The sequence below is a fragment of the Convolutriloba macropyga genome, chromosome 12 (assembly GCF_964194025.1).
Source record: "Convolutriloba macropyga chromosome 12, txConMacr16.3, whole genome shotgun sequence".
Taxonomy (NCBI): domain Eukaryota; kingdom Metazoa; phylum Xenacoelomorpha; order Acoela; family Convolutidae; genus Convolutriloba; species Convolutriloba macropyga.
Window position 1 is genome coordinate 35567217 of NC_134479.1, and position 276567 is coordinate 35843783.

General features: G+C 35.0%; 6 protein-coding genes and 1 non-coding gene across 8 annotated transcripts in view; 4 read left to right on the plus strand and 3 right to left on the minus strand.

Moving 5' to 3' along the window:
- The window catches only part of LOC142350324 (uncharacterized), a 13245-nt gene extending 11293 nt beyond the window's left edge, over window positions 1-1952 (plus strand). Inside the window, exon 6 of the mRNA XM_075402154.1 lies at window positions 1107-1952. Within this exon, the coding sequence (XP_075258269.1) occupies window positions 1107-1426 (320 nt within the window). The 3' untranslated portion in view covers window positions 1427-1952. The remainder of the gene's footprint in view (window positions 1-1106) is intronic.
- A 26052-nt stretch (window positions 1953-28004) lies between these two features.
- On the plus strand, window positions 28005-65318 carry LOC142351151 (ephrin type-B receptor 1-B-like). The gene is made up of 16 exons (XM_075403267.1): window positions 28005-29431; window positions 38226-38311; window positions 39679-39833; window positions 41541-41892; window positions 42755-42926; window positions 43254-43425; window positions 43882-44153; window positions 49721-49900; window positions 55094-55396; window positions 57869-58009; window positions 58431-58625; window positions 59010-59170; window positions 59496-59621; window positions 60315-60464; window positions 62373-62569; window positions 64839-65318. The coding sequence occupies exons 1-16, from the start codon at window positions 29314-29316 to the stop codon at window positions 65188-65190; spliced, it is 3132 nt and encodes a 1043-aa protein (XP_075259382.1). The 5' UTR covers window positions 28005-29313; the 3' UTR covers window positions 65191-65318.
- A 40252-nt stretch (window positions 65319-105570) lies between these two features.
- On the plus strand, window positions 105571-134190 carry LOC142350880 (uncharacterized). 2 transcript variants are annotated; one of them, XR_012760922.1, is made up of 6 exons: window positions 105571-105910; window positions 108520-108690; window positions 117200-117278; window positions 122857-122989; window positions 123422-123554; window positions 133971-134190. XR_012760922.1 is itself a non-coding variant. In XM_075402863.1 (4 exons), exons 2-4 carry the CDS (start codon window positions 122971-122973, stop codon window positions 134107-134109), a joined length of 291 nt encoding a protein of 96 aa, XP_075258978.1. In that variant the 5' UTR covers window positions 117200-117278; window positions 122857-122970; the 3' UTR covers window positions 134110-134190. The 2 variants fall into 2 exon arrangements, 1 of the variants encoding a protein (XP_075258978.1); XM_075402863.1 differs by lacking the exons at window positions 105571-105910; window positions 108520-108690.
- LOC142350878 (hsc70-interacting protein-like) lies at window positions 127742-207294 on the plus strand. Its single transcript, XM_075402862.1, has 9 exons — window positions 127742-127751; window positions 177347-177467; window positions 177533-177587; window positions 199037-199124; window positions 201613-201750; window positions 202186-202270; window positions 204563-204776; window positions 205102-205359; window positions 206756-207294. Exons 2-9 carry the CDS (start codon window positions 177358-177360, stop codon window positions 206900-206902), a joined length of 1095 nt encoding a protein of 364 aa, XP_075258977.1. The 5' UTR covers window positions 127742-127751; window positions 177347-177357; the 3' UTR covers window positions 206903-207294.
- Trnat-ugu (transfer RNA threonine (anticodon UGU)) lies at window positions 198313-198385 on the minus strand. The gene has a single exon. It is a non-coding gene; the product is annotated as a tRNA-Thr (tRNA).
- Window positions 207295-220408: 13114 nt separating the features above from the next.
- On the minus strand, window positions 220409-240828 carry LOC142350634 (uncharacterized). The gene is made up of 5 exons (XM_075402540.1): window positions 240677-240828; window positions 234366-234531; window positions 224974-225149; window positions 223932-224062; window positions 220409-220898 (listed from the first exon to the last, which is right to left on the minus strand). The coding sequence occupies exons 1-5, from the start codon at window positions 240723-240725 to the stop codon at window positions 220458-220460; spliced, it is 963 nt and encodes a 320-aa protein (XP_075258655.1). The 5' UTR covers window positions 240726-240828; the 3' UTR covers window positions 220409-220457.
- A 10998-nt stretch (window positions 240829-251826) lies between these two features.
- Window positions 251827-276089, minus strand: LOC142350756 (uncharacterized). The gene is made up of 6 exons (XM_075402711.1): window positions 276001-276089; window positions 273368-273524; window positions 272351-272502; window positions 266021-266151; window positions 265133-265247; window positions 251827-252224 (listed from the first exon to the last, which is right to left on the minus strand). Exons 1-6 carry the CDS (start codon window positions 276071-276073, stop codon window positions 251935-251937), a joined length of 918 nt encoding a protein of 305 aa, XP_075258826.1. The 5' UTR covers window positions 276074-276089; the 3' UTR covers window positions 251827-251934.
- Between the last annotated feature and the right edge of the window lie 478 nt (window positions 276090-276567).

Sequence of the window (276567 nt, forward strand, 5' to 3'; positions counted from 1 at the left end):
GCTATTTGAACGTCGTTCCTATAAGTCTTAGTTACCACTACGAAATGCCATCAAAATAAGTCGGACTTAAAAAATGTTTTTGTACAAAATCTTTTCGATATCTTCTATTCTTCCAATCCCAATCATGCTTATTGGAATCAACGGCGGCTATTTTCCGGCAATCTGCCGGGTGTGTTTTTGTTTTAAGGTGACTTTTCCTTCACCTCTTTCTGTTTCGACACTTTTGATGTCTTTCTATTATTCTCTCCTTCATTGGGCTAGGCAATCAGTAGCAAAATTATTAAGTAGCAAAAGCCAATAGGGCAAAGTTATTAAAAGCGGGATAAGCGATTGAGATCGTTCTTTAATAGAATTATGAAGTCAAGCAAACTAATATAGGTATTAAATGTGCATATGATTTAATTTTTAAGAAGTTTCGCAACTCTATTGAGACCTCGTCTATTAAACTTAAGATAGAACAATAGTCGTAATTTTTGAGTTAACTCATTAGTATAATCAAAATCAACAGCTTAATTGAGATGAAATGTCACGCTAGTGAATCCTAATTGATATCACTGTGATAACAATGAAAAGCTGCCTTTGAGTTTTTCAGGCCTGTCTGTAAACCATTTACAGGTTACTATCCCTTGATCTACTGGCTATGTTCGGATTTTGTTTAATACATGTATGATTTTTTGCTGATCGTATACGCATATTACCATGTTTTTAATTGCTCTCAAATTTGTAGCAATTATATTTGTCATGTTTTTTGTATGCAAGTTTTCAAAAATGGAATAAACAGTTAAAGCCTGGAGGGCATTAATTAAGTGGCTGAGCTGGTCTTAGAGCCTTGCGCCTTATTAGTCTAAGTACGTGATTCGTCGAAACTGTTTTTTGAGCAGATAATTTTATGGTGTGCAGTGTGACTCTTGATCTTCCCCTCCTCGTTGCTCCCCCTCCTCGGTAACCCTCCCCCAACCGCTCGCCGGTTGTTTGAAGTCAAATCGACCGACGTTATTCGGTTTTGTTTTAACAGTCGTTACCGTTATGTTGACGATAATGTTGATAAATTTTGAAATATGTTTTGAGCTGAAGTTAGCAGATAAAATAAAGTTAAAATGTTTCAGGCTCTCAAAAGTCATCCCTTTCTCGCAAGAATTCCACATCTCGACCTGGTAGTCTAGAAATGAGCCAACCAGCCTTCATATCACCCTCTGACTCTGTCGGATCTCAACAGAAAACCGACTCAAGCAGTTCTTCAGCGGATACGGAAGCAGATGTGAGCCAGTTTTTCAGAATGGTCCAGCAGGCATCCTGTTTGAAGTCAAACGACCCCCATGAAGGTCATGTTATCAGTCACAATATGCAATTGGGCGACTATGTGACGTCATTTAATGACATCGAAGACGAACTTAAAAAACTGGTCACTGTGTTTAATAATGAGTAGCAATGATTGTGTTGTCGAAAAATAGTCGTGTCAATAAAAACAAAATGGAATATAGTTGCGCTTTTTATGTAGAATGAAAAATAATCAGAAAAGAGCATTTATTAAGATCTAGTTATAGTCGTTCGTATATTCAACACTGCTAAAATATCTGAACCTGGAATTTGTTTCTGAAAGTTTCAATAAAAAGCGCAATTGTAATTTAATCGGTTGTCAGAATAAAAAAATTCAGCATCGTATGTTACTTTGAAATGGAATTTGATGAGCTTAAAGATTCTACTTTTTCTCTAATTACTCTGTGAAGTTTAAAGTCTATTTTGTCTATATATAAAATTTATCTACATGTTCATACGTTTGATGTTATTGTGAAGGTGTTGGAAATTCAAAATAAACAATGATCGCGCTTTTCAAGGAAGCATCATTTTTATTTTGCGCATTATTTCTGTTGGTTCAATGTCACTTTAGTCTCGCAAACAATCATCGTTTTCCTCAAATAGAAACTATATTTATTAATTCATTATTTTCTCAATTTCTTTTATGCAAAATGAGGAGCTGAACACTTGTTCAGCACGTGAAAAAAATTTCAGACATGAAAAGGTTGCTGAGCACATTCATAAGCTTTTAGAAATGGTTCTTTTTATAAAAGGGGCTTGTATAAGTTCTATTGAATTTTCAGGTTTATTGATTCGAAAAGGGGGAGTGTTTTCACGCCTATTCTGACACGTCACTATAGTCTAAGAATTTAAACTAGGACCGTCACGGTTTATCTAAACAAACTCCTATCAATAGACAGTTTGAGCTAATTTACGAGAATGTTCCGGAAATACTTTGGAATTTGCTGGGAAGAAGTTTATATTACCCTAAAATTGGGATGAAAATGTTCTGAGTGGAAATAACTATTCATTAGTTTTCAATATTTGCTAAGCTTGATAGAGAGAAGCAAAAAAATGCATAATTTTTTATAATGTGAATCGAAAAAGATGTTTGATTTTTCAAAAAAAAAAACTTGGTAAACTATTTTTGGACGAATTTGATTAAAGATCAACAACCAAACCTTCACAAATTTCACTTTGACTCTCCCAAACAGATCGATCTCCGAAGACAAGTTAATATTTTGTTGTTACTTTTTTGGGAAACGAAACAACGGACAACGAGACCTTGCTTATTACGGAATTGCTTTAAACTGGCAGTTTTGAAAAAATCTTACAACGCCAAGTACTTGAATGCGAAGTACAAAACAGAAAAAAAGGGAATAATTCATTCACTTATTGAAGACTCAGCTATTGCATTTGACGACATTCTGATAAGAGAAAGCGCTGACAACGTTTAACTTATATTTTAAAAAAAATTTTGGCAAATACGTCAATTTGTTTAAATAAACACTAATTATTAAATTCTCAAATTAAAATTAATTTGAACAAGGAGGCTCGTTAATGTGCGTTTGCACATGATGTTCCGACCCGAGCTCATCTACATTTTTGACTTAATTGTCAACCAAATGAAGAGATAACAGAAATAGATGCTAGAGTTTAAAACAATCGTTTCACAACTAAACTACTAATTGAATTACATACTGCCATTTCTCATTACAGCGCTCATGAGATCTACCAATAAAAAGACTACAAGAAAAAACAGCAGACAACAAAATATGCAAAAACAAAATTTTCACGGCAGAAACCCAATATATAATTTTAAAAGCACCTAGTAAACAACGTCAAAATGCAATCAGATAAAACCTTAACAACACAAATTTACTTTTTCCTAACTAAACAGCAGATGAAAACTTAATGGAACTAGGTAACAAGTCGACAAAGAGAACGGACAATGCGGCGAAATTCAGAAATTAATGAACGTTTTTTAAACAAAGAAATTTCAAACGTCTTAAAAATCATTAGCTTTTTACTGAATAATCCATGATGAATTCTTAAAAGTCATTACAAAACCAAAAGGACCTGTCTTTGGTTAAACCAGGCCATAGAAACGAACAAAAGAAAAACTCAAAAAGTTACAAACGTCTTGCGAAAACACAAACTATTGCTACCATTAAAATCTTTAGTTATTACCTCAATATTATGTATTTTTAATTAAATTGTTGTTTCTACTAATTTAGTAGAAGGATTTATACTGAAAGATTAAATAAATATACTTGGTCCACATTTCAAAACCCTTGGGATCTGTTATTACGCGATTGTTCTGAAAGAAGTGAAAAAGAAACACAAAAACTGACCACTCATTAATTTTCTTACTGTCCAAACAAAACATCAGTGACAAATAATATCAGTAGATCTGTTATTTTTTGAAATACAAGAAATTGGATGGCACCTCTCCTTGATGAAAATGATTTAGAATTTAAAGAAAATAACAACAAAATCTGGAAAGTTTGTAAAATATTTGAAAATGTGTATCAAAATTTTTCGCTATAAAGTGACTGCTTCAAGTAATATCATTCATTCAAAGCTCTATTACAAGCTTTTGAGGACTGTCAGCAGTTTACGTCTACTTAAAGAACAAAAACGCAAAAACTGCAGATTCGGGAAAAATTGATCGAGAAAAGTGTCGAACCAGTAAAAAATGAAAACTCCACTGGAATTTTTTCTATTTTCAATTAGTTTTTAAGCGCAATGGCATTCCTCTTGTTATCAATATATTTTCAAAAAATCAACAGATATGAACAAATACATTAGAACCACGAAATTTTTAAGAAAACTTGTATTATCAACCAGAAATTCAGTAGAAAAGTGCCAGAAGAAAGTGTCGAAGCAATGTAAATCATAAGCTCTTCTCTGAAAACTTCATTCTGTGATCCATTGAACGTCTTTTTTTAACCAATGGGAACTATCAGTGAACGGATAATGTGACAAGATTTCAAAAGGATCCAAAAAAGAAAAGGTACTCGAAAACTTGAAAGAAATTACGAAATCTAGTGGCATTGAACTTTTAAAACTAACAGGTAGAAGACAAAACAATAAAACAGATTAATTTTGGCTGCAGTAGATGAATTTTTTTTTCTGTCAGTACTCAGAATGGCATACAGTTCACAAAAAATGTTTACGATTGGTTAATATTAAAAAAAAATTTCGAAAAATTAACAGAAATTAAACTGAAAAGCTTTCAATGTAGGTCAATGTCTACGCTCAAACATAACCCGATGGGTTAAAAAGATGTTTGAAATGCCTAGATAATCAGTAAGACATCACAATAAGTCTTATGACTATGAAAACAACAAAAAAAAACAGGCAACATGCAGTAGAAAAATGCGAGAAGAAACAAGTCGAAGTCAATTAAATCAATAGCTTTTCTCTGAAAACTTTTTCTGCGATCCACTGAACGTCTTCTCCAAGGAAATGGGATTAAATTTGTATTTGGATAATGTGTATAATATTTGGATAGTGTGATAAGAGTTCAAAAGTAACCAATAAAACAGAAATATCCAAAAAACTTTGAAACCTTGTGTCATTGAAGTCATATAACCAATAGTTAGAAGATAAAACCGCTAACCAGATTAATATTAATTGCAGTAGTAAACAAGTTGAAAGCAAAATTGAGACTGGCTAACTGTTCAGAGAAAAGTTAATGGTTGGTTAATATTCGAAAAAATTTTTCGAAAAATTATCTTTAAAGTCTTAACAGCCATTAAATTCAATAGCTTTCAAGGGAAAACAATAAATACGCTCAAGTATGAGACAATAGAAATGCAGGGGTGCTTATCATACATAGGTAATCAAAAAGACATCACAATAAGTCTTATGGCTATGAAAACAACAAAAACAGGCAAAATCCGAAAATTCAGAAGAAAAGTGCAAGAAGAAAGTGTCGAAGCCATTTAAACAATAAGTTTTATTATGAAAACTTTATTTGTGGTCCACTGAACGTCTTCGTTAATCCAATGGGAGCTATCAGTATTTGGATAATGTGATAAGATTTCAAAAGTAACCAGCAATACAAAAATTTCCAAAATTTTAAAGTTTTTTTTTTAGAAATCTTGAAGTCATTGAAGTCATATAAGCATGTGTCACTGAAGTCATATAACCAACAAATAGAAGATAAACCTGCTTAGCAGATTAGTGTTAGTTGCAGTAGAAAGGGAGTTGGTGTGTCAATACTGAGGCTGACTAACAGTTCACGAAAGAAGTTTATTATTGGTTTATGTTCTAAAAAAATATATCGAAAATTTTTTTAAAAGTCTTAATAGCCATTAGTTGTCCACTCAAAGCACTGGATATGTTCTCTCCATGTTTAATACGGATCATATTGCAAAGTTAGTCTATGAGTCTATGCTATAGAACTCCAAAATTTTAGTAAAACCTTTTTAAATTTCATTTAAAATTACGAAAACTCAGAGTCGAAGCCAATAAACATTAACAATTCTTTGAAAACAATTTTTTTGTTCATCGGTCTTCATTTGACTGTAAAGGAGGCTTGTCATTGAAGGAAATTTGGTACGAAAAGTGACTTGTCTCCAGGTGACCTAAAAAGCAGAAAAGAAGAAAAGTTTTATAAGAAAAGAGCTGTCAAATAGAGTTAGATTTTTTTTTATAGTGAACCTCCCTATGAGACCGGAACTAGTCTTTTCTATCGCCTTTAGTTTATTGGGAACACAAAATTGATTCATTTTCGGCGTGAAATTTAATTTTGAAATACTATTATTATAAAAGATATTTTAATTTGAAGAAAAATTACACTAAAAGTGAACAAATAGCCTGTGTTCACACAAAACTTCAATCCTAGATAATTCTTCGACAAAAACGAATTTAAAAAAATCTTTTTTATTTTGAATTCTACGCTGGACCAGCTTTTAATGATACCACATTTCTCTTAAGATGAATATATCGATCGGCCAAAATTGCCTGAACAAAAAACCCATTTGAGTATATAGTTCCTCCCCCCCCCCACAAGTGGGGTCGAAACAATAACGTAGTGCCAAATATCAAAAGTTTTGTAATGCACAACAAAGTTGTATTCAATTAACATTTTGAGAGTCACAGTAAATTTTTTTCCAAATGGCGTAAATCAACCACAGCAGAATAAGGTCAAAATTTTAGAAAATGATTTTTTATTAGTTATTAATGAATGTTATCAAACCTTTTATTGACATATTTTGTGCACAGATGCATGTTTATAAACGTTCCTTCAAAAATCAAAAGCAAAACCAATGAAAGCTGCTATCAACTGATCCCATCTTTGAGCAACTTGAGACAATTTTGCTTTCGCAATTCTTAATTGGGCTCTCAACAACAATTAATTAGCATTTCCATTCAAGTACCTTATGCACAGCCCTAATTATAAACATGCCGGAACATCATTATTGCAAAAAATAAGCCATCAGAGCTAGTAAAACAACTAACAGCTTAAACTATTGTAAAAACCACCTAACTGACAAAACAAAATTTAAAAGAGACCAGTCCTATTAACGCACAGCTCCATTATGCTTTAGGACCGATTAAACACAAACGCACGCACAAACGCACACACACACGCGCGTACGCACACATACACACACACACAATCACACACACACACACACACACACACACACACACACACACACGCACATACATGCATATTTACAAACATCCACAAGCACATAAACAAATTCGATTCTATTAAATTATATCTATTCATTATTGAGTCAATTAAGGCAGTACAATGATTTGAGTGAGGGCTTTTGTTTGGATATGAAATAAGAATTTCACCACAAAATTTTCCGGCATTCAATTAAGTTTTTGATAAGCTTTCATTTGATACAAATTTTAGTTCTAAAAACTGAGCAAATTTGAACGCCAGATCTTGCGCTTTTGTCAGATCGGAAACGCTTTATGAAAATGAAAAAGGACAGTTCTGAAATACCCTTGACGATTACAGTCAGTGCTGCTCATTGATGTAAAACTTTGTCCGCTCTATTTAGCTCAACAAATATTTTGTCTCTAAAATTACTATAAATTTTCACTTAGTGAATCCGTTAGCGGGATTTGTAAAAAAAAAATACTTTATATGGCTAAAAAATAGTTATTTTCAGCATGACTAACAAAACTTACCAAATTTTGAAAATGAGAAAGCAAAGCGTTAACTCAGAGCCATTTTCACATATCATTATCAAGCTTTGAAGGGAAATTTACACTATTTGTATAAGCTGATTTACTGCTTGTATTTACCAGCTACAAACTACACAACACTGATCAACACTACAAATCAAACAACGCTGAATTCAAAAGTCAACTCCTGCACATTTCTGCCTGGCGAATGCAAAGGAAGCCGAAGTAAAAGTAAGCCGACAGAAAAACAAGCTGAAAGTTATGTAATCTATGAGAAATAATACATTGTTAGCCGCTACAATCAATACTGCGAGTAGTATTATAGTGCATAATGAATTCCAATGCAACAAAGAAACAAAATATGTCAATTTTTAGACGTTTCGTGGGTACAGGCCTCAGCGGACCGCTGTCCATGGCCATGCCTCTCATCCGGTGTGAGATGCAATCCAAAAAGCGCGGGCCGGTTATCGCCGCGAAGCCGCGACGCCCGCGAAGAGCCCACCGGCCCGCCAGAGGCAATTTAGAATACGGGTATCCCAATTTTTTTTGGCTCACTCGACCTCATTTTCAAAATTCGGCTTGCTTGCCTATCGGCTTGCTTGACCACCACCTTTCTGCCTACCCTTCTAACCCTTTTAATAAACATAATTTAAAAAAAAACGGATGAATTGACTTAGCCGAAAGAAATGCAAAAATTAAAATTCATAATTAGTATTTGCTGAAAAAGTTTCGGCTAAATTTTTATTTTAACTTTCGGTGATTACATGGACTACTGATCCTTCATCAGAACTCAACAAGAACTCTAATTTTCAGGATCATTTGGACCATAGATTCACACATGTTGAAACTTTTTCATTGGCCCTTTTTAGATCCATTCAGATTTGTCACTACCAGACACTAGTCTACTCGAGCCATCTTCCTGTTCATCTTATCATTTGGACTTAATTTGTAGGTTTTATTGAAACAAATCACTATTGTTTTTTGCTTCAAACAATTTAAAAAAACTTAAAAAGCTAACATTTCGATTGGATCGATATGTTTAAGGCATTCTTTTGATAAAATTGCTCAATATTTCATCAACAGAAGAGGAGCAATAAACCCATGGCAAAAATGCATTCTTGTCAGACTGGTCGATTACATTCTATTTGAGCTAATGAAAATAACACCTTATGTGTATTGACTTAGAAGACTCTTTAAAGCATTTTTTTGACTTTGCAGTTTTTGTAAAAATGAATTTGTCGCATGTCTGCGCTTTAATGCTGACATAACTTTTTTGAAGAGCAATAGATGATGCCGCAGTTTTTGTGATTGAGTCTTTTGTCTGATGTGATGTTGATTATAGCGTTTGGATTCTTTCAAGTTTTATTAACGTGTATTGAAAATGAAATGTGAATAAATGTCGATTGTCACAGTACTCTTGATGTATGAACACATTGTTTTTTACATCAGGGTGCTGCTTTGTTAGGTAACGCGATGGTAATAAAAACAATTGTAATTACTTGTTTACTTGTTTCACGTTCTAAAAAATTTCAGGCATTAACACCATGACAACAATTAATTAGCATTTCCTGTCGAGTACCTTATGCGCAGCCTCAATCATAAACATGCCAGAACAACATTACTGCAAAAACTAAGCCATCAGACCTAGTAAAACAACTATTAGTTTAAACTAATGTAAAAACCACCTGCCAAAACAAAATTTAAAAGAAACAAGTCCTACTAACGCACAGCTCCATTATGCTTTCGGATCCATTAAAAACTATTGAGACAAGGGCACAAAAACACACAAAGAAACGCACGTACACACACACGCACCCACATGCATATTTACAAACATCCACAAGCACATAAACAAATTCGATTCCTTTGATTTATATATATTCATTTTTGAGTCAATTAAAGCAGTACAGTGATTTGAGTGAGGGCTTTTGTTTGGATCTGAAATAAGAGTTTCACCACAAAATTTTCCGGCATTCAATTAAGTGTTTTAAAAGTTTTCATTTGATACAAATTTTAGTTCTAAAAACTGAGCAATTTTGAACGCCAGATCTTGCGCTTTTGTCAGATCTGATACGCTTTATGAAAATAAAAAAAGACAGTTCTGACGAATAGAGTCAGTGCTGCTCCTTGATGTAAAACTTTGTCAGGTCTATTTAGCTCAACAAATATTTTGCCTCTAAAATTACTAAAATTTTAATTTAGTGAATCCGTTAGCGGGTTTTTTAATTTTTTTTTTACTTTATATGGCTAAAAAATAATTATTTTCAGCATGACTAACAAAACTTACCAAACTTTGAACGTGAGAAAGCAAAGCGTTAACTCAGAGCTTTTTTCAGAAATCATTATCAAGCTTTGAAGGGAAATTTACACTATTTATATAAGCTGGTTTGGTGCATGCATTTAACAGCTAAAATAAAATCAAACAACACTGAATTCAAAAGTCAACTCCTGCACATTTCTGCCTGGCGAACGCAAAGGAAGTCAAATCAAAAGTAAGCCGACAGAAAAGCAAGCCAAAAGTTATGTAATAGTTTGTAATCTATCAGAAAAAAATACATTTTTAACCGTTAAAATCAATACTGCGAGTATTGAAAAAAGAAAAAGAAACGGGTGACTTGACTCAACCGAAATAAATGCAAAAATTAATATTTTTAATTAGTATTTGCTGAAAAAGTTTTGGCTAAATTTTTATTTTAACTTTCGGTGATTACATGGACTACTGATCCCTCATCAGAACTCAACAAGAACTCCAAATTTCGGGATCATTTGGACCATAGATTCACACATGTTGAAACTTTTTCATAGGCCCTTTTTAGATCCATTCAGCTTTGTCACTACCAGACTCTACTCTACTCGAGCCATCTTCCTGTTCAATTTCTCATTTGGACTTAATTTTTAGGTTTTATTGAAACTAATCACTATTGTTTTTTTGTTTCAAACAAATAAAAAAGTTTAAAAAAGCATTTAGATTGGATCGATATGTTTAAGGCATTTGTTTGATAAAATTTGCTCAGCATTTCATCAACAGAAGGGCAATAAACCCATGGCAAAGGTATACTCTTGTCAGACTTGTCGATTAAATTCTTGGTGAGCTAATAAAAATAACACCTTGTGTGTATAAAATTAGAAGACTGTTTAAAGAATCATTTTGAATTTGCATCTCTTGTAAAAATAAATTTGTCGCATGTCTGCGCTTTTATGCTGGCATAGCTTATTTGAAGAGCAATAGATGATGCCGCGTTTTCTGTGATTGAGTCTTTTGTCTGATGTGATGTTGATGATAGCGTTCGGATTCTTTCAAGTTTTAATTAACGTGCGTATTGAAAATGAAATGTGAATAAACGTCGATTGTCACGGTACTCTTGATGTATGAACAAACTATTGTTTTATTTTACAAAAGGGTGCTGGTTTGTTAGGCAGCTCCATAATAAAAAAACAATAATAATTATCTTTTTTACTGGTTTGTCTTTTACTTAAAAATTTCGGGCGTAAATATCACGTACCGACCTATGGCTTAAGTCTTCCACGTCCTTATTGTGAAGAGGATTACTGTTGTCGACATTTTATACTCAAATTTAGTCATCAATTTTTAAATCAATTCTGATAGGTGTGCTGAAAGGTAAACAAAAAATAAACTAGGAGAAATGTGTTTGAAATGGTTTTTGAAATGAACGTAGAAATCCAGGATACAAAACTATCTACAAAAAAAGTTTTGCATGACGCATATTTATGGCAAATTGCATTTTGGCGAGCTTTAGAAGGACTGCTTCTACTTGTATAATTTTTTGCCATGTTTCAAAGACATGTGAGAATAACTTATGCAAATCCTGCTCTTTTCATCAAATTTTCAATTTCTGCCGTTGATCAAAACTATAAGTCCAAAATCAATTTTAGCTGCTAGGATTTAGAGTTTAGCGTTTTAAGAAACTCATAAAACCTTATTTTTTGCCCTTTTGCAAATGAATAATGGAACATGGAATGAAAATCTGAACGATTTTCAATTTTTCTTGTAAATGTACTTTAACCAGCCCTCTCTTTTCTTCATTCTCAAGTACTCCTACGTTTTTTCTAAACTTTTGTTCATTTTCAGGTTCGATATTACAAAAAAAAATTTTAATCAAAACTACTACAAAATTTTCGAAAGATGTGAAGATAGAGAACAAAACAAGAAAACACCGACAAAAACAAATTGACAAAAATTGCAGGTCAAAATTTTCTGACTTTGAAGAAATTTTTGATTGAAAGATTCTCCAGCTGATACAAAAATTTCATAATTATCAAGAATCTTTGAACGATAGTTCGAGCAAGTGAAAAATTTTTTCCTGATCACTTTTATGTTAGGATTTCGATTCCTAATTTAACTATACAATTATTTTCATTATTTAGATAATATTTATAATTACAAGAAATGGACAGTATTACATGAACTTTTGATGTCAAATAACTAAGTGTCGAATTCTTTAATATGTTTTTTGAACGCATCAAACCCTTATGAGCTAATTTTTTCAAGATTATTTCATCACATTTTTCTTAATAACTGAGTGAAATTTGAGTGATGTAAGAAAAATGAAACAATAATTTCAAATATTCCCGGTTTCCCAAATTTTCGTACGCATTTTTTACTGTCTCATGTGTTACTCTTATGCATTTTTTATTATTGAACTTAGTTTAAAATGTTGCAAACTGATTATATAATCAATTTAATGGAAAAGATTTGAAATGATAAAAATCATGATAGCTGAAATGGGCGAAAAAAAAAGTCGAGGAATATTTTGCAAAAAATAGGGAAAATAAACATTTTCTTGCATCTGGTTTCTTTTTTCGAATTCACGAGTGAAATTACAATAATATCGGATGTTTTTTAATTTTTTTCACTTCAATTTGACAGATGAGATTTCTATACTAATAGAAACTGAAAAATTGGTTTACTTTAGTATAAATAATTAAGGTCTTCACAATCTGAATCGTTTTAAAAAATCTTTGAGTATATCTTCTGTTCTTTGTATATATTAGCTAAAAATTGTATAATATAAAAAAATGTAAGGAAAATATTATTATGTGAAATGTTTTCAGCTATTACTTTTGTGACTGTTCTTGAGAAAATGTTTAAAAGTTGTTTTTTTTTCATAAAAAAATCGATTTGATTGATATACGAACACATCGAAAAAAGTGTCTTGATACCAAAAACAAGATGTTTTTAATGGAAATGTTCGCTTCATTTAATCTCAATTGTGTTCAAAATTTTTTTGATTGGTGCAAAATTTTTTTGCACCAATCAAAATTTTTTTGATTGGTGCATTGTGAAAACTCTTGACAAACATCTTTTTTTTGATGTTTTCTCAGTTTGCTCATTCTTACGTGTGTTTTGACAACTTTTCAAGCGATTTTTTAATGTGCTAGGCAGGACAAAAATTTAGGCAATACAGTACTTTAGGAAAAAAATTTATGAAGACTAAAAATCTTCGATAATTTTTTTGAATAGGAAATTTACAGGTAATTTAAGTTGGTTTTCTCTTTATCCTCGCGAAAACAAACCAGTAAATCAGCTGAAACCATATAATATCTTTTGCTGCCAATAATCAACTGCTATCCATTAATTATTTACTGGCAAAGATAGTTAAGCAGCAACTGGATGGTCAATTGGTTGCCTTTGATATAATACAATAGGAAAAAAGAAATTTAAGAAGACTAAAATTTTTCGACAATTTTTCAATAGAACAATTACACGTAATTTAAGTTGTTCTTTTCTTTATCTTCGCGGAATGAAACCAGTTAACAAGCTGAAACCATATCATATTTTTTGCTGCTAATTTTAAACTGCTATCTTTTAATTTTGATCTGGGAAATATAGTTCAGCAGCAACAGGATGATCAGATGGTTGCCTTTGGTCAGCCAGTATTGGCCTATCAGCAAATTTGGCGCAGAAAACTTTAATTGGTATTGTCATTAAGCTTGTTTATCATTGATTTTCCACTATTTTTCGATTCTTTTTCTCTTAGATTGCATCCAAATTTTTCTCTATTTAGCCAAAAATTGCTAAAAGGCTGTTTAAAAACGTCAATAATTTTACTATTATTGATAAAAAATAGTTGCTGACACTCGTTCTCCGAATTTTTTCTCTTTAATAATGGCAATATTTTTTCACTCAGTTTTCCCTCAAAAAAACAACGCCAGATCACTTAAATTTTTAAAATTTATTGCTCCACCAATTTTAACCATTTTAAAAAGGACTAACCAGAAGACAAAAGGATGACATGTCATTCTTGATATGAAAAAACTGATATTTGTAGTTGTTATTTCTATCAGGAGCATCAGGAATTAGATTTCATCCAATTTTTCATCTTAAATTTTATCAAATTTTTTTCTCTATCTAGCCAAAATTTGTTAAAGTGCTTTTCAAAAACGGCAATAATTTTACTTTTATTGATAAAAAATAGTTGCTGATTCTCGTTCTCCGATCTTTTTCTCTTTAATAATGGCCATATTTTTCTATTCATTTTTCTGCAAAAAATCAACGCCAGATAACTTAAATTTTTTAAACTTATTGCTCCACCAATTTTAAACATTTTAAAAAACGACAAATCTGAAGACAAAAGGATGACATGTCATTTTTGATATGAAAACAATAATACTTGTAGTTGCTATTTTCAGGAGCATCATAAATTTGTATTTTGCAGAATTTATGCCGATTAAAATATTTTTCAGCTGGTATGAAAAAATCTAGCAGTCATTTTGTCACACATTGCAAACATTTTTGTTTGTTCACATAAGTTTTTGATAGTTGCGGTCGGTTGTTTTATGTGAGAACTCTCATTTTTTCAGCTAAAAATTGCAAATGTTTTTTATGATGATAATTTCTAACTTTATTTGCCCCTACAGACCAACAAGGCGGCTCGGTAAGGTGCGATCGCACACAAAGTTCCGACCCCGCTCATCAACAATTTTGGCATAATTGTCTACCAAATGGGGAACAGATAGAAAAACAAAAAACTCAATTTTTTTTCAAAAAAGAAACAGTTGTATGAACGAAAAGATAGCCTCCAAAGCAAATAACTCAGTGGAGTAGAAAATTATGCATTAAATTGATGAGATATGCCAATATTAAGAAAGCGAGCGAAGACGAACGGCAAAATCAAACAACAGCAACAACAAACAATAATTACATCAAAAAATGTGTGTCCGTTTTAAAAAAAAAAACTTAATAACAAAGTCAAAATAGCGTCAGATAAAATTGGAAATAAACAAAATACTTTGTAATTTACCAGAAAAAATCTTTATTCACCAGTTCATAATAGAGCTTGGTAACAATTAGACAAAAAAGAACAGAAACTTTAAAGTTAGAAAATTCGCTGAGGTTTTTTTTTAAAAAACAATTAATTTAAAAAACAAGTAATGAAAACCATTAGGAATCAACTAAATTATCCCATAGGTTTACAATTAGCATTGTTTCTATAGAAATGATTTAAGAACTCTTGGTATTCAATTTTTTATGCAGTTACAAGAAGAAGAACAAATAGACAACAAACTAAAAGTCAATTAAAACTTGCCAGAAAATGATTTGGAACCCGGGAAGCCATTCTTTGGCCCCCAAAATATGATAGAATGCACCTTTGTTGAACACTAATAAGGTATTATGTTGCCGCTTATTAAAGAAAATAAGCAACATTTAGACAAAAAGGAAAAAAAATGCAAAATTATGTATTACTTCTTTTTTTTCGAAAAAAATTTATTTCCAAAGACATAAAAGTCATTAATTACAAAATGAAAAAACTGAATAAGTACGTCCATTCTTCCAAAGGAAGCCCTTGAGACCTTCAACCATCCAGAACAAGTCTTACGTCTACAAAAAGAACGTAAATTAAGACAAAATTAAATCTTAATTTACTTTTTTTCGTTATGAACCCGTGTGGAAGCCAGTAAAGTCATAACGAATTCTCTTAAAACATTAGATTTTAGGACACCAATCTTTTTGACACCTTCCCTTGAAATGTATTATGTGACCTTTCATTAAAAAAACTAGGTAATAATTAGACCAAAAAGAAAAAATCAAGATTATGTAACACTTGTTTTATCGAAATTTTATTTCCAAAGACATGAAAGCCATTAATTACAAAACAAAAAAATTGTATATGTTCGTTTAATCTTCCGAAGGAACGCCTTGAGACCTGCATTTATCCAGAACAAGTCTTACGTCTACAAAAAGAGCGTAAATTAAGACAAAAATCAAATATTAAATTACTTATTTTTGTGAAAAACCCGTGTCGAAGCCAGTAAAGTCATAACGAATTCTTTTAAAAACATGAGATTTTGTGACACCAATCCCTTTTGACACGTTCCCTCGACAAACCCAATGTCATTTTTACACTTTAATTAACGAGACCAGGTAACAAAGAGACAATAAAAGGAACAAAATTGCGAAGTTGAAATGTTTTTTTTTCCATTTTGGAAAACAATTGTTTTCAAAGTCAAGAAAACCTTTATCTATTTTATGATATCAGAACATTGATTCATCTACTCTTCCGGGAAAAACCAATCAAACCGGGTCATTTTACAGGAAATTAAATATGACTAAAAAGACAAAGTTAAGACGACAATTAGAAACAAAATTAAAAAATTCAATTAAATTCTTCGAGAAAGTACTGTCGAAGCGGTAAAGAACCACAATCTATATCTTTAAAGATTTAAAAAGTATCAATTGCGCGTTATTTTGAACGCAAAAAAATGTGATATATGAACTGACATTAACCTGATAATTTGACAAAACTAGAAAACATGAAAAGTGGGCAAATAGCTAAAAATTAAAAGAAAAATTGTGAAATCTAGTAGGATCAAAAACAGAACACCATAACTTAAGGCGTAAAATCGCAAAAAGACTAAATTTGAATTCAGCAGAAAGAAGGAGCATTTTTTGAATGCTGACACTAAGCTACAAGTTGACCAAAATGGAGGCAAAGTTCAAAAAGCCATTTTTTATTTAAAAATGAAATATTTTAAAAGTCAAAACGACATAAGCTTGCAAGCAATCAACTCGATAAATTAATTTCAAGCTAACTAGGAAGCCAATAGAACCTATCACTAGTGAGTTTTGATTTGAAATGTCCTGTTATTTAATTAATGAAAAAATGATCGAATTTTTTTTTATAAAAAACCGACTAAAACTATTTTTGGATTGTAACGGTTCCAGATTGGTACAGAACTGGTCCTGCTAATGCTTTTTGTCCATTAGGAGTATCTAATTTCTGGAACATCATTGATATAGATATTTTGTTGGTTAAAAATCGAAAATAAATGCTGCGTTTTTGATAATCAACGAAAATAGTTAGCAAAAAACGGCAAAGTTATATTTACAGAGTACTCTCAATGGAAGTTGAAGTGGAATTAACCCCCTTTTTAGTCTACAAAAGTTGTGTTATTAGTGGTTTTTGGGTGTGCACTCCCTGCAAAGTTAATCAGATTGGACTAAAGAAACCTATTTCGTGCTGTTTTTGATGAAAAAGTCTGAATTTTGTGAAATTTTTGCCGGAATTTATGACAAAAAAAATCTATGAAAATCGCCGATAATATATTTTGTCTTTAAACGTAAAATCAACAACATTTTCCTGAAAAATTTCATAAAATTTTATCAAAATTGGCGAAATTTTATTCAAAAATTCCGAAAAAATGTGAATGAAATCAACGGAATTCACTCTATTTTCTCAAAAGTTTAAACCTCGATATCTCCCTGTCAAAAACGGAAATCAAAAAAATCTTGTTAATTCCAAATACTACGCTGGGCAATCTTTCTAATGATACCAGTCTCAACTCTCTACGATGAATATATCGATCAGCCAAAATTGACTGAACAAAAAAACCCATTTGAGTATATAGTTCCTCTCCCCTCAAGAAGGGTCGGAACAAAAAAGCAATTCAAAAAATTTCTGCTACTTGGTTGAAAAAAAATTTAATTGTTGACGTAGTACTTTTTATTTTCGGAAATTTCTCAAAATTCGAGCGTGCCTTCATTTTTTTGACATGAGTCCACGTTATTTTAATTAGCACTTTGTCGAGAAACCTTCTTTTATTATAAGAATTTTTGCTTTTTTTCTATTTCATTAACCTGATGAATAGTTTTTCTTTGTAACGTATAAAATTTGCCGCCTTTGCGTTTTTTGCACATCATCGACTCCTTCTACGGAACTTCTCTAACTCTCTTTAACAACATTGGTAATTAGACAAACTTTTGTAGTTTTCGTAATCAAATAGAATTAAAACAGATACGATATTTAGTTTTTTCCGCTTTTTTGACCCACAATGATCAACCATTTACCTAATTATCTAACATTTTGAGCAAATTTTGCTGCTATTCGTACACCAAAATGATCTTATGACGCTCTCTATCCCATGTGGTCTTCATTGAAGGAGAATTTCCATTAATTCTACAGAAACACTCAGAATATTTTGAAAAATTAACAAAATATTTGTAACTTTGGCTCAATAACACAATTATTTCATGTAAAGTTCTGATGTTTTATGCTTCTTTTTTGTTTAATTTAATTACAATCAAATAGTATTTAATGGGAAAAAATCATAAATTATTTCTCTTTGCTTTTTCAAAATTTTTTTGATGTTTTTGTTGAATAATGTCTTTCTTGATAATATCTTTGTTCCCGTAGATTGTTCCTACTTTGGCATTTAATAAGCTCTATAACAAATAGAGGGGGACAGAACAACCGAGGACAAAAAAGTCAGTCATCTGTTGTCCTGATTTCGCTATATCTCAATTTTTGAATGAAAATTTTGTTCCTTTAATGTTAATAGAAAATTGAAATTAAAAAAATATATTGTTTGGTTCTTATGTGTCATCCAATGGGTAAACGCTATAAAAATTCTCGCTAAGTTTTTGAAGTTAAAAAAGTTGAAATCTAAGATTTTTGCCGATTGAGGTTTTTATTCAAAACTTAGGTTGATTTCATATTCTTTTCAAGGTACTCATGTGGGTTGAAAATTTTTCTGCTTTCTAAAGAAGATTAAGGCGTATTTCTTTTAATATTTTCGAATCATTGTCCTATAGATATACAGAGAATAGCCTTAAGGTTTATGATATACATTTTCAAATATTTTTCAAACTTTTCAGTTTTTGTTGTTCTTTTCGTCAAATTGTAACTTATTTTCATCAATGAGAAGTCACATCCAATTTCTTGTATTTCAAAAAAATCATATCTAGCGATATTTTTTGTCAGCGACGCTTTGTTTGTTGAGCAATATGAGTTTTTATAAACGTATTTTGAGTGGTCATTTTTTGCGTTTCTTTTTCTCTTATTTCAGAAAAATCGCGTAGTAACAGATCCCAATGGTTTTCAAAAGTGGCCCAAATAAAATTATTTAATCTCTCAGAATAATTCCTGCAGCCGAATTAGTAGAAAAAAGAATTGATTTAAATATACATAATATTCAGTTAATAGCTAACGAGTTTAATAGTATCATTAGTTTGTGTTCTCATAAATCGTTTGTATTTTGTAAGTTTTTGTTTTGTTCGTTTCTAAGGCTTAGTCTACCCAAAGACATGTTTTTTTGCTTTTGTAATACCTTTTTAATAGTTTAACAAGGTTTAGTTTTAGTTAAAAGCTAATGATTATTAGGAGAAATTAAATTTGAGCAGTTAAAGTTTTATCTGACTGCATTTTGACGTTGTTATTATGTGCTTTTAAAATTAGATATTCAGTATTTGCCGAGAAAGTTTTGTTTTTGCTAATTTTGCTATTTGTTTTTTTTTGTCTCGTAGTCTCTTTAATGCCAGATCTCATTGGTTCTGTAATGAGGCATGGCATTATCTAATTCAATTAGTAAACAGGTTGTTTTAAGCTCAAATATCTATTTTTGTTATCTCTTCGTTTGGTTGACAATTAAGTCAAAAATGCAGATGAGCTCGGGTCGGAACATCAAGTGCGAACGCACATTAGCGAGCCGCCTTGTTTTATAGAATCTTATTTGTCCTAAAGTAAATATAAATGTGGAAATATTGGAGAAGGAAATTGAATTTAGTTAAAACAGATTATAAATCACAGAGCAATGACCCACTGAAAAGTAACAAACACAAGGAAGTGAAAACTTCACAAAATGTTTTTAGAAAACCACTTGCTTCCATCCTGTGTAAATAGCAACAAAAAACAAAGATTATCTTTCCGCATAGATAAGATTTCATATAAATTTTGAATGGATCCACAATTTTTTTTAATGTTTAAGACTTTATCGGCCGTTTATCAAAAATGATTTCCTCAATCTTTTTGTGTAGCGAAAACAATAATGGATATATATCTTTCAACTGACATTTTATTTTTATGTTCTAATCAATTGCTTTTGCACGTTAAAACAAAGTATTGTACAAATCTTTGTATTTGAATTATTTTCAATATTGGGAATTGAACATTTGGCACTTTTCTGCTCTTTTTGCAAAGTATCGACCTTGGCTACTAATCAAGAGAGATACACATATATTGAGATTCATTTTCCGGAGAAAGTTCAAAACTTATGGTCTTCTAAGTAAACCCAAAGATTTGTTCCAAAATATTAATTGTTTATCCGTTTTTACGTCTTCAGTTGAGTGATGAACAATTCAAAGAATCAGTTGCCATTTTTTCACTCCTGTGATTTTTGTTGAAGGTTTATTCTTTTTACACCATTTTGAGCAGGCGCAAAAAAACTCTGATGCAAAATAAAGTAAAAATAACATATTTATGATTTTAAAAAATCTAATATTTTCATTGATTCATTTGATAATTTTTTGAAAAAACCTTGCCAAAATTTTTTTGAAATTTTTTAACTGCTTCTGAAGCTAATAACTCAAAATGTATTAATGTTTTTACTATTCTGTTATATCGAAAAAGTTTTTATTTATAAAATTTAGACAGCGAACAAATTCAAATTTGCGTACATTTCTGATGGAGAAAAAGAATTTTATTGGTCAAATTTTTTTAAAGTTTGGTCTTTTGCGTCTTATTTTTGACTAACTACATTAAAACAAAAAATCGGATGTTTTCCCAAAACAGAAATTTTGGGATTGTTTTTTGCGGCAGAAAAATTATGCAAAAATATTGAACGTTAAAAAAATACATCTCAATTTATCTAGAGGTTCATCCGCCTTATTCAGTCTTCTAATTGAACAACTGTTTTAACAGTTAAAAATATTTCTCAGGAAACTTACTTTGGGCATTAAGTGTTTTTTGGTGTCAAATTTTACAAAAACAAGAGTTTCATCGGAAGGATCATAATCTGACGTTGTCCGGAGTTGAACTTTATTGTTTGGAGAAAATTTCGAAATATCTGATTGATCAACTCAAATTTTTCCAAAATTTTTCCGTTTTTCGCAAACGCTTCGAACACTTTTGACACATTTGCACTGATTTCCCCGGAAGACAAGCAAAGCACTTGTTGGTCTCGAGAAAATGTTTTCGGTTGCCAGGAAACTATAGAAGTTGGTGAGAAGTCTTCTTCAAAAACGGGATTTTGTTTATCGAAAGAAATTAATTTGGTTTTTGCAAGTACATTTTTTTCATACAGAAATAATGAACAAAAAAGTTTGCGAAAATTGCTTAAAATTGTTTTCTGAAAACTCATAATTTTCTCTGAACCAAGCAGAAAAGCTTCTCGCAAAGTTATAAGGCAATTTTTACGCGTAATTTTAGAGTGACGGGCGCCACCCAAACACTGAGTTGAACAAATTTTTTTTAATTACTGTTTCATTTTCGCACGATTAGTGTGCCCCAATGTAATTTCAATTGTTTTTTTGTTAAAATTGAATACTTGATTAATTTAACTGTGATTAATTAGGCATTTCCTTGGAATTTCATTAAAAATCTGATTAGGATTTTCCTTTTCTCCAAATACTATTTAATTGTTGGCCTAAATTTTGAATCTCTTCAAAATAAATCGACCAGAAAAAACTGCTCGACATATAAAAAACTGATTTTGAAACAATTGAAATTCATCAATTTTTACTAAAATTCAATACTGTAAATCCCCACCTCTATTGCACTTAATATAGATTGTGATTAGGAACCATTTCTAGATTTTTCATTGAAACCACCACTAGTTGAAATGTGGGTCCAGACATTCGCTCAGTCTAACTAAACATTTTTGTTCTATTTTGTTAGGTTTCCAATTAAAAATGAAACAGAACGTTTTAGTGAGTTGTCACCCTAAACTTGGTTCATTTTGTACCAATACACAGTGATTTTTAAGTTGCAAATATATATATATATATATATATATATATATATATATATCTGGATGTGTCCATATAATTATTGGTATTTATGTACGCATTTACGCATTTAATGGCACTATGCGATCACACAAAATATTCTATCCCAGCTCATCCTTATTTTTGACTTATTTGCCTACCAATTGAGGAAAAAAGAGAAAATTTTCAAAAATTCACCTATTGTTCGAAAACAATTGCTGTATCAGAAAATTTGCATTGAACACAAACCGATAGACCAATTAATTAACGTTGGATCAATCCACGCCCAATAAATTTACTCGTTTGTCATCAGAAAACTTGTCGAGCTTGTTTTATATGCGACTACGCAGCAAGTAAGCAAACACACAAAAAAGCAAAGTTTTAAAATCTTATAATTTTTGAAAACATGTAAAATCAAAAACATAAAAACCATTAGCTATCTTTTTGAAATCAGCCCATATTTTCCTTTCTACCTATAGAAAATGAGAGGCTGTTGAGACCTCTCATTTTCTAGAAAATGTCAATAGACTAGAAAACAAATGACTAATGCGATCTCCTTTTGCTGAGACTAGGCTAACCAGAAATACGATAAAAACGTGGCAGAGCTCAATTTCCAATAGTTTTTGAAATTAATTAAAAATATAAGTAAAAACTCCGCAATGTTTCAACTAACAATCTCTCCGTAGGTTAATTTTCCACTCCTTAGGAAGCTCATGGGACTTGTCATTAAAGAGACGAAGTCATCGGATTTTCCATATAATAACGAAAAAAGCAGCGCTGAAGTTTTACCAATAATCTTACGCAAATACGGAGTTGATGCCATTAAAATCACCAGTTAATCAGTTGAATCGTATTATATGTTGATCGGGCGTTATTTGCACTTAAATATATCTCCATTTTCGTAGCTGGATTTGAAAACATCATGATCAGAAAGCAACATAAAGAAGAAAAAAATTGAAAACTTTTTTTAAAAGAGAGACAACGCACAAGTACAAAAGGAGAGTTTGGATTGTAAAAATCTAAAAATTAAAATAAACTGGCTTTGATGTTGCAGCGCATCCAAAAAATGCAATTGTTGCAAATGTTAGTGAAGGAGAAAACTTGAAAAAAAAACAGGTATATATATCAACAATTCATGATTACAACACTAGCAACTTTTAATTCAAGCACACTCTCATAGGCAATTGGAGTAAACAAGCCCCATAGGCGTTTGTGAAGATTGTGTTAGTTTTTATATTTGTACTCCGGTGAACTCAAAGAAAGTGTGCTAAAGGAACATATCCAATGAGCCCAATTTCTTGAGGTGCTAAGAAAGATAACCAGTGATCCCAAATTGCCGATGTCAAAGTATTTAAATGACTTTTTGTTTCGCTGATTCTTTAAAAAAATTGTAAATTGGTATTACATGCATTTTTTATTATACTAAATCCGATCTTGTAGCTAATTGTATGTTTCATTTCTCTTATTAATTCCCAAATGTTACCGAATGATAAAATATTTTTTCAGGCATCATTGCGATGAAAATGTTTTTGATTATTTTATCAATGGTATAAGATGTTGGTTTTTTGTTCCAATTCACTTTTTTGGGGGGGGAACTATATACTCAAATGATTTTTTTTTGTTCAGTCAATTTTTCGCCGATCAATAGATTCATCGCATTGAGCTGTGATTGTTTTCATAAGAAATCCCTTCCAGCGTAGAATTTGGAGTCGAAAAGATTTTTGACTTAATCTTTTTTTCAGTGAGTTAACGAGACTTAGTGGAAGTTTAGAGAATAATAGACAGATTTCCGTTGTTTTTACTCATTTTTTCTGGAATTATTGCCAATGTTTTTGTCATTTTTGCCAAAATGTGTTCTATATTTTTTTAAAAAATGTGTTATTGTTTGCTTTCTAAAGAAAAAAGAGTGTCGTTGAAATTGGACAACTAATTCTAGCCTTTTTTTCATCAAAAATGGCAATAAATAGGCTCCTATAGTCAGCTTTGCTTAAATTTGCCGGTAAAAACAATTGCTGAGTGAATTTGTCTCAACTCAAGAAAGATGCAATCTATCACTCCGCTCTGTTTGCTAGTTTCCTGGGTTGGAAATTTCGTCGATTTTTTTTGTTGTGGTCGTGGAACTCTAAATTCCAGAAAAAATCAGGGTTGTAATCAGTGGCTGTCTTTTTTCTGAAAAAAATATGGACCTTTCTATGTTCAATACAGAACCGAAAAATTCATATCAAAGCTCACTGTTGACAGGTCCGATAGACTTCATGAAATATTAACAGTTAGTATTATTAAACTTTGGAGTCGGAATGTTTCGTCGTTTTGATTTTTGAACCCATTGGTTTGCAAAAATAAACGAAGGATTACAGAGCTTTGCCGCTATTCTTCTTTTTTTGGTCAGCTGGCGGCTTAATTTCGGCAGAGACAGAATGCATTTTCAGCCTAATTCATTTCTCTTTTCTTTGAAGGCTATACGCTCAAGTAAAAGTTTTCTGGCTTCAAGACAATGAACATTGGATAGTGGTTCAGTTTTCAGGTTATTTTTTTGGTTTTTGTCACATTATCCATTCATTAATAGGACACTTATCACTTCTTTGGAGTTCAAATATTAAGCACTATTGAAAATAAATTTTTCAAAGGATTAGACAAAAATTTTACCGGCTTCAACATCGTTTTCTAGAAGAACTTACAGGAATTTGTTTTACATTTTTCTTTAATTGCTCTTCTTCTTATAGTCGTATAAGAATTTCAGAACAACAAGAGGTCCCTCCCAAGGTTCTGGATTCTTGCTATGGTGGAAAATTTGAGCTCTTTTAGTGATTTTAGTTGTTAGTTCATGGTTTTCATGAGTTTTTTGATAGCATTTTCAAGAAAAGTAGATTTTTTTTACTTTTTTATTTTTCTTTTCGTTTTGCTATCTGCTACCTAGTTTCTTTAATCACAGGTCACAAATCACATTCTGGCGTTGAAAGAAGAAGCAATGAGAGACATTTCATTTTCAGTGAAATGATTATGCTTTTAAAAGCTTCGACATCGGCTTTTTTCAAAAAGAAAATTTAAGTGTTTTAATTTTTGTCTGTATTCGAAGTTCTTTTTAACGCATGACAAATTATGCTTTGAGGCAGGTTTCAGTTGTTTCACTGCGAAAAAAAACAAATATGTTCAGACATTTCAATTTATAGCTGATAGATGTTCATGACTTTGAAAAAAATTACTTAAAAAATTAGCCTTGAATCTTTTGTTTTTTTTCTGTTTTTTTGTTACCCAGTTTTATTAAATACAATTGAAAATACTTTTTTTGACATCAAAAAAAGTGGGTTTGAATAGTCTATCTTAAATGTTGACTATGGTTTTAAATGCTTTGATGCCGATTTTTGTCCAAAAAAGTTTAGTTTTGAAAAAAAGTATTTGTTTGAGTTTATTCTCAAAAACGTATAACATGTTTTGAATGAACACAATTTTTGATGGCTTCCGATGGACTTTAATTGATAGCTGAAGGCTTTCATGACTTGGAAAAATGTTGCTTCAAAAAACATTCTTTTTCTTAACTTTTTGTCTTCTGTTCTTTTTTCGCTTGAACAGGTCACATATCAAAAAATTAGCGTCGGAGAATAGCGCAGTTGAACCTATCTAGAATTGTCAGCGAATTGATTATGGTTGTAACAGATTTGATCCCAGTTGACCAAATTTTTTCTGTTTTTGTTTATTTCAGCAATATTTTTAATAACGTATAACGTTTTCTGATTTAAGACAATAGGAATCAACGGCTTGATTTGGAGCAATAATGGAACCTGTTTAATATATTTAATTTTTTTTACTGATTGTTTCAGTGACATTAAAAATATTTGTTCTGAAAAATGGATTTTTAACTTTGCACCTTTTCTGTTTTTTGGGACTGTTTCTTACCAATTCTCAATAAATACAGACATATCACGTTGCTGTCGTAAAAGAAGAAATTAATTCGAAATGATTATTGATTATAGTGAATTCAATACGGTTTCAGTGAGTTCGAAAATGGTTCTTCTGATCAAATATATTATTTTAAATTTTTGTCTGTATGTGACGTTTTTTTGTAAAAGTTGGAAATACTCTGGTCGAAAATGGTCTTAGTAGTTTCTTTTAGGGGATAAAATAACCCTAATTTTTAATTCAGTGTACAGCTAATCATTTTGATGACCTTTATATTATTTTGATTTAGAAAAAACAATGGTTTTAGTTTTGCTCGTTTCTTGTTTACTTGTTACCTAATCTCACTAATGAGAGGTCACTTATCACTTGATTGGCATCCAAAAACGCGCAGCCAAACTTTTCTCATTCTTAGGGAATAGATTATGGTCTGCAATATCGTTTTTTCGCAAAAAAAAAATGAATTTTTGTTTTTTTGTACTTGTTGTTTTTTGCAGTCCATCAAAAAAATCTTATTAATCACAGGTCCCATTTTCTTGTCTTGCAGAATTATAACTGATTGTATTACAATCCTATATAATGATTTTTATTCATATCTAAGTGTTTTCATTACTATAGAACCAATTGCTTTCAAAAAATATAAGAGTAATCTTTATGTTCGCCGCTTTTGCTGTTTTTTGTCTTCTTGTTACCATTTCTCATTGAAAACTGACTCCAATTCTTTTCTAGTGATTAGCAAGTAGCGAGTTATATTTATTAGTTTACGTTTTATCTGCCGCTATTCAGACTTTGTTAATAAACTTTTTCTATAGATAGACATCGAGTTTTCGTTGTTTTTAAGGTTTGTTGCTGTTATTTGATGTTGTTGTTTGTCTTATCTTGTACTCCTAATAATGGCAAATATCCTCGGCATCTTTAGCGGCATCTTTTTTATATTCACTGAGTGATTTGAGGTGAACTCAGTTTTTATTCATACACTAGTTTTTTTTTGAAAAATACTTGAATTTTTGAAAGTTTTTTATCCCATCCTCATCTGGTAGACAATTGAGCCGAAATGTGGATGAGCGGGTCGGAACATTATGTGCGAACGCACATTACTGAGCCTCTTTGCATTTTTTCTTTTTCTGGTATATTGCCCTTGGTCATTTCGTCCTGACAATTGTATTTTCCGGTATACCACAAGATGTTTGATAACTCTATGAATGAAATACTTTATATCAAAATGAAATAATAAATGAGTGAAGATAATTATAAAAAGTAAATTTTTTTCATGACATCCGATATTTCAACTTCTGAGACCTTTGGAAAGAACAACTCTCTCTTTTTACGCCTTGAATCGTCAATTAGATAAAACTAACACGAAGTTCAGAAATGTTAACACATTTACCTTTTTTACGCGTCTTCACTTATAATTTTAAGTATTAATATGAAAGTAAGACTTTGCTGCTCAAATTTGTTTGACATTTATTACAAAATTTTTAAAACACCTTTTTTTTCCCTTAGTAAAGAGCATTGTTTTGCACAACATTGTTATGAATTCAATTAGCGCGTATATCTTTGGTGGCGCCATGAAGACTAAAATTAAAGCCGTTTTTCAATTTGGTTTCTTGTTTTTCGTCATAATCAATAATTTTGTAAAATTTAATTGATCCCTATTGAAAAATGTGCGATACCTAAACCATATATATTTAGAAAAACGACGTTGAAAAATTTAGCGCTCAAATTTTGGGTGTTTTTGAGCTCAATAAAAGGTAAAGTGAGGTTTTATCAGCGTGAGTGTTTGAATAAAACGTGTAGCAAAACATGGCAACAGTGAATCAGATTTTTTTACCTTAACAATTTTGTCTTTTTGTGCGTGTATTTTGCTTCTCTAGTTCGTCTAAAAATTCTTTATTCACTGATAATTGAGATAAAAAAAAACCCGCGATCTAAAAGTACCCTTGTTATTGTCGGTCACTTATAGTACACACTTCCAGGCAAAGAAGCTTTAATTGATGTTTTTGACTTTGAATTTAGTCAAATTCATTCATACTCATTCACGCGTTTTGAAATTGACAAAGAACTGAGCGTACCTTTTTCCTAAAATCCTTCAATTTTATTCATATTTCAACGCTAATTAAGTCATTTAGAACCTACTCGGCGTCTTTTTGGACTTTAAGCCAATTAATAAAATACATCGTCAAAATTCCCCCTTTCAACGAGTTAATTGCCTCGACAAGCCTCATTTCAATTTTTCGTACAATATAAAAGGTTATCAAAAATTAAAAGCACATTATTATTTTATTCTGTTTTGACATTGTAAATATGGATTTTTAGGTATAAAAATTTATATTTTATCCAATTTTTAATCTGCGTGTTAAAATCCTCATCACAATTTTGCGTGAAAATTCTCAGCCAATCAGAATTGAGATAGCTGTTTCCATTCATTAGCCTGAAAAGCGCAGCGTGATTTTTTCTATACTCTTTGTGAAAACAAAAAATTTACAAGCTGAAAAATTATTCTGTTCAAAGTTTACAGGCAATTTTATATCGAGAAACTAATTTTCACCATTGTGAAAACTTTGTTTGTTTTGTTTAGCGGGACTGCTACTCGAGAGTAAAAAGTTTACTTGTTTGTCAAACTACACTGAAGAAGATCGATTCCATTATTTATTGTTTACTTTTTTGTTTACCTTTGGTTTGGTGATCAACAAAGTTGAATTCTGATTGATTGGTTTCAATTTCCGTAATTTTCATGGTTTCAATTCCAAAATAAATTGAACCTTTAAGTCTTTCGTGTACATTTTATTATTCCTTAATTTATTTTTGATAAAGCTCTTCCGAATTTTAAATTTGCCACAAAAATTGAATTATTAATAAGTTATTTTGGTTGAGTTTTCTGCTTCAGTCTGGCTTAAAATTTATTCAACATCACATAAACATTGTGTTTATATTTTTCTGTTTTGTTCAGACAAGTTTTAAGCGTGTTTTACCTTCACGTCCAATCAAGACTTTATTTACTCGTTAATAAATTCTCCAAAAAACTTTTGTTATAATCAACGGAGTTATTATCTAATAAGTTGAGACTATTCGTCTACTTACTATCAGAATTAATAATTAAATATACCTGTCATAAACTCTTTAAAACTGAACAAATTCTACAAAAATTACCATTGTTACTATCGTCTTCATTAAAGCTTTCTTTGTTAAACCATTTATTGTCAACTTTGCGGAAAATCCCTTCATTTAAGCCCCCTATCGAGTTTCAATTTATAACTAAAATTAATCATATAATTTATAATATTTGACAAACTGCTTTGACAAAAGATATCAAGCGATCTTGAAATTTCACGAGTTTTAAAATACAACAAACTTTTCTATTGTGCATGAACAATTGCATATAAAAGCCTATTGTGTAAAGCTTTTCAAGTTGCAACTTTGAAAAACTCAAAATCTTTTGAATTCGCGATAATTCTCAATTATTGTTATTAACTTTGTTTTTGATCCTATTAACCCGATTACTCGACCTTCCTTTGGTTTCATTATAATCTAGCTGATTATAATAAATTATTACTTGTTTATGAGGTCAAAATTTATCCAACTTCATTTTTAGATCAACCTTTTAAATACAATTATATTTTACATTTTTGCAACTAGATCAAACTTTTGAGGAAAGTTCACCGCGCATATTGTTAACCTCGTTATGCAAAAAAATTATAACTAGTTATAAATTTGTGGCTATTAAATATCAGTATACTTCGTGCAAAATGATGTCATCTTTTTTCACATCGTTTAACACAGGGGCATTTAATGTCGCATTTCGTGGGCATTTTTATTTGTTTTGGGTTATTTTATGCATCAACTTGGGTGCTCGCGCCGAACAAGGTAAATATTTGTGTCCTAATTTTGAAATAAAAGTTAAATGAAGTTAGTACAGTTTATCATTTATATCTTTTCCGGTCGGGGGATTTTAACACACTTTAAGCAACAGATCACGTCTGCCATAATTAACTTCAGGTCATTGCACTTTTTTGATAGTTTTTCTACCTAAATTTAGCAAACGTGAAAAAAAGACTTGAAACTGAATCTTGTTAATATTTTTGTATCAGATGGTATAAGGTAAATATATAGCTAAAAATCTGCGTAATTCAAACGATCAGATAATAAGGATACAGATTGACAAAAAAAAGAAAAATAAATTTAAATATCTAAAAACAATTGTTAATCTGGATAGAATAGCTTAAAATTCAGTTAGAACTTTTTCAATAAAACAGAACACGATAAAAAAGAACTCGTAAAATTCTGTGGGTGACAGAGAAAGCTCTGACAACGGTAGTTTATGTTGGACACAGGTAGAAAAAGCTCGCTGTTGTCAGATAGAAAACTGAGGTTTCGATTTTGTTAAGAAAATTTGTCGTTGAAACATTATGAATTTCCTAGATGACAGGAAGGCTCGGCCGTAATTTTTCTACCAAGATTCTGAAAAATTCATTATCAGGTCTGCAAATCGATTTATTTAGAGATTTTATTTTGTATTCTCTTAGAGAAGGTGAGTTTCCTCCACAAAAACATTCAGTGAAATTCTTAAATTCCTTAAAACATAAAAATTCCTAGAAAACATAAAATATAGTGAATTATTTAGGTACTCATTTTGCGAGCGGCACTTTGACTACAATGTTTTACAGTTCGAACAAATTTTAACCGAAAAAAGAAACTTTTGAAAAATGTGACTGCACTGTTCTTTCGACAATTTCAACAATTTTTTGCATAGTGAAAATCAGCAATGAAATTATTTTTATGAACTGTGGGACTGTTTGATGCCATGATAGTTTCTGTTGAGCAGTTGATTTAAAATTTTTCTTATTTTTGGAAAAAATTATCGCAAAAGTCTCAGCAGATCAGCAAATTTGTGATGATAATTTAGGTTACATGGGCATTGTGGGGCATATTACCATGGTTACCAATAGTTGAAATTTTGATAGTTGGAAGAATTTTTCGATTTGGTTGAATCAGAAGTCAATGCTGAATTAGTTCATTATTCTTAAAAGGTAATAAATTTACTAACAAGTGTTCTGCTCATCTGATAAGTATACTGCTCTGACGTAATTTTTGTTTTGAGCGACTCATTTAAGAATATTTTCTGTGCTAGGAGCAGAAATAAGATACCAAAATGAGGTCAATTTACACTTCTTTTTGTTTTGATTGATGACTTGAATTTCTTTTCTTTTTGGGTTCAGATTTTGCCCTTCTTTGAATTTTTAGAGAGAATGCATTCCTCATGACGTTTTTGGCCTTGTTTTTGTATCCGTTTATTTGTTGTTTGCATTGTTTAAAAAGGTGGAACTTAATCACTCCTTTTGTTTTTCTTTTGTTGCTTTGATTTCCTTAAAAGTGTTGAAAATTTTAAATAGGAAAGTGGGATTTTTAGTTTTTCTTTCCTTATTGAAGTCTTTGTGTCCGTTTTGGCGACACTAATGGACGGCGAGTTGTGATTTAATCCTCGTAAACAGGAAAATAAGGAAAAGTAGGAAATCTTATTCTAGGTGTGGGGACGGGGGGTATTTGTAAAGATGCAATATTAGCTTTCTCGTGGCATGCACACGCTCATTTAGCATAATTTTCTGGGCAAATTTCAACTTGGGCATCTTTAGTAAATACAACACAAAATACAATTTTGACACAAATTTGTGTTTCAGAATACTTTAAACTTAAAACTGTAAAACATGTTTTGTTTAATTGTTATTTATTGAGATTATTTTTTGTTAAACTTTTACAGTTAACAGTAAGAATCAAAAATACAAACAAGAACTAACAACTTGAATCTTTTGATTATAAAAAATTGTTTCACATACCTTTAGGTATCGGCATATTGTGTTAAACAGCTGATGTCAACGTTTATAAATGCATCGATAGCTCAGTCGGTTTAGTGAATAATTTTGAAAATTTTCAGGGAAGCGGCTGAAAATCCTTGAGGTTTCCTTCGCTTTTCTCTAACAATTATTAAGGAAAAGGTGTGAACAACCTCTGAAACCCGTTCAAATTCGCCCATTTGATCGAAAATTTGCGCACAGTAGGACTGCCCTAAAAGCGGGCTAATATATCGGGAGTATTTATCTAAGGGTGTATCTATGTGTGCGTACCTGTGAGCGTGGATGCTTAAGGGGGTCTAATCTTGGGAAGGGGAGTTATAAGGCAACTAGATTTATTGAAAAAATGTAACACCCTTTGCTATTATTTCAAAACTAATAAATACCAGCTCGAATACAAAAAATTTTATCACTCAGGCTTTTTAGAAACTGTTATGTAAACGAAATAAAAAACTATAGATACTTTCAATGCGCTTTAACTTTTTTCAGGGCGGGGGGGGGAGTGGGGGGTGGGGGACTTCCGAGAAGGTTAAAGTAATGAACGCCTCAACAAAGCTGTGTTTTGTTGTTGATAAGTTTACCTGCACTATTTATCATACATAGTTATTACATTTGGTTCCGTTTGACCATTTCTGAAGATATGCATTAATGTAGACAACTTTTAAAATGATTAACACTAAATTTTTATTGATCGTTTTTAAGAATGAAAAATGCATTTATTCAGTGCTAACGTATAGCCGCAGAGTTTTTAAAATAGACCTAAGCGAGTGGTTACTGAGTGAGTACCCCTTTTTGTTCATTAGTTTTACCTGGGCTATCTTATATAGTGGCATTATATAGTGGAAATTATGTTCCTTTCAAATAGCAGAAAACTCGGTAAACCTACATGCACACAAGTCCATCACCTCCCATATTAGTTTGGGGCGATCGTGCATTTTGGTTTTAGCACGGTAAATTGAGAAAAAACTCAACAGTTTGTTGATTTTGTAATTTTTAGAGTTACAGCAATCATAGCTGACCGCTCGGCTATATTTAAAAGTTGTAAAAAAGTTTATTTTTTACAAAAAAAACTTTTTTTGGTTCATAACAAACAAGTTAACGTGCCGACCTGTGACGACCTGTAAGCAATGGTGATATGGGCTCACAGTGCCAGGGGGAGGGGAGACACAAAATTTCAAAAATTAGAAAAATTGAAATTTTTGAAATTATTTGTCTCCCCTCCCCTGACACTGTGAGCCCATATCACCATTACTCCTGTGGATTGTTCGCTATTCTAGGAAAATACATCAGTTGTCAAAATTTGCCAAAACATGTTGGATTTTTCTTGCAATCGGCAATTTATCAAGTCGGCTAATTGACCAACCCCAACCAGGTGAAATGTAATAGCATTCATATACGTCTTAGGCCTTATCTGAAGCGTATATGGGTTTTAATGCACACTTAAAGATAAAAGTGGCGAAATATGTCTAAAACAGGTATTTAAGCTACCCCTCACGTGAACTGATTGCTTAAATTAATTCACCCTATATTCCGTCACGTCTTTTGTGAAATGCGTAAAATGTACTTTTAATCTATAACACCTCTTAGGAACTATCAATCCGCGAGTTAAAAGCTTGAAATGGCGAAAAATTTTAGCTATTTTCCTAACTTTTTCCTTTATCTGCTGTGCACAATTGTTTATATTGTCAATTTTCCTATTATCAGGCAATACATCATTTGAAAACCTCGAGCTGAGAGTTCTCAAGCACAAAAGATTATTTTTGGTATTTTTAATTGGTATATTAGTTTTTTTGTGTTTTGGCAAATTCACTTTTTCAATTATCTGATGTAACATCAAAAACGTTTCACTCATTTTCAACTAAAGAGCAATTTTTCAGCTCGTTTTTGAGTAATGCTTAAAAACAAATTGTGTTTGATCACATGTACTTAGCTATGCTCTTAGCGCATTCGTGCTACAAAAATTGTCGCGCCTTGAAAATCATTTTAAATCAATTGAATTATTGTTTTGCTCTTGAACGAAAATATTTTTGCAACGCATTTGTCCTTAATAAAAAATATTGAATTGAAATTTTGAAACGAACTAAAAGAAAATGAAAATATCCGAACTACTTTTTGAAAAAAATATCTACTTCAAACTAAGTAATATAAGTACTTGTTTCATTGTCTTAAAGATTCGATGTTGCAAATTTAGCAGGAAAATATTGACCAAAATAGAACAAACAAACACTCGAGATTTTTGCAATTGAGGGGGAAATTTCTCAGATCACCCAAACGCGTGTTGCAATTTTTTGCTCACAAATGAACTAAACTAAACCTCTCAAAAACAAAATAAAGAAAACGGCAAAAAAATCAACGACCATATTGAAGTTTAACGCGTTCAAAAGAATATTTTTCCAGTCTAGCAAATTTTCGATTTCACTTTTTTGATAATAACCAACCACCCATTTCAACTCAAAATTACAGCAGGCAATTTTGAGCAAATGTGTTTTTGTTTTTAATAAAGTATAATTGTTTTAACTTTTCTCGCGTAATTGATGACTTGCTGTGTCTTAATTTTACTAAAATGTCTTGAAGGTATTTTCAGCCAAAAACAAGTCATCAAATCTCAGACACAAAAAGTATTGTAAAGAAATCTCTGAAGCCTCATTAAATACAAAGACGGGTTACAACTTATAACATTTAAGTATTTATTTTTTGACATCTAGAAACGTGAATGGCTACTTTTGACAGAAGATGATGAGACATTTGAAAGCTGTCGTGTTTTCTCTTCAAATACTCCGTCTGCAAACAACATTAATTACATGTCTCAAAAACTAAAGCATGCTGCGCATGTACCCAATTAACAAAGAAATGATAAAAATCCTCAATGAAACTTGAGAATCATCTGAATTTGTTTGATTTTGTGAAAAATGAAAGAATTGCAAGATCATTCAGACGTCTCAAGTAAGATTAATTGATGAAGGAGTTGAACAAAAACTGACAAGAATGTGAATAATAAATAGCAAATCATGCGGTATTTCCGAAGATCAAGTTCTGCCCAGAAATTTTTCGAATACTTAGTATTTGAAAAAGAATTTCATGATTATCTATTGAACTTTTCATATCACAGAATGTTACATGTTACACAGAAAAAAGTTTTAAGTTTTTGGAGTTTGGAATTGATATAAAATTACCATAAGAAAATCAGAGAAGAACAAAAGTTAGTGTTGATGATAAACTATATTATTGTGTGTTTGAAAGTACAAAGCATTAGTTTTAAAAAGCCTAATCAAGTTTTTCTGAGAGCCAGAAAATTTTTGCAAGTTTGTCTAATTAATATTTTACCAAAAAATTGTCCAAAAAATAAAAAATCAAACAATTAACAAACAAGTTTTACAAACAATTAACTAGCTATTTTTAATTGAACATGAACTCGCGATTAGCTGTAATTTTATCATCGAAATAAAAATTTAAACATTACAAATCGGATATCTGAAAAAAAGATACGACGACTGGGCATTCAACCGCTCATTTTGTCTTTAGCAATAGCCGATGTATTGATAAATGCGTCAACGTGCCAGGAAGATTTACCCTTTAAAATTCATTCTGTTTTTTACTTAATAACCTCGGATGGGTAGTTTATTCCATAAATATCAATTACTTACGATAGCAAGCGTTCTGCAGAAGAGATATTTGAAAAGATACAGTGCACACAACCCAAAACTGATTTTTCTAAAATCATCAAACATGTTTTCGTTAAACTGTTTTTTTATAAATCCGGGAGGAAGATTTGTTATATCATAATTGAGAAGCAAAAATTCATTTGTATCAATTTGATATACAGACAGATCGTTTCATATAATTTTGAGATACTTTGAAATTGAAATCTGTTTCTCTTTTTTTGGTTGCATTATTAATTTTTTTGAATACTTTTATTCTCTTAGAAGCTCTGTGAACATATTATTATTTTTGTTTTGATTGTATTAGAAATTTTTGAAACCTGATGTAATTTATATTGGGTACAGCCGCTTGAAAATGAATAATTAGATGAGCTATAAAAGATGTTCTAAGTGCTAAATGTAAACATGGCTAGAGAAGAGTATTGGATTTAGCCTTTTTGCAAGCGGAAAAGGGTGTTTTCAATAAATTTTGAAAAAGCAACTCATGAAATAGGGAAAAAAAACAATTTACTACAGTAGAATCTAGAGATTTACAAGAGAGATCTGATTGATAGATCAAGATGGTAAATTGGGTTTTTGAGAATAAGAAGGCACATACAATGCCCATATATATATATATATATATATATATATATATATACCCATTATCAATGAAAACAAGATAGCAATCTAATGGTAGCACCATGATTTATAGAGGGAGTCCACAGTTTGACCAAATATACTCAGTTCATTAAGAATTCCCGGAATTTGTTCTATTTTGTGGAGAGTCTCGACCATATAAGCACTTAAAAATGGGAATGGTAAAGTTCAATATCAGATAACTTGCACATATTAATACTTATCCGATTCAGACAGAATGGTCTGATTTTGATACTATGGGCTGAAACTTATCTTGGTCACATTAATATCATTGTGACTTTTAATCAAATGCGCTTGACATTATCTTGTGGAATTAAACTTTGCAATTTTAACTTTTTAAAAGTAAATTTCTGACTCGATTTCTAACAGGGAGGGAGTCTTGCGGAACAAGAAAGAGTGACACTTTGGGTAATTAGAAATATGAAAAACTTAGATGTGTATTGGTAAGCACAATAGGCCGAGAGAGTAGCGATACTGGTTTCAATTCCGTATTGCAGTATAATTTCTCAATACTTACGCTTCGCATTCTAAAAGTTATCATGCTTCTCCGGAACTTTTTTTACATTCTGCCAGCCTTCTTTTTTAAAACAGTTAATGTTACTTCAAAATCATATAGCTCTATTGCTCCGTTAAATTTGGAAAATGGTGCACCATCTACTGACAAAAAAGCCTGCTGGAAGATTCTATGCTGTTTCAATTATACTGAATTATTAGATGAGAAATATTTTTTAAAGCGAAAATTGCCCTGAGCGCAAAGCTTCGTCAAGCATTATCTTTCCAAAAAAAAAATTGTTTAAGGATATAGTATTAATGTTATATTCATTATCATGTCCAAATCAATAAATTAATGGAGACAAGTACGTGAACACAAATACGTGGACACAAGTACGATTTCGATAACTCCCAGTGAAATATTTTTTTGCGTTCAAAGTTAGAGTCAGAAAATAACTTGAACAAGTATTTCAGTTTCTTTTGTTAATCGTCTTTTATCCCGACCGCATTCTTTGCAACATTATTAGCTTGTTTTCATTCTTTTTCAACCAACCTGTTCACAAAGCAAAATGTGTGCAACAATTTTTTTCTCGCTTTCAAGCTATTATGGAGTTAGATATCATTTGGCGAATCCTGCTGAGTTAAATTATCAGTTAACGGAAATTATTGCTGTGAAATCTTTACGGGGGATCTTTAAGACTTGAATCTTGATCGCACAGCATTTGCATAAACCGCATTCAACGGCTTGTATCATGAATACGGTATATGAATATAATATGAAGCTTTTGTTTTGTTGAACAAAAACGTGTTTATACTGTGATGTTGTAATGTAGTTTGTTAATAATTAGCTAAACAATTCACAACTGGCAGAAATGTCAAACTGCGAAAATTTATGTGAAAAAGAAAAAAAATTAAATTTTTTTATGGCATTTAATTACTGTGTATGGAGTTTTATACTTTTACGCGTGCTTGTTCGTTATAATTAATCTTGTTTTGTACATTGTTAAAAATTCAATACTTTTGAACAAAATTGGTGATTTATTTATGATTGTTATTTTGAATTTTGGAGTATATATAAAAGGCCTCAAGCGCTCCTTGTAAACAAACGTAGAAATGCTTAAACGCCTTTTAAGATGTGTTGAATTGTTGCTAATTGATTTTGAACCATAAAATGGAACCATCTTAAATTGAAAAGGCTGTTTGATGCCATGTAGGGCTTACTTTTTGTGAAATATTTGTTCACCTTTGTCAAAGGATTATTGAGACTAAGAGGGAATTTAAATTTTTGTCTGATTTCGGTACGTAAAATGACCGCTGTCCATTTTTTTGTGAAAATAAATTGACAATGTGTACTAAAAAATGAAATCCAAAGATATCAGTTTAAATTTTTTTACTTTCAGGCCTTAAGTCAGAAATCTGAAGTGAGATTTGAAATATCTATTTTCAGTAAGGGTTATTCTGAAATTGATTTTCCGAATGGCAATTAGAGAAAAAAATACATTTTTCAAAAATCAAATTTAGTTTTTGATTTAAAGATTGAATAGGAGGAAGAAAACTTAAACTGCTATTTTTCATGTCTTTTTCGGTGGATAAAGGTCTAACCAACGCATGACGTCATCCTAATCTAACAATCTGCTGGTTTCTCAACCAGTTTAATTAATTTTTATCAATTTGTATGACTTGTAGCAACATTTGGTGAGATGAGAATGATAACAAAGTTTTCATTATTTGCTAGAACATGATAAATTGCCGCAAATTTTAATCATTTTACAAATAATGATACAAAAAATGCTATAAAACGCTTTAAATTGTATCCTTTGATGATTAAAATAATGGGATGAACCGTAAAATTATTCAAGCATAAAACTGAATTACGTAACATGAATAGAGTTTACTTTTAAATCTTGAACAATTACTAATTTTATTAATTTTCAGTTTTAACCGTGATGTTTGTCTCAAAATTAGGGATTTTTAATAAATTTATTAGAAAGTAGGTGTTTCAGTTTTGTTTTGTGTGTTTAGATTACAGCTACTATGCCAACTTTACGTCACAAGAGCAGCTTGGTCAGCTTTCGTCTAAAAGCACGGTCGGAAAGTCGAAGCACGGAGTAAGTATACCTTATCTGTACGCGCATTAAAGTGTGCAGTTAGCCCACTGTTCAAATACGCGAAAATCGAGACGGTTTTGCTGTTCAAGAAATCTAAATTAGCGTGGCAATTGCCTGGAGGAATAAAAGGGTACCTGAACAACTTTCAGAGAATGACTGATGGCTAATTAACAGATCTTATTAACAGAAGAAAGTCACGCAGGTGCAAAAAACTATAATCAAAGCTGTCAAAATTTAGTCTTCAGGCAGTAATGAAAAAATGTCATTTCTCAATCATTTTTAAATTCAAATATTTATTGATCTATGCTAATTAAACCGTGGTGAGCAAATTATCAAAATAATTTGTTCCTCAAGTAGATATTTTCAAAGTTCGAAAATTGGAAATCATGTTTAAAATTCCCCCCAGTCTAACTAAATTTGTTGAAAAAGTATTGTAGAAGCATTTATATTTCAGCAGCAATTAATTTTTTAACAACATTTCGAAGTGAAACTTCAGGAAATCTTATCCAATGAAATTATATTTTGGATGCTTTGAATGAAAGATTTTTTGGTAAAAAAATAATGAATTAATTATCTGAATTGGTTTTGACAATATAGACTTTGAAGTTAATTAGCGCGGCGTGATGTTAATTAAAGTAGCTGAGATTTTGCTTTCCAAAAGTTTGTTGATAAAGTTTTATGATTTGTTCACCCACAGTGAACCATTATCTGAGCCACATGATGACAAGACTGACATCAATGTCTGAAACAAACAAACAAAACAAACATTTACAAATTGTTTCATCAATGCTTTTGTTGCACATTTGAGCATGATAATTGACGTTTGTCAATTCTTTGAAAGGGGTGTAATGAAAGCAGGAGGCTCGACAGTATGCGCTTGCATGTCATGCTACAATCCCGGTCAATCTAGCTTGCATGTTAAAAATATTGTGACTACATAATCTGTACCGTCCATTTTTAGCAGTTTTGATGAACGCTTATTCAAAAAAAGTATCAAAATCAGTTTAGTTAACAGTAAATTAAGATCATTATGCAAATCCATTGTTTCATAGTTTGCTTCTAATTCATAGTGGCTACTAAAAATGAAAGTTTCCATAAATTTTAAGAATTGTGTCGAATACCTTTAATCAACAAACTAGGAGCAAAAAATCAATTTTTAGTACTCTAGATATGAAAAACGGGTCTTCCTTTTGATCACGGTTCGTTTTTCAAATATCGGTTGCTTCAAGAGGATATCAAATTTTTTAAAAATAAAAAAAACCAGCCAAGATAGTAATTATAATTTAAAAGGTTATTATTTTTTTTAACTAATTCGAACTTAAGGATTAATTCTTGCAAATAGGCGTATATTTTTCCTTCACTTTTAGTGGGAGTTGGTTCTTCCTTCGCTCTCCGTGCCTGGTGAAGCGCACTGGAGGTCATGTGATGCAAGGGTCAGAGGTCACCATAGTGAACTGACGACAGGATGGATTCCAACACTTTCACTGCCTGGCGAAAGCATCAAACCGAAGTTGAGACTCAAGTCAGTGATTAACTAAATATGCATATTTTTGTCAAATTTGAGATACAAAAACATTTTTTATGTCCTTTTGCTTTTCTGCAAAATAAGTTGTATAGTTGTTTTGTCGCCGCTTTTTTATTCCGGAGGATTTAAGATTGTCCAAGAGTGTCCCCAATGTATAATGAGACAGCGCGTGAAAAACAGAGTGCCTCGATAGGACGTTTTTGTTCTCTGACATTTTAGACTGAACATGGTCATAAGAAGATTTTTTAAATCGGTGTTAGGACAATTTACCCAATTCCATTTTACCCAATGCTATCATTATACTCAATGCCGTCATACCCAACCTGCCATTTTACTGAATGTCTTGAACCCAACCTGCCATTTTAAAATAATTATTCAATGCTGATTATTTGTGTTACGCTGATCTGGGAGTCAAGTAAATGCACATATATGAGTCAAGGATCAGGCCCGAAGTGCTGTTCAAGCGCAAATCAGTACTGAAACATAGCTTTTCAATTCCTTAGAATTGACCACATTCAGATCAGCTTGGAAAAATTGGGTGACAAAATTGAGAATAAATTCTTCTTTTAATACTTTGCATTCAAATTTTAAATCTGGTAGCCAAGCTTGTGGTGCAAATGTGCAGCATTTTGTGCAAAAGTTTAATTTTAGGTTGCATTCAAATATTGCAGAGAAGATGGATTAACATTGAATTACTTTTTGTTCTGATGCTCATAAAACTATATTTATCATTTCCTAATGACACAGAACCTGACCCTGAACCAAATTACAAAAATAGTACCATAATAATCTCAAATACAAAATGATTTTTCGCGTTTCATATTAATGAACTTTCTGTTGATGGTTTTTTTAATAGCAATCTTATGCGTATGTACCAAGATCTGAGTCTGATTTTTATGATTTAATTTATTTCGTTTTCTGTACTGCATTTTTAATTTACGATTTTCGGAAGGAAGCAGATAAATGTCAAATTAGAGGAAAATTTCATCTTTGTTTCTGATCCCGCAATTAGATTTCTCCTTTTGTACCTGAAAATGAAAGAAAAGCAATTATTTTTTATCTTTTCAGTGAAAAAAGACAAAATTTAATCCGTTTGGATTCGTTTCGATTGATGTGAACTTTGTATTTGTTCATGCATGACCGCATCTGAAGTCAAAATTGTCTCTTTTTGATGGATTACATTTTTAATCTGTCAGTATGTTTTCTTTTTGTCCAAAACCAACAAAAACAGCTCAAATAAGTCACCTTTTATTAGTTTAGTAACTGAATAAACAAATTGATTACTAAAAGAGCAATAACCAATTTTTGAAACATTAATAATGAAAAATTGACAGGTTTACAATGAATTTAAAGTACAACAATTGAGATATTATGTTCAGATATGAAATCAATTAAAACAATTTAGATCATATTTGTGTTTTGTCATATTCGACGATAAAAAACTATTACCGTAAACTTATAGCAATTTAATAACTATATATAATGAATAAACAACTTACAGCCATTTGATGAGCGGGAAAAAATGTGAAAACATTTTCAGCGCACAAAAAAGCCTCATTTAGCCGAGTGAACGCAGTGAAATGAAATCAGATAGAAATACCTTTTTTGCTATGAAGTTCGATTCAGCATCTGTTTTCAGTGTTTGTTCAATGCTTTTCTATTTTGAAAAACTATGTCAAGATTTATGAAGATCTGTCATTTTAGGTTCACAACCTGGTGTGAAAATCGGGACGACGCAGATTCAAACTGCAACGGTCGAGTTCTCAAAGTTCGCGTCGAAACAAAACAATCTGCAAATTCGGACCCAGAGACAACTGACCATCAAATCCGGATTTCATCGCGAAACCAAATGCAAACAGAAGACGATTATTTTCGACCTCAAACAAGCGATTTACCTTCAATTGAAGGAAGTTTTTTCCAAATCGCGATTTATGATGATGACCTGTGTATAAAGATACAATCGATTGAAATTTTTGCATATGTTTGCAAGGAAGAAACGGTCGATTTAGCACTGTTCAGAAAAACGATTGCGCCTTTCGACAGAACAAGCGTTGAAGTACGTTTTCAGTTTACTTCTGAATTTGCAATCAAAGCGTGTTTGCTCTTGAACTGACCACTTTAGAGAAATGCATTAATTGGTTTGAAATTAGTTGCAACTGAAAGTAACAATTGAACTGAAAAAAGGGGCGAACTGTTAAAATGGGCGAATTAAAGGGCAAAATGTGAACTTGTACAAAATCCTGAAAAACTGGAATTAAGTACAAATCTAAATTCAAGTGATATAGCAAAAGAATTGGACAAAAAATCATAAATTGTTATGAAGTTTCACACTCGAAAGACTTGTGCATAAATTGAAAATGGTACCTAAAAATTTATATTGCATGAACAAAAAAAAACAAAAAAACTTAACAGGAAAGAATCAACTAAAGCGCCCGATGGTTGCGAGAAGTTGGGTTCAATTTTACCAAGTAATTAATGGCAGTCGTAATTTGTTAGAGACCCTTTCTTTTTGATTCACACGATGAACGGGGGAAATCAAACTCATGAAAACAAAAGGATAAAGAGAGTAACGGCAATTGCTCTTAGGTCGAATTAGCATCCGAGAAGACGAAAAGATGTAGAGATATGAATAAAAAAAGATAAACGGAGCATGTTTTAACTGTTTGTTATCTTGAACTTTAACTTTGACGAAACCACCTTGTTAAGCAGGACCAAGATCAATTAAGAATTCTTACTGTAAATTCAAAAGCATGCATTCGGAAAGCATTTTTATATTTTTCCTCGTTTTTTCTACCAATATTATTGATATTTGACAAATTTTGTCATATATTAATATAGTTTAAAAGGTTTTACGTGCAATTGCTGGAGTTAACGACGAATTCTAGGCTGTAAATTGAAGTAGTTTTCAATTTTATCAGGTGCTAGGAGAATGCGTGCAAAATGCGGAAGACGAGCAGATCCGGTCCGGTGCCTCGACTGTCGCGGGATCCTCCAGAACCTGCACGTCATTTGGTTCCTGGCAAGATACATTTTCACTCTGCAAATGTCTGCCTGGATTCGAACCTAACAATGATTTCACCGAATGCGTTGGTTAGAATTGAATTAGATTAAATTTTGATTACCCTTTTTCTCATTCGGCGGCAATGTTTTAAACCAAAAATTACTTGTTCTGTCATAAAAATTAACCGTAATTCTCTGCGCATATAATGCTATATTTTATCTCAGCGCATCCTGACAATGATCAGTCATCAGTCATGATCAGACGAAAACTGGTTCATGATCAATCTCTGCAGGCTTTACTAAGGTCCTTGTTCATCTGTTTTTCAGCGCATCATATAGGCGCTCCCTCCGTGCGCTCATCATTGTCGGATCAGCGTGAGAAGTTACCTCTAAATTGAGCTAATACTGTTTTTTTAGCATGTGGACAGGACCACTACAAAGAGACGTTTGACAACTCCAAGTGTCTCCAATGTCCGATCCACAGTGTATCTGAGACTGGTCAGAGCAAGTGTAAATGTCGTGGCAATTTCCACAAGGAGGACTCTGAACCCGCTTCGATGGGGTGTGCAACTACACCCTCAGAGCCACGGTTGGTATAGGTTGTTTGCCCTCCCTTTTTTTGAATTCTTAAAAATTCGGGCTATATTTTAATTTGACACCCCCCCCCCCCCCACACACACACACACACACACACACACACACACACACTCACACACACACACACACACACACACCCAGACACACGCCCCAGCAAATAGAGTACACCATTTTTTAAGAAGACTCTAAGAAACGTTGAAAAGGAAGGATAGATATTGGGCACACTATATTTTCCGTTTAAGATTCAAAAACAGTCATTTTAGTTTCTTCTTTTCTTTTTATTTCTACAGCAGTTGAACACTTATACACCCAATTTATTACTATATTTGTTAAATTCTGTCCGTTACATGCATGAAAATGTGAGCCCAAAATTTATCTTACTTGTTTTTTACTGGAATAATTTGATCATTAATGTTTTATGCATTATCATATTGATTGCTCATTTCAGCGATTTGAAAGCCCAATCAATCGGAGCCAGCTACGCCCGGTTGTCATGGCAACGACCTTGGGACGACGGGGGTCGTGCTCAGATCAAATACACACTCTACTGCCAAGAATGTCACCCTCCACGAGAGTACACGACATTCGGTACCAACTTCACCATCACTCGATTGCTGCCCAAGACGCAATATACATTCAGGGTTTACGCATTGAATTCTGTGTCGCCCTATTTTCACGACATCAGTTTCAAAGAGCTGATGATTGAAACGACAGAAGAAGGTACGCCCATTTTTTCCGTCTTTGTTAATTTTAGAAAAAACGATAATTTAAATCTACCAATATATTCTATGCCACCAATTCATTGAAAAATGATTTATATTCACATCATATGCACTACTTTCTCTCCTACTCAACAATTTTTATTTTGGTAATTTTTTTCCCACTTAAAACTAAACAAGGCGGCTCGTTAATGTGCGTTCGCACATGATGTTCCGACCCGAGCTCATCTACATTTTTGACTTAATTGTCAACCAAATGAAGAGATAACAAAAATAGATGTTTGACTATAAAAAACACGTTACAAAACGTAAATACTAATTGAATTACATAATGCCATTTCTCATTACAGCGCTCATGAGATCTACCAATAAAAAGACTACAAGAAAAAACAGCAAACAACAAAAAATGCAAAAACAAATCTTTCACGGCAGAAACCCAATATATAATTTTAAAAGCACCTAGTAACAACGTCAAAATGCAATCAGATAAAACCTTAACTCCACAAATTTACTTTTTGATAACTATACAGCAGATGTATGTTTTTCATAATGAGATTAGGTAAAAAGTTGACAAAGAGAAAAAAATGGAGGTTAATGTCAAAGATCAAGCAACATTTCTTAAACCAAATAATTTCAAAAGTCTAAAAAAATCTTTATATTTTTAACAAAATAATTCTTGATAAATTTACTAAAAAGTCAATATGAAACTAATGGGACCTGTCTTTGCTGAGACTAAACCATAGGAATAAACTAAATACGCAGAAAAACTCAAAAAAACGAACAATTTACACAAAGACGCAGAAAATCTCAAAAAATTAAGAACAATAACATAAGTTATTGAAGCCGTTAAAATCATCAGCTATTATCTGAATTTTATTTATTTTTATTTCAGTTTACATTTATACTCATTCAGCTAAAATTATACTAAAAGAGAAGAGAAGTTCATTCATTTGGGCCGCATTTGAAAATCATTGGGATCTGTTATTACCTGAATAAGCTAAAAGAAGAGAAAAAAGAAACACAAATATTTCACACCACTCACAATATTTTTTATGAAAACGCATAATGTCCACCAAACAAAACATCAGTTACGACATAATATTAGTAGAGAAGTTGTTTTTTGAAATTCAAGGAGTTGAAGCGGACTTCTCAATGACGAGAATAAGTTGACGAAAAGAACAAAAAAACTGAAAAGTTTGAAAAATCTTTGAAGATGTATAATATCATAATTTTTAAGACTATTGGCTTTAAACTGACTGCTTCGGGTAACATCACTCATTACAGGTTTTTGGGCAACATGGCAGGCAACATTAAAGGTTTATGAGACCGATCAGAATTTTACGGCTACCTAAAAATTTAAGAAAAGCAAAAACAGCAAACTCACAAAAATTAAGCGAGAAAAGTATCAAAGCCATTAGAGAATGAACTTTTCTGTATAAACTCTTCTATTTTCAATTAGTTTTTTAACAGCAAGGTGATTGTTTCTACTGTTACAAAATGACTTCAAAACAACAAAAATAAACAAAGATATTAAAACCACGAAGTTTTTGAGAAAAGCCCTAGTATCAAAGACATTAAATTCAATTATTTTCAACGCAGTTAATTAAACACACTAAATTCTGCCGCGATGAAATAGCAATCTAGGTTTCATTCATGTGACATCAATAACTCATCACAATAAGTCGTATGGCAAAGAAAAATACATCAAAACCACGAAATTTTTGAGAAAACCCATAGTATCAAAGTCATAAAATTCTACAGCTTTCAACGGGAGGCATTTAATACGGTAAACTATGCCTAGATGATGTGACGACAAGGGTGTTTGTAATTCAAAATTTATCAATAAGACATTACAACAAGTCATTGACTATGAAAACAACAACAAAAACAGGCAAAATCCAAAAGTTCGGTAGAAAATTGAGAGAAGAAAGTGTCGAAGCTACTTAAACCATAAGCTTTTTTCTCTGAAAACTTTTTCAACGATCCATTGAACGTCTTCACTAAGCCAATGGGAGCTATCAATATTAGGATAATATAATACGATTTCAAAAGGAACCAAAATTACTAAAAAATCCAAAAATTATAATAATTATGAAAACTCGTGCACCGAAGTAAAAAAAACCAAAAGTTAGAAGACGAAACCGCTAACTAGATAAATTGTTGTTGATGCAGAAAAAAAGCCGTTCTGTCATTACCGAGACTGACTTACAATCCACGAAAATAAGCTTAAGATTGATTTATGTTCAAAAAAAATTCAAAAAGAAATATTTGTAAAGTCTTAACAGCCAATAATCTCAAAAGCTTTCATAGGAATTCAATGAATACGCTCAGCTATGCCACGATGTGAATATAAAGATGTTTTTCATGACTATGTTATCAATAAGACATCACAATATGTCTTATGACTATGAAAAAAAAACAACAAATACAGGCAAAAACCAAAATTTCTTTAGAGAAATGGGAGAAGAAAGTGTTCAAGCCATTTAAACCATATTTTTTTCTCAGAAAGTTTTATCTATGATCCTTTGGACATCTTCACTTAAAGAAGATGTAGCCATCAATATTAGGATGACGTGATAAGATTTCAAAATGAACCAATAAAACGAAATGTCCAAAAAATTTTTTAAAAAATTTGAAATCTTGTGGCATTGAAGACGTATAACCAATAGTTATTTGATAAAGTGGCCAATGAGATTAACGTATGTTACACTGGTATGAAGGAGTTCAATCCTGTTTTACTGAGACGAACTTACCGTTGACAAAAATAAGTTTATGATTTACTAATTTAAAAAAAAAATTCGAAAACTTATTTTCAAAGTCTTAACAGCCATTAGCTGTCCACTCACAGCACTAGATAGGTTAACTTATTGCTCATTAGCAAATATATTACACTTTTAGTCAAAAAGTTTGTGCCATAGGATTTTAAAACTTTAGTTAAACCTCAAAAAATAAATCAAAATTGCATTTGAAATTACGAAATTTGAGATACGAATCCAAAAAAAAAACATGAGCGATCCCTTCGAAACAAATTTTTTGTTCATTGGGCTTCATTTGATCGTAAAAGAGGTTTGTCATTAACGGAACTTCGATATTAAAAGTGTCTAGTAGTCTCTAGGTGACTTGAAAAAAACAAAAAAATTGCAAAATTTTCTAAAATTGCAAAAAAATTGCAAAATTTTACAAAATGACTTCAAAACAACAAAAATAAACAAAGATATTAAAACCACGAAGTTTTTGAGAAAAGCCCTAGTATCAAAGACATTAAATTCAATTATTTTCAACGCAGTTAATTAAACACACTAAATTCTGCCGCGATGAAATAGCAATCTAGGTTTCATTCATGTGACATCAATAACTCATCACAATAAGTCGTATGGCAAAGAAAAATACATCAAAACCACGAAATTTTTGAGAAAACCCATAGTATCAAAGTCATAAAATTCTACAGCTTTCAACGGAAGGCATTTAATACGGTAAATTATGCCTAGATGATGTGACGACAAGGGTGTTTGTAATTCAAAATTTATCAATAAGACATTACAACAAGTCATTGACTATGAAAACAACAACAAAAACAGGCAAAATCCAAAAGTTCGGTAGAAAATTGAGAAAAGAAAGTGTCGAAGCTATTTAAACCATAAGCTTTTTTCTCTGAAAACTTTTTCAACGATCCATTGAACGTCTTCACTAAGCCAATGGGAGCTATCAATATTAGGATAATATAATACGATTTCAAAAGGAACCGAAATTACTAAAAAAATCCAAAAATTATAAAAATTATGAAAACTCGTGCACCGAAGTAAAAAAAACCAAAAGTTAGAAGACGAAACCGCTAACTAGATAAATTGTTGTTGATGCAGAAAAAAATCCGTTCTGTCATTACCGAGACTGACTTACAATCCACGAAAATAAGCTTAAGATTGATTTATGTTCAAAAAAAATTCAAAAAAAAATATTTTTAAAGTCTTAACAGCCAATAATCTCAAAAGCTTTCATAGGAATTCAATGAATACGCTCAGCTATGCCACGTTGTGAATATAAAGACGTTTTTCATGACTATGTTATCAATAAGACATCACAATATGTCTTATGACTATGAAAAAAAAACAACAAATACAGGCAAAAACCAAAATTTCTTTAGAGAAATGGGAGAAGAAAGTGTTGAAGCCATTTAAACCATATTTTTTTCTCAGAAAGTTTTATCTATGATCCTTTGGACATCTTCACTTAAAGAAGATGTAGCCATCAATATTAGGATGACGTGATAAGATTTCAAAATGAACCAATAAAACGAAATGTCCAAAAAATTTTTAAAAAAATTTGAAATCTTGTGGCATTGAAGACGTATAACCAATAGTTATTTGATAAAGTGGCCAATGAGATTAACGTATGTTACACTGGTATGAAGGAGTTCAATCCTGTTTTACTGAGACGAACTTACCGTTGACAAAAATAAGTTTATGATTTACTAATTTTAAAAAAAAATTCGAAAACTTATTTTCAAAGTCTTAACAGCCATTAGCTGTCCACTCACAGCACTAGATAGGTTAACTTATTGCTCATTAGCAAATATATTACACTTTTAGTCAAAAAGTTTATGCCATAGGATTTTAAAACTTTAGTTAAACCTCAAAAAATAAATCAAAATTGCATTTGAAATTACGAAATTTGAGATACGAATCCAAAAAAAAAAACATGAGCGATCCCTTCGAAACAAATTTTTTGTTCATTGGGCTTCATTTGATCGTAAAAGAGGTTTGTCATTAACGGAACTTCGATATTAAAAGTGTCTAGTAGTCTCTAGGTGACTTGAAAAAAACAAAAAAATTGCAAAATTTTCTAAAAAAAAAAGAGCTCCCAAACCTAATTCGAATTTTTTTTTATATATTAGTCTTCCCTCTAAGACTAGAACTAGTCTTTATTATCTCCTTTCGTCTATTAAAAACCTAAAATTGATTTACTTTTTGGCTTGAAATCTAGTTTTGAATTAAATTTTTCGTAGAAAAAACGTTAATTCGAACGAAAATTACGGTAAAAGTGAACAAAAGTGATCCAAATATCCAGTGTTCACATGAAACTTTAAACCTCGATAACTCCTCGAAAAACTCTTCGAATTCTACGCTGGACGAGCTTTTTAATGATACCACGCACATTTCTCTACGATGAATATATCGGTCGGCCAAAATTCACGGAACAAAAAAAAACCCATTTGAGTATATAGTTCCTCCCCCCCCCCCCCCACAAGTGGGGTCGGAACAAGTTCAAATCTTCAGTGACATCAAAAGCCATTTCATTAAACACTTTCTTAAAATGTACTCTAGAGAAGAGACAACCGGATTGACTATCATATTAAAATTTCCTCATAATCAGGAAACGTTATATATGTTTCCTAGCAGTCATATAAACTCATATATGATTTCTTGGCAATCATACAGGTATCATATTTGATTTCTAAGGTTCTTTGAATCCATGCAAGGATCGCCCCAGGAGAGTTGTTCTGATTCTCATAATATCATATATGACCCTTGGATGGCTAATAACAATTGTGAACCCGGATATTAATTTCAGTGTTCCCGACCAACCTTCGTTTCCTGGCAACCACAACTGACCCCAACTCGATTGCCCTAACATGGGACCCTCCGAGGGACTTCAGTGGTAACTCCTACTGTGTCGAGATGAAGAGTCTAGTCCAGCCAAGACACTCAATCATGACTTTTTGTACCAACGGGACCAAATTCTACAGATCAGGTTTGAAATTTTTTCTTTAATTTTCAGAATTTTTTTCTTGTTTCCTCTCTGATCCGATCTAAGCAACATTTATATAAAACGGCATGATGTACAGGTGTGTACAAGATCATTCTGGCAGTAATACTTTCCAAAATTGTGTATTTTTCGAAAGATTTTGCAAAATAATCTTTCATATTCCAAGATCTTGCAAAATAATCAGCCGGTCTCGCCTGGGTTGGGGGGGGGGGGGGGGGGGGGGCGGTCACTTTGGGCTATTGAACTTGTCCAATGCAATTTAATTATTTTAATCATTTAAAGGCTTAAAATGTCACGGATTTTTTGTTCAAAAATGCACAATTTTGTAACATGCACAAGTTCAGCTATTTGATCCTAGTTATTAAATTATTATTTCGTTATGGAATTCGGTAGTTTCCTAATATTATGAACTGTCTTCACTTATATGAATTCTCATCTTATCTTTATTTATAATATTTGCAATAATTTAAATATTGTGACTTTTATTGAAAACTTTTCACTTTTATGTAATGTCTGTTTAAAAGTATTTTAATCAACACAAGAGAACTTCGAGTGTTGTTTTGTAGTGGTCTTTTCCAAGACCTAACACATGTGCCGTCTTTTCCCAATTAAAAGCAGCCCCTTTTCCATCTGTTGGATTCCCTAGTCTGCTGTAAACGAACTGAAGTGCATCAATTAGCCGATAACAAATTTAGTCAAAATGTTTTTGCAGAATTATCTATCGCAATTATGACAATTGATGCAACATTTTTCTGGATCAATTTTCTATCAAACGCGCTTTTTGTGGTCCCAAATTGATTTTTTAGCATGCTTTTACGGGCAACGCGGAGTCTAGTCTTGCATTTCAAAATTTTTAGCCCTAATTTCCTTTTTCGTCATGCTGTCCATTCGGCCTTCTGATTCTGTCTCACAGAATGACTGTTTTTGTTCATTTCACGGATTGTTCAGTCTTTAATTGTCGCACAACTTTCAGAAGTCTATCTGGCGCTGAGTGAACAAAAACATCTTTAGAAAATGATACACGTGTTAACTTTTGAAATTGTTCAGTAACTTTTTGCTTTTCAATATCAGATCAATACTTTTTATAATATTTTTTAAATGAACTGCGTCTATTTTTATCTTAATAAAAACATGAAAACTATACTCAAAATTATTTTAATTTTATACCAAACTGGGGTGTGATACAAAATTAAATGGGCGAAAAGCTAAGGAGTATAGATAATTTTGTCATCAAAATCGTGTCATTTTGAAAAGCATTCCGAAATTTTCCTTTAATTTGCTTTTGAAAAACGTTTTCTCTGTTAAGTATAATTCAATTATCTTTACCGGCCGTCGAAAATAAACCCAAGGGATAGTGTTCACAGATGATGGTACAAAATAACTACTTTTCTAAGAAGAATAAGATCAAAAGTTTTTATTTAAGAGTGAACCACATTCACCTCAAATTTCAAAATTTACCATTTCTTGCATTCAATCAATTCATTGAACGCGGGCAATTTTATTTCACCGACTGCAGCAGTTACAGCACAACTTGCATGGTAATTTTAGGAAAAAAGCTTGCGAAAGAAAAACAAGCATTATACAGCATCATATTTTCTACCCAAGCCCTATAATATCTCAAATTGCAACATATTCTCAAAATCTCAATGAGCAAAATAGGAAAATGCAATTCAGATCGTTTCTGAATTAATTAAGGATGACTGCAATAATTCCTCACTTAAACAACATTAATTGTTAAAAACAACGTTAATCGTTAGCAATTACTCTAAAATAACATTCTTGTAGCAAACTGATTGTGCACAAAATTCTAAGTTGCTGAATTGACCTAAATGATCTACCAGTCAATTGTTGCTGGTTCATTTTAATTGCTCGCAAACATAGATTGTAGCACTTTTGCTATTCTTGTAGTCTGTTTTATGCAATTTTTCGCTTGACTGATTTTGCGTCTGACCATTTTAACTTTTCTTCCTCAAAAATGGGATCGAAAATTAGGGCCCGGAATGCATTAAGTGGCTGAGCAGCTCTCTTGGAGCTTTACGTTGTAATAGTTTCTAAGTATGCGATTCACTACAACTGTTTTGAGGAGACAATTGTTTGGTGTCAAGAGCGTGTCCAAACCTTAAAACTTTGACCCCTCTGTCAACCCGCCCCACTCACTCATTCCCCGAGCACCCCTCATCCACCCTCCTTTACCTGGCAATTTAGCAATTTAGACTCCCACTCTCGTCTAGCTCTTCCCACCCTACCCCCTCCCCCCCTAATGCTAGTTTCCCTAAGCCCCGGCTAGCTGCTACCAAAGCCAACCGTTCGCCGGCCGTTTGTGAACAATTCGGTTAGGTTGTTATGTTTCAAGCATCATTTTTCTCGGCTGAGTTTCACCAACTCATTTAGGAAATAATTTGCAAAAAATCTTTTCTAAATCGGAATGTAAGTGAGCAAAATTTAAATAAAGTCAGTTAAGCAGAAATCATTCTGGTCTCATTAAGCAACAGTTAATAGTAACGTAAATCAAGAATTTCCTCGCAATAAATCTTTGAAATGTTTTTAATGGCGATCACACTATAACAAGTTTTTTTTTAATTTTCGCTAAGAAAAATAATTACATTGTTGTTGCACCAATTATCTAAACTGGCTCTTGACGTTTTTGTTAGATTACATTAGAAAAACAAAAACAAAATTACTCTTGTTTGTCAAAAAGACACTATAACTGGGAGCTGAAGACTTCAGCTATATTAATTGAGAATGATTTTCTTATCTCAATAGTGATGAAAACCTTGTTCTGTTAGTATTTCGATCGACATGTAAATATGATTTGAATCTCCGGGTGGACATTATGTTTGACGGGGAATAGCAGAACAATTTAAACAAAGTCTGAATTGGAGTGCCATATCATCTGGGCAACAATTTGAAGAAAAGGGCCTTTTGAGGACGCTATTCTTGTTGCTAACTGATCGGGCAGAAAACATAGTTATTACCATTCGCAATGAGGTCATGTTGCAAGCTGTTGAAAAAATGCAATGAAATGGTATTAGACCAGAAATGTTAAATGGCTTCCATTTGGAACGCGAGATTTTTACGAAATAATATTAATACGAAAAATTAAGTAATTATTCAAGATATTTGGTTTTTTTCATATCTCGTATAAAATCATATTTTGCACAGTTCTTGCCAAAATTTTTCAAGATAAGCATCTCTTTGTAAATTTTTTACACTGAAAATAAATATATTTTATTTATTTTTTTTCAGTCTGTGCAAAATATATGTTTGCTTTTTAATGTTTTTTGCAGAAACTGATAAGATAAGATGTTTCAGTTTTCCCTTTCATTGTTTTGGTAACTCTCAAGTTTTGGAAATTGTTTTGCTTAAATTATTTCATTTTTTTTCGGAGTGCCATTGAACTTTAAAACTCGCACGCATTTTTACTGTGCATATTTGGGTATCAAAAAGCGGCAGAAAAATGGCCAATTTTTCAGCTAGATTTTTTCCACATTTCCAACTATTTATGCAGTAAGGTAGAAGACCTGTAATTCCGGTTAAGATTCTTCAATTTTTCCCACTTCAAGATTGATACAAATCTCATCTTATGGCTATCTCAAAAACGTGCTTCGCTTTGATGCGTGCTAAGTTCTCACACGCGCACCCAGCGCTAAATTCTTACAAGGAATCGATTTTTAAATTGAATAGTTGTTAATTTCCACAGGCATGGATTATTTTTATAGCCTGGGAGACCCAGAAAATGTAAAACGGGAATGGAGGCTAGAGTGCGAGATGGTTGGGGGGGGGGGGGGGGGGAGTTGTAATCAATTTGGGCTTAAATCCTCTTAATCTTAACTGTAAAATTGAGGTCGCTTTCATTATTGCGCTTCTAAAGCGATGTGGAATATTTCAGGCTGCCATGATAAATTCATGCTTTTTTCTTTTTTCCGTCCTTTCTTAGAGCAAGTGTAAACATATACGTAAATTAAATTTCATATTTTTCATAGCATCCTGGTACAAACTTCTTATTGAAAATCCCATGAATAAAAAGCATTACATTTCGTCAACAAATAAGTGAAAAATAAAAACTTTTGATCGAATTTTTTATCGCGTATTTTTCGAAAAAAAATGCTATCTTTATCTGTGATGCATACCAACATATATTGTACAGATGCGGCATAAAATTTTAGTCAGTTGTTTGAGATGAAAATACGAAACGAGAAGCTAATTGAACGCCTTCATAACAAACTGTAAACCGAGCCATATAATTAGTGAAAGTGCCTTTTCGTTAAAAATTGACTGGTACCTGTTAGTCTAAAAGCAAACAAATCACAACAAAAACAAACAAAAAATCTCCATCACGTCTGAAAAAAAATGCAGAAATCCTCACTTGAGGAGAGTGATTAAATTTAATGACCTCTTGAGAGTTATTTATTGTATTCATTAACCAGGTATATATAACTGTTGAATTTACAATTGTGTTTTAAATTGAGCGCTTTTTAACAAAAAATGATAGTCCCCAAAGACTCTTATGTTTTATTGTTTTTGACTGACTGTTTCGTCAATACGTCATTGTTATAATGAATAAACTTGTAATGATAAAAAACAAAAAGAGGGGAAGTTATGCTGTTAACGAGGCAATAATTACCCGGGTTGCTAAAATGAATGATGATCTGCTAGTTTTCCTCATACGAAATCCATAAATTGTAAAGAATTCGCCTAATCATGGACGCCTGTTGTCTTCGCGTAATACTTCCTGTACTAATCTGTCAAACAATCGTAAACAATTTGTTTACTTGCCCCTCGAAGATGATATGTGGCGTGGCGTGAAAAGATAATCTTGTCATTTGGAGAAATGCTCTAATAATGGTTTTGAGTTTCTCTGAAACAGAAATCCTGCCCATACTTCCTGTCTGTTAAGGGAACTTAATACATGCTGATTGGTATAATTGTTACTGATGAACTTATTAAGAGATTGATAAATCTGAAAACTAGAACCCTATTTTCCTGTATCTGGCCAATATCTGACAAAATATGCAAATAAGTTGAGGAAGGGGAGGGGTAAAAAAGTCCGTCCTAAAATCCAGTTTGTTATACTTCGTAATTTATTAGTGCGTAAGATTTCATTGAAAATCCCGAAAACCACCTATCTTTGCACAGAACGAGACTGATATTTTATATTGGATAATTTTTGCGTTTCAGGAATTGACCAGGGTCATTACTCATTCAGAGTGGCGGCTCAGTATTCGGACGGAACAAAGGGATCTTTTAGTCCCTCAATTTCGGGAGAAATCACAGGATCCCTAGAACATGCACGATTCGACGTTAAACAACTGGTGGCAGTTATGGCCATAGTCGGAACCATAAGCGTTCTGATCCTGATTTTGTGTCTTGGCATGGCTTGTCTGTACAAAAAGCACCACGTCGGAACAGCATTAATGGAACAGCAGAACAATTTTGTTCACTGCAGTACTTTAAGTCCGGGATTGCAGGGCTCTTATCCATGTAAGAATAGTTTACTGCATCTATTTGGTTTGATAGGTTTAATAGCCTTTTGGTGTGTACAGTTAGTCCTATAAAGTTGCAATCCTATGGACTTTTCGAAGGTCAAAGTTCATATTTAAAACATTCGAAGATCAGCACTTCGTTGTTCATTTTCATGTCGGGAGTTTTTCAAACGTTAGCTTTCGTTGTAATTTTAGGGGATTAACTATAGTAAGGCGGGTAAATAGCATGCCAATAGGTGATACTTCAGTTCCCTGAGAAGTCTATGTAATGTTGAGCTGTTACTCAACTTTAGCTTCAGGTTGACCATAGCCTGACCAATCTTGAATGCAATGATGGTATACCCTGTAAAAGTTTCAAGAAATAGCCATAATGTTTGTGCAGAACTTCCCGATATGTTGTGAATTGTATGAAAGAACAGCTGAGGACATCCTTTTCTATCATTATTCCCCCCCCCCCCCTCAGCCCGTGAGAATGTAGAACCATGTTGTAATCTTCACTGTTGCCAGAGGCGTTAATAAGGATATTTAAGATCAACCCAAACCTTTCAGCCCATTTAACTTAACGTATTCAGTCATAAAAGTGTAAGAATATTTTAAGACAAAGTGAGTCGCACTCTGTCGTTGAGCACGTTTCTCTATTAACGCAAGCAACACATTGAGGATGCATGGGATCATTTTTTTTATTCACTTTCTTCGCGCCGTTATTTAATGAAATTTCTAGAATTTTTTGCTACTTTCTAAATTACTAACAATTACTCATAAGCTCTTTAAGTGTAGTTAATTTTAAAAATCTTGTGGGTGAGATAATCAAATAACTCTTGCTTCCATTGCTTCAAAAAATAAATGCTGAATTATTTTCGGGTAAATGTTGTTATTTTCTTGTCTGTTATGATTATTTCAGACGAATGGCTTTCTTAGGATCGCATTACGTCCTAACCCATTGCACAGTTTATTTTTTCAGATTACGTGTTTACTTTCCCAAAAAATGCGCTAGGAAGAAGTCCAGACCGTTGGATAAAATTTTTTTTTGGGGAGGGGAAATGGGAATATAGCGGGGGGTTATTTGATTGGAAGCTCATCTCATAGAATCAATCCACAACAACACAATTTGTGGGAGAGCGATTCCTAATCAAATTTGGGATTAGAAACGGACACTAATTAAATTTGTGGAATAAAGCGCCTTAGTGAATCGATTTTGATAATTAGTTTAGATTTGAAAGGAATCTTATTTCCGCAGCATTGTAACAATATGCTTTCTACTACGTCTAAGCTTCAATCTAATTCTGCACGTGGGGTATATAGTATCACTGTATGCCCCCACGACCTTAATTTGTGAGCCAAGCCTGAAAAAGGGTACATAGCCCCGGGCTGTAACCCGTCATTGATTGGGTTTTACTTCTTGATTTAGAGACAACCTCATAGCCCATGTGAAATTTCTCCCATTTTCGGATTTTAATTTCTCGTTTTCAGATCTGCCATAATTTTATTTTCAGAAGCAAGGAAAAATTGTTATCACAACTTTTGCTACTTCTCGTATTTCCTGAAGATTAAAATTGGCATATGAAATTAGTACGTTCTGACATAACAAAAATGAATCATCCTGCAAAAGCAAAAGAAGGGCATTTTGAACCTCGAATTTTTCCAATCGCTAATAAAATTTAGAAAAATTTGGGTCCTCAGATTTTCCTTTTAATTTTTCATGCTATAATTTTCCGCATTGTAAATGTGTCGCAGGCAAAAATCAGATCAACTGATCAATTTCGAAAAAAAATATTAAGCAATTGCACTTGTGTAATTGAAAACCCCGCAAAACTGAGAGCTTGAAAATAGTGAAAACATGTGAACGACTTTAATCAAATTGACCAAAAAATATATGATCAAAGACTGCTCATTTCAAGTTGCACTCTTTACACGTATTTTAAGATCGCAAATTAAACTTACTTTAGGTGTGAACGAAGCGTGAACAATGTTCATTGTTAGTTGGATATAATTTTGTTCATTTATTCAGTCCCTAGTGATCGTAGATTGTAGCTGATTGAATTTTGAAATAAATTGAAGCTGAAATTAACCAGGCTCCCCCGCCCTTTTCAGCTTTATTTTGAACCCGCCCTTTCTCTCCTCTTGTGATTGGGATTAATCCGTGAAAATATCCCCTGTAATGCATCTGGGGGTAAATGTCTAATGGATTTTTCCCTATTCAACAGAAGCGCGAAAATTGCGTATTAAAAGTGCCCTGAAAAATTTTAAATTTTGGCTGAGATGGCTTCTGAAATCAGAACGACCCTGAAAATTTGTCGCTTTGCTGTTAAAAATTGATCGCAGAAATTGTTTCTTTGATGTTTAGAAAAGGCTTTTAAATAACGAAAATAGTGTAGGCAATAAAACAGAAATCTTCAAGAGCTTCAAAACATCTAAACATCGACGCTCATTTTGTCATTTCCTAAAAATTAAAAGCATTTCTTTGTTTTAGATGGAACATTATCAACAAAAGTACCAATTGGCCAAGCGTTCGTTGAGCCGAACTTCTACGGAGAACCGGAGCTGATGTTCGCAGAGTTTGTAAAAGAAATCCCAGAAACCTGGATCCAGGTCGAATCTCAAATAGCAGCCCGTAAGTGTTCTTTGGTTACTTTTGCGTTAAAATTTTGTTCTTGCATGTCAAATTCACCCAAGGAACTAAGTGAAGTCCACTTGCCTAATGTGGACTGTATGCTGACTAAATTTTGCAAGTAGAGTTCACATTCTTGTAACAGCATTTGCGGGCGAAATATCTAAAAATCAGTCAAAATTTAAGGTTCTATAATGTTAAAGCTATTTCGCAACAAATTTATTAAAAACTTTTTTGTGAATTGTTGCCATTATTGTCAGAATATGAATTTCTTCCAAATTACTGCAATGCAACTACTGATAAATAGAGTAACTCACACTGAAAATAAAATCAAAGATTGAAAATAAAAATGTTTATTGGGCGAATAAGCCGAGAGAATTCTAAATTTTGCGTTGAAAAATTTATCGGAAAAGGTTGTTTTTAGTGGCGGATGAATCATTATGGTGTGGTAAGCTGTGTGTTCCAAATCAACAACCAGTAGAGGTGTCCATCAAAACCATCACTCATGAATTCTCATCAACAGGGAGCTTTTCACAACACAAAATGGCGGTTGAAGCTTCAACTATGGCACAGTTTAACCACCCACACGTTTTACTGCTTCACGGCATGATATTTTCACGTAAGTTTCTGTTCGTGTTTCCATGAAAAGGGAAACTCAAGTTCTCATTTTTAGAGTTTTGTCAAAGTAAAAGATCCAAAATAACATATTGCAAACGAGATTACCATTTTCCTCGAAGTCTTTGTTAAGACTGTGGAAGACATTATTATTGTTTCGCGCGTGTGAGGTCATTTTTCGCGCATACATTTTTTATTTTCACGCACGTAAAGTCATAAGCCTCGTTGACCGTTAATAAGTGTTGGTACTCTAAATATGGCGAAAAACGCGAAAAAGTTAATATCAATTATGAACTCGGTTCATAATAGATTTGGATTTTTAACAAATCAACAGGTTAAAGGTTTTCGCAGAAAATTTGGTCGTTTTATTAGCTTAATGGTTTTTTAGCAACTGAGTGGACGATGGTGTCTGAATGTCCTCAACGGGTGACCTTAGAAAAGATTCTACAAACCCCGACTTCAAACTTTTCTCCTCTTCACATTGTGCATATTCTGAGGGGAATTTCTGCCGGGATGCGATACCTCTCAGATCTGGGATATGTCCACAAAGTGAGTCACTGGAGTATTCGCTAATATTTCCTGAAAAATAGTTCCTCTACTTCCGGGTTAATCAAACTGGGATTGAGTAGGGTACTATGCATATCATAGACTACCCCGGTCCAGATATCTCCGGGATAAACATAAGCTTTTTGGTGATTAGCGGTGAGATTAAATTATGACGATAAATCCGAATCAAAACTATTGTTAGGCGCTTCAGTTCAACACTGAAGATATTATAGTTTACAACTCTAAGACAAAATAATTTTATAATTTATACATGCAGTTGCTATGGAACTCTGTTATTTCCATATTTATTTTTCAAAATTTTTTTTAGGTTCTAACTAGCCGGACTGTCTACATGTGCGACCATTTAGTGTTCAAAATTGGAGGGTTTGATCTGCGAGCTCTTTTGGAGGAAGAAAACATGACCAACTGTAAAGCTCCATTAGCCTCATCCGAGGTTAGATTCTTGGAAATTGACTCGCTTTCCCTGGTAGATCCTGACGATCCATGAGTTAAAACGCTTACGCGCACATTTTAAAATGCCGAAAGTCTTCAGTGCCAGAAGTTAAAATGTCAGAAGTTCCTACTTAGCCGGAAGTTGGCCTCCGTTGACTTTCGTCATTTTAAAACGTGCGCGTTTCGTGTTTTAAGCATGGTTACGTAACCCTGCAGAAGTCACTTCGAAATTCTGACTTAATATTTCGAACTGCTTCGCGGTTCTCGATAAACGCCAGAAGTTCTCGGTGACTTCAATCAGAGTTACGTAACCATTACTATTATTTTTCACATGTACTCCATAAGTAAAATACATGCTAGAAGCAGTTTCAGTCAACTTTAAATCTTTGTAGTTTTGCGTTGCTTTGTAGTAGCTGAAATTTGTGTTCTGTTCATTCTGTATCGATCCTGACAAGAGAATTGAGTATTTTGTACATGAGCCAAGAAATAACTGCACAACTTGAAAGTTAAAAGTTAATGAAACGATAATTTTTAACAATAAAGGGACAACAGAATACCAAAAATAACTCGGATGAGACACATTTAAAAAACTGCGGAACTATTAGATACCAAATTTGCAGTGAGGTCAATTTAAGTAGTAAAAATCATGATGACCATAGATGGTTTTTGTTTTTACCCAGTGCTTATTTTTCAGATTCACAACTTTCTGGTTCCCTGGTACGCACCAGAAGTTATACAGGGACGCAAGTATTCAACTGGAAGCGACGTGTGGTCATTCGGAGTCCTTATATGGCAATGTCTCTCATTCGGAGATCTCCCTTTTGGATCGTGTCCTGCCGAAGAGGTAAAATGTGTTTAACTGAGTCTACTGCGAAATCGGTTGCGGAAAAAAAAACCCCACGGAAAAAAACCCCACTTCATTTTAGATAGGAAATAAACCCCCACGGAAATAAACCCCCACTTTACTATTAAAGAACATGCCTTGCGGGCCATGGCCATGCCTCAGCGGCCCGTGGGACTTGATATGAAACTATCACAACCGAACAAACTATCAGAACCAAAATTCAATTTTAAAATGGGGGTTTTTCCGTGGGGGTTTATTTCCGTGGGGGTTTATTTCCTAGACCCCTGCTAAATAGCCTTATGCACTCAGTTAAGAAATGTCTGCACACAAGTATTCAACACTACAAATTTTTTAACTGGTTGGAACCTTTTAACTGGCTGCAGAGTTTGGTAGGAACATTTTTCTTATTACTTTGTCAAATAATTATTTATTAGATCAGGCGTAAAAAATTTCAAAACTAAAGAGATTATGAGACTGTAAAAGAATGTGTCAACAAGAATGAGTGAGGGTGAGAGCCAACTTTATCACAATTGAAAAATGTACGATCCAAATCTACAAGTTATGATAACTTTGTAGCTGAAAATTTGTTGCTTTAACTAAAATGCGGAATCGCAAGCTGCTGTTTATCTTTATAATCTTCTTTATCTATGGAGGTTTTTGAATTGCGTGCAATAACGCACAAGAATTGCTAGCTTTCAGTAAGATCTATATGGCATTGTTGTGACTGGGATTTTCTTAATGTGAGAAGAAATTTAAGAGATTTTGTTAAAAAAGATTAATATGAAGAAGATAAAAAGCTGTTTTAAATTGACAACCTATTTCCAACCAAAATGAAACATAATTATTTTGGTTAAATCATAACCCAGCTTTTGCAAAAACACATTTCAGAGCCCAATATAAATTTGCGTGTGGGCTTAACAGTCTAATGCGCTAGTTGCATTACAGCCCCATAAATCACGGTTTAGGGCTATTGTAAAGACGGAATAGAGGGCTATAAATTAAAAACCCAACATCGCTTCAACAACAACTAATTCAGGAAAAGCCCCGCCGGGATAATTCCATAGCCATGCATTTAGATGTTGCTAGTCTGTATCTAACGCATTCTTGTGTTTGTTGGCAACTGAAATAATTGTTATGTTTTTAATGTGTTTTATTTAGTGGATCTGAAAATAGCCATTAATTTGGTTGGACGGCAATTTAAGACGTTAAAAAAATCTTCAAAGAAAAACTGTGCGGGTTGAATTAGTGAGCTGAATTGAAAGAAAGGGGCTGGGTCAAAAATAGGTTTCTGAACTGAAAAATTATAGCACGTTTTTTGAGTTCATGTTATGCTAACTCTACACCCCCCCTCATCAAATTGTTGAAGTAATCTGAAAAATTTGTTCACAATCTGACTCACCAGACACAGTTTCATTAAAAACTCAGTGTCGTAAAATTGATATAAAATTTGGATAAGAAACATAAGCAAGAATGACTCTTTCAGAGTCTCTATCCGGCTTTCGTTCAAAATTACGAAAGCTTCCACCAAAAAAGAATGGAATGCGTGATCTTAATAAGTATTAATTTTGTCTTTCAGAGGTACCATTTTCCAATAAGTTGTTAAATCACGAGATTATTCATATACAGCAGAGCTGGAAAATATTCTACTTTAAGCGAATTTTTTGTTGATTTTGTTTACTTTTTTTATTGATTGGTACAATGTACAACCGTTTCAAAAAAATTGTTACCATAGATGGATATATATGAGAGCGCATGTATAAGGTAATCGTGTGGGATACGTAATTGTGTATAATATAAATTAAAACGTAAAAAATGATAGTTTTCCATAATTTATAATTGCCTTTCTGATTAATGTAAGAGCAGATCTTGAAAAAACTAATCAATGTTGAACTTAATTTGTAATTTTAGATTGCGGAACTCGTGAGCAAAGGTCAAAAACTGAGTCCACCTAAAGGATGTCCCCAAATTCTGGCATCTCTCATCATGGACTGCTGGAAGTACAACAGGGGAGCCAGACCCCCCTTCGCATCTATCCAGAATTCACTGGAAAACATCATCAGGCAGCCATACTCGATCGATTACCAACAGCATAACTCAAATTCAAGGTCAGTTTGAAAATTTAAGTATTTGAATAAATTTTAATCTTGAAATTTTTTGATAATTCCAGTCAATTTAGTCGAAAATTGTTATTCAGTAAGGTTTTTGGGTTACTGAAGACGTAACCACTTAAACTCTTTCAGGGCAAAATTCAGCTATATCATGACATGATAATGGCGAGAATTTGAAAACACGCAGTTGCTTCATAAAGTTTGATATATGAATTCAATTGTTTCCATACTTAAGGATCTGCGATTATTATTTATTGTCATAATTGAAACTTTTAGGCTAATTTTTCGCCAATGATTCGAAATTATAAAGTAGCGATAAAACTGCGATATATTTGCGGCCAGTTATGCCGAAAGCGAAGCAATTATTAAACGGTGTCCTGCTTTTTCACCCCTATTCATTTAACCCCCTATCATTTATCCCCGATTTAATCACCCCTGTATCATTTAACCCCTCTATCTTTTAACCCCTCTATCATTTCACCCCGATTTAAATCTTTCTATAAAACAAGGATTATTAAATTAGCAATATAACCATTTGGCCATGCCTCGCGGGCAATGGCCATGCCTCAGCGGCCCATGGGACTTGATATGAAACTGTCACAACCGAACGTTGGATTAATTTATCCACTTAATTATGACAAAACATGCCTTTAATGTCGACTGCTAATTGGCGGGATAAAATGATCGAGGGGTGAATTTGAAAAGGATCGAATTTGAAATTTCCGTAACAATGAGATTTCTGCTCTGGATTATGGTACCATAGTAATTCAGTACTGAATCATGGTATTTCAACCCTGTGATTTTACTATGATCATATTCTGATATGTCACTTTTTACCCTGACAAGAAAAAAAATCAGAAATAAAAAATTCCTTGCCTGCAACGACATAACAACATCACTTAACAGAATAGGGAGGTGTCCATCCGATTCAAAAATTTGAAGTTTTATCATATAAAACCTTAAGTTTTTGAATTGTTTTGACACCTCCTTAGTCTGTTATTTTTTGGTCAGTCTGTCAAGCCACTTTGAATTAACCTGTGGATTATAATTCATAACCACCTCTCTATCAATGCTGAAACCCGTAGCTCATTTCACTTCAACGCAATCGAGTTATAATTCTTCTATACCCTATTATTGAGACTCAAAATCACAAAAAGTATTTGAAGTTGGGAAGTTCTATTTTTCTTCCTTTTTTAAAGACTAAAATCTTAGACCGTCGAAAGCCAGCAAAAGTGGGCTCTATAATCACACGGTTACCTTTTCTTTGATGTTCAATCTTTTCACTGACTTGAAAATATAGCTCTATAAATCAGCTATAAACCATAAGTTTTATAATATCTCATCTTTCTAGCTACTAATTAAACACTGACCAAGAACGCAGATTGCTAAAGCTATTGTTTGCGTTTCTTCAGCTGATAATCGTTGAAGGCAATTGCTTCAACTTACAGCACATTAAGCGAGGCTAATTAGCAATAAAATTGTTCCGAAAGATTAATTAATAAAGACTTTATCACTACTTTGCTTTGTTCACGTTTACCGAAGCGTCACAATTTTTTTTGAACGTGAAGAAAATTTATTACCTGTAATGTTTTATTGATGTGCGAGAGACAAGAAACTGACGACTGATGGTTAAACTGTTTGTTTTTATTGCTGATTTTTTGGACAAAAGTGCATTCAATTTTTTAATTAAAACAATTTTCAAATACAAAGATCTAATTTAAAAAAACATGAATTTTTTATAAATGCACGAAAATGGAAATATGTATTCAAACAATTTGTGATATTTATCAAACATTCTACATACAGATTAAATTTATTACATATAAATGTTTTAATATGTGTTAAACATCACGGTAGCTCATTTTTAGTCGAAACACAAATGTACTGAACATCAAAAGTAAATTAGCACCCCCTATTTTTTACGAAGTAAAAATTCAAGTTTTTGAGGCAAAATTACTCCAACTTAAAATCACTTTTTAAATATAATTTTTGCACCATTGATCCCCTACACTAATCCTTTCGCCTAACTGTGAAATTCAGATAAAACTCAGATTTGAAGTTGGAGTAATTTTGCCTCAAAAACTGAATATTTACCTCGCAAAATTAGGGAGTGCTAACTTACTTTTGCCGTTCAGTATAGATTTCCATGTTTTCCTAAAATTTTCCGAAAAACAAAAAATTAAAGTTTTGTTGAATCGTAAAAGTTATTGTCCGATGCTTAACCGTTTTCTAGTACTTTTATTATGTGAGTTTTTTTTCATTTCAGCGCTAATTCGGCCAATGGGGACTCCCACTATTCTGAAAATGGGGATTCATCTCTGAAGCTGAAGACGTTCGACCACCCCACTGCCGGAACAATTTCCCGATCACCGATTCCCCCGATAGCGATCTGTGATTGGCTGAAAAAAGTGGGACTTTCTCAATACGGAGAATTGTTCAAACGAAACGGGTTTCTGTACGTCCACGAAATTCAGGACCTGAATGAGGAAAATTTAGCCCAAATTGGGCTTAGTAACCAAAAACATCTGAAAAAACTGATGACTTCACTGAATTCAAATATGAGCCCAAAACACGCAATTGACTCATCAAACTATGCACAAAGTTACACTGTTGCTTAACTAATTTATTACTCGCAGTAGTTTGTATGTCACGTTATTTTGATAAATTACAAATTCAATTTTAGAGGCCATTAATTGTATACTTAAAAAGTACCTGAGCGCTTACTGATAATCATCGCCAAATTACAAGTATTCCGGCCAAAGCTGAGAAACATCTCAAGCTATGAATCGGTTTTAAGTAGGTTCTATCACGCTTGGAGAATTTTCATAAGAAGCTAAGTTCTCTTCCGTAGTTCAGGAGCTATTAAACAAAAGCACACATGTTTCGATTCCCCAAGAGATGACGAGTTCTAACAATTTTGTGATACCTTGATCAAGTCTATAAGATTCCACTCAAATTGCGTTTTAAGGATGAGCACGTCAGAGCTGTAGCGCGTGCAACCGTGTGTGTGTGTGTGTGTGTGTGTGTATGTGTGTGTTCCTCAGTGAGCAGTTCATGTCGTGGTTGTGTGGAGCCAAAGATTTCTTGGTGGTCATTGGATGTGGCTGGGCAGTCCAGTTGTGCGGTGAGGACGGGTTTATTTTTGGATTTGATCTTTTTGGCTTCTGACTTGAACTTCAAGTCTCTGTATGTTCTCATGACACGATGGTGGGACGGCTCGAGGTCCCGGAATGTTCTGCGGATGCAACTCAAGGTTCCGAGTACCCGTCGGTCCTGGTTCTGTTTCTACTGTGTCTGCAGATTCTCGGGATTCTGATTCTGCTTTTTCGTTTCCGGTGACGTCTGAGCGCCCCGGAATTCATTGAATTGTTCTTTTCTGTGACTGTCTAAAAAGAAGCAAATGACGGAAGTACTACTACTCCTCTTTTCAGTGCGCTACACAGTGACCGGCTATTGGTGCATATGACAACATGGGTCTCCGGTCTTTGGTTCTACAGTGACCAACTGAAGGCGGCGAGGACTGCTGCTCCGTTGAATGAGAAGATGATGTTCCTTCATCTCTTGCTTAGCTTTGCCATCCTTTCTGGCGCGCTTTGGTTTCCTTTTGTTATAACAACTGCGTATCTTCCTTTCTGATTGATGTGTGACGAGTCGTTCGCGCTCAGGTAGACGTTTCCTTCCATATTCTTGAGACTTTCCAGGGCAGTTTCCTTGAAGAATTTTGTGCGGCTGCTAGCAATGTTCCCACGGTTGTTGCCCTGTTTCTGGCTGCTGGCATTTTTTGTGTCAGCTTAAGAACTCTTGCTTTTAGTTATGAAGATGGCAGTACCTTACTCCAGGCTGAGGACTTCCTCTAGCGGAGTAGACGACAGCTTTTTGATGATTTTACGGACGGCTGCATTCTGAGATCTGTTGAGCTTGTTCATGTTTGTTAAACTCAACCGCTGTCGCCAATCGGATTCGGCATGGTCCGTAACGCTTCGCTGGTAGACTGGTAATACCTTCGATGGCTCCTCATGTTTGATTGTTTTTGTCGATAAGGAGTTGGCATTTCCAGATAGCATCCACGGAACCCACAAAGTTGCATGCTGCTTCGAACTTCTGCGCGTTGAGCGTCAAATTGTTTTCTCCGCTCCTTTCGAGAACGTGATTCGCTGCAACCGGATTTTTGTCAATTGCATTACCTTTGTTATGGCTGGCCGTTCACACGAAGAAATCTTCCATGAAGGGCGCGGGTTCTTTTTTATTACTACTGAGGAGACCAGGTTGATGAACAGCAAGAAAAGCTGTAGCAAAAACACAGATCCTCGCGGACCTGATGGGAGTTCCTTGGTCCTGCTATGTAATGCTCCATATAATCATCCTGCCTTTTGGCACGGAATGCTCCAATGCAGTGGATATTTGTGGCTGGGAGAGCACTATTCATAAAGCTTGAAAGTAGTTTTTTTCCCCACGCGGCAACAAAAGCCTTTTTGTAGTCAAGAGTGCCATGACAACTTTCCCAGAATATTGCTGTTTGGAACAATTCGTCGAAGGCCTGCGTTAGTCGCATGATGAGCTCTTCGTAGCGTCACTTCTTTCGTACTCCGCGTTTACTGCTGCTCACGAGTCCTCGTTTTTGATTAGGTGCTCCAAACTGGAGGCTATTATGCGCTCCATAAAATTTGCGAGAGATTAAGTCAACCTAATTGGCTTATACGATGCTATTGAGGCAGAGTCCATTCCAGCTTGAAGCAGTGGATTATGATTGCCTTTCTTCAACCCTGTGAAACTTCTGCGCAATTCTATGGTTCGTTATAGAGTGGCAGTAAAAAGCTTTTTGCGTTTTGCACGTTATGAACGCTGGCGTTATTTCGTCGGGTCAGGCAAGTCTACGGCTTTGCATGCCAGCGAAGCTTTGTTCTACTTCAGGCAGGTCGTGAGCGCCGGTGTCATTGGCGGAGGGTCGCTTTCTCCGGCAGGAGGTTCTGTACGTGTATCCTTCTAGCTTCGAGAACCCGAGCAGGCATAACTTTGCCAAGTGCTGCTCTAAGGCGTCTGCTTTCCTGAGGCTACTGTTAAATACTTTCTTCCACAGTCGCAGGGCTACGCTAGTTTGAGTGCGTGTAGTCGATTGTCCAAAGGAGTGGAGTACAGTACAGAGTTTTCGTGGGTTTCATTCATGTTCTACTTCTATGATGAACTACTCCGCATATTGACTTTTTTGGGTAGTAGCTCTTTTCTCTCTGTCATCTAGAGAGGGTCGATCGATTCATGCTTTTTTGGCTGAGGGGGCGGCGCAAGCGGTTTCTCTTTCTGATCAGTAACCCAGTCTCTGGCGTGATGTAGCAGCGAGTATTTTTTCCAAGCATGGTTCTAGGCACGATGGCTGTGGTTGTTTCTATGATTATGTTGCTGAATTGTTTTGCCTTCTACAAGGTCGTCTCATGCAGGAATGTGGAAGCCAGTTTGCTCTCCAGTTTGGCAATGAACGCTCTTTTGCCATGGCATCGCTTCCACCACTGCCTCTGTGCGGCGATTCGAGTCCCCGTGTGTAGCCCTAAAAAGAAATTGGTATCTGTAAGTGGTCTGACTCACTAGTGTCCTATATTTTTGCCACATTATTTTGTCTGTCTACGTGGGTTGTGTGAGGAATTTATTCGGGCTGCTGGGATTTGCAAGTGAGCGATCCTGTGTTGTCGCAGCTTTTGCGTTCGGGCATGCTAGGTTCATTTTGGTCATCCTTTTTTCTATTATCGTTTTGCGGCTGTCTGTTGGCTGGGCAGGATCCCAGAGGTCGTAGTGATCGTTGAGGATGCCTGCTATGAAGCAGGTGTTGTCACTGAAGATTTGCTCTGTTATAACAATTTCCTCTTCGGCTGCTCTGATTAGGGGGACTAAGACGTCAATGAAGGCGAATCGTTTCCTTTTTGAGATTTGGATGCTGAAACTGTTGCAAACCATGATCTTTCATTGTTGGCTGTAATTGTTTTGACGCCTTCTCTGCCTCCTGGCTGTTCCTTGCGGTCAATTCTCAGGTTAGAGTTGGCAGGGTTTTCAGGCGTTATGTTCTTTGGTCTCAGTTTGGTTTCCTGTATGAGGCAGATGTCAATGCGGTCCCTGAATAAGGTGACCAGTAGGTCAAACGTCAGGGGACTGGTAGGAGTTTTCAGAGCTGTTGCTGTATTATGGCCCTTCCGCAAAAATAGAATAAAATGATAACTGAAGATTTATGGGCGATTTAATTTAATGCTAATTGAACCAATTCTCACTGTTGCCGGCAAAAACTACAAAAAAGTACATTAGTAAATTTGCAATATGTGTCAACAACTATGTCCCCAATGAAAAAAATAGAACGTTTTTTTCTGACAACAACTAAGGCAGATAAGTTGTATAGTTTCACTTTTTCAACATTTTGATGGTCATTAAATGTTTTTAGTGGTCAAAAAAGTTATAAGAAGTTTCTCTACTGTTTCGATTTATGCTGTTTTAACTACCATCACTAGGAATTTAAATAAGAAAACAATTTAGACATTCTTTTTATTTTGAAATCTTATTCAAGAATGAAAGAAAGCTAAATATAAGAAGCAATTCGAAAATACATATACTGCGTGAAGAGTAGAACAATAGAAGTCAACTCTGGAATGAAAACTTGCAAAATGTTTGAAGAAAAAAATAGTTTAAAAATGAGGTTTTTGTAGAATTTCTGCGAGACAAAATGAAATATTCGATCTTCTTAAAAAAACCGAACACCGAACACCTCCTAAGAGAAGAGCTTTGACAAAAATTCCCGAAGTATGTGAATTGATATCTCGTCTATTTTTTTCAATTTCATAATCTTGATAGAAAAAAGTATTCAAACCATAACTTGTTTGTTTTCAACTGAAAAGCAATTTTCTCGGGTTTTTGATTTGAAGACTCAATCAGTACATTTCTCCTAAGTTTTTCTCAGTTACAAAAGTCATTAAACTACTTATATTGAAATTCAATGGAATCAGTGGTAAAAAACAACTTAATCTAACTTGGTAAAAAGTTTGAAATCAGTCGCAAACTTTGTTATTCAACAATCTAACCACTATAGTAGGTATAAAAGGCTTCTGAAAATTTAAAAAAAAAACATTTCAGTCAACAGATTGTGAACCTATTATCAGAAAATTATATCACGCATTACAAATGAGCATTGGCAAGCAGAAAAAAACTATTTGTACAATCAAAATTCAGGAAGTGACGCTTGAAACGAAATAAAACTGCTTGCGAGGTTCTCTTATATTTTTATTTCATGATATGTGCTATATCAAAACTGAATGTTTGTATTTGTTGTTGACATTTATGTTGCGTCAAACATAACACCGGCACAGTTATGGTTTTTTGATGCCTAATACCATAATTTATGTTTCGCGACCGTATAATTGCGATTCTTTGCAAAACCTACTTATTCAAATTTTTGAAATCGATTTTTTTACCTTTGCAAATAACTTTAAATCCTTCTATTTATATCAACAAGCGGCTAGTTTGATCTTTTCAAATTTGTTTAAGTTCTCATAAGTGGAAGAAAGAGACACCTTTTGAAGTTTTGCTAAGTGGATATTTGCTGCTTCATTTAACGCCATACAGAGTTGTTGCAATTTTGTACCCGACAAATTAATTAGCATTACAGACCTAGTGGTAACTGCTGCGCAATGTAAAAAGAAGAACTGCGTAATTTAAAACAAAAGAGCAAAAGACAATATTATAGCATTCTTTGTCTTTTTGATGTGTATTATTTATTTAAATTAATTTACTAAACTGGCTGCCGCTATTATTATTGTAATTAAGTACAGGATGCTGAAGCAATCCACTTCACTCTTCAAAGTAAAAATATGAACAAATAAGATGACTAAAGACGAAAAATAGAATAATAGCGGGCTCCACAACTTACCCTGAAATTGATTCGGAGCTGGTCACAAACCTCGTGATTGGCATCTCTGTTGAGTCCGTCTACTAACACTTATGTACAAGACTAGAGACTGCTACCTGAAGGAAATCAGAAACTTTTTCTGCTTCTTTTTTTCAGCAAAAATGCCCTCTCCGATGGAAAACCGGACATCTTTCTAGGCAGCAGCCAAATTCTGCGTGTTCAATACAACAGCAAAACACAAGCATCAACTTCAACCAGCAGTAAGATGAAAATCATTAGCGATAAAATATAGAACTATACCATTTTTGTTTTGGGAACACAAAGGCAACTTATATAGTACTCGGCAAGGCTATAATGAGATCTATTCTGGCGTATATTTTACTTTTCTTAAGGTTGCTTATCAAAAGAGTCTTGACTCCTTTTGCGGTGATCATAGCAAACAGGTAGGATTTCTACCCAAAGAAGCTATTATTCGGTTGGACGTGGAGCAGAGAAAACTGATTTATTGCGGAACAGTCGGGAAAGATGGATCTTTCTGACTAATTTTCCAACTAAAGCACCAGCGGTTTTACATGTTCTATTGAAGGGCCACATACTTGGCGATCTCAACACCTGCGTGAGATGTTCTAACATTCTAAATCATAGACTATTTTTTGGGAAGCCTTCACATAGAACAGTCCACTGCTTTAGTATCGTCTTATTCGGACAGCCGTTCCTTTGCTTTTGATCTTTCTCATCCTGATTTGGTTTGTTGCTTTGGCACTTAAATCAAAATTCATATCCAATCGCGAACAAAATAACGAGAGACTCTTCGAAGATTTTAGCTTTAGATTTAATATTTCTGGCCGGTCTTATCCTACATGTTTTATCTGGCTTTATTCTGATTACAACTTCACGAACCACAAAACTCATTTTATTTGACTGAAATTTTGTTCTAGAGAACGTTAGTTTGTTTTAACCAACGTAATCTTTAACTATTTTTCATTTCTAACCGCAGAATGATTGTCAGACCCCTAGTTTTCTTTTACTTAACTGAGCGACGAAATGAGAGTAAAATTAACCCAGCAGGTTGTGCAACTATTGTACGGTGGAAAATGTCTTCAAACCATCGAGTCTGATCAGAAGAGCAGACCAAACAGAAATCTCATTGGACTTTCAAATATTCAGCGGAAAAATATTTTGAGACGTCGAGACATACCGGTTTCCGTCTGGCAACTCAAACTGGGCTCCCCTCAAATTATATAACGTTATATAAGTAGTATAGTAAACTGCGGATAGTCTACCAAATCTCAAATGAACATATCTCACTCGCCTCGCTCGCTCGATATCTCCATTCAAGATCAGGTAAACTATCCGGCAGCCTACTAACGCTCGCTCAATGCTTCGCATCTCACCGTTCGTCGCTTCGCAACTCACTCTCGCTTACTACTAGCTCATGCTTCGCATTCGCTCTAGCTACGCTTACTATTGTTATAGGATATGTGTATATATAGAATTCGCTTACTACTACACACTAAAAATTGAATCAATATGTTCACATAATGATAAAAATAGATTCATAATTGATTAAATATGTTCACATACTGTGGAAATTGATTAAATATGTTCACATAATGATAAAAAATAGTTCGAATGCCTGTATATCCGCACTTTGGCAAGCATATAATTTTGAGTTTTATAATTGATTATATATATTCACACTCTGTCGACATTTTGAATGCACACTAAAACTTAGTAGCTTTTTAATCAAATGTTCTCATGCCCAATTATTATTGTAGAATAACTCGTTCTCTCAAATTAAATTCTTTTTTGCTCTTGATTGAAATTTACTTTCCAACCGGGATTTGTGTGCAGCAATATTGCAACAGGATAATTCTCATCTATTTCTACCTGCTTTGAATATCCCTTATACACTGGGTTATATTCATACATTCCTTAATATTTATTAAGAAACAAATTATTCAAATAACTTTTTATATTCTCAAAAATTTTCGATAAAATTTATTAATGATAGCTTCTCTCACAAATTCTGAATCTAAATTTTCAAAATCTTCCCATTCGTATTCCACTATAACTTTTCGACTCTGAAAATCCTTTTCTTCAGTTTCTGTCTGCACCTTTAATAATGAATTTAAAATTTTATCATCATAACATTCAATTTTCAAACAATCAAACGCTTTTTTAATATATTTTTCTTCATATTTTAATTTTTCAGGTAGAAATTTTATTGCTCCAGGATAATTTGATATAGCTGTTATGAGTATTCCATCATCACCTTTCAATCTATCACTAGCATATTTTATTGCATGTCCATTTTGTGTTACACCAACTAGCACCATTTCTTTATCATCCGAATATCGTTTTCCAAACCATCCCAGACAGTGCCCATTTCTTTCTAATATTAATTTCACATGATGTCTTTTATCTGTATCAGGGGGAATATCAGAATATCCATTTTTTATCGCTTCTATCAAAATCTCTTCATTTTCTTTTAATATTGGAGAAGCAAAATCTATCGCATCTCCATTTTGTTTTACAGCCTCCATAACAACTTCTTTATCATTTTTTAAATTATCACTAGCATATTTTAAATTATTTCCATAAAATTTAACACACATCATTACAACTTCTTTATCATTTTTCAAATTATCATCTGCATATTTTAAAACACATTTTTTTGAAAGTAATGTAAAACCTTCAATTGATAAAAGATTTAAAAAGTCTTTTTTATTAGATATCATTTATTACCAAACAATTTATTCAAATAGATTTCTTATGTTATTTAATTCTTCAATCATATTTCTAATAGAGTCAGGATTTAATTTATTTTTTTAAAAAAAGTCACCTCTAAAATTTACATTATTATAATAACACGCAGTTTCATAAATTAAATTATTTACCAAAATTTTATAAGATAATATAATTCTAGGAGTAGTTTTCACAGCTGCTAGAACGACTGTCTCATCTTGTTGTAGTCTACTACTAGCATAGTCTATAAGCATACCACTATGTTCAACCGCTTTCAAAACAATTTCCTTATCATCTTTCAACTCTTCACTTGCAAATTCGAACCATGCACAATTTCTTTCAATTAGCTTTAATATTAAATCTTTATCAAAAATTATATCTACTTCATCATCGTTCTCAAGCATATTTAAATAATATTTAATTATTGTTTCTTCTTTTGAATATGTAAAATTAATTCTCTCATATGGATCTTCAATTTCATCACAATATTCATTCAAACACTTTTCAGATATTTCACACATATTAACAAAATCAATAAATTCTCGATTTATAGGTGAAGTACAATTCGAATTAATCCACTCAACTAAACATTTCTCTTCATACATATAACCATCACTACACATAACAGGATTTCTAATCCCAATACTATTGATAGGACACTTCGGTACCATTTATATATACACAATTATTTGAATTAAATACAGTTGGGAATAAAATTGTAGTAATTAAATTTGAAATCGATAACAATACTAATAATACAGATATTAAATACATAGCCAATCTAAAATTATTAAATTCATTATCATATAGATATCCATCAGAACAGTATTTATATTTTCTAAACATACAGGACAAATTGATTCTAACATTTATAATTAAAATAAATTATTCAAATATAAATGAAAACGAAATTATATCCAAAATCACCAGTGCGAGTAGTAATATCAGGACCATCTGGTTGTGGAAAAACCTGTTTATTAACAAAATTAATAACTGAAATAATTAATGATTATACTGAAATATATATTTATTCTCCATCAATCTATCAAGAAACATATTCAAAATTGATAGAATGTTTCAAAAAAAAATACCACCAAAATCAATTCCCAAAGTTTTGAATAATAATAAATCTATTGATGACTTTATTAGTGATGAAAAATTTGAACCTTCTGAAATCCATATATTTCCCTATCAAAACATCGATGAATTAAAATATCCAGAAGAATACGAAGCCGAATCAACTGCTATTATATTTGACGATCTCAATCAAAAAGAAATGGAAGATTCAAGAGTAGCAGCATAATTCAAAAGATCACGAAATAAAAATATTTCTGTTTTCATTATTAGTCAAGATTATTATGAACTACCAAAAAGAACAATAAGAGAAAACAGCAATGTTTTTCACTTATTCAGACCAAATAATAGTAGGAATGTTCAAAGTCTATATCAAGATAAAGCTAGTATGGATATGATTATTGATGAATTTAAATACTTATGCAATAGCTGTTGGCAAACTAAATTTCAACCATTGACAATCGATATGTCGAAAGATAAATATTGTGGAAGATATAGAGTAGGATTAGATACTATTTTTGTTCCTAATTCTGATCCGTTATTTTGAAATTGTAAATGACCTTTTATTCTCCTAAGAATGATGAAGATTTAGAAAAAATCAAAACAATTATCGAACAGAAAAAAAATATCAAAAAAATGAATCTCAATAAGAAAATACAGAAACAAACACTAAATTATGATTTAGCTGAGCAATACGCACCTATCACAGATCTCCAGAAAAAAACAACTGAAGATATTATGAAGGGTCAACAGGAACAAAAACTAGCTATTGAAGACCAAACAAAAGCAATTAGAGATCAAACAAATATAATGACTAATATGCTTCCAGAATTACCAGAAGAAATGCCAGCAATAGCAAATAACGAATTACAAATAAACGCTATTGATGGTGGAATTTCTGATAAACTTAATCGTATAACAGATAGAGGTAGCTATGCTAAATTTAATTTTATAAAAATTGATTTAAATAATTATTCTGTTAATGAAAAACCTTTTCAAATCATTGGTAAAAAATTAAAATTTGATAATAAAGAATATGAAATATCCCCAAACTTCTTCGAATTATTTAAACCTAACAATAAAATAACTGCTAATAATTTATCAATAATAGAAAGAGAAGCTCTCCTAGATTTTGTAGAATATGCGGGTGGGTTAGGTAGAGATGTGAAATCTAAATTACATCAAGCTATTAAACTATCAGAAGCATTAAATGAAGAATATCATGATTCAGATTTCGATGGGAATGCAGAAAATTTTGCTGATATAGAATTACAACGTGAGGAAAATGATTTCAATAGAGCACTTGAAGGTAGAGTGTTACTAACTATGTATTCTTATCATCAAACCCCGACACTCTCGTTGAAAGATTAGAAGTTCTAGTTGGTGAATATTTTGCAGGTAATAAAAATGCATACAGAGAAGCTTCAGCAATTTTACATGAACTCTTAAGAATGGGTGAACTTTCAGAAAATGAATATGAGAATGGAATGAATATTTTCATTGAATAATTGAATAAATGAATGAACTTCTACCAGTTTTAGATTCTATTGAAAAAATACTCGCCCTTTACCACAAATTCCTAATGAAGTTAGTTTCAATACTGATTTTTTTAAATTAACTTTTCAAGATAGTATTGACGTTTCAGATGGTGATTATATTATGGGAGTTACTTCTTTTAATACTTATAATTCTATATTCAACGTAAATTCTAAAAATAATAAAATTGTTTATCATGATGGAGTCGAATGGAGAGAGATAATTTTTCCCTATGATGCTTATGAGATTGAACAGATTAATGATGAAGTTAGTAGACAACTTTCTCTCAAAATTGAATTTGAAGAAAGCCCCATAATTATTGAAGCTAACACTGCCACACTTCATTCTATTATTCATCTTAGTGATAATTACAAAATTGATTTTACACAACCTAACACTCTTCGAAATCTTCTAGGATTTGAATCAAAAATCATATCAAATACATTTAATTATTCTAAGAATAAAGATAATATTATCGATATACATCGTATTCATTTGTGTTGTGATTGTATAGTGGGATCTCTACAAAATGGTCAACCCTCAAATATTTTATTCACAATTATTTTAAATGAAGTTCCTGGTGCAAAAATTGTTCGTGAACATAATCTTGTTCTTTATAAACATATATATAAAGATAAGATAGACAATATAGGATTTTGGTTTGAAGACAACAATGGAAATCGAGTTGAAATGCATGGGGAATTAGTAGAATTTACTCTTCACATGAAAAAGAATTCTTAACATATAAATGACTCTTAATCCAAATCCAAAATCAAAACCTATAATCCAACCAAAACCTAAACCAATAAAAAAGACTAAGCTCACTAAAGAAAATTATACTAAACTCAGGAAACTAACGGGAGGTGGTTTTGTTCGAACTTATAAACAATGATTTTGTCAATATAAATGGCTGAAAATTTTGTACAAATTACTACATCAGAAAACTACCAATTGGATAGACCTGAAATAATCGATAAAACGAAATATAAATCAGATTTTGTTGCATATCGCCCGACTTCAATGGTGGCTGTTAATGGAACTTCCCCTTTCAATATTGTTATTCCTAGAGAAGATGTCTATTCAGATCCAAGAGATTCGTATATAGAATTAGAAGTAGAGATTGTTAAAAATACACCACCCGTACCACCTGCAACTGATCGGTATGCAAATGGGGACAATATACAACCGAATAATTTGTTTGGTATTAGTTTATTCAGAGAGATGTCATTAAAGTCATTTGGTTCGAAAGTATTAGAAACTATTGATAATGTTTATATTGCTAGTCTGATGTACAAACTTTTATCTGATAATGAAGAAGATATGATGATTATCTATAGGAAAGATTCGGGTGATGGAACAGAAATTGATGAAACAAAACGTGATAGATTAATCAACGATACACCAGAAAAAGGTACAGTTTTTACTAGAATCTATTTGAAAGATGTTCTTGGTTATATAGCTCATCTCGATAAAGTAAATTATGGTCTGGGATATACTCTAACAATGAAACGAGCAGATATTGGCCAAAGTATATATAATACAATCGCTGGTGATGCTGCTGCTAGTGATGCTAAAATAGAAATTAAAGATATCGCTTGGTATGTTAGACATGATACCCCGTCATTTGATAATATCTCTCTTGTTAATGGACATATTCTAGCAAAAAAGAACACAGAATATTCATATGTAGCAAGAACGGTATCATCAAAACAAGTGAATTCAAATAATAAATGGAGAATGGAAATTGGATCTTTATCTGGTATTGATATTCCGATATATGTTATTGTAGGATTTCAATCACAAGCAAGAACAGGTCCCAATCAACGACAAAATAATGCAATATTTGATAGGGTAGATGTTATTGAAGCTTCTTGTAATATTGGTTCAGTTAGGTATCCTGAACATGAATATCAAGTAGATTTTGATCGCAATATGTATAACGAACCCTACAATGAAATTCGAAGATTTTACAAAGACTATATTAAAGGTGAAGGATCACCAAACATTTCATTTAAAGAGTTTAAGGAACTTTATAACCTTTGGGTATTTGATCTCAGAAACCAAAAAGATAATCCTTCATCACAACCAATTTCAGTTGATTTCAAATTTAGAGCAGGATATGATGCTGTGGGTGCAGATTATCAAGCAACAGCTTTAATACTATCACAAAAGATTATTTCAGTATCAAGCGATGGTCAACGACAATTTGATATTATCTAAATGAATAGTTTTATGAAACAACACAATCTACAAAATAAGTCAACATCAGCAAAAAAATAATTGAAGTTGCTAATAATTTAGGTTTAAAAGATTTTAAAATATATATTAGAACTGATAAACTAACAACAAAACAAGGTATTATAAATTTAACAGAAAACCCCAATAAAGGAACTCACTGGGTTGCTTTCTATAGTTCAAATTATTTCGATAGTTTTTGTGTTGAGATTCCAAAAAGTATAGCTAATCAACTAATTGAAAAAAATGGGAAATGGTGTGAGTCTTATGTTAGTTCCAACTCAATACAAAATATTAATGAATATAATTGTGCTAGTTATTGTTTATATTTCCTATATTTAATGAATAGTGGTCAAAGTTTCAAAAAGGCTATTATGACGATAATAAATGACTGATAAATTTGGAAGACGAGTTTATAAGGGAAATAGTAATGATGCAAATGGTGTTACTAAGAGTTATGTTCGAGCGAATTATATTGAATCTGAAATAGAAGAAGATATTGATATGAAACAGAAATTCAAAATTATAAATTTAACAGAACCTACTAACTTAACTGATGCTGCTAACAAAGGATACATCGATAATAAAATTAATGAAAGTACATTACTAAGAATTCCAACATATGAACCTTTAACAAATGATTATGTATCTCTAAAGAACACAACATCCAACAAAGTTATTGAATTAGCCACTACAAATTATGTTAAAGATGATATCTCAGTAAAAAATTACAATAAAACAAATAATATAATAGATTCTATAGATGTTGTTAATCATGATTTCACACCAACAGTTGTAACATTACCATCAAAACAATATATGGAAGCAAAAATTGATGAAAGAAGTTTAATAAGAATTCCATATTATGAAGATTTCCAAAACGAATATATTCATCTTACAAACAACATAATCGGACAAGATATAGCTTTTCCAACCAAAGCATATGTTGATTCTAAGTTAAACAGAACTAGGAGATCAATAAATGAACATCCTGACATACTGCGTAAAGATTTGGAACACACATTTGGAAGTAAATTTGTATATAATAATTTTTATGAAATTTATTCAACTGGTAGAACTAATGCTAGTAGTGAGATTTCTCCAGATCACAGTTTTCTTGGAATACCATATACTATTTTCACAGTTACAGGACCAAATGCAAAAGTATCACAAATTCATATTTCTAATCTTAATGTGAATATTGGCTCTCAATTCACACTACGATTTTTAATTAGATCACAATCACTGAAAAATATTAAATTTGGATTCTCAAATCAATTTTCAGAACATGTGTTGAGTTATGATTTCGAGCTTATTGAATTAACAGCAACACATACTAACCCTAATGACTTCGATGTGTTTATTGATTTGGCTTCTTTTTCAGTGGGTGAGACAATAGAAATAGCTGCATTATATATTGAAGCATTAAACACTTCAGATCAAATAAATGAAAATATAGATTTAAAATTTCAACATAAAGTTATAAATAGTGATGATCCAACAGGTGAATATGATCTAGTTACTAAGCGATATATAGACTCACATAGTAATATTATTTATAATAACAAAATAAACAACTTTAACAACAATAGACTAACAAATATTGCAACCCCAGTTAACACTAATGATGCTGTTACTAAAAGTTATATTGATAGTGATTCAACAATTGTTAGAAATAACAAAAATAACAATTTCAATAATAACAGAATTATGAATATTGGAAATCCAGTAAATGCAAATGATGCTGTTACTAAAAGTTATATTGATAGTGATTCAACAATTGTTAGAAATAACAAAAATAACAATTTCAATAATAACAGAATTATAAATATTGGATATCCAGATGATGATAAGGATGCTGTTACTAAAAGTTATATTGATGATAATGTAAAAGCAGCTATCTCAACACATCCATATGTTCTGAAATATCAATTAGAGAAAATCTTTGCATCACCACATATTTTTGACAACTATTATAGATTGAAATATAATGAACTCCCTTTCGATGGTGGTAATAATACAACAAGTTATACTGTTAATGATATTTCATTCTTAGGTGAAAAATACGAACGATATAAGTGCATAGGTGTTAATAGTTATACAATGCATATTCCAAAAAATAATCTACCAGAACTAATACAAAATAAAACTTATAAGATGACATTTATCATGCGTGGTGTTAATAGCAGTATTGGTAAAAGAGTTGGGCTTGGTATTTGGAAAGAAACTGGTCAATCACAAAAATTTTCTATTTTGAAAGAATCTTGGTCGTTTGCAGAAAGTGAAGAAGTTGTTAATAATTCTATTCATTTCAATTTTTTCTTGAGATTAAATGGAGAAAGTGCTAATCTCGCTGTAAATGATGAACTAGATGTTGCTGCTTTATATGTTAAAGAAATTGGTACAATCAACAATTTCAACGACATGAGAATAACCAATGTAAAAGATCCTGTTGACCCACAAGATGTTGCAACTAAACAATATGTAGATAATCGCAATCGAGTTATCGAAATTAAATCAAAAACTATTATGCTATCTAGTGGAAGAATAGTTCGTGCAGGTTTAAGTGGCTCAGTCAATACCACTATGACTCAAAATATTATAATTAACGGTAGTAGTGTAACAAGTTTTACTAAACCTTCGGGTGAAGATAGATCTATAACTATATTTCAAAATCCTATTGAATTAACAAATGGTGATGAAATAACTTTCCATTCTAGTAATAGTATTGATGTTTTTGCAATTTGGGTTGAAGTTGACTTGTAATTTGCTTAGTTAAATGGATAACTACCATGTAATTTTCAGAAATGGTAAAATGATCGATTATCAATTGAAGGGTAATCCAGTAAACGCAAATAAAGATGATACTGTTATTGAATTTAAATTCGATCCAAATCTAACAAAATTATCACTCGATGAAAATAACAATATTATTCAAACAAATATTATATCGAATGATAAGAGGATATTACAACTAGTAATGAAATATTTGCTCACCAATAATATATTCAAATATGCTAATAAAGTTAACACTGGAGAACTAGATTATGACAAATTTATAAAACATATAGAAAATAGTCTAGATTTTAAACTATTAAATGAATAATACCTATAAAGACTTAAACAAAGATATTGAAGCAGATCTCATCTCAGTTAGATCGAAAAGTGAAATACAGGAGTTAAAATATAATTATTTGAAACTGAATTATGAGGGTGTTGTTAAAAAACTAATCGATGATGAAGAGAAATTCAAGAAAAAATACAAAGCCCTAAACACAAAGAAAGGTATCTCAATTGTCGCAGGTATAATCAGTGGAATTTTAGGTGTTAGTTCTGGAATAACCCTGACAGCAACAGGTGTAGGTGCGATCGCGGGTGTACCAATTATAGCATCGTCAGGTTTGCTAATTTCAATTGCAGTTACAATTATAAATGAATATATTTCAAAACTGAAAGAAAGATATCTTCGATTAAGAACATTTACTAATAAAATAAGGGTCGACTATGAAAAAGTTTTGAAAAAATCATTGGCTGACAAAGTTATTGATGAGAAAGAGGGTATCGAACTGAAGAAATTATATGAATTTCACTTGAATAATCAGAAGAAAATTAGGAGTGAAACTAAAGTTAGTGTTGAAGATATTTTTGGTAATATGGTTGATAATGTTATCAGCAACGAACAACTACAAAAATTGAGTAGTTTTTTTAGCAAAAATGAAATAACCATATCGATTAGAAAATCTTTATTTAAAAAGAAGATAGATATTAGCTTAAAACCTATACACTCAGCGAGCGTGGCATCTGCACCAGAATTACCACTATATGACGAAATTGTTTGAAATTTAAATTATTATATAAATATGATGGAAAAACAGTGCGGTGATTGCAATGTTGTAAAGTCGACCATTGAATTTTACAAAAGAGGCATTAGTAAAGATGGTTTACAATCTCGATGCAAAAGTTGTGATGTTGAAAGATATAGAAAATGGGTTAATAAAAATAGACTTCATCATAACGAAACTAAACGAATATATCATAAAGAACGGTTAGCAAATGATATTAACTTTAGGTTAGCAAATAATCTCAGAAACAGATTAAGAAAAGCGTTGTTAAGACAATTAACCTATAAAAACGATAAAACAGAAGATTTATTGGGAATTTCATATTCAGAATTCAAGGAATATATTGAGTTTTTGATGAAAGATGATATGGGATGGGACAATATTCATCTTGACCATGTTCGTTCATTAACAACCTTCGATTTAAAAGATATTGAACAACTGAAAGAAGCTGCACACTACTCTAATATTCAACCCTTACTAGCAAAAGATAACCTAACAAAAGGAGATAGATATCACGAACATGATATATGGTCACAATCAGAAAAACTATATGATTATGAAAATTATAACTAATATTCTCAGGTAGTAAATGACTGAAACATATTGTGTAGGCGGGAGACATTATTCAAACACAATTAATGAAACAAAAACTGAAAAAATCAATCCTAAAACTAATAAACTTATAATAATCATGAAAGGAAAATGTACAATCTGCAACAGAAACAAATCAAAGATTTTAACCAAATAAATGACGCGAGGTACAAATTTTCTCAAAAATTCAAAATGTGTATGCGGTAGAATTGGTGCTGCAAATAACCCTTATGGTCATATGAGTGGTAGTGGTAAGCTATACTTAAAGGGTAATTGTGGTTGCAAAAGAGTAAAAAGCTTACCTTACACTCACCAACAATTAGAAATGGAAGGTGAAGGCATTCGTAAATTTTTCAGAGGAGTTTATAATAAGGTATTAAAGCCAGTTGGTAAGAAAATAATTGCTTATCCTGGTAGAGCGTTACAGATTGCGACACAATTGGGCGCTGCAGCTGCGTCTAAAAATCCAAAAGCTATTGCAAGTGCTGGTATGCAAGCTGGTAAGTTTGGTATCACTGGCAAAGGAGTGAAAATTGGAGATCTAACAACTGGTGGGGCTCTTTATATTTATCGTTAATTTAAATGAAGAAGGACCCAACCAAAATATTCATTGATGAAATTTATGATAAACCAGCAAAAACGATTTATCCTACAAATGAAACTATTGTTAAAAGTATAGATGATACTTGGTCAGCAGACCTTCTCAATCTCATAGATTATGGTGTGAAAAACAATAGAGGTTATCGCTATGTTTTGGTTTGTGTTGACAAATTTTCAAAGTATGGATGGACAATTCCAATGACAAATAAATATGCAACTACTATCAAAGAAGCATTTGAACAAATAATAACAACTTCAAAAAGAAAACCAAACTTAATTGAAACTGATGATGGAAAAGAATTCGCTAACAAAATCTTTGAAACTTACTTAAAATCTCATAACATTAAAAGATATTCTAGATATACATCGAAGGGTGCAGTTTTTGCAGAGAGATTTAACAGAACTATAAGAAATCGTTTGAAAAAACCAGTATTTGAAAATGGTGACGCTAACTGGATTGATATTCTTGACTCAATAATCAAAAAATATAATAACACAGTTCACAGTTCAACAAAAATGACACCAATTCAAGCTTCTAAAGTTACTAATCAAAAGAAAGTGTTAAATAACTTGCAAGATAAGCGGAAAAAACAAAAACCAAAATTTAAATTAGGAGACTTAGTTAGAACCGCTGACATTGATAAAACTTTCTCCAAAGGTGATACTACAAATTGGAGTAATAAGCTATATATGATAACAGAAGTAATTCATGAGACAATACCGACTTACCATATTGATTTTTTGCCTGAAAGATATAATCAATCGATATTGAAGAAGTCAAAATTAACACTTATGGAAAATGATCAAGTTATGTCAAATCTAAAAATAATTTGAATAAATTTAACTATAATAAATGAAATACATTAACGGAAAATTTTATAAAGAACTTGAGAATGAAAAATATATAATTCATGATGGTAAAATTATGTTTGAAACAAAAATGCCAAAATCATTGAAAACTAGATATGAAGTTATATTCAATACTAAACTAACAAAACACAAACGGTAGTAGAATTAGACGATGGGACACTACAGTTATTGGAATCACAGAATCAAAAAAACTTACCGAAGATGAAATAATTATGAAATATGCTACAATGTGCGTAAGTTGCAACAGACGATTTTTCATTGAATTTCCATATGAATATAGATGTTTAATCTGTAACGCTAAAGCAATAAAACCAAAACGAAAACTAACAAAATTACAAAGAAAAAGACGAGCTAATTTCAGTAATAGATTTAAATATGCAGAGTTGAAAATATCAGTTATTTGTATGGATGTTATGCAGCTCTATCGTGAGTCAAATCCAAATTTAATTGCAGCAATTTTATTATTACTGAAGAAATCGAAATTAAATTTTAATGATACTTTATTTGAAAAATATTGTAATATGCTTGATAATTTAGGCTCTAGTGTGGTTTTAGATGCAAAAGGTGTGTGGGTGTTTGGATATGAGGCATTAATGCTCGTTAAATGGTTACAATCAGATAAGTATTATGATAACATTAATTATTTTGATTTAATTTACACTATAATGAATAAAGACAAAAACATAATAATAACTTTAGAAGTTTTTGATAGTATAAATGAGCTTACCAAGTGACTCCGAAACAATATATAGTGATAGTGATTACTCTGAGGATGAATCTATACATGATTCTGATTTAGATTTTATCGATGACTCTGATCTCACAAGTAGTGATGAATCAGATAGTAGTGATGATGAAATTTTGAATGATAAATGTACTATTTTCAAGTCTACAGTAATAATTTGCTAATATATTACTCGAAAAAGTTTGTTTTTTGGTGAGTTAGTAAATAACACTAATTTTGATTTTGATTATATAGATAAATTTGGCTACCAAGTATACTTATTCAAAGATTCAAAACTATTAAATATTTTATTTTGAAAAAGTTATTTGAATAAATTATTTCCTAATAAATGAAGACTACTGAACAAAATTCAAAAAGTCAAGTCGATGTAGGTGAATTCCTACGTATGAGTGAAAGACAAAATCGCTCTAGACGAATCCCTGAAGATATAGATCTTGGTGAATTCTTTAGAATAGCCGAAAATAGATCTAACAGAATAGTCAGAAAAAATATACATGAAATTAGAGAAAAAATAAAAGAAAGCAAAGGTTTTGATTTAGTTGGAAATATAAAAATTAATGGAATATCCAAAAAAACTAATATGAGATTCAGATCGGTAAAAGATTTCGAATCTTACATAGAAAAAATAGATGAACATTACGACGGAGATGAAGTTATTTTCACAGGTGATAGTATCGAATATGATGTGCCTGAATTCAAACCTGTTAAAAGAAGTAATTACGGAAAAGGTACTAACTATTTAGCAGATATAGAAGAATTTCATGGAGATAAAAGCTTCATTCCAATTGGTAATAACTGTTTTCTCAAATGTATAAATTGTCTAACTAGTAAAGACTATAAAAACGAATATTTTGAATTCATTCGGAATGGAGACCGTAGAAAAAATGTAATGACTTCAGCACGAGTTCAAGCATTTGTTACTAAGCACGGAATAGATGTTGGTATTTTCAATGGAACACAAATATTACCTAAATCTGTTAAAGAACAAAGAAAATGTCTATATCTTTACAAGAATCATTTCTGTGTAATATGGGGTGATTCTTTGAAGAAAGCTGTTAAAGAAATCGAGCTTAATTTTAATTATATTAATAATAGAGTTAATAAATTAAATTCACAGAATTTCAAAGAATATAAATTTAATCCTAAAACAGTAGAGTCGCAAGTAAATAATGTCTGTGTTTACGATATTGAAACTTTCAATAGAGAACGAGCTGTTCCGTATGCTGCAGGTTATTTCCCGATTTCAAAGATGGGTATTAGCAAATATAGTAGAGATTTAACAAAAGAAGAAATTCAAAAATATCTAGACGATGTGAGAATATTCGATGGTGAAGACTGCATAGAAAAAATGTTCAAAAAGTTGCGGGATGTGAAAGGAGAACCAAAAAAGATTGAGAAGAACGGAAAAGAAATAATCGTAGAATATGAACTAAAAATGATTGCTCATAATGGTTCTGGTTTTGATAGCTGGATAATCTTAGATAATTTACCTGAATGGGCACGAATTACTAGTATGATCAAGACTGGCAAGGGAATAATTAATATGAAAATCTATAACGGTATGTGCGATGTTAAATCTAATAGCAAAGGCAAACCTCAATATTTAATATTTAATTGTAGTGCAAATCATATGAAATCTTCACTTAGAAAATTAGGTGAAACTTATAAATTACAAGCTGAAGTATTGAAACAAGAAATTGATCATACTGAAATTTATGAAGACACTTGGCAAGACCAACAACCTATTTGGGAACCATATTTGAGAATGGATATTCTAACACTAGCTATTATATACGCAAGATATTCAATGAATATGCAATCAATTATTGGATTTGGAATGAAAGATTGTCTATCATTGCCTTCTTTGGGATGGAAATATTTTAATTCGAAAAGGGACCAACCAGACTTAATTGAACCTATTTATACTTATACTGATAAATATATGAGGTATTTTGTTAGACAATCTATCAAGGGTGGAAAAGTCGGTGCTTTTAATCAGATCTATGAATCAGAAATTTCTGATAAGATATTTGATATTATAAAATCTGAATTAGCCATCGATGGGAATAAATATGAAATTATTGAGAAATACTCTAGTTTTATAAAAGCATATAGAACTAAATATGAAAATGAATATGAATCAAAATTCGATGATTATAGACTTATTAAACAAAAAGCTAAAGACAATTATGTAAATGAAAAACTCAGTGAATTATCAATCTCTAAGAAGTTGCGAGAGTTAAATAGAGACAATCTATTAATGGCATTTAATGCTACTAGTCTATATCCAAGCGCAATGGTCGATGGTAAATATCCTAAAATTGAAACTGGTTATGCTTTCACAAAAGATATGTCTTCAGATATTATTAATCAGTTCAATTCAGGCAAGACACAATTTGCATCAGCAATACTCAAAGTAAAATATTATAACCCAAAAGATCTTGTTATTCAACATTTGCCTGTTAAAGAAGAAGTGAATAAAATTGAAGTTAATAGATTAAGAAATGGATATTTTATTGATACTCTCACAAGTGTAGACATTGAAGAAATTGTAAAAATTGGTGGTAAAGTTATTGAAGTATATGAAGGTGTGCTTTACAGAGAAAATTTCAAAGAATCTCCATTCAAAGAATTTATTAATAATTTGTTCGAGTTAAGAGCTAAATATAAATCTGAAGGTGAAGATACTCTGAAAGAAATGGTAAAATTGATTATGAATAGTTTATATGGGCAAACTATTAGAAAGGATATCGAAGAAGAGTTCTGTTGTAAGACTGAACATTGGATGAAAACTGAGTTTGATGAAAGAGTTAAAGACTATTGGAAATTAGCAAATGGAAATTATATTGTAAAATTGAGTTTAGACGAAGGTATTGACAAAGAAACTGAGGACAAAAATACTATGCCATCTCAGTTGGGAGCATTCATTCTGAGTAATAGCAAGCGAATTATGAACAATTTTGTAAGAATTATAGACGGTTTCAAAAAAAATAGTGTGTATTACCAGGATACCGACAGCCTGTACATCGAAAAAAAATATTGGAATATATTAGATGAGAATAATTTTGTTGGAGAGAAATTAGGTCAAGGTAAAAATGATTATGGTAATGGTGGTATTTTTTATGGACTATTTTTAGCACCTAAAATTAAATATTGTTTGACTATTAATGAATATGGAATTATAAATGAGAAAAAGACATTCAAAGGATTTGGTGATATTAATCGGTTGTTAGATACTAAAAAGTATTTTGATATGTATGAAGGTAAGCCTGTTGAAGGTAAGTTTCCTATCAGCTGGAAAAAATCGTTCAATTCAGGCGTAATTATTCCTTCTAAGAAGAGAGATTGTGAAGAATGCAATGATAATGAATTATGCGAGGAATGTGATTCAATAATTAGACAGAATAAAAAGTTTCAACATAATCTCAACGAATTAAAAAGACAAGCTGCTGACAAAAACGGAATTATGAAACCTTATTATATTGCATAATTTTATTCAAAATGTCGACAGAGTGTGAATATATATAATCAATTATAAAACTCAAAATTATATGCTTGCCAAAGTGCGGATACACAGGTATTTGAACTATTTTTTATCATTATGTGAACATATTTAATCAATTTCCACAGTATGTGAACATATTTAATCAATTATGAATCTATTTTTATCATTATGTGAACATATTCATTCAATTTTTAGTGTGTAGTAGTAAGCGAACTCTATATATACACATATCCTATAACAATAGTAAGCGTAGCTAGAGCGAATGCGAAGCATGAGCTAGTAGTAAGCGAGAGTGAGTTGCGAAGCGACGAACGGTGAGATGCGAAGCATTGAGCGAGCGTTAGTAGGCTGCCGGATAGTTTACCTGATCTTGAATGGAGATATCGAGCGAGCGAGGCGAGTGAGATATGTTCATTTGAGATTTGGTAGACTATCCGCAGATTACTATACTACTTATATACTACATCATATTTTATGAAGTTAATTGCTGTACCTTGGAATTGTAAATAACGTGACCCCGGGCCAAAATAAAGTCTAATGCAGGGATATGGGCAAATGGAAAAGATCGGAACCAAGATTCAGCAATTCAAATTCAATTAAGGTCTCGTTTCTAAACTCAAAATTTAAACTTTTGCTTAATTTTGTACACTATGATGACAAATTTTTCAAGTATGTTATATTGAAACGTTTGAATCTCGGTTAAACTGTACGGCAAAGTATAGCTGATGAAATATCGAACTGTTTCTTTTCACCCTCTTGAACAACTTTATTTTTGTTTTCATAACACTGCATGAACATAAATTGTGCACGCTCCTGGGAGGTGCGGGGCGGGGGGGGAGGGGACAGAATAGATCGAATTTGCTTTGAAAATCAATTTTTTGCACCACATATCAAATTTCAAGATGACTTTACCCACCTTTTAATACCCCCATGTTGCCAAAATTCAGAGTCATTAAGTGAAAGCATGAACTTAAAAACGTGAACAAAGAGTTGTTCAACAAAGAGCTTAAGCATTTCGAATCGGAAAAATCAAAATAGCGGTTAAATTCAGCCATATTTTTCTTACTGGCATAATGTCTTCAGTAGCGACATACTTTGCGCATCAAACTTAGCGCGTTCTGTAGGAGGCATTTTCATCCTCTATTTACTATAAATTTTGCACCTTCGTGTACAATGTTTGTTTTTTTTGAGCGGGATGAGCTGTAGGGCTGCATTGTTGCTAAATTGATAACTGCCGCCGCAATTACCGATACTATGGAAGTGTTATAATTAATTACCCGTCGAATAAAGGAACATATTAGACCTAGTCTAAACGGATGGTGATATCAAAATTGAGAACTGCGCTTTCTAACCAATTAATGCATAAGATTGGATTATTCATAAGTGATATTGCTCTGTATTACATAATAAATTTCACGAGCTATGGCTGCCTCTATTATTATGCGAACTAATTGAAGGTCACTGAAGCTGTCCAGACCTTTCTTCTTAGTAATGCCTCTGAAGCTACATAGATGGGTAAATATGAAAATTAGTGGGCTTCAAGATTGACCTTGGAATTGATCCGGAGCTGGTAATAAGTAGACTTCAGGTTAAAATTTTTGTAGAGTTATCTTTACTCATTGCGAACGCGTTGCTAACTGGTGGTTAACACCTTCTGGCCTAGAAGTTGCTATCTCAAGGGAACCATGTAGAGTCACAAATTTGAATTTAAGCAGTTTTAACGCATACCACAATTCGTCATCCAACAAAAAACCTGAAAAAAAGATTAGAAACAAGTGTATAAAGCCCAACCAAAACTTAGATCGGAATTGTAGTTGTGTAATACTTAAGGTTACGAGTTATAGTTAGGCCAAAGTTCTGTTACCCCCCCCCCCCCCCCCCTCCCAACTGACACAAATCATTGTTTGTCAAACCCTAGTTTAAAGCGCATTGATGGGAATTTCAAGCGCTTAAATTTCGTTCAGTGATTTTTATGTTACGATCACTTTTTATGAATCTGTTTCTCTAGATTTCACATGGCCTCGGAGGTAGGGAGTTTTCAATTTTAAAGGCTGCCAGAAGACTTTGAAAGTGCTGTGATGTTGAGAATTATTGCTGTTTACGTAAACAAAATTTGTTCTGTGATTTATAGTTATCTTTCATCAACGATGCTTCACACTCAGCATATAGATAGCAAACACCCACAAGTTAGTTTTTAATTCGATTAATCTTTAGAAAGGCACGTCACTATAAACCACGCAGGTCTGCTACAAAAATTTTATCTTAACTTAGAGACGATACAAATCAGTATTGTATTAACGTTTTCTAATTGCTTTTTCAAGACGATTTTTGCGTGTTCGTCAAAATGTTCAAATGCTTTCTTAATCGCTGTTTTTGATTTTTCCGATTCGAAATGCTTAAACTCTTTGTTGAACAAAACAAACAACTCTCTGTTCACGCTTTTAAGTTCATGCTTTCACTTAATGATTCTGAATTTTGGCAACATGGGGTATTAAAAGCGAGGTGGGTAAAGTCGTCTTGAAATTTAATAAGTGGTGCAGCAAAAAAATGATTTTCAAAACAAATTCGATGTATTCTGTTTACCTCCTCCCCCCCCCCTCGCACCTCCCAGGAGCGTGCACAACTTATGTTCATGCAGTGTTATGAAAACAAAAATAAAGTTGTTCAAGAGGGTGAAAAGAAACAGTTAGATATTTCATCAGCTATACTTTGCCATACAATTTAACCGAGATGCACACGTTTCAATATAACATAGCTGAAAAATTTGTCCTCATAGTTTACAAAAATAAGCAAAAGTTTAAATTTTGAGTTTAGAAACAAGATCTTAATTGAATTTGCATTGCTGAATCTTGGTTCCGATCTTTTCCATTTGCCCATATCCTTGCCTCCGACTTTATTGGGGCCCGGGGGCACGTTATTTACAACTCCAAAGTACAGCAACTACTTCATAAAATAAGATTTAGTATATAACGATTTATAATTTGAGGGGAGCCCAGTTTGAGGTGCCAGACGGAAACCGGTATGTCCCGACCGTCTCGAAATATTTTTCGGCTCAATATTTGAAATTCCAATGAGATTTCTTTTTGGTCTGCTCTTCTGATCACATTTTTCACCGTACAAAAGTTGCACAACTTGCTGGGTTAAAAGGTAATCTGATCAGAGGAAATTCCTCTGAGATTAATTGCAGCCTAATTAAGCAGAAAACTGTTAAAATTTCAACAGGGCGAGCCTGGATGATCAACTTGTAAAAATTTGCAGGGTTCTCAAACCAGATTATTACTTTGTGAGAACACGCAAGTTGAACAGCTGAATGACCTTTATTTTTCGTAAAAAAGAAAGATATAAAATGCCAAATGAAAATAAATTAGTAGAAATGTCCACTCCAAGTTGAACACTCAACGAAAACCAATGAGCCACAGAATTCGTTTCAGATTCTCTGATTAATTGAAGCATTTGTAAAAAAAAATAATGAAAAAAAACATTGGGCCGCATCTTGATTTGATTCAAGACATTATTGATAAACAGTTAAGATGATGCCAGATATGCATGAATCCACTTGCACTTGACTGGCATTTAGCACCTCTGAGAAATTCCTCAAAAATAAAAAAAAACTCAGAGAAATCACAATCTGGATTACCTTCAATTGGATCACATTATACATCATAATTCTAAATTTTTAGTTAAATGAAGACATATGGCGTCAAATTAAACCACAGATAGGCAACATCATTGTGCTTATTAGTGCTGCTCTCAGTACCGAGTGTTAATACGTTAGTTGAAAAATTATGGTATTGGTGACTTATTCAAAAAGCTAAATACTTGACAAGAATATAATTAAATACACTAATAAAACTTCAACTTTATAAACTTGGTTGGCAAATCAGCCTAACTCAATTTTCGACTGCCTCGATTGGAGTCTAATTTTTTGAGAGCAATTGACCGAATTCTTTCATAGTAGCAACATGGTGTGCAGACAACGTGCACACGCGTTTGAGTGTGTGAGGGTTTGCATGTGTGTGTGTGTATGTGTGTGTGTGTGTGTGTGTGTGTGTGTGTGTGTGTGTGTGTATAAGTGTGTGTGTGTGTCTGTGTGTGCGTCTGTGTGTGTGTGTTTCTGTGTGTGTATTTGTGTGTGTGTGTTCGCGTGTGTGTGTTTGTATTTTTAGAGTAAGAAATATGCGTGGATAATGAGATATTGAAGTGGAAATAAGTACTTAGTAGCAGTCATAACTTTCCAATATAGCGCATAGTTGTATGTACTACTAATGTGAGAAAATAAGTTAAGCATTAGCTCTTAATGCTCGAGCAATATCACCAAGCATTTAGCCATCGCGCTCAGCTGAGCTTGTTGTTGTTTGCGGCTATTCCTCTGCTGCTGGGCTTGAATCGCCAGTCAGTAAATTGAATCCTCGCAGAGTTGGACAAACTGCTTCTACTACAAATTCACTGCTTTTTATAGTGGTGGTTTATACTTTTTGCCAGCTGGCATAGTCTGATTGGTTGACTCAGTATGTCGACATAGACTACAGCAATAGCACAGTAGGATTGCATCAGATAGCACTAAAAAATGATTGAGTTTTTTTTTGTATGTAGCACTGCTTCAGTATGTATGTGTGTACGGTTTTCTCAGTTGTTCCTTGGTTAAAATTGAATCTCACATGTTTCTTTCTTTCTCGGATCTTTTGTCAAAAAATTCTCTTTTAAGTTCTCAAAAGAACAACTTCCCATTTTAATGCCAATCTCATTTTACAGTTCATAGGAAAGATAGCGAGTTTAAATTATTTGCCTCACCAGGCTCTTTTAGTTGCTTTTGGCCTTGTTTTAAAGCATAGTTTTTTCTCCTGAACTTCTAAGCACAAATTTCTGACAAGTTGGCTGATTCCATGATAATTCTTTTATTTCACAGACCACACTTGAAAGATTATCTGGTTAACTTGCTTTTTAAATCTGGCACATTTATTTTTTTCCTTTTTCAGTTTTTCCTAGAAACCTTTTGCGTCGTTTTTGTCTTCTGATTGTTTTTATATACTTTTTCCCTCTGGGTTTAAAACTTTTCTAGGTCTTGTAACTTTTCGTTGGAAAAAATCTAATTTTCAATTTATTAGTCTTGTTAATGTGTTTGTTTTGCAAAATTTTATTAAACATAAATATACGTCTGGAAATACTGCTTACCGAAAACGGATGCCGATAGAAAATGTTCATGAATTTCCGCAGCCTTCAAATTCTCGCTAATTGTGCAGCCGTCAAAACATTTAGTAGGTATTGTTTTAAATTTTTTGTTGGTTCGACCAAGCAAAAGAACTTATATAACAACTATCTTATGACAACTGATTGTTTTTTTTTTTTGAAAGACTTTTTTGATGCGACCCCACTTTTGGGGAGAGGAACTATATACTAAAATGGGTTTTTTTGTTCAGACAATTTTAGCCGATCGATATATTCATTGTAGAGAAATGTGAGTGTTATCATTAAAAAGCCCGTCCACCGTAGAGTTCGGAAATAAAAAGATTTTTAGGAATTTCGTATTTTTCAAGGAGTTATTGAGGTCTAGAGTTGTGTGTGAGCAGTGATGTTTGGCATGATTTTGTTCACTTTTTTGAATAAATTATGATTTTTTCTATAAAAATATTAGTTCAAAAAACATTTTATGCTGCAAATGAAACTATCTTGTGTTTCTAACAGATGAAAGGCAATAAAAAGGGTAGTATTTGTCTCATAGGGAAATTTATTATTAAAAAAATCGATTTCCATTTGAGAGCTGCTGTTTCAAAAAACTTTTCGAATATTTTTTTTCAAGTCCATTTGAGACTGGTCGCTTTTCAAATCCAAGTTCTGTTCATGACAAACCTTGTTTACAGTCAAATGATGCCCATTGGAAAAAATCGTTTTTAAGGTTTCGCTCATTTTTTTGGTTCCGACTCTGAGTGTAATTTTTTTTGAAATTTTGATTCCTTTTTTTGAGATTTTAAAAAAAATTTGTAGTCCTAAGACATAGAATCGTTGACTAAAAGTAAAATAAATTTTCTAATAGGAAGCAAGCCAACCTATGTTGTAATTTAAGTGGGCAACAAATGACTGTTAAGCCTTTAAAAATATTTTTTCGCAAAAAATTTTTTTTTAACCGATCAGAAAATTAACCGATCATAAACTTGTTCCTGAGAACTGTAATTCAGTCTCATTATTGGCTGAACTACTTCTCCTTTTTACTGCAACCAATAAAATCTGGTTAGCGCTTTTATATTCTAAATATTGTCTTAATGGCTTCGATGCCAAACCTTTTCATAACTTTTTTAAACTTTGGTTATTTTTATTTCATAATTTTGGATTCTTTTGACATCTTATCACATTATCCTAATATTGCCAGTTACCAGTTCCCATTGGCATGTTGGAGAACTTCCTTAGATCATTTGCAGAGAACAACGCACGGTTTTAATGGCTCCGACAAAGTTTTCGAAAAATATTCGATTTTTTCTATAGATTTTTTTTGGTTTTTTCCAATATTTGTTGTCGTTTTCGGAGTCATGTGACTTATTGTGATGATTTATTGATGATTTATGAATGGCCCGAACTATTGCTTTCTAGTCGGAGCATAACTTATTATAACCTAATTTCCGTTAAAAGCTATTGAGTTTAATGGCTTTGATGTTTACGGGTTTTCTCAAAGAAATTCGTGGTTTTAAAATATTTATCAGAATTTGTTGGTTTTTTGAAGTCCAATTGTTACAGAAACCATTTCTATTAGTGTCGAAAATTTATTTGTCAATAAAAAAGTTTTAATGAATAGCTCGTTTGTTAATGACTTCGACACTTCTCTCTCAATTTTTTCTCAATTTCTGTTTTTGCCTATTTTTTTCTCTCTATGTAGTCGTAAAGAGTTGAAAGGTCTCTTTAGCCTCTGGCTGAATGTTGAACAAAAGGAATTACTCAATGCAGTAAGTTTATAGCAAATCGCCTTAAAGTTTTATGATATTTGTTTTCAAACGCTTTTTTGAACTTTTTAGTTTTTTTGTTATATTTGTCAACTTTATCTAATTCTCATTTTTGAGAGGCCCCGTCCACTTCCCTTTAGGTCAAACATTGAAATGGCTATTGATATTACCTCATAATTGAAATTTTGTTTGTTGAGCAAAATGCGTTTTCTTAAAAGTTTTGTTAGTGTTCAATATTTGTTCCTTTTTCTCTTCTTCATGCACATTCGAGTAATAACTGATCCCAATGATTTTCAAATGAAGCCCGAGTGCACATACTTAACGAAAACAGATTCTATTGTTTTTTAATGAATTTTTAGCAAATTCATCCAAATATTTTTTCGTTAAAAACTAATGGTTCTTAAGACATTTTAAAATAATTGTTTTAAAAAATATTGGTTGATTTTCTTTTAAATTTCGCCTCATTATTGCTTCTTTTTGTCAACTTGTTACATAGTCTCATTAATATAAAGTTCCATCTGCTTTGTTGTAACGAAAAGTAAATTTTTGTAGTTAAGTTTTTTCTGGTTGTATTTTGACGTTGTTACTAGGTGCTTTTAAATTTATATGTTGAATTTTTGCCGTAAAAAATGTTTTTCTTTCTTTTTGCTGATTTTGTTGTTTATTTTCTTCTCCCGAAGTTTTATTTAATTTGTCAGATCTCGTGAGTGCTGAAATGGGGCATGGTATTATTTAATTTATTTAATAGTTTATGTAACGGTTTTTTAAGCTCAAAGATCTATTTTTGGTTACCTGTTCATTTGGTTGACAGTTATGTCAAAAATGTAGATGAGCGCGGGTCGGAACACCATGTGCAAACGCACATTAACCAGCCTCCTTGTTTTACTAAAAACCAGTTTAGGGGGCCTTTAAGCGCATTTTGTTTTATCTTTGTCAAAAGAAAACAGAAAAATATCTTCGACACTAAATCTTTTTGTTGAAGTGATCTTTCTTATTTTTTATAAGTCTTGTGAAAGTTTTTTCTTTTTGTTTTCAACTGTTTTGATGGCATAGATGCATAGATCTATTGTATATTTTTTTCGTATGACATCAATTATCTGGAACACATTATCCTCACGTATCATTAACGCAAGCTTAGAACTCGCCTTTAAGCCTCTAACATTTTAAACAAAGTGAAGAGTTCTTGGTTGTTTACAATTACACAGTCAATTTGTTACCTATGAACTAGTCTTGACATTGTGACAAAAAATTTTATTTCTATGGTTATTTTAGTTCGTGATGATCCTCTTATGGATTAGATTAAAATTTTAAGAGTTTTTTGATAGTTCGGGGTTGTCAGAAGTTAATTTTTTTTCATGGAACGAGAGAAACATTCGAAAAGTCAAAAGTTAGTTAGTTGATTGTGTGTGTGGTTTTTTCAATGGTCAAACCAAGCCTTTTGATAATTTTCTTTTTCTTGCAAATCTGAGAAGATAATTTTCTTAAGATTTGTTTGGCTGAAGCAGCAACCCAGGACGAGGTTTTCGTTTGTCCTCGTTTATGATGCAGTCCATTTTCGAACGCACGAGGGGGTGCGGTCCGTTCAAAAAATTCACAGTCGAGGATTCTTGTTTAACGAGCAGCATAAGCGAGCACATACTTTTGGTCGAGCACCATTAACGCACCAGGTACTTACGGTCGAGCCAAAGTCAGCACCATGAAAAAGTGACAAAAAATTGGCTCTTATTTTCAATCAAGTTTTTTATTGTTTTAACCTTTGAAAATTTTTCCAAAAATCTCTTAAAACACGATGCGCTGGTGCAATGCTCTTCAGCGCTATTATGTTAACATAATAGTGCTGAACAGCATTGCACCAGCGCATCGTGTTTTGAGAGATATTTGGAAAAATTTTCAAAGGTTAAAACAATAAAAACCTTTGAAGATATATCAGTTGTCGCAACTCAGATATACACTATGGTACCAAAAAGCTACGTACAGCATGATTTCTGCTTTCAAAGCATGATTCGTGCTCCATAAGCATGATTTCCGCTAAGGCGTGAAAAAAGGTGTGAAATTTAGTCGTTTTAAGAAAAATTTCATTCTCACTTTCTCCGCTTAAACAGAAACGACTGTTAAACCACTTTGTTCTTTTACCGTTCGCCAAGTTGTTACGCTACCGGATGTCGGATTTTCATGGTCTAAAACACAAAAGCAACTCAACTTGAATTCAAGATCCAATGCACAGTATGCATACAAACGTTACCTGAAAAAACACAGTTTCGGGGCCCAAAAATCGAGCGGAAGACCCCCCAAATTGTCAAAAAAATCAGAAAAAAAATAATTGCCGATGATTTGAAAGATCCCAAAACTTAAATAGAGCGCATTCGATTGGCTCATAACGCTTTCTCTTGCTACGAGACAATTTCCAGAGGTACAGTTAGACGAATTCTCAAAAAATATGGCGTTTTTCAAGAAATTCTGCAAAAAAAGTCAGTTTGAAGAAGAAAAGCAAGTTTTTGCGTTCAAAATGGTTTATCAATATGCTCAAGAAGCTCTTATCGTTCTGGCAGAATGTTGTTTTTACTGATGAAACAAGGGTGCGCATCTAAAGCGACAGAATTGCCAGAGATTTTCGAAGTAATGGAACGAGATTTCTTGAAAAACACAAAAAATTTGAGTTCGGACAAACGATCACTTCTGTTTTCGGGTGCAATACGATCAGATGGACGCAAATTGCTTGTTAAGTGTCCAAACAAGCTAAACGCTGTCGGTTATTTCGAAATTTTGAAAATTTACAAAGAAAAAATCCATTTCCTGGACATTATTTTTCAACAAGATAATGCTCCTGTGCTTAAATCGTGGATTATTGGCAATTTCTTCCAAAAAAAACGAGTGGAATGTACTGAAATGGCCAGCATATAGTCCAGATTTGAATCCTATTGAAATTTTTGGGCGATTTTGAAGCGACGATTACGAAAACAGACAGTTTCTTGGTAAAATTTAGAAGAAAAAGTGTATGAAATTTGGAATAAAATTGACGCAGGCGTCGTGAGGAACCTGTATGAAAACTATACAAACCGTCTACTAGACGTCAAAAAAGCTAAATTTGTAATGACACGTTATTAGAGAACAAATTTGAACTCAAAATGAAATTTTATTTGTTGTTTGTATTGCTTTTTAAAAAATCTTTAGGTGTACGTAGCTTTTTGGTACCATAGTGTATTTCGTGCCTACTTGATCAAAAATAGGAGCCATTTTTTGTCCCGTTTTTTAGAATTTTATGTGTCGAATTTCGTGATGTTATCCGCTTAGTTTTCTCTTGTTTGGAGCTCTTCAATATAACATCAAAAGAGTATGCTCGTCTTTACTGAATACGTTATAAACTTTGTTGATAAAAATGTCATCCGCAAAATTTCTCGGAAGAGAAAACTCCTGAAAAAATATTCTCTTGAACCAGTCTAGCGTTAATATTTTGGGGCAAGCTAAAGTCGAGCACTTCGCTCAGTTCGAAATGATTTCCTTTGGTATGGTACGTAGGTCGAGCACGAACTCTCCCGGCCACTTTTCGGTCAGACGTGGTCTTTTCATAATTCAAGATCTAAACCTGTGTATTTTATCGTTCCTCGTGTCATATGGTGACTATTGCCAAATGCCTAACTTTTTTCCTACAACGTGAGTTCTTAGGAGTCCTGCTTTAAAAGGCCGTTATAGTTAATCGGTTGAAAAGTGTAATAAATGTAGAAGTTGAAGTTCATAATCATCCGTTCTATGAAAATTTTTGTCAACATATATACTTCGCTTTGCGTTGCAAAAAATCCAAGTTTCATCATTTTAAAAAAAATCGTTCAACTTCAAGCAAAAAATAATCCTAATACTGTCTGTGAAGCAGAAAGTCATCTAAACTCAAGTATTAAACACCAACCGACATATTTTCTTCATTCATTATTAAACTGTCAAAAACAGGGCTTTATTTTGATTGAGACTCAATAAGTGTCATATTTGTGTAAGAATCTCCAACTTTAAGCTTATGTTTTTTTTGTTCCCAAATACAACAATGCGCATTAATGATTTATTGTGAAAATATCGATGAATACACAGAATAGCAAAATTTCAGTTGCTATTACGTGTTTAACATTTAATGAGAGAGCTCTTATCTCAATTTATGTCACCACGCTTTGAGCATTGAAATTACTATACCTCTTATGAATGACGGGGGAATATTGAAAGGTTGCAGTCTCATTAAGCATGTTTTTGTGTTTCATGCCTTATTGTTGGTTTGGCAGGAATTGAACTTGATCGAACTTCAATTACACAGTCATTACGGAGCAAAAAAGCTAATCATAGAGACGCAAATGCTTATTAAACATGTCAATGCAAACGGAAAATAAATTTCAGTGGTATTTCTAAAGTAGAACCTGCACTATAAAAGTGGCTATTCAAGACTGGAAGGTTGGTATCACGACTCTAAACGTTATTTTGATGTTCAGCTGTATTTTTTCAATATTATTCAACGCCCTCTAAAATTCTCTCGTTCAAGATCACACGATTTTCTCTCTTGTAATGATAATTTCTCAAAAATGCAATGATTTTGCTTGAGAAAATAATTTCTCGATTAATCATTAGTAACTTGATTTTTATTTTGGTTAAGCGTATGAGGAAAGCGGAGAGATTAAATCACAATAATAGTCTGTATCTTAATTTTTTGTGGTTGTTCTGATGAACAGTCATGAATTCAAATCAAATTTAAAATTATTAAGAAAATGTAGTCAGATTTAAAAGCACATAATCAAAATGTAGCACTCCCTAGTCGAGACCTGGAATTCATGAGAAGACCTATTAACTCCAGGTAGGGCGGGGGAGGGGGTAAATATAGAATTAAATTACACGGTCGAGGACCCTAATTAAATTCGAGGCTAATTCTTTCCATAAGTCCAGCCAAATTCTTTTCATATGCAAAAATGAGGCAAACTAAAAAGTTCTGACAACAACTGGGTTCGATCTCGTGACCTTCTCCAGTCTTACCCAATGCTTAACCAATTGCGCTACATGTCCATAACTTTGAAGGAAATTGAAAACAAGTCATTATAACGATCGTGAGCGTAATTCCAGGACATCACATTAAATCCATACAAATTCCAGAACACCTTTATTGTCCAGCCAAGTTCCAGGATGTATGTTTTAGTTCTAGCCAAACTCTAGGACGGTTGTTTTAATCCCAGCCAAAGTCCAGGACATCACATTCGGTCCAAAAAAAACTTTTTTCATACCCAATATCTGTCGAGGACAGTCCTTTCATACCTTAAATCTGTCGAGGACGGTCTTTTAATAAGGGTCTTTATAATCCAGGTCTCGGCTAGAGCTCTCTCGATATTTAACTAAATATCCAAATTAGGAAATCAGAACAGTGTACAGTCCCGTTTTATCTGAACTTCATTGCGTGAAATCACAGGCAACAGTAGAAAAAAATTCTATGAAACGTTTTATGAAAATTAGGAGATTTTTCACGGAGCATTTAAACAAACTACATCGTGGGCGATCGAGAAAAAAAATTAAAAGTGCTTCGTCCAAGCTGGTAGGCGCAATCTTTTTTAAAGCTTACGCTTGATCTTATTAACGTTACTTTTTTGCAACATCGTCTTTTTTCGATGCTTAGAGATATTACTCTAAAACTGAACGAATAGAAACTGTTCTGACCGTCGATTTTGAGTTGTAAATAGTTCAACCTAATGAAAATTACGTTTTGATAGTATTTTAACAATTGTTTTGCTCGGACACTGATCATAGCAACAGAAAACGAACAAACCTATAACGCGTCAGTTTCTGCGTTGTTTTTATGATGCCTCACTCGAATTTTAATTTTTCTTTTATTTCTAAAACAATCAATTTTAAAGAAGAAGGCCTATAAACTAAAAGTACGAAACTAGAGTAAAACGGGCCTAAAGTGCTTCAACTTTTTCTCTGTCTCAAATTGGCTAAATACAAGACAATTTCTCATAAACTCAAAACTTATCTATGCATGTATTTTTTTAATTAGGTTTTGCTTTGATCTTTATTCACTCAGACAGATAATTTCAAAATCAGTCACCCAATTCTCAACTGAATAGCTGATTTTTAAAGGCCGGAAAAACACAAAAAAAATCTAAGACGAAACCTGATTTATAAGGAGAGTGTCTAATTCCTACATGTATGAGAATAGATAGAAAATCGCATAAATAGCTTTGACATTTTTCTTAGCTTTAAAATGCAACACAATGTTTTATCAGCTCAAAACTTAACTGCAAATGTTGTTCTTATAACGATGAATAGCGCTAATTTTTCTTCGCACACTCAGATATTTTTAAAATCAGTTGTTAATGTCTCAATAAAATTTTTGATGCGTTACATATTATGGATACGCAAGACGGAAAAATTGCTTCAGATTTCATTTCATTTCATTTTATTGTAATTTTACTGATAGACGGAAAGTTTTATTATGGATCTTTTTTTTGCGAAAACAACTATTTTTAATGCTCTGTCAGTACCATTGTCATTAGGACTTTTTTAGTAATCGCAAGTTGACTCTGATCACCTTTGTTCATTTTCTTTATTTCTCGACAAAAATGCTAGGATGATTCTTGCTGAATTAGTTTTGATAAAATAGGATATTTTTTTTCTTTGTTTTTGCCTTAAATTTGATCTATTTTTTACTTAATTGCTTGGTTTTTTGCAAAAACGCAATCTTTGCTGGGAAAAGTGCGTAATGCAAAACAATTTATATTGTTGGCTGAATTGATTTCATAAGTATCCGATGATCCAAGTAGCTTGAAAGAATAGTTTTAATCTGTATAATTAAACCTTTTTTGAAAAGAGTCCGGATTTCAATAAAATTAGGCGCCTTTATTGCCATTTTTTTTAATTATCAACAAATCTTTTAGATCAAATTCAATTATAACAGTCGGTTCTAATAAAGTGATAAACTGCATGTAATTTTGCTATTTAAACTAGACATAGTATAGGTTTTGAGTTCACTGATTTATCTGAAAGTTGGGGACCTAACCTGTAAAAGTACAACTTTTAAAAGTTAGCATCATTCCTTCAAAAAAGCTGATCCACAATTGAACACTGTTTTATATGCTCAGTTCAACATTACCTGTGTTTCGACTAAATTAGTTATTGTGAAATTGCATGTAATTTAACCATTTTAGCGAGAGAACTTCCAGATTATATGGTTTTAAGTCTTAAAGGTCGGAAGAAGTGCAAAAAAATGTAAAGATGTAGAAAGCGTTAGACAAAAACATGATAAAATTTCTGTTCGTGAAAATGTTTATTTTTCTTTATTTTAGAAACTTTTGATTGTTATTCTTCGTTCCGTTCCTGAAAAAGGCTATAGATAACATCAGAAATGGCTCATACAAATAAAATGTTTGACTTAATTGTTGATAACAAGTGAATTGAAACGTAAATTTTATTTTTTTTCTATTCAGTTTCGAAAATATTTCACAAATTGCAAAAAAATACGAGTGTTTTGAGTTGAGCTATCTTCCACTGACAAACAGCAAAGATTATCACTATTTGGGAGGCATATTAAAAGGAAACACCCTTTGGTTCAGCAAATTTCATCCGATCCATAAAAAAAAAAATTTAGATGATCAATTCATATCAATTGCTTAGCAAAATGGTTGTCCATCAAGAAACTCTAAGAAAAGCTTGATGAGACAATTTTCCTGTTTGATTATCCAATATATTAATAACCAATAGTTTAATAAGCTTGAGATTTGAGATAAATATATAAAAAAAATTGATACCCGAAGAAGGCATTTAACAATTTACTGCTATCTTTGTCCTATCAAATTACTGAAGATTTACTGAAGAATTTTTTAAAGGAGAAATGTCAAATTTCAATTATACATATGAAGTTTTCATTGTTTTTCCGTTTAAATGGCAACTTTACATAATGTTGTAATAATGCTATTCAACAAACACTTCGAAGTCCATTTGATGTTATTTTGTTGCTGCATCCCAATAATACTCCTAGGACCTAAAATTCTGTGCAGAAAAAATAACTGTAACGACGCAGTAATGTCACCATTACTGGCACTTCAGATTATATGGTTTTAAGTTTTAAAGATCGGTAGAAGTGCATCAACATGTTAAGATGTAGAAAACGTTAGACAAAACACATGACAACATTTCTCTTCTTGAAAATGTTTATTTTTTTTATTTTAGAAACTTTTGATTGTTTTTATTGTTCCGTTCCTGAAAAAGGCTATAGATAACATCAAAAATGGCTCATAAAAAATGTTTGACTTAATTTTTGATAACAAGTGAATTGAAACGTAAATTTTATTTTTTTTCTATTCAGTTTCGAAAATATTTCATGAATTGCAAAAAAGTACGAGTGTTTTGAGTTGAGGTATCTTCCACTGACAAACAGCAAAGAGTATCACTATTTGGGAGGCATATTAAAAGAGACACCCTTTGGTTCAGCAAATTTCATCCGATCCATAAAAAAAATTTAGATGATCAATTCATATCAATTGCTTAGCAAAATGGTTGTCCAACAAGAAACTCTAAGAAAAGCTTGATGAGACAATTTTCCTGTTTGATTATCCAATATATTAATGACCAATAGTTTAATAAGCTTGAGATTTGAGATAAATATATAAAAAAAATTGATACCCGAAGAAGGCATTTAACAATTTACTGCTATCCTTGTCCTATCAAATTTCTGAAGATTTACTGAAGAACTATTTACTGAAGAAATGTCAAATTTCAATTATACATATGAAGTTTTCATTGTTTTTCCGTTTAAATGGCAATTTTACATAATGTTGTAATAATGCTATTCAACAAACACTTCGAAGTCCATTTGATGTTATTTTGTTGCTGCATCCCAATAATACTCCTAGGACCTAAAATTCTGTGCAGAAAAAATAACTGTAACGACGCAGTAATGTCACCATTACTGGCACTTCAGATTATATGGTTTTAAGTCTTAAAGATCGGTAGAAGTGCATCAACATGTTAAGATGTAGAAAGCGTTAGACAAAACACATGACAACATTTCTCTTCTTGAAAATGTTTCTTTTTCTTTATTTAAGAAACATTTGATTGTTATTCTTCGCTCCGTTCCTGAAAAAGGCCACCGATAACATCAAAAAAGCTAAATAAAATGTTTGACATAATTGTTGATAAGAAGTGAATTGAAACGTAAATTTTTTTTTATATTTAGTTTCAAAAATATTTCATAAATAGAAAAAAATACGAGTGTTTTGAGTTGAGCTATCTTCCACTGACAAACAACAAACAGTATCACTCTTTGAGAGGCATATTAAAAGAAACACCCTTTGGTTCAGCAAATTTCATCCGATCCATAAAACAATTTTAGATGATCAATTCATATCAATTGCTTAGCAAAATGGTTGTCCATCAAGAAACTCTAAGAAAAGCTTGAAGAGACATTTTTCTTGTCTGATTATTCAATAAATTAATGGCCATTAGTTTTATAAGCTTGAAATTTGAGTTAAATATATAAAAAATAAAATTGATACCCGAAGAAGGCACTTAACAATTTACTGCTATCCTTGTTCTATCAAATTACTGAGGAAGAAATTTCTTTAGCTACCGAAAACTGCTTAGAAACGTTTTTCGCCCACTTTTTAGGATTTTTTTGTGTTCATCATTTCAAAATCGCCACTTGTTCTCTTAAAATTTGAATGAGCAAACAGTTTCGATAAAAAGTCTTTAATATCAGCTGTTACCGTATTTAGGCGGTTTTATTGAGTTCTTTTAAAACTGTATAAGTCGTACATACTACGGTTACAGTATGCAGTTTTGCAGTTTGACTTTAAAAATTCAAAAGTTTAGTTTGACAGTTAAAAATTCAACCCTTTCCAGGTTTTTCAACATCCTATCGAAGTGCTTGATGACTTGGTTTCGAGATAGCAAGAGATATTAAAAAAGAGCTGGATACATTCATCATATTTCTTAAAAACATACCAAGATCAATAATGGTTCCTTAGCAAACATACTAAGATCATATATGATTTCTTTAAAATCATACGAAGACCATGTATGATTTTTATAGTTCTCATAGAAGAATCAATATGCTTATTCGACGTTTAATCAAACGTCATTGTTTATGGTTTCTTGGTTTCAATACACATATCGTTTATGATCTCTTAAAAACCATACCAAGTCATATAAGAAAAAATCGAAATCTTATGAAGATCATACTGAGATATAGTCTATGATTTGTATGGTATCATAAATGATCTTAGTATGATTATTAAACAGTGTCGACTCAGGCAACGATCAAAACTTCATGTTGCCATATATGAAAACAACTGTCAAATAAGAACAAAAACGCACATTTTGATTTCACTGTTTTAGACATGGAATAACATCAGTTGTGTCATTTCATTGGGTAAATAAACAAAACTGTTGATCTTCACTTTTTAAAGGTCAACATTTGTTCACGACAGAAGATTTCGTTCACACAAAACCCTTTCACACCTTTTCTATAGCACAAATCAAACATGAGGTTTTTATTGTTCATTTTGCTTTTGACAACATTTCTCAGTCGCTGCAATTCGATGTTCGAAACGAAAGAACTCGGTAGCGAAAGCTCAAATATTGCTAAAAGTCTGGTTATAATTTTTGCCAAACGACCCAAAAACCCCAGCAAACCTATTCAGCTTTGCCCTGGTGTAATTATTAACGAAACGAAAATCATAACAGCAGGACATTGTTTTGATCGCGGGCAGAAAGTTATGGTTATTTATGGAAATATGGGCGAAGAAATGAAATCCAATTTGACACTGGATTCGGTTGTGGATTGGGGACTGTTTCCCAAGATGATAGAACCAAACAAATTGATCAAGTGGGCTAAATTTCACCCATCTAAAGAGTTCAAAGAGTCACCCTACATCAGGAAAAAGGGAATTGTTAAGTTACACTGGTTGATAAAAGAAACCCTAGTCAAACAGGGACTACCATCTACTAAGATTCTCCTTTTAATCGTTCACCCTTATTGTGTGAGTATATATTGCAAGATATTAACAGATAACGGTCTCAGTTCGTCCAGATAAACTATCAAATTTCAATTTTACATATGAAGTTTTTAATTGTTTTTCCGTTTAAAACGCAATTTTACATAATGTTGTATAAAAGCAGTTCAACAAACACTTCGAAGTCCACTTGATGTGATTTTGTTGCTGAATCCCAATAATACTCCTAGGACCTAAAATTCTGTGCAGAAAAGATAACTGTAACGATGCAGTAATGTCACCATTACTGGCAATTCAGAAAAAACTAAAAGCAAAAAAAAATTGTTCATAGAAAAGAATTTTGGTTCGTTTCTTTCTCTATTTCTGATTGATACCAGATGCTGAAACATCTTGCGAGATATTAATTCTATACCTGAAGGTCAGAAGTAAGTTAGGGCTCCCAAGCTTTACAGAGTAAAATATCAAATTTCGGCTCCCTGAATTTAATAAAAAATGGTCATATCCTGGGAACCATTCTCATGCTGAATGCTAATATCAAAAACTGGTTAAGCTTGTGACGTCTTAACAAATAGACGTACCAAAACGTAGAAATTTCAACGAATGTGATTGGTTGAAATTTTAAAACACTGTACATTTATGCGTTCAATTAGCCTACATTGGACATAGCCTAATGCTAGATTATAATTTTCACCGCATCTGGCCCGCATACCTCGCAGGCCATGGCCATGCCTCAGCGGTCCGTGGTACTTGATATGAATCTATCACAACCGAAATTGAGACCAGTTTCCCCAAAAAAAATATAATTTTGATTTTTCGGCTTATCGCGATTTCTGAGCAATTTTACGTTAACTTTCATATCCTATTTTAAAACATGGAGAATTTGTTGACCAATCAGCCAATCAGAAAGCAATATTCCCATTTTCTCAATTGTGATTGGCCAGCAGTAAAGTTTCTATATTTTGGTAAGTCTGTCATTTTCACTAGCGCCGGTTAAGCTGTTATGTCTTTATGAGGTGCACGGCTTTGGTTTCGTTCTTCTCCAATGCTCTGTTCTTTTTGTTAAGATTCCACTTGAGTGGCGAGTGAGGAACTGTATGCAAAACTGCTTTTCTGTTCAGAAAATTGACCGATCGATATTTTTATCGTAGAGAGTGATGAGTGGCATCATTAGAAGGCCCGTCAGGCTTCAAATCGTTAACTAAAAAACTTTTTTGAATTTCGTTTTTCCGAAGAGTTATTATAGTTGAGAGTTTTGTGACAACTCGGCTGATTTCCTTTGTTACTGTAGACAATTGGTGCAATTTTCGGTCACAATTTTGTGATTTCTGAAACATATTTTGTTCTTTTTATCAATGGTGTTATTGGTGTTACCTTCAGAAATGGAGGAGGATTGCTGAACTTTTTGATTCAATTCTCTTGGCTAAAAAGTGGCTAATTTTTGGAAAAAACAGACTTTTTACACCATTGATCGCAATACACCGTAATACTTAACAGCAACTCACAAGATACTCTAATGTGAAAATGACAAACTGTTGGGGGTCTAAGAATGTACAACTACTGTGAAAATGGACCAGTACTGGATTCTAACCAGCATCTCTTATTTGCAATCCTAACATGCTAACCATTACACCAACTGGTCTTAAGCTCTCGAACTTGGGCATCTCTTATGACCTGTTCTCATGTTTTTTTCTTCCTCTTCAAGGGTTCATTTCGTTAGCCGAGTGTACGCTGAACAAGTAGATTTTCTTTTCAAGCTATGTCAAGTTTTTCTTTCACACAATTTACATTAGGTTGTTTTCTCTCAACTTTCTCTCACGTTTGTTCATCTATGATTAGGTTTGAATTTGCGTTAAAGTTAAATTTTTACTTCGTGAAACTGGGGTCGGGCGTATTTATGGCGTTCAGAAAACTATTGCCAGAGTCTCTTGTGTCTCACTACCGAACTCTTACTATTTAAAAACAAATATTTGATGATTTTCTCTTTTGAAAATTGAAACTGATTTACAAGTAAGAAAAATGTAGCAGTAGAACCTCCATGTACACCTCCATCCAATCAGAGACTGAGAAGACACTATTCTCTTATATAAAGCGCATGCTCCACTAACTCTAGTCAGTCTGTTAGTTTAGATACACCATGTGTATACACTTGAATCCGTTGCTATATTGTATTACCAACATATTAATAGAAGTTTATCTTCTGTGTTTTACAGAGTCGGTTAGTCTTAGAGATAAAGGTAAGCCTACTTCGTGCGCAGAAATAAGTTGCCCTAGCTCTTTATATCTTCAGGCTGTAAAACGAGCCCACCTTGGGTCTGCCTTAAAAATACTAAAGCTCTGCTTTACCATCAAAAATAAATTTATTTTACTTTTCAATCATATTCAGCACCAGTAAAGAGAAGTTAATAACTGAACGGTTCCCGCATTAAAAGCTGCCCGAAAGAACATACAAAAGTGACCTGGGATATGTAGAGGTCGAAAGAATAGAGTTTTCCCAGGATCGAATAGCACCAGTGTGTAGTCAAGTTCCGGAGAAAAACAACAAAGTGGAATACTTTGCTTACTCAATTGGAATGGCGGATTATTTCACGCACGAGTATCCAAAAGGAAAAAATGCAATCATGTTCCAAATTACTGCTCTTCAAAACACAACCTACCCGGGCCGAGGATTTTGCCCAAAAATAACGGGGAAAAGAGTGTAAAGAGTGTAAAATAATATTTTTACACCGTTAGTGCTACCCTTAATAAGGGTGGAATTCCATTTTAAAGTGTAAATTCACTGGTGTTATTAAAAAGAGTGGAGTACAGAGTGTAAAGAGTGTAAAAAATGTGTACTTTTCTCAAAATTACACTATTACACTCTTTTCTCTGCAATTTAAGAGTGAAAATTGCTTTATACCATTATTCTTGCTTAATAACGGTGGAATATGGGTGGACACTTCGGCCCGGGTAGGTTGAGGTCTAAGACAGAAATGCTTTATTACCAGACTAATTCGAGCGCACACTGGGGCATTCCAGTTATTCGAATATTATCCTGGAAAAAAATTATAGAAATTCGGTGAATTGCGGTGCAAAAAAAGTTCACAGCAAAAAACCTTACAAATTTAGAGGTAAATACGGTTAAATTAGCGGTGAAAGTTAGCGGTGAAAATATAAAATGTAAAGATTCCGATATTTAGTAGTGTAAATTACAGGGTCTAGCTTGAAATTGGAGCAAACTGACTGCAATTTATAATTTTTTTTTCGAGTTTTCTTCGGTGTCATTCCGGTCTGTGAGAGTCTGATCAAAACGAACTATAGTCTAAACAGAGGACAATTCGAGCGCACATCAGTTTTCTCATAAGCGTAACATTGTTTGATTATTATTTGCTCTCAAACGAAGTTTGTAACAATTATATTAGTCCTATCGGTCTTTTTTATGCGATTCTCCGCTTGAGCAATTTTTCGTCTGACGCTTTTGACTTTTCGTCCTCAAAAACGGGATAAACAGGTAGCGCCCAGCGGGCATTAAGTGCTCTTAGAGCCTTTCTGCTCTATTTCAGCTCCACCTGTTTTGGAGACTTATACTTGAACTTATGGTGTGAAGGGCGGTTCTTAGAGGTTGAAGACACCCCCACTGTTGACCTCCCCCCACTATTGCCCCCAAACTCCCCCCCACTGCGCTGTTGCCCCCCACCCCAGTATAGCCCCACCATCCCTGTTTCTCCCCATCAGCCCCCGTTGCCCCCCCCCCCCGTGGCTAGCTAATGACGAACAACCGCTTGCTAAAAACGCAAATTTATACTATTTGCAATTTTTCAATTTTTTTCAAGTTGTTTGAAAATTTTTGATATTTTTTTATTTTTATCAGCCTAGTTGTCTAGGAATCTCCTCTAAATTTCAATAATAAGCTACTGCATAGTTACTAGTGGTAGTGGAATGGTTTCATCATTTTAACGTCACGAATTTAAGCAATTTTTTGACTAAATGTGTCTTTTTCAAATTTTGACATTATTTTTTTATTCAGGTCTTTCCAGACTCAGGGGCCAGAATAAGTTACTGAAAAAATTTTATTGGCCATGGCATAGTTTTTCAACTTTTTAATGTCACAAATTTTAGCAATTTTTTGATAAAACGTGCTTTTTTTCAAGTTTTTTATGAAAATTTTTGTAGTTTTTTTTTAAGATTTTTTCAGCCTCAAGAGCCAAAAAACCCCTTTAGGGTTTGAAAAAAGGTGACTGTATAATTTATAGTTTCAATGGAATTTCTTGCAAGATTTTAACATCACGAACTTTAGCATTTTTAAACAATTCTTTGACATTTATAGTCATTATTCAGGTTTTTTGAATCTCAGGGGTTTGATAATAAATTACTGGAAAATTTTTCTTGGTCATGGGTTGATTCTAAACTTTTCAATATCATAAGTTTTAGAAATTTTTTTATAAAACTTTCAATTTTTGTTAATTTTTTGATGTCATATTTTAGGTTTCTTTAGCCTCAAGAGCCACGGAACGTCCTCTAGGGTTTATTAATATGTTACTGCACAGTTTATAGATGTAATGCAATTTTCATCAAGATTTTAATATCACGCATTCAGGCAAAATTTTTAAATCTTTGCAATTTTTTACTGTTTTTGAATTTTTTTCCGGCTCCATGGGCTCTGCGACCTACTCCAAGGTCTGATAAAAAGCTCATGCATAGTTTCCAGAGTTAATGGGATAGTGATCACCATTATTTACTACTACATTTTTTGTGATTTTTTTTGGATAAAATTTAAGCTTTTCAAATTTTCTGGAAAATTTTTTCGTTCCAAGTGTATGGATCTTTATGAGCCTGTGAAACTATTTCACTGTTTTAGGCTTGAAAAAGGGATACCGGATAGTCTTATGACAATGAAATGGTTCTTGGGATGAATTTTAGCAAGATTTTGCAGATTTTTGGAGACAAAACAATGGTTTTGAACTTTTTTTTTGGGAAGTTAAAAAATTGTTTTCGATTTTGCCTTTTTCAGTTTTTTATATGATTTTTTTATTAACGAGGCTAGAAAATTAGAAATTTCAGAGTCGAATCCAATTACGGAAAATATTCTTGTCTGTTTTTCTCTCTGTCGGTTATGGTTCCAATCCTTTTTTTGTTCACTTTTTATCTCTCACTCAATCTCTCTCTTTTGTTGATGCCGCACTTCAGCTGCTGTCATGTGGCGTAATGTCATCATCTCTGAACCTCATTAACAATGAGTTATAGAGAAAATGTTTTTTTAAATAGTAGACGATCTAACAGGCACATTTTACGAAATAATTGTTAATTGCTCTCAAAAGGAATTTGTAGCAAATCTATTAAACCTGTTTGTCTCTTTTTTGCAATTTATTGCTTCACCGATTTTTCGACTGACCCACTTGATTTTCGTCTTCAGAAACTGGATGAAGAGGTAGCGCACAAAGGTCAGTAAACCGTGGCTAGCTGCTGACGAAGCTAACCGCTCGCCGGTCGTTTGAGAGCAATTCGCCCGACGTTAGTCGGTTATGTTATTTATATGATTGAAGTTGCTGCTAACTTTTACCTCAGTTTTTGGTTTTGAGCGTACTTTAGTCTGATCATAGATAAGCCGAGAGCATCTCTGTCTGTACAGCATCTTTGACGAACTTTGACCAAGGCTAGCACAGCAGTGTCGGGAAAGGTGGTCTGAACAGAAACGACTCGACTGAAGTCGACTATGATTTGAGATACGAATAGAAAATGTACACTCTATAAAATTTGCAGGCAATTTGATAATAAAAAAATGCAGGCAAAATTTACCGAGTGCTTGCATGCAAATTTTCGATACTGCAACTCGCCTGGAATCTACTAGCAAGATGTTTGCATTACCTGCAATTCTAACAAGTTTCCTAGAATTTGCAGTTATACCCTCCTGAAACTTTAAGTGAAAAAATGTTATAGGTAACTCTATACCTAAAACTTGCATGCAAACTTTGCAGTTAGATTTACCTAGAAGTTTTTTGCAGGAAAAATTTTACTAAATTGTAACAACTATATTACTCCTATGGTTTCAATTAAGCTAAAGCTAACCTCATCAAACCGTAGCTAGCTACTGACGAAGCCAACCGCTCGCCGCTCGTTTGAGAGCAACTTGCCCGAAGTTAGTCAGTCATGGTTAAAATGTGGTCTTTTCTAAACAATCTGATCAGAGCTCTTTAGTCCTGGGAAGATGAATTGGAGCCGTTTATTTATTTTATCGAAATTATCTGATCATAGTTCATGTGAAATACCATATTTAATTTCACCAAAAAAACTAGTTTTTTTTTCATAAAAATTTCCTAGTTTTGGTTTCCAAGTGTTGCTAATGACTTGATTATCGAATAAAGAATCACTATATAGAGCTACATGCATTACTATGTGATGCAAAATAATGTGTTTGGGACCAGTTTGCATTTTGAAATCAATTTGTTCATTTCCAATGGGTTTTCTTTGTTCCCCTGGGCTGCCTTACAGTTGAGTTTCTATGTATTTTATTAACGGCTTTAATTTCTATTTTTCTTCCTTTGTAAGGACTTGCTTCACAGTTTGTTCATATAACTGATTCAACTTTTTTGTGAGAATAATAACGCAATAAATTTAAGAAAATTGGATATAATGATTTTTAATAAAAAAAACCACAATTTGAATCAGCCTAAGTTAATTGCCCATTTTTCAGTCCCCTATTACAGGAGTAAAAATAGTGCATATTATATTGATATTGCTCAGTGGTTAATTTTGATCTTATTGGACGTTACTGCTCAAACAATTAGTTATGAAAGAAATTTGGGGCTGAACGATAAGGAAGCTTGTCATCAAAATTCAGTACTTCAATATTTATTCACGTTAAAATTTGCATAGAAAGATCAACCATACTTGAATAAATACTAAATTTTTGTTTGAGATCCTTTAATGAAAAACAAATATGATAAAAAAATCGGTAGAAGTGCAGTCAAAATTTCAGATATTCAAACAAAAATTGGATCTCCTCTGTCTCGCGCCCTCTTCCTGTGTTTTTGATGACCCAAGTACAATTTGTGTGTTGTTATACAACACATTGCTATGTCGAAAAAAACAATACATGCTTTTGTGAGCGTAAACGTTATATTTCCAATAAGCTAGGGGGGTGAAACAGAAAAGATCCAAATTTTTTTGATATCACCACATTCGTTTTTGCAAAAGTGAACATAGGTTCTTCTCTTTTCAGAGGGATAGTTTCCTATCACATTCTGAAAAGACAAACTAATAAATTCAATTTTTCACACCAGATGGAGTCTGTATTCATGTTGCCGCAAGTTTGAATATTAATGAATAAAAACAATATAATAATATTGGATCCACTGAGTTCGCAAAATCTACTTCTGAGATTGTTTCATGAAAAAAATCTCAAATATTAGGACATAAAGAAACGACACTAAGTTTTCAGCATATCTTAGTTTTCCGCCTTTTTTGATTGTCTACCCAATGAGATTTTGAAGAATATAAATCGAAAATGAACATTTATGGTTATAAGCTCTTAACGGTAAGGCAATAACCTGTCCAAAATTTGTCAGTGGATTTACCCAGAATTTGAGAAAATTTCATTTATTTACACCCTATCATTCAAAACCATAAACTGATGTACCTTTATTTAGTAATCACACAAAACTCAGAAAAATTACATGTCATAATCAGAGAAGAGAAGAATTCAAAGTGCAAACTTATGAAAATCTAACTTTGGTTTCAACTTTAGCGCTTTACCGAAACAAAAAAAAGCGAAACTTAAGGAATAAACTTGTATGATAACTTGTATGGAAAAATTCAAGCTCAGCTCAGCTAATATTTTTTTGTCAAACTTAAGATTTAACAGAGGGAAAGATGTTTTTCACAGCGTTGGGTGAAATTGTTGTTCCGACCCCATTTGTAGGGGTGGAACTATATACTCAAATGGGTCTTTTTGTTCAGACAAATTGGGCCGATCGATATATTCATCGTAGAAAAATGTGAGTTGTATCAATAAAAAGCTCGTCCAGCATAAAATTTGAAATTAGAAGGATTTCGTTTTATTTGAGAATTTATCGAGGTTTAAAATTCCATGTGAACACTGGATATTTGGCTCATTTTTGTTCACTTTTAGCGTAATTTTTGTTCGAATCAACATTCTTTCTATCAAAATTATCTTTCACGCAACAAAATGCTTCAATTTACAGTTCTTAACAGACGAAAGCGATTAAAAAGACTAGTTCTAGTCTCATAGGGAAGTTCACCATCAAAAAATTCGAATTCTATTTGAGAGCTGGTTTTTTAGAAAGTTTTTACATTTTTTCTTTTTTTAAGACACTAAGATAATAGTCAACTTTCATATCGAGGTCATTGACAAACCTTATTCACAGTCCAGTGACGACCATTGAACAGAAAATTAGCGTTAAAGTAATAGATCATATTTTTATGGCTTCGACTCTGAGTGTTCGTTATTTTTAATGAAACTTTGATTTTCTTTTTGAGATTTTACTGAGTTTTTGAAGTCCTATGCTATAGACACGTTTAATAAAACGCAATAGTTTTCCTAAGCATTATTAGAGGGACCTTTCTAGAGCTTTAAGTGAACAGCTAATGGCTGTTAAGTCTTTAAAATTATTTTTTCGAAAAAAAATTTCTGAACGTTAGACCATCTTAAATGTTTTTTTTTGCGTTCTTTAAGTCAATCCCAGTAATGACAGGACCCTCAATTTTTGAACTGCAAACAAACGAATTTGTCAAGCTGTTTTTTCTTCATTTATTGGTTTTATGACTTCGATGCGACGAGTTTTCATATATTTTTTTTGGATGTTTTTTTTCATAAATTTGTTTCCGTTTGGAATCTTATCATATTATCCTAATATTGATTGTTCCGATTGGCTCAATAGAAAGTCAAAAGAATCATGGATAAATTTTTTATAGAAGAGCTTGTGGATAAAATGGCTTTTACACTTTTTTCTTGCACTTTTCTAATGAATTTTTGGTCTTTGCCTGAATTTATTTTTGTTTTTATAGTCAAAAGATCTATTCTGATGTCTTAATGATGTCTGGTCAACAACCAAAAAGTATTCTCTTCCCATCCAGGCATAAGGTAGCGTTTTTCATGACTTCCGTTGAAAGCTATTAAACTTAATGTCGTTGATACAACGGGTTTTCTCAATGATCTCTTGGTATTAAAATATTTGTTCATATTTATTGATTTTTTGGAGTTTTATAGTAAAGAGGAAGAATCGTATTCTTGTTGAAAATTAATTGAAAATGAATACCTTTGTATTGAAAAGTTCATTTTTTATTAGCTTCGACTCTTTTGTCTCTTATAATTTGTTGTTTTTGCTGTTTTTTTATTCCTTATGTGGTCGTAAAATGATGAGAGCTCTTGTAAGCTTCTAATTGAGGATTGAATGAATGATATTACCCTATGCAGTCAGTTCATAGGGAATATTCTTAGAGTTTATGATATTATTCGTTGTCAATTTGTTTCGTTTTTAATTGTATAGTTTTCTGTATTTTTTTGGTTTTTTTTCGTCAAGTGGTAACTTATTCTCATCAATGAGAGGTTCCATCTAAATCCTTGTAATTGAACAATACATTTCCTATTGATTTTGTGTCGTAGCTGATGTTTTGTTTGTGGGACAATATGTGTTTTCATAAATGTGTGAGTGGTCAATATTTGTTTTTTTTTATCTTCTTTTACCACATACGCGAATACCACAAATATTTTCAAATGAGGCCCGAGTAAACCTAATTAATCGTTCAGTGTGATTTTAGTTCAAATAGTATAGCGAACAATTTATATTAAAAAACAGTATTTAGATAATAGCTAATGATTTTAAAGGCTTCAGTTTTTTGTGTTTTCTCAGATTGTTTGTAATTTCTTGAGCTTTTCTGCTTCTTTGGTCCATTTCTATGGCTTAGTCTAACCAAAGACAGATTCTGTTGTTTGTAATGACTTCTTAGTAAGTTTATCGTGAATTATTTTGTTATGAGCTAATACGTTTGAAATTATTTGGTTTGAAAAAAGTTGATAGATTTTTGAATTTCGCCTCAATATTTTTCCTTTTTTCTTGTTACCTAGTCTATTAGGGATAATATAATCTGCTGTATAGATAAGATTAAAAAATCTGGGCAGTTAAAGTTTTATCTGATTGCATTATGACATTATTTGCTAGGTGCTTTTACATTTAGATATTGAGTTTTTGCCGTTACTTTTTTAGTTTTTCTTATTTGATTTGTTTTTTTCTCGTAGAAATTTTGCTGGCAGATCTTGTGAACGCTCTAATGACGCATGGCATTATGTAATTCAATTAGTAGTTTGTATGAAACAATTTTTTAAAACTCAAGCATCTGTTTTTGGTTATCTCTTCATTTGGTTGACAATTAAATCGAAAATGTAGATCGGCTCGGGTCGGAACTTGATGTGCGAACGCACATTAACGAGCCTCATTGTTTAATTTGAAATACAATTAAATGCCGTGAATCACCACATTTTCGAAAAAGATAAGTATAAACAATTTCTCTGCAAAAACCAATAGACAATATAACTGAAATAAATACTTGCGTTTTTATCATGTCCAATAGTTCTTGAGATGTTTTCTAGAATGGTTTTTATCGTTTCATAAGTAAATTTTCCCTGAATGGTCACATTTCATGCAAATACTATACATGATTTCCTGCTGATCGTAAATAAGCATTTATAATTTCGTTTTTCATCAAACATGATTGCCTGTAATATTACCTTGGTCACAAATTGTTTCTCAGTATTCATAACTGTCATAATTTTTTTGATATCCTCGTTATTATACAAAAATAATATATGGTGCCTCATACATCATACAGAGTTATCAATTTTAACCTATCCTTCCTTAAAGGATCGTACAATCTTATAAGCAATAGCCCGGCACCTTTAAGTTTTTGACATTTTAGGGCAAAAATATCTGATAATAACAAACTATTTGTTAAATTGAGAACATTGCGTCGTGTTTTTGAGTACCAGTAGCAACTGTTAACTTAAATAGATAGAAAAATTAAAGAGCAGTAAAATTGGAAACAAATGCTGAAAAACCAGGTAACTTACCTGTTATAATTTTTTACAATAAGTTTTGAAAATAACATGATTGCTGATTGAAAGAATTCCGAAGAAGATCATACAGTCATGACGAAGAGTTTCTGAACAGCTCAGAGTGCTTCATAAACGATGGATTTAGTAAGTGAACACAATAAATACGTTACGTAACTTTAATGAAGTTCCTGCTAAATTCTGGATGATCAAGAACCAATTAGCGGTTCCAGAAGTTTGGGCGAAATGATTAAAGTGATTATTGCGGAAGGAATCAAGTTACATTTTTAAAATAACGCACGTTGTTGTAAATAGGAATGTATAATAACGTTTTGTCTGGCACCCAACTGACACAGTTGATTCATCAATTTATAGCTTAAAAGTGTGTTATTAAAGCTTATGTTCATTAAAGATATTTCTGAATATCTGTGTAAATAGGGTAGATTGGTAAACAGGGTGAATAAGTAACTCTAAGGAAGTCACTGAGACAATCTGATATAAACTGAGAACCGCGTGGCGATTCGAGATGCAAACCAGAATCTTGAACTAACTTTAGAGAGTTGCGTAACCGTGAGTCAAGGTTTGTCGAGTAACCTTGAGTCGCGTTACCTTGAGTCGCGTAATTTTTAGTCGCATAACTTTGATTCGCGTAACCTTGAGTCGCGTAACCTTGAGTCGCGTAATTTTTAGTCGCATAACTATGAGTCGCGTAACCTTGAGTCGCGAAACACGCGCATTTTTGCAAGTTTTGAAACGTTAATAGTTCTGAAATCTAGTACTGTGAATAGAAGAATCTGACTTTCTACAATAAAGCAAAAGGCAATCATAAAGCAATTTAGCACTCGACACATTTCTAGAGTAAAGAATTCTACAAGAAATAACACCAAATTCTGTTAATTGATTGAAACAACTTTTAAACAACCGTTGCCCAACGCTAATGATCGTGGATATGCTTGTTTTCGACATAAAGTACTAGCGTAGTTACTAGCTCTGTATTCAAAGACGATTACCATCGAGCTTTAACGCTAACAAATGTTGTCCCAAACAGTAATATGTTCAATTGCTCTCAATGTTTGTGGCAATTATGTGGGTTCTGTTGGTCTTTTCTATGCAATTTTTCGCCTCATCAGTTTTTGAACTGAAGTTTTGGTTTTTAATTGCTCTCGAACAAAGTTTGAAGCAATTATTGCAAACGTGATAGTCTTTTTTTATGCAAAACGTTCGCTTGACCAATTTTGCGCTTTTTTTCTATGATATACTGTGACCTCTTAAGTGAACTTTTCAAGCTTACTTCTTCATTTTGAGTGATTTCAATTTCTCTCATTCTGAAAATATTTTTGTTGCTAATGTGAAAGTGATTGTTAGCGGTTGAGTTTCAACGTGGTTGCAGCCTAGTGTTTACGATGCCTTCTGCTATCCTGGAGGTTGATGATTCAAACATTTATTAGCTCAACGTTTTTGAACTCAAAAAATTTCTAAGTTACACCCCTAAATTAAATTGCTCCCAGGTCGTTGTTCGAGAGTAATTCATCCGACGTTAGTCAGCTTATAATTTGTATAATTTTTTCACTTCAAAAAATAAGTTTTTTTTCAATTTGTTTTGATCACGTAAATATTTTTATTGGCTTACTGATTAACTTTGACGGTTTTTGTTTCATTTTGCATCAAATCCCTTGACTCAAATCGCTTTATGTATGCCATTCTCTAACTATTAATCTGATTTTGGGCATAGAAGACCGAAAACCAAAAAAAACATTATTAAACGTTTGATAAAGTGAAAAAAAGTACAAATGATTCAGTTTGAAGCCGAAATTCGTAGCCGTAAAAAGAATTTTTCATACCTTAAAAGTCGGTCTCAGTTAAAATGAGCACATCAAGTTGTTAGCGGTCGAATTTGAACTCTGACAGCCAGACTTTCCGAAAAAAGGATTTTTCCTTCCCAATTGAAAAACACTCTTTAAAAATTGATGCAAAAGAAATTATCTAAAAAGATTTAAAGAGAAGTTCTTATATTCTGCAAACTGATAAAAAATGACTTACTGAAACAAATTGATTTGTTCCAAAGCAACGTGTTCTTGATAATGTGATGGCATTGAAAATTAACGATGATTTCAATTGTTTATCAGCCGTCAAAATATATAAATGTGACCTTCTTATCTGAATAATATCTGTCAAAACTGTTCAACCAAAAGAACCGACCAAATCACTTTTTGACATTTATTTCCAACACTAAAACTTCCTGAAAGTTGCACGAAAAAAATTGTGACATTGAGGAGACAACAAGGATACGAAACTAAATTAGAAGAGAATAGTAATTTCACAATAAAATGATGAATTTCATTTTTCTACCTCCTGAAAATGCTCGTCAGCGTTTGCAGATTCTTCCAAGTTAAAATTTATCTTTATAAGTTGACATTAAGGAACACGAAACTCAATTTTAAATCAATTTACCGATCCAACTTTTAATTCTAATTATGTTTTTAAATTTATGTTTTTAAATTCTAATTATGTTTTTAAAACGAAAAAATTTGTGACATTGAGGAGACAACAAGGATACGAAACTAATTTAGAAGAAAATAGTAATATCACAATAAAATGATGAATTTCATTTTTCTACCCCTGAAAATGCTCGTCAGCGTTTGCAGCTTCTTCCAAGTTAAAATTTATCTTTATAAGTTGACATTAAGGAACACGAAACTCAATTTTAAATCAATTTACCGATCCAACTTTAAATTCTAATTATGTTTTTAATACAGAATTTTCTGAAATTTAATTTTTCTAAGAACTTAACTTTGTCTATTGTACCCACTAAAACTGGGATTTAGGTAACCTGAGATCGCTAACGTGAAATTGAGATGGCTGACGTAAAATTGAATAAATGAATTCTGGTAAATTTTCCAATTAATGTGGAATTAATGTGAAACTTACGCAATTTGTTAACTTTTACTGGGCAAAATTGAGAGAAAGTTTGACTTAAAAATTGTTTTTAATATTTGAAAACATGAGACAAAATCAACTTAACAAACCTGTGGTATAAGAGTTACAAAAATATTTAGCTCAGCAGTATTTATTCGCTAAAATCCTAATAAATATTATTTGAAAGACGTTACAGAGAAATATTCCAAAAATGTAAAAGAATTTTCCAAATTCCTTAGGAAAGTACATAGTGCTTAAAGCGAATTAATGAAAGCATCGAATTTATTCAATTTTTGTCGATTATGACTGCAATAGCAGAAAATGATGAAAAACCTCATTGGTAACTGATTGCATAGATATCCTTCGGCGTACTTATTGAGGACTAGACGGACATATTAGACGTTGCATATTATCTATTACGCGTATCATGACTTAAGGAGTGTTTGGTTGGAAATAATAAGGAGGAAGTTAATAACCAAAAAAAGCAAATTGATTCAGACTAACTGAAAAAGCTTATATAGAAGAGACTACTGGCAGTTCTAAAAGTGGCTATAAGCCAAATAAAGACGCTTTGTAACTATGCCAAGAGATGAATAAGATATTTTTTTTTCTGTTCCAGCCAGATCCGCAACAATTAGCCTATTTATGTCAAACCTGGCTCAAAATTTCGGAAAATCGTGCTTGCTGCTAAAAAACCAGCAAAATGTTGAATCATTGGTTTCCTACAAATAATACATTTTATCTTTTTTATCATGATAAAAATTGCATAAAATTAAATAATTCAGGAAAAAAGAAAATTAAGTTTTCTTTAAAAATTTTTTTTACAATAAAAAACTCTTCAACTTGAGATCAGCGTAGCTCTCGTTTTATTTAATTGCCCTAGAACGATGAAACGAAAGTTGAAACATTTATTTTAAAAGTGGATGCCTTTTTATGCAAATATTTTATTTAACCGTTTTGTTCTAGATTTTCTTTGACTTCTTGACTTTTGAAAAGTGGTTTTAAGCAAGAATATTAATTATGCGTGCAAACAAAAAGCTCAAAAACTAGTATAACGATGTGCTTAAGGTAGCAATTCGGTGTTTGAAGCCTGCTCGTTTGTTCACCCCCAAATTTGGCAATTTTCAACCACAAGAGATTTTTTAAGGCTAGCCTGTTCGAGAGCCATTCCTCCAATAGTAGTCGATTCATATTTTCTTTTCTGCTTCATTTTCTGCTTGCACTGATCAGTCTCAGTCCTAACCAAATGGAAAGCTAAGACTTGGATTGATTGCGTTTATAGGAAGACAGTAGCAATATAGACATCTAAAGCATTCTCTAGCAACATTTATGATTTTATTATATAAAATATGAAGAGCATTATTTTGAAACTAAATTATTTTTCGTAGAAACGCATTCTTTGGATTAGCTAAGTTCCAATATTCATTTATATACAAAAATTTTGATTAACATAATCAGTTTTTATCTGATTAAGGGTTGAGATGGTACAATTTAAGCAATGGTTAACTGACTCTCCTTGAAGTCACTGAGATTTTCTGGCGTTTATAGAGAACCGCGAAGCAGTTCGAGATATTAAGTCAGAATTTCAAAATGACTTCTGCAGAGTCACTTAACCATGCTTAAAACACGAAACGCGCACATTTTAAAATGTCGAAAGTCAACGGAATTCAACTTCTGGCTAAGTAGCAACTTCTGACATTTTAACTTCTGGCACTGCAGACTTTCGGCATTTTAAAATGTGCACGTAAGTGTTTCAATTAAAATGAATAATTAAGGTTAATTTCAAGGGTCTTCTTGAAAACAGATAGTGATCCGTACGTTATCATCAATTTACGTGAGATTGTAGGTGTTAAATTTTCAAACGTACGATCCTAACACTGGCCTGCCACTGTCCAGTCCAATTGATTGTTACGGTTTATTCAAAACATGCGCACGTTTATTCAAAACATGCGCACGTTTATTCAAAAAAATGCCGTCAGTCAGCAAAGCGCGGCGGAAGTCGAAATGCCAGAAGCTGACAAAATAAAATCAGAAGTTGACAAAACAAAACCAGAAGTTGACAAAATAAAACGTGCAAGTTGTGTGTTTAAAGCGAAGTTACGTGACTCTGCGGTTCTCGATAAACGCCAGAAGTTCTCAGTGACTTCAAGCGAAGTCACGTATAGCCTATATTTTTTTACCACGTGCTTTAAAAGTATGGCAACTTAACACACTCACGTGCAGATTTTAAAATGCCGAATGTCTGTAGTGCCAGAAGTTAAAATGCCAGAAGTTGCTACTTGGCCAGAAGTTGACTTTACGCTGACTTTTGTCATTTTAAAACTTGCGCGTTTCGTGTTTTAAGCATGGATAAGTGACTCTGCAGAAATCACTTCGAAATTCTGACTTAATATCTCGAACGGCTTCGCGTTCCCGATAAACGCCAGAAAATCTTAGTGACTTCAAGCAGAGTCACTTAACCATTACTTAAAGCATACTAAGATTTTGAGGCACAGCTTTATATTGGTACAAAAAACGTGCTAAATGCACACTTTTCATTGGCATTCCATTTCACACTAGATAAAGTTAAGGTAATTTTACCTTAACGGAGTTAAGGTAGACTGTTGTTAACGCAAAGTTAAGGTAAAAATTTATTGTAATCTTGTTGAGGTAAACTTACCCTAAACTACTTACGTTAACTATTTTTTTGTAACGTTCAGCAGTCTATAATTGCAAACTTTTAGTAAAATTAACAAACAAAATGTTGATGATTGGTAAAAACAATGTTAAATTGCGGGTAAATCAGTTTCTATCGGTTCGAAAATTATAGGCAAGAAATTGAGCAAGAAATACGATGACTTCTGCCTAAGAGGGCCTGGTATGTGTTGGCATGACGGAGGAGCACCATTGTTCTTAGTTGATAACGGAAAACCAAGTTGTCTATATGGAGTCGCTTCATTCAGGTTATGAAATTCTTTAACCATTCAACTTAAACTTGGCACATCTTGGCGAAACATATGCTCAATCTTGATTATCTGGGAATGATACTTGACCGGGTCGAGATGACAGCGCCATTTCAGCGCAATTTTTTGTGCGAAATGCGCTGAATGCGCGAAAATTATGTTAGAAATCTGCAGAAACGCGCTGATTTTTCAGCCTAAAACTCTTACATAATAATACGCTGAGCTGCGCTGAAACTTTGTAAGAAATGCATTCAAAATTCAGCGTTGTTCTTAATATTACCCAGTGGATTTCAACGCTTTTTGGCAGTGATTCTTGAAGTTGGTACCATTTAAATAGGTCTTTTAGTAAAATTAACAAACAAAATGTTGATGATTGGTAAAAACAATGTTAAATTGCGGGTAAATCAGTTTCTATCGGTTCGAAAATTATAGGCAAGAAATTGAGCAAGAAATACGATGACTTCTGCCTAAGAGGGCCTGGTATGTGTTGGCATGACGGAGGAGCACCATTGTTCTTAGTTGATAACGGAAAACCAAGTTGTCTATATGGAGTCGCTTCATTCAGGTTATGAAATTCTTTAACCATTCAACTTAAACTTGGCACATCTTGGCGAAACATATGCTCAATCTTGATTATCTGGGAATGATACTTGACCGGGTCGAGATGACAGCGCCATTTCAGCGCAATTTTTTGTGCGAAATGCGCTGAATGCGCGAAAATTATGTTAGAAATCTGCAGAAACGCGCTGATTTTTCAGCCTAAAACTCTTACATAATAATACGCTGAGCTGCGCTGAAACTTTGTAAGAAATGCATTCAAAATTCAGCGTTGTTCTTAATATTACCCAGTGGATTTCAACGCTTTTTGGCAGTGATTCTTGAAGTTGGTACCATTTAAATAGGTCTTGCCTTATCTATTAACATTTTGTAAGAATTGCGCTGAAAAGCACAGAAGTGCGCTGAAATAATGTAATAAATGCGCTGTACTTTCAGTACATTTCTTAACAAATTGTTCATTGCAATAAAATCAAATGAAATGGGATAACTTAAGGCTTTCAGCTCATTTCTTGCAAAACTTCAGCGCATTTGTGGTACAATAGTACATGTCAGTCTGGGGGCTATTGATTTGGTGCAGCTAATCAAATTCATTTTAAGTTAAATCAATTTAGTTCATTTTCATTTACCATTATTTCATTCATCATTTAGTTCTTGTTCTGAAGATCAAATCTTAAGTTTTCACAATTTTAATTTTGTTTACATCCTGTGTATGATATCTTTGTCTGTTCATGTTGTCTCGTGATTTTAAGTTGCCGCAATTGGAAATGTAATGTTGTGAACAAATTGTTGATCAGTTTTAGTTAATCCTAATTGGAATCATTCTGCTCATTTTCTGAATTGAATTTAGTTGTCTTTCTCATAAACTAGAATTCCCTCCGCTAAATTCTTAATTTAGACAAGATACAAATTAAGCTCATTTCGCAGAGCGAAATACCCATTCAATAAGAGAACGAACTTTCGCTCCGCCAAATCTACAATTATTCTGTATTCAGAATATAAAGTTAACAAGCATCAAAATTCAGTGTCGATTCGCTCCGCGAATAACCACTAAATTGGAATACTAAATTTGAATAAATCGGTAACGCGAATCAATTCAACCTACAGATTGTTAATCTGTACGACATGGCGCAGTCAGCAGGATAATTTCGAAAAACACCATTTTTGATAGAACCATTTTGGGAACGTCCAACGTCAGACCCACCAATCAGATTGGAAAAATGGCGGATCCAAGTCAAACTTGCCATCCTCGCACGTGAGAATATCACATTGGACACGCTGTTACAACCGAGACCTACGACGGTTCAACTGCCAGCGGAACCAAAGTACGAAACGGCAATTGAAGATTCAACAGTTGAAACGGAGAGAGATCGTGAGATACGAAACAGTCAATTGAAGTTGCAATGGGAGTTAAAATGTCAAAAGTTAACAGAAGCTGGAGTACTATGCGGTGAACGGCCATGGAATCTTTGCGATCAAAAATGTGTGTCTCTTTTATACCTAAGCATTGGTACAGAGGGAAGACGTTTGCTACGCAACAATTTTCTCACGATAATATTTATGACCTGTCTACCCTCAAACTTTGGGAGATGATGGAGATAGCCTTTATACGTCCACGAAATATCACAGTCGATCGATATGTGTTCTTTTCTCGAAAGCAGAAAAAGGGTGAAACAGTAGAACAATTCTACAGCATCTTGAAAGAATTGGCTAAAAATTGTGATTTTGAAAATCGTGAGGAGGTAATCATCAGGGACATCTTCATCACAAACATGTTGGATGATGATATTCAACGGGAACTTCTCCGTGATACAGTTGACCCAGAAAGAGCACTCAGTATTGCAGTCAATATGGAAATCGGCCATCAGAACCAGCAGAGAATATCATCTAATAACGGTGCAACTAGCAGTACAGGAAACGCAATACAATCATTCAATCGATTCCGCGGCGCGGGTGTGCGTGGGAAACGTGGAAATCAATCAGGTAGAACAGTAGTGAACTGTGCATCAGTTGGAAAATGTCGTGGTTGTGGTCAGGCTTGGACAACAACGCACCGCCAGGTTTGCCCTGCTATGAGTAAGAAATGTAATCACTGTGGTTTGCTCAATCATTTCGCAAAGGTATGTCGAAGGAAACTTAACAATGCACGAAATACACAACAAAATAATCGTATTAATAAGGTAGAAACTGCTGAAATTACAAATCAAATCAAATTTCAAGTCAGGAAAGTCAAAACGTCAATCATATAAATTATAACGAGCAAATAAATTCGGATTATGATTCTTCAGACGACAATTACGTTGCGACAGTAGAAAATGTTAATTCACCGCAAACAGCAGTGAAAAAAATGATGATAACGATCGGAAATACGGATTGTGATTTGCTTCTCGATTCCGGCAGCGGTTGCACTATTATTAATATGTCGCTCGCTAAAGAAATAATGTATAACTGTCCGCAATCACAATGGTCAGAGAAAAAGTCATTAGAATTAAAGTCTTTTTCTAATAATATTGTCAAAACTCTAGGCACTTTGAAAACGCCAGTTCGATGCAACGATTGGAAAATTCAGAAAGCAAAAATCACGGTTGTAGCTGATGTTTTCCGACCATTTCTCGGACGAGACCTTTTTGATCAATTAGGCATAAAAATATTGCAGAAACCTTGCCCGAATGTTGAAGTCAATAACATAGATCAAACTTGTGCAATAAAAAGGTCATTAGCAAAAGAATTCCCAGATTTGATCTCACGAATCGGAAAATCTAAACATCACACGGTTAACTCAAAAATTCACAAAAATTATCGAGTGACACATCAAAAAGGAAGAAAAGTGCCAATACATCTTCAACCGAAAGTGAAAATTGAACTTGAAAAATTGCTAAACGAAGGACATGTAGAAAAACTAACTAATTGTTCTGATCAATTTTTTTATTTCTGCAATAGTCATCACAGTAAAAAAGGATCAGTCAATCAAAAGAGCACTAGATTTCAAAAATCTAAATAAAGCCATTCACAAAAACAAGTATCAAATGCCAAACATAGACTCGCTAAATCAAACGATTTCTCAAACACTGTCAACGGCGCCGCAAGAGACTGGTTATTTTACAACTCTTGATTTGCAGTACGCATATAGCCAACTAGAGTTACATATTGATACGGCCCGCCATTGTAACCTTAATATTGTTAGCGGAGACATGACTGGCACATATTGCTTCAAAACTGGATTTTACGGTCTTACACATAAGCCTGCTGAATTTCAAAAAGCTATTGATTGCACTCTCGCAGGACTGGATAATACTTTCTGTTTCTTAGACGATATATTGATAGTGAGCCGAGGTGGAATAGAAAAACATCTCGATTTAGTACGGAATTGTCGAATAAAATTAGAACAAAAAATCTCCGAATAAATCTTGCAAAATTTCACTTCACAAAAGAAAAAATCGAATGGCTCGGACATAATGTTACGCAATCAGGTGTAACTCCACTGTCAAATAAAACGGATGCAATCGGAAAATTATCAGCACCTACCAATCTTAAAAAACTCCGATCGTTTATGGGTTCAGTAGATCACTTAGAAAATTCATTCCAAGTTTGTCACAACTATGCTACCCCACTCCGACCTCTTCTTAAGAAAAATACAAAATTTCTCTGGACGGATGAGCATTAAAAACAGTTCTCATTGATTAAAGAACAAATTGCATAAACTACTGAAAATAAACATTTTAACCCGGAGTTAGAAACACGAAAAAACTGCGACGCTTCACGTAAAGGTTTGGGATGTGCATTAGAACAACGAACAGCTAATGGCTGGCATGCAGTAGCATTCGCGTCACGATTTTTGAATTCTGTTGAGGACAGATATAGCATAAATGAGCTCGAACTTTTGGGTGTTGTTTGGTCCGTGGAACACTTTAAATATTACTTATACGGCAAACCATTCACTGTAATCACTGATCATAGGGCTCTTCTCTCAATCATGAGAGAGAACAGATTTAACAAATCTTATAACACTAGATTGACACGTTGGGTAGATCTATTAATACCATTTGATTTTTCAATTGATCATCTCCCTGGCTCAAAAATGGGATTAGTGGATTATATCTCTCGCGACTCGCAACAAAAAGCTGTTAATATATCTGCATACGACGAGCAATTTATAGTAGCAAAAATGGATGTAATTAAACGCGGTGCGAAACGCTTCTTATTAAATACAGAAAATTACGTCGACTTCGCAGCGCGAAATTCGCTTAAAAAACGAGCCTCAAATAATCAAAATTCCTCTAACAACTTATGCAGTGAATTCGCACCGCGAAATCCAGAATATTCTACAATTACGAATAATGATAACTCAATTAACAAATTAACACCAAATAACTTAGATTCCAATACGAAAATCGAGACAGCTAACATTCCTCACTCGCTTTTTGCCTTGAATCGTTCTACCAAACAGTCGCTACCTGAATTAAACAACTTCCAACGAATCGCAAACAATTTCAATAAAATCTACATGATGTCGCAATCAAATTCCGACGATGAAACTTTGATGCAAGTCAAACAATCGACGCCCTCCAGAGTACGTTTTGCAGACGAAGCAGGACTATCATCAGCCCAAACAGTCCCCGCAACGCCAATCACTCCAACTACGGATACGACAACAGTCACTTCGCCTTCGGTAGATGATCTCTATTTGGACTCTTTTAACTTCGCACTCTCAAAGATTTTCTCCAGTTCCCTAATGGCTAGCCTTACAACTAAGGATGCGATTCTAAAAGAGATACGAGATTGCATCCTAACCGAAAATGAGGACCGATGTAAGCAGATATCACCCTATATACATTCTTTCTGGAAAGACTTGCATGTTAAGAATGGATGTGTCTGCATCGACGACAGGATAGCCCTTCCCCATGCAATCAAAGATGCATACATTGACGCCATTCATGCAACTCATCCTGGAACATGGGGGATGTCCGATATGGCGACTCACGCGTGGTGGCCAAATATGCACAGGGACATAGCTACAAAGACCGCAAAATGCAATCCCTGTGTCAAGATCGGTAAAAATTTAAAATCTATTATACCTGATAATAAATGGGCACCATTAAAGTTATGCAAAATTCCAAATGAAGAAATTCAAATTGATTTTGGAGGACCAATCTATAATGAAAAAAATCAAGAGATTCACTTTCTTGAATGTATTGATCGATTTTCAAAATTTCCATCTGCAGAAGTATTTGATAGAGCTAATGCAGATAATATTTTGAAATTTCTTCAAGAATATGTTTTGCTACACGGTATACCCAGAAAAATTAGATTGGATCAAGCTCGATGCCAAACGGGACAACAAGTTAAAACCTTTTGTAGTCAAAATAACATACATTTAATTGAAGCACCAATACACGATCACAGAGCAATCGGCTAAGTTGAAAGTCTAATTCAAACTATCAAGAATCGATTAGCTTGCATTAAAACGGTGGCGACAAATCAATTCTATCTGAAATCATCAATAAATTCAATAACTTACCAGCTCCGAATATGCCGTCAAAAGACTATTAATATATCACCATTGGAGGCACAATTTGGTAGAAAGGCGAATACTCCTTTAAAAAAATAACGATTAAACCGGACCCAAAAAGTCTGACTTACAAAAATTTTTTTAATAAATATTTAGATTTGGAGACTGTCAGATGGGAGGAACTCATTGCTGATGAAAATTGGACCAATGAAGGACGAAGCGACACAGAAATTGAGTTGAACAAAGACAGGCTAAGCAAAGATGCGACAAAAAGAAAAAACGAGGACCCGAACAAAGAATCAAGAGTGATTCCCCACCCAGACGTTGGACAATCAGTGCCTCGAACAGAAGCTTCATTAGAAGTAAAACTCGCTAAAAAGAGATCGCGCACGAAACGATCTAAGAAAAGTTTAGATGGGTTATACGACGTGTTGGCACCCGGATCTTCGGTGCTAAAAACGGATAATTTCACTTCAGTCATTAAAGAACCAGGAAAAAGAGACGTAACTATCAGAAATTTAGACTTAGCAAAATTTGGCACAAAAGCCGAACGTCAAACCGAACTGCAAGACTACGCAAATCGACGACCAAAGACACCATCGGGAAAACAACCGAAGAACTGATCAGCCATCATGGGAAAGAGTTAAGGAAGAAGCTGGAGGGAGGTAAACGCATGAAGCACAGGAAATTTGCAGATGATGTCAATACGGTCTCTTCAATACATTCTAATGTAACACGCGCTCTTCGGGTACGAATGCCCACAAAACAAAAGAGATCGATAACAAGAGCACCGCCGAAACAACCCGCAGAAATAAGAAGTGATTTCGCGGTGCCAATGGAGATGCCATCTAGTTCAACTGTTACAGCAGAGCCACCCAGCAGACCAAAACGTAAAGCTGCTACAAAAGCCTCAGCTGCATTAATTCCTTTAAAACGAAAACGCTCAACAATCTCGGTTACCGAATCAGATGAATCAGTCACATATGTACAAAATTGTCCCCCTACAACATCCAGTCTTGGTGTAAGTGCGAGAAACAAAAGGAGACGGATCATCAAGCAACAACAAACACAAAACAAATCGATAATCTCAGCCATAGAGACAGCCGCTGCCCAAACTCAACAAAGCGAAACTGACTTTACAGTCGGCCCATTTTCACCTACACAATCGTACCCAACACAATTCTATGTTTCGCCCAATTACGAGGGACCAGAATCATCGATGACGGTCGGCGAGGCCGAAAGATATTATGAAAGTGATAGCAATTAAAACATTTTAATCGAAACTATTGACATTTAACAAATGAAACATTTCTGATTCAAAACACTATAGTATTAATTATTTAACCAGTACATATGTTATTAATTTTCTGATAAATAACTTTGTCATTTATTTTCGGCAGGGGGGAAATGTGGTAAAATAGTACGTGTCAGTCTGGGGGCTATTGATTTGGTGCAGCTAATCAGTTCATTTTAAGCTAAATCAATTTAGATCATTTTCATTTACCATTATTTCATTCATCAATTAGTTCTTGTTCTGAAGATCAAATCTTAAGTTTTCACAATTTTAATTTTGTTTACATCCTGTGTATGATATTTTTGTCTGTTCATGTTGTCTCGTGATTTTAAGTTGCCGCAATTGGAAATGTAATGTTGTGAACAAATTGTTGATCAGTTTTATTTAATCTTAATTGGAATCATTCTGCTCATTTTCTGAATTGAATTTAGTTGTCTTTCGTTTAAGCTAGAATTGGCTCCGCTAAAGTCTTAATTTAGACAAGATACAAATTAAGCTTATTTCGCTAAGCAAAATACCCATTCAATAAGAGAACGAACTTTCGCTCCGCCAAATCTACAATTATTCTGTATTCAGAATATAAAGTTAACAAGCATCAAAATTAAGTGTCGATTCGCTCCGCGAATAACCACTAAATTGGAACACTAAATTTGAATAAATCGGTTACGCGAATCAATTCAACCTACAGATTGTTAATCTGTACGACAGCATTTCAGCGCAATTCAGGAAAATTTTCAGGAATCGATGACGCAGTGGATTAAGTTGTGGAAACGGCACATGAAATTATGGTTCCAGTCTCAGACGACTCTGTTTTTTTTTGAAAATTGAAGGTTTTCAGCTCATTTCTTGCAAATTTCAGCGCATTTCAACGCATTATTATGTAAAATTTCTGCGCTGAAGTTTTAGAAAAATGAGAGCATTTCAGCACATTTCTTACATAGTTTTTGGAAAATATCTCCACTCGAGTGGGATGCTTTAGCGAGATGTTTTAAAACTAAGAAGATTTTGTTTAACTATATCAGTACTTGAGAAGTGCTGTGATGTAGTATGGTTGGCCGCTAACATGATTATCACGAGTAACGCTGAAACTTAAAATAACAATGCATCTTTTCTGTCATTGACCCTCCGTATAGTTTTTCTTATACAATTTATATCAAAAAAGATAATTTTTGAAATTTTTAGTTAATTATTTTAAGTATTAACGAAATTAACAATCAAAAAACATAAAAATTCAATAAAAAGCCTAACGAATGTCCCGATGGTACTTGATCGCATCTAGGTTACTTAATTTTGTGTCTTATAAGTAGCAACAGTCAGCCTCTCAGCCGTATTTTTCAGACGCTCTCATTTTGAAATCCAAAGTACTTGGATTCATCGGTGCATTTTTTCTTAAATATCTGCTCACATTTCGGACTTTTCACTGCGACGAGGAATCAAAGTTAAGTTAAGATTTTATTGAAGCTGAAATAGTAAAGGGAGCGACACAGGAAGAAGTTTGCAGAGAGCTGTTCTGATAGGGTCTTTGAGCAAACACTTTTTGTTATATATTTGTGTATTAAAAGTTGGTGAAACTTGATCATTGCACCTTTTATATTATTTTTTATGTTTTATCAATTGCTATCATTACAGACAAAATTCATCGGTTGCTTTTTGTGGTGTTGTCATTTAAATGCATTAGAGACAGGTGGTCTCAGAGGTTGTTTGTTGGAATAAATAATTCCACCTAATTGATTCATTCAGAGTTATTGCTTTCTTTGCATTTGAAGTTGATTGTTTTGTTTTGTTTTAAATTATCATTACCAAATTTCTAAGTTTTGCTAAATTTTGTTGCACACTTTGATGTGTTATCTCTCAGTCTCATAAATGAAAAAAACTCATCTGTTGCCGAGGATACGGGAGTTAGTTGATTAACTGTTTCCATATCACAGGTGATGCTCTCTTTGACTTAACGCCGCCCGTTTCAAAAAACAACAATGAACTGTTGACTTTTTTATTAATTGTTGTTTATTGCGGTCTTATCACGCAATCTCCTTGACAACGTGTATTTTTGGTTGCTAAAAAGAATTTAGAATTTGTTTTGTTGGGATAAGCGTCTCAATTTGTATTTGATAATTTGTGTGACTTGTACTCTATTTCTTTTCAAAAATAATACCAAATTTTTAGATTTTTTCAAAAGTTTTTAATTTTTGCGGTTTTCATTAGGTGACTTTAATTGCAGCTTTCATCGTTTGTAAACGAAGCAAAATTTCATATAATTAGTTGTTTCAGTTTATAGCAACCGATTATATGATTATGCAATATAGTGATAATACGGTCATGATTATGCAATATATTGAACACGGACATGATTACCTAAAATAGTGAGCACGGTCATGTTCGAAGGACCAAATGAAAACAAACGGGATAAACCGATAGTGTCCGGTAATTAAGTAAGAGTTCATTAGGTTATCAAAATTCTTCAGCGCTATTGCTAGCTGAATTAGTATTAAGCTCAATAGCCTCCTGTTTAAAAGCTGTAATAGATATTTTTAGCGTCTAGCTGATACTGAATATCTAATTAGAACCCCTTTTTAATTAGAAAAAAAATTCTGTCAATTTTTCTTTTTTCTGTATAAATTTTTATCTGCTTCCTGAAGGTCGGTTCTACTTCATTTCACCCCTATTCATTTAACCCCCTATCATTTAACCCCGATTTATTCACCCCTCTATCATTTAACCCCGCTATCACTTCACCCATCTATCATTTCATCCCGCTAATTAGCAGTCGACATTAAAGGCATGTTTTGTCATAATTAAGTGGATAGATTAATCCCTCGTTCGGTTGTGATAGTTTCATATCAAGTCCCACGGGCCGCTGAGGCATGGCCATGGCCCGCGAGGCATGGCCAAATGATTTTATTGCTAATTTAATAATCCTTATTTTATAGGGATTAAAATCGGGGTGAAATGATAGTGGGGTTAAAATAAGATATAGGGGTTAAATGATACAGGGTTGAATAAATCGGGGTTAAATGATAGGGGGTTAAATGAATAGGGGTGAAAAAATGGGACACCCTGAAGGTCAACGATTGCTATTTTCCGGTGGCTGTGTTCAAAAGTTTTGCGCATGATTTTGTTTGCAAGATGTGTCGATTTCCCAATTTTCGTCTGGCATTTTGTTAAATTCAATTTAGCCATACTTCATTTTCCGCCTTCAACGAAAGACTAATTTGCTGACATAAAACTAAACTTAAGTGGTTATGTAGCTGTAGCTAGTTAAAATGTCAACAACGAGAACGTAACTCAACAATAGTTGGAAAAGATGCCACAAATGTTGGACAGGAGAAAAGATAACAGCAACAATTAACTAATGGAAAATTAAGCAAATTTAATTTTCAACTTTACATGCATTTACGGAAATCTCAACCTTGGTGAAAAATGTCAACCTTTTGAATTCTCTGGGTTACGTATTTACGTTTAGTGACAGATTTTCATAAAATCCGAGCCGAGGCGGGCGTCCACCCGTATTCCACCATCATTCCACCAGCGAGAATAAATTGGTTGTAACGGGTTGATTGAAAATTGGTCACTATTTTTTGTGAGATTATGGTGTGCTTCCATTAATAACTTTTGGTGTGCCTCAGGTACTTCAATGCCCAGGAGAGACTGGACCGACTGAGCCATCAAGAGTCGTGTCAACTGAGCGAGTGTTTCTTCACCAAATTTGACAAATACGAACGAGTCATCAACTATTACAATAAAGAGATTCTTGGATTGTACTGATGTAATGAAGAGACTAGATGTAAATTTAAATTGTAGAAAAAAATTTGTTCATTTTGTATCTCGATCAGACTAAATTATATAGCTTCTAATTAGTATTGTTTACACTTTTGTAATATAACACCAAAAATATAATCGGATTACGTTTGAAAAAGCGCAAAATATTGTATTACTACTTTATTTTCTAGTAAACTTTCCATATGGCAAAAAATCTTAATTTCCAAAACAGAGCATTTACATCATAAATTTTAGTAATTTCAGGAAAAACCTGAAAAAAAAACAACTCAAAACAATTTTGACAAGAGACAAAGATCATTGGAGGTTTGAATGGCAGCTTTTTACTCCGATTGTTTGTGCCAAAAAAAATGACAAACAAAAAACCTTGTGACAAAAACGACATTTTAATTAAGCAATAAGAAAAAAAATCATTAAATTCTAAATCAGGACAATTATTTTCATCGGATTTTACTTCCTCAAACAAACTATTCGTCACTAAAGTCAAGAAAAAAAATTTTGTACAGAACGAAGGCGAATCTAACATAAAATAGAGCAATTTCACAAGAAGAAGACTGAAAAGGGGCTAAAAAGTAAGAGCACTGACTTTTCTTTCACCATAGCAGACAATTAGTTTTTCCTCTAACTTCTTTGAATATCCTAAATTAGAAAGCTTTACAAATAAAAAAAATGTTTCGATTCATTTTTTGGCTACAGAGATTTTGACTGTGAAATGTGACTAGCAGGCTCGGTAATGCGAGTTTGCACATGATGATCCGACCCGAGTTCATCTACATTTTTGACTGAACTGTCAAACAAAAGAAGAGATAATCAAAAAAAGATGTTTGAGCTTAAAAATACCTTTGCACACCCAAATTACTAATTTAACTACAAAAAAACATGCCTCAAAACAGTGCTCATCAGATCTGCCATTAAAACGACTACGAGAAATATAAACAAACAACACAATTAGCAAAACAAAATTTTACGGCAAAAACTCAATATCTAAAATTAAAAGCACCTAGTAACAACGTCAAATGCAATCAGACATAACGAAACAAAATAAATTGCTTTTTTTCTCATTTATACAGCAGCTATGACTTTTCCTTAATGGGACTAGCTAACAAGTCGACGAAAAATATAATATGGCAAAATTCAAAAATCAATCAACATTCTTCAAAACAATTAACTTCAAACGTCTGAAAAACCATTAGCCTTTAACGAACTAATTCTTGATAAATTTACTAAAATGTCCTTACAAAACCGATAGGACCTGTCTTTGGTTAGACTAAGCCATAGAAACGGACTAAGGATAATAAAGAGAAACACAAATTTTGATCACTCACAAAATTTGTATGAAAGCAAATTTTCTCAAAAAGAACATCAGTTACGGCATAATATCCGTAGAATATTGATTTGCAATTCACAGGGATGTGGATGTGACCTCTCAATGATGAGAGTAAGTTACAATCTGAATAAAGAACAAGAACTGGAAATTTCTTTGAAAACGAATATAATAAACTTTGAGACCAATCGCTATACACTGAGTGCATTGAGTAACATCATTCAATCATCCCTCAAATAGAGGTTCATGAGATCTCTCTGGAGTTTACGATTACATAAAGATTTAAAAAAACAGTCAAAAACAGCAAAGTAGAAAAAATGGGGTGAGAAAAGTGTCGAAGCCATTAAAAAACGAACCTTTCAGTAAACAAAGTTCCTACGTTAGGTTATTTTTGAAGCAGCAATCGAATGTTTCCTTTTTAAAAAAAAGACTTCAAAAAATTAACAAATATTAACATGTAAACTAAACCCACGAAAATTTCGAAAAATGAGAAAGATCGTAGTAACAACGACATTAGTTTCAACAGCCTTTAATGGAAGTCATTAAATATGCTGCGTTATGCCTCGATGGGCAGATTGTTTTGTTTGTCATTTATAGATTACCAATAAAGCATCACAATAGGTCTTATGACTACGGAAACAAAAACAAACACAGGCAAAATCCAAAAATTCAGTAGAAAAGTGTCGAAGCCATTTAAACATAGACATTTATCTGAAATTTTACTCTAAGAAACATTGAACGTTTTCTCTCAATTCATGGGAATTATCAGTATTACAAAAATGCTAAAAGATTTCAAAAGAAGGAACCAAAGGTATGAAAAAACCTTCGAAATTTTTTTTAGTAAAAAAGAAAATTCGAAGTCATAAAGCCAATAGTTAGAAGTCAATACAGTTATCCAGATTAGATTTTTTTGATTTAGAAAGGAAAAATATTCTGTCATTACCAGGAATGACTTAGAGTTTACAAAAATAAGGTTAATATCGGATACTTTTCAAAAAGAAAAGCGGAAAATGATTTTTAAAGTCTTAACAACCATTAGCTGTCCACTCAAAGGACTAGAAAGATACACTTGAAGCTCATTGGGAAGCTTATTGCACCTTTAGTTACAAAGTTTATGCCACAGAACTAGGAAAAAAATAGTATAATCTCAAAAAAACAGATCAAGAATTCATTAAAATTTACGAAAACTCAGAGTCGAATAAAAAACATTAGCGATTTCTAGAGAACAAATATTTTGTTCATTGGGCGTCATTTGACTCTGAAAGAGGCTTGTCGTTAACGGAACCTTGAGATGAAATGTTATTTGTCTAGAGGTGACTTAAGCACAGTGAAATACAAAGGGTTTTTAGGAAAAAACAGCTCTAAAAAAATTCGATTTTTTTATAGTACACTTCCCTTTGAGATCAAAATTTGCATTTTTGTTGTCTTTCGTCTATTAGAAATGTAAAACTGTTTCATTTAGTAGCGCGAAATGTATTTTTGAATTATTATTTCCATGGAAAAATTGTTAAATTGAACAAAAGTCAGGCTAAAAGTGAATAGAATCATGCCCATTATCCAGTGTTAAAATAAAATTATAAATTTTTATATATGATTGAAAAAAACTAGATTCGAAAAATCGTTTTTGTTTCAGTTTCTACAATGGGCGAGTTTTTTAAGGATAACACTCGGATCTCTCTACAATGAAAATTTTTATTGGTCAAAATTGACTGAACAAAATAAAACGATTGGAGTGTATAGTTTCTCCACCCACAAGTGGGATTGGGACAAAAAGACGTTATAAATCTAGTGGGTGTCATTATTGGGTCTGTTGGGTGCCATAAATACGGACTTCGGCACATAGATAGGTTCGACGTAAAATGCTCTCATGGTCCCAGCTAGAGTTTTTTCATAGTAAGTTACATTAGATTTCAACCAGCTGTACCACTACTTGACAAGGACATCCATGTTGACGTAACAGTAGGGTTTGAAAAGTTCTGCAACAATGGAAGAATTGAGTCTATCTTATTCATTCTGCTTAAACGAAATTTTTTGCTAATTTCTTTCCTGTGCTTGGTCGATATCTAAAGTTTAACTGCGTTTTGATTGGGTTATGATCAGAAAATTTTTTTCATTATATTGATTTTGACTGCCTAGAAATAAATCTTGACTGCAGTCCGTACATAACTCAGAAGCATTACAGGAAACAATGTCTAATATAGTATCAAGAGATCTGGTGAGGCAGTTGTTCAAATAAGTTTTCGACAAAATTTGTTTTAAGTTCAGTTGTAGAATTAATTGCTGACCAGCAAGGTTTACTGAATTTAATGTCGCCAATTATGAGGTCGCTGTCTGCCGCGAAAATTTTTGTTTTGTGCACAAGCGTTTCAGTAATTTGCTAAAATTGACACTACTGAGCTGGTACATTCTGAAGGCAAAAAAAACACACTTAACAATAATTATTTTATGAATAAGCTTTTTTAGGACACTTAAGAGGTCTAACTCCAAATCAAGATTGATAATTTTGTTGTTGACTGAGTTTTTGAAGAAAAAAAAATTGGTGCTTTCTTTCTTTATTTTTGGTAGCCGATAAATAGAAATTTTAGGATAGAAAAGCGATTGATTTGATATTTCGAGAACTAACCAGGATTAATTGAGGCTAACAACGTATTTTTTGAGATTCATGATGCTAAGAATCTTCAATTTTTAGTTTACAATATTTAACCTACGTATATTATTTCTTAGCATTGTCAAAGCGTTTGGTCATGTTTCATCTTCGGAAACATTTTCGGTTTCTGGGCCATCTTGTTATGTTTGCCATCGACCACCAATTTTCTTTGAAAGTCAGAGCTGCTTCAACTGTATGTTTTTTGGTAAGGCGGTAATTCTCTGGTGTCTTGAGTTGAGATTTCACAGCTGACAAAAAGTTGGCTATCAATCCATTGTTTATTTTTGTGGCAATGAGGTGACCTTGATACCAGCGCATTGCTCTCTTCACTATCGACATTAATCAACTGTGTTACAGTCTTATATCTCATTTTGTCAAATTTTTTCATCTGTTGAAATTTGCGCAGTATTGTTTCTTTGATGTCAAGATGTTCGAGAGATGATTGGACAAGGAAAAAATGTCAACCTTCGGAAATCTCTGCGCTACTTTTTTGTTTGTGTTTTGTTGACCGATTTTCAAAAATCCCGATTTCCACCAGTACTATACGAGAAAAAATTGATTGGTGAGGGTTGAGAGCAAATTAGCCCGAGTAATTCTGACCCCAGGTCATCTACATATTTGACCTAATTGTCATCCAAAAAACAGATAATCAAAAACAATCGTTTGAGTTTACAAAAAATCGTTGCACAGCCAAACTGCTAAAGTAACTACATAATACCATGCTTCATCGGTCATGCTTAAGCTCACGAAATCTGCCATTAACAAGACTAGGACAACCAAAAACAAACAACAAAATCAGCAAAAACAATAAATTTCACGGCAATATCTAAAATTAAAAGCACCTAGTAACAACGTCAAATTGCAATCAGATATAGCCAAACCTACATAAATTTGTTTTTTTCTTATTTAAACAGCATATGTGACTTTTCCATAATGGGACTAGCTAACAAGGCGACAAAAATATAATACGGTAAAATTTAAAAATCAATCAACTTTCTTCAAAACTAATAACTTCAAACCTCTGAAAAACCATTAGCTTTTAACGAACTAAGTCTTGATAAAATTATTAAAAAGTCATTACAAAACCGATAGGACCTATCTTTGTTTAGAATAAGCCATAGAAACGGACTAAGGATAAGAAAGAGAAACACAAATTTTGATACCACTTAAACATTGCTATTTAAAGAAGCCACTTTAAACCACTTAAAAAGCCATTTAAACATTGACTTTTATCTGAAATTTTTCTCTAAGAGACATTGAACGTTTTTTCTCAACTCATGGGAACTATCAGTATTACGATAATGTTGAAAGATTTCAAAAGAAGGAGCCAAATTTATGAAAAGAAAACCTACAAAATTTTTTTTAGAAAAAAAAGAAAATTTGAAGTCATAAAACCAATAGTTAGAAGTCAATCCAGATAAATTTTATTTAGAGTAGAATGGAAAGATATCCTCTCATTAATAAGAATCCTTTACAGTTCACGAAATTATTGTTAAGATCGGATAATTTTTTAAAGTAAATGCGGAGAATAATTTTCAAAGTCTTAACAGCCTTTAGCCGTCCATTCAAAGTATTAGATAGATTCCCTTAAAGCTCATTGAGCAGCCTATTTTTGGTAGCCGGTAAAAGAATGTTTAGGAAACAAAAGCTCCTCATTTGATTTTTTGGGAACCAGCCAGGATTGAGTGAGGTTAAGAACTCTAAGTTATGTTAGAGTGCACCCAGCTGTACAACTATTTGACCAGGACATCGATATTGCAATAACAGTAGGGTTTGAAAAGTTCTGCAACAAAGAAAAAATACAGTCCATTCCCATAAACTTGTTCAAACGCATTTTTATGTTCACTAAATAGAAATGAATCTTGAATGCAGTCAGTAAAAAGTTCAGAACTATTAAAGAGAAAAATATTTAATTTGGAATCAAGAAATCTGTTGAGGCAGTTTTTAACTAAAGTTTCTAACAAGTTTGTTTCAAGTTCAGATGTAGATGTCAGAATTGAACAGCAAGGGTTACTGAGTTTATTGTCGCAAGTTAAAAGGTTGCTGTCAGCGGCGAATAATCTTGCTTTATGCATGAGCTTTTCCGTATTTTGCTCAAGTTGACGCTACTGAGATGGTACGGGCTCCATTCTGGAGGAAAGTATATAGCAGAAATAATAATTATTATTTTCTGATTGAGCATTTTCACGAAACTAAAAAATTCTATCACCAAATCAAGATCGATAATTTTGTTTTTGACAACAATGGACTTTCGTGCTTTGTTTCTATCTTTTTGGTAGCCGGTAACAAGAATGTTTAGGAAAGAAAAGCGCTTCATTTGATTTTTTGTGAACTAGGCAGGATTAAGTGAGGCTAAAAACTTAGTTGAATTAGAGTTCAACCAGCTGTACCACTATTTGACCAGGACAAGGATATTGCCACAACAGTAGAGTTTGAAAATTTCTGCAACAAAGGAAAAATGCCGTCCATTCAAATAAACTTGTTCAAACGAAATTTTATGTTAAATTCTAACTGATTCTTGGTGGCTATCTACACAGTTTCACTTCGTTCCGAATGGGTCATGATAAGAAATTCTTTTTTCGATAAAATGATGTTCACTAACTAGAAATGAATCTTGAATGCAGTCAGTAAAAGTTCAGAACTATTGAAGGTGTGATATCCCTGACCGTAGAGATACGTATTTGAGCCAAAAAATCCACTTAGGAATTGTAGAGTGGGATTCGAAGTGCGAATCCAAGCTATTATTATTTAGTGGGATTACCACTTTTAGTTTTGCTTAGCAATTGAGCTACGAATGTTGCTGTATTTTATCTCACGTGGAAATCCTCCTCGAATCCAATTGGTTTCTTCTTATTGGAAAACAGAGTAGATTAAGAGCAACTGAATTAAGTGATGAAATTTATTTGAATGAAAATGGTAATAAGTGGGTGATGTGAACAAACTGAAAATATGACTTATTAGTCGGCGTCAAACTTAACGTATGTGAATTATGAATTTTAGTCAGACAAGGGCAAACTTAAAATGCAACTATACTTAGACAACTGAACATGAACTTAATATGGTACAACCGTACCACATATCCTCGGCTCTAATTAAGTTTTTAACTGCAACAGTGTAAAATTTAGGATATTAATAACATATGTACTGGTTAGTATAATTAGTAAATTAAGGAGAGCAGCAACAATCAACAGAATTTATTGTGGAATGGAGGGAGTTATGCTGGTTAGATTACATTACATGTAAGTCCTTGACAGTTACAGTTAATCGTAAGTACAAAACACAAATTATTGCACAATAGTGGTGCGTATCCCAAACAAATTAAATGAATATGATTTACTGCAAGGAAACCAAATGAATTTTAACAGTTTAAAAACTAAACACGTTCACAAAAAAATAGAGAACTTTAACAGAAAATCAACACAATTGTACTGCAAATCCAGATTTACATTAAATAACTGCTAATTAAATAAATTAAAATTGAAGTGCATTGAAGCAATAAGTTTTGAACAATAGTTTACTTAGTTTTAAATTTGGTTTTCTGCGTCGAAAACACTCATGCTAATCTCCCTTGCATAGTCGTCGTATTCGTAACTCTCCGGAGACCAGGTTCCGACAGGGGGAGGTGCAGGGGGACTCACTACTGGGAGCTCAAATTCTGTTTCAGTTGCTGGAGGCTGTGACGCCTCTTCTTGGAGGATCGTTTCAATAACCGGATTTGCAGTCTTTTGTCTTCTGGAAACAGGGGCAGGGTCATCACTAATGGAACAGACCGAATTCTCGAAACCAAAATAGTCCAGAGCTCGTCGATTCTTTTTCGTTCTCGATGTGGACGGCGAAGCAGTGGACGAGGTGACCGATGACGAAGCAACAGAGGATGCGTTGGACGTATTTAATTTGATTGACGACTTGTTCGAGCGATTACTTCCCGGTTGTGGCTTCTTCGGTTTACGGGAAGACATGGCCTTCGAAATATTGCTGTTCGCTGATGAAACCCCTGAAGGCGGCATCAGATTGGGTAGGTCGATGGCGAATTTTAATCTTCCCACGATATTTCTTTTTAAGGTCCTTTGTGTGTTGAGCAATTTTTTCTTGCGTGGTTTTCTCATAAGGAAGAGGACGTCTTTGAGCGTATTGCCAGAACTCTGTATAACGTTCGGCGCGAGTGCCGAATTTCGCAATGTTGCTGTTCCTCACACTTACTTCTGGAACTCCGGGTTCCTTAATGACAGTGGTCGTGTCAGAAGTTCGGACAACTGTACTGCCGGGGGCCAATGTTTCCCATTGACCACTAAGATCTCTTTTGGACCTCTTAGACACCCCTGCGTGCTAGTTTATTTTCCAGTGACTTTTCCGACCGTGGAATGGGGTTATTTAGTTTCGGATGCATAATGAATCTGGACACCGATTTGTTCGTGTCACCATTATAACGACGGCCTGCATCCACTTCTGCCTTTTGCATCGCCTTTTCAATGGGTATGTCACTGCGGTCACCGGTCACCCATCCATTTTCATCGAGGTAGTCCTCGACGGGAACTGTATCTGCGTCTAAATAGTGGTGGAGAACGCTTTCATATCATAAATTTGATGACTTTGGTATTTGTGCTAATTTTACTTAGTGGTGTATTTGGCTTTCTTCCAAAATGTGATTGGAAAGGTGTTACATTTGTTGTCTTTTGTTTGCATATACGCAATTGATATACTATTGACTTTATGGCTTCTTCAATTGTGAATGTGTTATTTCTATTATCTAATTTCATGCAGCCTAAGCGTCGTTTAATAGTTTGTATCAAACGCTCTCCTAATCCAAAAGCTCTATGGTCATTAGCAGGATTGATGATTATGTTAATTTTATGTTGTTTACAGAAATGCTTAACTTTATATCCTATTAAACAACGAGCTTGATCTAATCTAATATTTCGGGGAACACCGTGAATTTGCATGTATTCATCTGAAAATTTAATTACATTAGGTCGTCCGTTAGCTTTATCAAGGACTTCTACAGTAGGATGTTTGGAAAAGCGGTCAATGCATGCAAGAAAATGGATATGTTGATTTTTTTCATTTGTAATAGGGCCACCAAAATCAATTTGTTTTTCTTCATTGGGTTCTGAACAATTTAATAGAGGCTTCTTTTTTGACGCCGGAACAACGGGTTTGAGATTCTTACAATATCAGTGCAAGGCTTGCACTGGGCAGCCTTGTTTAGGATTTCACGATATATATATGGCCAAAATGCATATTGTCCCAGGATTATCATACCCCAGCTGCCAGGGTGCGTGAGATGGAGACTCTCGAGTACCGCGTCTTGAATTGAGTGTGGAATTGCCACACGTTCGTCCACACATACACAACCATACCGTACGTGCAAGTCCCTCCAGTATGAGAACAACAAAGGGTTCACCTCTTTACACCGTTGTGGGTCATTTTGCAAGATGCAATCTCGCACCTCTTTAAGGACGGCGTCTTTACTAATGAGGACGGCCAGGAATCCCTTAGTAAACAACTGCGTTAAGTTTTTTTCGAAGACTTCCTCCTTCGAGAGTTCCAAATTTTGGCCGTCATTTGAAGAATTGGTGGAGTTCACGGCGGAGTTGACGGTCGACTGGAATGTGACCCTGCTGTGGGTGGGGGGTTTTGCGGGTTTGACCACGGGCTTGTCATATTGAATTGGAAGATTGAATGAATTTGAGTTGAGTCTGCTTGTGGTTTGAATTTCGGCTGGAATCGACTTGAGTGTGTGTTGGAATTTGATTTAGAATGGATTTGAGCTGTGTTTGCAGAGTTCTCGAGAAGCAACTGAGTGGTGTTACGATTAATAGCAGAAAGCAAATTTGAATAGTTTGTTGAGTGAGGATGTGAGGCACGTGTGGAATGTGTGTGATTGACGCTGCAAAAGTGCTGTGATTGGCAGTTTTGCTGTGTGGTATTTTAATAAATTGCTGCAATATCGTCACGAATGCGGGTAATTGTTGCTACTGCAAATTCCTCATCACATTGGTTTGTAACTTTTGCTTTTTGATTTGGTTGGCGGGAAATATAATCTACCAGCCCCATTTTTGCGCCTGGTATGTGTTCAATATTAAAATCAAAAGGTAAAAGACGATCTATCCAACGGGTTAAACGACTATTATAAGATTTGTTGGACCGGTGTTCCTTCATAATTGAAAGTAGTGCTGGATGATCTGTGATGATTGTGAATGATTTGCCAAATAAATAGTATTTAAAATATTCAACGGACCACACAACTCATAATAATTCTAATTCGTTAACACTGTATCGTTCTTCGTTTGAGTTGAGGAAACGAAACCCGGATGCAACTGTATGCCAACCTGTAGGTGAGCGTAGCGCTAATGCTGCTCGTAATCCCGCTCTAGATGCGTCGCATTTGATCCGCGTTTCCAAGTGTAGATTATAATGTGTATTTTCCGTTACATTTGCGACTTTATTTTTAATTGATTGAAAGTGAGTTTCATGTTCATCATTCCAAACAAATTTTATGTTCTTTTTAAGTAATGGCCGAAGTGGGTGGCACAACTGTGATAGGTTAGGGATGAATTTTCCTATATAGTGAACAGAGCCTAAAAATGATCGTAGTTGTTTTAAGTTGTTTGGTACTGGTAGTGATAAGATGGCCGCTGTTTTTGATTCAAGTGGTGTGATTCTTGACTGAGTAAATTTATGTCCTGACCTTTCAGATTCAGTTTTAGCGAAGTGACATTTAGGTAAATTTATTCGCAAATTATCCTCATCTAATTTCTTTAAACATTTTTAGACTGACTTTAAAAGTTCTTCTTTAGAACCTCGACTAACTATGATTATATCGTCCAAAAAGCAATAAGTTTCTTGAAGTCCGACTAATGTATAGTCCATTACTTTTTGGAAGCCGCTGGCATATCAGTTAGTCCATAGAAACCGGTAATAAAACGATAAGTGTCAGTTCCCTCACTACTAATAATATTAAAGTTGCAATGCCGAGCCGTTTCCGGGTCTAGATTAAGTTGACTATATGCGTACTTCAAATCCAAATTCGAAAAATATGCGCTCTCTTGTGATGCGGTTGTATTAAAACTTTGTTGAATCGTGTCAATTAAATTATCTATATTCGGCATTTGGTATTTATTTTTATGAAAAAATTTATTCAAAATTTTGGAGTCTAAAGCCAGTTTAACTGTTTCATCTTTCTCTACTGTGGTAACTATTGCGGAAATGAAGTTTTTATCTGAACAACAGTTTAATTTTTTTATGATATGTTTTTCGTCATGTAATTTTTTGAGTTCTGAATTAACTAGTGGTTGTAAATTAATTGGGACTCGTCGTCCTTTTTGATGTGTAGGTGTAAACTGTTTGTGAAATGTGGATTTGACTTGTGAAATGTTTGTGAAATGTGAAATGTAGGTGTAAACTGTTTGTGAAATGTGGATTTGACTGAATGTGTCAAAGATTTACCGATTCTCGTGATGAGATCTGGAAAATCAAATTCAATCTGTTTCTTGATTAAACATTGGTTTTGATCAATATTTGCGACTTGTTTCAACTGTGTGAGAGAAAAGCCTAGCTTTGAGAAGAGATCTCGTCCAATGATGTGTCGATAACCATCTTCCACTACTGTTACATCAACGCCCGTGGCTATCCAGTCATTACATTTGATTGATGTTCTAATCACATCTGAAATCTTGATTATATAATTAGAAAAAGTTTTCAGGTCATGTATCTCTGGTGACTGTACCCAGTAGCTTTTTTTGCACGCTGACACCACCGCGTTGCGAGACTTTTATTAATAATTAAGCACACGCTTCCCGAATCCACCAAAACTTTTGTCGTCGTATTCCCGACACAAATGTCCAAATACACCGGTTCCACTTCTCGAGTGTCGCTTTTAACTGAAATCGTCGCCACACAATTATCATTATAGTCGTCATAATCCGCACCAAAGTTTGCGTCGTATATGCTCTGCTGCTTAAGTAGTCTGTCTATATTGTTGACTTGTTCGACCGCTGTTGTAGAGGTACCTACTGTGGCCGCCTCAGAAACAGAATCATCTACGTTATTTACTCTGGTAATTGATTTATAGGGGAGTTTAGGTTTGCGACAGACTTTTGCAAAGTGGTTAACAATACCACAATTTTTACAATTCTTTCCACGGGCAGGACAATTTTGTCTATGCAAAGCTGACCATCCATATCCAGAGTTTGGACAAATTGTAGGCTTGAGAAATTGGTTAGTCGAAGGGGCGTGATCTATTCCATGATCCTTGTACAATATTCACTGTCGTACTGGTAATTTCGTTTGTGGACGTCTGAGCTGCGGTCCCAGATATTTTCAGTTGATTTTGTATTCCCATTTCAGTTGATTTTGTATTCCCATTTTGTATTCCCATTTGTATTCCCATTTGTATTCCCATTTCATGGCAACTTCTAGTGCCTTCTTCGCTGTTCTTGTCTCCTTTAGCAATTCTCTTTGGATTTCACCACCTTGCATGTTTGCTATGAAGACATCACGAATGATTGATTCCTCGTGGCTTCTTAAATTGAAATTCAAGGATAGTTCCCGAAGACAACCGTAGAACTTTTCCACAGGTTCTCCCTTCAGTTGTTTTCTGGTGAGAAAGGTATACCGATCGAAAAGGATGTTTCGTTGTTTAGTAAACACTCTATCTAGACTTTCCCACAGATCCTGTGTTGTTACCCGATCAATTTGTATATTTGGTTCTTGAGAACCAAATATTCGTCTACCCTCCATCCCCAGGCTAAGATACGTTAGGGAGACTGCTTTGTTATCCCAATACTTCCAGGGTTTTTCACCGCACAATATAACTATGAGTTCTATTTTCTGACAAGGCTTTAGCCACGAGTTCTTCAATTGCTCGTTTCGGATTTTTCAATGTCTTTCGCTCTGAGATGTGCTGTTTTCAACATTGCTCTCGTATGTAGGTTGAAGAGGTAGGATGACCTCGTCTGGGGGATCTTCGAGCAGAGTGTCGATAGAAATACCCTCTTTTGCCATGATTGAAACACCCTCTTTTGCCGTTCGCGCTTAAAGTCAGAGTTGCTTCAACTGTATGTATTTCGATAAGGCGGTAATTTTTTGGTATCATGAGTTCAGATTTCACAGCTGACAAAAATTTGGCTATCAATTCATTTGTATTTTTTTTTTGCAATGAGCTGATCTTGATACGAGCGCTTTGCTTTCTTCATTATTGGCATTTACAACAGTATTTGATGAATACATCTCGAATATTTGTCAATTGCACTTCAATAATTTCACTATTAAATTGCTTAACAGTTTAACTCGAGTTTGGTGATGCCTCTAATGCAAAGGCCCAAATCTGACAGCTATTGATTTAATCAACGCGTTACAATTTTCCCAGTTTTTACAGGGCCTATCACGGAAAAATGAGTTTCTTGACCACCTGCTTTTATTTCTCTAATTTTTATTTGAACTTGTGCAGTCGACTCTTGGGATTTAGCAAGCTTTTTAGAGAGCCCATTCAATTGAGTTTAAAATTTTTTTGGATCATTAACCTAAAAGCTAAAACGGTTGGCATCTGACTTTTTTTCGCCTTTTTTTCGGCTGTTACAAGCATAACAGATGACGAATAGGTTTTTCCTAGCGTTTTCTTTCAGGACGTCAAAATAGCTTTTGTCGAATCCAGATGCAATGCAAAAGATTTGTGTCTTGCTTACTTTCACCATCACTAGTGCTCAATATGTCAAGTGTTGCTCGTAAGAGATCTGATAATCAATGCTTTTTTTGGTCTTCCGGTGGAATCTCAGGGACCCATGGAAAGCAAAGAAAAAAATATCAAGAATTACTACCAACTTAGTTCCGCAAAATATTTTTTTTGCAACTCCTAACGTTTTTCAACCTACCTTTTGTTTTTATTTCGGGACTGTATTTTTGCGTAGTACTTTTTTAGGTGATTAATAAATTGTTAAAGCCAACAAACCACGAAGTCAATTCTGGCCCTATGAAGACATCACGAATGATTGATTCCTCGTGGCTTCCTAAATCGCAATTCAAGGATAATTCCCGAAGACAACCGTAGAACTTTTCCACAGGTTCTCCTCCCTTCAGTTGTTTCCTGGTGAGAAAGGTATACCGATCGAAAGTGATGTTTCGTTGTTTAGTAAACACTCTATCTAGACTTTCCCACAGATCCTTTGTTGTTACCCGATCAATCTGTATATTTGGTTCTTGAGAACCAAATATTCGTCTACCCTCCATCCCCAGGCTAAGATACGTTAGGTAGACTGCTTTGTTATCACAATACTTCCAGGGTTTTTCACCGCACAATATATCTATGAGTTCTATTTTCTGACAAAGATTTAGCAACGAGTTCTTCAATTGCTCGTTTCGGATTTTTCAATCTCTTTCGCTCTGAGATGTGCTGTTTTCAACATTGCTCTCGTATATAGGTTGAAGAGGTAGGATGACCTTGTCTGGGGAATCTTCGAGCAGAGTGTCGATAGAAATACCCTTTTTTGTCATGATTGAAACACCTTCTTTTGCCGTTTGCGCTTAAAGTCAGAGTTCCTGCAACTGTATGTATTTCGATAAGGCGGTAATTTTTTGGTATCTTGAGTTCAGATTTCACAGCTGACAAAAATTTGGCTATCAATCCATTTGTAATTTTTTTTGCAATGAGCAGTTCTTGATACAAGCGCTTTGCTTTCTTCATTATCGGCATTTACAACAGTATTTGATGAATACATCTCGAATATTTGTCAATTGAACTTCAATCATTTTACTATTAAGTTGCTTAACAGTTTAACTCGAGTTTGGTGATGCCTCTAATGCAAAGGCCCAAATCTGACAGCTATTGATTTAATCAACGCGTTACAATTTTCCCAGTTTTTACAGGGCCTATCACGGAAAAATGAGTTTTTTGACCACCTGCTTTTATTTCTCTAATTTTTATTTGAACTTGTGCAGCCGACTCTTGGGATTTAGCAAGCTTTTTAGAGAGCCCATTCAATTGAGTTTAAAACTTTTTTAGATCATTAACCTAAAAGCTAAAAAGGTTGGCATCTGACTTTTTTCGCCTTTTTTTCGGCTGTTACAAGCATAACAGATGACGAATAGATTTTTCCTAGCGTTTTCTTTCAGGACGTCAAAATAGCTTTTGTCGAATCCAGATGCAATGCAAAAGATTTGTGTCTTGCTTACTTTCACCATCACTAGTGCTCAATATATCAAGTGTTGCTCGTAAGAGATCTGATAATCAATGCTTTTTTTGGTCTTCCGGTGGAATCTCAGGGACCCATGGAAAGCAAAGAAAAAAATATTAAGAATTACTACCAACTTAGTTCCGCAAAACATTTTTTTCTGGAACTCTTAACGTTTTTCAACCTACCCTTTGTTTTTAATTCGGGACTGTATTTTTGCGTAGTACTTTTTTAGCTGATTAATTAAATTGTTAAAGCCAACAAACCACGAAGTCAATTCTGGCCCTATGAAGACATCACGAATGATTGATTCCTCGTGGCTTCCTAAATCGCAATTCAAGGATAGTTCCCGAAGACAACCGTAGAACTTTTCCACAGGTTCTCCCTTCAGTTGTTTCCTGGTGAGAAAGGTATACCGATCGAAAGTGATGTTTCGTTGTTTAGTAAACACTCTATCTAGACTTCCTCACAGATCCTTTGTTGTTACCCGATCAATCTGTATATTTGGTTCTTGAGAACCAAATATTCGTCTACCCTCCATCCCCAGGCTAAGATACGTTAGGGAGACTGCATTGTTATCACAATACTTCCAAGGTTTTTCACCGCACAATATACCTATGAGTTCTATTTTCTGACAAGGCTTTAGCCACGAGTTCTTCAATTGCTCGTTTTGGATTTTTCAATCTCTTTCGCTCTGAGATGTGCTGTTTTCAACATTGCTCTCGTATATAGGTTGAAGAGGTAGGATGACCTTGTCTGGGGGATCTTCGAGCAGAGTGTCGATAGAAATACCCTCTTTTGCCATGATTGAAACACCCTCTTTTGCCGTTTGCGCTTAAAGTCAGAGTTCCTTCAACTGTATGTATTTCGATAAGGCGGTAATTTTTTGGTATCTTGAGTTCAGATTTCACAGCTGACAAAAATTTGGCTATCAATCCATTTGTAATTTTTTTTGCAATGAGCTGTTCTTGATACGAGCGCTTTGCTTTCTTCATTATCGGCATTTACAAAAGTTTTTGATGAATACGTCTCGAATATTTGTCAATTGAACTTCAATAATTTTACTATTAAGTTGCTTAACAGTTTAACTCGAGTTTGGTGATGCCTCTAATGCAAAGGCCCAAATCTGACAGCTATTGATTTAATCAACGCGTTACAATTTTCCCAGTTTTTACAGGGCCTATCACGGAAAAATGAGTTTCTTGACCACCTGCTTTTATTTCTCTAATTTTTATTTGAACTTGTGCAGTCGACTCTTGGGATTTAGCAAGCTTTTTAGAGAGCCCATTCAATTGAGTTTAAAATTTTTTTGGATCATTAACCTAAAAGCTAAAACGGTTGGCATCTGACTTTTTTTCGCCTTTTTTTCGGCTGTTACAAGCATAACAGATGACGAATAGGTTTTTCCTAGCGTTTTCTTTCAGGACGTCAAAATAGCTTTTGTCGAATCCAGATGCAATGCAAAAGATTTGTGTCTTGCTTACTTTCACCATCACTAGTGCTCAATATATCAAGTGTTGCTCGTAAGAGATCTGATAATCAATGCTTTTTTGGTCTTCCGGTGGAATCTCAGGGACCCAGGGAAAGCAAAGAAAAAAATATCAAGAATTACTACCAACTTAGTTCCGCAAAACATTTTTTTCTGGAACTCTTAACGTTTTTCAACCTACCCTTTGTTTTTAATTCGGGACTGTATTTTTGCGTAGTACTTTTTTAGCTGATTAATTAAATTGTTAAAGCCAACAAACCACGAAGTCAATTCTGGCCCTCCGGTTATATTTATTACTTCCTTTGCCTTGAAATATCTGCTGCCAATAAGATATCTATGTACATTTCTCAATAACCAGTGTTAACTTTTCTAATCAATTTTAAGCCAGTCTTTCAATCAGTCAAGTCCAGCTCTCTCTCTCTCTCGTATTTTATGGGAACACAGTTATATTGTGATTGCTTTTGTGGGAATACATTTGTGGACATGTTGTAATTGACCTCTGGAAAATCCAGGGATGTTGATGTTACGGCAGCTAAGATTCTTCACTTGCGAATCCGCAATGGGGAACAAAATTTGAGGCAGATGATTTGAAAATGAAAATCTCAATTCAAATCTCATGGGACCGGGAGATCTTGAGACTATTAAATTGAATGAAACAGGTATAACAAATTAAATGACTAAAGAAAGAGAGATGTAAATAGAAACTTGTTGCTTTGTCTGGAATAGGAATGATCGGACGGGTTCTGAAAGCCCTTATAAAAACAGTTTTTATGACAGCCAGTTGACCGGTATAAGCACCACATCGTTTGAAATGATCCTATTTAATCACAACGATCACAAATTTATCATATTTACTTCAGCCACAGTTTAGTAGGGCCCTGCGCCTTCCATGTTGGAAAAAACTAGCTGAAGAAAACTAATATTTTTCAGTTTCTCAAAAATCAGTTTTCGTAAATTATTTTTTTATTTGTCTCGTGATATTTGTAGGCTTTTTTGATTTTTTGTGTATGACTTGGGGTCCACGAAAGTTGTATGTCGACTAAAGTTGAATTGGGTTTCCCAAAACTTGTCTGCTTCGTGGTCTAGGCGAGCCTTGCCTTCAATGGTTGTTGCATTATCTTCGCAAAAGTGTCTGTAATTTTCTTACCGCTTGTGAGCATAATACCACTTTGCAGAGTGGAGAGCTTGCGTTAAGGAGGTTTTTCTCCACAAGGATCGTCGATGCGTGTAATTATTGCTTCAAAGTTGTACCGAGTGCACAAACCATCGCGAAATGTTAGTTGCTCAGCAAAATAAAATAAAACTTTCAGACGAAAGGCTGTGAGAATGAATGACGCTCTTTTTTCTGATGCCAAGACAACAGCGTGACGTTTGCCTTTGGGTAACATGCTTGAAATAGCCTATTTTGCGAGCGTTCACTTTCCTAATTTGAGCGCTGTTTCTTTGTGCGTAATCCTGTCATGTATGAGGTGAGTATTGCTGAGAACTTCATTTCAATGAAGCCCGATATCATCGAGCAATGCAGTGTATTCAGTTCGTAATGCGTTTGATCACTGATGTTGAGTCCATCCTCCCAAGTCAGTATTGAATACAATCACATATTTGGGGCCTAAACTGATGGCAATTTCAGACATCGATTTCGCAATACTGACTGAATTCTTTTTGGAGAACTTACCAATAGACCAGAACGTAATCTCAGGAGAACGTACTAATAGAATAGATGAAGAGAAGAAAAAAGCCAGAATCCACTTGGATGCTGCAATCTCGGAAAAAGGAAAGAAAGAGGCAGAGAGAACATTCACCGTTGAGAGCAGTTAAGAAAACTTACGTGATTATGTGAAGACAAGAAACGAAGTACGCAAGGCAACTCCACTTAGTTGTCAATTGACTGAAGTCAACTGTTTTGCTTGTGCGAAGTTGAAGCCAAAAGTTTTTTGGAGCTACGTTAACAAGAGAACGACAACACGGAAGCAATTAGTTGCCTGGAAAAGCACGCTGAAGAAATGACCAAACAGACACAGAGAAGATAGACTTGCTTTCAAAAAATTTCTTGTCATTCTTTACCAAGGAACCACTGGGATCTTGGGATATTCAAGTTTTGAGCAAAAATTATATAGCCGACGACATTGCATACACCAAAATTTAGGTGAAGAAAGAGTTAGAAAAAAAGAGTTGATACATAAAAGTTGGCCGAAACGGACAATATACATACAAGAGTACTGTTTGAAACTAGAGTCAAGACGATTCTATATCTAAAAGAGCTTTTTAGCTTGTGGGATACCGGTGATCTGGCAAAGGATTGGAAAAGAGCTAACATTATTCCGATATACAAGATGGGTGTCAGAAAGACCCTAACAGTTACAGATCGGTAAGCTTAACTTACATTTCAAATAAAATCTTGGAAAATTTCATCCGGTGGCACATCACAGATTTATCAAATGAACACAATATCCTAAACCCATTGCACTTTGGGTTTCAGTCAAAAAAATTTGCTGTTAATTGAAGTCATGGACGAGTGAACTGACATCAGACAAAAAGGAAACATATATCTCAACATTGACAAAAATTTTGAAAATGTGCCACACTGTCTGAGTGCTAGAACAATACGGAATAGAAAGAAATTTCATGGGCTGAAAAAATCTTCTCACACAACGGGAACAAAGGATTGCAATAAAAGGGACTTAGTTCAACTGGCAACCAGTTCAAAGTGACAATCCTCAAGGGTCAGTTTTGGGGCCCATAATTTTTATCATGTGCATTAACTCAATAACAAACTGAATGAACGATACAGGTAGCAAAAACAAACGAAATTGCCTGTATGCAATTTTTCACTTGAAGCTAAATTATTCGGATCAATCACTGGCGAAGACGATCAGAGACTAATCCAAGAAAATCGGAGCAGTTTTTTGATGTGGTCCAACCATAGTCTGCTGCGTTTCAACTCACACAAATACGTTAGACTGACCTGATCAAAGAAGAAGATTCAAACCGAACGGGTTCACAACTCGAACATGGATAAAATTAGCTGGAGTTGAATGCTGTCTGTATAAGAGTTAAAATGTCCGTGTAAGCATGGCTCGAAAGCTTACATTTGACCCACATTTAGCATCACAAGGAAAAATGCGAACTCCATCAATGCTATGATCAAAAAAACCTTGCAAATGATGACAATGCACACCTTCCCTAAGCTGTACAAGGAACTTCTTCTATCGCACCTTGAATATGCAAATGAAGTCTGATGTCCCCAACTGAACAAACAAACAATTAACTCTCATAAGGGATTTACAACGTCGAGTAACCAATATGCTGGTGGTGATCAAAAGAAGGAACGGTGTTTTCCAATAAGCCCCCTGAAAATTAAGCCCAACAAGTTGGTAAAATCGATTGATTTTGGGGGAAAAGGTTATCTGACCAAGAGCTGGGGACAGGTTTTATGATGGGAATGACCCTTTTGTACACAATCAATATCGTGTACTTGACCTTGGACTGCGAATCACGTCGGTATTTCTGTTTTGCTTACTTGTGCGGCGAGTGCACTTAACACAGTTCTATAATTGAATTCGCTTTGCGAATCGCTTGTCAATTACTTGTCTATTTTATTCAGCTAGTGAATACGGCTGATAAGAAATAAATTAATTTGGGCAACTTTACTCAAGGTTCAAAACTAGGAGAATGAAACTGAGTACAAAGTGGGTCATCAGAAGTCACAACAAGCATGAACAATAATTTCCCGATGCGGGAATTAGAGTAACAGACAAGCACATGAAATAATAAATGAACTGAACTTGACTCTAACACATGCCCTTCAGGATTAAGTACAATCAATAAATAAGTACATCATATAATAATTTCACTGCACCAAATATATGATTTAGGTTCAACATTTCTTCCTTTTTGGTGAAAATTAAAATTGCATAACATGAAATTTTAATAATAATTTTGATAATCAATTAATATTTATTCACCGGTTAAATAGTTATCAACAATATAATTACTGGTTATCATAGCTAGTCATAAGTAATAAGATATGGAGTTTCAAAACATTCAGAGTTTTGATTACATATCTTCCTTATTAAGTATTTGCTCATCAGAAGAACTCTGGTCTGCTGGCCGAAAGTGGGGATCAGTTGGAGATACCTCTCCTATGATTGGCGAGGGGAATGGTTTAGGAACGGGTTTCACTCGAGTCTCAGTATCCACAATCGTCTGAACGACTGACGGTTGTACAGATGCTACATCACATGCACTTCGCTTTTTGCGGGTTTGGAGAAAATTTGTTGGGCAGGAATTAGTCGACTCGACAGAGGAATCTTCGTTGTCATACCTGTAATTTTTCCGGCTCTTGCGCGTCCTTTTGGTTGCCCGTGACGGAACTTGCTGCAATGCTTCCACTGGCGCTGAAGTACAAGTTATGGTTAACTCCGATCGTTGACCTGTTGGGGGAGGTGCAAGTATTACATCGGAAGTAATAATTTGTGGCTCAGGAGTAAATTTTGGTTCAGAGGGCGTCTCTGGCGGTGCAAGATTTTCCGGTACTTGGAGCATACGAGGGCGCATTGCGTGAGCAATATTTGATCTATGTGAAGAGACTCCGCTTCCGTCTCAGGTTTGCGATGTTGCATTTTTCGACCGCCTTTCTGAATGCGCGTTGACTCTTTTATATGGCTCAAAGTTTTAGCCTCTGTTGTTTTCTCGTGCACACGTGACCCTCTACGATTCACATAGTCCATTGATTTGGTTTTTTTTGCTCATCGCGTGTGCCAGCGATGCCATTGTTCCTGACTGTTACTTCCAGCTTCCCAGGCTCACAGATCACAGATGTATATTGGTCAGTTTTCTGCACTACTGACCCTGGGGCTAACACTTCGTAAGGCCCGTCGAGGTTCTCTTTCGTGCGTCTGTGGGGTTTTTCTTCCGAGCAATATTGATTTGCACTGCGTGTTCCTTGAGGGGTATCGGACGATGTGCTTTTGTTGTGCTCAAGAAACGTGATTCAATGTCATCTACAAGTCGCTCGAGAGTGGAAGCGTCCCTTACAGCCTTGCACAAATTTTTTTCAGCCTCATCGTTGCTACGATAGTTCCCCAAATGTTATTCTGTTTGCAACTCATTGGGTGTGACCGTCTCTTTGTCTAAATAATGACTTAAAATTATTCATAACTTAAATCAGAACAATGTGGTTTAGTACTTATATTGCTAAGCGGGGTATTTTCTTGTCGCCCTAAGTGTGATTCGAATGGCGAAAGCTTAGTAGTTTTATGTTTACATATGCGGAGCTGGTATATGATTGACTTTAAAGCTGCTTTAATGGTGAACGAATTTAATTCTTTGTATGCCGGAGCTGGTATTAGAGTGAAGTTATTTTTTGAACAATTTTTTTTTACCTAATTACCTATAAGGCAACGAGCTTGATCTATTCGTAATGAACGAGGAACTCCGAGGATATGTATATAATTTTCTAAGAACTTTATAACATTAGAAGCATTTGCATTACCAAAAATTTCAGCAGAAGAATGTTTAGAAAATCTATCAATACATGTTAAAAAATAAATTTCATGCTCTTTCTCATTATTTATAGGTCCTGCAAAATCTATTTGTATTTCTTGATTTGGAACTATACATGGTTTATGAGCTTGGAATTGCTTTGCAGGGATGATAGATTTTAAGTTTTTACCGATGGCAGTGCAAGATTTGCACTCTATTGCTCGGACCAAGAGGTCGCGGTTCATGTATGGCCACCAGCAACGCTGGGCCATACATACCATCCCCCAGCTACCCGGGTGACTGGCATGGAGGTCCTCGACAAGCGCATCCCTTAGAAAGTTGGGGATGGCCACCTTCTCGTCCATGGACACACAACCACTGCTTACATTGAGATCCCGCCCTGTGTAGCTGTGCGGGTAGTGGTTTAGGGCTTTCAAGCGTTCTTCATCGGAGCGGATTATGCAGTCCCTGACTTCTTTAAGCACAGCGCCTTTGCTCGTTAAGGATGCGAGGAGTCCTTTATTAAAGATTTTGCCAACCACTTTGTCAGAGGAGAGGACTTGAGGAATATTGGTGAGCGGAGTGCTGATATTAGACTGCGATGAGGATTGGCGCGGCGTGTTCGGAGTTGGGTTGTCCGTGAATGAAACGCGAGAAGAAGTTCGGCTGGACCGAGGCAAGGCTGATTTGCCTTCCATTGACGACACTTGTTGACTCACTTTAGATGAGGTTTTTGAGTTTTCAATTAAATTCATTGAGAAAGGAGAAGACAACTGAATTTCAGATTGAGTTTGGGCAAAAAGCGACTTTTTACTATTTACCAATTGGGCACGTGAATAATTTACGGTATGTGACTTTTGAGTGCTAATTAACGAAGAAAATTGAGGCTTATTCGTGATTGACAAGTTAAAGTGGCTTAATTCAGTGAATTGATTTTGATTTTGGTAAGCGAGTGGCGCCTTTCTGGTATTTGGTGTCTTATATAGTGCTATTTGAGGCTCAATTTGTAGTGGTGTATTTATAGTATTTGTACTATGCGACGCGAGTTTAGATTTAATTTGGTGATCATTAGTGTGAGTTACAAATGAGGCATTTGAGTTATGCGAAATATACGGCTGGTTAAATAAGAGGGGATTATGCCCAGTGAGTGTTAATTTGTTTTGAGTAAGGCGTATTCGCGAAGCGAAATCATGATCAGAAAAGTATAATTGGGAATATTTAATTTCAGAGTATGAAATAGTTGGGCAGGTGCTAATTGATTTTGATTTAAATGTACTTGCGGAGCATGTGTGCTGTTTAATTAATGTGGTTCGAAATTTGATTAAGCTTTGTTTGGCGAGTGATGCATTATTTTGAGTTAAGCATACGCGCAGTGCGTGTTCACTATCCGAATTATTAGTTTTTAAAGAATGCAGAGTAGAACGATACATTCAGTGAGTGCTGAATTATTAGTTTTTAAGCGTACGCGCTTTGCTGGATCACTAACAAAATTGGATTTTTGTTTTAAGGGTGATTTGGAACTATGACCTTGCAAAGCGAGTGAAATAGTATTTTTTGTTAGTCTTATAGGCTTAGCGAAATCTATACTCAATACTTGTTCAGTATGTTGCTTGCTGGAATTTTGTACTTCAAATTTATTTTCGTGATAAATTTTACTAAGTGTATTAGCAGAAATATTGTGTTTCTGTTGCAGTAATTTTGCATCAGTGTGTATACGCGATAACGTCGCAACTAAAAATTCCTCATCAGATTTAGAAATATTTTGTGCCGGTTGATAAGTGTTGCGGGATTAATAATCAACAAGTCCCATCTTTGCGCCTGGCAAAAGTTCTATTTTAAATTGATAAGGTAAAAGGCGATTAACCCATCGTGACAAATGATTGTCATAGCTTTTATTTGATCTGTGTTCTTTTAAAATTGAAAAAAAATTGAAAGAAGAGCTCGATTATCAGTTATGATAGAGAATTCTTTGCCATAAAGGTAATTTTTAAAATATTCTATAGACCAAACCACTCCAAGAAATTCAATTTCATTATTACTATAACGTTCTTCATTATAATTTAAAACCTAGATGCAAAAGAAATTGGTTTACAACCGTTGACTTTCATTTGTTCTAATCTGCTCCAAGACCGGAGCGAAAAGCATCACATTTTATACGTGTTTCGAGTTGTGGAATATAATGAACGTTTTCTGTGTGATTCGCGATTCGCGTTTTTATAGCATTAAAATGTTTAGTGTGTTCGTCAGTCCAGATGTATTTTGTAGATTTACGAAGGGGGGGTCTGAGAAGATGACAAAGTTGAGCTAGGTTTGGGATAATTTTACTAGTATAATGAACCGACCCTAAGAATGAGCGTAATCTTTTAAGTGTATTAGGTGGATGTAGCGAAAGAATTGCCAAGGTTATAGTTTCTAGTGGTGATGTCCCTGATTGGGTAATATTATATCCCAACCAGGAAATTTCTTGCATCGCATAATGAAATTTGGAAGGTTGATCCGAAGGTTATTCGCGTCCAGTTTCTTTAGACAATCTAGTACGAGTTTAAAGTGATCTTCTTCTGAACCATTACTTACAATCAAAATGTCGTCCAGGAAACAAAATGTGTTTTTAAGGCCGATTAACGTATGATACATCGCCCTCTGACACTCGGCAGGCATGTCAGTAATCCATAAAACCCTGTTTTGAAACGGTATGTGCCTATCATATAGCCACTCACAGAATTAAAATTACAATGTTTAGCTGTCTCAGGATGAAGATTCAGTTGACTATACGAGCACTTAAGATCTATAGTAGAGAAATGGACTTTATCCACTGGTTCTATTTTATAATCTGTTATTCTTTGCGATATAGAGCCCATAAGTGTTTCAATATTTGGCATTTGATACTTATTTTTATGTATAGATTTATTAAGGATTTTAGAATCCAATGCTAATTTGGTTTTTTGGTCTCTTTTAACTATAATATCTATAGGGGAAATAAAATTTTGATCAGGGCAAATATTAAGTTTTTCTATGTGTCCTTCTTCAAGAAGTTTTTTTAATTTCACTATTAACTCCGTCTTGTAAATTAATGGTTACTTTTCTACACTTTTGATGTTTGGGTTGAATATTTTTTTGAAACATATATTTGACAATGTGCATTTTTGATCTACCAATACGTGACATAATTTGTTGAAACTGATTTGCTACGCGTGTTTTGAATGGGCATTGAGTTGTGATTGCATTGACCATACTACCTTCATTTGAACAGAGGGTTTGTGTTACTGAAATTCCAAAATCTTCAAATAAATCTCTGCCAAATCAGTGGTTTCAGTCCGTCTTTAACCACCACAAATTCGACATCTTTGATACGCCACCCATTACTTTCTATCGGCGCTTGCATCATTCCAATAACAGGTATTGGTTTAATGGCAAAAGTCTTAAGTTTTTGTGCGGTTGCTTTCGTCAGCCATCGTGCAAGAGTAGAGTTGTTGACTACTTCCGTAGAGATTCATTCAAAATACTACACACACTGCCGGAGTCAATGAGAAGTCCTACTTGAGTATTTCAAATCTACAAAGTTGTATTCTTGGGTTCGATTTGGATGGTGTTACAAGCAATGCTAGCTACCATATTATCGTCTGAACTATCATAATCAGATTCGCATTGAGGGTTGTAATCAGCGTTTTGAAGCGCATTCACGGACTAGTCAGTTGTAGTTTCCTCAATTGAGTTAACATTATAACGAGTGGGCTTATTGGAGGAAGATTTCGGCTTGCGGCATACTCGTGAGAAATGATTCTGTGAACCACAATTTTTGCACATCTTGCCTTTCGCAATACATTTATCCTTGTGATTTGCTGACCAAGTCAGACCCCAATTACGGCATAATTGATTCGACTGTCGAGTAGGGGGTTGAAATAGTTGGCCATTGATTTGGTTGGCGAAAAGGTCGTTGTGGAATTATAGCATTGACATGCGATGCGGGTTGTGTATTAGAAATCTGTAGTTGATTCCGTTGTCCGAGTCCCTTGTTTATAGCCAAGCGTAAGGCATGGGGCGGTTCAAGAGTTTCTCTAAGTAACTCCCTCTGAATTTCCGGATCTTGCGTATTCGCAATAAAAAGGTCTCTGATCAGTGTATCCTCTTGATTTCCAAGATCACAATTCTCGGACAAATCCTTCAATTTGCCAAAGAAGTGTTCAATAGATTCTTCCTTTGACTGTTTGGGAGTAAGAAGCATGTACCTATCAAAGGTAATGTTTCGCTGACGAATGAATGTTGATTCCATGATATTCCAAAGCTCTACCGTTGTCAATATGTCCATCTAGAGATGCGGGTTTCTGCTACATATGATCCGTCTTCCTTCGGTGCCCAAACTTAGGTATAGCATTGATACTGTTTTTTGGTCTGCCTGTCTCCATGGCTTGTCTCCACACATGATCCCTATCTCCATTTGTTTCTGGCATCGATTTTCCCAGTTCATTTTCAGTTGCGCGTTTCCTAATAACCTTTCTCGTTCCCTTTGAACTGAGGAAGCTGTTATTGTGTTCTCGTAACTTGGTTCTAACGGTAATTGAACATTTTCGGGCTTTGGTTTAAGCAAAATGTCTAATGCAATGTTTTCCTTCGCAAGACGAGCCAATTTTGCCTGCATCTGCCATTTCTCCCATTTCAATGGTGGATCTGCACTCTGTTTTTCCCAGAAAGGTTCAATGCCAAGTGGGGTTCGCTTTTGCGTTGCTGGCTACGCCATGTCGTACACAATCAATATTATGTACTTGACCTTGGACTGCGAATCACGCCAGTAATTCTGTTTTGCTTAATTGTGCGGCAAAAGCTCTTAACACAGTTCAATAATTGAACTCGCTTAGCACATCGCTTGTTAATTACTTGTCTATTTTACTCAGCTAGTGAATACGACTGACAGGAAATAAATTAAATTGGGCAACTGTACTCAAGGTGCAAAACTAAGAGAATGAAACTGAGTACAAAGTGGGTCCTCAGAAGTCACAACAAGCATGAACAATAATTTCCCGATGCGGGAATTAGATTAACAGACAAGCAAATGAAATAAAAAATGAACTAAACTTGACTCTAACACATGCCCTTCAGGATAAAGTACAATCAATAAATAAGTACATCATATAATAATTTTATTGCACCAAATAAATGATTATGTACAACAGACACGAAGGAACTACATGAGAGCGTCAAGCTGCCAATATTAATCTACCACGGGACGAGAGGCAGGATGATACAGATCTACATGATACTGATAGAGAAGTACGACGCAAAGGTGATAAATGGTTTCTTGGGAACGAATTGTAAAGATGCAAGTGGAAATCAGTGCAAAATTTTTTTGTTAAAAGGCCAGGACCTGAATTGCGGAAGAACTAGTTTACATTGAAGGCCCCAAATCAGTGGAATCAGTTACCAGATGAAATTGTGTCAAGACAGTTACTGGACTGTTGCTAAACAAGACTGGATAAACAATGGGCCCCTCAACAGTGCGACACCTTTAAGTTGATATGATTTGAACGGATAACACCAAAGAGCTTATCAACAGAGACATGAGACTGCCGATCAAAATTGTCAAACTTAAACTTCAGACCGAGTCAATTCGTATCAATTCATTTGCGTTTTAATTTCACTGAACGTGGCTGCCCTGGATTCTGCGTGTTCGATTTATTAATTGCTCTAAAACGAAGTTTTTAGCAATTATATTAATCCTGTGTTTTTTAGGCCATTTTTTGCTTGGCCGATTTTCGTCTGACCAATTTTCCTTTTTGTCCTCAAACACGGAATACACATGAAGTGCTCAGCGGGCATTAAGTGCTATTAGAGCCCTTCAGCTCTGTTTCAGCTCGAACTGTTCTGAAGACTTATACTTATGGTGTGAAGGGCTGTTCTTAGATTAAAATACTTAAATTTAAACAAGTCAATTTGTCTGCATCTATTTGCGTCTAAACTTGACGGACTGCGGCTGCGATGGGTTTTGTTGTCCGCGGTTTTTTATTTTGCAACTGCGCTGATTTTCAATGGTTGGGATTTAAAATGATTGTTTGGGGTCAACAAAAAAGTTTGGGTTGGGTTGAGAGTGCTGCGGATGTTAGCAGGGAGTTGTTCAAAAACATCTTTTACATTGGTGGTATCCTGCGGTGAGAGATTCTCTGTTGAGAGCTCTCCTGTGGTCTTAATAAACTGACACGGAATATTATATGAAGATGTTTGCTTTGCAATCCTGAGAAAAACATATGTTCAATTTATAAAACGAGGGAGCAGACCACCCGTGGGTATCAATGACACCCACAACTTTTACTGATACTACCAACTCTCCAATTATAGTTGTACCAGAGAGAGGAAAGCCTTTTTTTAAAGAAATCTAGGTAATTTCTTGCTACAAAAACAAATCGTTATTGCTTTAACGGGGCAACAGGGATTGACTGACGACAGAAACAATTTCCCCACAGCTTTGGCTGTAAGTTTTCTACAACAGCAACAATTAGATCTGACCAGGCCTTGATCTGACGCAATCAACTCCAGTGTAAACGTTTATGGTGCCTTTGGTACCTTCTTTACCTTTTAAAATAATTTTTCCAGGGACCCAGAGAAAACGAAGTGAACAAATCCAAGGATTACTTCCTAATTAGTTCAATTTGTTGTGGCTGACGCAAAAGAACTTGCTTTTGGGACACTCAGTTTTTTTCAAAAAACCCTTCGTATTTATTTCGCTACTGTATTTTAGCGCAGGACATTTTTCGGTAATTGTTTCAATTGTTAAAACCAACAAACAATGGAGGCAATTCTGCCCTCGCGATGATATGTATTGCTTTCGTTTCCCCGGAAATATAATCTGCCTTGAAATGTTAATGTAAATTTCTCAATAACCAGTGTTGAATTTTCTGTTCAATTTTAACCAGTCTTTTACTAAGTCACGTCCAGCACTGTTTCCGTGTTTTCGGAAATTCTATTATGGAATACTGTACTGTTTCGTGTTCACAGAATGTTGGCTAAATGCTTTAGCCCTGTTGCACCGTAACCAGATGAAAAGCTAGAGGAACTTCTACTTTCTTCCCCAAAGAAATCGTTACCTCCAATGAATAGTGCAATGAAATTTTTACTTGTTCTCCCTGGGAATACAGTGGTAAACATGTTGTATTTGATCTCCGGAAAATCTACGATTTCGAAGTTACCGCGACTAAAATTTTTCACTTGCGAATACGCAATTGTTAAACTTTTTGTGGGAGATGATTTGAAAATGTCAAAAATCATAAGTATCCCTATGCGACCGGGAGATTTTGAGATTTTTACAATGAAACAAACAGGTGATGAAATAATTGACCCAAAGAACCAATGCTGATAGAAAAACCGTTGTATTGCTTTGAGTAGGAGAACTCGGACGGGTTACTGAAAGACATTACAAAAAAAAACAGCCAGTTGACCGGTATAATCACCCAATCAAAGCGTGAAATGCCACTGTTTAATGACAACGATCACAAAGTTATCACATTTACTGTAACTAGGGAAACAGAGGACCATTCGACTCTATGCACGAAAAGAGTAGCAGGACAAAACTAATTTTTTCAGTTTATCAAATTCATTCTTTATAGATTCTAAATTTAATTGCCTCGTGATATTTGTAGGCCTCGCGCATGGCTTGGCTAACAGGATAAAAATTTTGAACTCAACCAAACATTTGCTGAGTTTGTTTTCCCACAAGCCGTCTGCTTTGTAGTCAATTTGAGCGTTGCTTTCAGTGCTATAAGCATTATCTTCGCAAAAATGTCTCTCTTTTCGGGATTGTAATAGGAGTACTGCTTTGGTTTCGGGAACTCATAAGCGGACCGCAATGAAGGGTTGACATCCCAAACATAAGCGTACCGCAATTACTCCCACACTTTTTACTTAGGCAGAGCTGGCTATTGCCTTGGAGAAACATTTTAATGCGCTGAATGGTGCCTTTTCCAACAATCCGGTGCTAGATTTCTCCAACGCTAATTGCTCTGAAGCCAGAGTTTTTGGTGAGGGGTATAAAAGGACAAGCGGTGTACGCTGCTGAATTTCCTTGGGGCCTAATCTGATAGCACTTTCAGATTTTTTTTTTCGCAAAATTGATTGACCTCTTTTTGAAGAAGTTATCAAAGGACTAGATCTTAATCTTAGGATAAGGTACCAATAGTATAGATGAAGAGAAAGCAGAAAGCCAGGATCCCAGTGGATGCTAATTCTTGGAAATTATATAGCCGAAAAAGAAGGCTAGAGAAGGAGAAAATTCATCGTAGAGAGCAGCGAAGATAAATATCGTGACTATATGAAAAGAAGAAAAGAAGTGCGCAACGCAAATGCGCAACGTTGTTGATTGATTGAAAACAACAGTTTTGCTTAATCGAAGTTGAAGCCAAAAGTATTTTGGAGTTACGTTAACCAGAAACCAGAACACGGGAGGCGATTATTTGCCTGGAAAAAGAGGCTGAAGAAATGACCAAAACATACACAGAGAAGATTGTTTGAAATTCAATTTTTTTCTATTAAACAGTTGCTTTTTCACTATGGAACTAAACGGATCTCAACATATTGAGAGAAAAAATGCAAAATCGACGACACTGCATTCACAGAAACGGAGGTACTGAAAGAGTTAGAAAATATTGACACTCTAATTTGCGTATATGTCTTTTTGCAGAAGTTGCTAAATTATTTAGATCAATCACTGGCGAACACGATCAAAGAATACCTATAGTTCATTAAATTTTTTGACTAACTATGCTTTTTTGCAACTAATATCTGAACAGTTTTTCGATGTATCCTAACTATATCCTATTAGGTTTCAACTCACAAAAAGGCTAGTACTGGCCTTATCAACGACGAAGAGTCAAACGGAACGAGTCTACAACTTGGACAATGATGAAAAACTATCTGGAGTTGAATCAAAAAAAGACCTTGGTGTACACAAAACCCAAAAGCTAACCTTCGACTTTAATATAACATCAAAAAAAGGAATTCAATCATTGCGGTGATCAAGAAAAACTTTCAGGTGATGAAAGAAGTCTCCATAAGCTATACTTGGCACTTTTTTGGCCACACTTTCATTTGCTAAAGAATTCTGGTGTCCACTACTGAAAAAACACGTAACTCTTATAGAGAATGTACAACGTCAATTAACCCGCACGGTGGGAGATATCAGAAGAAAGAACGGGTCTTTCCCATTATGGTCCCTCATGAAACTATATCTCTTCAAAATGTTGTTATTTTTATGATTGGGGCAGTTTAGAATTACCATTAGCTGGGGAGGGGCTATAATGGGAAATACCCGAAAGAACTACAAGAGAGACTCAAGCTGCCAATATTAAACTATCGCAGGAAGGAAGCTAAGATGACACAAATCTACAAGACACTGATAGAGAAGTACGACGGAAAGGTGATAAATGGTTTCTTGGGGACCAATTTTAGAGATGCAAGGGGAAATCAGTGCAAAATTTTTCACTAAAAGGCCAGGACCTGAACTGCAGAAGAACTAGTTTACATTGAAGGCACCAAATCAGTGGAATCAGTTACCAGATGAAGTGGTGTCAAGAGAATCACTGGACTGTTTCAAAGCAACACTTGGTAAACACTGGGCCCCTCAGAAGTACGACAGCATTGAGTTGTTAGGAGTGAAATGGAGCTCACCGAAGAACTGATCAACAGAGGCGTGAGCCTGTCAATCACAATCGTCAGACTTAAACTTTGAAGCTGGTCAATTCGTCTCAATTTGTTTCCGTCCTAATTTGACTGACCGTGGCTGCCATGGGTTTTCATGTTTGATTTACTAATTGCTCTAAAACGAAGTTTGTAGCAATTTTATTATTCCTGTCGTTTTTTTGCTTGACTGATTTTTTGTCTGACCTATTTGATTTTTCATCTTCAAACACGTGATAAACAGGTTGGGCCTATTGGACTTTAAGTGCTCTTAGATCCTGTTCAGCTCTGTTCTGGAGATTTAAACGTATGGATTGATGGGCGGTGCTTAGAGATTGAAGATCCCTCCACTGTTGACCCCTCACTTTTGCCCTCCATGCGCTGTTACACCCAACCCCCTGTTGTTTCCACCTCCACAGCGCCCGGTGACCCTCCCTCCGTGTCTAGCAAATGACGTCTAACCGCTTGCTACATACACAAGTTTTTTCAAGCTTAATGAAAGTTTTTGATATTTATATTATTTATGTTTTTTCTTATTTGAGTTTTGTCAGCCCTAGGTGTCAGAGAATCTCCTCTAGTGGGGTTTTAATAATAGTTACCGCATAGTTTCTGGTGGTAATGGAATGGTTACGACATTTCAACAGTACGAATTTTTATCATTTTTTTTTCAAAACGTGCAATATTTTTGTTTTCAATTGTTTCGAAAGTATTTTTCTTTTCTCAGGACATTTCGGACCCAGGGGCCACAAAATTTTCTAATGGGTTTGATATAAAACGACTGACATTTTTTTGGCATGGAAAAGTTTTCAACTTTTTGGCATCGAAAATTTTTGCCAATTTTTTGGTAAAACTTCCAACTTTTTTCTCATAGTTTTTGAATTCTATTGTAATTCATTAGAATACTCTCAAGCTTAAAAATCTCAACCAGGACTGGATGACGTGTCACTTTCATAGATTTTAAATGTAATAGAATGATTTCAAGATTTCAATATCACAAAATTAAGCAATTTCTTTAAAATATTAGCAATTTTTTCAAGGTTTTTTTTGTAATGTTTTAGATTTTTTAAATTTTTTTGGCATCAATGGTCACGGACCTCCTCCAGTGTTTGATAATAAACTGCTACATAGTTTCTAGAGCTATTGGAATGTTGTTCTATTTTTATTTTACGCAATTTTTTGTGATTTTTGGAGAAAATTTAACTTTTTTCATTGTCGGAAAATTATTATCAAGTTTATGGATCCCAATGAGCCAATGAAACTAATTCAAACACGGATACTGGATCATCTCCTGAGATAAAGAAATGGTTTTGGAGATAAAATTATCTTGAATTTTAGCAAGATTTGTTTAAATTTGCAAAAGTGTTCCAACTGAGTATAAGGATTATTACTGGCCAACAAAATTTATCAGGCCTTGCAAATGGGTTACTTGGCAACACTCCAGAGACAAAAACTGGTTTCGAATTTTTACATGAAAACTGAAACCTTTTCTTTTAAACTTTGCTTTTTTCAATTTTTGTTTGGTTTATTACTAAAATCGGCCAGAAAACTAGAGATTGCAGAGTCGAATCCCGTCATGGAAAAATGTTCTAGCTCTCTCTCTTTCTCTCTCTCTCTCTCTCTCTCTCTCTCTCTTTGTGTGTGTGTGTGTGTGTCTCTCTGTCGGATAAGGTTTCTATCTGTCACTTTCTCGTTCATATTTTATCTCTCTCTCTCACGCATTTAATATATATATATATATATATATATATATATATATATATTAAATATATATATATATATATATATATATATTTATATATAAATAATTATATACATATATATATATATATTTATATATATATATATATATATATATATATATATATATATTTTATGTTGATGCCGCATTTCAGCTGCTGTTATGTGGCGTCATGTCACCATCTATTACCCTCATTAGCGCTGATTTATAGCGGAATTGTTTTCATCTCAATTGAGTTAAAAATCAGCTTTTAGGAAATAATTTTTAATTTCTCTCAAAAGCAATTTGTTGCAAATATATAAATCCGGGTCTCTCCCAATATAGCCCTCCCAGCTGCGTCTTCACATAACTCATAGCCCCCTCTCCCAATCAATGTAATCATACCATAATGGGGGCTTTAGTTTCATGGGGGGCTATAATGGGAAAGACCCATTAATCCTCTTTGCCTCTGTAATGCAGATTTTTGCTTCGCCGTTTTTTCGTCTGACCCAATTGAGTTTTGTTCTTCAGAATCGAAATAAAAAGTTAGCAACCATTGGCAACAAGTTTTGGAGAACTATACTTATGGTGTGAAAGGCGGCTCCTAAAAATTGATCACACAACCCACCCATCCCCCCATCATCAGCACCCCCGCCCTCCCCAAACCACTTTTGCAACCCCGCTCCCTGCTGCGGTGCACCAACGCTGTCCTCACCTTACGTCCCTTCAATTAGGCTAATGCTGGCCTCGTGGGGAGCTACTGTCGAAACCCACCGTTCATTTGAGAGCAGTTCGGCCGACGCTAGTTCGCTTATGTTTTAAATTGCCGCCGCCGCTGATTTTCTCTTCAACTACAGAGGGGTAGTAAATTCAACCGTTCTTTGCTTCTTACCGGAAGCTCGTTTATTTCTGGGAAGAAGATGTGTTCACTTTTGTTGTTCTTAAGTTTAGCAAGTGTCTGGATACCATTCAACTGGATATACATAGGAAGTAATGGCAGCATAGCAACAAGCAGGGCTCTGACAAGTGAGCAGTGCTTCTGGTTATGAAGAAGGAGGTCCCTGGTTCGAATCCCGGGTTTGTAACTGTTTATGCACTCAAAGAAAATTTGGTCTACGCTACAGCAAATTAAAAATAAAGAATTGCCAATTAAAAACTTTCTTTCGAACTTATTCGAACTATGAGTTCATCGTCAGGTTACAAAAAACATGAGGCTAAAATGAAAAACCAGAAATTAAAATGCAAATCACTAAAATCCACACATTCAAGTAAATTGAAAACGAATTTTCATATATCTACCGTCGTATTTTAGAAAATTTTACATCTGAGTTTATATATGTTTTCGATTTGATGTAGCAGGTGCATATCGGCATGTTTTTTTTATTAAAAACCATATAAATTACCTAAAACTTACTTCTTTTTGTTCAAATGTAAAGTCGAAATTTTTTTGCTTTGTAACGTGTCTCTCTTTCAAATATGGAATTTCATCTCCAGACTAAGCTTTCAGTGTCAATTCTCGTGTTTGGTATTCGTCGCGCGTGTTGATGGCCGGTTTCAATATTCTCTTATAAATTGCCTCTAGTTTCATTAACTTAGATTTGTTGCCGTACTGGTCTAATATCTTCCACTGGAAAGCTGTTTTATCAATGTTGCACTCAATTGCGTGAATTCCCATCAGTGAGTCGGCCTGGGCATGATATGCAACCATTGGGGTAATATTTTGGCATGTCTGACCAACATAGATGGATTTGCATCCATTACAAGTGCGTTCATAAACCACTAGGGATTTGAGATCATTATCGAAGCTAGACTTACTGCTAGGTAAAAATGTCTTAAGTTTCCGAGTGTTGAAAGTGGTCTGTTGGGGATGAATTTTGTTAAGCTTCTTTTTGTAAAAGAAACCGTTTTATCAAATTGAAATTACTTCCGATATTTAATACAAACTTTTTCGAACTTTACGTTCATCTTCAGGTTAAAACTGTTTTACAAATTGTTAAAAGATAAAATAAATATGTATTTACATATGTCTGAGACCACACTTAGAACAATTCTAGGAACTATTCTAAAGAAGTCAATCGAAAAGTTTTTCATATGTACAATTTTTTGGCCTATTTACAACTAATATTTACATCCCTTATCAATTTATTTGAAAACATGCCTATTCCGTTTTTTTTTATTTTGGCAATGTTTTTGTATTTTTAGGGTTATTCCGAATTCGCCCTAAATTTAAGTATCCCTCTTGTGGCAAATTTCGTTGTGTCATGCACTAAATGTTTTTTTCCCTATGTATCCTCATCTATTCAAATTTATAATTTGAACTAATATTTTAAAGTGAGTTCCCGCCCCCTATATTCATCGCGTGTGTTTAGTGCCGGCTTCAGCTTGCTGATGTATATAGCTTCGATAATCATTAGTTTTTCTACCGTCAGAAAGGCGTCCAGAAATTTCCATTCAATGTCATTCGTGTCACCACGACATTCAACCAGATTTTGACCCACCTGTGAATCGTTCTTTTGATGTTCTGTTATCCTTGTGGTAACATGCAGGCTTGTTTGCCAAACATAGATGGATCCGCATCCATTACATTTAATCTCATATACCACGTGGGATTTCAGGTCTCTATCGAAAGATAATTTCAGGGTGGGGAGGCATGATCTTGATTTCCGCGTTGTAAAAACACTTTGCAGTTCGAATAATTCCTTCAATTTGTTTCCAAATTTTAGTAAGGTTGCCTCTGTATTGTACAAAAATAGTTGGCTTATCATAAGATCTAATCTTGCTTTTTTGATGTTGTTCTCAATTGGTCTTTACCGCCACTTATTATCTTTTCTAGAGTCTGGTTCACTACTTTTTGGACCAATCTTCTGGATATTGATTTTTGGTCCAGCAAGTTTTGTTCTTTTCAAGAGCCTGATCGAAGGCCAACCAATTAGAGGTTGCATTAAAAACCCTATGAACCGTGTCTGGATTCACATTGTTCTTATGCTGAAGTGGTGCACAGCTGCGAAAATTCAGTAACATTCCAGTCTCAGTTGGTTTTTGATACCAATGACATGATATTATTTTTGCTGCTCACATTTACGTTAATGTCAAGAAAAGCCGAATTCCCTTCCATCTTATCTTTTTCTAATGTAAATTGCAGGTTGTTGTGTAAAGAATTTGCAAATTTTAAATACTCGTCCGGTTCGCCACGAACCGTGCAGATAATATTATCCACATACCTTTTAAACAATTTCATCTCCTCATAACTTGCGCCCGGTAGTTTGTGCAATAAGTACAAATCCAAACAACATCCTCCATTATGGCGTATTCCTCATTCAATATCTTTTGGCATCTTGCATGAAACCAGTTTTTGCATGACTCACATTCTACTCCTCTTCCTCGGAAAGTCGCTCTCAGGTTACAGTCTTTGCACTTCCCGTTTTGGTCGGATATGGAAATATTTTCCTTGAGCTCTGGTTTTCGCTGTGATGCCTCAAACGATTTCATCCACACGTTTGCTAGTGTTATAGCCAGGGATGCACTCATAGCCAGACCATCTGATTGTACGTACCAAATTCGATTACATTTGAAATGAACATTCGTCAACGCAAGCTTTAGCAAACTTTTCATGGCGGATCTTGGGATATCTGGAGCTAAGTTGCTTGAATAGAGTTCTCTTAGAGCAATTTCTATAGCCTCTCCAACCTGAACGTTGGTGTACAAACTTTTAACGTCAAGAGATAATATCTGCTCGTTATCTTTAAGAGTGAGAGACTCTAAGGCCTTTCTAGCATCTTCAATGTTTGCGCCCGGTAGTTTCTGGAAAAATTGTGTCAGAAATCTGTTTAAGTTTTCGTAGCTGCTACCAGGTATCGAAAGAACAGGTTGGAGAGGCGTATGGTTTTTATGTACCTTTGCCAGGCCATAGAGCCTCGCTGGTTGTGAACCTGTTGACCTGAGTCTTTGATAAATTTTGTCACTAGTTTTCCCTTGCTTCATTAATTGTTGCAGGTTTTTATTGATCTGTTTTTCATTTTTGATGACAATATCATCTTTTGCTCCATTGATTTTTGAAACTGATCTGAGTTCAGCACCGCATCAAGTTTTTCCATGTACGTTGACTTCTTCATCATACAGAAACCGCAGCCTTTGTCAAATGGTACCGCCTGCAAATCATTGGCTATTAGGTAATCATGCACCTTTTTGACCCCTCTATCCATTGAGGTTTCGCGTACATTTTTTGCATACCATTTTTCGGACGCCTCAATTTCACAAAGCTTCTCACCCTCAGTGTTATTCTCGCGTAACTCACGTACAAGTTTGTCTACGTCTGCAAGGAAGTGCACCTAATTAAATTTGTCTCTCACAGGGTGTTTAGGTGCCAATGATAAGATGTCAAGTACAAACTTTGGAAGTTCACGGCCATCCATTATCAGAACATTACTATGGGAGCAATTCCGCAGTGGTCTATCCTGTCTCTCTGACAGTTTATCAAGTTTCTCATTAAGTCCCTTTTCAACCATTGCGGAGTGATTCCTCATTTCACGCCTAATGCTGCCAACAACGAATGGAATCAGTTCTGGTCTCAACTTCTCCCTAAAATTACTCCTTTCTGTCTCAAATTTTTCCTTGAACATTTTACGGCCTTTTTTCGTACGGTTTATTCCCTGTTTCAGGAGCTTTATTTGAAAACTGTGCACAACTTGTTCAGAAAAAATTTCATTTATAGGAGCGCGAAACCTCAAAAAATCCGGAATTATATCATTTTTGAGGCATTGTTTTAAAAACTCAATTTGGTGAGTGCAGCTAGTGACCTTATTTAGAGTTTTCAAGTAATCAAGATAAAGTTTGTAACAGTTTGATCTTTTTAAAATATACCTGAGCCACCTCTTTGGTAGCAGCAACCACATACCTCAAAGAAGCTCAAGGACAGGTAGAAACTAAACCCGATTGTTCTGGAGTTCCTCCCCATTCTGTGTCTGTTGCACCTTCCTTGCCTTGGCTCTCGCTTTCCTCTGCCTTTTGCCTCAGTTCTTGCCTTTTCCTTTCTTGAGCATCCCTCTTAAATTGTACTGATGGCGTAGTACTGTCTCCAGGGTCTCAATCTCCAGCCCAACCTCCTGATGCAACTGGGAAAACTTTCCTGGCTGCGTCTTCTTTACAAATTCATTAAAAATTCGGTGGCCACACGGTGTCCGCAATTGCGAGTGGTGCTCAATTGTGCGTTGGTTATACATTTAGGTAACTGTAATTTCAATTATGGTTCCCACGATTTCATCCAAATGTTCGCCAAAATCACTGCCAAGGACGCACCCATTGCCAACCCGTCTCTCTGACAGTACTAACTTTCATTGCAATTGAAATGGACGTTTGAGACGGCTAATTCAAGCAGACGTTTCCTTGTTGTTCTAGGTATGTCTGGTTTATCGTCCCTAGTATAAAGCGATCCCAGGGCAATGTTAATGGTTTCCTTTACGGGAACGTTGGTGTATAAACTTTTTACATCTAATGATAGGATTTGTTCGTCTGCAAGTTTTATTTGCTCCAGAGTGTCGTGCGTTATTGGTGTTAGTTTTTATGTTTGCTCGTTCAATCTTTTGGAAAAAAGGTGTTAGAAACTCGTTAAGGTTATGGTAACAACTTCCCCGGATAGAGCGAACAGGTCTCGGAGGGGTTTCTTTTTTGTGTACATTAGCTAATCCATACAACCTTGTTTGTTGTTCTCCGGTGGACCTTAAAGCCTCGTAAACGTTAAACGGCGTCTTCTGTTTTCCCCTCATATCCAAAAATTCTTTGTTTAGTTCTTTTCATTTGTCATTACGAGGTTATCAAAACTCTTTTCAAAATTTCTGAACTGGTTGCAATCTAGTACCTTTTTCCAGTTTTTATGCGTTTGTGCTGTTTTTCTGCGTATTTTTTCATTGATTGTATCCTTTGGTAAGAGGATCCCTTGTGAGAGCTCTCCTGTTGGCTTATAAACTGGCATGACATATATGTAGATGTGGAAATTAAAATCCTTGGAAAATGATATGTGCAAATTAAAAAACGAGGGTGCAGACCACCTGTGAGTATCGAAACGGTGACAAAGCACCTGATATCGAAACGGAAGGGGTAAACACAGCTGGGAGACTACAGCGTGCTCCACCAGGAACCGGCACGTGAAATCAATTCATTGCACATTGTCCTTCACCATCAAGGAAACCTGAAAGCTCTGCTCAAAAAAGGAAAAGGAAGAACCTCGGAAAAGTTAAGACTGGTAGAAAGAGCACAAAACGAGAGTGTAGCTCTTGAACAATAGGGCTTCTTTGCCCCCTTTCCTTGAGCGAGCTTGCGTGATGTGTGAATTTCTACCACAACCTTGGCTCAGATATATTCTCAGACACAACAACTGCTTAAAACAATTCCTAAATTATGTAAATTCTTCAAATAAACTGTTAAACTGTATATATCGATTAGAATTTTTGAAAAACTGTAATAACAATAATACCATTTCGGATTTTTTGAGGTTCCGAATTCCCGAAAGCGAAGATTTTTCAGATCAAGCGGCAAGCGGTGCACAGCTTTCAGATTAAGCTCTTAAGAAAAAAAATAAAAGGCGCGCAACAAGGCCGTGATTGTTCGGGAAAAACTTGGAGAGGATAGGGGCATTCTCAGGAAAGAGGCGAAAAAAGAACTATTAACTTCAATTGTGTACAGCATTAGAAAGGAAATGAGAGATCTTTCCGAATTGCTTAGTAAGAGACTTAATGACAAGTTAGCAAAGCTGTCTGAGAGACAAGACAAGCCTTTGCGTAATGGATCTCATAATAATGTTGTAACATTGGACGATGTTGAACAGCCGAAATTTGTCCTGGACGTTTTATCGTTAGGTCCAAAGCATCCGGTCAGGGACAAATTTAATGAAGTGCACTTCCTTGCGGATGTAGACAGATTAGTTCGGGAGTTAAGGGAGAACAACACTGATGGTGAAAAGTTAGGTGAAATAGAATCGTCTGCCAAATGGTACGCCAAGAATGTACGTGAGACACCAATGGATAGAGGGGTTAAAAAAGCTAACGTTTTTCTGAAAGATCAAAAACTACTAGCTGTAATTTTCATAAAGGTTGCGGTTTTTGTGTTATGAAACAGACAACATACTTGGATAAGCTAAATGAAATCCTGAGCTCCAGTCAGTTTGAGTCTCATAATGGAGAAAGTGATGATCTAACAAAAAGAACGGAAAAACTGATAAATAGCAGTTTGCATCAATTAATGAAACAGGGAGAGATAAGTGAAAAAATTTATCACAGGCTCAGGACAACTGGATCGCAACCGGCCAGGCTTTATGGACTTGCTAAGGTACATAAAATTGGTACGCCGCTTCGGCCTGTTCTGTCAATATCCGTTAGCAGTTACGAGAGCCTTAATAAATTTCTCTCTCCCTTTTTCGAGAATTTACCAGGTGCAAATATTGAGACTAACTCGAAAGATGCCAGAGCAGCTCTAGAGGCTACCAAATTTGATGAAGATGAGCTAGTGTTATCTCTCGATGTAAAAAGCTTATACACCAATGTACCTGTTGAGGAGGCAAATGAAATTGGGCTTAAAGAACTGTACTCCAGTGAAGAGGTACCTGAGATTCCGAGGTCAGCTATGAAGGGCCTTGTGAGACTAGCCGTAACGAATGTTCACTTTAAGTGTAACAAAATGTGGCACACTCAATCGGACGTTTCAGAAATGGGTGCTTCGCTGGCGGTAAATTTGGCAAATTTGTGGATGAAATACTTTGAAAAATCTTTGAGGAAACCAAAAGAGGGAAGGGAGATCAAAACTCCTGACACAAAGGTGGTATGCATTGACTGTAACCGACGCTTGATTTTCCGAGGGAAAGGAGTTGAGTGCAAATCATGCAAAAACTGGTTTCATGAAAAATGCCAAGCTATCACTGACACAGAATATAAGACCATACAGGAAATTGTTTGGATCTGTTCCTATTGTGCACAAGAAGGTAGAAAATTGGACACACTGGAATTCAAATTATTCAAGAGGTATGTGGATGACATAGTGTGCACGATAAAGGGGAACCCTCTAGATTACCTTGAGTATGCAAATTGTTTTCACAGGACCTTACAATTCACTCTAGAGACACCACGCGGAAGTGGAGACCTGGCATTCCTAGATCTAAACATAAACCGAAACGAAGATAGAAAAATCAGCTGTCATTGGTATCAAAAATCAACTGATACCGGCATAATTCTAATTTTACGTAGTTGTGTACCGTTACAACATAAGAGAAATGTGATTCATGGGACTGTGCATAGGATTTTTAATGCGACCAGTGACTGGCAATCCGTTGATGTAGCTCTTAAGAAAAACCAAGAGATCTGGACTGATAATCAATACCCAACGGAGTTGTCCTCCAGTATTGTTAATGAGAAGTTGGATAAAATAGTCACGAAAGAAAAGGTCACAGCAAAACCATCCCAAAATGAACAACATCTTGAAAAGTTAAAAGTCTTAACAATAGGGAGCCTAACTCTAGGTTTTTTGTTCAATACGGAGGAAATATCACGCAAAATTTTGCAAGTAGACTGAAAAAATTGTGTGATATTCAAATCATTTTCACAACAAGAAAGCTAAGAACTTGCTTGCCCACCCTGAAATCACCTTTTGATAAGAATCTGAAATCCCATGTGGTATTTAAAGTTACATGTAATGGATGCAGTTCCATCAATTTTGGCCAAACCAGCCAACATGTTACCACTAGAATTTCAGAGCATCAAAAGAAGGATTCACCTGTTGGACAACACCTTGTTGAATTTTGTGGTACAACGCATAACGTAAAATGGGAGATTCTTGATGCATGTCGCGGGGTTGAAAAACTATTGACGATAGAAGCGATCTACATCAAAAAGCTGAAACCGCAATTAAATACGCGCGATGAGAATCGGGGGCGGGAATTGACATTGAAGTACTAGTTCAAATACAAAAATTTGACTTTTGAAAATCAAAAAATATTCTGGTACATGTTAATTCGAAATTTTGTCAACCCCAAAAAGTAAAAAATAAAAACAGATAGGAATGAAAGTAAAAATCCCTTTTCAGGAATAGAAAGCATTATACGCGGGATTTTCATAAAATCTGGAATAAAAAACGGATTGGTTTTAGTGTAATAAGTGTAAGTAAAATGTTGTAAATGTGATTTTAACTGTAAATAATTCCAAAAATTCGATGTTACTTTAACTCCTTTCTTAGGATTATAGTCAAAGACGAGTTTATATACTTTGTAATTGATTTCATTTAATTTTTTAAACCTGACGATGAACGCAATGTTCGAAAACGTTCGTTTTAGTTAATCAATTTAAGTTTTAATTGACAATTACTTCTCTGCATCTTTACCAGTTCTAGCCATACACCGACTGTAGTTGTACCAGAAGGAGGAAAGTCACTAATTTGAAGAAATCTAGATAATTTCTTGATGCAAAAACAACTCGTTATTGCTTTAACGGGACAACAGTGATTGATTGACAACAGAAACAGTGTCCCCACGCTGTGGCTGTGAATTCTCTATAACAACAACAATGATATCCGATCGTTCCTTGAATTGACGCAATATACTTCAGTATGCACGTCAATAGTGCTGTTGATACCTTTTTAAAAATAATTTTGCACTAAAAAGATAACTGAAAAGTTTCTATTCAGTCAGCTTTTGGAGCTGACAGAATGTGAATATTTGCAGTCTGCACGCAACTTTGATGAATGACCAAAGATGTTTTTTTTCAGAAGGCTAAAATGGATCCCACACACATTCTGCTTCTGGAGCAGTTTGTCGGGTTGCTAAAGCAGAAACCAGAGATAATACACGAACCCAATCTCAGATTTTTTAAAGATTACCTGATAAAGTAATTTTGCCTCAACGTAATTTTGTAACAAAATAAGATAGATACTTGTCATACATTTATTTTAGCCTTGGCGCCACCTTGCCTCCAAAGCCAGAACCACCAGGACAAGAAGCTCCAAAAGTAAGATATGCTGATTTGTGAATATATATTTTTAGCAGCCATTCGTTGAAATAGCCTGACTAAGGTTTTATCACGTATACTCTGTAAACTTCCGCAGACAGCAAATTTTGGTTCATCAAAAATTGAGATGACAATCATTGCATTCATTAATTGAGTAATACTGGGCACTCCCCTTTTCTGAATCAGTTTTATTAGTAAGGAACCGAAAAAACGAATTTTCATATACTAAGGGTTTATTGAAAATGCCCCTCCCCAACACTGGGTGTATCTGGGCTGGTACGAGGCCCTCCCGGCACTACGTCTTCATATTTCATTTCGTATTGTTTAAATCTATCAATAAATTGATAATATATACAAACATCAGCTGAGAAAAAATTAAAACAGACAGCATTAGAAAACAAACAACTGATGGCGAAAGTAGATGAGACAATTAACTTCCCTTCTTCAACCACAGCTCCCAACTGCATCAACAACTTTGCGCCGCCTAAGTGTCCTTGAGCCGCGAATGTAGAGGATGGAAATCCTTAGGAGAGCAAAGGTGATTTTTGTCCTTAGATATGATATGATGGCGGCGTAGCCGCCAGTCATACACGACCACACTGCACAGAATAATCCGCCTTCCTTGCTCATTTCCCTCATATCATTCACCATGGCGCAGATGCAGAAAATTTGCCGCACCACAAGCAAGTTGTGGATAGGCAGTCACACACTACTGCTAATATTTTTCTTTTTATGATACAGATGCAACTAGGGTACCAGTTAAAAATGGCAATAAGCGCCTGTATCCCGACAAAATTAACTGCGAATTGCAGCTCTGTGCGACAGCTACAACAACAACATGTCAGCGTAGCTGTCCTCTTTTCGCGTAGAGAGCTTTGATGCCTGTTGTTTCAACGCTGTTGAAGCTGATGGGCCCGCTCTACCAGTGCATGCCAAGTCTAGTGGACAAAATGTTGCTTTCCCAACATCAATTATTCTTTGTTCATATATGTTCTTTTTAATAGATTCATATTACTTGTAGGCCTCGCTGCTGCTTTCAGGGCGACTTTTTGGCAGCGGGTTGAAATTTTTTGCATCAAAATATGTTTTGTTGAACCTGTATTGCCAAAGTCCGTTGCCCGTGATATCTAATCTTGTATCGACATCAGTTGAAGTTGATATAAGAATTTAAGAGCAAAGGTTTCCCCTTGCAAAGGCTGAAGATGAGGTTCGATCTCGACATCATGGCAGACATCGCTTAGCAAGTTTGCAAAAGAATTGCGAATTTCATTATGTCTCATGTGGGTGTATCCGCATTTTGGACAGTGGAGGGCATGTGCCACAGTGAAGTTTCAATTGCTTGCACATATTGATGACATCTTTATTGGGTCCCAAACATAGCGCAGGGCAATGACATCACGAAACTCGCTTTTTATTAGGTATGAGTGAAGGTGAAACCAACATTGGCATTGTGGCTTCATCCGTTTATCTTTGCCGCACCACAAGCAAGTTGTGGATAGGCAGTCACACACTACTGCTAATATTTTTCTTATTATGATACAGATGCGACTAGGGTACCAGTTAAAAATGGCAATAAGCGCCTGTATCCCGACAAAATTAAATGCGAATTGCAGCTGTGCGACAGCTACAACAGCAACATGTCAGCGTAGCTGTCCTCTTTTCGCGTAGAGAGCTTTGATGCCTGTTGTTTCAACGCTGTTGAAGCTGATGGGCCCGCTCTACCAGTGCATGCCAAGTCTAGTGGACAAAATGTTGCTTTTCCAACATCAATTATTCTTTGTTCATATAGGTTCTTTTTAATAGATTCATATTACTTGTAGGCCTCGCTGCTGCTTTCAGGGCGACTTTTTGGCAGCGGGTTGAGATTTTTTTCATCAAAATATGTTTTGTTGAACCTGTATTGCCAAAGTCCGTTGCCCGTGATATCTAATCTTGTATCGACATCAGTTGAAGTTGATATAAGAATTTAAGAGCAAAGGTTTCCCCTTGCAAAGGCTGAAGATGAGGTTCGATCTCGACATCATGGCAGACATCGCTTAGCAAGTTTGCAAAGGAATCGCGAAGTTCATTATGTCTCATGTGGGTGTATCCGCATTTTGGACAGTGGAGGGCATGTGCCACAGTGAAGTTTCAATTGCATGCACATAGTGATGACATCTTTATTGGGTCCCAAACATAGCGAAGGGCAATGACATCACGAAACTCGCTTTTTATTAGGTATGAGTGAACGTGAAACCAACATTGGCATTGTGGCTTCATCCGTTTATCTTTGGCGAAGTTCAAAGGTATCGAAAATTTTGAAGAAATTACAGCACAAGAAATATTAAATCGAAATCAAAACACAGCGGACTGAAATTGAAACATCACTTTATATAGAATGCATTGATTATGAGGAATTTCATTCCTCCCATGATTGGAAGGAATATTTGAATGATATAAAATAATGCTATAATTCTATTGGATGAAACCCCTTAATGTTGTATTCCTCCTGATTGAAGTTTATTAAAAGAGTTGGAAAGAGTAAAAAACAGTTAGTTGAATATAAGGCTTTGAACCCGCATTTTACTCTGAAGATACTAGAGGTAAAACAAAATAATAATATAGAAAGCAGCACTTTATAATATGGTGACAAGGTTCTAAAGCCTTCTCTTTTAAATCGGAAAACAAAATTCAATTGGAAAACTAATCTCAAAACTAATTCCTTTCCATTCAAACTTATTTTTTGAAAAATCTTTGACTTTTACAAATTCTACTTTGAAGTACACATTGCACTTTGCTTTCCCTAGAAAAATACTTTTTTTAATATGACCACACCACCACCACCCACGAGTGCACCTCATATTCAACTCAAACCTTTTGGCGGTACACCAAAAGAAAACTGGAATCAGTTCGAAAGTTTGTTTCGCGCAAGCCTAGCAGTAGCAAGAATTCCAACTGCGGATAGCCAACAGTGTCGATATCTCCATCTTCACCTTTGGGGTACAGCTTTGAGTTTCTATCTGGGCTTGACCCAAGCTCAACAAGACGACCTAGAACAGTCTTTGCGATGCTTAAGGAATCGGTATGCAGGAGCAGATAAACGGCGCAACTTCGAATTCGAATTGAACAACAGGAAATTTGATCCAGCGAAAGAAGACGCAGATGATTTTTTGACAGATTTGCAGATGTTGGCTGAACTATCAATTGTAGATGTACCCGCATCGACAGGAGTAGCAGCAATTGACAGATCAGATGAGCGCACCAGAAAGGTTAGAGAACAGTTCATTCAAGGCATGCCCTTTAAATACAAAAAAGCTTTGCTGAAAGAAGACGAGGATTCTAATGTCACAGACCTTTGCAAAATAATCAAACGCCGACTTCGCGCAGACAAACTGCAACCCGAAGTAGAACCATTAACAGCGTTTAATGAAATTGAAATTTCTCAGAACTCAACATCCGATTTGATGAATGCAATAGCTCAAATTGAAGCTAAACAAGATCAATTGCAGCAACAATTTGTACAACAAAATCAACAAAACTATGATTCACAGAACTATAATCAAAGCCAACATTTTTGGAATCCACAAAATAATTATCCGAGACAAACCCAAGGGAATTCGAACTACAACACTTGAGGAGCGTATCGAGGTAAAGGCTACACACGAGGAGGCATTCAGAATCAATCTCGAAACCGATCGCAAACACCAGGACGCATCATTTGCCGTCAGTGTGGAAAAGCAGGACATATGCAAAAAGACTGTTGGCATAGACAACCGCCAAACAGGGGAGCAAATCTGCCTTTCCGCCAATCAAAAAACTAGTTTCGCCGCCACAGCAATCCCTACAAACCGTCGATGTAAGCATGAACTCCGACGAAGAAACTTTATCACTTTTTCTAATCCCTATTCATTTTAATCGCCTTTTATATAAAGCGATAGTAGATACTGGCGCTTTCGCCAGTGGCATGCCTCTTCATATTTTTGAAAAAATTGCAGAAAACACCAAAAATGTGAGAGAGAAGCTTCCAGCTCCTCCTTCAAAAGCAGTAGTAGCAACAAAAGAAGTAACAATACTTTTTCAAGCAAAAATTCGATTCACGTTAGGACCATTTAATCTCGAAGATAGATTTATGATTTTCAAATCCCTTAACGGAGTAATCCTAGGTGCCACTTTCTTCAACGCATATAATGTGACCATTAACTGTAGAAAACGAATACTTCAATTCCCAGATTTCACCTTCGAGCTTAATCATATCTATGAACAAGAGTCAACGAAAAGAGTGAACACAAAACATCACTATCAAATTATTATAGCAGAAGATGCAACTGTTGAAGCACAAAAGGCGCAAACAGTTCGTTGTCAACCAATAATCACAAATGAGCATCTATCAGATAGCGCTTGCGGCGTATTTGAACCGTCCCGCCGCTTCGAAACAAAATCTGGATTAGTCTTCAGTAACGCCCTTGTGCAGGCTGTTACGAACAACAACCTCTTCCTATTTGTCATCAATATTATTGATGCGCCAGTCCACCTAAAAGCAGGAACAAAAATTGGTGAGTTCACTGTCTTAACAGCTGAGCAAGCATCTTATATTATGCCTCTAGAGCCTGAACTTCTCAAAAACTACACAAAGCGCAAGCAGCAGCTAATTCTAAATTGTATTGAGATGGAAAAACAAATATAACCAGCCTCCTGATAAACAAATTAACAAATTCTGGTTCCCTACGCCTGAGACATGTAATGACCCAGAAAAACTTTTTGGACTTGAAAAACGCATATACAATTCACTGATTGAATTCAAAAAAGCAGAGTCATTGGACCCCAAACAAGATGAAGAAAGTCGAAAACAATTCATCGAAAGCTTCAATTGGACAGAGTCTGTACTGGACAAAAAGTCGAAAAAACTATTAGAAGATCTCCTCGTCGATTATAACAAAATTTTTGCGAGACACAGACTGAATATCGGAGTTAACGACTTTCTAATAAAATTAACACCGGAGCATAACCGTCCTGTATATACTCAAAGTCCGCCAACTCCAACCCATTTGAAAGAAGAGCTCCTACTCGAATTAGCATTGCTACAATATTACGGCATAATAACTACCCTGCCATTTTCAAAATATTCTTCACCTATATTTGCGCAACGAAAACCATCTGGAAAACTCAGATTACTAATAGATCTTCGAAGAATAAACCATCTGCTCAGAAATGATTATCATCAAACCATTTTCCCGATCCCAACCCTGATGGATGCCAGTTCCCACTTCGCAGGCAAAAATTTGTTCTGCAAGTTGGACGGAAGTCAGGGATACTTTACATTAGGCATAGCAGACCAACAATCTGTACAACTTCTAGCGTTCAAATTTGCCAGTCGAACCTGGGCGTTTTTACGACTTGCTCAAGGCCTCAGTAGATTAGTAAGTGCATTCAGCTCTTTTATGAGGGAAACTCTAGACTCAGTGATTACCGCAGACAAATGTACACAATACGTAGACGACATTGCAACAGCAGCTTTCACAGTTGAAGAAATGATTGAGAATCTGAGAGCTGTCTTTGAATGTCTAGAAAAATCAGGATTGAACTTATCTACTGAAAAATGCCAATTTGAAGTAACGCGTATAGTATTTTTGGGAAAGACTATATCGGGCGAAGGAATATCACCCATTGAATGGAAGATAGAAAAATTCCTCAGAAGCTTAAAAATGCCCACAAACACAAAACAAACAAAACGCATGATCGGATTCTTCCAATTCTACAAAGAGTTCATTCCGGAACTAGCAGAGAAATTACTGCCCTTCTACCAACTTCTCAGGAACGAAACTGATTTCAAAACGACAGATGAGCATAAAGAAATTCTCCATACACTCAAAACCAATCTCAAACACGCATGTACACTGAGCCTCCGTTTGCCTAGAAAAAATGACCAATATGTCATTATGGCAGATGCTTCATTCTATGCAGCAGGGTACGTTCTAATGATAAAAGATTACTGCCAGACTGAGAATCAATTTCAATACGCACCAGTGTTTTGGTTCACGAATTTTCCCTCCCTCCTTAAGCTGTCAATCTACGCGAAGGAGTTCGTGGCAGTTCATTACGCTTTGGACACTTTTGGTCACATTGTCTGGGGAGCAACCCAACCCATACTCATTCTGACTGACAACCGAGCATTGACACGCTTCTTTCAAGCTAAAACAGTACCATCCCCTCTTTGGACAGCAGTTGATCATGTGCTCAGTTTTAATTTTGTTCTGGGACACGTCCCTGGAAAAACCAATTTAGCTGCGGACTATCTCTCGCGGATTCACATAAACCCAGAAGAAAAAATGCAACTGCGCATTGCTGAAAAACTACCAGTCCATAAAATTGATGTTGATGTTTTATCTAAAACACCGGACAACTCATTTCTTTCCCTCACTTCATCGAGTAACCCTGATATTAAATCAAAATAGCAAAATTTAGAAGGTAGAAGCTGGGGAGGCATGTACGATGTCGAACCAATACAAGTAAACAGCGTTGTGATGGAAAACCCTGTTGACGACTTTGACCTGCCGGATCGATGTACACCAGTTGACTTAGCGAACGAACAGCAACAGGATAGTAACATTCGAGTAGTCTTTCAAAGGATTCAAACTAATCAGTACCCCACCGACCGATCATATACCTATCATTCGACCTGACGAAGTACTTGAAGCAGTCACCAAGATTAACAATACAACAAGGCGTACTCTACAGAAAATTCTTCGACCAGACAGGACGAGTGGAACTCTTGCAGTATTGCGTACCTCAACAACTGCGAGCCGAAGTTCTTTACAGAGTACATAATAGTCCCTATCGAGGTCACCTTGGAATCTCGATTACTATCAAAGAGTTTCGAAGGAGATTCTACTTTCCTGGATTCTCTGAAGTGATAACCGACTACATCAAAAACTGTCTCACATGTCTTCAACACAAACCAGCTCCCACATCAGCCCTCCGACCACCTTTGCAACCAATATCAGCGACCCAAATCTTTCCCGAGGATATGTTACAGATAGATCTTGTAGGCAAACTGCCCGGCAAAATATATTGCTATATTCTAACGGACATAGATGTCTTTTCCAAATACATGTTTGCTGTTCCCCTACGGAAAACTGATGCTTACTCAGTCTGCAAAGCATTGGTTTCAATTATACTAAAACATTCGTACATTCCCACAATGCTAGAAATGGACCTCGGCACGGCATTCACATCTCAACTGCTGAGGGAGCTGTGCAAAACGCTACAAATAGAACTGAAACACGCTACAATCAAACACGCACAAACAATAGGACTACTTGAAAGGAACCACGGCCCCCTCAAACAATTTCTAAAAATGCACAGAAACTCATACGGTGAGAGTTGGCACAACCATTTGGACCTCGCAATTTTCGTTCATGATACAACATACAATGCATCGATCGGATGCACACCGTCCGATGTTTCACGGAAGACCACCTAACACGCCGCTAGACTTGCGGTTCCATAACAGACAATTCAGAACATACAAGCCAAGCTTCGAGAGTCTGAGACAGTTACAAGACGCAACCCCAGAGCAATTCGCGAAAGTAAAAGAGAACTTGATGTCTACTTACAACAGGTACAGACAGTATTACGATAGAAAAGCAGGCGCAGCCCCATTGGAGCTACATGACTATTGTCTGATGTTAGACCCAACAGCAGTCCACCAGTCTTGGATAATGCACAAAAACAAAGTCAAATGGAAAGCACTATACAGAGTTGAACAAGTCTTGACAAATAGCAATTATATTGTGCGCCAAACTGGAACACATAAAACATATTGCTGTCATCGAATTCGTCTTCGTCCAATAAAACCCAACTTTGTCGTGCCAGATATCGAGACAGTTAACCCTCTTCTATTTGAGCCAGCGGAAGTAAACGATGAAGCTAATGAACCTGAAATTTTTGATACACAGCTTGAAAGACATATAGCACGTGTCCTTGTACGAGCCCAATCGGAAAATGACGCCCCAAGACATGTTAGGATTAATGAAAACTCGAAAGAACTAGTACACTGCAATACTAGTGACCCAGCAACTCTACTGCGACCGTCACAAAACATTGTTGAGCTGAACGATGAAGTTTTTGTTGTCGAAGGTCAAACAAACACCGAAACCTCGCATACATCACCTGAGTCAATAGACACTGCTAACATTCTACCTCCTCAGAACACAGAGTTGACGGAAGTACCAGCAAACACATTGTCAAATGACGCCAGATTAGGTTCTGATCGAAATTACAACCTAAGATCCGGAGAACGATTTGAGTTAGCGAGACAGTACTCGCCGTATGATCTTCTTCAGCTGATCGAAGATGACGATGCCCAGCCAGAAGTATCCGTAACGACCATACTCCCAAACCACCAACCTGAACTTACAATAACAATGGGACCACATTCTGATGACGAAGAACTCATCACAGAATCACTTACCCCCCCCCCCCCCGTGAGCCAAATTGGAGACAACGCAACAACTGAAGGTTACATAGCAGACGAAGAACTATCAAACTTGGCAGACCCCTTTAGCGACTCAGAATGGCCAGCATCACCAGAAGAATTCAACACAGTTCCAACCCGAGAACAACAGAGTGTCAGTACAAGCTCTGAAGAAAATCATCGAACAGCATCACAAGAAGCGTACCATCAGGACATACAAGTCTTCGAGCCCCCGCCAGGTGTAGTAGGTACCAGCACACATAAAAGTATTGTACCATTAACACGGTTTCCAATAAAGCAAGATAAAAAACGCTATGTAGTGCCGCTAGAACTAAACAGGCAAATTTTGGACGGTAAACTGCACCAAGAATTTTCTTTTAATAAAAAAAATAATAACAAAGAGAACAAAGTGCAACTACTTTAAACCTTTTATAATCATTAATATTATTACTCTTATCTTATTGTCTTAACCAACTATGAAACTTTTGTCCATTTTACTTCTTACTGTTACCATTTATTTCACTTACCAACAAAAAGCGACCGAATCCCGAAAAGGCGTCATTTTCAACCTTTATCAAAGAATACTACAAACAGAAAGATTCGTTAAACTTGAGCTTTTGGTCCCATTTCCCCAGTATGACCAGAAAGTTGATGGACGACTGGCTAACCTTACGAACGAAATTGAACAACTTTGGACAAAAGATAACTACGGATGCCCCCTCAATTACACCAACATGACAGAGAACACACACGGACTACGTTGGATTGCACAACAGGTAGCAAACGAAAATGTGGCAGCACAACTTGATATAGCAATACTGAAAGGTGAGCTAGACAAACTCCTACGATACGAGACAGACAATCAATTCAATTTCTAAAGCAGAAAGAAACGAGGTGTAGCATTAGCAGCAGCTGCCGCAGCATCAGTATTGGGACTTGGACTTGGAGCAGGCGACAAAGTACTTTGTGTTATAAAATCTGTGTTTGGAGGATGCGATAAGAGGATCGGTGAAAATAGAGAAAACCTGAAACTGGCTATACAACATATGAACCAACTGTCAACCGACATTCAACAAATTGCGACGAAAACTAATGACAAATTTTACGTTGTAGCAGGAGAACTCAAAGACATCAAAAGAGCTCAAGATCAGATCATTCAAACACAAAATGAGAATTGGGAAATGGCCGAAAAACAGTTTGCGGTCCTCAGAAAGAACACTCACCACATGCGGAACTGCGGACAATTTCTCTATGTTCGGGAACAAACAAACCACCATGCACTAATGTTGAGCAACCTCTTCCAGGTTATATTCACAAATATCAAGTCATACAGGGCTGCATTATATGTTTTTCGTGTTAACTTATTGAACTCACTGACACCTCTCAAAAACTCGTTCCTACCGATGTCCCTAATTCCAAGAGAACAACTCTACAAAGTTCTCCAAATAGTACAATTGATGGAATCGCGAAAACAAGACAGACTAACTTTGGCAATACCTTCACAAGACATGCTCTCTTACTATGGGACAAAATTGATCACTAACGTGAGAGCTACAGACGCTGGACTACTTCTAACACTCGCCATTCCTATGGCTTCAAGTACAACAGCAATGAATGTAATTAAAGCAATTCCAATGCCGATGCCAGACGGACAAACCAGAAGAGTTTACATCTTTCGACTAGAAACAAAGTATTTTGGAATATCATCAGACTACAAGGAAGTGGCACTTCTCACCGATGACGAACTCGACTCATGCATAGGATCCTCGAGATATGCTGTATGTTCAAAGGCAATCCCAACCGAGACATCGAAATCAAGTTGTTTAGCAACTCTTTATTATCACGATGATGAAACGCTAGCACTAAGAAATTGTCTAGTGGATTTGGTCGACCTCCCCTTGACGGAGCAGGCGATAAACCTTGGATTTGGCAGGTGGATGATAATGTCAGCTAAAGATAATTATCGCCTGGTCGAAACATCAACAAATGGAAGTAATCCACTGGGAAAAAGAGAACATATGGGATGCCGCGTCTGCATTATAACATTGGCCTGTGGACAGCAACTCCAGGGAGAGATATTTCACCTCAGAAGTGACCTCTCGTCCTGTGAACATGAGCCGAAGCTACGAATTGATGTGAAGTTGCCGGACCCATTATCAACAATGTTTTCCCTTTTACCTCCTTTGGAAGAGTTGCCGCATTTTTCTTCAATGACAGAAGCGAAAAAACAACTGTTGATTGAAGCACAGCCACAGTTGCAATACCTACCAATGACACGATCTAACGAAGTAGTTAGACAAATAGCGGAGCCAATAATCAGAAAGTTGACGATAATGAAACCAAAATTTTCGGAAAAATTTGAACAATATATACCTTGGAAAATGTCGCTGTTATTCGGTTTTCTGTCGTTCTTATTCAGTATTTGCCTCCATCTTGGATACAATCACCTCCTACACAAATGGTCTAAGCTGCATCGCCGCTTTCCATTCCGAATAACCCACGAGGGTCGAAAAAAAATCGTCCGCTCCAAGACAATGTTCTACCCAACCCATTTATTCAGCAATACCCGACCAATCTACAAATATCCCACAGTACAGTGGTACCCAATGAACACAATAAAAATTGGAACCGCTTATTTGGAACAGAAATATCCATATTATTCATAAAAAATTATCAAAAACAAAATACAAACTGCAAAAAAAAATGGCTAAGTCCTATGCCTTCAAAAAATTTTAAAATTTTATTGCACCAAACGCATTTTTGGGGTTGAAAACCGGCAGGAATTCAATCCTGAAAAGTATTAAACTTTCCCTTTATTTCAACTTCTGGAACACTCTCGTGCATACCCTTACTTATGCCTTTTCTTAAAAAAAAAATAAAAAAAATTGATGTACACAAAAGTAGTTTACTTCACGTGTAGTTGACTCGTTATGAGAATTTTCTCTCTCTGGTTTGTATCAAGTCATTATTTGTATTACTTGAGTAACAATGCCGCTATTATTTTTTCTTAAAATTTACGAGTCTTAAAGAACGATTTCTCAGCACCAAAAAACTTTTAGGAAAAACTGTTACACAGAAAGTTATTATTGTCTCCTTCACCTATTCGATTACTTAAAACAGCTAAAAAGTTCCATATAGAGCCGGGGAAATTATTCTTATTTCCAGTTACAGTTAGTTGTTACTTTTCAGCGAATATCACAAACAGGAAATGAAAACGTTCACCATGCACGCTTTAATTTGTTTTTGGAAACACCATTATTTTCATTTTCCTTCTTTCAATTTATGACCGTTCTCTCTTCTCATTGGCTAATACATTCCCTTCAATTTAGTAGTGCGGAAAATTACACACAAATCAAATTGAAAGTTTTATCGTTGAATTATTCTTGAACAGTTCCGTATCTTAACAACTGAACAACATTCCGAAAAAAAAATTCCGTGTCATAGTTTCAATACATCTATAGCAGAAAAGTCTCAATAGTTATTAGTATTCCCACACTTCGATGTTATAATTATAATTCTCTTTCACCGAAAAGCCTCACTAATTTGAGTTTTCTTTTTAAAAAAAAATTGTTAACGATGGCTTTCCTTACAACTGAACAACTTTTGTTGCGAAAGCATTTAACTAGTTGGAGATCATTTAATGTTTACTTCCTGGACCAGGACACTCTAATTTATGCAAATCAGGTAAAGAAAATTGTTAAATGTTACACATCAGAATCTGAAAATATAATAGCCTTCTTTGTGGAAACGCAGGAAAAACAAAAACTAATGATTTGCTGGAAACCTGTCAGTCAACCACATTGCTTAGCTATGCTTCATCAATTGCGCCATTCCGAAGAAATAAATCTCGACATTTTGAACAATCCTTGCACTGTCGATTCTTATTAGAGAAGTTTGATTAGAACAGGAAATCTCTTAATAGCCAACTCTTAATTTAAGCATTGTAAACATCCTTTGTTGTTCTTATCCTTTAAAACAATCTTTTGAGCATTGTTATCAATACATTAAACACTTCCTCTTTCGCCCACATTACCTTCAGCAAAAGATTCATTAAATCTATTAAATCTGAAAGAATGAATGTTGAAAACCCCATTCATAACAGAAAAGCAAAAAGTCTCATTAGAAAGCAACTCGACCGCATTATCTCATGGAATACAACCCTAAACCTCGAGCCAATCCCATTTCAACCAGCTCTTCAGTATATTCAATTAAAACATCAAGGACAAAATGCCTTACTAACTGATCTAGACATAAACACTTAACTTCAAAAAACCGCTACACAGCTTTGTTACCCTATGTAATTGATACCAAACAAGATAATTAAACTATCAAAAACGTTAACATTATCGTCCGGTAAATTATTTGAAACTTTCGTATGATCAGTTATTTTATTCAAACTTAAAATTTCTTTGACACATAAATCTGCTATTTAAAGCACAATGAAACAAATTCCTTGCTTTTACGGTCGTCATAGAGCATCAGCTATTAATTATTATCAACCCCCTGCAAAATCTTTTGTTGCCTTGAACTTCGAATTCCAAGCAAAAGACACAATTCATCAAATAATTGTGCCGAAGAATTCAAAATTTTAATTTGTCATTAAGCGCGCGTTTGAGAGAAACGAAACATTATTCATCGACAAAAAATTTGGAAGCATCAAATTACCTATTGTTAGGATTCCTTTCCCTTCTTTGCTTTAACACAAGGAAGACGCAAAGCAAGCTTCTTCTTTTTTGATACACGTGGCCGACCAGCGAGAGATTTTTTTTTCCGAGTGGACAACACCCGAATTCTTGAACGATAGTAGATGCTCCAGCGCGTCATTTAAAATATCCGTGTCACTAGCGATTTTCAAACGGAGATATTCTATGGTCTTTTCAATTCCCTCTCCCGAAACCATATTGCGAATAAAATCACGTCGTGAGCCGTAGCAATAAAATCGCAGAACATCCGAACACCGACTGCGATCGTCTAAAATAGTGGCTTCCCAACCGCACACAAAAGAACGACCAGATCGAGTCAGCACCGCATGACAGCAGAGAGCGGGCTGACACAAAAACGACGAACTTTTAGGGAAATAGAATCTTACTGTATTCTTGTCAGTTGTATTCTGTGGACCCTTCAATAAAAATCGAATAAAATCTTGAGGTGTAGTGATAAGACGATCAAAATTGGCCGAGGCGGCTGCTCGCTCACATAAAACGAAAAGTTTGTCACCAAAGGGAACTTTAGATATACTATCGTCCCCTCCTATCTCAATGTGTGGCTGAGTGAACCATTCGCCTTCTTGAACCATACCATCTGTCTTTGTTAACAGTAGCCCCGCAGGGAGCGAAAAATCAATCACACCCCCGATACTAAAAGTGCAACCAGAAGATGCAAAATATGAAGGTGAAATATTGCAATACTTCGTTATTTTATTAGGATATTTAGAATTTGCACGTATTCCCAAATCCACCCATGTTTGGATATCTGCCCCATCAATATTCCGCACCTGTTGCCAACCTAAACTTTCGATTTTCTCGATTGGCCAATATTGCTCTTGAAACTTTCGCACGACCTCGCATGACTAAATCGAAAACCTACAAAAAAACCTGTTTCTACCTCTGTATACTCGTAGTTATTGCTTCATTAGTATTAGCGCTCACCTTGTATTATCCATTGCCGTAGTTCATTCAGTAATTACGTAAGCAATACTGCTGACGTCAATAGTTGTTCGAAAAGCAGTAAGATTAATTCAGCTAATTGGGAAAAAACGGCAGCGATTGACGCCATCTGAAACGTTAATTATGATCTTACAACTCTTCAATTTCTCGTATTGACAGAAAAACAATCGATAAAAAATGCCAGCAATTAATCTTCGCAAAAACTTAGTTAAATATGTAAATTGAATGGAATTAATGGCCTCTAGAACAGAAAAAAAAGAAGAAACTTGGAGCCTTTCAGAGCATTCAATTAACAGTCAAAAGAGACAGCATGATGGAGAAGTTAAGCAGTCCAAGTAGATAAACAAATAAAACAAGATGTTTTCAGTATCAAAATGTTTTCAGTCTTGAGGCTCATCAGCCTAATTGAAAAGCAATTGAAGTAGAATAGACAACATTAAAATTCCAACTGACAAGACGAATTGGCGCTGCGCGCAATTGAAGGAAATTGCGGTTGAATTGATTGATTGATGGCATTCTTCAATCAAATATGGCAGGCTTGAAACAATTTTCCCATCCACGCGGAAATGAACACCGTCATGGCAACACTCAATAGTTGCATTCATTGGCTTTGGTATTATCAAGCAGGAAAACACACTCCACACACACAACAAACTGACAATGACAAAAGCAGGCATACTTCAAAACTGAAAAACTCAGTATGACTTAGATGATTTCGAACCCATGACGAGGTAAAACTCTGAAAAAATCGAATCTCTAACGCTCATATTGTTCCTTCATGACTTGCATTAAAAAGCTTTTTGCTGCTTAAAAATTTATTCAATGTCTTTGTAAAAAAAATAGCGGACTCAAAACTTTGAAGAGAAGCCGGAGTATGAGGAATTTCATTCCTCCCATGATTAGAAGGAATATTTGAATGATATAAAATAATGCTATAATTCTATTGGATGAAACCCCTTAATGTTGTATTCCTCCTGATTGAAATTTATTAAAAGAGTTGGAAAGAGTAAAAAACAGTTAGTTGAATATAAGGCTTTGAACCCGCATTTTACTCTGAAGATACTAGAGGTAAAACAAAATAATAATATAGAAAGCAGCACTTTATAATATTGATTATTCTGCTTGTTCGCCATTCTGTTTTGCCGTCCTAAACAATTGCAACTTTCCGGATTTAATTTTGTCGAACGATACTGTACACGCCAATGTAACCGAAATTTGCTTTTAAACAAAAATTGACATGTAAGAACTTTGAAGATTTTCAACTCAGTACCTAAGGTCTGCTCCCAGTATGGAGGAAATCCTAAAGCAGTTTCCAAGATGTTCGGAACCGTCTAAGAATGACCTTCGGGAAATCGAGGACTTCCACCAAAAGGCCACTTCCTGTTTAGTCAGCTCTTCTCAGAACGATTACAAGCAGGCGGAATCAACTCAGAATTCTTCCTCTCTCTCACTCTATGAGCTACATGTTGTGCTAATGTTTATCGAGAAGTACCCTGTACATGAAAAAACAAAACACGGATCGCCGAAACTGTTTTGAGGAGACATGATTTTGTTTTTATAATTGTTCACTAAAAAGATTAGAAAAATTTCCATGTTTTGCAGCTGACAGAAAAACAGTATCACCACATCCCTCTTGCACCCTCCTTCACGTGGTAATTTTGGCCCCTTTTCTAGTACAACCCCACCCCTCATCGCCGGTCGTTTGAGAGCAATATCCTGGACAATGATCGGTTATGTCTATTATGCATTAAAGAGGAAAAATTTAATTGTAATATGCAGTTTCCACCGCCTATTTTTCGCTGAAAGAAAAGATAATATTTCACTGCTCGCAGTTTAAAGCAGAGATTAGAAAGATTGAAATGAACCCTAATATAAGTGATGCCGGAGGACGTCCTCCGTGAATCGCAAAGGTTTCTGACTAAACTCTCCGAACATTCTTACCTTCAACAACAGAAGTCTGTTAAATCTTAATTGAAGGATTCGTCTGTCTAATGCGCTGACAACTAAATATGACACTCTGTCTCCGAAACGTGGTTAACAAGTGAAAATCTTATCAACGATGTTCTGTTTCGACCAGAGTACAAATATACCGAAAAGACAAAGCTCAAGGAAAGTTTTTCAACCAAACATGCTCCGTAGGCTCTTAATATCGAAACTAAACACGGGAAGCTCTTGTCAATCTCCACAATGATGACAGTTTTAAAATAATGCAACTGCATTTTTACACTAATTTGCTGTCTATGCAATCGACGAGAAATCTTTGTAACTAAACTCTTATCTGTTGGGTGGGCCTCAGATAGATCTAACCTCATGCTTCGGAAAGAAAAATAACCAGGCAGTGGATGCTATCGTTCAATTAGCCTAAACTTGATCAAAATAATTTAAGGTCAATTTCGTTTCTAGTGCTTTCAGTGAAGTTTTTGAAAGCGCTGTACTATCGAGTGTGCCAATATTTTGAATTTTTCTTCAGTTTATTAGAAGCAATTTGGTTTTAGATCTAAGCATAGTACAATTGATGCACTAGTTGAGCTATCAGAAACTGTTCGCATGAGACAACAAAATTCGAACAAACATCCTCAGTACCGCGCCAAAACACCCCTACACGAACTCACGAACCCAAAACACTCCTACACGAACTCACGAACCCTAAAGCCACAATCTAGCATGTACGGGCAACATTTCAATGAATCATATGTCTATCGTTCGTTTCTACTAGTGCATATGCCGGTTAATAATTGCCCTTTAACTTTGACCTCAAAAAAGTGATATTCACGCAGCGCCAGGGGCAGCAATTTGCCAAACAGTTTTCTTTGAGCCTTCGTACTCTGAGGGCATCGCCGAAACTGTTTTGAGGAGACATGAATTTGTTTTTATAATTGTTCACTAAAAAGATTAGTAAAGTTCCTATGTTTTGCAGCTTACAGAAAAACAGTATCACCACATCCCTCTTGCACCCTCCTTCACGTGGTAATTTTGGCCCCTTTTCTAGTACAACCCCACCCCTCATCGCCGGTCGTTTGAGAGCAATATCCTGGACAATGATCGGTTATGTCTATTATGCATTAAAGAGGAAAAATTTAATTGTAATATGCAGTTTCCACCGCCTATTTTTCGCTGAAAGAAAAGATAATATTTCACTGCTCGCAGTTTAAAGCAGAGATTAGAAAGATTGAAATGAACCCTAATATAAGTGATGCCGGAGGACGTCCTCCGTGAATCGCAAAGGTTTCTGACTAAACTCCCCGAACATTCTTACCTTCAACAACTGAAGTCTGTTAAATCTTAATTGAAGGATTCGTCTGTCTAATGCGCTGACAACTAAATATGACACTCTGTCTCCGAAACGTGGTTAACAAGTGAAAATCTTATCAACGATGTTCTGTTTCGACCAGAGTACAAATATACCGAAAAGACAAAGCTCAAGGAAAGTTTTTCAACCAAACATGCTCCGTAGGCTCTCAATATCGAAACTAAACACGGGAAGCTCTTGTCAATCTCCACAATGATGACAGTTTTAAAATAATGCAACTGCATTTTTTACACTAATTTGCTGTCTATGCAATCGACGAGAAATCTTTGTAACTAAACTCTTATCTGTTGGGTGGGCCTCAGATAGATCTAACCTCATGCTTCGGAAAGAAAAATAACCAGGCAGTGGATGCTATCGTTCAATTAGCCTAAACTCGATCAAAATAATTTAAGGTCAATTTCTTTTTTAGCGCTTTCAGTGAAGGTTTTGAAAGCGCTATGTACTATCGAGTGTACCAACATTTTGAATTTTTCTTCAGTTTATTAGAAGCAATTTGGTTTTAGTTCTAAGCATAGTACAATTGATCCACTAGTTGAGCTAACAGAAACTGTTCGCATGAGACAACAACATTCGACCATAGTTAGTTTCTTTTTGGATTTAAAGAAGGCTTCTAATACTTTCAACCATACATTTCTTTTGCAAAAACTAGAGATATGAAATTCGAGGCAACTGTTGAAAATGATTTAACTCTTATCTAAGTAATAGAATACATCAAGTTGCAAGTAATGGTGCTTAGTGTGATTGGTGCGAAATCAAAGACGGTGTTCCGCACCAATCATATATAGGTGATTTATATATATATAAACCACCTACCCTTACTTTTTGCTGACGATAGCACTTAGGTGTGCTATCGTAAGTAAAGTAAAAAAAATGTAAAGTCAGATTTAGATAGTATAAGCTTTTGGCTTGAGAGTAAGAAACTTGTGCTTGTTCTTAATAAAACAATTCAGCTTAACTTGAAAAAAGGCCCTGCCGATCTTTTTTTCCAATTGAACAAAACTGACATCAAAAATGAGCATTACTTTAAATATCTTAGTGTAAATTTAGATAATAAGTTCTCCTTTCGAGCTCATATCAATAATGTGCAAAGTAAGTTAAGTAAACAATGTGGTATACTAGCAAAACTCAGACATTGTTCTTCGGAGTCAACTAATTTCTTACTACAATTCAAATGTAACACCTTTAATTCAATATGGTGCCCTGGTTTATGGTTGCTGTGCGTACTCAACGCGTCTACCGATCTACCTATTGCGGAAAAAAAATTGAAAGTAATATATCTGCTCAATTCATTGGGGTTCAGGTGTAAAGATAACCAAGAAGGTTGCTTGAATCCAGGTGACCCGTTTCTAGCTGACCCCTGATATCTTCAGCACCATCGTTACTGAAGCGAAATGTTAACTGAGATGCAGGCCACTTAACCATGCGGGGAGGACAATGACCCATCACTTCATCTTTGCAAGCGTAACCCTTCGCCAGCGTAACTTTTCATCTTCGGTACATTTGGAGACAAGCTGGTATTGAAGAATCAAACTTCGAGGGAATCATGCGATTTTAAGCTCTTCATATCTGTTGAAACTGCTACGTTAATGTAGACAGTACGTTTCCAAAGAAACCTCTCGGATTGCTGAATATGCCAGACAAGACGGCACTCATACACTGGTTACCTAATGACAATTTCTGATTTACTGCTCGCCTGGAGGCCAAACAGATCAGATATGTAAAATTGTGATCATGTCCAAGTGAGAGAGATGAAGTGGATTACATCTACTCGCGCTGTCCCTCTATATGAAGCTCCGTGACTTACCGTTTTATATCAATAACAAACAACAATTATGACGTATATTTAAGGTCTTTTGGGGTCTTTCGCATTATAGCCCCATGAAATTATAGCCCCCCCCCCCCCCCCCATTATGGTATATTTAGAGTGCCCAGTCGTGGCGAATATATAATTGCCAAAAACACGCTGTCAAAAACGGATAATTACTGAACTTAGAACGACTCTGCTCTTCAACGTAGTCAATCGTAGCTGCAGAGATGCAGTGAGAACATGAACAAAAAACAATCCTGAGCAAATTATACTAGGATTTCTTCATGTCTAATTACTGTTTAGCCAACACGTTGACATAGCGTATTCTATCCAAGTGTGGCAGCTGTTACAATTAGAAGAGACATTAACAACACGACTTGTATAAACCCTTGGAAATCCAAACTACTATTGCTTCACCTAATCTTGAAAAATATCACAACGGGTATTTCGTAGCAATGAGAGGGTCCCTACGTCTAAAGATGGAAATAAGAAATAGGTCTCAAACTACCGCTCAATTAGACTTCTCTGAGAAATTTAAAAGAGGTATGTCTACGCCCTTCGTCTTGGACAAAAGCTACCTTGTTGTCTGTTCTCTCCACTTGATTCAACTACAAGGTGTCTACGATAAACGCTCAAGAATCAGTAATATCATTGAGTACTTAGGCAAAATGTGCCTTAGTTAAGACAATCAGGACACAGAAAATTGAATTGCGCTTTGATTTTCAGAAAGCCTCTCATAAATCAGTCGGGTGTTATTAGAGGAAAAGTTGGTCTGCATAGGAATGGCAGGAAATTGATTTAAAAGGCCCAATATCTAGACAGTTAAGATCGAATAAATATTAACCTTAGCCATAAAGAGCAGATCAAGGCTTAGTGAGCTATTTTTAAAATAACGTCTTCGAGGCGTTCTTTTTTCACCATTCATTCTAGCCTTGATTCGACCCCAACTTGTCAGAAAAATCGGTTCTTTCCCTAATTGCCCTCCGTCCCAACGAATGGTTTGATAACGGAACAGTGCCTCGCTCAGGCTCATGCCGGCTCTTTTTTTAAATTTTGCGTTTAATTTGTGCTATCCCATTCACAGTTTTTTTTTTAAATCTGAACAGCATATTTTTTCTGAAATTCAAATAGTTGATAAGTACAGGATTTTTGTTTTCAAATATTATGAAAAGAATAGGAGCAGTGAAAGGGAATGAATCCAAAAGAATGTTAATGTTAATTACAGTTGGTCATATTTCACCGAGGGGCCATTATTACAGCAAATTTGGGTCTTTCCCATTACAGCCCCCCCCCCCCCCAGCTTAGTGGTCAGATAACCTATAGCCCCCCCCCCCCCCCAATCATGGTAAATATACCATAATGGGGGGGGGCTATAATGGGAAAGACCCGAAAATTTATTGCTTAATGCTGCAATAGCTGATTGGTTGTTAGTTATGTCGTTGTTCGGTAGAGAACAAGATGTCTACTTCTTCAAAAGGAGTGTGTAAAAGAGGCTCTGAGCGGATTTGAACCACTGATCTCCGGTTTACAAGACCGGCGCATTAACCACTATGCTACAGAGCCGATAATTCTGTTAGTGATAATGATCATCAAGAAGTCAATAATATCTGAAGTTACGCATTGACTTTTAATTCGTTCAGAGCTATAAGACATATATTAAGTGTATGCTCGAGTAGTAATGACGCGTTTTTATTTAGTAGAATGAAATAAACTGCAGATGTGACAGCGTTGGTTTGTTTGGTATTGTATAGTACAAAATAGATCCTTCAATAATTTTTGGGATTTATTCTGTTTCTCCTCCGCCGTCTTTTTAATGCCCCCCCTCAGCTTAGTGGGCGTTGCACATTATTTACACCCCCAGACGAACGTGACTTATTTTTACATAATGATTTAGCATGTAATGACACGTGCTCTGTAACGGGGGGGGGACAAACGAAAAATATTCTATAATTTGTGTTGTTATATAGCACTCTACTATGTAGAACATAGCACGTGCAACCGGGGGGCGTAAAAGTTATCGGTCCTCTAATCTCAATAACCCACATACCCCCCGCACTCAGAGATCCTCCTTTACGCCCCTCTCCCCCGGACGCGCTTTTTTCACTCATAGTATTGAGCTATATACACAACACAAATTGCAACCGTTGTTTATAAATAGTCCGAAGCTGAAGAAATCCTTGTTCTCTTGTCTTAAATTTGCATCTTCTATTTAAGTCACCCGAAGCACCAAAAGAGGAAGAGACTGTAAAGACTGGCGAGCCACTTGTCGAGGAAGTTGAAGAAGATGAAATTCCCAAACCGGGTGAGCTAATCACTTAATTACTAGCCCGAAAATATACTATTAATTGCTAAAGATTGCTAGATTGACCAGTAATAAGTATTAAATCGGTTACTGCCTATGTCTTTCAGTCTAGGAGGTTGTTTGGTTGCAGGCGGTGTTTCTGGTAGTTTGATCGACATCAATTTTAGGCTATTTTTAATGCAGACTTAAAAAAAACGATATTGCCTGATTCTCAACTTTTCGTCCTCAAAAATGGGATAAACCGGTAAAGCCCGAAGGGAATTAAGTTGCTGAGCAGCTCTCTTAGAGCCTTACGCTTTAGTCTGAAATTCACCGAACCTGTTTCGAGAAGACCCCCCCCCCCCCGCCGCAGTTACCACCACGCCTAACGCTGACCCGTCCGCCCTCTTCCACCTATCGATTTGGACCCCCAGTTGTCCAGCCCTCCCAACACTCCCTCCATAACAGTATGGAATAGCAATCTCTGTGGACCACATTTGTGACTTCGCAACTTGAAGAGAATAGTTCAAAAAGTTTCGAATGTTCAGTTCTTCGTTTCTTGTCCCTTTCCTCGGCTTTCAACAGCATCAATTTTTGTTTTGTCATTTTAATAGCCGCCGTCAGCCTCTTAACGGCTATTATTTAGGCGCTCTCTTTTTTACAATTCAAAGAATTTGAATTGTATTGGGGCGCTGTCTTTTTTTAAGATCTGTTTACACATTTCATGATCTTTGAAGTCAAATTGGATTAGTGATTTTGGTCACGCTGAAACAGAAAGTGGAGCGAGAGCGAAAAAGCAAGTGGTTTTGCGGCGTGAAGTTTTTTCACTCTAATTTTAAAGTAGTGTGAGAAAACTGTGTTTGAAAAAAATTGCTTTATCGCTAGAGGCTTTTTGTTCACATGCGGCAATTTACTTTGATTTTCTGTTTTTTTTTTCGATTTTTTGGATCGGATTTTTTCTAAATAGTTTTCCCAATCCATTCATAATTCATTCTAGTCCTAATTTTTTTTGTTTGAACCAATTTTCTCTTTCTCGCTTAGTGGTTTTTTTGTTCACTCATAGTCCGTTCTAGGTCTAATTTTTGTTTAGTCATCAAATTTTCTTCGAATTGTACGTCAGTACTTGTCCTGCTATGTTTTTTTTTTACAATTCAACGAATTTGAATTGTATTGGGGCGCTGTCTTTTTTAAAGATCTGTTCACACATTTTCATGATTCTTTGAAGTCAAATTGGAGTAGTGATTTTGGTCACACCGAAACAGGAAGTGGAGCGAAAAAGCGGGTGGTTTTGGGGCGGGAAGTTGTTTCGCTCTAATTTTAAAGTAGAGTGAGAAAACGCTGTTTGAACAAAAATTCGGTTTCTCGGTTGTGGTTTTTTGTTCACATGCGGCCATTTCACTTTAGTTTTTACTGTTTTTTCGATTTTTTGGATTGAATTTTTTTCTGAATGGTTTTACCAATCCATTCATAGTTCATTCTAGGCCTAGTTTTTTGTTTGAACCAAATTTCCCTCTCTCGTTAGTGGTTTTTTCTTCACATCTGGCATTTTGACATTGATTTTCTGTTTTTTTTTTAAATTTTTGATTTTTTTAGAAACGGTTTTTCCAATTCACTCATATTCCGTTCTAGGTCTAGTTTTTTTTTGTTTTCAATGAAAATTCTTTGAATTGTTTTTCAGGACTTGTCCTGCTATGTTTTTTAATTTGCTTTACCTTTTGAGCACGTTTTTTGTGTTACAAAAGTCACAATTTTCACGTTTGACTTCTGACTTACTTCTCTCACTGTTTCAACTGAATGGTTTTTAAATATATTCACGCATTCAATTACGCAATGTAGTGAATACTGTCAAAGTCAAAAGATCAAAATCAAAAGAGACGGGATAAACCGATAAAGTCCGGTCATTAAGTCATTGAGAATTAGGTTATTAAAGTTTATTAGAGTGTTTGCTAGCTGACATTGGTATCAAGCTTATTAGCTTTCAGTTTAGAAGCTAAATTTAGTATAATTTTAAAATACAACGGAAATTGCGCGCCAAATTAAAACATTTTTTGACAATGAAAAAAAAATAGAGGAAAAAATCGGTCAATTTCTTTTTTTTTCTGTTTCAATTCCGATGTGCATCAAGCGCGTCAACGGCGGCTATTTTCCGGCACTCTGCCGGCTATGTTTTGTACTAAGCTAATTTATCACACGGGCTGTTAAAAGTAATTTTTTTGTTTCCTTATCTTGTAATATCTGACCCCAATTGGGTGGTTTTGATATATTGCTTGAGACAATGTTTGAAATTTGATTTGAAAACACAGATAGATTTTAAAATCTGAATCTTATTTATTTTGGGTCGCGCTTTTTTGTCTGGGGTCGTGGTGGTCTTTTTAATCTATGGGGTTAACAGTCTTTTTCGCGGCTGTTTTCTGACAATCTGTCGACGGTATTTTTAGTGATTAGAAATTCAATTTTACAAAGCACTTACAAAGCAACTCACTTGGCTCTTATTTTCCTTGCCTCCTAGAGTTCGATATGTCGTACGTGATAGAAGAGGGTGAATACGAGGAAGTAGAGTTGCCTGATGAAGTGGAGGATATTTCTGAAGAGATGATGGACAAGAGTGGAGAGTTGAGAGGACAGGCCATGTCTGCGCTCAGCGATGGTAAGTTCCCCACTCACTTGTCTGGAATCTCGATGGTCCCTTACACACCGTAGGGGTGAATAACTTTTAAGCCCTTTATGCTCGTGTACATATGATAATATGATAATGAATTTATGTACTGACATATACGATCTGGTGTTTAAATAGAGGGGGTGAGGTGTAGGGGTAGGTGGTTAGTAAATACGTATTCTGCAGTGCTCGTTTTTGAAATAGTCATTCAAAATGGTTCCCATAATTCTATCGGTTCCTATAGATATAGATTTTCTACAACGGGCAGATGCTTTAATCGCTGGCTTACCCTTGATGTTGCGCTTCATAGACGCGAGTTAAATGAGTAATTATTTACTCCTTGTCCTTAACTGTACGTTTGATTTAGCACTCCATTTTTTTCATTAGATGTGGGGTGGAGAGTTATTGAGTTATTTATGGTTTCAGGAGACTTAGAGGAAGCCTTGAAACTGTTCACTGAGGCTGTCAAATGCAACTCCTCATCAGCGCCCATTTTAGCCAAGCGAGCCAGGTATGTTAAGGATTGAGAGGGCTTCTTCTTAACTTATCTGTGAACGTTTGTTTATTTTGCATAAGAGTACTGCTTTGTTTAGTCTCTTCGTGTGATCCATAGATAAATTTAAAAGACTTAAAAGCTAGTAACAGTTGAAAGCCTACGTAACGTTTAATCTTATCAGCATTTTATTATTTGAGAATTTAAGGAAAGTTAACAGAATCTTTCTAGACGATGATACGGCAACAAAAAAGTAACAAACTCTTCAAAACTTGTCAACGACGAGTTAAAATACAACGGGGGAGCCGGGTTTGCTGACAAGCTCATTTAGCCTTGGTTATTTAATAGCAGCGATAGAGATGGCTGAGTGGAGACCTTATACGACTCCAACAGGAGGAAGCGTTTGCTACAGTTTTTTCGAGGTTATTTTTTATATTAATTGGAGCGCGTCTTTTCCACTTTCTTGAATATCTTTTGGTCAAAACTAATTCAGCTTGCTTTACTGGGTTGATTTGAAGTTATATATTTGAAGATAAATCACGTTAGTTGTGAGTTATTTGTGAGCAGATTTTCAGTATATAAATTTAATTTATCGCAACAAATTATCTGAAAAACTTCAAAAGATTTATAAGAAAAACTGATAAATTTTTTAAGGTCTCATTCTTTTTAGTAGCTGCTTTAGCTTAGGGGAGCTACTATTAGCCTTCTCTTGGTTTTTATCATCCAAATTATTTGTCTTGTTCTTTTTGTAAGGTCGGTTTACATTTTTTCCATGACTTTGAGCTTTCCAAGCGGAATAAACAGGTATAGCCCACTGGGTATTAATTTGGATTGAAAGCGTTCAGCTGTTTCTTTCAACCTGCCCAATTTTGATTTTGAGGAAATTAGCTGCAAGACCTTTAGCAGATTTTAATTATTTTTTTGCTCATTTTTTTGTTTCTGCTTTTTTTTCTCTTATGCCCAATCATCTTTGTACTAGCCTGTAGTCTAGAAAAATGACTGGCGAGGAGTTATGTCAAAATAGTTAAACAATTAGCAATAATTTTTGCAATTTTTTCACGGTTTTTGAAAATCTCATTTTTGTATTGTCTGTGTACAAGAGGTTATTAAAAGCTCTTCTGAGCTGGCAGCTGGGTTCTTGAGCAGATTTGTGCTTTAAAATGTTTGCCTTGGAGACATGACCACCAAATAATTTTATCAAATGTTCAATATTTCTCAGTTATTTCATTTTTTGGCAGTTGTGATTTTTTCTTGCCTCTGATTTTCTGTTCTATCTTATTTTTTGACAGTTGTGGTTTTTGCTTGCCTCTGCTTTTCTGTTCTATCTTAAATAAGATTTAGTTTAGATTCATTGTATACCGTTCTTGCGTTTTTTATGAAAACTGGCATTCAACACGCTGATATCACAAGCATCTACAATTTAAATTCTATTTTTAATAGCCGCCGTCAGCCTCTCAACGGCTATTATTTAGGCGCTCTTCCTTTTTACAATTCAAAGGATTTGAATTGTATTGGAGCACTGTCTTTTTTTAAGATCTGTTCTCACATTTCATGATTTTTGAAGTCAAATTGGAGTAGTGATTGTGGTAAATTTTGGTAATTTTAAAGTAGGGTGAGAAAAAGTTGTTTGAACAAAAATTCGTTTTCTCGCTAGTGGTTTTTTGTTGACATGCGGCACATGTTCACATTTCACTTTGATTTTTTTCTGTTTTTTCGATTTTTTGTGTCGGATTTTCCCAATCCATTCATAGTTCATTCTAGGCCTAGTTTTTTGTTTGAACCAAATTTCTCTTTCTTGATGGTGGTTTTTTGTTCACATGCGGCGTTTTGACATTGAATTTCTGTTTTTATAAAAATTTTTTTGATCTGATCTTTTTTAGAAATGGTTTTCCCAGTTCAGCTATCTTCGTTCTAGGCCTAGTTTGTTGTTTTTCAATGAAAATTTTTTGAATTGTACGTCAGGACTTGTTATTCTTCACTCTTCGAGCGAGTGTTTTTGTTCATGCACAGGATTAATTATTTGATAACCCGTGACTTACCTCATTCTCAAAAACGACTTTCCTCACTTTCCAAAAGAGTTTTGCCTAATTTAAATTAAAGTTGAGATCAAATGAAATTTCTCCTCTTCAGTCTTAATTTTTTTTGGTGTCATTTTGAAACTGCAGGTCTATGAAGCTATCGCAGTCTATTGTCTGACGATCTTCCAGCTAAATAGCTCTCATTCGCAACTTGTTGTCACATGTTATTGAAAACAAAAGTTTTGTTGCCGGGAGGGGAAGGGGAAAATAACTCATTGAATTTCATGTTTAGTGTGCTGTGTAAACTGAAACGACCCTCGGCTGCCTTGAAGGATTGTGATCGAGCCCTGACCGCAAATCCTGACTCGGCTCAGGCACTCATGTGGAGAGGAAGGGCTAACATGCTGCTGGGAAACTTCGAAATTGCCCAGAATGACTTTAGCCAAAGTGCGAGAATTGACTCTAATGAAACACTTGAAGATTGGATCAGAGAGAATAAGTCAAACGTTAGAAATCTTTAGATTGTCCAAGTATAGTAAATAAATTAATATAAATGGCGATACAATGGGGTCATAACGAAAGCACTGACTAATTAACAAAAATTACGAAAAGAACTGGGGCAAATTTATTGTCTATAGGAAATCGAAAAAAAGTTTGGCTTCACGGTTCTGGACACCGAAACATTCCCCTTTAAAATAGAGGGAAAATGAAATCTTGTATGTGACTTTTGTATGGTCTATCATTTGAAGTCAGGTCTTCAAACCGCTGGAGGTGTAGGAGTTGAAAAAGTTGTCATAATCTTTGCAGGAGCTCTTTCTTTAACATCTTTAGGCAACTAAAATGCGCGATTACAATGTAGCCGTAGAGCGGCAGAAAACTGAAAGAAAGATTGAAGAGCGAAAAGAGCGAATTAGGAAAGCAAAAGAGGAAAACGAGAAAGCAGCCCGTGAAGCCGCCGAAGGAGGAGCAGCAGCCGGAGGAATGCCAGATTTCGGAGCCGGAGGGTTTCCAGGTGCAGGTGCAGGAGTGGGGATGCCTGGAAATTTGCAGGATATTTTGGGAGATCCAGAGATCTTGGTTGCTATGCAGGTAAAATAGCTGATAGGTGTCAGCACCTTTTGTGTTCATGAAATTTTACTTATGGCTTTTTGGCTTTTGCTGTGTTGAATGGTCAATTTTCCCCACTACTTCAGTAATTGATTTCTACATATGCTTACATCAGAACAATAAGTCTTGAAACTGAGAAAGTATTTAATTGCTCTCAAACAAAGTTTGTAGCTATTATATTAGTCCTGTGGTATTTTATGCGATTTTTCGCTTGACCGATTTTTCGTCTAACCCATTTGGGTTTTCGTCTTTAAAACGGGATAAACAGATAACGCTCGGAGGGCATTATGCTTTCTTAGAGCCTTACGCCCAATGCAAGCATCTCTGAGCCCCAGCTGTGTACTACCGAAGCCAACCGCTCGCCGGTGGTTTGAGCAATTCGCCCGACTTTAGTCGGTTATGTTTGTAATTAATAGCCGCCCTCATCTTCTCAGCCGGCTATTATAGCGCTCCTATTTTTTTTTTACTTCGTCGAATAAAAAAATGTTTCGCTTTACCTCATTTTGCCGCCTTTTCAACATTTTGCGTGAAATCTTTTTGACTTCTCTAGGCTAGTTTCTCTCTTCTCTCATTCTGCTAAAAGTGATTTTGAACATCAGTTGCTCAGCAAAGCAATTCAAAATGAACAGAGTTAGTACAAAAATGGATGTCAGAAATAGAAACGGGATAAACCCATAAAGCCCAATTTTAGATGCCCGCTATTTGAACGTCGTTCCTATAAGTCTTATTTACCATCTCTAATGCTTATTGTTATTGATAGGAGCCCCTGTAGCCTCTCTCTAAGAAACAGAAGTATGTTCAACTACGAAATGCCATCAAAATAAATCGGACTTAAAAAAATGTTTTTGTACAAAAATCTTTTTTTTTCAATATCTTCTGTTATTTCAATCCCAATCATGCTTATTTGAATCAACGGCGGCTATTTTCCGGCAATCTGCCGGGTATGTTTTTTATTAACAGGTTAAGTAGTTTGGCCTGATCTCGATTTATTAATTACTCTCAAACGAAGTTTGTAGCAATTTTAGTTTGTGCACCCCCCCCCCCCCACCCAGCGCTGCGCTCACTTACGCGGCTTCAATTAAGCTAAAGCTAGCCTCACTAAACATGGCCTAGCTACTGACGAAGCCAACCGCTCACCGGTCGTTTGAGAGCAATTCGCCCGACGTTAGTCGGTTATGTTTTTAAAGTTTAGTTATATTTGTGGATGTGTCAGCAATTGCTGTAGACTAGTTTGAACTATGTTATATCTGAAGCTATCGGATTCTGGTTAGAATGGAATATAGATCTAGTTCAAGTGAGACTGAAGTTGTTAATTAAGGCAGAAACGAATGTGAGACTTGTAGGCAAAGTTTTTTCACAGCTTTTTGCTGTCTTTCAGGACCCAGAGGTGATGAACGCCTTCATGGATGTCCAGAAAGATCCTAGCAACATCTCCAAGTACGAAGACAATCCAAAAGTACAGAAAGTTCTGGAAAAACTGGCCACCAAGTTTGGAGGCGCTGCAGGTGGAGATTTCGGAGTTTAAAACATCTAAAAAGAGTTCCCAACAATCGGTTCGGAAATGTTCGATTGTAATTTGAGCCGTTTTCTTTTCCGTAGTACGCTTTTGGAACGCTATTGTATCCCATCCAATATTTAAGGTTTTTTAAGGGGGTTGGCTTGACCTTTTATTATTTTTCGAGTCAAATAAACCACATATCGTTTAAGTCGAGCTAAATTAGCATGTGTAGTTGGATTTGATAGAACGTTTTACAAGGAAAAGAAGTTTACCGCCCGAAAATAATAAGCGAACTCAGAAAAACTTGATAAAGTTGTAAGCATGTACATAACATGTGCCTCACTTTCTGATGCTGTTAATTTATATCTTGAAATGTTGTTTATCTTGATGCTTTCGTCTAAATAAAGTTGTTTATCATATTGCAGGTTTTCATCTTTTAGGAGGTCTCGGTTCAGAGATGAAATAATCCTTACGCGAGGAAGTTAGGCGTTTTTTATGAAAGAAACTACCATAGCGTCAGTCCTTCTTTTCATCACAGTAAACTTCAGTTGTCCACTTCTCACGAAAACCCATAAAAGTGTGGCGCCAGCAAAAGACCAGAGTGGATGGAATATATCCTAAATTATAGCTCAGACGACCAATAATTTCTGACATAAATAATTGTTGATATGAGAAAATGAAATATCACTCAAGGATTTTTGATGTTTTCCTATTCAATCAACATTGGTTCAATTTGAAACAAAGTAGTTTCTAGATCAATTATTTTGATCTGCAGAAAGTTTATAGCTGCCCTTGAACGAAATTTGAAGCAATTATTATAATCGTGTTGATCTTTTTACAAAGTTTTTGCTTGATCGTTGTTGCGCTTTTCTAAAACATTATGTGACTACTCAAGTAACTTTTCACTCTTCACTTCTTTATTTTGATTTATTTCAATTGCTCTCAATACGAATTGAAGTTTTGCAAATATAAAAGCAGTTGTTATTCGCCCATAAAAAATCTGTAAGCTGCACTCCTAAATTAAATATCCCCCTCACCTGTTGTTCGAGAGCACTTTATCCGACGTTAGTCAGTTTATGTTAATGTTCAAAGTACTTATATTTTTTCAAAAATAAAGATCAAGCACATGAAGAAGATCTGAGGTTAGTACAAAACAGTAAGGGTTAGTACAAATTGGAATTTGTGGAGAAAAATATCTTGTCTAAGTAAAAATGTCAATACAGAGGAAAATAGCGCATTCTCAGCAATATGCGATATTCTTATAATTTTTGAGGTCAGGGATTGGCAAGATAAATACAAAGATAACCATTTTTGAGTTGATGTACAAATTTCTCCGAAACTTCTAATTGCTCTCAAACGAAGTTTGTAGCAATAATATTAGATACTTTTTGATGCAAATTTTTGCTTGACCAATTTTTCGTCTGACGCATTTGACTTTTCTTCCTCAAAAACTGGATAAACAGGTAGCGTCCAGCGCGCATTAAGTGCTCTTAGAGCTTTTCAGCTCACTAGTCTTCAAGTATGTGATTAACAGATTTTGTTTTGGAGACTTAAACTTATGTGCGAAGGGCGGTTCTTAGAGATTGACCCCTCCCCCCATTATAGCCATCCCGTCAGGCCCCGGGTGCACTCCCCCCGGGCTGCGCTCACTTACGCCCCTTCAATTAAGCTAGAGCTAGCCTCACTAAACCGTGCCTAGCTACTGACGAAGCCAAATGCTCGCCATTTGTCTGAGAGCAATTCGCCTGAAGGTTAGTGGGTTATGTTCTGTTAAATTAGATTTTTTTTTAATTGATTTATGTTATTAGTGTTCATAATTAATTGCTCTTAAACGAAGTTTGTAGCAGATATAATTGTCCAGTGGTCTTCTATATGCGATTTTTTTTTAACTAATTTGAGTTTTGTCCTCAAAAATAGGATAAACATGTAGCTCTCGGAGGGCGTAAAGGGCCTTTAGAGCTTCTCTTCTTATTATACTAAAAGTATGCAATTAAACTAAATCTTTTCGGAGACATGAATTATGGTGTAAAGGCAGCTTACCCCCTCCCCAACTTTACCCACCCCCAACCCTTACACAATTATGCTAAAGCTATCCTCCCTAGATCATTCCTGATGAATATTTAAGCCAACCGCTACCCGGCCGGTAGCGAGCATTTCGACCAACGTTGGTTGGTTATGTTATATTCTGTCGTTGCTTTGGTATATTCTATATTGATGACGTTTGTTGGCATCGTCAGTGTTCTAATAATTACTTTAGTTTCACTTTATCTATTGTTTTCCGCTTTTTCACATTTCGCGAGTTTTTTTCGATTTCTCCGGGCCAGTTTAGTTTTCCGCCCAATCTGCTTTTGAAAAGCAGTGGCTCAAGCAGCAGGTCTGATGCTAATTGGTATGGGACTGGTCTCGTTAAGAGGGAAGATTAAAACTTACAACCAAGTGCAAGCGAAATAGTACTTTTAGAAAAGTTTTGTTAGTTTACAGTCAATTTTTTGCGCTTGATTCAGGAGACATCGCGGTAGTGTTCTATCAATTGGTTGATTGTTTTTGAATTTGTAGTCCTGAGAGCGAGCAACATAATCGCAGATTTTAGGCTTAGAAATTTCTACAGAAAAATGAACAATTAATTGGAACAAAGTTTTTTCTTCATATAGAAACACATTATCACAACTTGAAAATAGTGTGACTGAAATCAACCATAACGTTGAGACTCATCTTTGAAATACGTGTGCAACAGACTTCGTTGATTCAACCAGTTGTTTGGTGAGAACAATTTTTTACGGAAAAGATCTTTTCAGCGATAAAAGTACAATTTAGTTTCACAATAACTCATTGCTGAAATTTGTCACAAAATTTGCGTGGATTAAAAAATTTTAATTAAAAAAGTTTGAATATAGTTTCTATGCGATGGCTTGAGCATCCATGGCAGAAGTTAGTTGATCCCCTCATTGAAGACAAAAAACATGAGCTTATGTGAAAGCAGTCAAACAAAAAAGCAGAGGACTAGCTGAAGAGTCTGTTTCGAATAGAATCTTCTCGTACGCTTTATAGGTATAAAATTATTAGTTTCATTGTTTTTGTCTTTGAGGAGTGAACGGAATTGCAGACGAGTAAAGATAAATTGCAGCACCAGTATTTTTTTGTTGTTTTTGAAGATATTGACAAAAAGTTTGACCACCATGAACTTCATTCAATTTCAATTGTGCTTTGTTCAGTTTAGTTTTTTTTGCTGGCACACTTATGTGTGCAATTTATTGGTGGTACACTTATTGGTGCAATTTCCCTGAAATTGTATCAAATCATTCGATCTATTGAGAGCCCTCTCAGGTGACTCCACCGAATCCAAGTAATCGTCCATGTAGACGTTTTCTAGGACGGCTTTGGTTGCTTTCGGGTACTGACTAACAGTGTCTCGGGCCGTGCGTTGCAGTGCATAGTTAGCGCATGTGGGCGAGTCTTTAGCCCCAAATATATGGCGCGTGTATTGATACACTACATCATTTGTTGTAGGGTCCTCCCGCCAGAAAAACGCATTGATGGCTGGTCACAGTCAGAGACACCCACTTGGAGAAACATACCCTCGATATCTGCGGACACAGCGAATTGATGTTGACGGAACCGAAGTAGCACATGGATTAAGTTTTGGAGCAGGTCGGGGCCAGTGAGCAAAGATTTATTCAAAGAAGTACCGTGAAACTTTGCTGCACCATTTATTACCCTGCGCACTTTCCCCGGTTTGTTCGGGTTGATTACGGGATGATGTGGTAGGTAACACTCTTTATACGACCGCTGCTCGACCTTGTGAGCATCCGGGACTGTAATTAAGTAACCTTTTTCCAATTCTTCACGGATGGTATTAGCATAATTTTCGTTCAATGTTGTGTGTCTCGAGAGCCGCTTTTCGAGAGACTTGAGCTGTACCAGTGACGAAAAGTAGTTATTCGGGAGCTGGATGTTGTCATCAGCCCATAACATACCGACATCGTATCTTTGGCCGTTATGAAAAGTTGTTGTTTCAAGTATTTCCTGCGCGCGAGCATCCACTGCGGACCGTGGGTCAACCTGCTTGAACGCGCCGTACGATTCCATATCATACCAAGACCTAGCCTGACAAGCTAATTCATAATCCCGTTCGACATTGGCTTTGAAACACTTTGAGTTTAGACTTGAACTTGACGGAAGTGGGCCGCTTAAAACCCAAACTATGGGCAAGCGAACAGCGAACGGTGAGCATTTTTCGACGGCTGCAAAGTACTCTAACGGGTGGATGGCATGGTAGGCATCCTGTCCAAGTATCATCTCATTGTTTCCATAGCTATATCTTACAGGATCTAGGACGGGCAGATGTGGGTAAGTTTCTTGCATGGACTTAACGTCAATGATGCCGTAACCTACATTTAATGTTTCCCGCACATAGGGACGCACAGTGAATGCTTCCAAGTCTTAATCTTTATTGGGTGTCACAGTCAATTGAACCACCTTTGTGTTGATGAGTTCTTCCGTGTTTATACCCTTGACGGTCAGTTTTAATGCGGTACTCTGCAAACCGAGTCTAGTTGCGAGACTATTGGACACCCAAGAGATACTGCGAGCGGCATCGCATAAAACCAACGCCGTAGTACTAGTGCCAGAAGAGTTAGTAAGTTTCGGTTCCGTGACCTGAAAGAGGCCTTTGACATTGTTCACTGAAGACAGAGTTGTTGTTTTGCTTGGTTGCTGTTGACCCGTAGATGGCCTACTAGTACCTGCGTTCAACTTCGAAGTGTTGATGTTGTTGTTTGTTGAGGGTTTAGCTGGAAAAACCCTTTCAGCTCCGTGAAGTAAGGTGTTATGAGAGCTTTTGCAACCATCTTTCCTCCATTTACGGGGACTTTTGCACTGCCTGAACATATGTTTATCACGCAAACAATACAATCAGAGCTTTGCCTCAGCCACGACCTTGGTTCTCTGCTTGAGAGTCTTTTCCTTAAAGACACGGCATTCCCACAGCCGGTGGTTGTCTTTGCAAACAATGCAACTAGAGATTGATGTTAACGGAGAACTCTGTTGCGGCTTAAGATTACTTTTGTGTTGCGTATTTGCAGCAAATGCCTTCGAAGCAACTTTTGTTCTTGTTACTGAGTTGTTGTTATCTTCATTCCTTTCTTTAGTTGAGGTATTCTTCATTAAATCATGCACCTCGGCCTTCTCCTTTAACCAGTCTTTAAAGTCCAGAAGAGTAGGTTTAACCCAATGAGTTTTGACAGTGAAGAGTGACCAAGACTCCATCATATTGGGTGGTAGCTTCTGTACGGCAGTGTTGAGAAGCACAGCACTCTTTAAATCCGAATCATATGACAGCGATTTAAATACCCTGACAAGACTTGAAATGCACCCCGAATAGTTAATTACGTTATCGCTATTGTGCATCTTCAATGGTGGAAAGTTATTGAATTTATCCAGATTTGCACTTACGAGCGCATGTGGTTGAATAAATTTACGTTTCTAAGGTCCTCAGTGCATCTTTGTACATTGCGCCACAGTAGGCGAACTCAGCTATTGCTGTTTTAGCTTTACCAGTTATGAGGGTCTTAAGGTATGTCAATTTCACATCATCAGTTAAGGACTGTGAGACAATTACGCTTTTAAATTGACCACACCATTCGTGCCACTGTAGTGGATCGCCACTGTATTGGGACAATTTCCATTCAGGTAGCGGATCATTCCTCTAGCTCGTTATGGCGTCAGCTAAAGCCTTAATGAGGTTTGCGTTTTCGGTTGCTGGCGCCGGAGGCGTGGGATGCAGTGGGCCACCCCAACACAACGGTGAGCAGCTGCATGGCCGTACATGGGAGGGATAATCGGCGTGACAAAAGATGGATCGAAAATAGTTGCCGTACTGAATGGGTTTACTTGGTTGATACAGGTTGCTCCGTGGTTACTATTGACATTTTGTGGTGCAGCAGATTGAGATGGCGTGGCTAATGGCTGGGTTAGCAGTGCTTTGTGGTAGTATCGGTTGAAAGTTGTTGAAAACGGTTGCATTATTTGACACCAGGTTCACATTTGGGGTTTGTTCTGAGGGAAACACCACAAGTTTAGATCAAGGTTACGGTTAAAGGGAAGTTTCGGTGCGTTGGGACACTGTAATGGATGGGCTTGAGGGGAATAGACGGGGTTTGGCGGTGGTTTATTTAAGATGGTTACTTGCGGTGCTATATTGAGTGGGATCACGGGAACTTGAGTGTTAACTAGATGATACCGCGCGATTTTGTGCGGCGGGTTCAAGTTCTGGTTTGGAGATGAGGAGAAGTTAGTCGGGAGAGGGGTATTAGGGAGTTGAGTTGCGTTATGGAAGTTAAATTGAGGCAAACTGTTGTCGTGGAACATGAGGGTTGGAGAGATTTAATTGACCAGGTATACTGGGGCTTTTCGGACACAAAAATGCAGCGAAATGGTCCGTGAACTGATTTACCTGCGGATTTGTTGACGGATCAGGTAAAAAAATGTTTGACTTTGTTGGTGCCAGCACAGGAGTCCGTGGCCGGTGGCTTTGCATAGGTGGTAGAAGTGATGGAGGTGCGAAATTTTGCACGGTGATCTGACCTTGGTTACGTGGATTCTCAACACCACAACCGGAATGACTATTTGCCTGGCCCACCCCTTCGTCATTGCCATATTGCTGCATTTGAGCATGGAGGTGTTCTCGATACAGCTACTCCTGCTGAGCAATAGAGATGGCAACTCCTGGTATTGTGTACTGAGAGAGCATTTCAAGATGATTTAAGTTACCGGCAACATTACTTGTGTTTTCTGGAGAAGTACTAGGGGCAGTATCTTGAACAGGAGGGTCAGGGGTTGCTGAGCCAGGACGAGAAAAATTTAACTTACTTGCAGCAGTCAATGAATTACCTGCTGGAAACAAATTTACCAAATCCTAAGCAAGTCTCTGATTCCTATCTGATCCCCTATCTTTAAGCAAATTCAATTCACTTGAGTCGTGACTAAATAATGAATGATTATCCATTAAGTCAGCCTCATCTAATTTAGCTGCTGCAACACGCTGGCGGTGGTCTTCCTCCAATTCTTGAAGTGCAATCTGCTCCATTTGTATTTCAAGCTCCTTTTTTCTCATTGAATTTTCGTGTTTGTGTTTAGCGAGGTGCATGGCAGCTTGTTCTTGTTTTTCAGCCTCCTCGCGTTCAAGTTTTGCCAGGAGGAAGTCATGTTTACGCTGGCTAGACATTGATGATGCTGTTTGGCGTGAACTTATCTTAGACTGCCCTTGAGGATTAACGCCCTCGCATACACTGTCTTGGTCAGCAACTGAGTCAATATAGTTTCTAGCCTCAAGCAAGAACTTATCATTGTTCTTATTTACATCATCCAACCATTGCTCAAGGACAAGGTAAATAGTATCTGCGTTCTCAGCTTTACTGGCCAAGTCGAATAGTTCATTCTTCTGCACCAGTTTACTGAAAATATCCTTCAACTTAGAAACCAAGCGTTCAACTTTAAACCCCTGTCTTGACGGTTTATGACATCTGTTATCTCCTTATGGATGATACGTAACTCATATTCTACATTAGATCTTGCATTAAAGAGCTTTTTCAATTTCTCTTGCTGTTCAGCCGTGATCTTGAAATGGCTAATTTCTCAATGCAAAGAAAGTAACTTCCTAGCGAACACGTGGAGTATGGGTTGTACCGAACCCAAATGACGTTGACATGGTAATCAAGACGCCGAAGAGCAGGAAAGAAGTAACCAAGTAATGATTTACTCGGCGAAAGTTAGTAACAAAGGGGAGAAGGCGTCTCACGTGCTTCTAAGCAACGTGAGACTAAACAGGAAGACAGGCAAGCGGCGAAAGAGGACCGGATTGACGAAGCACGACGAAACAGAAACGAGATGGAAGGGGCGGGAATGACGGGCGATAGGAGCGCAACGAAACAGGAAACGGAACGGAACTGGCAAAAACGCGGGTATGAAAGGGGCAATGCAACGGACGGAACGGAAACGCTGAACGAGCGACGCACGAAGAAATGGGAAACGAGAAGGGCGGAACGGATATGTCGGGCGACGGGCTCACGACGCGACGGGAAAACGGACGGTTAGAATGGAAGCGTTGAGCGAGTAACGCGCAACGAAACGGAAAGACGGGAAGGAATGGGCGGGAGACGATTAGGCAGCGAGTCGGGGACGATGGTCGGGGAGTACTATACTAGCAGACCACAGCAACATACTCAACCGAACAAACTAGCCGTAACTCCAGAACAAACTTCAATCACACCCTAGGAAGAAGGAGAGATGCTACTGCAAGAGACAAACTAGCACAAGTCATTGTGGGGCTTAACATATACAAATAACAAACTAATTTACAGCAAAACAGTAGTAAACTAAAAGCATGAAAAGAGCAAGAAATTTACTAGCCGTAACTCCAGAATGAACATAAGTCACACCCTAGCAATTTTCAAACCTAAACAACCGATCACCATACCAACAATATTAAACAAACTACAGCAAAAGTTGAATAATAAGCAGCGTTTTTGTAGTCCATGAAAGACGGAAAAGTGAAGAAACAATCTAGCCGTAACTCCAGAATAAACTTAAGTCACACCCTAGAAGGCAAAAACCCAAACCAACTAACAATCATACAGTTCCACGCAAACATACCGTGTTATTGCAAAAATCAATGTACTACAACAGGGGTGCTAGTAAATTAGTAAATTGGAAAAGTTCAGGAACTAACTAGCAGTTACTCTAGAACAAAATTAAGTAACACTCTAGAAAGCAACAAGACCAAAGCAACCAACCAGCATACTAGCTTATTCAAAATACTGCAACAAAAACACAACATAATTTATCGTATATGACATCATACTACATCGAAATCCGGAAAAGTAGACGAAGAAAACGAAAAGCAAAGTTTTGGGAGGTTGACGATAGAGTAAAAACGGAAAACGGACAATTGACGAGTGAAAGGACAAAAAAGGACGCGTACGAAACGTTACATAATCGTGCGACGAGACAAAATTCTGGGAATTCGATAATTTTTTCTTTAGGCCCGAGCTTGTGAGTTTTTTCACAATTTTTCTGTGTGTAATGAGTTTCACTCAACTGAACTTTCTAGTTGAAAAATCATAATTTTGAAAAGTTTGTCAAAACTTTAGGCGTTTGTTCAATTTTTTCAAATTTCGGTCAATTTCTTCTGCAAATTCTTGATTACGGAACGGTAAATCAGTAAACTGGACGCATTCGAGCTCAAAAATACGGTTATCAATATTCAGTATTGATTTTCAGACATTTTTAGAATTTCATCAAATTTGACCAAAAAATTTCAAATTGAACAATTTAGCTTAATGTTTTCTCTATTTTCTCTATATAAGAGATAATTTTCTGATATGCGAACCGACTTGATCACCTTTTACAAATTTTCGACAATTCGACCAAAAAATTTCAATATCGGTGTTTTTTCGTCTGAAATTTATGTTTTCGGGGGGTTTGATGGTGACCGGTTATCTAAATAGCGGAAATCTTAAAATTTCCGTGTTGAAAATTACGGAATTCTTAAGATTTCCGTATTGAAAATCGCGGAAGTCTTAATTTAAGATTTCCGTGTTGAAGATCATGGAATTTTTAATTGTTGATCTGATACCGTTAATTATTTCGATAACCCAATATATTTGATTGAAAAGTTAGGAAAATTAGGGTTTGGAGTTTGCCGTCTAATGCCAATATAAATATATCGAATTATGATATTCAAAAAAAATAAAGTTTCTGTCTTACAGTCTGCGCCGACTGGTTCCCTTCCCGAGTATAAGGGCCACGTGAAGAAGACGGAGTGGCTTCAGGTGGAACCTCAACCGCGGGAGAAAAGGTAGTGGTGATAGGGATGGCTCCTTGGGTCTAAATAGTGGTCTTATTGGCTGGAATGTGTCGTAATAAGGGAGGGAACTTCCATCTGGTTTAGGTAAAGACGTCAGGCCAGCAGCCTCTTCGTAACTCGGCGGCGCAGATTCACGTCCAGTTAAGTTCATACTCCACTCTCACGAACTATCACTAACTGCTTCACTTGCTGTCAAGTAAGCTGTGATATCGTGTGACTTAGTGTGCACACAGTTTTAAAGTCTCTCATCATTCGGTCAAAATAGGCACTGAAGGAATCTGTCGCAACATTCATCTATTTAATAAGTTTATCACAATTGGGTTAATTATACAAGTTGGCAAATCTAGCGAATATATCTAGTGTAATTGACGAGAAGTAATGGACTTGCTTTTTCAAGATGATACCTTGTGTTGGGTTAGGGAGCGGTACCAAAAGAAAGGTGTAAAACAACACTCTTTCGTATAATCATTTCTGAAACGAAAAGTATTCAACAGAAGGCAACGTTTAAGTATCGGTCATAGCAAAAAGCGAGAGTTTAGACGGCAAGGTTTTTTTGATGCTCTTTTACAGGTTTTTTTGTCTGATGTTATTGACGGCAGAATCGGTTCATTTTCGATCAACAATCGTCTAAACAACCTAAAAATATTAAGCCGAAAACCACCTTAATCCTACATATCGCGGTTATAATTACTTAAAATCAGGATATGCGAATTTTTTTGGAACTTTCTATGTAAATTAGAACGTGTTTAAATGCTTGGAAATACTCGTTTCTGATTGGATAATAATCTCTCGCTTACATCTATTTAGTTACTAACAGGCAGACTTATGTGGACCTAAGTTAATATAGCAACATTTGCTCCCCTTCGATGAGGGGTTCGATGAGGGTTTGCTCCCCTTCATCACCGAACATCGCAACTGGTCACCTCTCGTCCTTATATTAGTGCTTTTTTACAATGACTTAAAAACTTGCATAGAACACTTTGTACTTCTAGTTTATAATTCTTTTTAGAATTGAAACTTTTCTAAGTTTGCCTCTTAAAATTGGAATGGGTTTCATTTGCAACCCAGGTTGATGTCGGCGCCCCAAGACAGGTATTAGCCAGGCGAATACTTGTCTGGCTCGGTCTGGGCCCCATTCACACGACTTAAGTCCGTCTGGCTAATGAGAGTTCTGCTTTGCAATTTTCACCCAGGAAACCGAAGTCAAAAACGTAAAACTAAACGCTGAATAATAAAATTGGAAACTTGACTCTGTTCGCATCAATAATTATTTGTGGATTCAGAGTGGAACGGAAGTGATATAAAGACAAAAAAACGCTATAGACGGTAAACCAGTAAACTGGACGCAGTCAAGCTCAAAAATACGTTTTATCAATATTCGGTATTGATTTTCTAAAGTTTTTAGAATTTCTACAAATTTGACCAAAAAATTTCAAATTGAACAATTTAGCATAATGTTTTCTCTATTTTCTCTATATAAGAGGTAAATTTCTGATATGCGAACCGACTTGATCACCTTTTACAAATTTTTGACAATTCGACCAAAAAATTTCAATATCGGTGTTTTTCTTCTGAAAATTATGTTTGTGGGGGGGGGGGGGGTTTGATGGTGACCGGTTATCTAAATAGCGGAAATCTTAAAATTTCCGTATTGAAAATCGCGGAAGTCTTAATTTAAGATTTCCGTGTTGAAGATAATGGAATTTTTAATTTTTGATCTGATACCGTTAATTTTTTCGATAACCCAATATATTTGATTGAAAAGTTAGGAAAATTAGGGGTTGGAGTTTGCCGTCTAAGTCAAATATAAATATATCGAATTATGATATTCGAAAGAAGTTTCTGTCTTACAGTCTGCGCCAACTGGTTCCCTTCCCAAGTATAAGGGCCACGTGAAGAAGACGGAGTGGCTTCAGGTGGAACCTCAATCGCGGGAGAGAAGGTAGTGGTGATAAGGATGGCTCCTTAGGTCTAGATAGTGGTCGTATTAGCTGGAATGTGTCGTAATAAGGGAGGGAACTTCCATCTGGTTTAGGTAAAGACGTCAGGCCAGCAGCCTCTTCGTAACTCGGCGGCGCAGATTCACGTCCAGTTAAGTTCATACTCCACTCACCAACTATCACTAACTGCTACACTTGCTGTCATGTAAGCTGTGATATCGTGTGACTTAGTGTGCACACAGTTTTAAAGTCTCTTGTCATTCGGTCAAAATAGGCACTGAACGAATCTGTCGCAACATTCATCTATTTAATAAGTTTATCACAATTGGGTTAATTATACAAGTTGGAAAATCTAGCGAAATTATCTAGTGTAATTGACGAGAAGTAATGGACTTGCTTTTTCAAGACGATACCTCGTGTTGGGTTAGGGAGCGGTACCAAAAGAAAGGTGTAAAACAACACTCTTTCGAATAATCATTTCTTAAACGAAACGTATTCAACAGAAGGCAACGTATAAGTATTGGTCATAGCAACAAGTGAGAGTTTAGACGGCAAGGTTTTTTGATGCTCTTTTACAGGTTTTTTTTGTCTGATGTTATTGACGGCAGAATCGGTTCATATTCGATCAACAATCGTCTAAACAACCTAAAATTATTAAGCCAAAAACCACCTTAATCCGTACATATCGCGGTTATATTTACTTAAAATCAGGATATGCGAACTTTTTTGGAACTTTCTATGTATATTAGAACGTATTTAAATGCTTGGAAATACTCGTTTCTGATTGGATAATAATCTCTCGCTTACATCTATTTAGTTACTAACAGGCAGACTTATGTGGAACTAAGTTAATATATCAAAATTTGCTCCCCTTCGATGAGGGGTTCGACGAGGGTTTGCTCCCCTTTATCACCGAACATCGCAACTGGTCACCTCTCGTCTTTATATTAGTGCTTTTTTACAATGACTTAAAAACTTGCATAGAACACTTTGTACTTCTAGTTTATAATTCTTATTAGAATTGAAACTTTTCTAAGTTTGCCTCTTAAAATATGAATGAGTATCATTTGCAACCCAGGTTAAGTTTGGCACCCCAAGACAGGTATTAGCCAGGCAAATAGCTATCTGGGTCGGTCTGGGCCCATTCACACGACTTAAGTCCGTCTGGCTAATGAGAGTTTGCATTGCAATCTTCACCCTGGAAACCGAAGTCAAAAACGTAAAACTAAACGCTGAATAATAAAATTAGAAACTTTGCTCTGTTCGCATCAATAATTATTTGTGGATTAAGAGTGGAACGGAAGTGATATAAAGACAAAAAAAACGCTATAGACGGTAAACCAGTAAACTGGACGCGGTCAAGCTCAAAAATACGTTTTATCAATATTCTGTATTGATTTTCTAAAGTTTTTAGAATTTCAACATGATTTCATCATGAATTTCACAATGATTATTAATACGAACAGAGCAAAGTTTCCAATTTTATTATTCAATAATAAAATTGGAAACTTTGCTCTGTTCGTATTAATAATCATTTGTGGATTCAGAGTGGAACGGAAGTGATATAAAAACTCAAAAAACGCAATATACCCATTGCAGAATTTCATGAAACAGGATGTTAACTCTCCCACTTTTATCCCTTTTTTAATAAAAAGGGGGGCTTAAACCCGACTCGTGCCCATACCCTGTTTTATAACCAATATGTAGCTAAAAAATTTAGATCAAAAAGTAGAGCAAATAAAACAATTTGCGTTTATAATTCTTGACCATTGATTTCATATCAGAAGTTCAAAAGTCTTTGAGACAATCGCCGCCTTGGTCCAGCAGATTTGGACGTGCTAGCTCCCCCTTTTGCTTTCTGGTTCTTCCTTCGGCTCTTTTTATTCCCCCCTCCGGCCGCCTTTTTGTCCTTTTTCATCTGGATCGAATCCTTCTTTTTCTCAATTTTATGAACAACGTGGTCTTCGAACTCGCAAATCCAGGGGTTCCCTTTGCACATTATGTTATGCTTGAACCAATGAAATGTCAGCTCAGATGTTACGTTCCAGTAGTCAAATGTCACGGAATCGATTTCGGAAATGCCTAGGTTACCAAATCCTCGTCCCAGAATGACGTAGGGTGCTCCCTCAACCACGCTTGCGTGATGGTCGCGTCTGAGGTTCCCAGGACCGAAGCCGATATCCATGATCATGTTGAGACACATTTTAGGAACATACACGGCCTAAAATCAGTTATCTTCACATGTCAAAACACGACATATTTTAAGAGAATCAGTTTACAATTATGCGAGACCTCGGATCAAAATTCAATCCGACAATGGTCAAGACTTATATGTGTTCGAATAGAGTTTCAGACTCTGTAGATTCCAGCTCAAGCTTACCCTGTAATCTCGAAGATTTTCTGATCAGAGATCGTTTTGGTATGGAACCTCAACAACCCGGTTACCGTTTTGTGTCCAATTCGGTAGTATCATCAATTGATTCTAATCAAGTATACTAGCAGTGGAGATTTTAATCAGTCAAATAAATAGAACACAAATTAAGAAATCCGCTTATTGAAGCTAATTTTTCAATTGAAATAAAATTGTTTTGGTCAAAACTGAACTGTTCATATTACTCGATAACAGCAGGGATCTGAAATTTGACAGAGGTTTTGTAATTTTAGTTTTCTGATCACGTCTCATCTTTGGTGTATCTTTTCATGGCATGAGTTACAGGTTGAAAACTTTGGAAACAAAACAAAAATTATTTTTGATTTGGATCATATAATTTGAGGACTGGCCAAATAAGGTTTTGTTGCTAGTGATGTTATTTTAAAATTATGAAGTTAAAAACGATTGGGACACCTTCAAAGCATGAGGGCAACATCGACCGAAGGAGTTTCAAATCTATCCCGAGGCATTCAATATTTTCTATAAATTCTCCCGCTCAATAGTGAATCTCACCTATCAGAGTATTTTTTGGACAAATTTGAAACATTTGAAACCAGGAGAGGTATTATTCTGCTTTGCAGTATCAATGTTGATAGGCTGCTTAAACTGAAAAAAATTTCAGTGGAACATTAAAATATCAACTTTCAAAAATTGCCTTGAACAAACTCATATTTTTCAACGAAAACTTTCAAGTTTCGTTAAGTTTTTTTCTTTCGGTATAACAAAAAGTAACGCACTTGCTCGAACCTCAAAACGATCACTCTATGCGCGAAAAAGATGTAGTTTAAAAACTAATTGTATAGATTTTAATTTGAAAATATGTAAGGTAATAAATAAATTTTTTAGTGAAAACACGCGTTCAAGAACACAAATCGGCAGCCCTGACTTTCTCTCCGTGTCTCAGATTTGCAAAAATAAAATGAATAAATTGATCAATGTAAAACAAGTTTTTACTAATTATGACAAGTTTTCTTCGGAATAGAAAACCAGAATTGTGTGAATGGTCTATTTTAAAGTTTTTTATTCATCTCTGTTGCTGCACCGAGAGAACACCAAAACACTCTGTTGCCAAGTAAAGCAATTTTTATCATTTAATTTACTATTTTCATGTTTTCGCTCATATTTAAAATAAATGTCACATATTTCACGCAGCCAAAACAAATTCATTCAAAGCTGTTACGTGTTGACTTGAATTTAAATTTTATTGATATACAGTTGAAATTAACAGATGAAGCATTTTTGGTACAAATTTCTTTTCATGTGATTGTTTTTGTTCAAATTTAATTGATATTTCTAATGGCTTAATGCCTTCCAAAACTATCGTACCGCAAGTTTGACATTTTTTAGATCGATTCAAAAATGCTCCGCCTGATTTTTTTTTAAAAATCGGCTTTTGGTTTAACCTCTCAAAGTTATATGGCTTACGCTAATGTTTTTTGCTTATAATTAGAATAATTGTCACATATTTCACCCAGCTGAAACAAATTCATGCAAAAAATTTTACGTGTCGACTTTGAAATTAATTTTTTTATACAGTTGAAGTTAACAAATAAAAACGTTTTTGCTCTTAACTTTCTTTTCTTGTTATTGTTCTTATTCAAATTTAATTGATAATTTTTTTGGCCCTATACCTTCCAAAACTATCATACCGTAAATTTGACGATTCAAGCATTTTTAGGTCGATTCAAGCAAGCTCTGGCCGATTTTTTTTAATAATCATCATTTGGTTTAACCTCTTAAAGTTATATGGTTAATGATGTTATTGAAATGAAGTGTCCAATATTTCATCTAGTATGGTTAACAATGTGCCAGAACATTGTTTATTGATTTTGCATGGTCTTTCGCCTTAGACAATGTGCCGGCAGATTTGAAGGCAATGATTTTGACAAACAGGGACAAAAAATTCAAAAATGGCTGCTGTACTCATAGTTTTTGAGAACAAAAAGTTGGCTATCAAAAAATCAGCGGAAATGTTACCAGAATGTATCAAACTGAAGAAATCGGCATTGTTTTATAATCTTTAAGGATAGCGATCAAATCGATGTACATAAAAAATATCCTTGGGCAAAACTGAAATCGGCAGGAAAAAAGTTGGCATACATCCCCCCACCCCTCTAAAATTGGTCGGAACAATAATAATAACGATGAAGTGTTTCTAAAGGTTACAAAAATACACCTTCTTTGAATCGATTTTGGGAAACTTTTCAAATTAGAAAACGCTTAGAAGCCCACTTTTACTTTTACGCCTGTTTTAAAGCTTCTCCAAGGTATTAGTTGTAAATTAATTGTTTGCAAAGGGCCCTGGATATTGGAAGACGCCGAACGGGCGCAAAGCAAAATGCCATGAAATGAGATTTAAAGCCAAATATTTCCCTTGCTCTGATTGCTTGATCTTAAAATCAGTACTTTAAAGGAAACTTATGTAAAAAACACTTAGAAAATAGCGTAAAGAAAATCTAGGGGGCTGGGTTTGCGGCCACGGAGAGGCTGAGTGAAGCGCAACACAACCGCATACCATAGATAATAAAGGGACGACAGCTGATTTAATTCACCGTTTGCTACGCTTGTTGTACTTAATTTAAACCAATTGATTTATTTGGCCAATCAAATTTTAGCATTCAGCTCTGATGCTCATTTTTTCTTCTTCGGCTCTGATGCTCATTTTTTCTCCTTCGGCTCTGATTCCTAGCTCCCTAGATATCGTACATCATGGCTTCGGAAAATACGTCAAAAGTTACTTAAAGCCGTTCAGATATGCTTGTAGTTTCGGATTTTAAGTTCTTCAAAAAATCAAAAGAAAACTTTCAAGTTTTTGTTACTCACCGATAAGAGGTTTAGTGGTTTGCTCTCGTTATGATAGCTTGAGATTTTGAACATGTAGGTATCCGGTGACCAGCCTTTGTTTCGTAGACCGAACTTCAAGTACTTTAACGACTGAACCTCACAACAATCGCCTGAAAATAAAGACAATCAAATGGACAATCACAAGTTTTCTGACAAAATTTCCTAAAATTGAACGTAATACATTAGTAAAGCAACCCTAGTCTTAAAAAATTAATCTTTTACAAAATTTTCTATAATAACTTTTTAAATGATTGGTTAATAATGCATAATGATTGCAAAAATTTGTAAAGTATTTGCAAATATTTATCAAATTTGCAAAAATTTGTTAACTCAAAAATTGAATTGCAAATATGTGTAAATGTAATTATTTTGCAATTTTTTTGTAAAACTCTAAATCGAATTTCCGATTTTTTCTACCCATGATAAGAATTGTAATTATTTGTAAACTAAGAAATTCCAACTGCTTAAAAAAATTTGTGTTGTTGTTTCTATGGCTCAAAAATCTCCAAAACAGGATTCCAAAAAATTAACAAATTTTGTAAACTATGTATTTCTTTGTAAAATTTTTATTAATTGTTAACATAATGTTTTACAGACATCTATTATGCAGATTAAAGATCAAGAACTTGGATGCCAAAGGTGTTGTTGGTTTACGAAATTCGCGAATTATAAATTGGCAAATGACTAGGGAAACTATTTACAGTGATTTGTCTTCTATTTCTCGAATTGTAGCCTCCAAAATTTTGAGATTTAATCAACGAATTCTGCGTCAATTTTTGTCAAATAAAAATAATTTTTTATTTCTCGAAAGAATGTTTGCAAACAAATCATATCGCATATCGCTATTAATTGCAGTTAAAAAAACTAGGGAGATGTTTTCGATCACTTTTTATTCATGCACATTTTTCATCACTAAATTTTTTAATCACGGATTTTTATCACTTAATTTCTTAAACCAATAGCTTTATTTGATTTTTGACGGTTCAATGGCTTTTCGGTCTCAATCAAAATGTTGGCTAACTTGGGTCCTGATAGTTGATCATGCTGATCTCCAGAAAGATCTCTCGGATCATGACTCCGAACCAGGCTTTGCTCGCCTCCACATCAAAGGGAATCTCAGCTGATGACAAGTCTTCTCCCGGTGAAAATGAAAAGGTTGGAGCCTGTGTGTGATAGGCGTCCAGGCAATAATACTTGCTGAAACACCATCTGCAAATTTTACAAACAACACCTGAAGTCTTTTCTGGGTGACCTTTTTGTAAATAACCACCGATCAGAGATTGCAAAACACGCAGAAAAATTTTTGGAAGCAAATCTTTCAAAAACAAAGCCAAACTAATAATCAGTGGAAAAAAATTGAAAAATTAAATTGTTTTCGAGGTGTTCGCTAATGGCCGGGCTACTTAAAGACGGCTGAGGAGGAGGGGGGGGGGGGGGGGGGGCAAGCGTTATTGCCACAGGGACGATCGTGGCAATAATTTTCTTCTACGAAGCGAACAACGACGGAAAACGAAGTATCAGCTCTAGAGTAATCTGTCGAAAAACACACGTGCACATTTTAGACTGCCGAAAGTTTGCAGTACCAGAAGTTAAAAGGCCAAAAGTCGACTTTCGTCATTTTGAAACGTGCACATTTCGTGTTTTAAGAATGATTACCTCATTCTGCAGAAGTCACTTCGAAATTTTGACTTGATATCTCGACCCACTTCGCAGTTCTCGCAGAGTCACATAACCATTACTTAAATTGTCTCAAACGAAATGTGTAGCAACAATTAAAATTTGTTGTTCTGGTATTTTTAATGCAATTTTTTGCATAAGATCAGTTCTTAGGTGTTACCATCCTTCCGCTTAAACCTCTCCCATGACCCACCCCCCCCCCCCATTAAACCCCACCCCTCCACACACACAAACAAACAAACACACGCGCGCACACACACACACACACACACACACACAATAACCCCCCCCCCCTAATAAATCCCCCCACCTATTTCCTTCCTCCACTCCAACTGTTGGAGCTGAGCTCGCTAAGCTTGCGTAGGTGGGAAAATAGAAACAAAACGCTTTCTGTTGTCCTAGTCATTTAATAGTAATAGTTAGAAATCTAGTTCTAGTTACAGTTTGTCACGTGAGAAAAAAGAGAAAAAGGGGAAAATAACAAAAAGCAACTCACAGAGCCCAACGTAGCAGCCGCAGAAAACGGCTAAAATTAAAACTCAGCAAAATATTGCGAAACAAATTTTCTTGAGCAGTAAATAACGTGTTACTGTGTCTTGAACTAGAAATATTCCTGAGCAGTAAATTGTTACTGTGTCTTGTATTCAAAATATTATTATTGAGCAGTAAATTCTGTTAGTGTGTCTTGTATCTACCAATTATTGGAGCTGAAATTCAACTGTTACAACCCCAACTTAAGGTATTCTCAACTTGTGAGTACAAACAGCAAAAGCCAACTTAAGTTTAAATTTAAACATTTTTGCACAAACACGTCTTTGACATATATCTTTGTCTTCGATTTGTTTTTTCTATTGGATTGAACTGGTATACATAAAGAGATCCCATATTGTGTGATCTGTAGCAATCCAGTTCAAATTGATAGTTGAAAAATTAAGATTGGCGAATAGTTACAAACTGAATAGTTAATGCAACGGTAAGTTTAGCAGAACGGATATACAGTTACAAAAGCAAACTGCATAAACGAGGTATCTGGACAGATTTTGTAACCACTCAGAACGAACTGGGCGGTGTAAAACTTTCTTTGTGAAACGCAAGGAGAGCAGCCGTTACATTTGGTCCGCCGACCCGGACAGTGGAATAAACTGCTGTCCAACTCAACAGTCGAAGTGACAAAGTCATCGACGAACGAGAACAAAACTCAACAGGCTATTCACCGACGCAAAGCCAATTAGGCAAAGTGCATTAGAAGTTGAATAGCAAGGCTGAATTAAAGCAAATAAATGAAAGTGCTGTAGAGATTCAAGCTGCAGTCCCAAAGTACAAACGAAGTGACTCCGTCGCAGAGTCAAGACGTTTTGCATAGACAGATTAGCAACTGCCAACAACAACTCGAAGCAAAAACTCAGGAGGGCCAGGAGCTAATCAAAAACAACGATAGACCAAGCAATCTCAAGACCATCTATCAACAGGTACTGCAGCTTGACGACTTTTTTGCATTCTTATTCGGAAGCGAGCAAATCTTCTTTGTGATCCCGATTTGTTTGAGGGTTACGAAGCCGAACGACTAAATTTCTTACAAAAATTAAACGCAGACTGGTTACCATACATTCACGGAGAAACAAATATGACGGATCAACAGAAGCAAACTGTTCAATTGACAAGCGATGCAGAACCAACTGCCGCTAAGAAATCACAGTCTGTTCTAAGAGTTTCTCAACGAACTGTTGAAAATATAATCCAAACAAGGACAATGATTCAAAGGCCTCCTCTGATAAACGAGCTAAAAAGGCAGAAAAACTTGCGGCTTTAGAGAAAGACTTTGCAGCAAAAATGAGGTTGAAGAAAATTGAATTCCAATTGAAAAGGAAAGAGCTTGAAATGGAGATGCAACTTTTTGAAGAAGAAGGTGCACTGAAACTGGAATACGAGAAAGAAGCTGTTGACGCAAGAGCATCAGATTCTGATGATAGTGCAGCCCCTACTAACAAAGTGAAGAACAAAAATGTTTCCGGTTGGCTCGATAACTCGGATAAATTCTCCAACTTGCACGATTATAGTTTCGAGCGTGCGAAAACCAAGATCGACAACAATTATCCCAGGGTAAGCTTCAAACGCGAAGGTGTACTTAACTCACGGTCACCAAGTGGAGATCGTGCCAGCGCAGCCCGGGAACAAGACAAGTTTAAGCGCAATAAACCAAGCAGTAGCAAGCAGCTACCTAAGTTGAAGTTGAATTCTTTCGACGGAAACCCCCTAAAGTGGCCGGAGTGGTCGAATATGCTCAAAGCAACGGTTCACCATCGCGATATACCCGACTCAGAGAAAATGAGCCACTTGAAAACTTTGTTCACTTGAAAAAAGTTAGCTATATCAGGAATGGGCTATTCGGGAGAATTCTACGCTCAAGCGAGGGAACTCCTGGGACGGAAGTTTGGGCAATCTTACCTAATTGTCGACGCTCAGCTTAACATATTGCGCAAACAGCAACCAATTCGAATGCACGACTCAACGGCTATAAATTATTACTCAATGACAATCGGCAATCTAGCTAATGTACTGAAGCATTACAATTATGAGGGCGACCTGCGTTCAAGTTCAACACTGCAAGTGGCAATTGAAAAACTGCCCCCAAACTTGAAAGAAAAGTGGTTCTTCTTCGTTGACGGGTGTCAAGAAGATAGACCCGATCTCACTCTCCTTGAAAATGGTTAGCTTGAATGGCTTTTGTCTATGAAGGAATGCCATCAACCAAGAGTGAACGAAGGGAAGATGATCGACCAAACGTTAACAAGGAAAAACGATTATCAAAATCGTCAAATGTTACTGCGAGTTCGAATGCGAACGAAACGAAGCAAATGCAAAACAACAACTGTCCACTAGCGGTTGGCACTCATAAAATATGGAACTGTCCAATATTTAAGAGTATCAATGTCACCGATCGCTATGCAGCAGTAAGAAAAGAACGCTTATGTTATGGTTGTCTAGGGAAAGGGCATGCAATCAAAGATTGTAAAGTCCACCCGTGCGGTATAAATGGATTTACCAAAAAGCACAACAGACTGCTACACTCAGAAAACCAAATGGACGAGGGTAGTCACGCAGTTAACGTGAACGCAGCAACAATCAACCAGAGTAACCAAGTTACTAGTTTTCTTCAAATAGTTCCTGTATCGGTTCAGAGTGGTGGTAAAAGGTTGACTACCTACGCTTTCCTCGATAGTGGGTCAACAGTATCATTCATCGATCAAAGTGTCAAGGATCAACTAAAAGCCAAAGGCACGGACGTTACCTTGAACATAGCTGGCATACATGGGACGCAAGATTTGAGGACAGGGAAGGTTCCTATCACAATAAAGAGACTACATTCAACGGTGCATTCAATTGAAGCGTTTGCACACCCATCAATCTCGTTGGGAAACACAACATATGATTACAAGAAACTAAAGAACAACTTCAGACACCTGAATGTTCTCACTAACAGAACATTCAACCTGATGGTATTAGGCATCAAACTTGGACAAGATGCCTACGAAATTCAACTTCCATTGGACTATAAGATTGGAACACAAAGTGAGCCTTTCGCCGTCTTAACAGAATTAGGATGGGTAGTCAGTGGTCCCATGACACGCAAGAAAAGTCAAAATGTTTGCCATTTCGCCTCCACAGAAGATGTGAAAGTGGTCAAAAATATAAAATCATGGTGGGACATAGAAACTTATGCTTCCAAAATAAATGTTGTAAGTCAATCAAAGAAAGAGCAGCAAGCTCAGAAGTTTTTAGAGAGCACAACAAAGTTTACGGGAGAGCGGTACGAAGTGAGCATGCTCTGGAGTGAACCAGAACCCAATTATCCAAACAACTACGGCTCGGCCCTTGGTCAGCTCTACTCACTGGAAAAAAGATTCCAACGACACCCAAGAATTGTATCAACACTCAATTGATACAGATGTTGAAAAGGGATTTGTGAAGATCCTTGGTAAATCGGAAGTCAAAGGCACTTTCAGAAAGGAATGGCATTTGCCACACCATCCAGTACTGAACCTCAACAAACCGGGTAAAGTTCGCCGTGTTTGCAACGCTGCAGCAAAGTACAAGGATATATGCCTAAATGACAAGTTGTTAGCCGGACCCGATCTACTACACGGATTGATTGGAACAATATTCAGATTTCGAGAAGGAACAATAGCCCTAACCGCAGATATTGAATCAATGTTTCTGCAAGTGCAAGTTCCTGAACGGGATAAAGGCTGCTTGAGATTTTTGTGCCGACCAACAATGAACGAACCTCTGCCAATTTACGGGTATCAACGTCATGTTTCCGGAGCAAAGAGTTCACCAACATGTGCCAACTACGCTCTGAAGCGAGTAGCCATCGATAACGAGGACGAGTTCCCAATTGCAGCAAAAACAATCCAAAACAACTTTTACCTGGACGATTTTATCAAGTCAGTCGAAACACCTGAGGAAGCAATCAAGGTTTTCAAACAACTACAACCTCTTCTCTCAAAACTTGGATTTGAACTGAAGAAGTGGATCACCAACAGTGACGTGGTAACCAACGCAATCACAGAGGACTTGAGATCAATCAGCAACACAAAGCAGGTTGAAGTAGAACCCAGCAAGGAAGGTTCATCCGTGCTCGGGCTTCAGTGGACGATTATTGATGATAGTCTACAGGTTTGTAGAGGTACAAGCAAAGAAGTTGAGAACCCAATCACCCAAAGGAAGATCTTATCTCTAGTTTCTTCGCTGTTTGATCCTCTTGGACTGTTTGCACCATTCAGTGTTCATATGAGACGACTCCTGAAGAGCATCTGGACAAAAAATGGACAACATTGGGACAATTCAGTGGAACCTAACGAAAAAGAGGAGTTTCTGAAATGGAAAGACCAGCTTCCAGAAGTAGCAGAAACCAGCAATGATAGAAGATACTTCAGCACAACCAAGGACAAATGGGAAGTTCATGTGTTTGCCGACGCATCTGAAGACACAATGTGCGCAATGGCATACCTACGTTCAAAGCCCAAAGAATACTCAGCAGACTTAGCATTTGTAATCGGAAAGTGCAGCGTTGCACCAATGCGACACCTTTCCATACCACGCTTGGAACTACAAGCAGCAGTGATGGCGGTGAGACTTAAAGAACAGATTCACAGTTGTAACTTTTGTACAGACTCCACTACTGTTCTGCAATGGATTCATAGCTCCCACCGTAAGCAACAGGAGTTTGTTGCAAACAGAATGGTTGAGATTTTGGAAACAACTAATGTTTCACAGTGGAATCATGTGAGTGGTATTAACAATCCAGCTGACATCGGGACACGAGCGATCAATGTTGACGAACTTAAGAGAAGTGAATAGCTCACTAAGCCGGCCTGGTTGAAGCAACGAGAGAACGAATGGCTGAACAGGTGAATTTAACATTTGCTTCAGACGAACAAAACGAACAAATGGTCTTCTCAGCAAAGGTTGAAGAGAAAAAGCTGATGATTCAAGGGGAATGATTCAGCAATTTCATTCGACATGTAAATACAATGGCATACGTACAGCGCGTATTTAGAAAACACAAACCGGCAACAAAAACACTAAGTGTTGAAGAAAGAGAGGGTGCACAAGCAAGCATCTTCAAACTATTGCAGCAAGAACAGTTTGCTGAAAAGATGAAGTCTCTCAAGGTTGAAAAGGAAATTCCAAACAACAGCAAAATCCTCCAGTTTTTACCATTCATAGACCAGCAAGGACTTATTCGTGCCCAAGGCAGAATAGGTAAAAGTCAATTTAACTTCGAAACCAAGCATCCAATACTGTTACATTTGAAGCACCATGTAGTTGAATTATTCTTGCAAAATGAACATGAGAATAGTCATCACGAAGGTGCTGAACATGTCAGAAACATAGTTCAGCAGAAATTCTGGATCCTAGGCATACGAAATGCTTTGAGATCGATCAAAAACAAATGCATTAGATGTCGAAAGGGAAGAGCCCAAACAAAGGCACCAGTAATGGCAGATCTACCTGAGGAGCGATTGGTTCCATCAACAGTGTTCGCGAATCTGGTCGTAGACTATTTCGGACCATTCACAGTAAAGATTGGTCGAAGAAACGAAAAGCGTTGGTGCTGTCTGTTCACATGCCTTATTGTACGGGCGGTGCAAATAGAGATTGTACCAAAACTAGACACTGATTGTTGTCTGAACGCAATTATGCGATTCATTGCTCGAAGAGGCAAACCGGTCAAAATGATTAGCGATAACGGGACAAACTTCGTTGGAGCTGAAAAAGAACTGGCAGAGTATATAGTAGCATGGAAAAAGAGGCAAATTAAAGAACATCTGATTCAACAAGGTATCAGATGGAAGTTCAACCCACCTGCAGCATCACACTTTGGAGGAGTGTGGAAAAGACTGGTCAGGAGTTGCAAGAAAGCAATGTATGCAGTGCTGGGCAATCGATCAGTCACGGAAGATGTTCTGTCAACCACGATGTGTCTTGTTGAACAGACGCTGAATGTTAGACCGCTGACACAGGTCAGTTCTGATGCTACCGATTTAGAAGCTATTACTCCAAACCATTTCATACTTGGCAACAAGAACCTTTGTTTACCGTATCTATCAGGTGCAGAGCAATTTGTTGATCATGGAAAGATCTTCCGACAAACACAAGCTTACGCAGACCTCATCTGGGACAGATTCCGCAAAGAGTATTTGCCAACGTTGAATAGTCGAAAGAAATGGCAGACCACAACGGACAGAGGTCTTCAGCAGGGTGATCTTGTGTGGATAGTGAAAGACAGTGACAAACGTGGATATTACGATCTGGGTCGAATAACCGAAACCTTTGAAGGTTCCGACGGAGTGATTCGATCAGCGACAATCCGAACGAAAGATGGATACTACAAGAGGCCAGTAGTGAAGCTCGCTCCAGTACTACCAATGGACAAAGATGTTTTCACGAAAAAAAACAGGGCCGGCGATGTTGGAGCTGAGCTCGCTAAGCTTGCGTAGGCGGGAAAATAGAAACAAAACACTTTCTGTTGTCCTAATCATTTAATAGTAATAGTTATAGTTCTAGCTCTAGTTGCAGTTTGTCTCGTGAGAAAAAAGAGAAAAAGGGGGGAAATAACAAAAAGCAACACACAGAACCCAACGTAGCAGCCGCAGAAAACGGCTAAAAGTATAACTCAGCAAAATATTGCAAAACCAATTTTCTTGAGCAGTAAATAACGTGTTACTGTGTCTTGAACTAGAAATATTCCTGAGCAGTAAATTGTTACTGTGTCTTGTATTCAAAAAATTATTCTTGAGCAGTAAATTCTGTTACTGTGTCTTGTATCTACGAATTGTTGGAGCTGAATTTCAACTGTTACAACCCCAACTTCTGGTATTCTCAACTTGTGAGTACAAACAGCAAAAGCCAACTTAAGTTTAAATTTAAACATTTTTGCACAAACAGGTCTTAGACATATATCTTTGTCTTCGATTTGTTTTTTCTATCGGATTGAACTGGTATACATAAAGAGATCCCGTATTGTGTGATCTGTAGCAATCCAGTTCAAATTGATAGTTGAAAAACTCAGATTGGCGAATAGTTTCGAACTGAATAGTTAATGCAACGATAAGTACAGCAGAACGGATATACAGTTACAAAAGCAAACTGCATAAACGAAGTATCCGGACAGATTTTGTAACCACTCAGAACGAACTGGGCGGTGTAAAACTTTCTTTGTGAAACGCAAGGAGAGCAGCCGTTACACCAACCCCTCAACCTCATTCTACAATTCCACCCGTAACCACGCCCCACCCGTCACCTCCACTGTGAAATAAAAAATAACAAAAATTAAAAGCCTACTCTATTTGATTTTGTCGCTTTAATTTGTTTAAGGACTTTTTTTGGTTAGCTGACTAAGAAGGAAAAAAACAGTTTATTATGTCGAATGGCCTAAAAATGTCTGCTAATAATTTTTTTTGTCTGGATGGTTCTCTTTTTGAAAGAGTTTAAAAATGTCAAGATTTTAAAAATGAGTAAAAATCTGATCTAAAATAAAACTGTACAAGTTTTTTGAAAATTAATTGATACGTAATGGCAAATTTTTTGCCATACTTCGACCCTGCCACGTCTAGTTCCGTTTATTCTGTTACGAAATGCTTGTTGATTTATGTTTTAATAGGCGATTGGAGAAAATTTTAGATCTAAATTGACTGTCGAAATTTATACCATTACCTGTCGTCACTGGCCAAATTTATTAATCATGGAGTTACCTAAAACTCTATTCAGATATTATAGATTTGGATGATAAATAATGCAACACGATAAAAGTGCTCTTGAGAATGCAGACAATTTCGATTAGAAAGAAAAGATGTAATAGTTCATTTCAACAAAATAAGCTACCGCATAAAACTTTTCGCAACAGTTAGAAATGTCAATGGAATTAAATGTTATGAAAATTTGCGTACTTCCTTTTGCATTTTTACTATATCGAATGTTTAATATGGAGATAAATCAATATTTCATTAGCCCTCAACATGCGTAAAGGAAACGAGAGATAAAACATATTTCAGAAATTGGGATTTCAACGAGTTAGTTGGTCGGCTTGTTAGTTTGTCAAGTACTGTTTGTAATGATAGGCAAAAATTTTCAACAAACTCTAGAAAAACGTTTTTCATTATTAAGAAGATTAATAACTTAAACTACTTCCTAATGACAAATTGATTGATAAATTCCAATTCTGCATTTCACCTATGATGTCGGCATGCTCTTCCAAAGTATCCTACTCCATTTGCAAGCCAGAACACCAGGGACTCCCAGTCTGGTGAGGGCACTGTTGCCTCGAATTCGTCCGTAAACTGAATGCCGTATTCGTAGTCCAATTCTTCAGCAGTAGAACTCTGCACTGGAACCAACTCTGTAACAGATTATTTATTGTGTATATATATATATATATATATATATATATATAATATATTTAAATATATATATATATATATATATATATATATATATATATATATATATATCAATATATATACATATATATATATATATATATATATATATATATATATATATATATTGTCAAAAAATGATCAAATATCTCTTTTATAGCAATAAATGTCTTAGCCCAATGTATGAAAGGTTTCACTGTCGGTAAAAACTTAGCTTAATAATTCATCTTGGCATTATATTCTTGGACCTTTTGTTGTTCTCTTCGCCCACTATTGTTCTTCGTCAACAGTCTACAATTTTTGCGTGAGATCTGCATCACAAGTCTTCTTATGATACCGTGAAAAATGAACCATTTCCGAATTAGCCACTACATTTTATCTTCTAATTCCCGGGTTGACCCTTTCTTAGATACCCAAGGCCATATATGGTTCCATTCAAGTCAAAGCAAAATTTCTTGCATGATCTTTTGATGGTTTCTAAGAAGACATAAATGATCTTTGGTATGATTTTCAAGATGAGATTGGTAGTTTTGGCAGAATATCCAGGAATATGGTAGAATATGGTATCCGAGAAGCCATTATGGTCTTAGATATGGAAGACGCCATATATGATCTTGGGTATGGTTTCTAAGATTCAGCAAAAATGTTAAACATTGCAACCAAATGAAGGCTTTCAATCCATTATAACAAATGTAAAAGTGTATGATCTTGGATATGGTATCTAAGAAATCATTATCGTCTTTGATATGATATTTGAGCCGCCATAAAAGATCATGGAAATGGTTTTTAAGATTTAGGAGAAACGTTAAATATTGCAGCCAAATAAAGGCTTTTCAATCCATGATCACAAATGTTAAATTGTATTACCTTCAATACGGTTTCTGAGAAATCATTATGGTCTTTGATCTCTGTTGTACATAGTAAACTCATACAATTAAACTCATAAAAATTAAAATAAGTACATCGTATAGGAATTTTACTGTAAAATTCCTATACGATGTACTTATTTTAATTTTGTACTTATTTTTGAAGGACAATTATAAGGAGTTAAGTTAAGTTCATTTTAGTACCCTAAGTCATTCATGTTCATGTGTCATTCTGTTGCCCTCTTTCCCTCATCGGGAAATAATTTTTTCATATATAATGTGACCCTTATTATTCAAGATTCATTTTGTTTCAATCTCTTCATTTTGCATCTCGCGTTCAGTTGATCAATTCAAATTTTTATTTTACAACTGTATTTGCTTATCAAGTAAAGTAGAAAAGTGAAAGATAGGTAATTCGCTAAGCGAACCTTACTTTGGTTGTGTTATGTGCAACCGCCGTGCGAAACAATATATCGGATGGACTGACAGTGAATTGGACCGCAATTTAAGTACACAATATTGATTGTGTACAACATGGCGCAGCCAGCTGCCCAAAAGGGAACTCCATAAAGCAAAGAGCCCTTATGGGAAAACGAAGCTTGGACTCCCCTCTCAAATGGGAGAAGTGGCAGATACGGGCAAAGTGCGCCCTCTTAGCCAAAGAAAACATTACTTTAGACATCCTACTTGGTCCCCAACCAGAAAACGTACAACCCAATTTAAGGTTGATCTGCTCAATCGGAACGCAAAAGATTGACTAGAAACGGACAATTGAAAAGGAATTGCGAAAGCCGCTGTCAACGACAACGAGAAATTGAGATCATGTGCGGTGATGAACCTTGGAACCAAGCAGATCGAAAAACCGTTTCGATGTTATACCTCAGTCTTGGAAAAGAAGGAAGACAAATTTATGAAGCCGCAACCCACATCTCGAGATGGATAAGTTGGTCACTACAGAACTTTGGCAAATCACGGGGGAGGCATCCATTCGACCCAGAAATATCACCTTCGATAGATGTTTGCTAGTTACAACAAAGCAAACAAAAGGAGAATTCGAGAAATCTTTCTATGGGAAATTGAAGGAATTATCCGAAAAATGTGAACTTGGAAACCACGAAAACACTTTAATCAGAGATCTTTTTAATGTTAACTTGCGAGATTTAAAAATTCAGAAAGAATAACTAAAAGAAACTGTTGAACCCACCCAAGCATTACTCTTGGCAATTAATCTGGAACTTGGTCAGCGAAACCATCTACAATTCGCTAACAGTCAACCTGATCTATAAGTGAATGCTATAATGCCACAACGTCAATTTCGTAACTCTAGTCAACGCCCAAATTTTCAAGTACAAACTCGATCCGCGAATCAAATGTTTCAAAATTGCAGCCTCACATAGTCAGCAAACCATCAGTACAAATGTAATGCTAAAAGCAAGACATGTAATAACTGTGGTCTTCAAAACCACTTTGCTCGTGTGTGTCGTAAACCAAAATCCAACCTCTACAAAAACTGCTTGCTCAAAACCGAACGCCATTAGGCGTAGAGCCCTGTAGGGAAAAACCAAGCTAGGACTCCCCTCTCAAATGGGAGAAGTGGCAGTTACAGGCAAATTGGGCCCTTTGAGCCAAAGAAAACATTACTTTAGACATCTTACTTGGTCCTCAACCAGAACACGTACAACCCCTACTCGAACCGATCTAAGAAAACACAATTCAAGGATTATCTGCTCAATCGGAACGCAAAAAAATTGAATAGAAACGCCCAATTGAAAAGGAATTGGGAAATCCGTTCCGAAGACAACCAGAAATTGAGATCATGTGCGGTGATAAAACTTGGAACCAGGCAGTTCGAAAAGCCGTTTCTATGTTATACTTCAGCCCTATAACAGAAGGAAGACAAATTTATGTAGCCGCAACCCGCACCTCGAGATGGATAGGTTGACCACTACAGAACTTTGTGAGTCATGGAGTAGGCATACATTCGACCAAGAAATATCACCTTCGATAGATACATGTTAGTTACAACAAAGCAAACAGAAGGAGAATTCGAAGAACTTTTTTATAGGAAATTGAAGGAATTATAAGACAACTGTGAACTTGGAAAACACGAAGACATCTTAATTAGAGATTTTTTTTATTGTCAACTTGCAGGATTTTGAAATTCAGAAAAAGTAACTGAAAGAAAATGTTGAACCCACCCGAGCATTACGCTTTGCAATTAATCTAGAACTTGGTCAGCAAAACCATTTACAAATCACTAACAGTCAACCTAAGCTATAAGTGAATGCTATAGTGCCACAACGTCAATTTCGTAACTCAAGTCAACGCAAAAATTTTCACGTACAAACTCGATCCGCGAATCAGTTAATTCAAAATTGCAGCCTCACTTGGTCAGCAAACCATAAGTACAAATGTAATGATAAAATCAAGACATGCAATAACTGTGGTCCTCAAAACCACTTTGCTCGTGTGTTTCGTAAACCAAAATCCACCTCTACAAAAACTGCTTGCTCAAATGTGAACTCTATTGCTGATAAATAACTGAAAATACTGTTGAGGCTGTTTTAAAGAAAAATCATAATTTGGAATGTGATTCTGATTACGATAGTTTTGATGACAATATGGTGGCCAGCAGAGCGAGCATCTTTCTGTATATTGAACCGAAAAACACGTTTTTACAAGTTGTAAATACAAAAGTGGGTCTTCTCATTGAATCTGGAATTGTCTGCAAATTATTAAACGAATCAATTGCTGCGGAAGACATTACAACTCCTCCTTCTCACGATGGCTGACGACCGCACCCTCTAAAGAGCTCAGAACTTTTGCCAATGAGCCTATTCTTTTACTCGTCTTGATGCAGACGCCAGTAGAAAGTAATGGTTGACGAATCGAAGAGGCTGAATTTGTTGTTGTTAGAGACGGCCTAAAATCTCTCAAAGGCAGATATTTGTTTGATGCAGTCGGCATATCAGTTAACCAAACTCTAAGCTCAATTGATGTAATATGATCAACAAAACCACTATTCTGTGCCCCTTTTAAACTAAAACAGCAAAACAATTTCCTTATCTTATCTCACGCACTGGAAGATCTAAAGTACATATTGCAAAATAATAACTCCGTAAACATTTTCAACAAAAACACCAAAATGGTAGAAGAGTGCCTAATAATTTAAAGGACATAGTTAACATCGAAATTTAAAAACCATTTAAAGAAGGACAAATAGAAAAACTTAACTGTTCAGATCAATCTTTTGTCTCTCCCATTGTTATTACAGTCAAAACAGACTAAACTATAAAAATTAGCCCTTGATTCAAACGTTTTTATTAATCTATTCACAAATACAGGGAGCAGATGGCAAATAATGAAAGACTGATCGATTCTATATCCCAAATAATTACAAATTATAAAACAGAACCATCTGATAAAATTTTCGTCCTTGCCATAGACCTTTAAAACGCCTATAGTCAGTTAAATTTTCACCCCCCTATTGCAAAACAATACATTTCAGTATTGTAAACGGTGACATGACTGGCACGTATCGATTCAAAACTGTTTTTTTAAGGACGTTTTTAAGGAGTCAAGTTAAATTCATTTTAGTACCCTAAGTTATTCAGGTTGACTTGTCAGTCTATTGCCCTCTTTCTTGCATCGGGAAATTGTTTGTCCATATATGTTGTGACCTTTGTTATTCAAGATTCATTTTGTTTCAGTCTCTTCATTTTATATCTCGTGTTCAGTTGATCAATTCAAATTTTTATTTTACAACTGTATTTGCTAATTAAGTAAAGTAGATAATTGAAAGATAGGTAATTCGCTAAGCAAACCCTACTTCGGAATTGTGCTAAGTGCGAAACAATATATCAGATAAACTGACAGCGATTAGGACCACAAGTTAAGTACACAGTATTGATTGTGTACGACAATCTCCTTAACGTGTTTTAAAATGTTTTCTGGAGGCAAAAAATGAAGTTGCACAAAAAAATTTATTGATCTTGTATGAACCATAGAAGGTTATGGTCATGGATATGATATCGAAGACACCATAAAAATTTTTTTCATGAGAAAATTTTAGGTCTGCATATTTTCGTCGGAAGCCCTCATAAGATGTTGCGAAAAGTGTTCTGGCGTAAAAAAAGATGTTCCACGAATAAAGGTTTATGATCTTTGATGGGCCATAAAAGTCTATGGTCTTGGATATGGTATCTAAGAAATCATCGAAAAAAGTATCAATGCCGTGTTCAAATGCAATTTTGCTTCTAGAGCTTTGTATAGCAAGCTAAATTACTTCGATGCAGAGTACATTCACTTTTTTGCATGGTCTTGAAAATGGTATCTAAGAAGCCATACTCGCCATATACGACTATGATATGATATCTAAGATCGGTGTGTGGTAGTCAAACCGGTTTACATCAAACACGATGCTGAATTTTTCTCCTTTCACCACTGTCAGTTTTCACTAGTTTTTTATCGAAAATTATTATCTGAGTTGAACTATAGCAGATCTGAACAGACATTACTTCTCAAACCTATATTTTTGACATAACATTTTTGTAAATCATTCTTCATAGGACTGTGCTGGAAAACAGAGAACACACACTTTGAAATAGCCGAAACTTAATTTTCGGAATATTTTTATTATGTACTTCAAGTACTTAATTTGAAAACCAAATTACCTCCAGAATTTTTCAGTTAACTACTTCAGGTCTAACTGAAATCCCTCGTATAGATAAATGCTGGTTTGCAATTTGTCAATTTAACCCGCAATTTGTTATGCAAGCAAGGACCGTTTATTCAAATATTTTCTAATCAGGGTTTTTCATTTATGTTTAATTGACTCGTTGTCAACAGCTATAGTGGAAAACAGAGACAGATTCGAGTAAATTTATTGTGTGGAGTAATGTATCTACATCTCTCCAATGTTGCGACTACAGTCCACATAACTCTTTAATAGCGTTTGCATCCAATGGCGGTTGCGGAAGTTCGATGAACTTTTAAAATTAAATTCTATGTTTTCGTTGTTTCCAAATAATTTGATTATTTCTTTGAAACTTTTGTAAAAGATGCTTTTTCGTGGGTGATTTCTGGGCATTATTCGACATAATATCGGATGCACTCATGTTTTTTTCTCTGAGCAAAGCAATTTTATGGTGATAGTTTACTCGTATGTAAAGTACGTGTACTGTTGTTACTGTACCAAAATTTTCGGAAGTTTTGTTTTTTTAAGTAGTGAAAATCTTACCTTGTTGGAACATTACCAATAAAACACAAACAAGTTTAGCTGTTGCCATTTTGTAGCTCGTTTAGTTGATTACGACCCCAATTGCCCAAAGTTAATAATTGCGTTGGAAAATTAGACCCAACAAAAGCGAAAGCTGAAGCATTAAAAGCAAATATTAATCAACAATGATTACCTTGAGAGGGTATTTTATGACAAATATCAGAACAGAAATTTTTATGAACCGAATAGTTTTGTTTAATCGGACTATTGTTACCTTGCTTTGCGGCTATTGATTTATAATACGGAGTTATAGATTTATAAGACGGGGGCGTTGGTGTGTGCATGTAGCTCAGAATGTTCCAACAATCTTTGTTCCCTTTATTTTAAGGGAAAAACTTTTAACTAGCAATAAAAAACCTGACTTTGTCTTCGCAGTTTTTTGTGAACAATTTTCTTTAATGCATCAAAACTCAACTGGACTGTGATTGTTCATGGCTGTGATAGCTTCTACCAGGTGTAAATACATAAATCTTCTTGTCATTTAATTTAGATCGCGCAATCAAGCTGTCTGAAAAGATAAAGTTTATGTTCTATGTCCACTTTATCTTTTATTAAAATTTTTGGTTCAGGAATTCATATGAAGCACCATTTACTTGTCCACCTTAAACATTTTTCCAACCTGGTGAAAAAACTGTTTTGATTCTAAGGAATAAAAAATTATGAGAAACCATAAAAAGAAAAAGAAAAGAATTATAACAAAAGATAAATAGAAAAAATACTTGCACAAGACCTGATTGTCTTTTAAAATTTGTGCATTTTTGGTTCAGCTATCTGACAAATTGCACGGACTGATCAAACAAAAAACAAATTGAAAAGAATTTTCAATGCAGAAGTGAAGAATTTGAGAAACAAGTGAAAAAATGGTTGATTTTATGAATGTAGGTGGGTTCCATCTAGGTGGGTTCAAGCTTACTAAGTTTGTAAGCAATGTACCAGATCTGGCTGACCAAATTCATGGGTCTGCTCAATCAACTGAACCGAAGGTCATCGTTTCATCCAAAGAGGAATCAATGCACGTGCTTGGGCTTAAGTGGGATCACAACAGCGATACTCTGGTTGTGAGCAGGGGTACTAACAGCACCATCACGATAAGTTTAACACAGCGCTTGGTCCTAAGTCTTGTGTCAAAGGTTTACGACCCAAATGGTCTTGTCGCACCGTTCACTTTTGGTGCTCGGTTAATCTTGAAAGACATTTGGCGGGTCAATGGACAAAGTTGGAATGACGAGTTGCCTAAAGACACAGTTGACAGATTCCTTGCCTGGTGTGTTGAACTGCCGCGGTTAAATGAGATCACTATACCGAGAAGTTTTTTTTCAGGACCATTCCAACATCTTGAACTCCACATGTTTGGTGACAGCTCGCAGGACGTATTCAGTGCAGTAGGTTTTCTTAGGGCTCAAGTAACTTGCACCTCCGGGGAGTTTATAACAGAGCTGGCGTTTGTCTTGGGCAAGGCCCGTGTTGTACCTATGAAGGTAATGACAGTTCCTAAGTTGGAATTACAAGCCGCTCTCCTCGCTGCCCGTTTAAAAAGGAAATCTGTCGAGCATTAACGGTTACTGTGGACAAAGTCTTTATGTGGACAGATAGTACCATCGTCTTGCAGTGGATAAACTCAACAAACAAACACCCCATCTTCATTGCAAATCGTGTTAGTGAAATCCTGGAGAACACCAGCGTTGACCAATGGAATCACGTCGCCACTTGTGATAATCCGGCAGATGCTGGCACGCGTGGTATGTCCGCTGAAGTTTTGCAATCAAGTAGCTGGGTGAGGGGTCCTGACTTCTTGAGAACTAAGCAATTCCCTTTTGTGCCAAATAGTGACGTCGTTGATAACATCAAGCTCGGCGTTGTAACCAAGGAACAAAATGATGACTCCATCTAATCTCTTGCCGCATCCGTAACCAAGCGCCCTAAGGAACAAAGCATTAATCTAATCCCATTGGATAAGTTCAGTTCTTATCAAAAACTACTACGTGTCACCGCATATGTGCTCCGTTTTTTATCATCTCATGAAAGTTACCGCACCGTAGACGGCAGCATAGCAGACCCTGTTGAGCTTGACGAAGCCGAGCGTCATCTCCAGTACCTGGTGCAAGGAGAGTCCTTCAAAACTGAAAGAAAGGATCTTCTTGACAACAAATCCGTTAAGAAGAGCAGCCACATTGCTCAGTTTACTCCGTTTATTGGGCCTTATGGTCTCATCCGTTCTTCTGGTCGACTCCGACGGCTAGTGGAAATTGACTTTGACACTAAGCATCCTATCGTGCTGCATACTTTTGTTAAACTTTTTCTGCGGCATACTCATTTGAAGAACCATCATCAGGGCATCGATTACTTAAGGTCAAAAATACAGAAACGTTATGCCATCCTCAAACTACGTTCCACACTGCGTTCAATCAAATCAAACTGCGTCTTGTTTAGAAAATTCCGTGCAGCAACCATTCAACCTATCATGGCAGACCACCCAAAGGAGAGACTCGCATACCAGTCTCCTCCCTTTACCAACACCGGGGTTGATTACTTCGGCCCATTCTAAGTCACAGTTGGTTGGACTACCGAGAAGAGGTGGGGATTTCTCTTCACTTGTCTCACTACTCGTGCTGTCCATGTTGAAGTCGTCACGTCCATGGACACTAGTTCGTGTGTAATGGGAGTGGAGCGGTTCGTCTCCCGTCGGGGTTCTCCTGCTATGATTTGGTCGGATAATGGTACGATTTTCATTGGAGCGGAGAAAGAGCTCCGTGAATGTATGGAAAAATGGAATACGCTTAGCATTGCCACCGAACTTGCACATAAGGGCATTAAGTGGAGGTTCAATCCACCCAGTGCGCCACACCAAGGTTGCATCTTGTAGAGGTTAGTTCGTAGTTTCAAAAGAGTACTTTACACTATCCTCGGTACGCGTCGCCTCACAGATGAGGTGTTGAACACTACTTTTTGTCGGGTCGAATACGCACTAAACTCACGTCCCTTAACGCCTGTAAGCGCCAACCCGTCCGACTTAGGTGCAATAACACCTAACCATTTTCTACTCGGTAACCAAGCAACCATAAATCCGTCTATCGTTGGCGTCGACGAGTTCGATCATCGTAAGCGGTGCGCCCATGCACAGTCCTACGCCAATGCAATCTGGACACGTTGGCTTAAGGAGTATGTACCTGCGCTGAACCGTAGATCTAAGTGGCAGACGCCTGCCGAGCAGCACCTCAAGGTTGGTGAATTGGTTTGGATCGTTGAAGAAAGCAGCCCTAGGGGTCACTATCCAACTGCTCGGATTGAAGAACTCCGTTATGGCTCCGACAGCGTCGCCCGCTCCGCCGTCGTATGCACTTCGTCCGGATCGCTCGTCCGCCCGCTCGTTAAGCTTGTACCGATCCTCCCAACATTTTCTTCCGGGTCGGAGGATGTTACCGAGCAAACTAAATGAGCAACGCCATTTGAAGCGGGAAATGAACAATCCATTTACAGCGCCATTTTAGCAGCGATAAAAGATTTCGTAATTTCTTAACCATTTAAGCCTTACAAAAAGATTGATTGCACATAAAATTTCTGCTATTTGGCATAGAAAGCTCGGAAAAGGTTCATTTAGCATAATTTTCGTTGTGCCTGCTAATGTACTAAGTCGATTGCGCTCCTTTTAGACTTAATAATTTTATGTTACGAAAACGTATCGGTGACCAATCTGAGCCAAAAATCGGCACAGACAAAGTACCTGTTTGCAAATACAGATAGATTTGCCGGGCCATTTCGATGGGCGCACGCCTTGTTGATGATACGATCAGAAGCCTTAATGTTGCAACGTTGCTTGTGTGATTTAAAGTTAAACGAATTGAATTGAATCTCTAACGAAAGTGTGTTTGTCTCCTTTATCTATCATATCAAATTTTTCATGAAGCTGGATTTATGTCCTGTCGAATGAGTTATCTTTGTAATCAGCAGAAGAGCCTCCTTTTTAAAATCAATAATTGAATCTTGAAAACACGAATGAATTTAAATTTTTGTTTTGTTAATTTGATGTTTTTGAAGATAATAAAAACAATCATTGTGTCACAATTCATTGCACTTCTACATTTTTTGAGTTTAAAAAGTTATAAGTTCAAAAATTGACAACAGTAAAAAAACTAAGAACCAAAATAAGTCACTATTTATTATGAATAATGTATCCCTTGTTGATGCATTTGGTTAAAACTTGTTGCTAAATTAAATATTAAAAATTATTTGTTCCGGCTCACTTTGGCGGGGGAGGAACTATATGCCCATCTGTTTGTTTATGTTCAGTCAATTCTCACCAATCGGTATTTTTATCGGAGTCAGTTGTATGTGAGTGGCATCATTAAAAAGTCCGTACACCGTAGAATGTAGAGTTAAATAGATTTAATTGAATTTCCTTCATTCCAGGCAGGTATGCGGGTTTAAAATTTTGTGTACATTCGGACGATATTATTTGTTGTTTCGATATTGAAGTTATATTCCAGATTGAAATTTTATTCACTAAAGAGTCTTTTAAATAATGGTCTTTTAGAAATAATGGTTTCATGGAACTGATAAACAGAGTTTTTTAAGTTTCGGACTAATGGCAAATTTTGAAGTTGTTTTTCTAGCCTCTTCAGAATATCACCTTAACAAAAAGTCCCGTCGATTCTGAACAAAAAAGCGATTAAACTTACAGAATCTTCTGAACAACGTATGATAGTATTGTTTTTGAAACCGTTTTTCTTGCAAACACAATTTAGTTTTTGAATTTTGCCTGTATTTGTTGTTGTATTGTGTCATATCATATATTCCTGATGACGACAGTTGTCAATTTTGTGCTCCTACGTTTATAAGGATTTCGGAGAATGGTTTATGGTGTTGTTGACCTGGAAATAAATTGTTCAGTAAAACAATTTCTTTTTTTTAATTCATGTTTTTGTTTCTTTTTTTTTCACCACTTGTAACTTAGTTTCAATATGGACATGTCCACTCCGATTTTTGACAAACAAACATTGATTGCCACATAGTCTGAGTTTTGCAGCTGGTGATTTTGGGCCTTGACACCATGTGATTTTAGAAAGGTTCTTTCTTTTTGTTCTTGCTTGGTGTTCTTTTATGTTTTTTTTGCTCAGTCACTCTGGAATGAGAGTCCCTTGACGTTAAAATACTAACTAATGGAGCAGTGATAACGTTTTCAGTTGACTGTTTGTGGCGTTGATGGCTTGGGCAACTTCAGCAGGGACTATTTTTAAAGCTGTGGAGTTTTCTGTCGTATGACATATTATGTATAATGACATGTCTCAATGACTTCCCATTGAGCTATAAAAGACCTTATTTCAAAATTTCAGTTGATTTCTAATGGTTTTTGGTTTGTATGTTTTGTATTGTTTTCTGGAGTTTTTATGATGCATTTGAATTTATAAGTGATGCTTTGTCTGAGGCTATTTGAAATTTTGTTTGGTTTTATCTGATAAATTTTAGACTTTGTTAATCAGTGTTTCTAAAAAAAAGTTTATTGTTAGTCGTAGTTAACGTTTGTTTTTGTTAATTAATATTTGTTTTATTTCGTCTCTTTGTCTCATCTCTGGCAGATCTCATCGTCTCTCTATGGTGGCTTTATTCAATTCATTGTCTCACAAATGACCGGTCAAAATGGCTCAAAAGGAGTTTCATAGGAATCTATTTTGTATTTTTAGTTGAAAACTGAAAGTAGTTATCTGATTGACTTTTTTTATTCCTATTTTTGTTGATTCGTCACCAAATCTTATTGACAACAGATCGCATTTGCTTGGATGTGATTTACAAGTTTTTGTGCTAAATTTAGGTTTTTATTGATGCTATTTTGAATTTGTCGATTTTTAAACAGGTTTTCAGTTTGGAACTAATTAATGTTAAATTTGTCTTGTTTTGTCGTGTGTCTTGTCTGGTAGTCTTAATAATAGCAGGTTTCTTTTGATGGTGCATTATTTATTTCATTTAGTTATTTGTGTCTAAAATTATTTTTTAAACTGATTTACCAATTATTTTTGAACAATATTTAAAGTTTTTCTCTTGCCCATTTGGCAGACAATTAAAGCAAAAAATTGGACGAGCGGGTTCTGAAAATTATGTGCTAACGTACATTGCCGAGGTCACTTGTTAACTTATATGAACATAAACCTGGCTGTCCTTATATTGAGCGGGTTTTCTCTAACAGCACGATTGGTTTTTCTGCATAATCTCTCAACACTATAAATTTTGTTTTGAGAACTTTACGAAAAAAATTCGCAATTGTTATCGCTGCCTTTTTGAGCTTCATTTTGATTAATATATATATCGTCAAGTATGTCTATTTTGAAAATTACCCAATCTTCACCCAGTTCCACTGACAAATCATCTGGGTCCACTTTCCTTTTCATTTCTCCGATAAGCGCATCTTGAAACCATTAGCCATTTAGGGTACGCAAGAAAATTGATGACAATTAAGTACGCATACTAAAATTATAAAAGAAAACGCGGAAATTAATTACGCTTAACGTGGGCAGAGAGACTTTTGAAATTTGTTTCATTGCAATTGTTGAAGTTAGAAATCTTATCTGCAGACGTCAGTCAAGGAGTTTTGGATAATAGTAACGGTGGAATTGAATAGCAGTGATGGGGCATAATTGTCTGCGCTTGCTCAAAACCAAGCATTGCGGCCAAATTTGCTTGATATAATCAATATGAATACGGGTTTAACTGGTTTTGTTTACTGTCGTTGTTGTGCACGACAATTTACGACTCCTATCTGATGACATGCTCGTGGATAAAATTTAAATAATAGAAAAAAAAGTTTCATGGCGAAATTCACAATATGAAACTTATAAAAAATATGAAAATATAACAAGTTACGTCCTCATTTTCTAAAAATAATGAATTTTAAACAGGTTTTTAAACAGGTTTTCAGTTTGGAACTAATTAATGTTAAATTTGTCTTGTTTTGTCGTGTGTCTTGTCTGGTAGTCTTAATAATAGCAGGTTTCTTTTGATGGTGCATTATTTATTTCATTTAGTTATTTGTGTCTAAAATTATTTTTTAAACTGATTTACCAATTATTTTTGAACAATATTTAAAGTTTTTCTCTTGCCCATTTGGCAGACAATTAAAGCAAAAAATTGGACGAGCCGGTTCTGAAAATTATGTGCTAACGTACATTGCCGAGGCCACTTGTTAACTTATATGAACATAAACCTGGCTGTCCTTATATTGAGCGGGTTTTCTCTAACAGCACGACTCCAGTCGTGTTGTTTTTCTGAAGTAGTTTGTAGTACCTCTGCATACCCTATCTTGAACTCAACTTGCACCCCCACAATTGCTGTACACTGGTTCTTTGTTCCAATGGTACCTTAATTTCTAATTTCATCTTTTTTTATTCACGATATCTTGAATTTTTTTCAAACCCTCTATTTTTGAGTTAATCAAAACCTACATTTTGCATCTCCTGATCGGTTACCCAATTCAGTTGATAATCAAGTATTTTTTTATCTAGTCGAAAAGTGCACATTAATCTGCACTTAATAGATAGTTGATTTCGAGCCAGAAAATCATCGTTCTATCATTCGCACCGCCAGATCATTGGTTAAAAATTCTCCAGCACCGCATGACGCACTCAGAAAACCACCGTTCGGGTAAATTACTTTTCGGCATCGAACCATTTTGGAAAAAGGAAAATTAGTGGTTCGAGGGAAATGTGTGAAATCGCTTACCAACTTGGCAACCGGATTTTTTGGAATTGCAATCACAACTTACTTTGAAGAAAAATTAGTCAATTTCAACACAAACATTGAGAGGTTTTCTGCATTTAGTTGATCTACGGAAAAGTTGCCTGCATAGTATCTGACAACCATTCAGCAAGTCAACAAAAATCATAACAAAACCACCGTGATGAAGAACACCAGCAAGAAAAACATAGTGATTGCTTGTAATGCGCGCCGAAAGAATATGGAGGTGATCATAAACAATTTTTTTCTGCAGACCACGACAACTAAAATCTCATGATCATGCATTCAGTGTTTTAAAATAATTTCCTCTCAAAAAACTAACTGCTAATCAACTACACGAGCTTCGGAAACCAGAAATTGTTATGTCAACGTAAAGTAAAAAAGTGATAGATATGAAAAGGTGTCTTTTGAAGTTCGCTAGTCAAGAATTTATAGATAATCTGTTCGGTTGTCTCATAATCATTCAGTTCAATTCTTCTGCTGAAATAACACTTCAAATAGATTGACGGTGAGAAATTTGCATTGAAATGTTTTAACAATTATTAACAATTTTAACTTCGTATTTTTTTTTGAAGAATTGTTTTCTTCTTTTTACGGTGCTTTTGTTTCCGTCTTCTATGTTTTTTTGTAGTTTTAAATACTAGATCGAGTCAAAATCTGAACTCATTGCAGAATACTGTTTTTTTTTTACTTCTCATAACTGCTAGAAGAAGACAATTTATCACATTTAATCTAGAAACTCAGACCTCTGCTCTTTGTTGAGTTAGGCATAGGTAGAACAGCTACTTTTCCGCAAAATAAACTTCAGTAAAGTAGGTTTTGTACACCTTTCCTCAGAGAATTATATGATCTGTTGCTCTTGTGTTCTTGTATCAGGTGATAAAAATTACTCATTTCAGCTGTCTGGTATATCAACAATGAGTTATAGTGATTGAAATAATACTCAAAAAATTTGAACTCCAAAAGTCACGAATTCTGAAAAGTTTGCTTTTTCTAGTATACTACTGCTGAAGCCTCTTTCACCAATTTTTGGAAACTTTTGTACCATTTTGCGATTCTTTTATATTTGTGAATCACTTCTCTGATACTCAACGACATTTCTCAATGCTAATAAATGTATTACCAAGAGCAGTTTAAACAATACACAGAACTAGAATATATGCATTATTTTAGATTTTTTTTTAATTTTAGTTTTCTTAGCCAAGTATCTACCATCATGCCAATTTTTTACCAAAATAAAATCTATAGATTCAACCAAGTCTGAGAAATTGGTTGGACAAACAGTTAAAGTTTTTTGTGAAGACAACAAAAAGTGTTAAATTTCTGTTCAATGTCTTTTTGACTTTTCCTGATAAATTGACTTTGACGTTTAGAATGAGCTTCTGTTTACGGTCTCCGTGTTAAGTGAAATTCAGTACAAAATGTAATTCTGCAGACTCGGATGTTTATTATGGGGAAAAATTAACTTCCGATTAATTTCAGATTAATTAACGAGGATTTACTCAAACTAAGCACAGAGGTAAAACACGGCGCAAGTACTCTATGTCAAATGGTGAAATGCCTTTTGCACGGAATTGAGTTTCCTTTCCCACAGAGATCATAAACTGTAAGCCAGTAGTTTTTAGGAGAAAAACCATGACATTGAACACATATTTGTCATTTTATCAGTTCATTCCTCAAATTTGGTTAATTCTGCAGAAGTCAGTCAAGTCAGACAATAAACAAACTACAATATTCCAGTTTTCAGGTGCACAGCAGTTGAAGGAATTTAATGTTTAGGTCCATCTATTCCTCCAAAAATATAAAACCAGTTAAAGCTAATTACTAATTTTTACTGCTTGTTCTTACCTCTCTTAAGGCATTCGGGAATAGAAGGAACATAAAAGGTAGACCTCCCACTTACTGACCAGAATCTGCCGTAGTCTACTGAACGCTTTATTTTCTGAGTAGAGTTTTCAATAGAGGTAAAAGTTTTTCTATCAATAATAGTCGATCTTTAATGTGAATTTTGTTTGTTTTTTTTTCTGTTCAAGTCGCTAAATTTTTGTAATCGTCGTTTACTTCTAGGTTCTTTTTTTCAGTTCTGATTCAATTTTTACTATTCTGCGATTCCAATTCTAAACTATTAATTTCTGCAAAAAGTATTGCAATAATTTAAACACAATAGAGCCAAATTTTCATTTATTTTCAGGTTTTTGCTCTATATATCAATTCTTAAAATGTTTTGATTTTTATTAGCTTTTATTTTTTAAAGTTATCCTATCTGAATAATGTTATATAATGAAGCTACGGAAATTAAGCTAACATAAAGATAACATCTTTTCTCCTCAACTTTTCCAGTTTTTCAGCTGCATTTTTTATCTCAATTGCTTTTATGCAGCCAAATACTCATCTCCGATTCGTTGATTATCAATATGATTAAAATTTGGTTATAGATGATTAACCATTAAATGAATTTGCCCTTCCGTTGATTATTGTAATCCCCCGTGTTACTACTGCCACTACAAACAATATCTGGATATCACAATACCATACCTGAAAAAAATGAGGTTAGTTCATAACAACCAGAAAAAAAAACGGAATATTCTATTATTAATAGTTTAACTGCTTTTTGACTCTTCTGCACTGATATTACTTGTGGTTTTCTTGGTTTTTTCTGCAAAAACATTCGATTTTGAATACTTCCCCTTTTTCAACTACCATATTTATTGATTCATTGACCGGAAGTTCAAATTTTGTTTCGAAATTTTGAATATTAATTATAATGTTTGTATAAACAGAAAAAGTATCAAAACACACTCTGCATGCCAAATTAATGAAAAACAAGTTCTCTGAACTTATGCTGCGAAGTCTTCGAGCAAAAAACCCTTTGAATACTATGAATCAGTACTGATATAGTTATTTAGTATTGCTGTTTCATGAATCAACACTGGTTAACTATGACACGAGGGTCCTGGAATTTTGAGCCATTTTCATTTAAATCTAGTGCACTTTTTATTTTGACAATTTTCAAAAGCGTTATAATTTTTTAAAACTTTTTGATTATTTAAAATACATGATTTCAATTGAGTCTGAATAATGGAAAAATTGAAGTACAAGAATATTAGCATTAAAAATTTCATAGTAAAATTTGACATCTTGCACAACAGAAATTGCGGTACAATTCATTAGCCTGAAATAAACAGAATCCAGGATTTCTAGCGAAAACCATGCAAATGCAGGTAAATTTTAGTAAAAACAAATAATACTTAACAGTTAAGTAAAAACTCGAATCAGTTTTTGTATGTTGTATTTTTCTTGAAGGTATAAAAAAATAATTTTCAGGTACCAGTCAGCAAACTAAATTCTTTCCAGATCTTATAAGGGTCTGATTTGAGTGCATTCAGGTCTAGATTTTGAGCTGAATTTAATTCTTAAATGTCAAGTCAATTATTTCGATCTTTAAATGTCACAGCAAACATCTGTTTTTGAAATTCAACTAACTTTTATGGCAAAACTCAACCTATTAAACGTCTTCTGAAGGCTCGTGACTTATTTTTTCGCCGGTTTTTCTTACTCCCACTGGCCTTTTTGGACTCCTTTTTATCATTTTGTCTAGATGCCGAACTTTCTCCTTTTTCATACAGTTTTGACATCTCTTCATCTGTGTCTCCGCAAATCCAGGGGCTTCCTTTGCACATGATTTCGTGTTTGAACCAATGGAATGTTAGTTGGGAGGATATGTTCCAGTAGTCGAAAGTTACGGAGTCGATCTCTGGGAGTCCAAGGTCGCCAAATCCTCGGCCCACTAAAATTTTCGTTTTTTTAAGAAAAAACTTCATAAAACTAAAATACAGAATATTATGGTTAATGCTCTCGGAAATGAATTTTCAATACACAGGAGAATACAAAGACTGAATAATGGAGGACTCAAAACTGTTTTTCTCATAATAAGTTTGTTATGGGTGCAGGTTTATGCTATTAAATATTGCCTTGTTGTTCCGATCCCACTTGTGGGGGGGGGGGGGAACTATATACTCAAATGTGTTTTTTTGTTCAGACAATTTTCGCCGATCGATATATTCATCATAGAGAAATGTGAGTGGTATCATTAAAAAACATAGAATTGGAAATTAAAAAAGATTGTTTTGAATTTCGTATTTTTCGAGGATAACGCGTGATATTTGCGTGATTTTGTTCACTTTTAGCGTAATCTTTGTTCAAATTAAGGCTTCTCTATGAAAATATTGTTTCAGAATCAGATTTCACGCTACAAAATAAACAAAATTGTGTTACCAAAAGACCAATTAAAAGACTAGTTCTGGTCACATGAGAAAGTTTACTATCAATAAATAACGAATTCAATTTGAGAGCTGTCTTTTTTTAGAAAACTTTTGCTATTTACTATTGTTTTTTTAATCACTTAGAGACTAGTCACTTTTCATATGGAGGTTCCGTTAATGACAAACTTTATATACAGTCGAATGATACCCAATGAACAATAAATTAGTCTTCAAAGAATCGATCATGTTTTTTTGTCTTCGACTCTGAGGATTCGAAAATTTTAATGAAACTTTGATTTTCTTTTTAAGATTTTATTAAATTTTTGGAGTCCTATAGCATAGATTCGCTAAGTAAAGGTGACATCGACTTCCTAATGTGCATTAGGTAAACCTAACTAGTGCTTTGAGTCGACAGCTAATGGCTGTTAAGGCTTTATAAAATAATTTTTCAAATTTTTTTGAACATTAACTGAAATCAAACTTATTTTCATGAACAGTAAGTCAGTCTCAGTAATGAAAGGACCACTCTCTTTTTTACTGCAACCATAATAATCTGGCGAGTGGTTTTATCTGCTAACTATTGGTTCTATGACTTCGATAATACGAATTCTCAGAACTTCGAAAAAAAATTCGTTTTTTTTTTTGAAATTTTGGTTCCTTTTGAAGTCTTTTCTCATCATCGTAATATTGACATTTCTCATTATTTTTGAAACAAGCGTCCAATGGATCATAGAAAAAAATTTCAGAAAAAAGATTATGGTTTAAATGGCTTTGGCACTTCACTCATTTCTGCTGATTTTTTTTTTGGTTTTTGGCTGTAATGGTCGTTGTTTTCAGAATCATAGGACTTTTTGTGATATCTCAGTTATAACATAATAATGAAAAAAATTTGTATTCCTATCGGGGCATAACGTAGTGTATTTTTTAACTGCCGTTGAGCTTCTGATTTTAATGGCTGTGAAGACTTTAAAGGAAACATTTTTTAGAATTTTTTTGGACATTAACTGATCTTAAACCTATTTTCCTGAACTGTAAGTCAATCTCAGTAATGACAGGAACTCCTTCTCTGCTACTGCAGTTAAAACGAATACGGTTAGCGCTTTTATCTTCTAAAAAAGGTTTTCTGTCTTCGAGGCCACGAATTTTCATAATTTTTTTTTCAAATTTTGAGATACTTGTTTTGTAATTTTGGTTCCCTTTGAAATTTTATCATACAATCCCATTATTGATTGTTCCCAGTGGCTTATAGAAGACGCTCTACAGATCATAGGTAAACTTTTTGGAGAAAATATTGTGGTTTAAATGGCCTCCACACTGAATTTCTACTGAATTTTCGTCTTTCGCCTGCTTTTGTTGTTGTTTTCATAATCATAAGACTTATTCTGATGTAATAATAATGACTAAGGAATGACAAATATCTTCAACTTCCTATCGAGGCATAACGTTGCGTATTTATTGACTTCCCTTGAGAGCTATTCAATTTAGTGGCCGTTAAGACTGAAAAAAAATTCGAAAATATTTTTTGAACACTAACCACTATTAAGCCTATTTTTATCATTTGTAAGTCAGCTTCAGTAATAACAGGAGCCCTCTCCTTTTACTGCAACCAAAATTTATCTGGTAAGCCGTTTCATCTGCTATCTAATGTTTTCATGACTTCGATGCCACGAGTTTTCATAATTTCAAATAATTTTTGTTTTTTTTTAATAATTTTGGTTCCTTTTGAAATCTTATCTCATCATCCTTCTCGCACTTTTCTACTGAATTTTTGGTTCTTGAATGTATATGTTGTTGTTTTCATAAGCGTAAGACTTTTTGAGATGTCCCACAGATGACATATGGTTGACAAACATCCTTTTCTTTTCTCAATGGGGCATAATTTAGCGTATTTTTTGACTTGCGAAGAAAGCTATTGATTTCAATAGCGTTGATATAACGGGTTTTCTCCAAAATTTCGTGGTTTTAGTATATTTGTTCACACTTGTTGATTTTTCGAAGTCATATTGTTTGAAAAAGAAAAACCCCGTCGCTGTTTAAAATTTATATGGGTATATGACATTAGAAAAACTCTTACCAAGATTTGTTTTGATTGGCTTCGACCCTTTTCTCGCTCATTCTTTTGAATTTGCTGTCTTTGCCTTTTTTAAATTCTTCGTGTAGTCGTAAAATACTCACAGGTCTCATAGGCTTCTAATTGAGTTTTGAGTGACGGAATTTATTCAATGCAGTTAGTTGATAGCAAATATTATTAAAGTTTTATGGTATTGTTGATTTCAAAATTTTTTTAATACTTTTCAGTTTTTGTTGTTTTCGTCAACCTTTAACTTTTTCTCATCATTGAGAGGTTTAATCAAATTCCTTGTAATTCAAAAACTATTTTTTCATTGATATCATGGCGTAGCTGATGTTTTGTCTGTCGGAGATTATGCCTTTTTGTAAAAGTTTTGTGAGTAGTTAATATTTGCGTTTGTTTTTCTCTTCTTCTTGCACATTCGCTAAAATTTTTTTTTGCGTATTTTGTTGTTTGTTTCTTTTGTAGTCTTTCAAATGGCATATCTGGTGAGCGCTGTAATGAGCCATGCTTTTTTTCATTTCAATTAGTAGCTTGGCTGTGTTACGATTTTTTATACTCAAACATTTTTTTTAGTTATCTCATCATTAGGTTGACAATTAAGCCAAAAATGTAGATGGGCTCGGGTCGAAATATTACGCGCGAACGCACATTAACGAGCATCCTTGTTTATTCCAGTGTTGTACTCCCAAGCTGAGCGCCCAAAGCATTGTAGTACTGAACCATTGTAAATCATGAGACTGTATATAGACTTTTTACACTAGCAAATTCGCTAAGCTTCATTTGCTAAGATTAATTTTTTTGAATTTGCTAAAACTATGGCGATTTGGTTCTTCTTTTGGAACCCATGACCATGTTCTTTAATTTTACAGCTATAGTAGTAGGCAAGAAACGCAAAACATGGACAGTTCATGCGTGGAACAGAAATTAAGATACAAATAAATTAAATTCAGAAAATATAAAAAAAACAGTGGTTGATTTCCCAGCAATAGCTTAAGCCCTCATAAAAAACTAACTTTCGCATAACCTTAAAAATTGTAATGGGTTATTTTTTTCAATCTGCCGTAGTTAAATCCATAATATTCATTTGTTTTCAGCGCATATATACTTCATAATGCAAAATAACGCTTTGGGTAAACGTCTTTTTTAAATCAAACCTGCCAATCAGTGTCTCAAAATGTTATAGTAACAAGTTTTTGCTCCACTAATAATTGTTCCGACCCCTCTTGAGGGGGGAGGAACTATATACTCAACTGGGTTTTTTTTTGTTCAGTCAGTTTTGGCCGATCGATATATTCATCGTAGAGAGTTGCGACTGGTATCATTAGAAAGCTTGTTCAGCGTAGAATATGGAATTAAAAAAATTTTTTTGATTTTCGTTTTTGACAGGGAGATATCGAGGTTTAAACTTTCGAGAAAATAGAGTGAATTCCGTTGATTTCATTCACCTTTTTTCGGAATTTTTGACTAAAATTTGGCCAATTTTGATAAAATTTAAAAAGAATTTTCATGAAAATGTTATTATGATTTTACGTTTAAAGACAAAATACATTGTCTGCTATCTTCATTGAAATTTTTTGTCACAAATTCCGGCTGAAAATTTCACAAAACTTTGACTTTTTCATCAAAAACAGCACGAAATAAGTTTCTTTAGTCCACTCTGATTAAATTTGCAGGAAGTTCACACCCAAACACCACTAACACAATTTTTGTAGACTAAAAAGGGCCTATTTCCACTTAAACTTCCGTTGAGAGTGCTCTGTAAATAAAACTTTGCCGTTTTTTGCTAACTTTTTTCGTTGATTATCAAAAACGCAGCTTTTACTTTTGATTTTTTAACAAACAAAATATCAATATCAATGACATTCCGAAAACTAAATATTCCTAATGGACAATCATCATTAGCAGGACTAGTTCTGTACCAAACTTGAATCGTTAAAATCCAAAAATAATTCGGATTATCATCAGTCGGTTTTTTATAAAAAAAAATTGATCTTTTTTATTAATTAAATAACAGAACATTTCAAATCATAGCTCACTAGTGATAGTTCCTGTTGGCCTCCTAATCAGCTCAAAATTATATTATCTAGTTGATTGCTTGAAAGCCTATGGTCGTTTTGACTTTCAAAATATTTGATTTTAAAATAAAAATGGCTTATTGAACTTTGCCTCCATTTTTCTCTTACTTGGTCGTTTTGTAGCTTAGTGTCAGCAATCAAAGAGTGCTCCTTCTTTCTGCTGAATTCAAATTTAGTCTTTATTGTGGTTTTACGCCTTAAGTTATGGTGTTCTGGCTTTGATCCTATTAGATTTCACGATTTTTTTTTAATTTTTAGGTATTTGCTCATTTTTCATGTTTTCTAATTTTGTCAAATTATCACGTTATTGTCAGTTCATACATCACATTTTTCGCGTTCACAATAATGCACAATTGATAATATTTAAAACCTTAAGCATATAGATTGTGCTTCTTTACCGCTTCGACAATACTTCCTCGAAGAGTTCAATTGAATTTTTTAATTTAGTGTTTAACTGTCGTTTTTACTTTGTCTTTTTAGTCGTATTTAATTTCCTGTACAATGACCCGGTTTGATTGGCTTTTCCTGGAAGAATAGTTGAGCCCACGTTCTGATTTCAGAAGATAAAAAATGGCTTTCATGACTTTGAAAATAATTGTTTTCCAAAATGAAAAAAAAAACAATACAACTTCGCAGTTTTGTTCCTTTTAATGTCTGTTTGTTACCTGGTCTCGTTAATTAAAGGTTAAAGATGACATAATTTTGGTCAAGGGAAGGTGTCAAAAAGGATTGGTGTCACAAAATCTAATGTTTTTAAAGAATTCGTTATGAATTTACTGGCTTCGATACGGGTCTTTCACAAAAAAAAAGTAAATTAATTTTTGATTTTTGTTACATTTGACATTCTTTTTGTAGACGTAAGACATGTTCTGGATAATTGCAGGTCTCGGGGACTTCCTTTGGAAGAATAAACGAACCTATTCAATTTTTTAATTTTGTAATTAATGGCTTTCATGTCTTTGGAAAAAAATTTTTTCGAAAAAAACAAGTTTTACATAATCTTGCTCTATTTCTTTTTGGTCTAATCGTTACCTAGTTTCATTAATGAGAGTTCACATAATACATTTCAAGGGAAAGCGTTAAAAGGGATTGATGTCACAAAATCTAATGTTTTAAGAGAATTCGTTATGACTTTACTGGCTTCCATACCGGTTTTTCACAAAAAAAGTAAATGAATTTTTGACTTTTGTCATAATTGACGTTTTTTTTGTAGACGTAAGATATATTCTGGATAATTGCAGGTCTCAAGGAAAAAGAAGGGCTTCTTCTGGAAGAATGGACGGACATTTTCAAATTTTTCATTTTGTAATTAATGGCTTTATTGTCTTTGGAAAAAAATTTTCTTCGAAAGAAAACAAGTATTAGTTAATTTTGCATTTTTTTTCTTTTTTGTCTAATTTTTGCTTATTTTCATTAATGAGCAGCCACATAATACAACATTGGTGTTCAACGAAGGTGGATTTGAACATATTTTGGGGGCCAAAGTATGGCTTTACGGCTTCCAAAGCTTTTTCTGGCAAGTTTTAATTGATTTTTAGTTTGTTGTCTATTTGTTGTTCTTTTTGTAACTGCATAAAAAATTGAATACCAAGAGTTCCTAATTCCCTTCTATAGAAGCATTGGTAATTGTAAACCTATGGGATGTTTTTATTGATTCCTAATGGTTTTTTTATTAAACTGAAGTTAAATGTTTTTTTTTAAAAATTCAGCGAATTTTCTAACTTTCTAACCTTTCTAACTTTTTAAGAATCTGTTCTTTTTTGTCGAATTGTTACCAAGCTTTATTATGAACTGGTGAATAACCTTTTTTTCCTGGTGAATTACAAGTTATTTTGTTTATTTTCAGTTTTTTCTGACGCTATTTTGACTTTGTTATTAAGTTTTGTTTTTTAAAACGGACATAAATTTTGTGATGTAATTAATGTTTGTTGTTGTTGTTTGATTTTGCCGTTCGTCTTCGCTCGCTTTCTTAATATCGGCATATCTCATCAATCTAATGCATCATTTTTTACTCCACTGAGTTATTTGCTTCGGAGGCTATCTTTTCGTTCATGCACCAGTTTTTTATGAAAAATTCTTGAATTTTTGTGTTTTTCTATCTGTTCCTCATTTGGTAGACAATTATGCCAAAATTGTGGATGAGCGGGGTCGGAACCTTATGTGTGATCACACATCACCGAGTCGCCTTGTTGTGATCTAAAAAGAGCTGACCATAATTAGCTATTAAACTACATTCTTTCTGTAGCAGGAATTGCATTTCATGCAAATATTTTTGGCACTATAAAAGTCGAACGAAAAATAAGCCAATGTAAAAGTAAGCCGAAATAAAAAGCAAGCCAATAGTTATGTAAAATTTTTGTAATTTATGTTTTCTAATGTACCAAAAAAACAAAGGCTCTTCTCACTTCGATGTGCCCCCCCCCCCTTATACATGCAATAAAAGCTTGTTTGTATACATTCAAGTAAACAATTAAACACAAACGGCATTTCAATATAATGATGCTGCGAAGTTCAGAGATTAATGCGTGAGAAAGAAATTACAATTTATAATAATCAATTGTTCTCAGATACTGTAAATACAATTTTGTATCTAAATGTATCTGAAAGGACGCCAAAAAGGCATTAAGCCTGTCAAGTGGTGCCTAAGAGCAAATTAATTCTTTATGGGTTGTATGATTTTCTTTACCTCCAACACCCATCCCCCGAACTAAATCAAAATTTAAAAAATGAAATGGAAAAAAACACAATTCATCTTTGATTTTAATACAGAAACAAAAAAAAACACCAATAGAGCGAAGTCTTACCAAAAAGCCTTTATGAGTTCCTCATTGTCACAAATATAATTATCTTTCAGATCATGAAGTAGATGCGGCAGTTGTTTGGATTTACACTGAACAATTTTTAAAACAATGCTGACATCCCATTTCACTAAAACATTAAACAGTTTGCGTAAGCGCCACTTAAGAATTTTGCTCTCTTGCTTAGTGCCTTTTGACCTACTTTTAATTGTCTTGATTCTTTTTGAATCATTAGTAATAACTTCTATTTCATCTTTGGAAATGACATCATTTAACTCTGTGTTATGTTGTTCATTTCTTATAATTTTACTCAGACACTTCACCAGTTCATAAACATGCAGTTCACGTATTGATAGTAAACGAGGTTTTTGTCTTATGTTGTTAATTGAGTTAAACTTTTTAATACCAAAGAGTATTCTCCACACCAGTATTTGTATTTTTTCAAGCGCCAAGAGATCTGTTTTATTAGCAGAGCCATAAATCAAAACTCCATATTGGAAAACAGGTTGTATGTAGATCTTGTATAAATGCAGCATTCGTTTTTGACTTACGAACTGTCTGAAAAATCGTAGTGGTTGAATGTGGCCAAAATTTTTTTTGTACGAACTTAACATGTTCTTTAAAAGTTAGGTTCATATCAATATGTAATCCCAAATACTTGACACATTGTGCATAGGCAATAGTCACACCGTTGAAAGAAAAGTTGGCCCTATTATACGTTTTTTGCTGATTTATCGTTAGTTTGTTTTCATCAAGCCACTTCTCAATTTCGGTTAGATCTTGTTGTACGAAATTAATGTTTTTGTTATCGTAACTACAATGCAAACAGGTGTCATCAGCAAAAAGAGTGACCTTAAGAGTATGGCAGACTTTCGGCATGTCATTTATATATAAAAGGAACAAAATGGGTCCTAACACTGAGCCTTGTGGAACCCCACAGTTTATTGCTAAAACTCTAGACTTTAGGCTGTTGTGTAGCACAAACTGCTTTCGGTCAGTAAGGTATGAAGTAATTAATTCCATAACATGGCCTCTAAGACCATAAAGTTCACACTTCTTTAACAACAGGTTGTGATCTACGGTATCAAAAGCTTTTTTTAGATCCAAAAATGCGCAACAGCTTTTTGTACTAGTGATTTTGTCTGACCTTAAGCTATCTATCACAATTGCTATAGCGTCCACTGTACTTCTTTTATTACGAAAGCCAAACTGTTGATCTGTAAAGACGCTGTTTCGGTCCAGAAAATCTACTATTCTCGACTTGAGAATTTTTTCAAAAATTTTTCTTACAGTAGCTAATAAGGAAGTAGGTCTGTAATTAGAACAAACGCTCTTGTCTCCGGACTTGTGTGTAGGAACAACTTTGGCTGTTTTCAAACAGTTTGGGTAAATGCCGTCTGCAATTGATCGGTTTATTAAGTCAGTCAAAAGGGGTGCTATGGTGCATTTTACTGCTTTAAGGAATTTGTTGCTGATTCCATACTGGTCCTCAGAGATTTTGTTTGATAATTTATCTATAATACACTCTATTTCCTTTTCATTAGTGCCAAGAAGTAACATAGTTGCAGGTACTTTGTCAATAAGGGAGAAATTTGGACTAGAGTCAAACTTACTGTTTAAGTCAGATCCTATTGTGCTGAAGAAAGTATTGAACACTTCACAATTTGGGCTAAGGTCATTCTCATTGAGACTTGCAGTTGAGGGTTTCAGACTTTTCATTGTTTTGTAAAAGTTTTTATTCCCTTGTTCTTCCTTGCAGGAGAGATATACATCAAAGTACTTCCTTTTAGTCTGTCTTATAACTGCTTTGGCTTTGTTTCGCTGCTGCTTAAACTTTAACCAATTTTCTTGTGTCTTACATTGAATGTATTCCTGATATAGCTTTTTCTTGCGCTGACATTCTTTTTTAACCTTATTATCCACCCAACATTTTTTCGGTCTCTTAGTAGACTTTTTTGTTTCTTTCGGAACATATTTGTTCAAAACTTGAGCAAGAATCTCAAAAAACTTTGTGAACGCTACCTCACTTGTTCCATACCTAAAAATTTTAGCATTCTTTACTAATTCATATTGTAAAACAAAATTCATATTTAACAGTGTTTGTTCATTTTTTAGTTTTTTCCAACACCTATAGCTGCTTTTTTCGTTATGGTAAAAGTTGCACATCTCAATCTGTGTATCACAAAGTACTGTGAAATGATCTGTTATAGCCGTTTCTACAATGGACACTGTTACGTCATGATTAGCAAAGCAAAGGTCTATTGATGTGCCTCCACCTCTACATGCTCTGGTTATTGAATCCGAGTTCATACTTTCTAACTCAAAGAGTCTTAACGTGCTTTTAAGCACTTCGGATGAACTACTGCTACGAAGCAAGTCTATATTGAAGTCCCCACAAACCAAGTGTTTCTGACCCAAGGGTATGTTTAAGTTGAGTATGTATTCTGTCAGCTGGTTTAACATAAAACCACATTTTGTAGAAGGCGGTTTGTACACAACTGTTAAAAATGTGAACGGATGCAAAAAAATTGTAAGAATCTGCAATTCATTCAGCTCAAGCTTTTGCAACAATTTTATAGGCAAGATTTTTCCTAACATAAAATGCAACACCCCCACCTCTTTTCACCCTGTTAGCGACTACCAAATTTTGATAGTTTTTTAAAGAAAAATAATTATGAGTGGGGCTTTTTGAAAGCCAAGTTTCAGTAAGTGCTATAACTTCGTGTTCAGATGTCTCGGCTAGGAAAGCTTCAAGTTCAGAAAAGTTCTTAGTAATCGATCGAATATTCTGCAGAAGTAATCGCATTAGTATACTGATTGCGTTGCAGCCTCATTCATCTGGTCTTAAGAACACACGCAATGAGAAAAACAGTTAAAAAAAATTGCATGTTTTTGAATTTTTGATGTCACCACGTTTTTCCTCCGCTTTTTTGGAGGTATTACGCAGCTTTCACGATGTGCTAATTTGGAAGGTTATTGTAAATGGTATAATTATGTACAGAATCTAAAAAAGTCCGCGGAAATCTCAGACACTCAGTTCCTTACCCTTATGGATAAGCAGTCGCCAGAATCACAACCACTTTTAATTTTAAACCTAGTAAGAGTCCGCGAAAATCACAGACACTAGGTTACTGAAGCTTCTGACTAAGCAGTCGCGGAAATCACAACTACTTAAATAAAAATCTACTAAGAATCCGCGGAAATCACAGATTCTTTGTTGTTTTCATACATAATTTTGTAGTCGCGAATATCACAACTAATCTTTTTCACGTAAAAAGCTTATAGGAGTGTCCGCGGAAATCACAGACACCCGACTGCCAACAAAACAAGTGACTTTTTTTTAATTATAAAAAATTTCTTCGCAATCCGAATTTATTAAAAAAGGCACAAAAGAAAAAAAATTAAAGAAAGTAATACAAGACCAACAAAATGAACACCCTCCCGCCCCCTTGAATACCTGGAGCTTTACACGACACAAAATACTTTAAAAAAAAACACCAATGTCAAATTTGCTCTTAGTTTCACGTAATACACAAAACAAATTTCAAACAATCTTGTCCGTTTGATTGAGTTTCTTTCCATAGACGTTTACTTTGTCTTTTTCTAGTCCGGCGTTAGATCCGATTTCTCAGTATCGCGATCTCTCTTTTGCCCCACATAAGATCCGGTAGCAAATTGCTTGCGCACAACTGGGTTCCTCAGATTGTCAAGACACTGTTTTGATCTTACGGGAATAAATACGTCTTTGCCATTTATGTGACAAAGTACAGATATCATGCAGTTTCTGGTAGACACCACATAATTTCGCTTATCAGCTTCCGCCTTTATATCATGCTCAACAGGAGGCAATCGTTCCATGATGTAAGTGTTTTTATTGTTTATCGGATTTTTAAAGTCGCGAAGTTTTCGTCGGTTTTTGAATACTCCATCCTTGTCTTTGAAATATAAACTTGACAATAACTGTGGGCATTAAACCTCCAGATACTTCTCTCCGGTTTGGCAAGATTTGATACGCTTTCAAACTTTTATCAACTATATCCTTAACTTTAAGTTGATCTTTGAAAAAAATCCAAGATATTTTGGCACAATTTTGCTTCGTCTCGGGCGTCAAATGGGGGGTTTTGCAGAATAACGCAATCTTTACTAGTGTATCGTTCCTGGTTGCGGAGTCGTTCATCAAGGTAGTCGCAGAAATCAAAAACATCTCTAACCTTTTTCGCGGTTTGTTGGTTACCTTCTTTGAGCTCTTCGTACATCTTTTGCATTGCTTCTTTGGTTGCTGGGTCGGTAATTGCTTCCACCATTTGGGTAAAGGATGCCATGATAATCTGGGGAAAAATTAATATTTTTAATCCAGGGAAAAATTTGGGACTAAAAGATGAACTTTTCTCAAAATGGTTTCGAAGAATGAGGCTTGCAATGATGTTTTTTCAGTTCACTTGAGCCATTTTTTCTATGCAGAAACGAGCGACCAATTTAGAACGTTGAACTCTTGTAAGCAGCAGTTGCATGTTTTTTAATCAATTCGATAGTTAACTTGTCCAAGAATAGTTTTACCAAAATATTTTATGAAGTAACCGAGAGCAAAAAACCCCTTCAGTTTACTTCTGATATCGACATATTACCGTTATCAAAACAGGAATCGAAAAATTAAAAAATTAATTTTTTGAGGGGTGCAAACAGAGTGATGGCTATATAAAGCAGTGGGCAAACAAAAAAGAGCCAAAAAAACGATAACCAATGTTTTAAAAATCTAGTGGTCGGAGGCCTCAGTGGACCGCTGTCAATGGCCTTGCCTGTCACCCGCTGTTGGATGTAATCCAGAAACCATGGGCCGGTTACTGCGGTGAAGCGCGCCTACTGGCGCGCCAGGGAGAACTTATATTACAACTGTGTCCAAAAATTCGGCTTGCTTGACGCATTTTTAAAGGTTAGGCTTACTTGCCTATGGGCCTGCTCGACGGTGGCGGTCAAGCAAGCCGATAGGCAAGCAAGCCGAATTTCGAAAATGAGGTCAAGCAAGCCGAAAATTTTTCGGATACCCGTATTTTAAGTTGCCCCTGGCGGGCGCGCGCGTCGCGGCTTCGCCGCGATAACCGGCCCGCAATTTCCGGATTACATCCCACAGCGGATGAGAGGCATGGCCATGGACAGCGGTCCGCTGAGGCCCATACCCGCTAGATGTCTAAAAATGGACGTATTTTTGTTTCTTTGGTGCATTGGAATACATTATGCACTATAATAGTACGCGCAGTATTGATTGTAACGGCTGACAATGTATTATTTCTGATAGATTACATAACTATTACATAACTTTCGGCTTGCTTTTCTGTCGGTTTGCTTGCCTATCGGCTTGCTTTGCATTCGCCCTGCTCGACGGCCACCATTATAAAGGTCATAATGTTGTGGATTTTGTACGAGATTGATTTAATACAAATAACCACGTTGTTTAGTGGACTGAGATCAGTGTGTTAAGGGTACTCAACCTAATACGTATGGGGCACCTTCGACCACAGTCACATGATGGTCTCTGCGTAGTTGACCCGGCCCAAATCCAATATCCATTAGCATGTTCATGCATAACTTCGAAGCATACACTGCCTGAAAACAAAAAGGATTCGTATTGAAGTAAACCAGATGCAATAAATTCCTTGAAGCTATTCAATCAATGGAAAGGCATGTTGACTCTCTCAAGATAAATTATCCAGGGCCATGCGTGGTTCCAGGCCTTTAGTTTTTTTCGTGACCCTATACTAATAATTCATATAGGCCATCTATGATCTGAGGTACGGCTGGGAAGAATCACAGCAAAATTGGAAGATTTTTGAGCTCATTAGGTTACGCCATCTTAATGTTGAAGTGTGGGCTGAGCAAGCCGGTTGAAACATGGGTTGAGTATATACGCCTATTTAAAGGGCGCCTAAAATTATACGGATTATTTTTTGAACTGAATCGTTTTTTTTTGGTATTTCACGCAAAAGCTTTGTTATCTTCGTTTTTTTAAAAAAATATATATATTCCTTTGTTTTCAAATAGAACAAATTGAAGCTTTTTATAGTGTAAATTTGACGATATCACAGTTTTCGCACACGTATTTTTTGTTCAACTAGGACTTCGAATATGAATTCTAAATCATCATATGTATTTCCCCAGGCCGAGAAGAGATGTTAATCTTGCAGCAATCCTGTAATGCGGATGTTAACCTTGGAGCTTGTTGCTGGAAAGTGCTTCGAGATTATGCATAATGTCGTTATAGAGTAGTGCAAGAAATTACGAGGTCTAATTTACTGGGTCGGTCTCGCCCAAAGTCCTACTAAAGAATTTGTATGATCTAAAACAGCGCCAAACAAAATTTATCTGATGAATTGACGTACCGATACATAGTTGAGAGTCTTTCCATCTTCGTTGTAGTCCATCAGTTTTGCCAAGTAATCATCGGGCTGAATATTCTGAAACTGAAGGCCGTACTTTTCATATTTCCTCACTTGTGAATCACAGCAGCCAGCTAAAGCAATACGAGCAGGAATCAAATAATTAAATAATTTTCGATTGTCATGCGCTTTTCAGCTAGGCCAAGAAAATTTAGCGGGGGGGGGGGGGGGGGGGGGGTTGGGTTCCAAACACACTGGCTATATAGGATCACCGAGAGGTGGGAAAATAAAATTGCCTGATTGGTAAAAACTATATCTAATAGTTTGGCTAAGCCTTCATTCACCATAACATAAAATCGTTACAAATCACCGATAGTGATTTACTTAGCTTGCAAAATAATTATTGCAAAGCCAGAAAGTGGTCTATGTCAAATGTTCTGAGAAGCTAATTGCTGTATGGATATGACATGTTTGTCATGCAAAATTTAACTACTATTCATATGATTTTATCAGATCATTTATTCAAAATTTTATAGAAGATATATTAAAAAATGAGGATATTTTAAAGTTTCTATGGATATTTTAAAGAGTGAATTAAACTGGCATTGCCTTGGTTCGCAATGTAATGGGAAGTTATAACTAACCACTGACATGTTAGAGTATTTTTACTTGAATTGAGCGCATCAAATGAGTGAAAATTTGTCATTTTCAACATAGAAATTTAGTATAATTGCCAAACATCACTTAATAAAAGGAAGCATTTATTTGATATTCTGAAAATATAAAAGAGTTTGGGCTGCAAGTTTGGGGAGCGGAAACAAGTAACAGAAAATTCTTTGGCTGATTTGGATATTTTTAAATTTCTGTGGCGGATATGAAGTTGCTATTTTAAATAACAATCTCAACATTTGACTCTACAGAAAATTATTTTAGATTTTTTGGAGAATTTTGCTTAGTTTCTAACTTTTACTTTTCTGGTTTTCTTATTTGCGTTGGGATTTGAAGTTACTTTCCTCTAAGAAAAATAAAACTGAAACTAAATAAAATAGCTTGTAACCAGAAATGATATGGGACTACTCAATAAAAAGGCTTGGTAACAATAAGACAATAAAGAACAAAAACAGTAAAGTTGTAAAATTCGCTTTTTAAAACAATTAATTTCAAAGTAATGAAAACCATAAGAAATCAACTAAAATACTCCATAGGTGTACGACTACAAATGCTCCTATAGAAGGAATTATGGACTGCCGGTATTCATTTTTTTATGCGGTTACAAAAAGAACAACAAATAGACAACAAACAAAAAATCAATTGAAACTTGGCAGAAAACGCTTTCGAAACAGTAAAGCCATACTATGGCCATCAAAATATGTTTGACTGCACCTTCTGCGATCACCGATAATGTATTATGTAACCTCTCATTAATGAAGCTATGTAACAAGTAGATAAAAAGGAAAAAATGCAAAATAAATTAACACTTTAACTTTTTTTCGAAAAAAATATTTCCAATTACAAAAACGCCAATATTTACAGAATGAAATAGTTAAATAAGTTAATTTATTCTTCCAAAGCAAGCCCTTGAAAATTGAAATTCTCCAGAATATGTCTTACATCTACAAAAAGAACGTCAAACATGACAAAAATCAAAAATTAATTTACTTTTTTCCGTGTCGAAGCCAGTAAAGTCAACGAATTTTTTAAAAACATTTGATTGTGTGGCACCAATCCCTCTTGAAACCTTCCTTTGACAACAATAATGTCATATCTGGCTTGTAATTAACGAGACTAGATAACAAACAGACAACAAAAGAGCAAAATTGCGAAAATACAACTTTTTTTAATTTATAAAACAATTGTTTTCAGAGTCATGGAAGCTCAATAATTACAAAAGGAAATATTAAATAGGTTCGTTTATTCTTCCAAAAAATCCCAAGAGACCTGTAATTATCCACAATATGTCTTACGTCTGCAAAAAGCACGTCAAATTTGACAAAAATCAAAAATTTATTTACTTTTGTTTGTGAATAACCCGTTTTGAAGCCAGTAAAGTCATAACGAATCCATTTATTGTGACACCAATCCCTTTTGAAACCTTCCCCTGAAAACAATAATGTCATATTTGGCTGGTAATTAACGGCTTGTAATTAACTAGATAACAAACAGACAATAAAAGGAGCAATATTGCGAAGTTAAATAGTGTTTTTTTTTATTTATAAAACAATTGTTTTCAGAATCATGAAAGCCAGCAGCTATCCACTAACATTAAAATCGGATCACCTATTCCTCTGTGAAAAGCCAATGAAACCGGGTCATTGCACTGGAGTTTTCGAACGACTAAAAATACAAAAAAAGAACAGTTTAAGGCATAATTTAAAAAAATTCAAATCAACTCTTCGAGAAAGTAGTGTCGTTAACATCATATCCTATATCTTCAAGGATTTTAATAATATCAATTGTGCTTTATTTTGAAAGTCAATAATATGATATACGAACTGTCAACAAAGTGACAATGTGACAAAACTAGAAAACGTGAAAAATGGGCAAATACCTAAAAAAAACTTTAAAAAAAAATGTGAAATCTAGTAATATCAAAGCCAGAAAACCATATCCTAAGGCGTAAAACCACAATAAAAATTGAATTTGATTTCAATAGAAAGAGGAAGCATTCTTCCATTTCTTATAATAGGCAACAAGTTGGCCAAATTAAGAAAAAAATAGGGGCAAAGTTCAATAAGTCATTATTTATTTTAATATCAAATACTCTTAAAAGTCAAAACGACCATAAGCTTTCAAGTAGATCAGCTAGATAAAACAATGTGGAGCTATTTGGGAATCCATTTGGACTTATCATTAGTGAACTTTTGTTCGAAATTGTCTGTTATTTAATTAGTGTACAAAAGATCGATTTTTTTAATAAAAAATACCGACTGATTACAATCCGAAATATTTTTGGATTATACCACTCCAGGATTGATTCAAAACTAACCCTGCTAATGCTGATTGTCCATTAAAAACTCCTAATTATTCGAATGTTTTAGATATTGATATTTTGTTAGTTAAAAACTCAAAAATAAATGCTGCGTTTTTAATAATCAACGAATAAATTTAGCAAAAACGGCTAAATTTTAATTACATAGCACTCGCAACGGAATTTGAAGTAGCAAAAGCCCCAGTTTGAGTCTAAAAAGATTGTGTTGGTGATGTTTGGGTCTGTACTTCCTGTAAATTTAATCAAACTGGACTAAAAAAACTTATTTTGTGCACTTTTTGATGAAAAAGTCTTAATTCCGAAAATTTTAGCCAGAATTTTTGACAAAAAAAATCAATAAAGAAAGCCTACAAAAAATGTTTTTTGTCTTTACAAACAAAAATCAACAACGCTTTCTAAAAAAATTAAAAAATTTTAGCAAAATTGGTGAAGGTTCATTCAAAAGTTCCGGAAACTGTGAATAAAATCTCACCGGAATTCACACTATTTTCTCAAAATTTAAACCTCGATAACTCCCTGTAAAAAACGAAAATTAACAAAATCTTTTTAATTCCATTTTCTACGCTTGACAGGCTTTCTAATGATACCAGTCTCAACTCTCTACGCTGAATATATCGATCGGCCAAAATTGACTGAACAAAAAAAATACCCAGTTGAGTATATAGTTCCTTCCCCCTCAAGAGGGTTCGGGACAGTTAGTGTAGATTATTTGGAGAATTTGGCTTAGTTTCCAATTTTTGCTTTTCTGATTCTCTTAATTGCGTTGGGATTTGAAGTTACTTTCCTCTAAGAAAAATAGAACAAAACATCTTTAACATTTTGTAACGGTAGTTGTAAACTGAAATAAAACTTTTCTTGATGTCAACTTCAATTTTTTTAATTAATTTTCTTTTCTTTTTTTTTCCTCTTCCCTACTTAAATTTGGCTATTTAATATATTGAAACACTTTTTAAGAGAATTTCAAAAAACTAATTGGGATCATGTTGCTCTCTTTTCTTCTTTGAAATATGGTTTTATAGCTAATTTCTCAACATTCGAATAGAACCAAACATAGTTCTTAGACATGCTTGTTATATCACTAATGGTTACTTGACTCAGCTTGAAAACTTCTGGCGTTTATTGAGAACCGCAGTGCGGTTCGAGATATTAAGTCATAATTTCGAAGTGACTTCTGCAGAGTAACATAACCAAGAAACTCGCACTTTTTAAAAAGAGGAAAACATATGGAATTCAACTACTGGCTAAGTAGCATTTTCTGGCGTTTTAACTTCTGGCACTGCAGACTATCGCCATTTTAACATGTGCACGTGTTTTAAGATCATCTGTGTCTGACTACACTTTGATAGATAACAACTCAAAATTTCTCTAAAATTGTGTGCAGTAATTTCGTTGTCTGTAATAAACCCAACGCAGATGGCATTAATTTAATGAATTATTTCTCAAACATTACGTGACCTTACAGGCTCGAGCGGCAAATTTAAGAAGTTAGCAAATTAGGTTAGCAAAAGTTAAGAATTTACTCCGATGGACATCCGAAAACACGATCAAACGAGAAAATATTTTTATACTCAAACGAATGTAATCGCCAGCGTTGCCGATCTAATTTTTTCTACCGAGTTGCAAACTTCAACAATTCGATGTCACTGGCGCGTGATTTTTCCAACTATAACCCATATTCAAGTCCTCCCAAATTCAAAAGAGAAGTCAAAGAATATCTATTTGATTTAGCTAAGAAGAATTTTAATTACAAATCATACCCATATGGATGGACAGTGTTTGAGGGAAATCAAATTCAAGCCCCGTTAGGGTCTTACTAAGCGTGGCAAAACCAAGTTTAGTGAAATTCATTATTATTATTATTATTATTATTATTATTATTATTATTATTATTATTATTATTATTATTATTATTATTATTATTATTATTATTATTATTATTATTATTATTATTATTATTATTATTATTATTATTATTATTATTATTATTATTATTATTATTATTATTATTATTATTATTATTATTATTATTATTATTATTATTATTATTATTATTATTATTATTATTATTATTATTATTATTATTATTATTATTATTATTATTATTATTATTATTATTATTATTATTATTATTATTATTATTATTATTATTATTATTATTATTATTATTGTTATTATTATTATTATTATTATTATTATTTCGGGGATTTATTCTGCCCTCCGCCCCCCTCCTTCCCCAGTGTTTTCTTACGCCCCCAGATACAAATTTTATGTTGTGATATAAGAAGTTACTATGTCAAAAAATAGCACGTGTGCCTGGCGCGTGTAAAAAAATATAAGCCCACTAAGCTTGGGGGTGGCAAAACAGAATACATCCGGATTTTCTAATGAAACTCACAGCATCTATTCTGTCATCCCCCCGTGATTTTGAGGCCCCCAGTTTTGAATCAGGTTTTATTATATAACACAAGTAATTATGTAAAAAAGCACGTGCACCGAGGGGGGCGTAACAGGTATATGCCCACTAAGCTGGGGGATACAGAATAGAGATCCAAAAATCAAAAGCGAGGACTGTTTGTAGATTTGCAAACAAGGGCTGAATTCCACGAAAGTTACAAACTGAAAATGATTTGGGTAATAAATGGAGTGCCTTGAAAGTGAATGACGTCAATTATAGGTAATCACGGAGTTTCGGGAACTTTAAATTACCAATTGTTCAATTTCCATGTTTTGAGGACTCTTTAGGAATTCATGTACAAAATGTGAAAGCAAATTCCAAGATTTCTTTTTCAACTTTTGCGAATCCAAAATCGCAGATCCGAAACCCCGGCAAGTCACTCAGATCCGAGACCCAGGGATCCAAGACCGAGGGAGATCCGAGACCCAGGCAAGTAAAAACCCATATTTTCAAATAATAATATGGTTTCTGCCTAATGGCAGCGGAAATTTCTTACAGTGTTCTTTTTGTGAGTACGAATGCTCTTTTTGGTGACTATGGCTACTTTTTGCGTTGGAAACTTTCACGTGATACCATCATTGTAGCCAAGAGCTAGTGGTCAGGCTATAGTCAACCTGAAGCCATGTAAAACGAGAACCCATCCTCACAGAGAAAGCTTCCTCTTAAATGTATAGTCATTCCCATAAAGTTGCAACGCCAACGCAAACGAACGTTCGAAAAACTCTTTACATGCAAATGAACTACAAAAAGCTTACCTCTGAATGTATTAAATTTGAACTTTGACCTTTAATTGAAACGTTTGATAGCGTTGCAACTTTATGGGACTGACTATAACAATTTGACTCTGTTACAATGTTCAACAACGATTTGATGACGCTGACCAACTTACTAGGGTTTACAAAATTGATCATGTTGATCTTCGAATAGTGCTGTTTGATGATAATTCTGAACCAGGCTTTGCTAGCCTCTCCATCCAAACGGGAGGTTGAACCAAAATTGGAGCCCTGCTGTGTAAAATAAGCGTCCAAACAGTAGTATCGACTGAAACACGAGGAGGGAAATCAAGGAAAGACTCTTTGAAATAAGTCATAGAAATAATAGTCTGAAATGTGGGGAATAATAAGAAAAAGGGCAGCTGAGAACAGGCTACTGTAGGCCTAATGCTGTTCCGCTGCGATTACGCAGGAACTAAAATTATTATTATTATTAAACCATAAATACATAAAATGCCATCAAGTTGCAACAACGCAAATGAACCATTTAAAATTATTTTTTTTTCTGAATGACCTAGAGTTTCAGATGCAAGTATTCTGCTTGTTTAAATTTAAAAGTCTAAATAACTTTCAACTCTAACCAAGAATCTCATTCAAAACTCTCCACATTTTTTAGCCTTTATCAACATGTGAAAACATATATCCGACTAAATAACAAGAAGACGATTTACTTCAATTTACCATAATTGTTGATGATAATAAACAAACCTCCCAAACAAACTTCCCATTAACGAAATTCTTCCTTTAGATAACCATGAACTATTCCAACTAGACAGGAAGAACAACGCACTTTGCGCTCAAAAACTGCAATTTACTGGCCATTTATGGCAAAGGACAGAACTTTTTTATATTAAAAATAAGAATTATGAAGGATATTAGCTCACCTGAGAGTTTTCTCGTTGATTAGGATTACAAATAGAAGTACATTTGTACATTTGAAATTTTTTACCAAAGAAATTTGTTCTCTTTGTGCACTTAGAAATTTGTGCACTTAGAAATTTGTAAAATATAGAGGTTTGAGAATTTAGAAACTTAAAAATTTGTACTTTTACGAAAATTTCATTTTAACTGCTTGATTTCAACCGAGAATTATTTCCGTTACTCGTAAGTGAGCGATCACTAAGATAAAATACCTGCGATTGCGGCACAACAGTCCATATAAGGAAACTCCGTTTGGAATCCAAAAGACTAATGATTCCCAATCTGGCGATGGTTGACCTCGATTGAAATTCTGGGTGAAATTTATTCCATATTCTTCCAAATGCGAGCACGTGACCTCTTGTACTAGTTCTGAAAGTAAAATGCAAATAAATAAAATCACAATCAATGCAGGTACACGGACTGAGTACGCATATCATTATTTCAGCACTGAATCAGAGTAGCTTTATTCTGTATTTTGAGAAATATTGTGATTAAATTTCAAGCAGAATTTACTGATAAAATTATTTCACTACGACCACAAAAAATGTCAGGATAAAATTAGATCCCGAAGTTTGACTTGTGCGTTATTTATGTAATGAATAGAACAAATAAAGTCAGGCTGCCCACCTTTGATTAGATTTTGAACACCTATTAAAACTTTTAAACGTTGCGTGGAAAATTTCGTGGAAAGACCGCAGAGAATATATATGTTTTCACCAACCAATGTGCACTTGACAGTTTCTTCTGTGGTGCGGGGTATAACTCTTCTTAAATGATTCAGTTTTTGAAATCCTTTTTTAATGGCTATTTCGAGGTGAAAATTCTAAGTCATGCTGGACGTAAAAACTAAACCGAGGTCCTTATTTTGTTTTTCGTTTCTGAATAAAACAATTATCTTTTTTCCTCAGTGGATCCATCATCACTGAATTGGGTAGTATGCAACTACCGAAATAGATGAACGAAAAGAAAAGAACCGCCCACCCAAAGATTTACAGAAAGTCTGGAAAGTCAGTTCTTAAATCTACTTAGAACATTTGTGCCTATCAAATTTTCTACAGAAATAAAAACAAACTTTTACTTGCAGACCGCTAGAATGAGCCCCCTTAAAAACTATTTTGAATGACTCAGTTAACTCATTTTTCATAACTTTTATCTATGGATAAAATTTTCAACGACCGGGATGATAATAAGAGTGAAATAGAACCTTGCTAACTATACTGAAAAAAGTCGAACGTCAGTCCTAAATTCGACGTTGAACAATTTCCCACAAATTTTTAGCCGTTTTATTATAGCTTTATATTGGAAAACTGATCCAGCACGGTAAAAATTATCCTTGAACTGTTCCCCCAAAGATTACATTAAATAAAAATCTGATTTTATATATATATATATATATATATATATATAAATTTATAAATTTATATATAAATATATATCTATACATATAAGTATATTTGATTTTATACAAAGAAGTTGAAAAGATATGCTTCCTCGCCTTTTAAATTTTTCGAACATTTTGACAATAAGATTGGTGACATTTCGACTCTTTGACATCATTTAAATTCAACTGAAGCATTGCATTTATTTTTTTCTTTTTAAACCCTCTTAAAAAAGGATTTTCGTGTATCAAGCTGTTTTCTTTTCTTTCTCATTTCACAGAAAACACAACAAAGAATCCCGGGAGACTTCTATGCGGCTTTTATTGTTGTTTTTTCCAGAAACAATTGAATTGATATCGTATATAAGCACAACAATGACGAATTTGATACAATTTTCTGCAATCCCTTCAATTCCCGTCCCCTATATTCCAGATTACTACAAATATCATTGTTTAATTAAATAAAACGTTCAATATCCATCTTCAAACTGTAATTAGTGTAAGAAATAGACGAATTTATTTGAAACATCTTTTCAATCATAAAATTCTATAATTTTTTAGATTAAAATACATTAGAAGTTCTTTTTAGGGCAACAGTCCACTCATTATTCAAAAATTTTATCTGTGGATAAAATTCCAAAGACCAAAAGTATAAAAGGAGGAGAGCAGAGCCGTGCAAAGTACACTGGAGAATTCCGAACGTTAGTTTTCAACTCGACTTGGAACATTTTCCCGCAGTTTTTTTAGCCTATTATTTTAACTCTATACATGGAAACTTATATAGCAGTGTAAAAATCACCCTTGTACTGTGCTCCAAGACATTACATTAAATAAAAACCGAGATTATATATATATATATATATATATATATATATATATATATATATATATATATATATATATATATATATGTATATATATATATTTATATATATATATATATATATATGCACAAGAATAATCACTCTGATACAGATTTCTGTAATCCGTTACATTACAGGTTACTCCAAAAAATCAATGTTGAATGAATTAAATCGGTTTAATCTCTATCTTAAAACTGTATATGTTATAATTAACTGAGCCAAACTGTTTTAAATATTATTTTTGTCAAAATACTGTATAGATTTTTGGCAAAATAATTGTAGCGTTAATTTTATGATGTTTGAAATCTGTATAAAAGTTGCCCAAAATCTGGCTCCGATGAGTATAATAGTTGAAAACTTCTACAAGAGAATGACTTGAACCTTAACTAATTTTCGAGATGTAAAATATGCATTGTTTTCAGTTTTGAAAAAAAAGTGCAGTCATCAATTTTAAAAATGATGTCCTGTCTCAAATCGAGTTTAATTTTTTTGAAAATTTTATTTCCGTTCTTTATATCGTAAATTTCAATCCACTGCAAAATTAATTGATAAAGAGTAAAAAAAATTCTCCCAAACTTTTGGGATAAAATGTTTAAATCATTACCTTGTAATAATAAAATCTGTACAAAGATAATGCGAATTTTGTAGTCTAGAACAGTGATGATTTTCCAATTCATTTTCACTGTTAGTGTAAACAAAGTATCTCAACAAACAAAAATTAACAACAAAACTAACAAAATGATGACTAATGTTACAACTATTTGAAAGTCATGTTTTATAATCTGTAAATATGCTCAGAGAAATAAGAAACGCTGAAACATCTCATAAGTTAACGCATCAGAAAATAATCTAACCTGCATAATTAGCCAAGACGGATTTTTATGGATTTCCGTAAACAGTTGACTTATCATGCTGAAGACATTGCTCTAGTTTTGAAAGAATACGAGAAAAACACCTTCGGCTTCTTACCTTATTTCGAGTCTCTAAGGGTCAATTTAATGCTGGGAAAATGAAACAGAATCCGTTCTTGACAAGTTTACCCCCTCCTCAGCAAAAATACATGTTTCAGCATAATCTTTGCATTTCATACTCTTACATGTGACAAAGACTGTTGCGTTTTATTACTATTCGTGCGATATTTTTTCAAAACAATGGCTTCACTTTTTTGACA

Bases quoted from the DNA above. Each gene is read 5' to 3' on its own strand.
- LOC142351151 (XM_075403267.1), top strand. From the start codon at position 29,314: ATGATGTCATCTTTTTTCACATCGTTTAACACAGGGGCATTTAATGTC. The intron at 55,397-57,868 runs GTAAGAATAGTT...TCTTTGTTTTAG, and splicing joins ATTGCAGGGCTCTTATCCAT to ATGGAACATTATCAACAAAA. The intron at 58,010-58,430 runs GTAAGTGTTCTT...GGTTGTTTTTAG, and splicing joins CGAATCTCAAATAGCAGCCC to TGGCGGATGAATCATTATGG.
- LOC142350880 (XM_075402863.1), top strand. The intron at 123,555-133,970 runs GTTATGAAATTC...GGTGTGCCTCAG, and splicing joins TATGGAGTCGCTTCATTCAG to GTACTTCAATGCCCAGGAGA.
- LOC142350878 (XM_075402862.1), top strand. From the start codon at position 177,358: ATGGATCCCACACACATTCTGCTTCTGGAGCAGTTTGTCGGGTTGCTA. The intron at 177,588-199,036 runs GTAAGATATGCT...CTTCTATTTAAG, and splicing joins CAGGACAAGAAGCTCCAAAA to TCACCCGAAGCACCAAAAGA. The intron at 201,751-202,185 runs GTAAGTTCCCCA...TTATGGTTTCAG, and splicing joins CATGTCTGCGCTCAGCGATG to GAGACTTAGAGGAAGCCTTG.
- LOC142350634 (XM_075402540.1), bottom strand. From the start codon at position 240,725: ATGGCAACAGCTAAACTTGTTTGTGTTTTATTGGTAATGTTCCAACAA. The intron at 234,532-240,676 runs GTAAGATTTTCA...AATCTGTTACAG, and splicing joins ATTGGTAATGTTCCAACAAG to AGTTGGTTCCAGTGCAGAGT. The intron at 225,150-234,365 runs GTGAAATGCAGA...ATGGTGTTTCAG, and splicing joins AGAGCATGCCGACATCATAG to CAAGTATTATTGCCTGGACG.
- LOC142350756 (XM_075402711.1), bottom strand. From the start codon at position 276,073: ATGAATTGGAAAATCATCACTGTTCTAGACTACAAAATTCGCATTATC. The intron at 272,503-273,367 runs GTATTTTATCTT...CTCGTGTTTCAG, and splicing joins CTGTTGTGCCGCAATCGCAG to TCGATACTACTGTTTGGACG. The intron at 252,225-265,132 runs GTTGAGTACCCT...CGAAAATTTTAG, and splicing joins AGGTGCCCCATACGTATTAG to TGGGCCGAGGATTTGGCGAC.